Here is a 243,793-nt window from a genome sequence, read left to right on the forward strand (position 1 = left end):
GTTATTCCATTTAATAACGCAATGCGCAATCAGATCTGTACAAGTATTCTGTTTTTTCTTTTAATAACAGAGTAAAGACAATGTAATTTTTAGATCCAGGATAACAACTGCCTTGTTGTCTCCCTTTGAAATTACAGCATAGAAGCTAGGCTTACATACTATGCATTGAGTCTGTAAGGTATTAAATGTTCTTTAATATGACATAATACACTCTAGTTTTTACACTTCACATGGTAAAGTAGAATTCCATGGTTCATTTATTTTAAATAGTTTCTTTGGGCCAAATTGGTTATTTTCATTTCTAAGTCTTACCCTGATTCTCATTGATAAAAAATACAAGGCTTCTTCTGAATGACGGAGAAGCAGTCAGCCTGACTCTCCTTTAATTCCGCAGCATGGAAATTGGGCCAGCTTGCCCCAAACAAACTATTTAAAGTAAAAATAAACCTGGATTTCTACTTTAATTCCACTGCAAATCCTGTCTGTTCTCTCCCTGTTATATTGCTGACTACACAGGCTGCTTGCGTAGTGTGCATCAAACTTTCTGTTTTTTATCTCAGAAAACACATACTCTAATTTTTATTTCTTTTTAACACCTGCCTGGCATCTCTTCTGAAATAGTCAACTATACTCTTCTTTTTTTTTGGCTTTTGTCTTAAGAAAATATACATTCTATTTATTTTTAAGACGAAATCTGCATGGTCTTTTCCTATAAAATTGCAGCCTTTTAAAAAGCCTTACATACTATGCATCAAATCTGTATTTCTTTTCTGGCTATAATTCTATTTTATGATAAAACATGCATAGACTTTCCTTTTTAGATTTTTGCCTTCTGGTTCTTGTGTCTCAAATAATACACTAAGTTTTATTTCATAATAATATCTGCCTCGTCTTTCCATTTTTCTTAGCAACATATTAAAAATGCTTACATGATCTGTAGTGTGTCAGTGCAAGAGTTCTGGCTATGTAAATTTTTTTTCTCCAAAAAAACTTAATCTCTCCTTTCAACATAGTGGGAAAATAAAACTGCTTACATAGTGTGCAGCATTTCTGTACTATATTTCTCTCTGCTGTCTTTGAAACAGGACACTATAGTGGTTATTTCTCATCTCACCTTATTACATTGCTGCCCAATCAAGCTTCACACATGCTCTCCAGTCACTGTGATATGTATGTGTGGTTATTTTTTCTGAATATGGCACTCTGGTAAAGTTTAGTACAGAGCACTACAGTGTGGTACTGAATAGAAGATCACAGGCTATACAACCAAACATGGTTTGCCATGGTTTATCGCTTTTTATGAAGTTGATGGCTCTGACTTTTTAATATCTTTTGTGTCTCTTAGATACTTCCATCGCTCAATTGTGTCCTATTGTTGCTACATATTACTGATACATACATACTGATGCATGTCCCCAGTGGCAGTGACCAGCTTCCCATGCCCTTTGTTTGCCAATCCCATAAATTTTAGCCTTGAAAATTGGCAAAATTTCAGTATTTGTACACTATAGACTTCAATGGGGTTCTGATTAACATGCACAATTTTTAAAACCTTATGTTCAGTTTAGCTAATGTACTTTGAACCAAATCCATCCCTTTGGCCCTTCACTACTCTCTAAGAACACGCTTCATTTGGCCCTTTACTACCTTCTAAGAACACCCCCTTATGTGCTAAAGGTGACCTCAGACAACACCCTAGCCACAGGGCAAGCCATAATTGCAAGCATGTATTGCACACGCTTTGGCCAGTGGTGCAACCTGGGCATCCAATAGTCCATTGGGCCCTCACTTGCAGAATTTTGCTTAGGAAATGGCATAGGTTCTGGGCCATTTGGGGAACTAAAGGTTCTGAGGAGTTGGTGTGGGGAATGGAAAATAGGAATTAAGAAGAGTGTGGGCTTTTCACTGCTGAACAGTATCATTAAGGTGCTGCTCCCATTGAGTATTGTGGTGCAGATTTATGTGTCTCTTCATGCATCCGGTACCCAAATGGCTGCCCAGATTGCTGAGCTACAGTATGTGGAGCAGCCATGGGGAAATAGGTGACCTTTACCGCATGACAATGCCATCTAGTAAAAAAACAGCTGCTCCCTCCAGTCCTCTGCAACTGCCCCTGCCCTGGGATGAAAGCTTCCATCATTGCTTTTCTGCCTCTCCATCACTTTTTTTGCATCTATGTACTGTCTGCCATCTCATCATCCCCACCTTACTTACTGCTTGAACTCACTTGAGAGTAAGCTGCAGCAGTATCACTGCCAGTTGCTGATCCCTGCCTTATATACACTCCCTCCTGTGCTCCTGGCACTCTGTTCCTCAACATAGAACAGCATGAATTCCTGTGAATCCTCTCGCAGCAAGTTACTTAATTATCAGCTACGATTTGGGTAATTTGTCGCACAAAACTGAACCACACAAGTCGGTGGTGATGTGCTGCAAACAAAAGGTAGCTTTTCCTGTTTTAGTAACAAGTTCATGCTGCTGATCCATGGGGCAGCAGCTAAAGAGCCACTTAGATTGTTGCTTACATGTCAGCGAGTCTGTGGTAGTGAGCCCTTATAGATCCCCAGCTCAGGATTCCCCAGGGCGCGGAGTCTAAGCCCCAGCCTGCTTCTTCACCAGGGCCCCTGATGGTGGGGATGGACTTGCAGCAGACTGGAACCAGGTCGCGGCCCCCAGGTAGGCCCAGCTGAGGATGTGGAGACCGCTGGCGTGTGCAGAGTAAACAGGAGACTATAAGGATATCCAAGAGACAAGCCGAGGTCAGGACAGGCAGCAGACGAACATAGACTGAGAAACGAAGCCGGGTCGGTACACAGGAAATCAGATACAATAGCCAAGGGATACACGGATGGGAGCTCAGAGAACAGTGATGTTACTCAAGCAAGGAGCAGTGCACTGAGCATGTGTATATATAGGGAAGCACACAGGGAGGTGACCCAGGAAGTAATAGACAGGAAAAGGATATAACCCCCAGTGGAGCAGGCGATGCCCATAGGAGAACAGAGAAGCCAAACACCACATGTGAGGATAGCAGCAAGGAGGTAAGAGATACAAACTAACTACAGGCTAACTTGTGACATTACACTTACAAAAAGGTAGTTCTAGGAAGGAAAATTGGGTGTATACACTGCAAACACAGGGGTTACACATTGACATGTAGCCCACTACACTGCAATTCACAGCAATATAGCACAATACAGCAGTCTGTAATGCACTGTAAAGCACTGCATAGAGTACTGCATATCACATCTGTTTCTCCCTGCAACTCACACTATCTACTCTAAAACACACTGCCAAGAAGCTGCTGAGAGACTTTTTTTAGTGTGGGTACTGGTACATTACTTGTCCTTCTAAGCCACCTGGCCACAATTCAAAGACAAGTAAGTGCATTGTGGACAATTGGTTGCTATAGCAGGGAACAACACAATTATTTTCCTGGGTATGTAAACTCAGAATAAGCTGGGTTTGCCTCAACCCTATTTGCATATGTAGAACAAATGCATTCTTTGTCATATCATTATATTGTTTTTTTGCTACATTTCCCTGCATTTTCTGCATTTTATTATAGAAGCTGTAGGTGAATTGTTCATATTACAAAAAAATATTTTAAAAAAAGCAAATATATATAATCTTCAGCACCACACGATTCAAGGCACAGCACAAGCTTCATGTAATGTTTTACAATCCAAAATACAAATTCTAAAATGAGCAGTTGTGTTACCTATTCCCCTCGCTGTGTATCTAATCCTGTTTTAATGAGACTTGATCAGATATCTCTGGAGGTGGCTATGTAAGTTAAAGTAATTATAACCTAGTCTGATAGCAGCCAAAAGTCCATACTGTATTTTGTGTTCTAAGAACAAAATGTGATTAGAAAAAAAAAGAGTGTATAGTAATAATCATCACCAGTACCTTAACAATCAGTGTTTAAAGAGTTAGCTCACCAACCCATACCCTCCTGCTATTGTATTCTGACAATGGGGGATTTCCCGGACATCAGTATATGATTACTGCTGCCAGCTATACCAGCGGCATTGATCGTACAAAAAAACCCTGACAGGCTGGTTGCACTGAACCAGTTGAATTCCGAACTGTCTATGGCTGGCACAAAATTGAATAATGCCCTTGCTATAGGTGTAGGCCATTTACACAGCACCTGAAGCCTGAGTGGAATACCCCCAGGATGTTGATAGGATGTTGTCATGTAAGTGTGGCCTAGTCATTACAGCTCACCTTCCCCATCACAGGAGTTGGTCCCACTCATTTGCATCAGTCATCATTCCCCATTAGATTCAGTCACTTAGGAGTCTATGTATAAGATGTATAAAAAAATGTCTTTGTGAATGCCTTATCATTTATGCAAAAGTAACAAATAAAACCCTTAATGTTTATAATGTGTGAGTAACGTGAGTAATTTCAGTTTCTAATTGTTGCCTTTCACTGGGGAAATGTAACATTCTCTCATCATTAAATCCTAAGAGAACATAACTAAAAGAACATTTCGACCATTCAAGGGTAGAAAGGGGAAATTATATGAGGGAGAATTCTGCACTGTGTGCACTCTATGGACATTTAGTAGCAGTTTTATTACCACTGTTAAATATGATAGCTTCCTGTTCAGGGCTCCTGGTTGTTAAAGACCACCCTTCGGCATCCTAACAACTAGTGACTTGTCCCTGTCTGCACAATTCGCTGACAGCAGGGATTCTAGACTAGTATGGATAATGGAGTCCCAATAAATAAAAAAGCTGTTTAGTACCTCCAAATCAGATTGGGTGCAAGGCATTATGCTTCATTGTGAATCTACACTGCTGGAGAACATGATTGATAATTAATTTAAATAATGGGACTTTTCTTTTTTTTTTTTATTAAAGCACTTGACAAAAATTGTGTTTGATTTATCTTTTAGTTGTTTGTTAGTTTTTTTTGTGAATGAGTAGGTGTACTATGCATACACTGCCTCATTCACATGCGGGGGGGTGGGGGGTGGAGGGTTGTATCTAGAAGCTCCCTTATATTATTATATTTCTTATATATTATATTCCAGATTCCAGATTTTCCACCATGTTGAGGGCATGTGGCATTGTATGGTTCAGAGGGACACATGCTCAGCTTCCCTTTTCCTGGCCAGCCAGGCTGCATGCTTGAATAATGTTCTGGTATTGATTTTTTTTTGTCGGGTTCCCCTTTAACCACTTCAGTACCAGACACTTTCACCCTCTTCCTGCTCAGGCCAATTTTCAGCTTTCAGCACTGTCATTCTTTGAATGACAATTCTATTTTTTCACACAAATAGAGCTTTCTTTTGATGGTATTTATTCAAATAAACTAAAAAAGACAGAAGACATTCTTTATACATTTAGAAATGTATTCTGCTACATTTCCTTGGTAAAAATAACCCTAATCAGTGTATATTATTTATTATGTAGGAAAGTTATAGAGTCCACAAACTATGGTGTATATATATTTGAAAATCGATCAATCCTGATGTACTAACAGCCTCATTTCTCATTTCTTGAGACCCGAAAATGCCTGGACAATACAAATACCCCCAAAATGACCCCCTTTTGAAAGGTAAACAGCCCACAGTATTTAGCAAGATGCATTGTGAGTTTTTTGAGGTTGTATTTTTGTGTAACCATTTTTTGGAGAATGAAAAAAAAAAAAATGTCACAATGTTTTTTTAAAATTGGTACTGTATTGAAGCTGCGCTTATCCGTAATGCATAAATAAATAGATATCAATAATATAGTAAACTACAGTCCATAGGTAGATAAACCTCTATGCTGTAGGCACTAGGCAGGGTGACAATGGAAAGTGCTAAGTGCAACAAAGGTGCAGTGATAAGGCTGCACATACAACGATAATGTAGAAAAACCCGTAAGTAGTTGTGACTCCTGTGTTGTGAACGGAGTATCAATATAAGGTGCTATACGTGCAATAAAGGTGCAAGAAAAATTAAGTAAATATAACCGGGAATACAGTCCCAGTCCCAGGACTAGCAGTGACATCAAAATACAAATTATAGATGAATGGATGGCATACAATAATCACACTGAATGTGTGAATGGTGACTCAGTGTAAAGTGGCTCTGTGGCAGTAAAATCAAATCAAAATGCTTCATTAAACAATAGTAAAATACATCAGGAAGAGCTTGGCCATAAAAAAGTTCATTCAGCTAATATGTAACAGCATCAAACTTCATAAGGTGACGGTGGCGTGACATCGGGTGATGGGATCAAGTGGGTGATTACAACACCAGGTAGTGAAGGTTGAAATAGCCAATATGTAAAACTTCTTGGTGTGCTACACCCTTACCCTACTGCTGTAAGGTTACAGCATTGAGAAATAGATTTTCCAATAATCCTGTAATCATCCCGAGGGGGAAGGGGGAAGCTGACATGCAGGAGGGCTCAATAGGTGTCCTTACAGCCACAGGAATGCAGCTGATAGCCGGGGTCCCTTGCACTCGTTGTGCCTTCCGAGGGGGGTCACAGTTTCCTATACACTCCCAGGTGAGGGTGAACAAACAGCCTCTTCTGGTGTAGTATTTTAGTATGATTTTTATTAAAAATAAAGTAGCAACTTACAATTGATGTTTCCAATAGCAGGTAATAGGGGATGTGGGTGCCGAGCAGTCTGTGATGCTGCACTTCCACATTCAGCCTGTTCGTCCCTACGCGTATCGTCACGGTCAAGTGACTTCTTAAATGTTTTTTTTACATACTGTCACCAATGCAGTAGTGTCCTCAAATAGCTGTTGTGATGCTGATCAAGGACACTGACTGGTGACAGTATGTAAAAAAAAAAAATAATTATATATATATATATATATATTTATAATTTTTTTAACTTCTATTTCTTTTATATTACAATTTTTTTGTTTGTTTATATTTCTGTTTTTTTTTTTTACATATTGAGACCATGGCAAAACAGTGTAACCATAGTGGCTGGGGGATTGTCTTTGGTTTTGTTTGACATGCATTGCCCTTCCATCTGCTCCTTCCTGCGAAGGCCAGTTGTAGGTGGGGGCAGTGTCCATTTGTTTGTAGTGTTAGAATACTTGTGAGGTGATGCACTGGACACCTTTGCTGCCATTATGCTATGTGCTAGGTGTCCCTGTTCCTTTAAGGAGGGTTGGCCATAAGAGGGATTACTTTGACACAGTTGGTCAGCTTAAGTATGTATTGCAACATGTGTGAACTAAAAATCCCTGTTTTTCATTGCATATTTTGCTGGAAAGGGTGTATAGCAGTGTGCAGAGAGTCCATCCAGAATTTGTAGTGTTATTATGTGGTCACACCCCTTTAGAACCCGATAGTTTAGAAATTTTTGAAGAATTAGCGAAATTACAGAATTACTATTGTCAGGCTATTATCTGGCTGTATACTAGAAATATACTGGAATCACTAGCAATTATGAGCAGATGTCACCTACCGGTTGAAGGCTGAGGTGCTGAGAGGGCTCCCCTTGCGGCTAAGTGCAGATCACTCCTGGAGATGGTACAGGGAGTGCAGTGCCCAAAGAAGTATGGTTTGCCAGATGCTGTAGTCTGAAGAGCTGTAACAGGCAGGTTGCGCTTTAGGGCAGGTGTGCTGATGTACTTGGTAGAAGGGTAAACCAAGAGTGGAACCAGAAGCCAGGCCAAAGGTCATACACGGTGGATCAGTCAGGCAGCAGAACTGGAACAAGTCGGGTCATTCACAGTAAGCAGGAAGAAGCAGAGTTTGTAAGCCAAGCCGAGGTCACAGTGGAGCAAGCAGGAGCAGAGTGAGAAGTACAAGCCAGAGATCAACCTGGAGATCAGAAAGCAGGGCAAGGCAAGCCGGGTACCTAACAGGAGGTCCAAGGATCAGGAAACACTGAAGCACAGGGAACACAGGGAAGCTGACAATAATCCAGCAGTTTAGAGGTCCCAGCAGCAGGTTTATATAGGCCAGAGGGCGCCAGCATCTATCATGCCATGCGCGCAACTGGTAAGTGCAGTCATGCATCAGCGTTTGCTGGTTCACGCCGTCGCGCATCTGTGTGCGCTGGTTAGCTCTGCAGGCACCATTGCGCATGTAAGTCCGCCAGATGCAGCCATGATGAGTGCTGGTAACATTGCCAGTTCTTTGGCCATTTCTCTGACAAGAAGCCAAATTAGAGAACAAAATACCGCTCAGGTGTGGTATATAATGGATCACTTACAGGTGCTGACCCCAGCTCGCTACCGCAGTGACATGAAAAGGAGAAGCAAACTGGTTGCATACCACAGTTGTAATCCTATATAAAGTCCTTAAATCTTCAAACATGGGACAATAGCCCAGGATAGGTTACTGCTAACATGTTTCACATGTAGGGGTGCTTAATCATAACCACGAAGAAGTCAAGAGCAGTTTCAATTACAGCTGTTGCCAAAAGTTTTGAGAATGATACAAATATTCATTTTCACAAAGTCTGCTGCCTTAGTTTTTATGATGGCAGATGGCATATACTGCAGAATGTTATGAAGACGAGTGATCAGATAATTTTCAATTAATTGCAAAGTCCCTCTTTGCCATGAAAATGAACTTAATCCCATTAAAAAACATTCCCACTGCATTTGTGAAGGCTTTATGGCGCCCAAGTTTATTCAGCTGTCAGATCGGGGCACCACCACTTTCCAAAGCTTGCTCAGGAATGGCGGCAAGAAGGTGTGAGTGCATCTGCACGCACAGTGAGGCATAGACTTTCGAGGATGGTCTGGTGTCCAGAAGGGCAGCAAAGAAGCCACTTCTTTTCAGGAAAAACATCGAGGACAGATTGATATTCTGCACATATTCCAAAGTCCATATATATATATATATATATATATACATAAAGCATATACAGTATTAAAGCACAATAGCCTGTAGTTAGAAAAAGAGCGAAAAATAACAAACAGAAAAAAAAGAGACATAAGGCATGTACTGTATATGAAGAGAATGACTGCCAAAAAAAAAATTATGCCAATGAACAACACTGTTAGGCTAAGTTCACACTGCTATTAAAAGCAGGCATTTGAGAGGCGTAAAAAACACCCCTAAAATGCCTATTCCCCAGATACAATAGACAGAACACAGTGCTGTTCACACTATCAAAACATGAAGCGTTAGCGTGGCATTGCTTCACAATTAAAGACTCGTGTTGAGTCAGGAGGCCTTTGAAGGCTTTCAACGCCTCCCATTCAAGTCTGTAGTAACATTTTGCAAATGTTTTGCAGGCAGTTGCAATGGGGTTTCGGGGCATTTAGTTTAGTTAATTTACTGTAATGGAATAGGCATTTGTGGAGGGATTTTAATTTGCATTAACGCTTATCAAATGCTTCAAAACTGCCTGTGGGGCAATTGGGGAGCATTTTTAACTTGTCATTAACACTTGTAAAATGCCAGTCTAATGCCCATACTAAAGCTCATTAACGCAAGTCGAACACCTATACGAATGCTATCGGAGCGTTTTTTAAGCGTTAGAAATTTAGTCAAGTTTGAACAAGCCCTTATTCGGGAAATAGCAATAATTTTATTAGTATCTCCTATTACAACCCATATTCCTTTAGGGAACCAAGACAGAAGGGCCAATGGTATATGTATAAACCTAATAGCTGTCAAATAGAGTAATGTAATACCATAATTACTCATAAAATGGGAAATGTCCCATTCATGGTTCAGCCCTTGTGAAATACGGGGTTTTTGGTGAAATATTCAAAACGTCTCTCTTTTACAGAGAAGTTGGAATACATCACCACCCCTTTTGGGAGTTTTAACTTTTTCAATGACCTTAACCTGCACTACTGAGAGATTCCCGACATGCTAATCTCTAAATTGACGGGCTACATTGGTTGAAAGGTTCTTCTCTATGCTGTCGAAATGTTCATAAAAGCGATCACTATGAGCAGAAGCACATGATTATTAAACAGATAGAACAAATGAATTTGCATGGAGTAAACTACACAGGTAGAATGTAGTAGCAATTTGCCTGTGACCAATATGCTCCAATCATGTGCAACTGATTGCTACTGCATGCTACCTCTGTAGCTTATTCTTTGAGATAATTATTTGTTATATTTGTTTAATCTGTAAAGTAAGATTTTGCTACTCAAAGCTACTGAGATACTAAAAATCTCCTGTGCAGCTCTAGCATAAGGCCTCGTGCATATTGAAGGTTTGAGAAAATTTAAAATATGATCTAGTTTAAAATCCCAGCGTGTCCCCCCCTGACCAGGGAGCCACAGGTGGCATGTACAGCCATGTACTCCAGTATATGCCAATGCTTTTATGGAATGTGCATAACCCCTAACATGCCCATGTTGTATATTTCCAGCCATAAAAAATACATTAATTTCTTTGCCAGTTGAATGCACCACCTGTGGCTCCCCAGGTGCGAAAAAAAACTCTGGAATTGTAGTCCAGAGCATATTTTAAGCCTCAAACCATCTGTGGGCAGGAGGCCTAATGAGGAGATAGTAAGCAAATGGTTTACATTTCCAAATATCAAGAGATTCATATCACCCATCTAGCTCTAGCCATAAAGTATAAATCCCCCACCCATCCATTGCAGCACCTCTGCAGCTTTACACATAAAAAATCAGCATACATACATCTGGTCATTTTGTTTGGTGACATCACAATTCCTTTTCACCATTTTCTTCCTCTTGTGGTGAACAAATCTTAAATGCTGCAGAGATTATATATATATATACACATATATATATATATATATATATATATATATATATATATATATATATATATATATATATATATATATATATATATATATATATATATATATAATATCATAATGACATGATGCCACTCTACACTGGGCTGATAGGAAGTGGGTCAAATAATGCTGGGCATCATTCAACTTGTAAGAAAATGGGTTCTTGATTGGTAGACAGGTGAGTCAGTACAAGAGACCATTTTATGGAGTTAGCTAGAACTAGTTGCTGTGGAGGTCTGTTTTTGCACAACTAGCCATCAAGCCAGTATCTGTAAAAGTTAACGTATTCCAAAATAACTGTGTCTTCACATAAATTCAGTCTGAATATACTGATCACATTGATTCTATAAAGAACAGAGGATCATTTGTATATTATTGTATCTTACCCTGGGTAGATTACATTTTTAGTATATTAAATTTGTGAAACATATCTGGTAAAAATGCCCCATGAAAATAATCTGAAGTTCAATGATTTTATAAGGCAATAAATCCCAACAACAGAAGCAAAAGTTACATTCTAAAACAAAATATTTGAAATAATTCTAAAGCTAATGGTGCCAATTATGTAAAGTGCAGTTAAGGTTGCTTTTTAATAGAGGTACGGGTGTGTGCATTGCATGTTGATTTTTGTTTATAGCTGCACAAATGAGCACAGCCCTAGAATAAATACTTGATGAAGGATTAGTATATGAATGTGTCCTTTAGTTATGCTGGAGGATTAGTTAATAATTTAAAAGTCTGTGGAAGATTGAGCAGGTTATTGGTTGGAGCATTGTAGCAGTTAAAGCAATTAAGGTGCAAAATAATCAAGTCTTGCCCAGCAATTAGTTTAGTGCCTCCCTATAAACTCACAAGACAGAATACATTTCTTTGCTCCTCGTTGGCAGTATTCCCAAAAACAACAGTGTTCATGTGACACAGGATTACAGAAAGATGCTAAAAGCAATAATAATTCTTTTGTCATGTTTTCATGTATTATTTAAAGAGATTTTTTTAACAGTACATAGGCTACATAAGTCTTATTTTTAATCTTTGTATAAGCATCTTAAAGTAGATATATGGACATAGGACAAAAGATAGATTTTGTTTCTTCCCTAAATTTCAATTTCCTCATGAAGTTGCATTACTTGTGTCTAATCACGCACTAAAGCATTCAGAATAATTGATGTACTTATTAATATATAATGTATTCCTAAGATAATACATTGAATGCTAAAAATAACATCTGAGGTTCATTGTTATATATTGCAAGTTTCTCACTGAAACATCATTTCTTTTTTCCTTAAAGAGTAGACTTTATTCAGATGAATGATAAGCCCTGGGCCATGGTCTACTGTTCTTGTTGCCCTGAATATAATTTTGCAATGTCTGTAATATTAGGAAATAATATTCCACTATTGTGAAACTATTTCTGCATCACACAACAGATTAGAAAAAGAAAAAGAAATGGACCAAATGTTAAACCTGTTCTTACACATATACAGTTGGTAAAGTCCCAGTACGATACATAGTAGCTCACTTTTTAGTGGCTGAGGAGATGAGATACAGGCATACCCCACTTTTAAGTACACAATGGGACCAGAGCATGTACGTAAAACGAAAATGTAGTTAAAGTGAAGCAATAACTTTTTTCATTTCTCATTGCACGTAAATACACTAGCTCCATAGGAAATCTTGGTCAGCTTGACATGGCGCTGCTTTCAAACCATAAGTGACAAGGACACCAAGCTTGGGGAGCATGTTAAGGGGATCCAGGACTATGACATGGTAGATTGCCTAGGCAAGCTGGCTGGCCACAAATAGGATATGTTGTAGTCCTGGGTCCCCTCTTGATGCTCCCTAAGTTTGGTATCCCTGTCACTTATGGTTTGGAAGCAGTGCCATGTCAAGCTGACCAAGATTTCCCATAGATGCCAATGTTAAAAACTGGGAGTAGTGCCATGGCAAGCTGACCAGGCTGTGTCCGTACTCGTGAGTGTACTTAAAACGGGGTATGCCTGTATATGTGGAAACCACAAATTACTTCTAATCTGGCTCCTTCTGGGAGTCTGAGCAATGGAACAAATGTAAGAATGTTTTCTCTTTGTGGTTCACAATTTAGGACATTATCAAATGGTATTTATCTCTTAATAAACTTTTATTGATGTTATTTCAGATACAGAGAACAGAGACATGTGTCAAAACAGTGCAGTTTCACAGTGGAAAATATAGGAGTGATAGCATATTATATTTTTTCATATCAAAATCAATATAGCTGAACAGGTGAAACACACATAAACACAAAATGAAAGGATAATTCCACTTTAGTGGGGGAAAAACAAAGCAAATAAAGAAAAAATAATATACAATACATAGTATACAATTTAGACACAAGTCATATTGTAATTGGATGTTATTAAAAATTACCTTTCCTTTTCAATCTGCAGCTCTGTTATTTTCTGAAAATGCAATGCAATATGGCTACCTGGAGTTGTTCTGTACACCGAATGTGTACTGACCACACCCCAGAAACATCAATTCCTGCATACTAAGATACAAGTCAGATTTCAGGCATCCCCTGCAACACAATTGTAATTTTTAGTGAGAAACTCCCATTAGGAACATGTCTAAAGGGATGCAGGTCCACCAGATTTCCTCATTAGTGCTCTGCAGGTGCACAACTGATTGATAATTATGAAACCACTCCCATTAGACTCATTCAGCACAGAGGAACAAACAGTGATTTCTTCAGAATAACAAAAGGTAGGAATCTGCAGCAAAGTTTGTTATAATCCTTGCAATGTACATAGATTTCCCAAATGGGAATGCTTTTTTCTCAACAAAAGTGGAGTTACGCTTCAAGATTACATGTGGAGGGTAAGTGCTGATCTCTGTTTAACAACCTGAGTCATCTGTCATGTGCTGGCCCTTGTGGAGCAGGTACTTGTTTCAGAAGACATATTTTACTGTAGAAGAAGATCTGAGAGTATTTCCAGGAATGATCTACAGGCATTAAAATAAGTATTCTGGCAATCTAAATGATAATATCATTGCATACACAGCTTTTGCTTGATTTATTAATGTACTATGTAAATGTATTTTATATACTGTATTTTATTAGGGGTGATTTCTATCTGATCAAATGTTCCTTATTTGATAGTTATGATTTGAATTAGGTAAAATATGACTTATTTTACTGAAAGTTTGATGGGAGTGGTTAGATGGGAATGGTTTACTTTGACATGAATCAGCAAAGGACTATTTAATGACAATTTTATTGCTATTCAAGTGGAGTAAGCCATTATGCATTTTGGAGGCAGCGTTCACATTTTTTTTTATAGTGGTTTGACAGTTGAACATCTGTGCCTATTGGTTTGAGAGTGTTTCTCTTATTTTGTAGTATTTATCTACAGGAATCTCCATTTTTAAGATGTAATCAGCAATCCCAGGTTTTGTGATAAGTTTCATATCACGGATTTCTAGATAGTAAATTCTTCAATCAGGTGTATTTTGTTTAATTGCAATATCCATTCTGCCACAGGTGGTGATTTAGAAATATCCCAATATTTTGGGTAAAGATTCTTAGCTGCATTTATGAGGTGATTTATAATTGCTTTCTTGTATTTGGAGACGGAAATGGGTATATTGATGAATAGTAAAATCCATAGGTTCTGTGGCATATTCATAGTAATAATCAAAATATTAGTCTGTACCCATTAGGGAATTTTATTAGGGACTATTTCCACCAGACATGGGAAAGGGTGCCCATGTCCACAAAGTCCACACCTGGGCCACTGTGCTATCAGACAAGGAGCTTAAAATTACTTTCTGAGATACTAGTAAGCATTGAAGAGTGGTAGGTCAAGAGGATTTGTGAGCTTAGTAATGCAGAGAGTTTATGGGGTAATTCTTGTTCCCAGTGCACCAAGTTTTCTGGGAGTGGAAATGTATCAACGGGAGTAGTAACTTTTATAGTAGTGAAATACCACTGAAGGAGCCAGAGGATAGTAAAAAACGTTTTCCATAGGGTTTAGAGAAGGCTTTTTGCAAAATAAGGAAGTTGGAGCCATCTTTAAAAACCTAGAGTTGTAAGTCATATACTTACAGCTTTTGCACTGGTAGATGTCTGTAGATATACACTATATTGTCAAAAGTATTGTGGCACCTGCCCTTACACTCACATGAACTTTAATGGCATCCCACTCTTAGTCCATAGGGTTAAAATTTGAGTCGGCCCACCATTCGCAGCTATAACAGCTTCAACTCTTCTGGGAAGGATCTCCACAAGGTTTAGGAGTGTGTCTATGGGAATGTTTGACTATTCTACCAGAAGCACATTTGTGAGGTCTGGCACTGATGTTGGAGAATAGGACTGACTCACAGTCTGCACTTTAAATCATCCCAAAGGTGTTTTATCTGGTTTAGTTAAGGACTCTGTGCAGGCCAATTATGTTTCCATAAAGACATAGATGAGCGAGTTTGGGGTGAAGGAACTTGACTGGCTTGCACAGAGTCCTGACCTCAACCCGATAAAACACATTTGGGATGAATTAGAGCACAGACTGCGAGCCAGGCCTTCTCTGTAACACCAGTGCCTGATCTCACAAATGCGTTTCTGGAAGAATGGTTAATTATTCCCATAGATACACTCCTAAACCTTGTGGACAGCCTTCCCAGAAGAGTTGAAGCTGTTATAGCTTCAAAGGATGTGCCAACTCATTATTGAACCCTACAGACTAAGACTTGGATGCCATTAAACTACATTTGCGTGTAAAAGCAAGCGTCCCAATACTTTTGACAATATAGTGTATGTCTCCAGACATCTACCAAAACCTGTAAGTATATGACTAAATCTACTATTATGGTTAAAATGTTACTAATCCCATAACAGAAAAATCAGTCTGTATATGCAGTAAAGCATGCTTGTTATACTCACCGTAGAACCTAAGGGGTCAATCCTGTGCATTGTGTAAGGCTGTTTGATCCTGTGTTATCTGATCCTCCTTCACCCACTGTCCCATATCCATCTCCTGATAAGGCAGAGCCTTTGGAGTCATTCTGCACATGCTCAGTTTGGTGTGTTTTGATAGAGAGTCCTTTTTTTCTTGGGAGGGTGCATGTGATCGGCACAGGGCCAATCAGCACTGTCCAGACAGAGGGTCAGGGGTCCTGCAACCTCACAGAACAATCAGAGTAGAATGAAAACTCTTCCTACAAGCTTTGACCAATGCTCGGCTGGACACTGATAGAATTCACAAAACTGCTATATACTGCTGATAAGAAAAGGTATTTAGCAGTTAAATTTACTAAAACAGTTGCATTTCCCATGTTCTGTATATACTAAGCAATACTTTAAGGGCAGGTGAGATAGTTGCAGGGCCTCCCCAAACCAACCTGGGGTTAAATACCAATTGAAATATCCAAGCCATATAGCAGGTGTCATGGGATTCTAAGCCAAGTAGGAGAACTCTTTACTAAACATTTGAGAATTATACAACTGGGGAATGTAGCAGGCCAAAATAGGAGTTGGTAGACCAAAGATAGAGGTGTTTAAAAATACACATTTTCTCTTAGGATACTGCCAGCAGTTCAAAATGTATCGATTTTGCTATCAGAATTAAAACCCAATGAGAGCTGGTCATGTAAGAGGCATGGTAGGCCCAGCCAATCCAGGGCCATTTGAACACTAGCTGTAGCTAACTAGTCACATGGGTTTCCACCAGCATCATGATATGGACACATTAAGACGTAGGTTAAGCTAGGACTGCAGAATGTTTTACTTTGTTGAGGAGACTGCAAACATTCCACGTAAGTAGCTGCGAGGGAGCCATAGTTAGAGGATAATATTACAAAGCCAGCTGGCAATAAAGGTTTATACATTCCCATGCATTTCAAATTAAGCATCATATAAAACACATATTTGGGATAAATACTGATGGTTAAGTACAAGTAAATAGAAAACAAGTAGGTCACATCCATTTGAACTTAGTGATCCCACCCCGCTTTACACCAAACCCAACTCAGTGTGAGCATCCATCACAAAATCTAAACCTTATATTAAACTATAAAAAACATTAGAGAAACACTAGCTCAGCAAAAGTGTTGGTTGCATTCAGGGTAAAGCTAGCCAGAGATATAGTTTGTAATAAGACATCATAAGCATAGATGCTGGGGGAGCGAACACTCGCTGTGATATTAAACTTGTAGAAAGGTACCTTTGATGCTATAGAAGTAGGCTGGGTCAGGAGAATTGTAGATATAGTCGTAGAGTACACTCACAAGTTGAGTGTGATGCTTGTCAATAGGAAAAGCATTGGCTCCAATAAAAGGGCTAGAAAAAGTAAAACATTTTTGGAGTAGTCTATATGGTGGAAGTTCTTCCTGGAATAGATGTGTGAGGTAAATTATTTCCAAAGGGCAGAGGAGATATAAACTTATAAGTTCAAAGGTGTGTGTTGAGTCATAAAAAGGGGATATTTTGGAATAAACAAATAAGGAGGGAGGGGGAAAATCCCCAAACCCTGAGGCTGTAGTAAAAAAGGAGTACTGTGAAAGCATCATGTAGTGGGCTGTGTGAAACAAGGTGGAACTTGGTAATGGAACAGTGGACTGTAATATGATAGGGGACCTGGTCCCAGGTCGAGGACAGTAGGCCTTAAAGAGAATAAATAATGTAAGTTCAAGCAGAATCCACTCTAGCTAAGGCCTCATGGTCCAGCTAGGTACAGTAAACGCTGTCTCAGTATCTTCAAATAAATGGACCTTGTGGTCCCCCACCACATGTAGGTGAGCTAGATATAACATGTCATACTTGAGATGCTGAACATGGAGACAGCATTTACCTTCCAAAGAAAAGGAGTGCTGGCTTTGAACCTCGGCTAAAAAAATCCAGGACATAGTCACTTGCACATTCTGGGGATATTGCTTTTTTCTCTGGTGAGGTGGAGAACCATGTCTCGATCCCTGTAGTTGGGCCGCTTTACAATGAATGTGCGAGGAGGCGCTCTCAGTGGGGGTTGTCAGGCCGCAATGTGGTGGGCACGTTTGGCCACAAAAGTGTTTCAATAGGCAGCTCTGCCAAGAGTGGTGAGAAGTAGATTCTCCAAAAAAGAGGCCAGGTTGGAGCCCTCCACACCCTGAGAGAGGCCGCTAAAGCGCAGGTTACACCGGTGTAGCTGGTTTTCAAAGTCCTGAAGCTTATGTAAGGAGATTATTAAGGGGATGTCAATCTTCACTTCCTCAATTTTAGAAGTAAAGGTCATCTGGCAGGTGGAGATTGCTTCCAGAACCTTTGATGTATGCAAGGTCGACAGCTCAGGGTTGGGGGAGGAAGATCTGCTATTTTCTCCCTGCGAGTCCTTCACCTCCAGCTGAAATGTATCAAGTTTAGAGGTGGCATTAGGAGCCTTTCAGGGGGGAGACATGGTAGGCTGGAAGGAGAGACCCCTGGGCGGTGATAGGATATTCTCAGATGAAGGATGTACTCACAGGATAATACAGAGAATGGTTTGTGAGTGGAGCTCTGCTCACACATGCCTTACTCCATGCCACTCCAGGCCATGCCACCTCAGGCAACAATTTTTTTAACGCTCTAGTGTTCCAGAGTTCAGTATGAATAGCAGAATGTAGCTAAAATATGACAGCAAAGGAGAAATTGCAGATTGAAGTTTATGGAGATAAATGGGAACAACAAAAAGGACGAAAGGGTAAAAATCACCACAGCTGCAGGTGTGGCAGTCCAATTGGAGATATGCCAAGGGTTCTGAGAGAGCTCTGTCTCGAGTTGCTGTTCTCAGATCTGGGTTGCTTGTGAAGCACTTCTTGCCATGTTGATTGGATGGAGAGGCCCAGCGAGTTCAGTCAGTTGCAGAAATCTGAGAGAGAAGGTATTTGGCTATCCAATGCCAAGCAGAAATCTTTCAATTTATTCAAAAAGCATAGAACCACAAATCTGTCTTCCTTGCATGCACAGAGCAAGAAGGATTATTCCCATTGGTATACGTAAAGCTCCCTTGTTAAGGAGTAGGTCTTGGAAGGATATTAATGTATATATTAGCCCAAAATTTCATATTCCTGATATGTGTTTGTTGTATCATGTACTTGTATTAAAAAGTATCCTTGTTTTTGTCATAATAATGAAGGTGGCAAATGCCATCTTTTCACAGTTTAAGCATTCTGTGCACTCTGTCAAGACAGAGTTCAGCTGTAGCTGGCTTTACCCAATTTCAAACAATGGCAGCTAAATAATGGTCTCTTGTAACTTAGGTAGACCTCTGCAGCACAAGTTCTAGTGAGATTATTTGTCCTTTCCTCTAGATTGTACATAATTAACTGAGGGAGGGTGCTGTATTGGATTGTTGCTGAAACTAGTGAATTGCCTGTATATGCATAGTAGGTTTGCTCAACACCCTCAATTCTAGAGATACGTTGTTTTAAATCACTGTGGAGTGAGAATGCCATGGGTCTCTGGGTCTGCAGCATCTTTCTGCTGCCATTGAGGTCCAACCACACCTACCTTATCAAATATTATAATGCAAAATCAGACCCACGTTAATTTCAGAACAATTGATGAGGCTGACTCTGCATCAATGTCCTCCAAGTACAAATAAATCCTGATGGTGAAGCCTAATTTTTGTATATATTATCTTCAGCATGAGTGTTTACAATCAGACTACATGATTTCAGGAACTTTGCCTTTATTGTCAGTATCAGTGTTATATTTGTCATAAACAGCTTAATTCCCCCCCTGATCCAATTTCCCAAACCAATGCTCAGACAAAGTTCAGTCACCCCTAATGGGTGATAATAAAACACACTGTGGTGTGGAATTTTTTGCTACAGATGTGACAGGCGGCTGTCTCTCTGTTTGATATTCTCCATTTCTCCTTGGGACATTAGTCCAGCTTTGGCTAATATTATCATTTACAACATTTTTTAAAGTATGAGAATGTGCAGTGTCAGAATAACATATTGTAACATAGTGCCCTAAGTTCATCACTGCTGGATCCGCTCAAGGAAGAAAATCAGGTCGATTTTATCCACTCTGGAAGATTGATGTTGTTTCTCTGAAAAAAGTAAAGCACAGCAAGGTTCCATAAACTCTTTTTATTGCATCAACATGCACACAAAGAAGTTAAAGTGCAGCTGTACTTCTATATATATTAAATTCACTCTATGTGTTCCCAACCACTTTCCTATATAGTAAACAAAACTTCAGACTTCAGCCTCATCAGAGGCTGTATGTTCCCTCTATATACTGCTTTGCTTTTGGCTATTCCAGGCAGTGATTACTTTCAGTTTTTTCTAGCTGCTTTGCTCTAGCACACAGGGGCATATACACACTTCATGGAGATGAATGGAAGAACCCAACATGACTCTTATTTCATTCTGTGGAGCCTGTAGACATTTTTAGTTTTTAAGAGGTGGTGGTCGTCAAAGAAGTACTAGGAAAGGAGAAAGCCATGCTACAAAGGGTACACCAACAAAATAAAGGAAAAGCAGGAGAGCCCTTATAGTTTACTTTGTGGATGTTATTAGCAGGGAATGTACTGTATATAGATGAAAGTAGGTAAGTATACTAACTTACATTTGGGAAAGTTACAAAAGACCAAGTGATATGGTAGACACAACCTTCAGAATACACCTGTGGGGAATACCTGTCTCCACACAGGGCAAGAGGTAGGTCATTTTTCATGTCTCTGGAACCTGGTCCTAGGTCGTCCTCCTCATGGGAAACATCAGGAGGATGATCAGCTGGTTTATAAAAGAGAAAAAGTTCAGTCGACTGTACAAATTGCAGAAATACCTAGGGTGACATGTGTTGACGTTAAAGGGATAGGTTGAAGTCCTCATTTTTAATCTGGACTGAAAATGCATTAACCACTTAACATCAAAGACATGTTTCATAGCTAAAATATGCCACATTATCACCAGTTTAGCTGTACTCAAAAGAGTTCTGTATTTTCTGGTTTTTGTATGTTCAGCAATGAGAGATGCATGGTAAATATAACTTACACCCATTCAAACATTAATACACATCATCACGGGCACCTTTGGCATTCAAACAGTTGACAGGACATCTGAATATGCCTTACCTCCAAGTACAAAATCAAAACCAATAATTGCTATACATTCTATAAAAAAAGTTGAATATTTTAGGACTTCCTTGGCCAGTATATTGTGTTTACACTGTATTATTATTTATACCTTCAATGGTTGATTTTGCTTTAATTTTGTATCTTAAATACTCAAGGATTTGTGTCTGGAACTTTGATCACAGTTACATATTTTTTCAATTGCATACCCCCCCCCCCCTTTTCTTTTGGAGTATACTGTAATCACACACTATATTTTTCTGCTTACATACTCTACATATTCCTTAAGGATGATTTTGCCTTTGAATGCCCAACAACCAATGATTTATAATATTTATAATCACACTATTTATGGTTTTCTATGCTTGTTCCATAGGAGTTGCTTTGTTTTGTGAATCTTTTGAATTGTTTGTTAAGCAGTGACAGTCTCCTTCACTACTACCAGTTCATAATTTTTTCCTGCTGAGTCAAGCCACCCCATATTTTCTGACTGATATGGACATATATTTCATAGGTATGTTCCAGTGTGCTCATTGCTAGATATGGCAGTGAGTGTGGTCTTCCCAAGACCAGTATATCTGTTGTTTTTTTGGCTTGTCAGCCAAATAAAGTTTTTTATTCTTGACTATGTTGTTTTGATTCTTTTGAATATCTGTATTATGTATGGTTATCTTTTCAATATTTCTGATGAGACACCTGACGCTTGTATAAGATTACTGTGAACATATTAGGTCATCAATGGCTAGACTAAATTAATTGTAAGGCTTAATTCATTCTGGCAGCCACATTCTCCCTTAAGTACCTAACTCCAATATGCATGTTGTATGACAGTCTTTTTGAGAGATAACAATGCATGACTAAAATCAGTACCCTCAGGCACTTTTTCATTTTGCAAGAACCATCTACAGTATAACTAGACAGGCTACTGGATTCACATGAACACATTTTGAAAAGTTTGCTTTTTTTGGCAATTGGCAATATTGTACTCCATGATAATATGGCTATGCAGCACACTGTTTAATTACATATTTAACAAATGTAAATGCAATTCTCTATATATTAAACTGTGTCCCAATTTACACTGTTGGATGTTTATGAAGAACTGTTTTAGTGACATGTGGCTTGAAAAATATTTGCAGGGATGTCAGTTTGGAGTGCTAAGTGCAAAATGCTGGGAAAAGAGGGTATGAATAAATATAGGGGTGTGGCTTAAGCTTTATGTTAATGTTAAATTAGAGACAGAATTAAAACATTCATAAAAAGCAGATTAGCCAACTATAGTTTAATGCATAAAGGGCTACAGTGCATATGGTTTATGATGAGTGCATATGGTTTATGCATATGGTTTTTAGGAGGGTTGTCATTTCTCATTATGGTTGCAGGTGCTGTGCAAACACCTGTCAGCTAAATAAGATAAAGGGTTTCAGGCACAGTAAAATCATCCATCTGTCAATAAGCATTGCCATTTTGTGAACTAGGTAGTTGGAATCCTATTTTCACAGCATTCAGTAGAAAAAATCATGATGTTAACTCTGAACATAACAGGTTAAAGACCTCTGTGATTCTGGATGATTTGTTTAAAGTGATAAAACAGAACCTGTGCTCCCTTATATCAGGCATCAAATGCCCATATCATAGTCCTTCTTTACATCAGGAGATGTTATCACAGCTCCTCTTTACATCATGAGTATATATCAAACTCCCCCTTTACATCAGGATCCCATTACAGTATCCCTTTACTGTACATCAGGGCCCCTATTGGAGTTCCCCCTTGCATTGGGGTCCCCATTAGAGTGCCCCCCTACATCAGAATTCCCCTTACATCAATTGTCCCCATCAGAGCGGCCCCTTATGATCAATTTATCCTGTCCGAATCCAACCTTACATCAGGCATCAGGTTTCTGAATCAGAGTTCCCCCTTACATCTGGTATCCCCATCGTTGTGCCTCCTTAGATGGATTGTACCCATCAATGTGCCTCCTTTCATCAAATATCTGCATCAGACTGGCTCATGGATCAGTGGATGCACTCTCAGACAGAGACCTGGGTGGTACAACTAAAATCTGGTGTGGTATAAGACAACCTTGCCATGTACCATTTGAAAAAGGAAAACAATTAGAACTTGTACCATGAACTTTAAGTTGTGCTCCTTGTACACAATATTGCACTAATTTGTATGCCATATGGGGACCAAATCTCAAGTATATCCAATTGATGTGCCTGTCCACTCTGTTGATAGCCACATCAAGAGTCAGGAAAAGTAACCATTCCTTAACTAATCATTAATAATGACACAGTGGAACATATGCAAAGCATTTAAAGAGTTATCTTTAACCTCAGAGTAAACCACACATACAGGTAGAAGGTTGGACTGTGAAAAACAATAACTATTCAGTCTTGCCCATAAAACCCTTAGTAAAAAAAAATTAAATTAATACTGAAGGTAAACTCTAGGCAGATATAAAAGCACACATTATTGCAGCTGAACAATGAATCCTTTAAAGTGGTTTTAAAACTCAGACATGAAATATGAACAAAGCATATCCCTATATAGTGTTTACTTGGCTCAATTAAGAGCACTTAGTGTCATTTATGTCTGCTGCTTCATTCCTCTGCTATCAGCATGAATCACTTCTGACAAGTTTTCCTGACACCAAGAGAAAAAAGGTGACAGGGGAGGAAGCTCCAACTGATTGATAGCCTCAGCTCTATTCCTGTGTGCTATGTGAAGGGAGTGTGTCCCTTCCCTCCAATCAGCTCTCAGAGCTCCTCCCACTGAGCTCTGCAGAGTATAACTTCTGCTCTATGTCCCCTTTTTTCTGACAACTCAGGCAAGCTTTTTAAAGTCTAGACTTTGAAGAGCTGTAGCGACGTTAAGACTACAGATAAACAGGTACAACTTATGTATGAGGATTTGTTTCATCTCTGTTTATCACCTGAGACTAGTCACTTTAATGGGCATATGTAAGGATTTACAACCACTTGTAATTAGGGTTGCACTAATACCTGTATCGGTATCGGTGCTGGTACTAAGCATTTGCATGAGTATCAGTACTCGTGCAAATGCTCCGATACCTGAATCCAACACTTTCAGGCTCAGTTCTTTCAGCTGACAGTGGGATTCCCCCACTAAAAGCTGAAATGTAAAAAAATAAAAAAGCTGGCAATTATCAGGAGCGGGCCCCCACATCCTTAACAATGTTGACATTTGAAGTGTAAACTGAAAGTGGTTGTTAAGACAGAAGGTTTTATTTATCCTAATGCATTCTATGCATTACAATTAAAAGCCTTCTGTGGGCAGCAGTCCCCCCTCAGCCCCCCAAATATTTACATGGATGAGGTCCATTCAGATCCAGCAATGTTGCAGGAGTTTTTAGGCTGCCCGGGACTCCCCTCCTCATTGGCTCCCACTGCTGTCAATCAAAGTTAGTCAGCCAAGGAGGAGAGAAAAGGGGCAGGGCCGGGCCATGGCTCCGTGTCTCAATAGACACAGGGAGCTGCAGCCCAGCTCAGGTGCCACATAGTAAGCTGCTTGCTGTGTGGGCATTCAACAGGAGGAAGGGGCCAGAAGCACCAAAGAGGGACCCGAGAAGAGGAGGGTTTAGGCTGCTCTGTGCAAAACCACTACACAGAACAGGTAAGTATAACATGTTTGTTATTTTTAGTTTAAAAAAATGAGCCTGTAGTATCACTTGAAGTCCCAGGAATTGGAGCTGTCAAAAAAAAATGCTGCTGGGCAGCTTGTTTTTTAACAACATTGCTCAGCAGAAAGATAAAAAGAAACATTGTTTCTTTTTGTATCTTGTTGTTTTTCCTTCATGTACAAATCAAAGGGATGAACTTAATTTATTTTATAATAAGAAACTGCAATAAACTGTTGTAGTATTTCATAGGTTATCGATACGGAACGTATTGGGTCTGTGAGGGACAGAATCGCATCATCCGCAAATAATGTTATCTTGTGTTGCTCTCCTTGAGATGCAATCCCTTGTATTTCTGCGTGTGATCTGATCTTTTCTGCTAGTGGTTCCATAAAAAGGTCAAATATTCGTGGAGACAGGTGACATCCCTGTCTGGTTCCATTGGTTATTTTAAATGGAGAGGAGAAAAGGCCATCAGAAAGCACATGGGCAGAGGGATGAGAATATAGAGCTGATATAGCTGAGTGAATAGGGCCTTTAATTCCCCAATGTATCCTATCAAAAGCCTTCTCTGCATCTAAGGCAAGAAGCAGAGAAGGCCTTTTTGTTTTTTCTGACATGTGGATAAGACTGATAATTCTTCTGGTTGCATCAGGGGCTTGACGCCCTGCCCCAAAGCCCACCTGGTCTTGTTTCACCAGAAGAGGTAAGAGTTTAGACACTCTGTTCGCTTTTAGTTTGGCGTATACCTTGACATCTACATTCAGTAAGGAAATCGGTCTAAAATTCTGTGGCACATAAGGAGTTTTGCTAGGCTTTGGTAGTATGATAATAGTGGCAGATAGCATTTATGGAGGGAATGAGGCATTTCTAATAGCTGCATTGCGGACTGGAATCAAGTGTGGGATTCGTTTTGGGTGAAACAATTTATAGTACTCAGACAAGTAACCACCTGGGCCAGGTGCTTTTTTGTAAAGCAATGATTTAATGAGAACTTCTACTTCCCGTGGTGAAAATCCAGATTCTTTGAGGATAGGGATGGTAGCGAAATTGATTTGAGAAAATCGTTTTTGATCTCTGCAGAAAGTTAGTCTGTGTTAGGGTCTGATTGTAGATATGCAATCTTTTGTTTTGCTATTTTCTCTTTCAGTTGGTTAGCTAGTAGTTTGCCCGCTTTACTCCCCCAGCTATAAGACTGGGCTTTGAGGGATCTGAGGCAGAGGCCATGTTTGCATAACAGTAATGATCGCAGCTCTTGTCTTGCCAAAAAAAGCCGCTCTCTGGTCAATGGGGAGGAGGTGTCATGGCTCTCGCCATGCCATACTGATGGCCAGGTGTGGCTGCTATTAAGTACCTAACAGGGGATTTGAACCTGGGTACTTTGATGTTCTGTCCTGTTATCCCACCTCTGAGCCACACTTCAGCTCATATGGATCCAGTCTTGTTTATCTGGCATTGCCTGCAGCAATGGGGGGCTGGACTTTACCTGAGTATGCTCCTGTCCCTCAATGTCCAACTGAAGCTAATTGCTCATTTAAGCAAGGTATAAAACACTGCCTCTCCCTGAGAGCAGCGTCAGTTCATTGTTCGTGTTTGACAGATTTTGTTCCTGCGTTCTTGTCTCCTGAGCTTGTTTTCCAGACTGACTCCGGCTTCTGACCTTACCTCCGCTCCGTGTTTATCCAGACTCGTGGCATCCATTGTCTACAGTTATTTCTGGACTATCCTTTAGTTTGTATTCCTGTCAGTCCTGCTAATTGGAGCACCTTTCCTGCCAAGCCCCCGTGCACAGATTCACAGCCCAAGTGGCTTCCTTACCTGGTCACCTTGGATTGTGGATATCTGCAAAGGTGAGACTACATCTCTGCGCTACAGACTCCAACCAAGGTAAGCCCTGACAGGAGGAAGATTTTTTATCTGCTTCCAAGGTCTGGATTTCCTTAAGAAGGTGGTTAAGGTGACATGACTTTTGTTTACGTAATTTACTACCAATCTGAGTTAAGATGCCCCTAATTACAGCTTAATGGAAGTTCCATAAAGTGAAGGGATCCAACACCAAAGGGGCATTAAGTTTAAAGAACTCAATAAAAGCTTTGGTTGTCTCTTGTTTGTATAGTGGGTGAGATAAAATATAAATTTCATTGCGCCACTTGTTAGCCCCTGTTTCGGTGCGGATCTCCCCCACTGTTGGATTTCAGATCTGCTAACCTTTTGGAGTAAAAATTTGACCACTAGCAATAGATCAATTCTTGAGCATGTGTGGTGAACAAGTGAGAAATATGTAAAATCTTTTTCAGTGGGATGCTTGCATCTCCACTCGTCAAACAAGCTTGAGCAGGGAAGAAAATTTGTGAACGTAGCTCTAGATCTACTGGTCTTAGTTAGAGTGGTGCTACCTAGTGCGTTACCTAGAATTGCGTTAAAAATTACGTGACCTTGGGGTATGCAGGTAACCTTTTTCCACATTTTGTTAGGAGATCTAGGTTGCTGAACATTAGGAAGGTATACATTAACCATGGTATAGATGCTGTTATTGATCTCACAAACAAGAGCAGCATATCTACCCATATCGTCATTGTCACATCAAGTTGCTTAATAGAGACAGAGTCCCTCACCGCAATGGACAACCCCCCCCCCCCTTTTTTTTAGGGGAGTTGGAAATTTTTGGTTTGTAAAAGAGTGGGTTACGGGATAAAAAATGTGTCTCCTGTAAGCATAGAATATCACAATACAGTCGTTTAGCTTCAGACCATGTCATATTTTGTTTCACAGGGCTGTTTAGACCCTTCACATTAAGAGACAAGATTTTGAAGGCCGTATTGAATGATGCCCCTAGGCAAAAAAATATTAGTAGTAAAGAGCACACAAATGAAGCAGTAGATATCTTGTGTACGTACGATGGAGAGTACTACTCAAAGTTCGTGGATGGTTTAATACAGAGAGTCTAGAAGTTGGGTAATTCCTGTGTCGGCCACAGGATTTGTGCAGGACTAGCAAAGATAAAAATTGGTAATTTACAATGTAATCCAAGCGGAGTATTTTCCGCTATATAGCAGGGGTCAACAAGAAATGTAGAAACATTATTTCAGAGGCTCACCAGACCTATATGTAACATGTGTAGTGATACTGGCACAGGGTCAACCTGAATCCACAACAGAATCTGCATGAGTGGCTCAGGATGAACTGGAGGATGCTTTTTGGATATGAGGCTGTGGATCCAATATTTACCATTCCCTCAAAAAGCGCAGGCTCCCTTTGTGACTAGCAATGTTGCTGGTTAGATCCATCTATACGGTATTCAGTGATTGTAAAGCGGCTTGGTAATGGATGCCAGTTGCCTTCTCTGCTGCATGGTAAAAGCTTAGGGGTCAGTGAAGAAGGAAAAATCCATTATACTTTGAGGAAGAATTTCTTTGTTTCTGGCCACTGCCAACAACATCTCTTTGGTGTGGAAGAAGTGGATTCTGACTATAGTATCACGTGGAACATTATCAGGGATGTGCTTGGGTTGGGCAATCTGTGAATGTGATCAATTAGAAAATCTTCCAAAGGAGCGTCAGGGATAGCGTACTTTAGTATGTTGGTGAATAGGATTTTAGATCTGGCTGCTTTACTGATTCGGGGATCCCCCTTATTTTCACATTTTTGCGCCTAGATCTGTCCTCCAAATCAGCCAGTTTGGACTTAATCCAGTGCATTTCCTCATCTCTATCATTATAGGAGTCTACCATCTCATTAAAGGTGGACACAAATTCCATCATCTTGTTTTCTATGTGGGTGACTCTCTGTGACACCTCTGCCACTTCAGACACTCACCTCGTGCGACCTGTCATCTCTCTGGAGCTTGAGATTTGTCTTGGGTGGGCTAGAAGATAAGGAAGAGGACCCTGATCTGATCCCTTTTCTGGCACTTAGTGGGAGTAATCCCTGAAATGGATGGCTGTGTGCAGAGCCCTGGGATTGCGTGAGACCATGTGCGTGGCTTGGGGAGCCGCTGGCGCCATATTGGAAACTGAAGTGCCGCAAATTGTGGAAGAAATCTGTCATCTTCCCCGGTCTTTGGGAGCCTTTCCTCTTCTTGGAAGCCATGCCTGCAAGGGTCGGAAGCTAGAGGCTGATTTTGTAGGGCTGTACGGGTCCCTGTGAGGCTTGAGATCTGTCTGGTGAGCCAGTCTTTGCAGGAGCCATCTTACATTGCAGCCATCTTTAGAGGCAGTCAGCCACCCCCCGAAAGGGATGAACTTCGAGTCAGTTTAAAAGAACCTGTCAAGTAAAATTTTTTTTTATGAAATGTTTTTCTGTTTAATCCCTTATTGACCCTAATCATGCCTAATTAACTCCCTATTCTCCTCCATTTAATTATTTTCCTGCTGATTTTACATATTTTTTTGTTCACTTCTATTTTATAAACTATTAATAAATACATCTTTTTTTTTTTTGTTTACTTTGTTCATTGATATTTTTTACAATTTTAACATTTATTTACATGTTTCACATTGAAAAAAGTGCAAATTAAAAAAAAATATATATATATATATGTATATATTATATATATATATATATATATATATATATATATATATATATATATATATATATATATATATATTTGTAAATAACTTTATACTTTAGATGTCAGCAATGGTACAAAGAATTAAAAACAAAACAGTCGTGGTATGTATCAGTAATTGGTATCGGCAATTATTAAAAAAAAAAGTATTGGTACTCGTAAAAAAAAAAATGGTATCAGTGCATATATACTTCTAATATGTAATACATTGAAATAGTTTCATGTAATTGAATCAGACAAATCATTTCATTATTTTAATGTATTTTATTAAATGCAACTGGTGTTATAAATGTAGTGAACTATAGTGCTGCTCTTTCACTGTCCAGTGAAGTAGGTTGGGGGTTAAGATGACACCACTGTATTTCTAAATAGAAATAAAAAAAAAAGAGAAAATTATATCTTCCACCTGGCTGTGCTGTCTGGCAGAGTTATGTAAACCTTAAGACGTGATGGACAAAAATACAGATTCTTTAGCAGGTAAAAAAAGTGTCCCTGTGTGTTTCATTTATGCATTTAGTTGTCAGTGTGGAGTTCAGCTTTAGGCAAGGAAAAGGGCATGTAATTATGGCATGGGGCAGGGTCTAAAATACAGGTTAGTAGATATATTAGGGTGGAAGATATATTAGGATGGAAGGAGTTCCTTCAAAATAAATGTGTGAATTTAGTGTATTATCTTTTATGTAGTCAAGTTGATTCTGGAATTCTATTACGTTTCATTGGTTATAATGCAAAAGTTCCTATTCAGAAAATGTCACTTCTAAGTATTCTACCACTTTTTTAGGCTTTACAAGTGGCATTCTGGAGGTAAAGAAAAATATATTTTTGAAATGATCTGTCTGATAAACCTCAAAAAAATAAATAATATCCCTTGACAACTGCATTGGCTTATATTGATTGTAGATTGTTGTCTTAAACAACACCACACCGAAGCTTATAAATTATATACAGTATTTTCCATGAATGCCTTGACCACTTGCTTACTGGGCACTTACAGTACACCCCCTTCCTGCCCTGGCCAATTTGCAGCTTTCAGCGCTGTCACACTTTGAATGACAAATGTGTGGTCATGCACCATTGTACCCAAACAAAATTGTTATCATTTTTTTTTTTTCACACAAATAGAGATTTGTTTGGTGGTATTTAAAAAGCACTGGGTTTTTTTCATTTTTTGCTAAAGAAACAAACAAAAAAACAAACATTTAGAAAAAAAAAACACAACTTTTTTCATAGTTTGTTATGAAATGTTGCAAACTTTTTTTTCTTCACTGATGTGCACTGATGAGGCTGTACTGATGGGCACTGATAGGCTGCACTGATGAGGCAGCACTGATGGGCTCTGATAGATGGCACTAATAGGCACTGGTAAGTGGCTCTTGATAGGCAGCATTAATATGTGACACTGATGATGGGCACTGATTGGCAGCACTGATGAGCACTGATAGGTAGTACTGCTTGGCAGCACTGGTGGGCACTGATTAGGAGCACTGGTTGGCATTGATAAGTGGCACTGGTGGGCACAGATTAGCAGCACTGGTGGGCACAGATTGGGACCAATGACATGGTTTGCCCCACCTACCGGGGCTTAATAATAGAGGTAAATTGCAATAGCTAGAATGAAAGAACTTTTGCAGCACTGGCCGTGAAGATGAGGAGATAAACATGTGCAAGTGATTATGGTGATAAAGTGAATGGATAAGATACGGGGAAAAAGAGTATGAAACTGAAAGAGAAGCTGGTAGTGTATAGGAGAAACATAAAAAAAATTAATAATAGGAAATCTAGATGAGAATTTAAAAAAATGGAGAAAAATGAAAAAATAAATAAGAATGAATGTTAAATAATGAAATAAAAATGAGAGCAAAATAAAAATTACAATTGTATTTTTTTTTTATAAAAGTTGATATAGAAAAAAAAATAATAATGTACCAAGTAAAAAATAATAAATGGTGGTGAATTAAGAAATGTGATGTGGTGATAACAATAAAAAAGGACAATAAATTAGTGAAGTAATGAAGAACACTATGTAGAAAAAAATGAGAAGAGAAAAATGTAATGTGTGTGTTTGGTATTAAAAAATATGTGAAAAAATATGAAAAAAGTGTGTGAAGAAGAAAACAAAACAAAAAAAAATGGAATAAAAATGAAATAAACAGGAAAAAAATATTATTTATTTGATGTAAAATCAAACAAATGTATTTGTAAACTAGTAATAAAGTAGTTGCAGTCTCCAAATAAGAACATTGACAGCTCTATCATCCTGTTCAAGCAATATCATGAAGGATGGCAGAAAAAATGTCCTAAAAATTAAGAATCATTGATTCTTTAGATTGTATCCGCGATGGACAAACTTTACTGAAACCCAGGGGCTGAATAAAAAATAGATCAGTACTTAACATATACAAAAAGATATAAGAAAATAGCCCCACAGAACCTGTAAACATTCAAAATGAGAATCAAGCATGAACATCAAAAATCAAACAGTAGATCTGGCAATACACAGTGCAATTATCAAGGTGAAGCAGACATTTTTTACAATATCAAACTAAGTGATTAGTCGGGTAACCTGTTCCATGTACAGGGGTCCATAAACTCCACTGACGTTCAAATGACAATACAGCACCATATTTATTAGCCAAAAATCATTTATACATATGGTGAGTTTTACCAACCTTATGCCCCCGTTCACACTGGGGCGACCTGTCAGACGACCTGGTCACCTGACAGGTCGCCGTAGGTCGCCTTCCATAGAGAAGCTGCGGACCCGTTCTAATAGGAGCGACACAAGTCGCTCCGACTTAGAAAAAGGGTCCGGAGCTTCTTTGGGGCGACCCGGAGCGACCTGCATAGACTTCAATGTTATGAAGTCCGTGCCAGCCGCTCCGAGTTCGCTATGAGGTCGCCCCGGCAAGTAGCGTCGCCCCAGTGTGAACGGGGCCTAAGAGTTTCTAAGAAATTGGGTACTAGATTTCGTTTTCCAACATCTCGTTATGAGCAGTTGAGCCGCTATCAAAATATGTGTCACTGTATTATTGTGGCATGGTAATTGAAAAAAAATCAATCCCTAGACCACTAGACTTGGAGTTGGGGGGTAAGGATTTCCATGATATCTGAAATGCTTTGAAAATTTTTTTCCAGAAGATTGTGAGAATGTAAACAGATCTTCAGGCTATTAGAGACACCTGCATAGTGGGAGGAAGTTTTTTCATGGAAAACAGTTGTCAAATATCTACCAAAGAGATTGTAGAGTTTTAGTTGGACATAAGGCTTGTTCAGTATCATGCCACAGGATCTCAGAAGTGGGTGTGAACCAGTATTTTATCTTGTCTAAGAGCGTAGGTAGGTAGTAGTCTTTAGCTGCCTCCTGCCTGCCGTATAAACAAATGATGGTGGGTGGGATCCCCTCTTGTCCTGGGCCGACATCATATCACATTGCCCAGTCTCATCGCAACGAGTATTATCTGTCAGTAATAGGCCCAAATAAGGAACACTAAAACTATTCCCGGTATAGGGATACGATTTCTGGAGGTCCTTTTTAATCAAGGAATCTATTCTCAGGTCCAGAATTAAAGACTTTGTAAAACTGACTTTGTAGTAAGTAATGTGGTTAGAATCGGTAAGTATTTTATGCGCGGTGGCTAGTGAGGTAGTTGGGTTGGTCATAAAAAATGTATTACATCATTCACAAACAGGTTGATGATGTGGGGTCTGTCATTAAATGCGAAACCCAAAATATCTGAATGTGACCTTAAGGCTTCTACTAGAGGTTCTATTAAAAGGTTAAAGATGGATGGGGATAAGGGACAACCTTGACATGTGCCATTTGAAATGGGGAAGGAGTAAGACAGCATATTAGAAGTGTACACCTGTGTGGATGGAGAGAAATATAATGCAAAAAATGGCTGTAAGTATTGGACCTGAAAAACAAAACTTTTTAAGTGTTTGGGTCATATATTCCCAGTGGATTCTATTGAACTCCTTCTCTGCATTCAGTGATGGGAACACAAGAGGCATCCGGCGTAGTTGATTTCCCTATGCGTAGCATGAAGCTTGTCTGCTGAAGGTGAATCCCATCTGGTCTAGTTTTAACATCGGTGTTAAGTAAAGCTATAGGTCTAAAATTTCCTGGAGAAGTAGGCTTCTTACCAGGTTTTGGTATGGTAACGATATAAGCCTTGAGCATTTCAGAGGGAAATGAGACAGAGGAAATTGTTGTAAAAAAACTGGAAGAGAGGGTAGGACATAGAATGTCCTGAAATTGATTGACTATTTCAGGGGTAGTAAATGGTGCATTTTTTGACTCCAATTGATTTGTCATGAGAAGGTAGGTTAAGTGAGGCCAAGAAAGCATCTATGTTCTCGCTAGTAGGTTGTTGGGTATTAGAGTAAATTGTTAGGTTATGTAAGGAAGAGTAATAATTAGCAAAGGAATCTGGTATATCTTTTGGATTGATCATTTAATGTTTATCCCGTGGGTGCAGCAATAAGGTGGTTCTACCTTTTGTGTCCATTGCTTTTTAAACTATGAGCATAATTGCAAAATAATGCATCTAACATAGGCCTTATGAGCATTCCATAGAGTTAATGTATCTAAAACATAGTGAGTATTAAGAAGTAAGTATTCATTTGAATGTTTAACAATAACAGAAGCATGTTGAGGAGAGTGTAGCTCCTGTGACATTGAATTGAATGTCTATAAAGCGCTGGGTCCCATCTGAGGTTTTTCTGGCAGGTATAAAACCGACTTGTCTATATGTTTGAGTTGAGACATAACCAAGGAAAGATAGAGGGCTAGGAGTTTTGCGTAGAGTTTAGTGTCTGTATTTAATAAGGATATTGGTCTGTAATTCGTTGGGTAGTCTGTTGATTTACCTGGTTTTGAGAGGGTCACTATTAAGGTTACCAGAGATTCTTTGGGAATTTTCCCAGTTGATGCATATTGGGTATATGTGGTACATAGTTGGGGTGAAAGAATGTCACTAAAGTGCCTATAATATTCATTAGAAAACCGGTCTGGTCCCGGGGCTTTGTGCAATGGAAGGGATTTGATAGCCCTGTAGATTTCATCTTAAATGAAGGGGGTAGATAAAGATGCTAATTGTGCGGGGATAGTGAGAAATTATTTTTTTAGGAAGTAGAGTTGGCAAGAATCTTTTTGCTTGGTAGCAGCAGAGGCCAGAAAAAAGAAAGTTCTTATGTGGGCAGATAGGGGTGGCAGATGCTTGAAAAAGGGTTTCTTGAATGCAGAGTAGTTCACATCCTAACTTAAGTGTCTCTACACAGCAAAGCTCTTTTGGCAGGATGGTTAAGGCTGTATACATTAAAGGAAACTATTTTGATCATCATAATGGGTTAATAGAATATACGCATAGTATCTCGGGACTACTTGAGAGTAGTGAGAAGTCATGTAGACCTTCCCATTTGGCCCAGGTTGTAGCAATCAAAGGGCAGCTTGGAAGTGAGTGACAAAAGTCCTTATTCAAGGAGCGTATTGGCATCACACATGTCAGACCTGGAACATACATAAGAAAATAGACTATAACAAAAAAATTGAAAACCAAAAAACAATAGTTCAGCAAAAAAAAGAAGATTCTAAAAGGAATCTGAATGCAGATATACTGCACATTGCGTCAGGATGGTATTTTGTGGCAAAAGTCTCCATATTGCCTGAGGGAATCAAAGTAGCATGTTGCATTTTAAAAGAAGTGATTATCCAGTAGGCTTTTTCTGCTTACATTTATGTTTGACACTTTCCAGTAATTTTTTTTCAAGGTAAGACATTTTCAGCAAATAAAAAAAATACCTAGTGGTAAAATTATATACACTGAATAGCGTATATCCCTTGCGCCTCTGGATGGCCTATTTGTAAAATGGAGGAATTAATAATTAAATAAATAATTAAATATGTTATGTTAGCAGCTGCTATAAGATAAAACTGTGTATAAAAAAGAAATTCCGGAGTAGCTAGAATTTTATATAGCGCTTGCTGATATTACCCAGGAAAGAGCAATTGCTTGCCTATAACCTAGATACTAATAATGAGTGGATCAAAGTGGCCAGTAGGTGAAATAATATACTCAAAAAAAGTGTAACTTAAACCAGGATAATAAGTGTAACACAATAAATATCACAGTGTATAAACCATAAAGCTACTATCACAATAAAATCACAATAAAATCACATTTGTGCCATAATGTGCAAATAGTGCAAAATAAGTCCAAAAAAATGTTCATAAGTGACTTTTGTGCATTGATAAAGTTTCAGTGCCAAGTTTTAAGGAAAGTGCAGGTGCTATTGCTGGATCCTCCAGTAGTCCAACTGCTGGTACTTGTAATGTGGGCTTTAAGGAATAAAGGGGGTGCACACTCACCAGAGATAGTGAGTCTTCATTACCATATGGTAGGAAGACCTAATGAGCCTTGTGGCCTCCTGGACCAGAAAGATGTCTGCTGGGCTTTGTAGTCCCCTGCGGTCCGGGGTCCCTCTCCTGGATAATCTAGATCCTCAGGGTCCGGTTGGGGTAAAAAATAAATGCTCCAGATAGTGTAGTACCATCAAATGTATCCTTTAATAAGTATAATGCAGTACAGGGAGTTTAAAAGTTTAATTCCATTTGTTAAAAAGCAATGCCTTGAGTGGAGAGGGGGGGGCTCTGGGATCTGGGGGCTGCCTTGTTTAAGGGGGCTTCCAGATTACGATAAGCCTCCTACCCCACAGACCCCGACAACCACAGCCCAGGGTTGTTGGGAAGAGGCCCTTATCCCCATCAACATGGTGACAAGGTGCTTTGGGGTGGGGAGCACAGAGCCCCCCTGCCCCAAAGCACCCACCCCCTCATGTTGAGGGCATGTGACCTGGTGTGGTTCAGGAGGGGGGAGGGCACTCTCTCATCCCCCCCCTTTCCTGACCTGCTAGGCTGCAAGTTCGGATAAGAGTCTGGCATTGATTTTGGGGGGACCCCTACAGCATTTTTTTTAACATTTTTCTATTGCCGGCCAATTGACGGAATCCTTTATTTTTTTATTTTTTTAACAGCATTCTTTATCTCTACATTCATCTGTCAGTGGGGAAGCCCTCTGACAGATGATGACTCATGGTTGTTAAGGACCTGGGCGGCTGGCTTCCCTGTCCACTGCTTAACAACCAGCTTTTTCTTCACACAGAATTGGGATCGATCAATCGTTTTTTGACGATTTTATTTTTATTTTATTTTGATTTTGATTTTGATTTTATTTATTTTTTTATCATTATTTACAAATTGACTTTGTTTCAGGCAAACATGGACAGGGACTGCAATGCTGTAACTACAGTATAACACCTATAAACAATTATGTCCATGGATTAATGGGTGTCAAGGCTGCAGGTAGCCAAATATGTACTTGAGGCACTAGCCTGCCTTTCTGCATGTGTCATTTCAGCACAATGGGAATGAGGGATGCAGCAATTGAATGGACTGTCCGCAGCAACTGCCTGATGCACTTTACTCACTCAAAATTGCTGGCAGCAGTACATTTTTATTGGGGAAGAATTATCTGTAGCTTCAATCCATTGCACGGAGTGTGATTTCTGTCTCCTCTTTCTTCCCTTTGCTATTTACATTGGTCACTTCTGGCAAGTTATCCTGACACCACAGAACCTTAGGAGAAGGTCCTGCCCCCCCTCCAGCACACAGAAGGTGATTGACAGCCTCAGCTGTGTATGTTTTCCATTAAGACTGTCTAGAGGGGGGTGAGTCTTTTTCCTCTGCTCAGGTCTCAAATTACACTCAACTCTACTCTTGATGCTGCACAGTGTGCGACATTAGAACCCCTGCTTGCCGGAACAAAGAAATAGCCTTTGATCTGTGTTTTAGAGACTGTAGAAAAAAAAAAAGAGTCTGTAGATAAACAGGTACAACTTACTATATGTAGGAGTATTTGCTTAATTTCTATGTATCGCCTGAGACATGTCACTTCAGTAAGTACTGTATATGTAAGGGTTTACAACTATTTTAACTGCTTTCCGCAGCCCTTATAGTAAAATGATGGGCGGGCGGGCGGAAGCACTCTCGTTCTGGGAGGACATCGTATGACATCCTCCCATTCTTGCCACGCATGCATGGCCAGGGGGCTCTTTACTATGTGTCCAATCGCAGCTGATCACAATATAAACTGGAAATGCCGGTTATCAGCATTCTCCTCACGCTGACAGCACGTAAAGGAGAGGAGAGCCAGTAAGCAGTATTCCTCAGCGGGGACATCTGCACTGACAATCAGGGCACCAATCATCAGTGCCCTGATGATCAGTGCAGCCCCATCAGTGCCCACCAGTGCTGCCCTTCAGTCTGCATCAGTGCTGCCAATCAGTTCCCATCAGTGATGCCTGTCAGTTCCCATCAGTGATGCTTGTCAGTTCCCATCAGTGATGCCTGTCAGTGCCAATCAGTGCTGTCTATCGGTGTCCATCAGTGCTGCCCATTAGTGCCCATCAGTGTCACCTATCAGAGCCTATCATTGCTGCCCATAAAGTGCTGCCTATCAGTGTCTATCATTGCCACCTATCAGTGTCTATCATTGCCACCTATCTGTGCTGCCTATCAGTGCCCATCAGTGCAGCCTATCAGTGCCTGTCAGTGCAGCCTCATCATCGCACATCAGTGAAGGAGAAAAATTGCTTATTTACAACATTTTGAAACAGAAACTAAGAAAAATGTTTTTTTCAAAAATGTGTGGGGGGGGGGGGGAGGGGTGTATAGAACCCCAAACTCCGAGGCCCTGTCAAGTTTCTAGTGTTCTCTGTGTCCCCATTAAGGAGATTTAGGATCTAGTATACACGATCAGTTTTTTTTTTTTTCATTCAACTTACTGGTTGACAGCTAAGGTTGGAGCCGCTGTTCTAACAGTCTGATGTTAGTACAGTTATCTCCCCCACTGAGCTATTGTGTTCTGACAGGTGGACCTCACCCCCCCCCCCGTCAAAACACTCTGGTAAGCTCTCTCAGTGCTAATCGGCAGTTGGTTGGCTGCTGGTTTTCCAGCATGGTCATCTGTCAGAAGCTGGCTGGCTGCCATACACACAGGCCGAATGTCTGCCGATTTTGCCCATCATTCGACCCGTGTGTACTTAATCTTAATCTCTCTAACTGACCTGATCAAACAGTCAGTCTAAGAGGGGATTTCCATCGTGTGGAAATAAATGTTTTTACAACCTGGTTAGTCAACAGGACAGGAAGTGAAGGGAAGTCTTTCAAATGAGATACCAATCACATAGAGAAATAAAAAAAATAGAATGGTTTAATATTACATTGTAGGGGTGATGGGTTGTTGGTAAATGGTGCTACCACTTCATAAAGCAGCACACCACTGCATAGAAATCATAAAATCATAAAACGTCTTCTATGTGTGGGATCTCAGTGGAGGAAGCACTTTGTTTGGCCTAACAGTATACGGTGCCCACGAAGAACCTGGACAGGGGGTCCCTGGTGGGAAACCAGCTATGGAAAAGCAGGGGGAGACCCCTCAGTTGGGACAACACCAGCCGTGTAACTCCGTCCAAAAGCAAGCCGTGCGGTAAGTGCTTTACCTAGTGGGGGGCCACGGGTATTAGCACTTGCACTTTGAGCACAGACACCGTTTTGTGGGACTATCATGTGCATACACCACCCACCTTGTGCTATGTATTTCACACCGGACTCATAACTACACCCAACCCTCGGGTTTGTGAGCACAATAAAATAAAATTTACTCATCACAATTTAAAAGGTAGCTTCAGCACTTTTTAATTTAAATTTTGTTTATTTAAGCACTGTTTACAAGGCAGTTATCACTTTAGGAGTGTATTGAATAGCCACTAAGAGCCTGTGTGGCCCACTGAAAGGTACAATATTATATATTATATATACCTCTGGAATCTATCCAGCATACTGGCACTTTATTATTTCAGCACTGAGTCTTTTATTTGTATTTCAACCACGGCATTGGTTGAACACTGGTTCAGAAGGATCTGCATTTAGCACTTTGATACTTTATTTTCATAGCACTGTGCACTTTTTATGGTTCAACACGACTTAGTTGTTCTTAATATTTTATACTACACATCATCTATGTGATTTTATGCTCATCATATGAGGTAGGACCCAATATTTTAGCATATTGCACAGTTTTTGCTCTATCCCACAGATAGAAGACGGTTTATGATTTTATGACATCTATGCAGTGGTGTGCTGCTTTATGAAGTGGTAGCGCCATTTACCAACAACCTATCACCCCTATTTTTCATTCTACCTCAGTGGTAGGTTGGTGGCAGCTTAAACCATAAACTTATTAAACTCCATAGCGCGAGTACACCATAAACCCCTTTTAATATTACATTGTATACAGTAAATATTCTACAATTTCCACAAATAGCAAATGAGATCTCCAAATGCCTCTCAGTGCCACTAACTAATGAGTGTGAAAAGGAGACTTCAGTTTTTGCACACAATGTAGTTAAATCCAATAATGCACCCATATGCTGATAACTACAAATTGCATGTGCATAATAACAAATTATATAGCGTATATTTTATATCATTTTTAACTTGAAAATGAGACTCTCTATTTTTATGCAAAGCAAAATAAATGATTTCAGTCCCTTTGATAAGCAATGCAAAGATGTCATTTCATGTGAGTAATACATTTATTTGAATAATTACTGCATAACAGGTGGTAATCAAGTAAGCATAATCTAATTGCATACATTTGCATAAACAAGTTCATTTGGAAGTACATGTAGTCATTCATTATATATACAAATGACACTCCTTATTATTTTTATTTTTTCTCAATTTTTTTCTGTTGGAAAATAACCAATATACTTTATTTTAAGTGCACTCTTCCTTATGTGCACCTCTCCCCCACCCCAGCACTTTCAGTAGCTACCAAACTTGCCTACAACTCCACTCCTCAAACAGCTTCAGCCTACTTGAGGATCTATAGTCTGGTTTGCACATACAGTAAAAATGTCAAAGGTATAGAGTTGTACAATGTGTGCTGTATGATTTAAATTTATATACAGTATATGATTTATAGTCAAAGGGTCGGGTGGTGTTTGTGTGTGTGTGCGCAAGAGGGCATGCAGATTATTGGAAAACTTTAAAAAAAGTTTGTTCTAATGCCTGGGTCACATCTATGCAGTTTCCAGCAGCTGATTTTGCACAGGTAGAGCAGCTCTTTTATTTGAATGGACCGCTGTACTTCCAGAAAACTCAGGAAATCACAAATGTGATGGAATCACAAAGAATCAGGTAGAAAAAGCAGGAAACTGTGCTTTGGTTCCCAGTGCGTGAGGTTGCAATGAGGCTGCTCCTAAGCAGGATGGTGTGAGATTTAACGCCTTCCCACAACCGCTCAGATGTGAACCTAGCCTAAAATTCCAAAATATGAGGTGTTAGGGGGATGTGACATCTTACATACATCCAGCAAAACTTGCAAGGTAAAAGGGTTCTTGCCTCACATATGTACATGTTCAGGCTGGCAAGCTACATTAAAGTAATATTCTTCTTAAATGGACATTTAGGCCCCTTTCATGCATGCCGTCCATTTGTCCGTTTTTCATCCATCCGTTGACGGATGAAAAATGAACATCAATGCATCTCTATGGAAAAATGGATGTAAATGGATGAACATCCATTTTCATCCGCATCTGTCATCATCAGTTTTTTTTAAACTGATCAAAGCTCTATTTTTCTTCCATTAAAAAAAACGGATCGGATGAAAAACGGATGTAAACTGACAAACAGTCAGTTTTTCATCCGTTTTTGCATTGGTAGTTGATGTAAAAAAACTGATGAAAAACTGATGACCACTGATGAAAAACTGATGAAAAACTGATGAAAAACTGATGACCACTGATTAAAAAAACTGATGTAAAACCGATGACCACTGATGAATATGCTGATGAATTGACGTAACTGAACTGATGAAATGAACAGTCAGCATGTGTGAAAGGGGCCTAAAGCCCCGTACACACAATCAGATTATCGAAAGATCTGTCATCCGTTTTTTGTGATATGCTAGTCTGATGTGGAAAGTGAAGAGGTTATTTTCATACGAACTTTCCCGTACGACAGAATTCTACTTCAGAAGTGATGTCATGTGTGATTGATTTGTATGTGTTCTTTCGTCTCTGAGCATGCCTAGTCTTGCTCATAAGATTTTTCTCTGTCGAAATCTGTACTAATGAGACGAAAATCGGACGTGTGTTGACGGAGGACAAAAATTTTAATGCCTGCACATCAGGATTTTGTCAGCCGAAAATTCGGAGTCGGCTGTCGAAAGCACCATACTAACAATCTGAAAATGGGCAAATCAGTCGTCGGACGAAATTTCCTTTCCGAATTTCTTATCGTGTGTACGGGCCTTAAGGGTCCTTTCATACGGGCGGTCCTTTTTTCATCCCATTTTTTTGCGGATGAAAAACGGACATAATGCATGTCAATGGGATTGCGGATGTCAGCGGATGACCATCCGCTGACATCCGATTTGCGTCCTTTCCGATCAGTTCCGTTTTTTGGAACTGAAGAGAACCCTATTTTTCTTCCGTTTAAAAAAACGGAACGGACGCAAAAACGAATGTCAGCGGTGTCATCCGCTGACATCCGCAATCCCATTGACATACGTATCTCCCTTTATCATCTGCAAACGGATGGGATGATAAACCGACATACGGACCGGATGACACAAGTGTCATCCGTGTCCGTAAAAAAAAAAAAAAGTGCCGGAGGGGATCAAAAAACAGTCCGCTAGGTGTGAAAGGACCATTAGGATCCTTTTACACGGGCTTTCCGCCCGGCAGACTCCGTTTTGCTTAGCGGGGATGGGTCTGCCGATTTCCTCCAGATGACAGCTCCATCTCAGCTTATTTTGCAGAGGCAGAGCTGTCAGATCCCCACTCTCCTCTATGGCAGCTCGGATGAAAATGGATCGCCTGATTCAATCCTCCAGACGGATGGAAAATAGGGTTTCCATCTGTCTGGATTTCACAAACCACATCCGATCGGAGAGCAGACATCCACTGCTCCATAGAAGTACATGGAGCATCCGATCGGGTCCGCCTAAAAAACTGACAGGTGGACTTGGTCGGAAAGCCTGTGTGAAAGGGGCCTTAGGGGTTGCTTTACTAAAACTGGAGAGTGCAAAACTGGTGCAGCTGTGTATGGTAGCCAATCAGCTTCTAACTTTAGCTTGTTCAATTAAGCTTTGACAAAAAAAAAATGGAAGCTGGTTGATTTCTGTGTAGAGCTGCACCAGATTTTGCACTCTTCAGTTTTTGTAAATCAACCCCATTGTGCCAATATGGGTAAATACTGACACAGTTAAAGGAGAGCTTTACAATAAAATGCTTTTGTTAGATTCAACCTAATGTGCATTTTGCCAAATTTTAGGAGGATATGTGTAGGCTGGCAACAAGGAATTATAATATATTTGGACCTATGCCCTTTATCAATGGCCAAGTGCTTGAAGAAGTAGGTGAAAAAAATTGAGCTCTCTTAATAAAACTGGCCGCAACAAATCAAAGTGGATCCCAGGGCATGAGGGAAAAAAACAGATATCATGTTTACTGAACCTGATTATAACGTAGTATTTATCTTTTTCAGTGTTTCATTTCACAGCAAGGTGCAAGACCTGGATGCATTTACCGGAATTGTGGCTACGATGTGAAAAAAAAACAAAACAGATATTTCCAGGACCAAAATTCCATGGACGAATTCTAAAATGTGACTTGAAAGCAAGCAACCCTGTATAGTCTATAATACAGAAAAAAACTCTTAATCTTTGCTTCTTTCAAGTTCATATTTTATTCATCATTTTTGCTTATATTGTTTAGCATTTTTCAATATAAGGCACATAAATGAGATGTGTTCTTACTGTTTAAAATGTAAAATACTAAACTACTCTTCACTTTATAATACATGGCTGACAGGAGCTTAGCTTTGAAAATTGCTTAGTGTGACAGAAATTACAGTGCTACTCCTGTCACATGTTTGACATATCACACAAACAACTTTTTCAAGCTTCATCTTGTATTTACAATTTCTTGGTTAGTCATGTGAAAACCATGCACATTTCCAGGTTTCTTATGTTGCATCACTTTAACGTCCAGTTACATCCAAACCCTTGGAACGGAAAAGTGTTAGAACTTCTGTCAGTCTGTAGAATGTGCTTTAGTGTGCCTTGACTGTAATGAAGGCCAACTAGATCTTAAAACAAGGGTTTGGTTTATTTATGAACAGAGATATACAAAAATTCTAATTACAAGGTAAAACAAGAAGGTTGAGTGGATGATTGCCATGGAGAGGGAAAAATAGTCTAGGCTTTCACACTAGTTTTACCATAACTTTTAGACACAAATACTTCTGTCTAGTCTTGGAACACTCTTTCCCAATGGGTCCCAGCAAATGACATCCATGCTTATGGAATTACTGAGGACTTCTCCAACAGGTCGTGTATCATTGTCCTTTGTCCCAAGTTCTAAATTTCATGCAGATGATTACACAGGATGGAAGTATGATTATAATGTTTTTGCCCCCAGCAAGAGTGCAGCAATACTGAAAAAGCGTGATCAGTAAATAATACCAGTGTGGCTATGCTATGCAATGTGCTAAAGACGCCCAAACATTCTTCCCTTAATTAGTATATCTGCTTAGCTGTTGGATGTTTTATGATTTTCATCCACCTCAACACATACTGTAGCCCCTTCTAGTCTGTTTTCTTGGAGAGGCATATGTGAAATGTATAATAAAGTTGAATGAATATCTATTTTTTTCAGTCAAAACAGTCATTTTTTAAATGCTCATTCAAGAAATGGCCAGCAACTTGGTATATTTCAGTATATTTTTGTAATCAGGAAAGATAAACTAATACAATTATGATCAAAAATCTAAATTTCTATATTCCTATAGAAACAGTGTATTCATTGCTGTTTGTGTCCCCGTGTCAGGTACCTTGTGGCAAAGACTGACATGCACAGGGAAACTTCTCGTACAGCCCAGGATCAGGAACCACTGGAGTTGAAAAAGTGGATGTGAGAGAGCGCAGTGGGGTAAGAGTGCCTGCGAGGACTTCCGTTGGCAGCAGAGATGTGCGGCTGATGAGTAACCAAGACTGGACTGGATCGCTGAGCAGCAGGTAGCAGCAGGTACTGCGGTGCGGACACTGGACAGAGCAGGATAGGCAAAGGACTGGAGCAGGGTCAGTCAATGTGCGTGCATGCACATAGGCGTTCACATTTGGCAAATATTCATGCGTATGCACGGATTAATTCGCCTGTGCCGGGTACCCGCAGGCCCACGCCTGCAAATCTGCCTACTACTGGAATGTCCCTGACACCCCGTTTAGGGATTTCTTCTTATTTTCTGTTTACTATGACATTTTTCTTCACTGTCAAATAAGAAGTCGGGAGAAGGGCTTGTGTGAGTAGCCCTGTCTGCAGTGTGGAATAATCCATTTAGATTTCCTAAAAGAAAGTGCCCACCAGAGTTAGGTATGTACTGAATACGACTGAAATATAGGCCACCCACCTTTGAACTCCACTACTTTATTAGGTCTCCAAACCCTGACTAAATATGAAAGAGGTGTAAATACTGGGGTATTATAGGCAACTTACCTCTGTCCTCCACATAACTCCCAACTGTCCCTCATTTGAAAGGACTGTTCTTTGGAACCAATTCCCTCTGTCCCCTTTTCCTCTTCAGTTGTCCCATTTTTTGGTACAAAAATGTATGTTCTATATCACTACAAAAAAATGTTATTCTACATGAAACTTTTTATCCATCCTATACAATATTTCATTTGTTATTTTGAAAAGTCAGTAGAAATGAAAAGTAGTGGAAAAAAGTAATTGTTGGTTGAGCCAATAGTTGAACTAATAATTGTTACTTTTAACTTGTAAAATGTAACTTGAGGTGTGACAGGGGTGTGTAATTTTGTGCATACCTTTTTCATCTCTTAAAATTGAGAAGCATGCCACCTGTAAAAAACGGAAGTTAAAAAAGTCCTTTGACTAAATGTGAAAGAGGTAAAAATAAGGGTATGTTATCCACCACCCACCTCTCACTGCCAACATAATGAGAAAAGGATGTACTTAGGGGTGCATTTTAGAACACCTGTAACCATTATAATTGTGCCTTGCTCTTTATATCAGTAGTTAATTCCTATTGCTTTATAGTACAGCTGCTACAAGAAAAATGCCCTTCTGAAAACATCACAAATCACATTGGAATCCTTTTTTTTTTTCTCCTTAAAAACTGAATGCCTACTAACTTTTGAATGCATGCATTTTGAATGTACAAGGTGTAACAATAAGTTATTTGCTACACTAAGATTTTCTCAGAAAGCATTATAAGTCATTCTGTTAAAGATAATTAAAGTAAACCTTGCCGTAAAGAGTAACTACTGCCTATATGCTAGCTGAGGGGTGACCCAATCTTACGTTGGGCTTTTAAAGAAAACAACACACACATCCCTCTGTTTAACAGTTATGTTATAATAACATTTATATGCTACCAGTCAAAAGTCTTAGAACACCACCATTTTAAGATTTTTTTAAAATGTAGGCAGTTCAAGTCTAGTGAATAATCTTTGTGTAGATAGCAAGGACCTGACCTTTGGTGCTAAATGTCAAACTTTGGTCCAGATGTGGGCTTTTTTTGTACCCTCCACCACTTTTTTTGTTTTAATGTTCTTACGTGATTTTCAGATTAGCATTTTTTTTAATTTTTCATGTATCACTTTTATTTTTTTTAATTTTTATTATTCCTTGTAAGGCCATATCCCAGTCAAAAAAAACAAAACAAAGCGGACAGAGATGGAAAGGCTGTAACTAAAATGCTTACAGGTGATCATATCTTCTGAATTTAAGGCAGGATAGACTGTTTCTGCTGCCACAGATGTGCATATCTGTTGAATGATCTTGCCATGGTTCTGCATTGGTAACAAAGATATTCCTCTCAAACCAAATGACACTCTTGATCTAAAGGGGATTGATATAGATGCCAAATCAAGAGGTCTTACTTTGTTGTGGCAATTGCATTGATGTCATGAAGATCAAAGCTTATAAATATTCTCTGATCGGCCAAAGCAGACATTAATCCTTTTCTTGACAAAGATCAAGCATTTGATGAGAATGCGCTAGCCGACTTTGCTTGCACAACCCAATTCTTGTAACAGAATCACTTTTTCTTTTTTTTTTTTTAAAGGAAAGAAACATATTTTCTGCAATATGCAGCTCACTGTGTAAGGGATAAGTTTGTTTAGGCAGCTCCTGAACAACTTACTGTTTTTGTGAATGGTGTATTAATAACAAAATTTTCCATCTTGTTCTGCTAAGTCATACCGATTGTTTAAGTTTTAACTATAAGTAATGGAAGATTTAAAATAAAATGAAGATACAATGCTGAAGAAGATACAGCAGTGTAAAACTGGCCAAAGGCAGGACGGTTTAACTCATGCCTAACTCTTTATTTATTTATGGGATGGGGGTGGGGTGCTGTGAATGTGAATGATGTTATGTGTACTTTTTTGTTCTTTCAAACAATGCAAAAAATAGTAAGCTCTGGAACAGCCTGCAAGCAAGTTTTAATCACCCTAACCTAAAAAAACAAATATGTGAAACGACTTAATGAAAGTGAAAATGGGCAGAAAATGCAGCTAAGGAGCTGGCAGTTGTTGTGGACAGATATTGGTCCTTAAAAGGATTTTGGGTGTACAAATCTGTGAACATAGTTAGCCCATAATAAGCAAATGTACCCAAGCACCTGAGATTCAAAGAACTGAAACATTGTTTTTTTATGTAAACCCAACCACTAAACTGTCATATAAGCTTTAACAGCTGGTGATACTGATAGTTCCTTGTTTGGGTTCCATTTTGTTATAGAATTACAACCTATTGCCAAAGACTTCAACAATATCCTGCCTCTAAATCACTGTGTCGCTCACCTTCCCAAAGGTAAAAGCAAAGCTTTTGTGCTGAAAAATGCCTTTAAAAAAATTGCAGCCCTGGAAAGCAACCTGAACTCTTGCCTGCAGAATCTGACAGACCCCCCCCCCCCATTGAGGGACAGGGATCACCAACATGGTGACACTGCACTCATGTCATGTGCTCTCCACCACACCCCTTCCAGAGGATGCTCATTTTACCTCCTCTCGTTACACAACCATCAGACTTGGCATGCAGCAAACAGCCAGTGAGTCTTCTGCCTCTGGCAGCCCAATGTCACACATTTCAGCTAAAAACAAATAGCTTAAGAAGGGGGAGGAACACAGAGCCATTGATAAACCCCTTGATCCACTTGTTCGCCGTACCAAACCATACATATTCTTCAAATGTATTAGTAAAAAGGTCAGGTCTGAGCATGTAGACCCTTTACAAATTAATCTGGAGTGGGTGACTGGGCACAAAGAGAAGGCACATTTATTAAATAATTTCTTCAGCTCTGTGTACACAAAGGAGCATGGGGGAAGCTCATAACCATAATGGGGATGGTATTGACACAGCCCCAAATGATCCACAATGGCTCAAAAGTGATATGGTCCAGATATTTTTAGACAGAATAAAGGTAGATAAAGCACCTGGACCACATGACATCCACCCACAGATCCTAAAAGAATTTACCTCTTTCATTTTAAAGCCTTTGTTTCCAATTATTACGGACTCGTTAAAGACTGGAATAGTACCACTGGATTGGCATAGGGCCAAGGTGGTGCCTATATTTAACCACTTAAGGACCTGAAGGTTTTACGCCCTTAATGACTAGGCCATTTTTTGCAATTTGGCACTGCATGACTTTAACTGGTAATTGCACAGTTAAACAATGATGTACCCGAACTACATTTATGTCCTTTTTCCCACAAATAGAGCTTTGTTTTGGTGGTATTTGATCACCACTGGGATTTTTATTTTTTGCACTATAAATGAAAAAAGACCGAAAATTTTGAGGAAAAAAAATTAGACTTTCTACTTTTCCTCATAAAAAATCCTTAATTTTTGTCATACATTTAGGCTAAAATGTATTTAGCTACATGTCTTTGATAAAAAAAATTCTCAATAAGCGTATATTTATTGGTTTGCACAAATGTTATAGCGTCTACAAACTATGGTTGAGGTGCTAAAACGGCAGGGCAGTACACCCCCCCCCCCCAAATTACCCCTTTTTTGGAAAGTAAGCACTCCAAGGATTTTGCTGAGAGGCATGTTGAGCCCATTGGATATTTCTTTTTTTTATTATAGGTGTTTGATTTTTTTTGGCATCCTAGCTGTATACAAGACCCCAAAAAAAAAGAATCACTGTCTTCAGGCTTTCTAAAGGTGTTAATTGTTGATTTCACTCCTCACTACCTATCACAGTTTCGGAGGCCATGAAATGCCAAGATAGCACAAAACCCCCACAAATGACCCCCTTTCAGGAAGTAGACACCCTATGCTATTTGCTGAGAGGCATGTTGAGTGTTGAGTTTACACTATAATAGCGACACTGTGACAGGGCAGTGAAGGGGTTAACTGGGGTGATCGGGAGGTTAACTCTTTATTAGGGAATATATGGCGGGTACATTAAATCTATCTGGGAACGATGCTAATTATCACTAACTGCTGTTCACACTAACTGGAGTCACCAGTGACACTAATACAGTGATCAATATATTATCTGTACACTGGTATATAGTGACACTGTGACAGAGAGTGAAAGGGTTAACAGGGGGTGATCAGGGGGTGAAAAATATGCCTATGTGTACTGGTGTCAGTGTAGTGCTTGTGTAATCACCGTTGATGCTCTCACTCCGGAACCAAAAAGGGCTCCAGGAGGGGAGAATGCATAATTTCCTGTGCCTGTGTTTACATTACACAGGCACAGGATGTTCTGTGATTCACAAGAACAGATCAGCAGGTCCAAGCCATAAATCATTGGCCTGGACCTGATGAGTAATCGGTTCTGGAGCGAATCAGATCACCGACAGGTTGGCGGGTGCACACCCTTTACCTGCAGTGTGAGCAATGTTCAGGTACGTTTATTCACACAGCCGAGCCACCTTGCTGCAGTAAATCTGCGGTGGGTGGTCAGTAACAGGTTAAAAAGGGAGCAAAGTCTTTACCAAGTAACTATAGACCTGTTAGTTTAACTTCTATAGTTGGGAAGATACTGGAGAGTTTAATAAAAGACCACATAGATAACTTGGAATTTTGCAAAAACGCTTGACACAGTTCTCCACACACAGCTAATGTGTAAGGTAAAGTCTACAGGCTTGTAAAGATCAGTTTGTAAATGGATAGAAAACTGGCTAAAAGACAGAATTCAGATAGTAGTGGGTAATGTTTGCTCTGAATGGTCTAAGGTTATCAATGGTGTACCCCAAGGTTCAATGTTGGGACCCTTACTTTTTAATATCTTTATAAATGATATAGGGTCTTGGATTCAAAGTACCATTTCAGTCTTTGCAGATGACACCAAGCTATGCAGTGGAATAAATTCCTTACAGGATGTCTCCAACTTACAAGTCGACCTCAATGCACTGTTTCATTGGGCAAGTATGTGTCAAATAAGGTTTAATGTTGATAAATATAAAGTTATGCACTCGGGGGCTAAGAATATGCATGCATTATACATACTAGGGGGAGTACACCTGGGGGAAACCATAGTGGCGAAGAATCTGGGTGTTCTGGTAAATCATAAACGTAATAATAGTATGCAATGCCAAGCTGTGGTTTTCAAAGCAAGCAAAGTCCTTTCTTGTATTAAGAGAGGCATGGACTCCAGTAAGAGAGAGAGAGAGAGAAATATCATTTTGACCCTGTAAAAATCATTAGTAAGACCTCATATGGAATATGCAGTTCAGTTTTAGGCACCAGTTCTCAAAAAGGATATCTAGGAACTGGAGAAAGTGCAGTGAAGGGCAACCAAACTGATAAGAGGCATGGAGGAGCTCAGCTATGAGGAAAGATTAGAGGAACTGAATTTATTCTCTCTTGAGAAGAGGAGATTAGGGGGCATATGATCAACATGTATAAATATATAAGGGTTCAATATAGTGAACTTGGTGTTGAGTTATTCACTTTAAGGTCATCACAGATGACAAGGGGGCACTCTACATCTAGAGGAAACAAGATTTTGTCTCTAAATATGGAAAGGTTTCTTCATAGTAAGAGCTGTGGAAATGAGGAATAGACTCCCTCCAGAGGTGGTTATGGCCAGCTCAGTAGATTGCTTTAAAAAAAGGCCTGGATTCTTTCCTAGGTGTATATAATATAACTGGGTACTAATATTTATAGGTAAAGTTGATCCAGGGAATATCCGATTGCCTCTCGGGGGATCAGGAAGGATTTTTTTCCCCTGCTGTAGCAAATTGGATCATGCTTTGGTGGGGTTTATTGCTATCCTCTGGATCAACTGTGGGTATAGGATTGTGTATATGGGATTGTATGGTTGTGTTTTCTTTTTTGTTGGTTGGGCTAGATGGACTTGTGTCTTTTTTCAATCTGACTAACTATGTAACTATCTAATTGTAGGCAGCAGACTCAGTTACAGAATTATCCAGCTTCCTCACAACTTGTTTCAGTATCTGATATAGAATATATGCTAAACTAAAACTGCCCATACAAGTCTCCCCCGCTGTCAGAATACAATAGCTTAGTGGAAAGGATTTCCCATCAACATTTAGTGTATGGATGGGGGTAATAAAGTCAGTTTTTTTGTTTAATCTGCTGATTGACTTAAAAAAACTGACGTATCTTTGGGCTGCTTTAGAGAATCTCTCCACCTAGATATGGCAAATATGATTGCAAAAATCAACTCTGCTGTGAAAAAGACAAGAGTGCACACTATGAACAACACAATGACAATTAATCATACATGCATACGTTTCTGCAACAGCAGCTGGCTGAGCTAGCACCAGATGCTGTAGAACATGAGCTCATAATTGATAGAGCAAATAACCTGAAACCAAATTTCTTTCCACAGAGTTCCACCATTGTCATACAATCACTTTAAGCAGGCCTTAACTACTGTAGCTGATGCCCTCTTTCATGACAAAGGAAGCTCAGCAAACTCCAACCAGAATGAAATTGACAAGTCTTTTACAATTTTACCAAACTAGGAAAATCTGACTAGCATTATTGAAACAGGCAAACTTAAAGGAGCCCATGCTGCACTACTAATCTAAGTATACATGGCTCAAGTTTTTACGCAATTCTCCACTCTGATTTCTCTATAGCCTAAGCTGCCTGATTTTTTCTGGGATTTTCTCTAGATTGTTTTTATGTTTTAGAATTTGCTTATTTTCTTCTCTTATTGAATTACATTTCAGTCAGTCTCCACTTCCACCTCCCCTGAAACCTAATTACTTCAGGCTCTGTCAGGAAAGGCAAAATATACCCAGGCACATAGCTAGGTGCAGATGGAAAATTCCTATTAGTAAAACCTATTGTAAGCAAAGAGCACATGAATATGCGCAAATGGCGAATTCCCGTTAGCCAAAACTGCACTCGTTCAACTGCTTGAATGCGTGTGCATGCTGGTGTGCACACCCACCATTAGATTGACGCCAAGTTGACTGTTTAAACACCTCTGCTGCATTAGGAACTTGTCTTATGGTCTACAATGGTCTGCTACCTGTTACCTGTTCCTATGCTTGATCTCCTGTTGCTGTTTTGCTATTTTTCTGACCACACTTGAACTCTGCCTGAACAGACCCCTGGCTTGCCCTTTGACCATGTCCCTGCCTGATCCATCTGCCTATCGGCTTATTGTTGCCAACTCCAGCCTGAACCTGATTATTTTTCTGCCTGTTACTATGTACCTGACATGCTTTCTAGTTCTTGACCCGGCTTGCCTGGCTCTGCTCTGTGTCCAACCTGTGGAGGCCATCCCTGCAGCCTGCCAAGTAATTGCTGTCTGCCTCCTGCTTGCCTGCCGATTGCTTGGTGCCTGTGCCCTGCCAGCTGCCAAGTGCCTGCTGACTGTCTTCCAGCCTACTGCACCTGCTGTGCTGCATCACATCCCAGCCTGCTTCCAAGTGCAAACAGGCCTCCCATCTGCAACCGCCTTCACCAGAACTGCCAAGCACTTGTGCCACCCAAGGCCCTTGTACCTCCTGTTACCTTACTAGTGGTACCGAGCCGAAGGTGTAATAGAGCGCCTTTCTCTCCATGTCAGACTCCATCACTAGGTACCCGACAGGCTCCTTCTTAGTACAACACTTGATGCCATGATGAGGTAGTTTTATTGAATCATACTCTTCTCACCTAGGCTACCCCAAACAATCTTGTTAAATGTCATGACTTTTGAACTGGTCTCACTTAACACTAGAGTGCTCATTAGTAGGGTTGAGCGAACACGGACTGTATTATTCGGGTCCGTACCGGATAATTGGATTTTTGTTACCCGGACACGGCCCCTGAAAACTTTACTGTATATTCAGGTTTAAAATCCGTGTTTGGTAATTTTATTTCCTGTTTTGTATGAAATGGCGCGGTTTTAATGGCGCGGTTTCAACAGCCAATCAACAAGCGTTTAACTGGTGTGCCATAGAAGTCATCACAGCCATGCCTACTAATGGCATGGCTGTGATTGGCCAGCTGAAGCATGTGACCCAGGTCTTTATAAGCTAGAGACACAGTGCGGTGTGCGTCAGTCTGTTCTAGTGTAGGGAGAGAGAGCACAAACAACGGTGCTGGCTGCTGCTGATTAGGGACAGAGACAGGAAAAAAAACATTGTGGCTGAAAAGAATGTAGGGATAGGTCGGAGTGTAGGCAGGGAAAGATAGAAAAGCATTTTAGGGACAGGCTGGAGAGAGTAGGCAAGGAGAGATTAGGAGACACAGGACAGAACAATCGTCCGTTAGCGATCTACATCGATTTTGCTGTGTGGGGGGTGGTGCAGTGAACAATCTTTTTGACCTCACTTGAGCCCACTGAGGAGGAGGAGGAGGAATGAGAAAAAAAAAATATTTTTATCAGTCTGTTGTGTGCAGCGTTCAGCTATATTTTACTACACAGTGCTGTTCTAATCTGCAATTTAAAAATTACAAATTTAAAGGGGAATTTTTTTTTCCTTCATAGCCTGCTGCTGACCGTGACATAAAACATAAGACACTGCTGTGTTCACATCTGCTATTGAAAAATCACCAATTTTATAAACTTTTTTCTATTCCGCTATTCAATATACACACCTTTGGGGTGAAAAAAATTTAATTGCGGCATAGTCTGTATCGGTACGAGTGAGATACACCTTTTAAATTTGTTTGGCGCATCTCCTTCCACCGCCGAGGATTGCAGGGCGCTTCAGTTTGCCTCTTGTTCTGAACTCCTCCTACTTTTACTCCTCTTCCTCATCCTCATCCTCCCTTTAGGGTACAAAAAATTGTAATCGGGGCCTAGTCTGTGTTTGTACGTGTGAGATACAGCGTTTTATATAATTTTTTCTATTCCGCTATTCAATATACACCCTTTTGGGGTGAAAAAAATTAAATTGCGGCATAGTCTGTATCGGTACGTGTGAGATACACCTTTTAAATTTGTTTGGCGCATCTCTTTCCACCGCCGAGGATTGCAGGGCGCTTCAGTTTGCCTCCTGTTCCGAAGTCCTCCTACTCCTCTTCCTCATCCTCCCTTTAGGGTACAAAAAATTGTAATCGGGGCCTAGTCTTTGTCTGTACATGTGAGATACACCGTTTTATATTTTTTTTTTCTATTCCGCTATTCAATATACACCCTTTTGGGGTGAAAAAAATAACATTGTGGCATAGTCTGTATCGGTACGTGTGAGATACACCTTTTAAATTTGTTTAGCGCATCTCCTTCCACCGCCGAGGATTGCAGGGCGCTTCAGTTTGCCTCCTGTTCCGAACTCCTCCTACTTTTACTCTTCTTCCTCATCCTCCCTTTAGGGTACAAAAAATTGTAATCGGGGCCTAGTCTGTGTTTGTACGTGTGAGATACACCGTTTTATATACTTTTTTCTTTTCCGCTATTCAATATACACCCTTTTGGGGTGAAAAAAATTAAATTGCGGCATAGTCTGTATCGGTACGTGTGAGATACACCTTTTAAATTTGTTTGGCGCATCTCCTTCCACCACCGAGGATTTCAGGGCACTTCAGTTTGCCTCCTGTTCCGAACTCCTCCTACTTTTACTCTTCTTCCTCATCCTCATCCTCCCTTTAGGGTACAAAAAATTGTAATCGGGGCCTAGTCTGTGTTTGTACGTTTTATAAACTTTTTTCTATTCCGCTATTCAATATACACCCTTTTGGGGTGAAAAAAATGTAATTGCGGCATAGTCTGTATCGGTACGTGTGAGATACACCCGAAGAGAGACCCCCCCCAGGAGGAAGGAACCTGAGGGCCACACATCAAACCTTCCAAGCCCCCATCACTCCAGCAGGTTTCCATAGCCGCCACCCAATCTTGGTCAGGCAGAATGACATCACAGCGCCCCCCCTGTATAACATATAACAACTGATACTACACTTGATCTTAGCCAAAAGGTCGAGAAGCGATGCTGGTGGCATTCCCACATGACAGCAGGGGCACATTGAAAGCACAAGGCAAAGGCAGAGGAGGAGGAGGAGTAGGTCGCCAACACACCCAGGGCACCGCCGGCACCTCAGAGAGCAGGGTTAGCATGTATGAAATGTGGAAAAGGTTTGTCGCCACGCCACAAAAACCAGGACCACCAGCCGGTTTTTTTTTATAAGCCCATGGTGTGTGAACACACTCAGACTATCACCCGGCGGGTGCATAAAAAAGTAGACAGGGTGTACACATGGTCCTCCTCCTGAAAGAGGAAGGACCCTGACCCTGATCCCCCGGGGCACAAGGCTGCTGACAGGGACTGGTGTACTTACAGTGGCAAAGTACCAGGTGGGTGAACCAAGCCAAAAGGCCATATCCATACCCCCCCCCCCCAAGACGTTCAGGGACAGTCCCAAGGACCTACACCCTACTAATCAGATTATGTGTGCAAATAAAGTGTACCGCCACATTACAAAAAGACAAACGTGAAACACACAAACAATAAAAAGTGGGGGAAAGGGAGGTGGAGAAGTGCAAGCCCAAAGCTTTATTGAAAGGACAAAAACACACAAGGGAGAGTTGGGGAAGGGGAAATCGCTAGACCTCCTCTTCCTCCATGAGATCCATTAGGGTATAGTCTCTGAGCAGACTATGGACCAGTCTGCGACAGTCTTCAATGGACATCCTCTCTCACTGGTAGATAAGGCACTTTTTGGCGCACCATAAAGCGTCCTTAAATGAACACAGAACCTGCCAGGCATTGTCAATGTCCTCTTGGGAAAAAGTTCCACCAAATAATCCATTTAGCACACCAAAGTGTGTGATGGCAGTCTGTGGTACAAAGGCCTTAAGTTCAGGTTCCAAGGCCCTAAACAGGCTCTGTGCAAAAGGGCACTAACAAGAAAACCTGCAAAGCAGTTTCCTCCTGGATGAACTATTCCTCTATTCAATATGCACCCATGCGGGTGAAAATAATTCAATTGCGGCCTAGTCTGAACGTGTGAGATACACCCTTTTATATACTTTTGTTCTATTCCACTATTCAATATACACCCATGAAGGTGACAAAAATTAAATTGCGGCATAGACTATACGTGTGAGATGCACCCTTTTGGATACTATTTTTCTATTCCGCTATTCAATATACACCCATGCGGGTGACAAAAATTAAATTGCGGCATAGTCTGTACGTGTGAGATGCACCCTTTTGGATACTAATTTTCTATTACGCTATTCAATATACACCCATGCGGGTGAAAATAATTTAATTGCGACCTAGTCTGTACGTGTGAGATACACCCTTTTATATACTTTTGTTCTATTCTGCTATTCAATATACACCCATGCAGGTGAAAAAAATTAAATTGCGGCATAGTCTGTATGTGTACGTGTGAGATACACCCTTTCAATTTGTTTGGCGCATCTCCTTCCACCACCGAGGATTGCAGGGCGCTTCAGTTTGCCTCCTGTTCCTAACTCCTCCTACTCCGCTTCCTTATCCTCTACCGCCTCCTCGTCCGGTCAGCGTAACACCTTCACCACCAAATTCAGCAAAGCCAGGGGTAATCGACAGCAGGCAGTTTTAAAACTTGCATGTTTGGGGGAAAAACCCCACACCGCGCATGAGTTGTGGAGGAGCATGGAACAGCAGTCCGATGAGTTGTTGGTGACAGCGAGCCTCAAGCCCGGCATGGTGGTGTGCGATAACGGGCGAAATCTCATAGCAGCTCTGGGCCTAGCCGATTTGAAGCACATCCCTTGCCTGGCGCATGTGCTGAATTTGGTGGTGCAGAGGTTCCTTCAAAATTACCCCGATATGTCAGAGCTGCTGCAGAAAGTGCAGGCCGTCTGTGCGCACTTTCTCACAGGCGTTCTCACCCTGCTCCTGCTCGCCTGTCAGCGCTGCAGCGTAACTTCGGCCTTCCCGCTCACCGCCTCATATGTGATGTGCCCACAAGGTTGAACTCCACTTTGCACATGCTGGAAAGACTGTGCGAGCAGCAGCAGGCCATAGTAGAGTTTCAGCTGCAGCACACACTCGTGAGTCGCTCTGCGGAACAGCACCACTTCACCACAAATAACTGGGCCTCCATGCGAGACCTGTGTGCTTTGTTGCGCTGTTTTGAGTACTCCACCAACATGGCCAATGCCGATGACGCCGTTGTCAGCTTAACTATCCCACTTCTATGACTCCTTGAAAAAACGCATTGGGCGATGATGGAAGAGGATGTGGCACAGGAGGAGGAGGAGGAGGAAGAGGGATCATTTCCATGGCTTTTAGGGCAGTCATTCACAAGTGGCTCCGAGGGTGGGTTCCTGCACCCACAAACGCCAGGTACACAATTGTCCAGCAGGGGCACAGTTCTGGAGGATGAGGATGAGGATGAGGAGGAGATGGAGGAGGAGATGGAACCATGTTTACAGCAGTGTGGCACCCAGGCCAGCTCATGGCCATCACTGGCGCGTGGCTGGGGGGGATACAGAAGACACAGACGATACACCTCCCACAGAGGGCAGCCTTTCGTTGCCTCTGGGCAGCCTGGCACACATGAGTGATTACATGCTGCAGTGTCTCCACAACAACCACCGAGTTGCCCACATTCTAACTTGTGCTGATTACTGGGTGGCCACGCTGCTGGATCCCCGTTACCAGGATAACGTACCGTCCTTAATTCACTCACTGGAGCGTGATCGCAAGATGCATGAGTACAAGCGCACGCTGGTAGACGCAATGCTGCTGGCATTCCCACCTGACAGCGGGGCCACAGTGGAAGCACAAGGCCAAGGCAGAGGAGGAGGAGGAAGAGGTCACCAACGCAACCAGGGCCCCGCCAGCACCTTAGAAGGCAGGGTTAGCATGGCCGAAATGTGGAAAAGCTTTGTCAGCACGCCACAACAAACAGCAGCACCAGCAGCTCATATGGAACGTCTTAGCAGGAGGCAGCATTTCACCAACATGGTGGAGCAGTATGTGTGCCCACGCCTACATGTAGTGAATGACGGGTCTGCCCCCTTCAACTTCTGGGTCCCCAAATTGGGCACATGGCCTCAGCTTGCCCTTTACGCCTTGGAGGTGCTGGCGTGCCCTACAGCCAGTGTATTATCTGAACGTGTATTTAGCACGGCTGGGGGCGTTATCACAGACAAGCGCAGCCGCCTGTCCAGAGACAATGTGGACAAGCTCACATTCATTAAAATGAACCAGGCATGGATCCCACAGGACTTTTTCGTACCTTGTGCAGAATAGAGATGGATACCGACCTTACCCAGCCATTGTTATATTTTTGATCTTTCTCACTCTTTTGGGGTGTACCCTAATTTAAAATGACTAAAAAAAAGCAGTGTTGGCTACCTCGTCCCCTTCCACCGCCGCTTCCACCTACACCGCCACATCCACCGCCACCTCAACCTCCCTCCTACTCCATATGGGCCTCGTCCTTCACAGATGAAGAAAATTGTTTTATTTTTCTGTTTTTTTTTTTGTTGTTTTAAGTTATTTCCCTATCTTAACTACATTTTGCTGCCATTTGCAGCACTCTAGCCCTTTCCATTGTTTTTTTACAGCCATTTTAGTGCCTGAAAGTTTGGGTCCCCATTGACTTCAATGGGGTTCGGTGTCCAGGTCAAGTTAGGAAAAAGTCCGGGTCACGGACCCGGACTTTTTTTTCAAGTTCGGCCGGACCCACCGAACACGGACATCCAGGTGTCCGCTCAACTCTACTCATTAGCCCCAGCAATTGCACAGCTTTACTAGAGAAATCCAACTCTCTGAAAGAGGAACATTTTTTCATACAGGAGACCTATTTTGTCCAAAGCAAGTCTCCAAAACTGCATTTTAAGAAATGTTCCCATATCTTTACAGATCTTTACAGTGAACTTTGATAGGCATAAAATCTACCCTTGCTTTGCAATGATTTTACTACTGTGGATGATGCCTATGGCTGATATTTGATTTTGATTCGTAGATTGAATAATATGTTGTGTACCTTGGCAAACATATACATTCCAAATGTCAAACATCAGCTTCCCTAAAATAAACCCTTAAAAAGAACAAATCCCATTGTCAAAGCTTGTTATTTCTAGACTTCAATGTGGTTGGGGACCCACTCTTAAATATCATAGCAGTTGTTAGAGAAAAATTTAATTCACTACATACATTTTTTTCATACCTATGATCTGTTTGACATCTAGTGAGGCCAGCAAAGCATGGAATGGGACTATACCCATTTTTGGCTTCCCCACTCTATTCTAGAATATACTATTCTAGAATCAACATGATTCTAGCTGATAAATGGTCTCTCCTCTACTGTCACACTAAACTCCTGGTCAGACCATGTATCTGTAACAATTAGTGTTAAAGAACTCAATAATACTGCCCTAACTCCTTTATGGAAGCTTAATACACAAGCCATTGAAAATCTATTATTGTTTTTTTTTTTACATTTAATTTTTATTGAAATTTTACAAGAACAGCGTTATACAGATAACAATACAGAGTAAGTAACACTCTTGCATATATGAGATATCCATATGGAAGGTAAACCGTGTGGTATCAATATTCACACAATAGCTATCACAGCTAGCGTGTAGTAGGAGAAGAAGGGAGGAAGAAGACAGGGAGGGAGGGAGGAGGAGGAGGAGGAGGGGGGGGGGAAGGAAGAAGAAGGAGGAAGAGGAAGAGGAGGAGGGAGACAAAGAGGGAAGAAGAGGGAAAGAGGAAGAGGGAGGGAGGGAGGGAAGGTAAGGGATGGGAGAGGAAGATGACAGGAGAAAGGGGGGGGAGATTGAAGAAGAGGAAGAGGATGAAGGGGGAGGGAAGGGGGGAGGAGGGGGATAGAGTATGAGACAGAAAAAGGGGGGGGGGGGAGGGGAGAGGGAAGAAGAGAGGGGGAGAGGGAGGGGGGAAGAGGGGAAGAGGGAAGCGGGAAGGAAGTAGGGCAGAAAACGGAACAGGACGGGCTAGAGAAGGGGGGGGGGGAGAGGAAGCAGGGGAGAGGAGGGACTGGCAAGTAATGCTAGCTAATATGTCGTTACCAATCCATAGCTCTATACACCACTTAATTGTAGAACTGCAACTGTATAACAAACTAAATGTAGCAGGGGGTATTCAATGAGCAGAAACTAGGAGGGGGGGGGGGGAAGGGGGGGCGGAGGGGGGTGGTCAGCTCAAATGGTACCTTTGATGCACATTTCAGTTCTCAGAAATCCATGAATGCCACAACCTCCATTTTCCATCAAATTATTTTACCCTGCCCGCCTTATGTGCCAGGATACTTTCGTATACCTGGTTAGTCCTGACCAAGTCTAAAACTGCAGATACGCTAGGTGTCTCAACCTCTTTCCATTTTCGGGTTATCAAATTTCTAGCGGCTAGGAGGATGTGTGAGACCACACACCAACAATCCTTAGGGAAACGATCAATACCCACAAATTTTTTGAGAGAGTTCCCAATGATTCACACAAGAGGAGGCGGATCTGATGGAGCGAAAAGCACTACACCATTGATCATCTGTGTAAGTCTCCGCCAGATCAGCCTCCCATTTAACCAACGGGGTTGATTTACGGAACACCATTTTCTGCTGTAGGCAATTGTAGAATAGAGAGGTACCTTTAGCCGCACGGGAAGTACCCAATAAAAACAGCCAACCCGGGGACGGGAGGTAGACGTGTGGGGAAGGCAGTGAGTGAAGCATATGGGATACTCTCATGTATAGCAAGAAGTCGTGGGGGGGGGGAGGAGATCATATGCGACCTGTAGTTGGGAGAAAGGTTTCAGAACATCTCCGTTTAGTATATCATCAATTGTGGATGTGCCTTTCGCAATCCAACTTCGAAGAGATATATGGGGCATAGCTATTTCTAAGACGTGGATAGGCACAGGCACTTTTACCAGCATAGAGGGATCTGATGTGGACGAGGCAAACTCTCTCCAAGCTTGGAAAGAGGCTTGGACCGATAACGGTAGGTCTTTCAAAGATAAGGGGTGCCACCTATCAGCCAGGAGCACGGATCGTAGGGGGCGCAGAACTCTGCTTCCATAGCACTCCAAGTGGTCCCGTGCGCAGGCGAAAACCCACGCACGCAAGTGGGCCAAGTGTGATGCAAGTAGATAGTCCTTGACGTCTACCATGCCCATTCCCCCCACGGACCAATGTCTGACCAGAAGAGCGTGCCTGCTCCTCGGACGTTTGCCCCTCCACACCAGTCCCTTGAGGGCAGCCTGGAGCTGCACAATAAATCTACGGGGAATAGGAACTACCAGAGTTCTAAATATGTAAAGAATTTGGGGCAAGAGAATCATCTTAAATGAGGCAAGACGGCCCGACCATGTAAGTTCTGTTTTAGTGATACGGAGGCATTCAGTAGCTATTTTAGTGATTAGAGGGGGCAAGTTGGCCTCCACCAGTTGAGAGGATTTGGGAGTTAGGTGGATTCCTAAGTAAGGGATACTATGCGATTTCCATGTGTAGGGATTGGAGCATTGAGAGCTTGGAGCTGGTCAGGGGTAAGGCGAGGCAAGTTAATGGAAGACAGGAAATCAGAAATGGATTTAGCTGTAGGTTGGGGAGTAAAGGGATCGTCTCGTAAGTTGTACAGGGAGCTGTAATAGCTCGCAAAAGAATCAGCGATTGCCTGTGGATTCATAAGTTTCGCATTTGTGACAGGGTCTATCAAATAGGCAATTCTATTTTTAACCCGCCTCGCCTTCAACCGATTGGCTAACATTTTGCCTGCCTTATTGCCTTGCGAATAGTGGGAGAGTCTCCTGAGGTCCGACCGAAGCCGGGAGAGCTGTTGAGCCAGAGCATGTGACGGGGAAGCTTTATTCAGTGGCTCCACTCTCTTGATCTCGTTCAGAATGCGGTCGAGCTGCTGACTCCTCTGCCTCTTAAGTCTAGCACACAGTTGTATCAAGATACCTCGTATGTAGGCTTTATGTGCGCACCACACCACTGTGGGGTCTGCCACAGAGCCAGCATTTTCATTAAAATAATCTTTTATACATTGTGCAATATACTGAGCATGTTGAGGAGAGTCCAGGACCTGGCTGTTTGCTCTCCACAGGTATGCAGGACCAACCACCCCACTCTCTCGTAAGACTACGGAGACCGGAACGTGGTCCGACCAGTTAATGGTGTGTATCTCCGCAGATATTGCCGACTGGAGCAAATGTTTATCAACTAGGATCATGTCTATTCGTGAATAGGAGTTATGGCGTTGGGAATGATAGGAGTAGTCTCTTTCGCCCGGGTGTAGACACCTCCAGGAATCGTACATATCCATAGAATGTAGTAAAGGTTGCAAGGCGGGAGGGGTATGACGGGGCACTGATGTGGTATCCAGCTGTGGGTCAGAAGTGATGTTAGAGTCCCCACATATCACAATGGAACCCCGTTTAAGTTTGGTAGCTAAGCGGAATATTTTACTTCAAAAATGGAGCTGATGCGTGTTGGGGGAATATGCGTTTATCAACGTGAGTGGCATGTTATTTACTTCGCAAAGAGCTATGACGTAGCGTCCATTGGGGTCCACAATGAGGTCTACTAAGGAAAACGCCACAGAGTCTCTGATCGCAATCAATACTCCCTTCCTTTTTTGAGATGCTGACGCCTGAAATACATGTGGGACATGTGGCGGGAGCAGAGGTCTGCTGCAGGTGGGTCTCCTGAACACAAAGCACATCGCACTGAAGCTTCAGTGCCTCAGTCCACATAGATGGCCGGATGATTTAGGCCCCGGACATTAAAAGATGTTATCTTAATAGTCATGGAATAATAGTAAGAAGATGGCGAAAGTACCTGTAGCAAGTTGCATCAGAGGATCATCCGAATGGAGGGCAGCCGTACCTTTAGGAAACACGTAGGGATCAAGGCTTACATCTGTCCGATGGAACATCAGCGATCCAGGCAACCATGAAGTGAGCTGACCAGGGGTTTGCAAGGGAGAAGGAATCTCATAGGGAGAGGAAACATAGGGGAAAAACACAAAAACAGTCAATAAAAAGGTGAGAGTACACTCGAAAGCAGTCTTGCTGCACATCGTAGTGGAGGGGTAGAAGTAACAGTGGTCTGAGTAGCCGTATACCCAGAGACAATTAGGTGTGGTTGCTTTGAGGCGGCGAACCCTTGGAGGATTTCTTGGCCTTTTTCCCATATGAAACCATCTGCCAGTCTTCCGGGAGTGGGGAGACCCGATCGTGGGGTGCAGGAGGAGCCGTACCTTGCATTGGGAGAATGCCCCATTCCTGTAGTAGATCTAAACCTTCCTGAAAGGACGTAACAGTGTGAGCTTTGTTGTTATATGTCACAGTCAGTTTAACAGGGAACCCCCATTTGTAGATGATAGCATGATTCCTAAGAGCTTTGGTAACCGGTTGGAGGTTCCTCCTTTTCTGTGGGGTATGCTGGGATAGATCAGCAAAAAGCTGGATCCTGGCATATTTATCCGGGATGGGAGTCATCTTACGTAATTCTGACATCAGGTGGTCTTTCACATGGAAAAAATGAACCCTCATGATGACGTCCCTAGGTATGTCCTCAGAAAGGTGAGAGGGTTTATGGAGACGGTGTATACAGTCAATCACCAATTCAGAGGAGGGTGTGGATGGAAGTACTGCCTGGATAAGATCCCGGGTGTAACGCTCTAGGTCACTGGGCTGTACCCATTCGGGGATACCCCGAATCTTGACGTTATTACGCCGTGATCTATCCTCCATATCCGCTATTTTATTTTTCAGTTTATCAATTTCCTCCTCGTGGCTGTATTGGGAGTCTATCAGTTCGTTGTGGGATGCTGAAAATTCCCCCATCTTAGTCTCCACCTTGTCCATGCGTCCCCCCAAGGCCTTGACCTCCCCCTTGAATGATTTGACACAGTCCATCAGGTCTGCATGCATAGAAGCCCTGAGAGACATCATGTCCTTCAGCTTCAGTTCTGAGACCGGCCGGTCACTAGCTGGGAAGGAGTCTATGTTGGCAGGCAGCTCCCTCATGGAGTTTAGTGAGGAGGTGTCCCCCTGGCTTACCTCCTCAGTTGGCGAGTCCTCTGACAGTCTAGGTCTGTTCTTCGCCGGGCTCCTGGAGAGCGGAGTCGAAGCCGATAGAGACCGGGGCTGTCCTGCCTTCTGACAGGGTGGAGGTGAGGGGCTGTGTTGCGATTGAGATGTCCCGCCAGAGGAGGCCGGGGAGCTGTTGCCGGCGCCATTTTGGCTCCGCTGCTGGCTCTGCGCCATGAAGAAGTGTTGCAATTGGCGAGGTTGGCCGCTGTCCTTCTTCTTTCTGGCCATGGCCACTGAAGCAGGGAGCTTGAGGGATGCCGGTGAGGGTTACGATAAGGTGGAAAACGATGTCTGGGCGCCGATGATGGTGGATATTGTCTCCGTGCCGGCGGAGCTGAGAGCTCACACGTCCATACAGCTATGCGGCGACCATGCCCCCCAAAAATCTATTATTGTATAAAACACCCTAAACTCTTTAATGCAGATTCATGCGCCCTCAGAAATAAAGCAGGTAGCTACTTTGCAAGCCAACTTAAAACCTGCTACAACAATAAAATACCTTATTTGCCTAACACCTACAAAAACCTACTACTCTTTGCTATATGAACTGAGATCTGACACATACCACATAACCAGACCCTGAAAGCTTTAATCTATTTCCCTACCCTCTCATACTTTCAAAACGTACCCAACCCCAACTCAAATCTTTAGCTTGTCCAATTACCGTACAAGAAACATGCACGTTTATTAACAAAATCACCCGGTCTGGATGACTTCTCTAATTAGTACTATCAGCAATATAAAGAAACCCTTAACCGCTATCTCACAGATGTTTGCAACTTAGCTATATCTACTGGCTCTATTCATAAGATGATGCTTCAAGTGGTAATTATCACTATACCCAACAAATTACCCAAGTAATCCATGCAATTATAGGCCAATCTCCCTTCTAAATTCAGACATTAGGATGACTTCTGCACATACTCTCCTCCTTGGTTGACCCTGACAAGAGCAGCTTTGTAAAATTTCACCAAGTTCCCGACATTATTAGACATTTAATTAACAGAATTAGATTAACTAAATTCCATAAAACTGCTTTTTTTTTTCTAGCCCTGGAAGCAATGCTTTTGATCATGTGCACTTAGGATCCTTTAGAGCTGTCTTGGTGAAGTTCAGCTTTACAGGACCGATCCATACAGCCATTATGTCACGATACATTATCTCCAGAATAGTTACATTGGGAGTGTTCGTTACAGAATTCCTATTAAATAGTGGAACTAACCTAGAGTGCTCCTTGTCTCCAATTTGTTTTGCTTTATTGTTGGAACCTTTAGCTCAACTGATAAGAACCTCTCTTGGGGGGGGCGTGTCCAAGATGGCCACTGGAGCAGTAGCACTGTAAGGGAGCTCCGTCCAACCGCTTGGACTTTCCACCTGTTTCCCTGCAGAACCTATCCTGCCTTGTCCCGATACCGGTTCTCACACTACCTGAGATCCGAATGACCAGAAGCCGGCATTTCTCCGTCACCTGTAAGCCCGCCAATTCTTCCTCCGCTTATCAGGGGGCTGGGCCTTCTTCCTCTGCGGCCTCCAATATGGCGACCCAGACTGAGGACACGGAGCAGGCGAACTTTGCAGCCACCATGCAAGCTATCACCACTTGCCAAGCCACCTTTATGGGTAAAATAGACACCCTCCAGCTCAATGTCGGCCTCATCAGAAAGGATATGGATCGCTTCCGTACTCGCCTCTCTGAAGCTGAACACCGCGTGGGGGAATCGGAGGATGTCCTGCGGGATCATACCGCCTTGCTTCATACCCTAAAGGTAAAGGTGAAAGCTCTGAAGTCACGGACGGAGGACGCCAAAAATAGAAACAGGAGAAACAATCTCTTTGTTGTCGGTCTGCTGGAGGGAGCGGAAGGTAGTGACCCGATGAACCTTCACGGAACACCTGCTGTGCTCCTTTCTACCGCAAGCTTCATTCTTGCCCTTCTTTGTGGTTGAGAGGGCGCATAGGTTGCCAGCTGCCTGCCGCCCCCCTGGGAGCCCGCCACGCACCTTCATCTTCCGCCTGCTTAACTTCCCCGACCGGGACCTAGTGTTGAGGGAGGCACGCAAGCTAGACGCCCTGCACTTTGAAGCTGCCAAATTGATGATCTTCCCTGATTACTCGGTGGACCATCAAAGGCTCCGGTGCTCTTTTGACTACGTCAAGTTCAACCTTCGCAACCGGAAAATTAAGTACAGTATGCTCTTTCCAGCCCACCTGAGAGTGCAGGATGGAGAGTCTGTCCGGTTTCTCACCTCCCCTGATGATGCCTCTCAGTGGCTGGACTCCCTCCCTAGACCCTAAAGGCTTAATTTGCTGACCTGCTGTTGTTGTTTCTCTCTGTGTCGCCGGGAGCCTGCACCTGTGATGGGGGGCTCTTTTCCTTTGCACTTGATGAACACCGCAGCGCTGCGCCGTTTGGCTCTACTGCTGACCCCCTGTCATGACTGCATTCCACATTTCTCTCACGTACTGTTCTTTCCCCCGGTTGGGTGACACCTGTTTGCAAAGACTGTTAAGAACTGTACCCCCGGTCGGAACCGGCTGCTGTCTATTTCTGCAGGGACCATGAATCCTGTTTCCTATTCCAGATGACTGCTTCTAACTACTTTTTCTATTTTTCTTTTTGTTTTCTATTTTTTTGGGAACAGACTGCATTCCTATCCAGTGGTTGGACTCTTTGGTGGCACACTGTTCACGCTTCCGCATGGCTGTTGCCATCTCTGTTTTTGGTATTGAGGCGCACCTGAGTTCGGAGGGTGGTGCGGGGTGGGGGGTGCGGGGAGGTGTTATTTGTTCTCTTCCTTTTTGTACATTTTTTTTGTTCCTTTTTTCTTTTTTTGTCTCAAGGCATTGGTATATCTTTTCTTCTCAGAAAGGGGTGAGAGGTATTGTTTTACAGGCACTGTGACTGCACTTATTAAGCTGTTCTTAATGCTATGTTTGACTTGTCCCACTCTGTTGGGCCGGTTGGAGATCCGGAGATTTTTAATATTTCTTGATTGGCGATTATGTCCCCACTAACTATTATCTTGTGGAATGTGAGAGGCCTTAACTCCAAACTCAAGCGCGCTCTCGTGTTTACCTATCTGAAAAAGTGTGGGTGGTAGGATACTGGCACTTAAAAAACCCTGAGTAGGCTCCCACTACCATTCTACCTATTCCTCCTACTCCAGGGGTGTCAGTGTCCTTGTCCACAAATCCCTCCAGTTTACTCTCCTTGATCTCCACTTGGACCCGGAGGGACGATATGTCCTCCTTCATGCCCTGTGTAATGGTCTTGAACTGGCGCTTGCTGATGTCTTTAACCCTCCCCCTGCTACTATGCATCTGTTTTTTAAGCTTGCTCCCCTGCTGGCCCATTATCCTACTGTGCATGTCCTCCTGGCTGGTGACATTAATATGCCCCCAGACCCAAGTTTGGATAGACTCCGTCCTGACCCAGCTTTAGATTCCCCCTGTCCCACTGGACTGACATGCTGGCTCTGACTGATGTATGGCGCTGGAAACACCCTCTGGAGCACCAGTTCACCTGTCACTCCGCCACGCATGCCACATACTCCCACATAGACCTGCTCTACGTGAGCGGTCCCCTGCTCTCGCACACTCAGAAAGTTTCTATCCTACCGCGTGGCATTTCTGATCATGCCCCGATGCTCCTCATGCTCAGGACCGACTCGGTCTCAGGCCCCTGCCTTTGGCGGCTGTCTCAGTTCTGGGTTGCAGACGAGCGAGTGACCCGGGAGGTGGGGATGGAGATCGCTGATTTTTGGACACACAATAGAGATACTGCTGCCCACTTTGTGACTTGGGACACTTTCAAGGCCTGTATTAGGGGACATTATCAGAGGATCATAGGTAGGGTTAGGAGGAACTCTTCTCTTGAGTTAGAAGAGGCTAGGGCTCAGGCCTTGGAATCTGAGTATGTGACATCGGGAGACCGAGAGGTGTATGATGCCCTCCAGATTCTGTATAGAGGGATAGGCCTACTTCGCGCAGCTACCTGTAGGAATCTCCTTCTGTCCCAGTCCTACAGGATATTCAAACAGGGAGAGAGATTCGGAAGGCTCATGGCTTGGCTGGCCAGGGGGGGCACTGCCACTTCCCATATGGCTAACATTAGAGACGAGGGGGGCACTCTGTGTTTGGACCCTCTCCAGATTAATTCCCAATTTGCCTGGTTCTATGAGAAACTTTAATCCTCTAGGGTAGACTATGACCCTGACAGCCTAGCGTCATTTTTAGATGAGGTGGACTGCGGTCTTGAATGCCTCTGGCCATGGGAGTCTGGATACCCCCTTCACACTCAAGGAGGTGTTGCGAGCATTGACGTCGCTTCAGACGGGAAAGACACCTAGCCCTGATGGCTTTTTAAAACCTACGCTGCTGACCTGGCCCCTCACTTGTTGGAGCTATTCCTGGCTATGTCCAATTCTGATCCCCTTCCAGTCTCCATGTCAGAAGCAATTATTGTGGTTGTGCCCAAACCTGGGAAAGATCTGGAAATCTGTGGCTCCTATAGACCTATCTCCCTGCTGGACATCAAGATTTTCGCTAAAATCCTCGCCAACCGTCTTAACTCAGTCATTTTGTCCCTGGTCCATGGTGATCAGATGAGCTTCATGCTGGGCAAGGGCACTGATATCAACCTTCGCTGGCTTTACACTAACTTGGCCTGGGCCCAGAGCAGTGACTCCCCTGGAGTGGTGGCCTCATTAGATGCAGAGAAGGCCTTCGACTCTGTGGAGTGGGACTACTTATGGTTGGTGCTCAGGCGCTTCGACTTTGGCCCTAAATTTATCTCCTGTGTTCAGCTACTCTACCTGTCTCCCACTGCCAGAGTTTGAACAAATGGCCTTCTGTCCTCTTCCTTTAGACTCATGCGAGGCGAGAGCTGTCTTCTACTACAAGGTGCATGAAACAAAGCCACAGATTCTTGGCCTAAATATTTCTGCAGTCCATAAGGCATCTAACCTATCGAAATTCAAATGTGTTCGGGCATCCCCTTTTTAATAAATATTGAGCACACAAATACCACACACAACTCATAAGCAATTTTACCTGAGCTACAAAAATGTTAGATGCCCTCCCACAGGAACTAAGCAACCTCTCTAAATTCAAATGATCAGTCATTGCCAGAATGGCTTCCTTTTAAATAATGGGGCTCCCCAAAATACCAAAAAAAGGTGGAATATGTAACAAGTTCCCAAAGCTGAACTTATCCTTTAAATAAAAACTGTGCCTGAAGGATAAGTTCATGTTTGGGACACGTTACACCAAAATTTAGGGTGTAACATCTAACATGCACCAGGAACCCCCCTCACCCCTCGATCTTCTCCCGGGAGGGAGGCTTGGGGATCCTCTTCCTCCTTCCTTTTGTCACAACAGCGAACATCAAAATATTTAATTAATAATTCTAGTGCCAGACCTTCTGTGCAACTGTAAACTGGTAACCTGGTACCATAGTTTGTCACCATTTAATGGGCATTCCCCATTTTAAAGCATGACAGGTATCTATTTTTTTTGTGTAACTTCATATTTTATGTTACCAAAAAATGGGAATTATATTTTTTTTGTGTGCACTAAAATTCATTAAAGTGTATTTTTTCCTTAAAACTTGTGTTTGATAAACAGCTGTGCAAATATCGTGCTACATAAAAAATTTGCACCAACAACCATTTTATTCTTCAGGGTCTCTGCTTAAGAAATATATAATGCTTGTGGGTTCTAAATAATTTTCTAGGAGGAGAAATGCCAGAATTGGCCTAAACTGGACGTGGTTAAAGGAATTTAGCATTTTTAATGATTCACGTTAAGCATTATGAAAATTGCTGCTTTCCACCAAACAAATTTTTTAAAACCTTGTTTTTGCTTCAATACTGGTCCCCCAGGGCACTACCGAGCTCATCGTGCCCTTTGTATTGCAATCCCTCCCTAGTATTCTAAAAAACTGCCAATTCTGTTTTAAACATTGAGCTACCATTGACTTCAATGGGGTTTGGCACCCAAATTTTAGTCATGTTCTGCAAACCCACCTTGAACCAAACCTAGACTCATCACTACTTGATGAATGTCTACTCGTAAAAAGAAAATAGTAGTTTAACTGAACACAAGAAGTTTATTTCTGCCATATACAGTATGTCCCAATTGGATGTTGAGGGTACAGAGGTAGCCATAATAGGAAAGGAATAATGGAAACCATAGGTTTATGATTATTGGTTCCTACATAGGTCTATTATATTTCACAGAAAATGCTGAAAAAGATTGTGGCAATGTACTGTATGTGTACGAAATATTGGCTTTTCATTGTATGCTGTATATGTTGTAATGGTGGTTTGTAACAATTCGCTTGAAAGAAAGACATTCTAGAGAGGCAACTATGATACATTTCTCTAATGTGCAAAATTTGTAAAAAAAAAAAAAAAAAAAAGCAAATATTATAGTTTCAGAGTAACAGTTAAACCCAAGTTATATATTTTCTTTTTATAGTTTGGGCTGTATTCAAAGTAAAATATGTATATATCATATTTTCTTTAATGGTGCTCCAGACCCATGCCCATGTTTCAGTTTATGTTCTATCTCTAGCTATACTTTACACTCTTTGCACAGTCAGACTCACAACAAATGTCCTCCAATCATCAATTCTCAAGTTCCCTGAACAGTTATTAATTAGAGAATTGTATGTCTATTCCCTTTTTACTACAGAGATATGTCCGTGTTTGTGAATTTTTCTATATTTCAATAAAAACATATTAAACAAAAAAAATAAAAAATTAGAGGGGAACATGGGCCACTAGAGTATTCATCTTTTCAAACTAGTAGGAGATGGTGGAGTCAGATAATCATACTCTGCTCGGAAGGGCACATTGTTTATTCGGGGGAAACTTGCTGATTTATAGTGACCATGTCAAGTGAAATGAAACTACAAAGTAACCTGAGTGAGATTTTTTTAAGTGTATATATGTCAATTGATCAATTTATTGTTTACAATAGAAACATTTTTAGAAAAGACTCTTATATCTTTATTTTTATAGGTAAAAAAAATAAAGCTAGAAAACACAGCGCATGTATTTCAAATTTCCACTGGACTTTTCTTATCACATTTTCGCATAAGCCTATGCCTTATACCAATGCCATAGAGTTTTTTTTTTTTTTGTTTTTTTTTTTTTGTTTTTTTTTTATACATTTACATATTATCTCAATAAGAAAATCACATATCTTACATTAGCCCAACATTACAATTAGACATAGGGTGACTGCCAGCTGTACTAATTGTCACAGATGATTTTTGCTTCTTTATACAGCTGGAAATAATAGTAACATTTCACAATAAATGTCTATATAGCCATAGTTCCCCCAGGGACTGCAGGGGGAAAAGAACAGAGGGAGCACATCCAGGGAGGGGAATCTATTAAAAAAATGTTGTTATATCATGCAAGATCAGTGGGGCTATTGACAGATGTTATATCTCTTTTTTATATCTAGATATGGAAATTTTAATGAATCACAGTATGGAATACTTAAATAGGTAAGTCCCTCCACTACAGGTCACTCTGCTGTTGATACTTTCAGAACCCCATAATGAAGGCTCAAAAAGGAACTGAGAAATCAGTCTTGCCTCACATGAACTTTAAGGGATATGCAAACTTTATTAACAAGTATGTAATCCAGATTCTCTGCTATATTCCCATATGGCTGTCTTGATGTACCAAACAATCAGAAACGTTCAGTAACAACTTTTTTAGGCACTTTTTTTTTTATAGCTACCTTTTATCAGGCAATCCCTCAACATACACTAAATTGTCAAAAGTATTGGGACACCTGCCTTTAGACGCACATTAACTTTAATAGTATCCCAGTCTTAGTTCGTAGGTTTCAATAATAAGTTGGCCCTTCCTTTGCAGCTATAACAGCTTTAACACTTCTGGGAAGGCTGTCCACTTCCTTTTCCAACATGACTTTGTACCAGTGCACAAGGCAAGGTCCAAGGTCCATATTGGAAAAGCATGTTTTCTGGGGTGGAGGAACTTGACTGGTCCTGACCTCTACCGGGTAGAGCACCTTTGGGATGAACTAGAGTGGAGACTTTTCACAAAAACTATCAGTAGATCACTGTCTCTTCTGATGCACACAAAAGCACAGGGCTAGCCTGATCTCTGCTAGCACTAGCAGATACATTTTTTTGTAGCGGTTCAAGCAGTCCCTGACAGCCAGGATGGAGAAGAGGTCCCTGCTAAGGTCAGGTGTACCCAACCCCGTGCCCAGTTTGTTGAGATGGTACAATCACATGTTGATTCTCGTAGGCAGCAGAGTGGCAGAACTAGTGCCACTCTACCTTTTGGTGAACAAGCGAGCACCTGTGGCCTGGTACATTCTGGTCTTAGACACACCAGCACTGCGGTAACACTTGGTGACAAGGCGAGTCACATAAATGCAGTCCAAGCTTGCGTGGCAGCTAGCACAATTAGCCACCATGAATTAGAAAACAGACCTATAAAGCCTATAGTGTCCTTCCTGGTGTGCTTGCAAATCCTGATTGGCAGCCCACAGATTCTGCAGCACTCCTTCTTCCCCCATTCACTGATGGTGTCACCCTTGTACAGTAAAGGGTACCACTTGTACGTGGACAACTTTTACACAAGTGGGCCACTTTGTAGACCCTTTTTTAAATTTTGAATTGGTTCATGTGGCACTTTGCAACCTATTTGCCGGGACTACCCCAAACAGCTTGAATATACTCGACTTAGACGGGCAGATAAAGCCTGCTTGAGAAATGATGAATTGCTTGCAGTCAAGTGGAAGGACAAACAGAATGTTTTCCTCCTACCTTCAATTCACACAGACATGACAATCCAAATCACAACAGCGACTGGTGTTGTTGAGAAGCCCCTCTGTGTCCACCACTACAACCTTAACATGGGAGTGGTGGACTTCAACGACCAGATGATGAAGCCGTACTTAGTTTCCCATAAAGCCAGATGCTGGTAGAATAAAGTGTCTGTATATTTATTTCAATTGGCTGTGTTCATTGGAGGCATTTTCCAGATGCCATTCCTGGTACCCTGACCCAAAATTCACCCCAAAAAAAGATGTTGCGTCTGTAGCAGACATGGAATAAGAAGAGGCACTAGCTTTTATGTTCCTTCAGTCCTGCCCAACCTGGTCTCTGCCTCAAGGACTGCTTCCGTCGCTACCACACACTAGGGAAGTATTAGTATAGGGCACCGCAAGGTGCAGTCTAGGGCACGCATTCACACAGGGTCTCGAAAGATGTTAGTCAGGAAATTAGCTATCACATTATGAGAGACCCTAGCCTGGAAAGTTACAGTTTATAAGTTACAAAAAAGGGGAAGAAAAAACATTAAAAAAATAAAAATGGAAAAAATAAAAAAATGTAAAAATGTAAAAATTACAAAAATAGTTGTCGTTTTATTGAGTTAATGTTCTGTACTTATTCTGTTGTATTGTTAACCATTGTTTGCTTTGCAGGAACACCATTCAGCTGCAGAGTGTTGACCTCAGAATATATATATCAGCCTTTGTTGCACTGCTGGATGGGATTTCTTATCCACAGTTAAAAAAAAAAGAACGTATATGCCTAAGCATGAGGGGCTTGGGGTGGTCAGTGGGCAGATCGCCCCTTATGCTTCGCAATATATTTTTCACTTTTTTGGCAGAGCTTTCAGTAAAAAAAACAAGTTAATGCTTGGTTCTTACTGTGTTTTATTGTTAACTGTTGTTTGCTTTGCAGGAATGCCATTCAGCTGCAGCACTCATCTTTTTATTCTGACAGCAACAGGGTGTGCTTTCAGAATACATACATCAGTGATTGCAGTTCTGTAGGAGGAGATTTATCTTCTGAAGTTAAAAAAGAACATATATGCCAAAGCATGAGGGACCTGGGGTGGTCAGTGGGTGGATTCCCCCTATGCTTAGTCATATATTTTTTCACTTTTTTTTTGCAGAAATCTTTTCATCCACATCGATCAATGTGAATGGAGGAATCTGTTAGGTTCTTTTTTCCATTCAGGACAGTCCAAACACCTCCCAAATGACCCCTTTTTGGAAAGTAGATACCCTAAGGTATTTGCTGAGAGGCATGTTGAGCCCATGGAATATTTTTTTTTTTTTTGCCACAAGTTTCTGGAAAATTACAATTTTTTTTTTTTTTTTTTACACAAATTTATACATTTTGGAAAATGAAGAAAGAAAAATAAAATGTATTTTTTATTATCTTTTTTCAACTTTCAAAACCTTGTGACAAAAAATCAGATCTGCAAAATACTCTCCATGCCTCTTAAAACATTCCTTGTGGTGTCTACTTTCCAAAAAGGGGCCATTGGGGGTGGGGAGGAGGGGTTTGTGCTATCTTGGCATTCCAGGGCCTCCAAAACTGTCATAGGTAATGAGGAAGTGAAATGAGCTGTTTACGCCCTTTGAAAGCCTTAAGGCAGTGATTGGTTTTTGGTACCCGTACATGGCTAGGCTCCTAAAATGTCTCACGCATGTGGTATCGCCACACTTAAGAGAAACAGCAGAATGTATTTTAGGATGTAGTTCCACATATACCCATGCAATGTTTGAGCAATATATAATTTAAGTGACAACTTTGTGTAAAAAAAAAATAATTTTTTTTGTAATTTTCCAGAAATTTGGGGCAAAAAATAAATATTCCATGGGCTCAATATGCCTCTCTATAAATAGCTTGGGATGCCTACTTTCCTAAAAGAGGTAATTTGGGGGGGGGGGGGGGTCGCTATCTTGGTATTTCATGGTCTCCGAAACTGTGACAGGTAGTGAGGAAGTGAAATGAGCAATTACGCTTTCAGAAACTCTGAAGGCATTGGTTGGTTTTTAGCACCCATACCTGGCTAGGCTCCCAAAAAGTAACACACAGGGGGTACCCTCATACTCAAAAGAAGCAGAAGAATGTATTTTGGGGTGTAATTCCATGGAATTAATATGGCATGTGTGAGCAATATATCATGTAAGTGACAACTTTGGGTAAAACAAATATATATATTTTTTTGTCGTTTTACAGAAGCTTGTGGCAAAAAATAAAATATATCTATGGGCTTAACATGCCTCTCGGCAAATAGCTTGGGTGTCTAATTTCCAATAAGGGGTCCTTTAGGGGGGGTTTCTGCTATATTGGCATTTCAGGGCCTTCAATAATGTGATAGGTAGTGAGGAAGTGAAATGAGCAATTAAGCCCTAATCTGAAGGCGGTAATTGGTTTTAAGCACACGTAGGCGGCTAGGCTTCCAAAAAATATCACACACAAGTGGTATTCTCATACTCAAGAGAAGCAGAAGAATGCATTTCGGGGTGTAATTCCACATATACCCATCGCATGTGTGAGCAAGATAGAATTTAAGTGACAACTTTGAGTAAAAAAAAAATTAAAATTTTCAGAAACGTGGAAAAAAAAATATTCCATGGGCTCAACATGCTTCTCCGCAAATATATTTGGGTGTCTACTTTCTGAAAAGGGGTAATTTGGGGGGGGGGGGGGTTGTGCTATCTTGGAATTTCAGGATCTCTGAAACTGTAATAGGTGGTGAGGAAGTGAAATAGGCAATTTATGCCCTTTGAAATCCTGAGGGCAGTCATTGATTACGTACGTGGCTAGGCTCCCAAAAAGTCTCACACAGGGTATCTCTATTCAAGAGAAGCAGCAGAATGTGTTTTGGGGTGAAATTTCACATATAGCAATGGCATGTGTAAGCAATATGTAATTTAAGTGACACTGTTGTGTGCTTATTGTGTAAAAAAAAAATGTTATTTTCAAAAATTTGTGACAAAAAAAACTTTCAGGGGTTCATAATGCCTCTCAGCAAATTCCTTGTCGTGTCTACTTTCCAAAATGGGGTCATTTGGGCCAGGGCGGGGGGGAGTTGTCCCTGACATTTTAGCACCTCAAGAAATGTGTATATATATATATACACACACACCATAGTTTCTAGACGCTATAACTTTTTTGCAAACCAATCAATATATGCTTTTTGGGATTTTTTTTATACCATAGACATGCAGTAGAATATATTTTGGCCTAGATTTATGACAAAATGTAAGTTTATTGGATACTTTTATAACAAAAAGTAGAAAATAGTTTTATTAGTGTAAAAAAAAACAACATTTGTTTGAGTAGAGCGTTGTATGACCGTGCAATTACCAGTTAAATTAGTGCAGTGCTGAATAGTAAAAAAGGCCAAGTCAGGAAGGGGGTAAAAGCTTCTAGTGGTTAGGTGGTTGAAGGGGGCTTTCAGATCTTGATAAGCCCTCCATCTGCAGAACCTCACAACCACCAGGCAAGGTTTGTAGCGAAGAGGTCCTTGTCCCTATCAAAATGGGAACAAAGTGCTTTGTCAGGGCATCTTTCCTGGTTGAGGGCATGTAGACTGGTATGTTTGGATTTAATTTCTAATATGTATTTTTAGGGGATCTCATTTTTTTTTGTTTATGGAGTCCTCCTTAAAATCCATACTGGAACCTAAGGATCAGGTATGGGTTTCCTGGGAGACCTCACACCATTTTTATTTTTTTAAGGTACCCCATTAAAATCGATTGGATCTGGTATGCATTTTTTTTCATTATTGCTAGAGGATGGACTACAGCAAAAATGACATCTACAAAAAAAAAAAAAAAAGCACATAGTTGCCACCAAATGTCCCCCAAAATGCATAGCAAACCCTTGTGGGAGTCTGTGTGCCATTTTTAAAATCATTTGCCAGCAATTTTAAAACATTTTTGGCTTTGGAAATGTTAATGCTAGATAATCACTGCTCCCTCCTGCATGTTTTTTTTTTTTTTTTTTGTAAGCAAAATGTTTGCATTAGTACATCCCCCCTCCTCCTCCCCATGCTGTTTTTTTTACACCCCCTGCTTGTTAACCTAGAAAGTAAGCAGATTATCATGCTCTGCTCACCAGGGCATGTTTTTTTATTATGGAGGAAATTTGCTTATTTTTGGTAACCACGCCAAGTGAAAAATGTCTTGCCTGGATTGTAATATGTAACACATTTTCCACATACTGTATGTCCATCTGGTTCTTTTGAGGACATGATCTACCATGAAAGAAGACGTTTACATGTTCTTGCTATAACATATTGGGCAGCCACACAAATTTGTGACTGAGTTTCTAATGGTATGCTGTTTGGATCAATTACTATAAGCTACTGATAAACTTGTTTAACTTTTCAGTACAGAGATAAATGATCATACATTATAAAGATTAGCTGTTTGCCTAATGCCTCATACACACAATCAGATAATCGTACGAAAAAAATTGCTTTCAAATTGATCTCACAATAATCTGATCGTTAGTACACAGCTTTCAACAGTCGAATATGACATTCTGTCCAACAAAATCAGAAGGGACAAACACAAAAAATGTTTGTTGTACAATAGCCTAGCAAACAACAATCGTTTAATCAGTACAGTATGCGTTCGCTAAAAATCGATAGTAAAGATCACGCATAATCGGAAACAGGAAAATAACCTGGAAAAAGCCTGGCTGCCATTGTTTTTGTTTTGCACTATCCGATATGTAGCTATGCAACCAGGAAGCTTTTCCAGAATCGTATGAAAAAAATCATATGTTTAGTACGCATTGTTGAATTCGATATTAGTATCATGCAACAAAATGCGAATGATAAGTCGTCCGATTATCTGATCGTGTGTATGAGGCATAAATCAGGCACCCAGATAAATTTTTTGTCTGCTGCTCTCTTGCTTATAAGATAGTTGGAAATTCATGGAAGCCATAATATACTTCAGTCAGGCCCAACCATTGCATCAATAAATAAAGCACCTCTAAAGCACAGGATAAAGGTCTCATAATAGTTCTTTTGTTCTTTATGATTCAGATCTGCTGAACTCTGACAAGCAAAGGAGAAGTATTGACCGCAATTCATGACTTTTTTTTCTACAAATTGATTACTACTGAGGTAAGAACCATTTTATACAGCAAGTATTGTTAAAAAGGTTTTCTGAAATCTAAATGGGATTATGTTATTTATTGGTGGAATTGTTTTAACATCTTTTTAGCCTTTCAAAATAAATTGTAATAATTATTTTACAGTTATGGTTCATTAATTACAGTTACAGTTTACAGTTAATTACAGTTACAATTAAATAAGGATTTTTTTTGGCATGTAGTACCCAGAGACAGCAGGTTAGTGTCCCTAGCAAATATGTGAAAATGTATTTTTTATTTTTCGAAAAAAAAAAATAATTTGACTCATTTTGTGTTTGAAGAATTGTCAAAGTTTGAGATAATATGGTTGGTTGGATATCGCACTCATGACATGTATAGAATTAAGGGATGGAAATAACAGAAGCATACAAAAAAGACCTATTCAGCAAAGAATACTGCACCAAAAATTTAATGAAACCCTTTAAAAAATAACTTTGCTTTAAGAGTATCGTCTCACCCTTCAAGATCAAACTGTGAATTTCACAAGTTTTAAAAATAATCCGGATGGTGTTTTAAAGTGAATAAAATGTTTCTCAATATGTGCCTTGAGGTTGTTGCTTAGCAACCAAGACATTTGGTTATTGTTGTTTTTTTACAATCAGAATTTTCTAGGTCTGATTTAAATAAGTTCATCTCAAAAAAAGACATACATATATGCATGCAATATTTGCATATGGTCTTTCACTGGATAAAATCCTGTCTCGTATTAAACCATCTATCTGAATAAACTCTTAGCTCTTATTGCATGGTAAAGCTTTGTTCCAATCTCATAATGACCTTCCGCTTATCTCCTGCCACTCTGCTGCATACTGTATATTTCATCAACAGGTTTAGAAATCATATGTGATTTTTATTTAGTTTTAAAAATATGAATTGTTAAGTATGGTGATATTTTAGAAGGACTACTGAACTAAGGATGTTTAATATATTAACAGTATATTATTAGAACAAAATATTTTCCTATGCATTGCTTATGTACTGTTAGTTGTCACATTTGCAAATACTTCTGATTTTTAATACTTAGCCTGTTTTAGCCTAAAATTGGTAACAATGAGCAGTTAAGTGCTAGTTTAGATATTTCATACATTGTGCAGATATGAGAAAATTTACATACATACTACAGAAAGTTATTAGCAATTTTAGTTTAATGGGTCCTTGAAATCACTTATTACATACATAATAAAACAAAGAGAGGTGGAGCGCTAGGGTCCATCTCTGCTGTAACAAGCCCAGTTATTTAAAGCAAAGCTCCACCGAAAAGGGGAAGCTCTACTTGTTTGTTTCCTCCCACCCCTCTAATGCCACATTCGGCACCTTTTGGGGGAGGGGGTAGCTGTTTTTACATGGTACCCATCCCCACTTCTAGGTCCCCCCAGAAGTTCAGCCCCCCTCCTCCTTCCCCCACCGCCGGGCTATTCACAAAGCGCAGCGCACTTTGCACATGCACAGTAAGGTACTGGCTGTGGAGCCACAAGGCTACACTGCCGGTTTCCCTTACAAGGAATGGCAGCTGCAGCACCTGAGAGCCTATTGAAAACTTGGCTGGGGTGCGGGATCCCTGGACAGGCAAGTGTCCTAATATTAAAAGACTTTTCGTTTTTAGGTGGGGGGCTGGAGGCAAAAAAAAGATATGGAATATATATGTCAGTGACTCATCCATAATCAGAGGGCTCAGTAGGCAATATTAATCAGGAAAAGGGATCTGCAAAGCCAGGTATGTGTCCTATGTTGCTCCAAGAAAGATGTAGCCGGCAACTCTAGAATCCCATGAAAATCTTTATTAGCTACATAAAGGTCAAGGTTAAAAACAGCTGATGCGATTTGACATACAGCCTTGTTCACAGCAGTATTGTTTCCTATGTTGTCTTTATATCTAGCCTATAGTGCTTTGGGAAATCTTTTGTCGTGATTGAAATAAAATAATAATACAAACATGGATTTAAAACAACATTTTTAAACTAAACTATAAATCTGGAAATCTAAAATTGACCCAAACCCTTAACCCAAAGTGATAATAAACCTCAACATAAGTACACTGAAGTGACTAGCCTCAGGTGATATACACTGTGAGCAAGCAAATCCTCCCACATAACCTGTACCTTTTTATATCTGCATCCCTCTCTTCTGCACAGCCATGCAAAGCATAGATCAGATGGTTTTTCTCAGCTTCCAGTAGACAGGGGATAGGAATCTGACTTTACACACTGCACAGTAGGGATGATCGAACGGTTCGGGTCGACCATCAGTTTGACCCAAACATTGACTGTTCGAAATTCGGCCGAATTCCAAACTTTTTACGGAAAAAGTTCGGAATTCGGCAACCAGAACCGACCAAAATGCAATGGGACAGGAACTGGGCTTTAAAAGCCCGTGATTCGACCAGAAACACTAGTAAAAGCCAATTGAGGAGGCAGGAGGATGCTAGGAATGTGATTGGAGTGACTAGGGGGTCCAGAGGCCAATCAATAGTGAATACGCCCCCAGTATATAACATAGCCCCGCCAAATCATTAGCAGTGTAATACAGGGGCTGTGGAAGAGAGTGGAAGCAGTTCTGTTACTCCTGCTGCAAAAGTGTCATTTAGCAATTATTAGTGTGAGGAACGGGATATCTAGTGTAGTTAGGGTACTATATACCACTATAGTTAGATTCGATAATCTAGTTTCTGTAGGGAAAGTGTTAAGTGTCAGGTTGACCATAGTGTAGGGTGAACTGACTCTGACTGCTATGGCAGGGTGACCAAACTCTTCCATGTCAGGGTGACCGCCATAGAAAAAAAGATTGTTTGTCTTAGAATTGCAGTAGAGCAGGGATAGGGCTCCCCTACTTTCACACCTGGCCGTTTTTGTTGCAGGCGTTTATTGGGCTTTTATGTGGATGTCTTTGGAGGCAGGCTGTAACGCTCCTGCGTTTTATGTATAATGTGGATTTACAGCTGCAGAAATATTCCACTTCAGTAGTCATGTAGAGAAACGCTGAGACACCAATCCCAACTCCCAAGACTCATCATGTGTGGATAGTCTCAATTCAGCAAGTAGATACACACACTCAATAAGATGTTCATAGAGTGACTTATATGTATAGTAATATAGTGATGATAGGCTGAAGAGACAGGTTGGGTAGAGATGGTAGATGACAGACACTTGAAAGGAATGTTCTTGAAAGTAAGATAGTAGCAGATGGGATGCAGATAGGTTTAGCAATCATGTATGGTAACAGATGATAGAGTAGCAGGTGAACATACAGGATAGACCAACCCAGTGCAAGAGCAGATGGTATTAGGCTCAAGAGCTAGCAATCTTAGTTAATGCAGATATAGTAATAGTCCTTAGAATGCAGAGCTAGATAGTGTAAGCTTTAGTATGAAGGTTATAGAGGTTTCCCATGTGGGGTACTTATCACTAGTAGCAATGTAGTAGAGGAGAGGAGAGGCAAGAGCGGATGATCCGGTAGCGGGATACAGGGATCAGCAGCGTGGTTCCGATAGCGAGGTATGCTTGCAAGCATGAGAGCTTCAAGGCAGATTATGCGGCGTTGAACGAACATGTGAGTGAGACCGCCGGAGGTTGAAATAGCCGCTCCAGCGGCGCTCAGTGATGACAGCATCGGTCTTAAAGGTGTATGCGCACCTTACCAAAAGAGAATGGTGGGGCGCATACACTTAGGAAAAGTGGAATTAGGGTACCAAAGGTACCAGAACATTACAGTACCCCCCCCCCCTTAAGGCCGGCTCCTGAAGGCCTCTGGAGCTGGTTTGTCTGGGTACTTCGCATGAAAGTTGCGGATTAATCTAGGGGCATGTATGTCAGAGGTGTTTAGCCAGGTGTCGTCTTGGGGCCCATAGTTCTTCCATCGAACTAAGTATTGAAGTTCTCTTCTGTGGATACGAGAATCCAGAATCTCTTTTATCTCATATTCTTCTCCACCTTCAACTTGTACAGGAGGAGGAAGTGGGATAGTAGGCCTTATTCCTTGGTCAGGAACATGGGGCTTCAGTAGCGACACATGGAAAATGGGATGTATTTTGAGGTCTATTGGCAATGTAAGCTGTACTGCAGCTTTTCCAATAAGTTTCTTGATTGGGAAAGGTCCCAAGAAGAGAGGTCGAAGCTTTTTGCTAGGGATTTTCAGTCTTAAATTTTTTGTTGAGAGCCAAACGAGGTCCCCAATAGCATACTGAGGAGAAGGTCTTCTGCGAAGATCATAGTACTTCTTTTGTTGACTATGAGCATGTGCAATGGTAGTATTAAGCAAACCCAGAGAGTCCTTTATTTGGGTAAGATAGTCTGAGGCTACTGGGTTATTTGAAGGATGCGTGGTGGAAGAATAGAGGGATGAAACCCATAGTTCAAGTAGAACGGACTCTGCTTGGTCGTACTGTGGGTTGCGTTGTTGTAGGCAAATTCTGCCAGAGGGAGAAGATCCACCCAATCATCCTGTTGGTAAGAAGTGTAACAACGTAAATATTGCTCGATGCATTGGTTGACTCTTTCAGTCTGTCCGTTGGTCTGCGGATGGTAAGGAGAAGTGAGCTTCCGCTCAATTCGTAGTATGTGACATAGTTCTTGCCAGAACTTGGAAATAAATTGTGATCCACGGTCAGACAGAAGAGTTTTTGGGATACCATGTAACTTAAAGACATGTTTCATCAGGAGTTCTGCCGTTTGTTTGGACGAAGGTAGTCTGCGAATAGCAATGAAATGTGCCATCTTTGTCAGATGGTCCACTGACACCAAGATGGTATTAAATCCTTTGGAAGGAGGTAGTTCTACTATAAAGTCCAAGGACACAACTTCCCATGGAGTTTGGGGTATTGGTAGACTGCATAGTAGACCGGATGGTCTCGTAGTGTCAATTTTGGACCTGGCACAGACATTGCATGAAGAGACGAATTTTTGTATAGATGTTTTCATGTCAGGCCACCAGAATTGTCTGGTAATCAGATTAAGAGTCTTTGTCATACCCATATGTCCTGCCATAGGCACATCATGCGATAATTCCAAGATCTTGGTGCGCATGGTAGGTGGTATGTAAAGTTTGTCGTTGTAGTAGAGGAAGCCTTCTGCATCGGTATTTAGTTGTGGTGGGGGTGAATCCAAACTTATACCATGCAAAACCTCTTCCTTCAAGGAACGGACAACTCCAATAATACGCTTGTGAGGTATTATAGGAACGGAAGGGATTTCGAAGTAGTTTTCTTCAGTTAGTCGTGATAGTGCGTCCGCCTTTTTGTTCTTATCTGCAGGTGTGTAGGTCACTAGGAAGTTAAACCTTAGAAAGAATAGTGACCATCGTACCTGTCGGTGAGAGAGAGTTTTGTTAGTCTGAAGATATTGAAGATTTTTATGGTCCGTGTATATAAGTATTGGTAATCGGGTGCCTTCGAGTAGATGTCGCCAATTCTCCAGAGCCAATTTTATAGCAAGCAGTTCCTTTTCACCCACGGGGTAATTTACCTCTGGACTGCTTAAGGATTTAGAAAAGAAGGCGACTGGATGGAGTGGTGAAGTGTTAGTTGGTCGTTGGGAGAGTGTTGCTCCTACTGCCATGTTTGACGCATCTACTTCCAGAATGTATTGGAGGGATGGGTCTGGATGGCGTAGTATGGGAGCAGAAGTAAACCTTGTCTTTAACAGGTGAAAAGCTTTATTTGCTTCATCTGACCATTTGAATGGTCTCTTAATGCTAGTGAGCTGTGTGAGGGGTCTCACAATGGCAGAGAAGTTCCTGATGAATTTCCTGTAGAAATTAGAAAATCCAAGGAATCGCTGTAGCGCCTTGCGGGTGGTTGGTGTAGGCCAATCCTGAATGCAGGATATCTTACTCATGTCCATCTTGATTCCTGTTTTGGATATGATGTAGCCTAGAAACAGTACCTCTTCTTTATGAAACAAGCATTTTTTCAGTTTCACGTATAGGTTGTGTGCAAGCAATCTCGATAATACTAGTCTTACATGTCTTATGTGTTCAGACAAGGATCGTGAATATATAAGTATATCGTCCAGATATACCACAACACAGACATCTAGTAAGTCTCTGAAAATATCGTTTATAAATCGTTGAAAGGCTGCAGGGGCGTTGCATAGCCCGAATGGCATTACAAGATATTCGAACAATCCGTATCTGGTTCTGAATGCAGTCTTCCACTCGTGTCCATCACGGATTCGAATGAGATTGTATGCCCCTTTCAGGTCCAATTTTGAAAAATAGGTAGCTCCAGGCACCTGCTCAATGAGTTCAGGGATAAGCGGTAGAGGATAGCGATCTTTTATTGTAATAGCATTCAATTGCCTATAGTCGATGATAGGCCTGAGACTTGAGTCCTTATTGCGGACAAAAAAGAGTCCTGCTGCTGTGGAAGAAGTGGAAGGTCTAATAAAACTTTTTTTCAAATTCTCATCCAAATATTCTTTGAGATGGGAAAGTTCATCCTGTGAAAGAGGATAAACATGACCGAACGGCAATTTGCTATTTGGGAGTAGATCAATACTACAATCATAGTCTCGATGGGGAGGTAGTGCTTGAGCATTTTTCTCAAGAAAAACCTCAGAGAGATCCTGATAACATAGTGGTGCAATCTCATCTGTCACCACAGACAGAATCTTCCCGGAAGACGGGAGGTTACACGTACCCTCGTAATAGCAAGAGAGGAAGGCCAGGGTCCGTTCCTTCCAATCTATGGTTGGTTGATGTGTGTGTAACCATGGAAGTCCCAAAACAATGGGAAAGTGGGGTGAAGGTATTAGATCGAAGGTAGTGGTCTCCATATGAGACCCGTTAGTAGTGACTAGGAGTGCCTGTGTCTGATCAGTGATCGGACCAGAGGATAAAGGAACACCGTTAATAAGACTCACTGAGACAGGTTTAGGTTTAGAAGTAATAGGGACTTTATTTAAAGCAGCAAAACGTATGTCAATATAATTTCCACAAGATCCTGTGTCAATCATGGCCTTAGTAGTAATCCTGTTCTGGTCCCACTGTAATGTTAAGCAAACAAAAAGGTAAGGGTTAGTAATTGAAGTTGTCAATCCCCCTAGGAGGACATGTGAACACTCACCCTTCTTTTTGTAAACTAGGGGACAGACGTTTATCTTGTGATCCGGGGATGCACAGTACAAGCAGAGATTACCAGATTGTCTTCTGGCTCTTTCCATAGTTGATAGAGGTGGGCGTATGGTTCCTACCTCCATAGGAGTGGGGTCATCGGCCGAAATCCGAGAAGAACTGGAAGATGGCATTCCCATTTTTTCAGCCTTTCTTTCTCGTAGTCTTCTATCTATGGTGATACTGAGTTGTATCAATGCATCCAGGGTTTTTGGCAGATCCGCTCGGGCGAGCTCGTCTTTAACGGCCTCTGATAGGCCAAGCCTAAATTGAGTTTTCAGAGATGCATCATTCCATTCTGAATCAAGGGTCCATCTCTTGAATTCTGCGACAAAGTCTTCCACAGGTCTCCTACCTTGTTTCAAGGACCTTAATTGAAGATCGGCAGTACTCTGCCAATTGGGATCATCATATAGGCTAGTAAGTTCTGCTAGAAATAAGGTATAGGATTTGAGAAGCTGATCGTTTTTCTCAAAAAGAGAGTCTGCCCAGGCCTGAGGATCGCCTGTTAGGTAAGAAATAATAGTACAAACCTTAATGTGATCAGTAAGGTAGGTACGGGGTTTTAGCAAGAAAAATAACTCACATGCGTTTTTAAATTCGCGAAATTTTTTGCGATCGCCTGTAAATACCAAAGGAGGATTTATTTTGGGTTCAGGGGACTGAGCAGTGGTAAGTTGTGTCAGTCTGGTTACCTGCTGCATCAGAGCCTGATTTTCTTCTCTTAATTCAGCAAGTGCGTGTATTAACGCAGTTACTTGCTGTTTTAATTGTGTCACCTGAGTGGTTATTTCTGCTGAATCCATTTGAGGTTCGTTCAATCTGTAACGCTCCTGCGTTTTATGTATAATGTGGATTTACAGCTGCAGAAATATTCCACTTCAGTAGTCATGTAGAGAAACGCTGAGACACCAATCCCAACTCCCAAGACTCATCATGTGTGGATAGTCTCAATTCAGCAAGTAGATACACACAGTCAATAAGATGTTCCTAGAGTGACTTATATGTATAGTAATATAGTGATGATAGGCTGAAGAGACAGGTTGGGTAGAGATGGTAGATGACAGACACTTGAAAGGAATGTTCTTGAAAGTAAGATAGTAGCAGATGGGATGCAGATAGGTTTAGCAATCATGTATGGTAGCAGATGATAGAGTAGCAGGTGAACATACAGGATAGACCAACCCAGTGCAAGAGCAGATGGTATTAGGCTCAAGAGCTAGCAATCTTAGTTAATGCAGATATAGTAATAGTCCTTAGAATGCAGAGCTAGATAGTGTAAGCTTTAGTATGAAGGTTATAGAGGTTTCCCCTGTGGGGTACTTATCACTAGTAGCAATGTAGTAGAGGAGAGGAGAGGCAAGAGCGGATGATCCGGTAGCGGGATACAGGGATCAGCAGCGTGGTTCCGATAGCGAGGTATGCTTGCAAGCATGAGAGCTTCAAGGCAGATTATGCGGCGTTGAACGAACTTGTGAGTGAGACCGCCGGAGGTTGAAATAGCCGCTCCAGCGGCGCTCAGTGATGACAGCATCGGTCTTAAAGGTGTATGCGCACCTTACCAAAAGAGAATGGTGGGGCGCATACACTTAGGAAAAGTGGAATTAGGGTACCAAAGGTACCAGAACATTACACAGGCATGACATCTGAACTTCTGTGTAGGGGTATATATACACACACATATATGTATATATACACATACACACATATAGGTGTGAAAGTAGCGGAACCCTATGCCTGCGCTAATGAAATTATTTGCAGGGATAGGGTCCGATCCTATCACACCTATATGTGTGTATGTGTATATATATATATACATATATGTGTGTGTGTATATATATACCCCTATACAGAAGTTCAGATGTTATGCCTTCCTCCAAAGACGCCCAAAAAATGCCCAAAAAAACGCCTGCAACAACACACCTGGGCTTTTTGTTGCAGGCGTTTTTTTGGGCATTTTTGGGCGTCTTTGGAGGCAGGCATAACATCTGAACTTCTGTATAGGGGTATATATACACACACACACACATATATGTATATATACACATACACACATATAGGTGTGAAAGTAGCGGAACCCTATGCCTGCGCTAATGAAATTATTTGCAGGGATAGGGTTCCACTCCTATCACACCTGTATGTGTGTATGTGTATATATACATATATGTGTGTATGTGTATATATACCCCTATACAGAAGTTCAGATGTCATGCCTGCCTCCAAAGACGCCCAAAAAATGCACAATAAACGCCTGCAACAAAAACGCCCAGGTGTGTTGTTGCAGGCATTTTTTGGGGCATTTTTTGGGCGTCTTTGGAGGCAGGCATAACATCTGAACTTCTGTATAGGGGTATATATACACACACACATATATGTATATATACACATACACACATATAGGTGTGATAGGAGCGGAGCCACATCCCTGCAAATAATTTCATTAGTGCAGGCATAGGGTTCCGCTACTTTCACACCTATATGTGTGTATGTGTATATATACATATATGTGTGTGTGTGTATATGTGTGTGTATATATACCCCTATACAGAAGTTTGAATGTTATGCCTGCCTCCAAAGACGCCCAAAAAAACGCCTGTAACAAAAACGCCCAGGTGTGTGGTTGCAGGCGTTTCTTTGGGCATTTTTTGGGTGTCTTTGGAGGCAGGCATAACATCTGAACTTCTGTATAGGGGTATATATACACACACACATATATGTATATACACACATACACACATATAGGTGTGATAGGATCGGAGCCACATCCCTGCAAATAATTTCATTAGCGCAGGCATAGGGTTCTGCTACTTTCACACCTATATGTGTGTATGTGTATATATACATATATGTGTGTGTGTATATATACCCCTACACAGAAGTTCAGATGTCATGCCTGCCTCCAAAGACGTCCACAAAAAAGCCCAATAAACGCCTGCAACAAAAACGTCCAGGTGTGAAAATAGCGGAGCCCTATCCCTGCTCTACTGCAATTCTAAGACAAACAATCTTTTTTTTTCTGGTTCTGGACATGCTACAGAGCTGAAACTTCACAGGTACACTTTTAGACCCCCCCCCCCCCCCGACACTAAATCCAAAGAAATCTCATTTTTTTTCAATAATTTTTTCAATAATTGGCTCTCTATAAAAAAACGACAATTTTTAAGAACTTTTTTTGTGTGATTAATAGTCCCTGGGGCATGACCCAGAACCCTAGGCACTTTTTAGGGGCATTTATTGGGTTTTAGGGCTTCAAAATGGTGTTTTTTGATTACCGAAGTTCGGGTCCCATTGATTTCAATGGGGTTCTGGAATCCGGACCTGAACTTTCGGGAAGTTCGGGTGTTCTGGTCAAACCAAAGTTTTCAAAAGTTCGATCATCCCTACTGCACAGCACAGATCAGAGAGCTGAGTGTAATCTCACACCTGATTAGAGAGAATAGACATGTCCCCTCTCTATACAGTCTCATAGGGATACATACAAATCTTAGGCTGTCAATCACTTGGTGTTCAAGGAGGGCGTGGGTCGTCACAAAGGATTGTCAGAAAAACTGTTAGAACTGACTGATGCTGCCTGATAGTAGAGGAAGGAGAAAGAACCTAGGATCCATTGCTAGGTGCTATGGATTGAGGCAAGTATACTTTATATGCTTTGGTCATTTTTCCTTTCAGGCATTTACAACCACTTTTAAGTGATATTCTAGGGGTACCTACCATCTCTTATGTCTCAGATATCGCATAGGTGAGATATCTCTACTATTGATTACTGACTCTCTTCTTGCTCACCTTGCTCACCAATAAAAACCTTTGTGGGTGCAAGTGGTATGCTTACTGTAGCAAATACTTAATATCTTACTACCATTAGACCCCTTACACTGTCTCCTTGGCTTACCATTTCCAGGTATTTTAAAACATTAAAAAACATCCCCCTGGGTGTTTGAGGTTTTCTGGTACATCTAGTTAGCAACAGCACCCAAACAAAGTGTTCAGGTTAAAGATTAAATTCACTTTTAGTAACACATATTCAGGGTGTAACATTACTAACCACTACTCCCCCACACACCCACTGTTACAATTTAAAAAACAGCATGGCTGTGTGGGGCTTCACGCACACAGCCATGCCATTCATTCACAGGAATCTGTGAGTGAATGACCTACAAGTCCCATATGCCACTGTGGCAGACAGCTTGTAGTTCTCAATGAACTGAAAGGGCGCTGGTGAGAACTCCAATAGTTCATTGACACTTCCTATAGCTTTCAAACAGAAAGCCCATAAAGAGGTACAAGCAGATAGCTATAGGCAGGGCCTGCAGGAGCCTGACATTGCACCTAATAAGAAAAAAATCATAAATGCACATTTTTTTTATCTGGTATTATTTCTTTAAAAAGTTATCCCTTTAACTGAAAGAAATTATCTTGATGCAACCATAACTACTAGTGAGACAATTTGAATATTTGAATTTAAAAGACAAAATTGATACCCAAAGAGAGTATGTAATCATTTGGCAACAAATTAGCATGTACATTTTTGTTGGAAACCTGAAGATGTAATTGTCCTTTATTACCAAAGCAGGTTTTACAAGAGAACTCCATCAGAGAATATTGGATTATGAGGGTAAAGATGGATCCACACTATACAACTTTTGTTGGTAGATTTCCTTTAGATTTACCTTTAACTACATAGTGCAAGGGCCTGCTTAATTGCATACAATTTGAAAGTGTTTAGATTTGACCTCATATTATATGGTTTTGGTAAATCTAAAGGAAAAAATCTTAAAAAAGTTGTATAGTGTGTATCCAGCTTAAGGGCTCTTTCACACAGTATGTCCGTCGGACGGACTCCGTTTATCTCAGCTAGGAATTGATCCGCCGATTCCCCGCTGAGCAGGAGGAGGACAGCTGTTCTCTGCGCTGTGTGCGGAGACACAGCTGTCAGTTCCCCATACATCTCCATGGGGAAATCGGATGGGAACGGACTGTCGGTCCGTTCTCATCCAATCCCATCCAATCCGCTGGACGGATGGAAAATAGGGTTTCCATGCGTCCAGATTTGACGGATCAGATCGGATGTCAGCGGACATGTCTCCGCTGACATCCGATGCCCCATAGGGATGCATGGGGGGACCGTTCAGATCCGCCAAAAAAACTGACAGGCAGATCTGAACGGTCCACCTGTGTGAAAGGGGCCTTAGTGAGCATACATTTCGAACAACACCCATTTGCATGCACCTGGCTTTTGCCCTTACATTGATTTACTTTATTATAGGGAATATCCAATAATGGTAATTGTGTGTTATCAGTGCCCTGAAAGTTTACTTTTTGCCTGTAATTCCTTTGAGAAAATAGAAGTGTACTTCTTGGTATGTTAGTGTGCATAGACACTCCTGTGTATACAGTCTCATAGCTGTGTATCTATTTATCTGCAGTGTGATTTCAGCATTTCAGTAGCTCCCTGTGTGGACCTATTCTGCATCAGTGTCAATGTGCATTAGCCTCTGCACTCGTGAATAGGGTGAGATAGGGTTGCCACTTCATCTCTTCTAAACCAGACACATATAAATTACACAAGCTCTGTTGCTAATTAAGTGCAGGTAAAGTACTGAGTGAATCTAATTACCACTTTAATCAGCCAGAGAACTTTGTAATTTATATGCGATTGGTTTTACAGGAATTAGGTGTTCTACCACTAACAATTAGTGGACTTTATCTTAAAAATCTGCGTTTTTTTCCAGGAATACAACTTTTACCAGGAAAATTATTATCCTACAACTAACCTTCCACTAATAATTATCTCTGAATATCTATCAAACAAAATTGCAGTGTTAACAAGCAGTGAATTTCCATACATCACGTCATATTAAGGTGGCTAATATATTTCAATTTATTTACCAGGAGTGTAGAGATAAATGTGTATATTTTTTTTGTTTTACAAATAACCAAGCAAACATACATTTCAAATAGTTATGTACATGAAAACTTTCTATTTATATAATATTTCATGTGGTTCAGGTTATATTATATTTCAATATTTCAGCAACCATATTTAATCTTATTGCCCTGTAATAAACAGCTTGTTTTTCAAAGCCATACAATGCAATGTTACAATTATCAGAACATGATAAAAAGCTATGAAAAGCATGAAAAATAGTGCATGATCAAAAATACAAATGCGTTCTTGTCCAATATTTACACACATAACATAACATTTCCAGAATTGTAATACAAACACATTACCGTATTTTCACATTATTTACAGCAGCACAAAAGCATAGACGTGTATGCTACATGATGAAAGGTATACAGAAATCATATATCAAACAATTGTCTTTTTTCGGTGTACAGTTTGGCTAACCTGTGGCTATATGTCCTCTCATTTTATCAACACATTAGTAACATGCAACACTTTTGTTTTTCATTGCTCAAAATGATACATTCTTGGCATCTCTTTCTACATTGACTTGTTTCCGTCATATTGATGACATCAAATAAAGGAATACTGTGTTATTCTGAGTGGTGATTTAATGTAGCATTTAGTGAAAGCTACTTTTTTCTATGGTTCCCATACAAGGACCTTCTTTTCTGTCATGTTGTTGGAGGCATACCTTTTCTTGACACATCAAATTTGGCACAAACAATATCCCTTCACGGTGCATCCAAATGTTTTTTGTGACCTTTTTTTAACAAGAGGCCCTCTCTCCACTGCTGTAAAGGCATGCTAATCACTATCAACCTAGTAGAGAATGCAGTAGACTTGATGTAATACAAGTAAGGCCCCTTTCACACTTATGCGACCTAAAAGTCGTGTGATTTTGCTGCAATTTTTTTGCCATGATTTTGACTGAACTTGAATCAATGCTTATGTCTATGAACCTCAAAATGCAATAAAATCGTCCCAAAGTAGTGCAGGGACTACTTTGAAGTCACTGCGACATGATGTCGTATAGATAGGAACAGTACTCATTGTAAATCATGGAGTACGACATGTCATGCGACTTTACAGTCCCAAATTGCAGGACAAGCTGCACGAGTGTGAAAGGGGCCTAACAGTGACAACCAGAACAAATTATTTAAATGGTGAGCTATATGCTGATCCAATATATCTGGCCAAACTCCCAATTTAACTTGCCAGGAATGGCCAAAATATAAAAGCTTTTTCTTGTAAATTAAGGAAATATTTAAAGACTTGTATTTTAATGTATTTTATTGTATTTTAAGACCTAGGTTTTTATTTACTAAAGGCAAATCCACTGTGCACTTGGAAGTGCAGTCGCTGTAGATCTGAGGAGGACATGCAATGAAAATAAAAAACAGATTTTTGCTTTCACATGATTGGATTATAGAAATCATCAAGGCTTCCCCTCATTTCAGATCTTCCCCTCAGATCTACAGCGACTGCACTTCTAAGTGCACTTGTAGTGCACAGTGATTTGCCTTTAGTAAATAAACCCCATACTGTGTACATGAAAATGTGTTTTCCAAATCTATTGTCTCATCCAGTACACCACTCTGTACTTAAGATTTAATCCAATGCAAAAACTGAAGCAAACTAGTCAAGTGAAAAGTTTGCTTCCTAGTCTCCATGTGTGTCAAAAAGAAAAATCACAGGTTTTGGTGATGTATCTCTCTGTGAAATAAAAATCCTAAAGCAAAAAATCTCTTGGTGATTAAAGTCAGATGTGCTGGTGTCCTAAGAAACTCAGCTTAGGGTCCTTTCACAGGAATGATCTGATCAGATCCGCATGTCAGTTTTTCAGGCGGACCTGATCGGATGCTCCATGCATCCCTATGGGGCAGCGGATGTCTCCGCTGCTATCCGCTCCCATTTCTATCTGTAAAATCCGGACGGATGGAAACCCTATTTTCCATCCGTCCAGTGGATGGTATCGGGTGGGATCGGATGAGAACGAACAGGCTGTCCGTTCTCATCCAATTCCCCCATAGAGGACAGCAGGGATTTGACAGCTCCATCTCCGCACACAGATCGGAGACTGAGCTGTCATCCGCCTGCTCAGCAGGGATCGGCGGATCGATCCCCCGCTGAGCAGAGCGGCTCCATCAGCGGATGCGGGCCGTGTGAAAGGACCCTAAGAGTGCATTATCGCTACAAGCACCCACCAAGGATGGGATTTTCTGGTAATGCAGTGTAGTAATACTATGAATTAAACACCCTTACAGTAGGTTTTTGTTGCAAATAAACAAAGCCAGAGAGAACAGGTCCTTTGGACCTTCATGAAAAATCAGGGACAAATGGTATCTCTAATTTATTAACACCATATACACACAAAAATACTCATATTTGTAGGAATAACAGATAAATCTAGCTAAAAATAATCTACCATAGTCCAAGCATCTTTGATTTATAGCCAGAAATGTGGACCTAGAGCAGGGGTCTTCAAACTATGGCCCTCCAGTTGTTCAGAAACTACAATTCCCATCATGCCTAGTCATGTCTGTGAATGTCAGAGTTTTACAATGCCTCATGGGATGTGTAGTTCCGCAACAGCTGAAGGGCCGTAGTTGGAGGATCCCTGACCTAGAAGATATGAGTCCAGTTGCTTTAGCGCACTATGCTACCTCTCTGTTGCTAAGCAATTGAAACTTCAAAAAAATCACTGTATCTTATCATCTCATCAAAGAAAATCCTACTGCTATGATGTAACCTTGAAGATTTACCTTTATCAACAATACACATTACAAATTAACAGTACACAGTGCATAGGTATCATACCCTGTCTCTCTCCCCCACTGCTGTTTTTCCCTGTTTTTTTTTTTTTTTTCTGAACACTGTTCAGGAGCCCAAAAAGGAAACACAAGTAACATCGGTGCAAATCAAAGGTGTGACCCTTTTTTTCATTTTCTGTTTTTTTTTTTGTTTAATATATTTGTTTAATATAGTGTTATTTTATTTGTAAATAATTTTGCAATGCTTTGTTTCAATAATCGTTACTATGGTGCTGTTATTAACAGGACAAGTGATACACAAGTGATATACTTTTTATCTACAGCAATATAAATTTTTAGAAAAAAAATCTAACACTGATAGTACACAAATGTGCATGTTTAGTTGTTTTTATGTATTTTACTGGATAAATTGCAAATACAATGAAATCATTTTTGTAAGACAATTTTACAAAAATGCCCATATATATACTGTATATATATATATATACACACACACACATACTACCCGTCAAAAGTTTTAACACCCCAATTTTTCCAGTTTTTATTGAAATCTCAAAAGTTCAGGTCCAGGGAAAAACCTGAAATGGAATAAAGATGAGCAGTAAGCTGTTGAAGAGGTGAAAAAAAAAGTTTAGGTTAAGAAAAACTGATAATGTACATGATAATGGTAATGCACATTCTACTGTTGTAACTGTAGAAGTATTTTTACCTTAAAGCATTCTATTCATTAAGGTAAAAAACCTTCTGTGTGCAGTTCCTACCCAGCCCCCCATTATACAAGACTGAGCCAAATCTCGATGCAGCACTGTGCTCAAAAGCACCGGCTTTTTGAACTCTGTCTCCTCACAGGGCAGATTGATAGCAGTGGGAGCCATTGACCCCTGCTGCTGTCAGTCAAATCCTATAACGAAGGGTGCAGGGGGGCGAGTCCAAGCTGCACTGTCTGTGTCAATGAATGCAGACAGCACATCAATCAAGCCTGCAGTAGGAAACTGCTTCTTTTGATGGCACACTGAGAAGAGGAGGATCCAGAATCACTGACAGGGGACCCAAGAAGAAGTTTGCAGCTGCTTTGTGCAAAACCCTATTGCCAGGGAAGTATATCATGTTTGTTTTTTTTTTTAAAAATAGGTTTACGATCACTTTAAGCCATGAAAGTTTATGCTAAAAGTTCCCACGGTTGTCCCAACTTTTGTTGATTACCTACAAGCTCTATGTCTACATAAAAACAGTGTTGAAGTAGACTGTGTTACCACACCCTCTTAAGCAATATTTGGACAGTATCTTATTGTAGTAAGTAATATATTGTTCTCAAAATGTCGAGAAAAGGCAATTAAAAAAGGAAGACAGACAAACCATTATAACTATAAGTCTTACCTTTAGAGAAATTGCAGAGAAAGCTAAGGTGTCAGTGAGTACATTTTCCTACACCATCAAAAGGCATTTGGAAACTGGAGGAAGCTCTGACAGGAGGAGGTCTGGCAGACTCAAAGCCACAACAGAATCAGAAGACAAGTTTCCGAGAGTCAAAAACTTGCATACCAGGTTGCTCACAGTACAACAGCTTCAAGCATAGCTTAACACTGATCAAAGTAAGCAAGTCTCAGTTTCAACTGGGAAATTAAGACTTCGAGCTGCAGTTTTGACAGGTTGCGTGGCTGTAAGAAAGCCATTGCTAAGATGCCAAAATAAGAAAAAGAGGCTTCCCTGGGCCATGAAGCACCACCAGTGGACTTGACGATGGACAGATGAATCAAAAATAGAGATTATTAGAAATCAGTTCATCACACAGGTTTTTTTGTACACCGCCAAGTAGGTGAAAGGATGGTTCCTTGGTGTGTGACACCAACTGTCAAACATGGAGGAGGAAGCGTGATGGTCTGGGGCTCTTTTGCTGGATCCAGAGTCGGCAACTTGCACAGAGAGAGTGGCACTTTGAAGCAAAATAAGTATCACAATGATTTGATGCACCATGCAGTACCCTCTGCAGTACGCCTAGATGGTTAGGGCTTCATCCTACAAGATAATAACCGAAAACATACCTCCAGGCTGTCTCAGAGCTACCTTAGAAGAAAAGAACAAGGTAGGCTTCAAATTATAGAATGGCCAGCACAGTCTCCAGACTTAAACCACATTGAGTTGGTTTGGGATCAAAGCAAAGCAACCAACGAGTGCTACACATTTTGGGAAATTCTGCAACAGTGTTGAGACAAACTTTCTAAACAATATTTGATTTTCATTATAGAAAGAATTTCATGAGTGTGTTCAGCTGTTATATCACAAAAAGTGACCACTTTTATGATTCAAAAATTTTGATTTTATTTTTTTTAAAGAAAGTGATTCCATGATTTCTTTTTATCCAAATGTTTTATTTGTTCTATGCTTTATTTTCAGGGTAAAGGCAGACATTAAACTGCGTAAAGTTCAACAAAAACTGGAAAAATGGGGATGTTTATAAATGATCGATAGTGTGTGTGTGTGTATATATATATATATATATATATATATATATATATATATATATATATATATATATTACAGTATCTCACAAAAGTGAGTACACCCCTCACATTTTTGTAAATATTTTATTATATCTCTTCATGTGACAACACTGAAGAAATGACACTTTGCTACAATGTAAAGTAGTTTGTGTGCAGCTTGTATAACAGTGTAAATTTGCTGTCCCCTCAAAATAACTCAAGACACCGCCATTCATGTCTAAACCGCTGGCAATAATAGTGACTACACCCCTAAGTGGAAATGTCCAAATTGGGGCCAAAGTGTCAATATTTTGTGTGGCCACTATTTTTTTCCAGCACTGACTTAACCCTCTTGGGTATGGAGTTCACCAGAGCTTCACAGATTGCCACTGGAGTCCTCTTCCACTCCTTCATGAAGACATCACAGAGTTGGTGTATGTTAGAGACCTTGCGCTCCTCCACCTTCCGTTTGAGGACGCCCCACAGAAGCTTAATAGGGTTTAAGTCTGGAGACATGCTTGGCCAGTCCATCACCTTTACCCTCGGCTTCTTTAGCAAGGCAGTGATCATCTTGGAGGTGTTTTTGAGGTCATTATCATGTTGGAATACTGCCCTGCGGCCCAGTCTCCAGAGGGAGGGGATCATGCTCTGCTTCAGTATGTCACAGTAGATGCTGGCATTCATTGTTATCTCAATGAACTGTAGCTCCCCAAAGCCGGCAGCACTCATGCAGCCCCAGACCATGACCCTCTCTCCACCATGCTTGACTGTAGGCAAGACACACTTGTCTTTGTACTCCTCACCTGATTGCTGCCACACATGCTTAAAACCATCTGAGCCAAATACGTTTATCTTGGTCTTATTAGACCACAGGACATGGTTCTAGTAATCCATGTTCTTAGTCTGCTTGTCTTCAGCAAACTGTTTGTGAGCTTTCTTGTGCATCATCTTTAGAAGAGGCTTCCTTCTGGGATGACAGCCATGCAAACCAATTTGATGCAGTGTGCGGCATATGGTCTGAGCACTGACAGGCTGACCTCCCACCCCTTCAACCTCTGCAGCAATGCTGGCAGCACTCATACGTCTATTTCCCAAAGACAACTCTGGATATGACGCTGAGCACCTTCTCTCAACTTCTTTAGTCAACCACGGTGAGGCCTGTTCTGATTGGAACCTGTTCTGTTCTTGGCCACCATGCTGCAGCTCAGTTTCAGGGTCTTGGCAATCTTCTTATAGCCTAGGCCATCTATATGTAGAGCAACAATTCTTTTTTTTAGATCCTCAGAGAGTTCTTTGCCACGAGGTGCCATGTTGAACTTCCAGTGACCAGTATGAGAGACTGATAGCTATAACACCAAATTTAACACACCTGCTCCCCATTTACACCTGAGACTTTGTAACACTAATGAGTCGGATGACACAGGTGTTATGGAAATTATTAGAATTTGGAGCACAGAAATTCGCTCGGTGAACTGAAAACGTAAACGTGGGCTTGTGGATATTAATACATGCCAAGCGCCATTAATCCCTTGTACTGAAAATTACAATGTACAGCTCTTTTGTATAAAGTTATCCAAGCGCTCGGTGACAAACAGAGAGACAGACACATGCTTTTTCACGGTATAAAACAAAAAGATGATACTAAAAACAGGAAAAACAGGATTTACGATCAACCGTATTCAAAATATAATGTAGACAATAACTATCCTCACGAAATTCTGATTTTCAACTGCGCAACACAATCTGCCACTTAAAACAGAAACTCAGTACTAAACCAGGATGTCTATGCTTCAACTTAAACTTCAGCGTCTAAAACAACCACCAGTTTCACTAATAAATGAGTTGCCTCCAAAAACCAAATCCAGCACATACACAAACCAATTGTTATACTAAAACGTGATATCAGCTGCCTAAACCAACACCGACTGTTAATCTATTGCTATCCTATCAAACTAAACTGATATTACAACAGAGATGCTAAAAAGAAATATTTAACACATATATCACAACGCATATTAGGTTGTATTAATGTCAGAGAAACCTTCAGCTGCAGACTGGTAGTCACATGACATGCACCACATGACTTACACATGACTTCCTGGCTGCCTATAAAAGCTGAGCAAGTGCTCAGAGGATTTGCTGGTTTGTCTTTCAGCTTCCTGTACCTGAGTTCCTGTTTCCTGTGTGATCATTTACCTGCTGTGACCTGGATTGACCCTGACCTACTCTGCTCTTCTCCTGGACCTGACCTTGGCTTGTTTTACGGACTTTGCTCTTGCTTACCTGTGTTTGACCCTCTGCCTGCGACCCGGATTCACCTTTAGTCTCCTGTGCATTGACCTTCTGCTTGTGACCCAGTCTTGCCTCCTGTCTCCAGTGCCTTGACCCTCAGCCTGTGACCTGGATTGTCTGCTTACCTGTGTTTGACCCTCAGCCTGCTCCGGACTTTCTACCTACTTCTTCTGCTGGATCCTGATCAGTCTCTGCTCCAGTTCTACAGGACCTCCACGCAAGCTCTACCCTGCCTGCTGGTAGCTTGTGCCTCTTTGTGCCATCCACCCTCTGTATCAACTGCGCTTAGTGGCAACAGCGAACCGCTCTCGGCATCTCGGCCTCGGTGAGTACCTCTATTCTGATAATTAACTGGGAACTTTGTAGAGGACTGATATACAGGTTTCTTCCCCAATTATTAGACCTATCCCCAGCCACAAATAATAATACAAAATACCCCATCGTTATACAAAAGTGCGAAAGCTGCAAATGAAAAGGTCCTTTGCTAAGCTGTGTTTCTAACTTCCACAGCGGACAAGAAAATAAGCTTTGGTCTAAAGCAACACATTTTCAAAAACTGAAATGAAGTGTCTTACCACACACGGCCGGCCTTTGTTGCACTAGAACTGACTCACTCCCCTCTGTTTTTCTGCTGTGAAGTTAGAAACCTTTGGTTAGAACTTTATGCCTCGCCATTACTGTTATGGAAATAATGGAGTTTGGTTATCTCATCAGGCCAAGTGTACATAATGCAGTTCTTCCGTACTGAAACTGCCTCATGCACATTTGGCCTGATGAGATATCCGACTTCAGCGATCCGGTGAGGGAAATGGAGAAAGCTCGTCCTGGGCTGACTTTACTGAGATGAGCCAGATCCACTGACCCTGAACCTGTCACTGTCTCTCCTGATTTACACCCTGTTATTGACTCTAACTCTACTGTCTCTGCACTTTAATCTCCATTTTCTTCAGCTCACAGTGCAGACCTCGATACTGTTAACACTCTCCCACCTCACACTGTCTCTATCTCTCAACAGCCTGTCAAAACACTTGAGCCCTCTCCTTCTAACTCTGTGGCAAACTATAAATTCTTTTAACAGGACTGCTACTATGGACATCCACAGTGATACAGCGTGTGTCTGTCTCTCTGTTTGTCACCGAACGCTTGGATAACTCAGATATACAAAAGAGCTGTACATTGAACTTTTCAGTACAAGGGGTTAATGGCACTTGGCACATATTAAGATCCATAAGTGTGTTTTTTAGCGCACCAAGCAAATTTCTGTGCTCCAAACTCCATTCATTTTTAAAACACCACAGAGGGAAAATGGCTAATTTGGACAAATTTGGACATTTTAATTTAGGGGTGTACTCGCTTTTATTGCCAGCAGTTTAGACATTATTGGCTGTGTGTTGAGTTATTTTGAGGGGACAACAAATTTACACTGTTTATATAAGCTGTACACTCACTACTTTACATTGTAGCAAAGTGTAATTTCTTCAGTGTTGTCACATGAAAAGATGTAATAAAATATTTACAAAAATGCAAGGGGTGTACTCACTATTGTGAGATACTGTGTGTGTGTGTGTATATATATATATATATATATATATATATATATACAGTATATATACATAAAATTGTACAGCAGCCTACCTTTTCAAATGTGCAGCAATAATATACAAAGCACAGTAAGCCAAAGCTTAAACATTAAGATGTATTCGAACTCTAGCTTTTTTGTTTTGTTTTGGATAGATTGGGGAACAGTTAATATTTCCATCCCTTTTTTTAAAGTTTCTTACACCATTGGAGAGATATGTAATTCCTCCCTGCTCTGATACCCCAATACAGACACAATCAGCAGAAAAAAATCCAAGAGTTTCTAACCCTTTCCAGCTCTAGTTCTATACAAAGGAAAATACAAATAAAAGTGGATGGAGTGGGGCTCCAAAGGATTATTTCAGACTGTGCATTCTATGGGTACAGTATTTTATATACTATGGCTCAATTTTTTGGATAACCAAGTAAATACACATTAAAAACATAATGTGAACAAATGCATGAGTACATATAAACAATACAAAAAACATCTTTTGTCAGTTGAAAATGAGCTGTGCAAAATAATATACCTGAACCATAAATATTTATTGTGGCAACTCTGGTATTTGTTTCTTCTTAATCAAAATTCTCCCATGTCTTTCAAATACTACAAATTATTTCAATTATTCAGCTGCTGTGGAACTTTGATATTTTAATTTGCATATAATGTGACATGTGATACTCTAGAAAGATTCTTCAGCAGATATAAAATTCAGAAGTGATTTTAGGCATTCTGAATATTATAGATCGTGTATGCAGCATTCTCCTTAAACAGAACAAAATGGTATCTAATGAATATTTCAGTATAGGCATTACCCTGATGCTCATAATTTATTTTTTACATACTATTAAAAATCAAGGATTAATCTAGATATGATCTATATTAACACCGACTTAGATACAAAGAAAATTTCAAATACATACAGTAAGCAAAATGACCACGTAAGTCTTAATTACCTCGCTAAATGCTGTTTATACTGTATACTATATAACAGTATCTGACATTTTTTCTAGAGTTAAGTGACATGAGCAGCATATTTTCAGATTTCATTGATTAGAATTTATCCTGACTTGAGAGTTAAGTGCCTTACATAAAAACAACAGTTTAAAAAATGTAACGTACAATTTTTGTTCTCTTTTCCTTTACTTCCATGGTAACCTGTAACCATGGAGTCAGTGGCCATACAAGTGTACTGTAGAGGAATAAGACATATAGGATGATATTTTCTCTATGTGGAGCTTTTTGAATTCACATGCAACAGTTATTTTTATGCATTGTGTCAAAATGATTCATGAAGGTCAAGGCAAACTTTAATTGGAGGTTTGGTATTGTGTTTTTCTAAAAGATGTGATAGATAGATAGATAGATAGATAGATAGATAGATAGATAGATAGATAGATAGATAGATAGATAGATAGATAGATAGATAGATAGATAGATAGATAGATAGATAGATAGATAGATAGACAGACAGACAGACATGTCTTAAGGTGCAGGACTTTATGCATATTATTACAATATTCATAATTAATTATGATATGTTAAATGTTTAAAGCAGAAATATTAGTAATGGTGGCTTCACACTGCTGTACTGCGCTTAGGGCAAAGTGCAACTAACCCACGGATTTTGTGCACGTTAGCTGTGTTTTCCCATAGCCTTCTATTATGTCCCACGTCTTTGGTGCACTTTCAAAAAGCACACCAAAACATCTGCATGCAGTCTATGGGAAAGCACAACTAATTCGTATGAAAACCATGGGTTACCTACACTTTGCCCAAAGCACAGTGGGGCAGTGTGCATATGCCAACTACTAATATGTCTGCTTCAAAATTCTAACACATCATTACCTGCATGAAAACCAGGGGTTAACTGCACTTTCCCAAGGCTAAGCAGGTCAGTGTGAAGCTGCCCTTAGTCCTAGAAAGAACGGGTATCTGCCCTTAAAGCTGCAGTTCCTGAAAATATTGTCCAATACTTGCCTTTCTTTATATATATGATCTATTAGCACCCACACTGTAGGTGTCTCTATTCTCTAACAGCTGACGTGAAGGAGAAAAAACCTGAAGTGCTGAAGTGATACCAGCTAGTGCAAATTAGTCAGGGGAAACTTAAATTGAGTTTGACCTGGGTAGCAACTACAGCTGCAGCCTACAGGACTACTAGCTGCTGCTGATTTGGGAATTTGGATTGGTAATAAATTGACTGTGAAGATCAAAATCATGAGTTGAGTTCTTTAAAATAATCCAGCCTTTTCTTATTGGTAGGGGTCACTAATTTATTTGAAATATTTAATTCACTGTTGTGCTGTGACCACATATCTAGGTTCTAAAAGAGGAAGTAAACTTCCATCTTTAAGTTTTACCTATAGATAAGCCTATAGTAAGGCTTACCTATTAGTAGTGTTAATGTCTTCTAAACATGCACCATTTAGGACATATTTACTGAAGTAGCAGCCAGTTAGGTCACTAGTGCATGCGCTCTGAAGGAACGGCCGCCCATGGCGTATGCGTGGAAATTACATCATCACGGCTCCAGCCAGTCACAAAACAATGTTTCACATGGAGAGATCCCTGTTTAAACACTGTTTTTGTGCACGCGAGTATCTGTCACTCTTTTTTTTTTTATTCAACCTATTGGTTGGATGGTTGGACCAAAGACACTGTGTGTATGCACCCAACTTAAGCTTAGTCTGCTAGCTGAATGGTGGAGAAAATGTTTTGTCTTTTTTATTTTTAATTCCAGCATGTTGTACGTGAGCTCTAGCCTGTATTATGTTTGTGTAGCATGTTTATTTGTAAATTTGAATTAAAAAAAAAAAAAAAAACATCTTGCTATAAAATATTAGTCTATAAACATGAACCAAAAATATTTGGGAAAAACACTATAATCTCCCTTAAGAGCGCTTTCAGGTGCAGCGATGTGCACCCATGGGCTTCATATGGGTTACCTGCACTTTTCCATAGACTTCTTTTGCATCGGGCAGCTTTGGTGTGTTTTCTGAAAGTGCACCAAAAGCCCTGCAAGAACTGCACTACACCAAAGCGCCCTTAAAGGGGGGGGGGGGGGTTTACAGTTCATGCGAAGTTAAGTTGAACCAATCAGGCTCTATTATGCAGCACAATTTAATATGATTGAAGAGGGAGTTAATAAAACAGTTTAAAGGTGGAGAGGAACACAGCATAAACTCATGGGTGTGATGCTGCTCCTTCCTCATGGGTGTGATACTGTTCTTTCTCAAGGTTGTGTTGCTGTTACTTCCACATGGATGTTATGCTGATCATCCCAATGTGTGTGATGCTTTTCCTTTCCACTACTGTGGTGCTTCTCCTTCATAGTTCAGTAAGCAGTCACGATAGATAGGAAACAGTGAATAGTGAATAGTATTGCCGCATTCTGGCTATGCAATAAAGCAGAAGGGTGTCTGAATGACTGTCTGAACAGAAATACAAATATGTTTGGCAGATAAATGGTTAGTGTATTTTTAATTATCATTAATTTTAACAACAATAATTTATAAGTATATTTTATAAGTATATTTTAATTATATAAGAATAAAAATAAATTTCTTACAAACAATAATAATATCATACGTATTTATCAGATATATAAATATCAATATTTAATAATATAATGATCCATTAAAGGATTTCGGATTTAAATTGAATAGCTCTATGTGCATATGTCAATTTTTCAATATTTACATTTGTTGTGTCAGTGTGAAGAAGGATAAAACAGGTTTCTATATTGTTTTCCTTTCATGTTTAGCTGTCAGACTAGATCCTGTAAGCCAGTGCAAAGCATGGCTGGATGGTTGGTATATCAGAGATTTCTGGGGTTTATTCATCAGTGCCTTGCACACAGTATTTTGTCGTGGCTAAACAAATGTATAATGTTATGAACAGAATTGCAAAGGCATAAAGACATTTTGATATTATAATATGTTCATAAAAGGATAGCTTTATACTTTGGTTAAAGTAATACTAAAGTCTCATTTTTTTTAAGTTAAAAATAACGAACCTGGTATACTTACCTGCTCTGTTCAGTGGTTTTGCACAGAGCAGCCCAGATCCTCCTCTTCTCGGGTCCCTCTTCGGTGCTCCTGGCCCCTCCCTCCTGGCCCCTCTCTCCTGTTGAGTGCCCTACAGAAAGCAGCTTGCTAAGGGGGCACTTGAGCCAAGCCACAGCTCCCTGTGTCTATTTAGACACAGAGTCATGGCCCTGCCCTCTTTCTCTCCTCATTGGCTGACTAACTTTGATTGACAGCAGCAGGGGCCAATGGTGCCACACTGCTGTCCCAGCCAATTAGGAGGGGAGTGACGGGCAGTCGAGACACTCCTGGTCACGGGCAGCCGAGACACTCCTGCAACATTGCTTGATCTAGATGGGGGCTGCTGCACACAGAAGGCTTTTTATCTTAATGCATAGAATGCATTAAGATGAAAAACCTTTTGCCTTTACAATCACTTTAAGGTTAGCATGGCAAAGACAATAAGCAATGGTAACTTTAGTTTTGTTTCCCCTCCAGCCCCTTTGCAATATGCCGTTTCCTTTCTCTTGATGTGTTAAAAAACAAAGAGCTTAGCAAAGCATAACAGTAAAATCTCAGGTGTACATAGTTTCATATACTGTTGCATCAAGTCTGTAGCAAGTGTTTCTATGCTGTGTAACATAAATGCTATTTGTACAATATTTTGAATAAACTGAAATCTGTCAGGAATACTTAGCTTAAGAGTATGAATGGAAACATCTAATACTAAAGGTTGGACTGCCTTGCATGACATTGCAGTATAATAACAGCTGGATCCTGCCACAACTTTTCCTGCCAGCTCAGGCAACATTAACTATTACAATAAAATCTTTTTTTTTTCTATATTTCTTGGAAAGAAAAGTAATTGAATTATTGGCCAAAGAAATGTTCCATCATGCTGTGTTTATAGCTCTGTGTTTCTTTACTTTCTTTATATGAATCCAATTATCTTTAACAATCTTTGAAAACATACCTAGTCTGTGCCAGAATATGGCCTTACAAAATCAATTATATCAGGTTTAGAAGAAACAAAATATAGTACAACAGTTCAAGCCAGAAGATATTGGGTATTCTATAAACAGGGTATTCCTTTGCATGAGAGCAGAAGAGTGTGTATAGCTATGGAAAGACCCTTTTGATAATAGATACATAATGTGTGCTATAACCAGAATTCGCAATTGGCAAACATGGGAGAAAAATTCCTACCGACTGGAATTCCCTCTCTATGCTATGCAATCTGATTAAAAGAAGCTGCACTGACAAATGTCTGGGCCACGTATCCATTTCTGTGATATCAATTTTTCAAAACAGAATATAAATATAATTACTAGATACAGTATATAATATTAAGTGTTTGCAAAACAACACATTGACATGTACATAGAGAAGATATTAGCAGTGTTTTTGCTTGAGAGTCTCTGCTCCAAAAGCCCTATGCTTACCCTATTTTAGCTGAACACATCACAAGACAGCATGTGTTATACAGTTATTTAACAGAATGATGTTAAGTGTTAAAAAGTCATCAGAACTTAGACTTTTATAAAACAAGTATATGAGTTTATAACATTCACATTCAGAGAAAAAAAATAGCTTCTTGAATTAATATTACCAGCCATGGGATATTATAATAGTTTTAACCACTTGCTTGTAAATCTTTATTTTGTCATATATTAAACTCATAATGTCACATATAAAACTCATAATGTCCAGTAATACATTTGCTGATCTTATTTTATTACTTTATTTACCATTAATTTTTCATGTGCGCATTATACAGTGCAATGCATTAACAGTCAGTGCAAAGCCACCAATGAGATAGATAGTATGAGCTACTTTCAAGCTTTAACAAAAATATACAGTAGGATACAACTACCAGAAAGAAATGGTATTTTTAGTGTACATAGTCATCAGATTCACCAGGAAGTCTAACACAAGTTTAATGGCTTGTGTCTGATATGCATTTCTATGTTCTAATTGCATTACCATTGACTTACTGTAAATAAAAGAAATAAAAATGATGCATAGCAAAAGCAACAATAAACACAAGTGAAAACCTCTCCACGTGATACAATTCAAAATGTAAGTAATGCATGACAAATTATTTCAAAATGCTTCACAAACACACATTAGTAGTAAAACACAAACCTCTATGTATGAGTTAGACATTCTGGGTAGACCTGTCCCTTCCTTGTTTTGGTGGTCATAGTCAGATATCTCATTAAAATAAAGAAAATTGGTAGTAAGTGAAGTGTCCGTCTGTCCATGCTTGTCTGGATCACTGCATCTCCAAGAACCACCATGATTTTTTCCCTATGTTGAGCCAACCCATAGACATCAGAGGAACCCTTATGATTCCTATAGAGTAAGCTGAAAAGACTAAACAATCAAGGAGATTTTCCATGTTGGATATGATAACAAGCACTTCCATTACTCAATATTACTTCAGAGTTAACCCTAACATGACACTGTTTCTGCAAGAATTGCTAAACGTGGGCATATAACTCACACATTTAAGGACATACATGACTGAACCTAATCTAGGCAAATATGATCATAAAAGTAAAGCTCTGATGAATGTGTACATCAAATTAAATAGATTTAAGCCATTTAGAATACTTTTTGTTTTCTTAAATTTTCACAAATATAGTTTAAGGTTTTAACAAATATGCTTGAATAATCTTCATATCAGCAATGGAATTATTACATCTTTGTCTTGTACTATTAGTAAGAAGAACAACAAAAAAAATAGAATACACAGTGTTCATATACTGTATATATATATATATATATATATATATATATATATATATATTCGAAAACAAATACCCTGTAAAAGAAGAGTGTAAACACTTACATCTCCTCATAACTTTGCTGCTAAATACTGCTCCTGGGAAAAAACACTTTTTGTCAATGTTGATCTCCTGCATCCCAAGCAGCACTCCCTGGCTAACCTTCATGTTACTACTGTACCCTGTAAAGACATAGTGGTCACTAGGAGGAACCAATGAGAGCTGCAGGGAACCCAGGTGATCAACACCCCCAGAAGTGTTGGTTTCTCTGGGGATTTTAGGAGACCTCTTCTACTGATTGGTAGGGATGACCCAAACAACCATGGGTCGAGTTTGAGCAGGGTTCAATGAACTTCATAGAAGTCCAGATGCCAAACATAAACACCACTGAAATGAATGAGAGGTAAATCTGTCAAAATAAAAATGGCAATTTTCTGCACTAATGGACAAGGGGTGTCAACAATAGCTGGCGGAGGGTACTTTTCCTGGAGATCATGTACCAATGAAATAAAATTTCAGCCAAGAGCAGTGATTTTTGTAAATTCTTTCAATAAAACATTAAAAATGCCCAATTCCTTTAAAGTGGCTTTAACCCTAAGATATGAAATATGAACAAAGCACATCCCTCTATAGTGTGTATATGTCTTAATTAAGAGCACTAGATATCATTTCTGTCTGCTACTTTGTTCCACTGCTATCAGCATGAATCACTTCTGACAAGTTTTCCTAAAACCTAGAGAAAAAAGATGACAGGGGAGGGACATTCAGCACACATCTTGTGATTAACAGTCTTAGCTTTGTTACTGTGTGCTGTGTGCGTGTGTGTGTGTGGGGGGGGGGGTGACTTTGACAGAGTGTGACTTCAGCTCTATGCCCTCTGAGGCCAGTCACTTCATTGGGTATATGAAAGGGCTTACAACCACTTTAAATAACATTCCTGGAGGGCATGTTTTCAATTGCCAGCAAATGCCATTTCATTGCCAACTTCTGGCACATAGATCTCTACAAGGGTCTGCTATGTATTTTGGGGGACCTTTATCACTTTCAAGCAATTTCAACTGTATAATTATTCTATGTAATGTCACTTTTGCTGTAGCACACAGCCCTACAGCAAGATTAAAAAAAATAAAAAATAAAAAATAAATAAACAAGTGTACGTACTAGAAAGCATCATTTTTTTTCCATTCAATGGGTTGGTGGGCACCAGGTATCATGACTGATGTGGATTCACATCACTGGATGACATGATTGACAGTGGATGTAAATTGTGGGACCTTTTTTTTCTTTATTAAATGAATAGTGTTTAATTATTTACTGTTTACATTTTTTGTGAATGAGTACTGTTACTATGTATACCAATCCAGGCCAAAAGGATCTGGTATAAAATTTCACACAATTTTTTGGGTTTTTTTTGTGCGGGATACCCCTTAAATTTTATACCAGACCTAAAAGGCCTGCTATGAATTGAGAGGGAACCCCGTGACTTTTTTGTATAAACAATCCTTCCCTTGCTTACATAGCTGGGGATTCCTGGCCATGTAAGAAAATAGGGTCAGTGACAACAGTGGTTATTAAGTGCTTTCAAGCGTAATTGCGGAGGTAATACCACTATTGTGCATGACGTTTGGCTCCCTCCAAACAGGTAAATGTTCATGATCGATCCAAACTTCTGTTCAGACTAAACCTTGAGCTCATCTGTACTGATTGGTATTTAGCAGCATTTATGCAGGAAAGGTAAGCTGTTACACTCTACTTTTGCATTGGCGCTTTAAAGGAAACCTGTACTGAGGAAGTATGGTGGCTTCCATTCTTGATCTCTTCTACTGAAAATGGTAATATTTGACCTATCATGCTGATTTAGTGAATTCTGTATGATTAGCCACTCACCTAGAACCTGTATGGATATCAGGGGTTCTAACTTCAGTTTGACTTTCTTGCATTGCATTTTTGTCAATTTCTCAGTGTCAGAATCTTAGAAATGAATGAAGTTATTGGATCAACATGTCAGCCTAATTACTACAACAGAATGGGGTCCACATTTGATGCCTTCTAATTTCCCTCAGTACAGATTTTCTTTAAATGCAGGTGGTGGTTTTTCTTTTGTGCTACAGTTGTTAAATAAGCCTTTAAATTCAATAATTTAAAAACGAATAACTTTTTTCTTATTTCTTGTGAGTCAAACCTATAAAGAAAAGTACAAATAAAGACAATTTAAAAAGGAATTCATATAATGAACATTGGGATTTCATATATTCGTTTGCAGAGTTCAGTATTTTTATAATTATATAATGGCCTTTAATGACGAAGGTTGTATTAGAGAATAAAACACAAAGGACATTAAGTTCTTTTCTGAAAAAAATAATGTTATCCACAAACACTAAATCATTAAGAATAGTTAGATACTAATTGAATCTGTCTTTGAAACTAATATGTGGGCAAAACTGTTTTCATTTAAGATACATTAAGGAAATGGACCTGTATTATTAACCACACATCTAAATTTCAAATAAGAGGTTGCTTTATTCAGAAAGGTTTAAGGGAATCAAAGGCCACATAAACCTATCTGCAAAAGATATGTCCTGCATTCATCTTGACTGAAGACTTCAACAACGTTGGCATCCCAGCATGCTGCTAAGGCAAGCTGATGTTACATGACCGGGTCCTAGAGCTGTGAATGACCTGATCTTTATAGCTTAAGATAGATACATTTTGCCTGACTTTCATAACCTTGTCCTCCCTCCCTAAGGCCTGCCAGTTTCAGTGTTGAATTATTTCAAAGTGTGGTGTGCAGCATGCAAAGTCCTAGTCCATGGATCTTCAAACTATGGCCCTCCAGTTGTTCAAGAACTACAATTCCCATCATGCCTAGTCATGTCTGTGAATGTCAGCGTTTTACAATGCCTCATGGGATGTGTAGTTCTGCAACAGCTGTAGTTTGAGGATCCCTGATCTAGACAAATCAAATGAGGTAGAGGTGATTTTCCAACAAAAAATGTAATAAATACATAATTAATTTTTTTTTTTTAAATACACCTGTTTTAATGATAGCAGGCAAGTATACCATATTACACAGCTAGTTTTTGCATTAGTCTGTATATGTACATAAGAACAAAGTTCTTCCCATTACTTCCTAAATGTCGCTGCTTGTGGCTGGCAAGTTGATAGCAAGAGACACACATGGCTTGCTGAGCAATGTATACCCTCTTCCAGAAAGGTTCAGCCAATCAGATTGTGCATTTGGGTGAATTTAGATTAAACTGTGGTGAATATATAACATATTTCTAATATAGAGATGTGAAAAGAGTGAAATTGGTCTTATATGACATCCTTAACTATGCTTTATTGCTATAGGAAAGGTAATATAATCTAAAACATGACAATTGATTGTTTTATTTATTGGTTTATAGAACACTAGCTGTGGTTTGTAGGAAGAAATTAGGTGGAATGGAGAATTCCACATCCTCCTGTTAGCATCTAAGTTAATAAAGAAAACCAGCACTGATGCCAATGCTTCTTAATTTCTTGCAATACAGCACAAAAATCCCCTGCAAATCTGTTTAACTGCAACAGAACAAATGGCAGAATCATGGAGAATAGTGTAAGGTTTATCTGTTGGTTCATTTCTCCCAATGAATCACTGAAGTTGGCAATAACCTGGTATAAGCTTGTAACCCACCAAATCTCACAAAAACACCAAATCATTCTTTAAGATGATTGGAATTTTTAACAGACTTTATACAATAGCTAGCATTCTGTGTTAGGATATTTGTTAACATGTCATTGAATTTTCATTTCATTGCATTTACATACTGGCAAGAAAGAGGTATTATATTTGCCATTATACATACAACAAAATAACACAAACGCATTGTATAATGTCTCTGTAACTTTTAAGGCACACTTCCCTAAAATGTTTTCCACCAAGATTAATATACATATGCAGCTATAGTGTTTGTACATTGATAGCAAACAACTGGAATCATGCAATGTCTCCATAATACAATGCAAAATACTCTCGTGTAGTTTACTGTACATATACTATATAGATACAATTTATATGAAAATCTAATAAAATAGGTATAAAAGTAACATTTATAATAAATATCACATCTAATATACCATAGCTATTTTCAGGTGGACAGACCAAGTGTTAGAGTATAAAAGAGTGTAACATTCACAGTTTTGGGTGAGAAATGTATTTGTTGTTCTCTGTGTCAAAAAAACACAATTATCCATATGAATGAATCACGGTACAATGGAAATGCAAAACAATATGGCAATAAATGCCATCGTACAAAAGCATAACCTCCAAAATGTAAAGAATTCATTGACTGGTTCTGAACTAGGAAAGTCCCTATACAATAATGCTGATCACAGTTGTGAAAACATAGATGCTGAAGTGCTGAGTGATGAAGTCTTATGCAATGGATTTGTGCTTGTTTTGGACATAGACTTCAAACACACTAACTGCCATTTGATCAGGCAATCGGTTCTCCATTTTATGCAATTGGGCTTGCTTGCTTCAAAGATGTTTTAGAAACATCAGTGTGCATGGTAGACATCGCTATAGTTTCATAGTCATCTTCTCTAGATCTAAAATCACAAAAATTAAAGAAGAACTGTAGGTCCCTCTGAAAGTTTTTGTTAAGAAAACCATAAAAAATTGGATTAACACATGTCGATATCATTGCTGTTAGATGGCAGATCAAAAACAACAAGTTATGGTGGCATGTAGCAACAGCCTCATGGTTCCAGTCAAACACCAAGTTAAAGATGAAGAATGGCAGCCAGCACAGAGCAAATCCAACTACAATGGACAAAAGCATGATATTGATTCTCTTTGTTTCACTCGATCTGTACTTATTGTCTCTCATCTTGTCCATCATGCTGTTCCTTCGTTTTAATCTGAGGAATATCTGAAATATTAACAAATGATTAGTACATTTTACTCTTGTATATACAATATACTGTATATATGATATAATGAAAATTATATTCCCTGTCTCACTATTATACACTCCCTAACAATACAATAACAAACGACAGAGAATTTAGTACTTCATAATGGCATTGATAAACCAGTTTTAATCATAATCCTCTTGAAAGTCAATGTTTTTATGACCCCATTTGACTGATTTGGTATCAATTGTGCTCATTATACCAAATATGTTTTGCAATGGAAGTGTTGGAGACAGGGGATATGATACTTGAGATTGTTGGAGATCACTTATTATACAACCTTTACAGATTAGTTCTCCCATATACTGTATGCACTCCCTACAGCCTCCAAAAAAATAAAGTTTGCCCCACTGTTTTCCTGGTAGCAAGATCCATTAAAAAGGAAGGAAAAAAAAAGAAGGAAAAAAAAAACATACACCTGGGGGGATCATAAACTACTTGCTGAAGTGGATTTCTGGAGGTAGTTTGGATGAAAGGAATTTTCTTGCTAGGGAGTGTTTCAGAGAAGATGGTAGAAGCTACTTCTGGTAATTGCAAGAAATATTCCTAACTCATCAATCAAGGTATCACTAGAGCTGGGTATAACAACAGGCACAACACAGGATTAACACTAGGAATGCTGAGAAAATCAGGGTTAGGGGAAGCTGGTCTAAATTCCTGTTGCTTATTGACACAGGCCTCTAAAAATGTAGATATTTAGCTAGAGCTAGATATAAGCTAGAGGCAAGTAGGTAAGTAATTAAAGAAAGATGGAGTGCCCTAAAAACAATCTCAGGATGTAAAAAATTAAAGAAAAGGACCTCCAGGATGGTATTTTTTTAAAATGTTTCCCTTGCCACGAGCCCCGCTAGAAAGGCATCAGGAGCTCAGGGAGTTAAACAAGTGGCTGAGAAACTAGTATAAAAAGGAGGGATTTAGATGGTCTGCTCCAGTACTGTAGTTATGGACTTTACCTAAATGGGAGAAAATAGAACTAAAAAACTAGATTCAGGGAAGGAGGTATCTTAAAATAATTTGTGAGCAATCGCCAATGCAGATACAGGATATATACATGGTATGGGAAAGAGAAGAGGTCAGGACACAGACTAGATAGCAAGGAAATTATATTACCTAAATCCAAACCTGGAAGTCTGTAAAATCAATTGTAGTACAAGAGAGAGCAATGAAATAAACGTAGATGCTAGGACAAAATTGAAAGGCATGTACACAAATGCAAGACGTTTGGCAAAAAAATTGTATGAGCAAGACCATTTGTTATTCAAAGACAATTTTGACTTTGTGAGAGTATCGGAAATGAGCATGGACTACTCACAGAACTGGCCCATGAATATCAGATGGTTCACTCAGTTCTGGGGGGGGCAGGGTTGGAAGAAAAGTTAGAGGGGTATGCCTGTATATCAAATTGAAAGCGATTAAGAGAGAGGATATCTTCAACTAGTATTGTGATGGAGCAAAGCCTTAATAATTGCAGCTTCACAAAAAATCAATATTAATTAAAAAAAATTATGGAAGTTTGTTATAGGCTACCCAACATTAAAGAGGAGGAAGATCTCCTTAATCTCTTTTCCATAGAATTATCCATATATTGAATGGACAAATAGTATTACACGCTCAACCAAGTCTAACTGACTTTAAGGTATTGCTGGACAATTTCATGGGTAATTTTTAGGAGTTCCAACTGTAAAAAATGCTCCATTGTATCTATTAGGAACAATACTACAATTGTGAGTGGTGTGCCCCAGGGTTCTGTTTTGGGGCCAATGCTCTTAACCTGTTTAAAAATGACATTAAGGTTAGAATTTGGGATTTGCAGATGATATCAAGTTATTAAGGGAAAGAAGTTTGGCACAGGATATAGCCATGTTATAGGAAGGTTTGAGGCGCTGTATATTAAAGTGCTAAAAGTATGATCGTGAATAAACATATAATAAGTTTCAATTAATAAACTGTCATGTATTAATATAATCAATATTCAGAAAATAAAAGTCCAAAAGATGTCCGGATCAACAGTGTCTTCACCAAAAGTGTAGAGTGCCCAGATACCTTCTTTTAAAAGGTGCATGTGCTTATTTGTCCTCCAATCATTGAATAAAAGGGGCAACTCACCAAAAGACTACGGGCTTCTAGGACCCAACTTGCTTTCCTGTTATTCCAATAAAGATACCTCCTTTAAGGTGCTGTAAATCACTGAAATGCCTCCTGGGCTAGTAATGGAAAGTAATGATGCTCATTCCACAGTGATGAGTAAAGATGACAATATCATCCCCCATCGAAAGATAAAATATATGAATGTGCCATATCGTTTTATTAATCCATAAAAATTGTAAAATCTAGTACATTGTACTCACATAGGAAATGCCATAACCGGCACCCACTGTATACAGCAGTTACATTTACCATTCAACAAGAAAAATGTCCTTGAATTGGAAAGAGTTCAGAGATGGGCAATAAAGTTAATAAGGGGGCTGGAGAACCTCAGCTACAAATAACAATTAAGTAAATTACACACTTCTATGACTAAACCAGGTGAGACTGAGATAAACATAGTGACTACTTGCTATAGGTGGTTTATGAAAGGGAGCAGATTGATCTCAGTTTCTCTGTCTCACCTCTTGTTTACTGCACAGTGTTTCCCCTTGTCCATGCGACCTGTATTGTTGGGAATTCTGCCCATATTTTTCCTTATTGTAGAGGTTTAAACAGACAGAGCATGCTTGATGAACTCGTGTTGAAGTCCTATCCCCAGTGGTGAGGATATATACCTGACATGAGCTGGGACTACCGGGGGGTGATTTTCCTCTTCCTCCTTAGTGTTGAGGGCCCTCTCCCTCATGCATACCATGGATATGGATATATCCCCATAAGGAACCACAATTTATTGACATCTACTCTACTTAAATTAAGGTAAGTCATAGGTTATGGCTGCTCTCATACAGTATATATAGGGACCATCAGTGGGATTCAATCTTGACTCAAACACAATGACATCTTTATATTCTAGGTATTCAGTTTTATATCTCTCCTGTGGTCACAATATGCCTAATAGTTCTGGTTTTTCTTTGGAAAATTTGGTGTCCAATTGATTCAGCACACCTAACTTCTTGAGCTCTATGGTAGGCCTATCTCCTTAATATGATCTTTATGTGTAGAAAATACAGACTGATCTAATGAATTATGTATCAGTAATATTTGCATGATATTTTGATGAACTATGTATTTCACTATCATCCATTCATGGAATGTTTGTCGTCTTTATTTTTAGTACCAGCAATTTGAAGCACTCATAAGACTCATGAGGAAGCCTCTAGGGTGAAACATGTAGAGCGGAAGCTGCTGCTCTGCTTTTCTAAAAGCATTGTTTGTGATGGTTTTTATAACTACTATTTTTTAATATGTTAAAAAAAAAAATGATGTTTTATTGAATCCTACCAATGGTCTAAAATAGTTGTTTCTAGCACCTTAAAAGTCCCATTCTGTTTCAACATTTGTTTCTTACATATTTGGGATGTGGTGCATTTTGGTACTTCACTGCCTGACCCATTGAATAAATGACACCCTTATTTACCTAACGCTATCTGAATGAAAATAAACAAGTGGATCAAGGTGAATAGAGGAATCCTTCCCACTGAGACATTTTATTCTGACAGTGGAACTCTCTGCTGTCAAAATACACTTATCAGCAGTTGCAGCTTATTTTTTTGCTTGAGAAAAATGTTCCAAACGCAGAGCTGGCACAGACACAGTTGCAAGTCAAAGTTTGACATGTTGGCAGGAACGGGTGCACAAATTGGAATACAGAGCCTCTGCATTTAGATTCATGCACATTCTCCACATGTCAAACATAGATATGTGATTCTGACCATGCTGACGCTGCATGTGCGTCCACTTATATGGGCTTCCTGTATGCAGCTCTGAAGTGGACGTACACACATCTGCCGGAAGCTCCGCATGGAGGACAGCAGGCTTAGCCCTAAATAAACTACTACTTTTAGAATACCTATTCTATTTTGTACTGTTTTATGGGTATCCATTACCCTTAAAGTCTCTCTCCCAGATTGAGTTCAGCAACAAAAGGTAAAAAAACTGAAGTGACTTACACCCAACTTATTTTTCTACCCCCATACACTAAGGACCAAACCTTGAGATAGACATGTTAGTCTGCTAACCCAAGAGGAAGAGTGGTACATAAGGAAATATTGAAATCTCATAGTCAGATATGTTTTTATATGTTGTCTGTGAAAGTGTGCATTTAACCAGATCATGGTTTAGCTAATAGTGGTTTGTCACACTCATTTGGACTTATTTTGTAAAAGTAAATATATTTCACGATTCCTCCAAGTGGCTTTCTCAGTTTAAATGAATGTCACAAACATACTGATACCCAACATTTTTATCCATACTGGCAACTTAGTCAACGTAATTCAATACCCTTGATGAAATGACAACAAGCACCATGAAATATACCAAGGAAAAGGTTGTTTGCCCAAGAACATGACTGGAGGTATGAAAAAATTTGAAACTTCCTTGTTGTAATTAACATAGTCCAATTACCATACTGTCATTTATTCATGTTAGTAGTTTAGGAAATCAATAGCAGTTTGCTAGTAGAATAAAAACAAAAAACTAATAATTTCAAGTTAAACATCTTTAGCTGAGCTGCAATCAGCTTCATCTTGAGCTGATTCATAAAAGATGCTTTCCGATGCGTTTTTAAATTGCATCAAAAACAAATGCAAAGTACATTTTCCATGTATTCCAATGGCCCTAGTTCACAACTTTTCAATAAAAGTAGAACATACTGCATTTTTTTAAATCTGTAATGTGGCAAAATGCATGTAAACGCACAAGAATGCATGCCCTGTGGCTCCAGCCTCTTAGGGCTGGTTTACACAGGAACGCGGCGTGGAAAAACCGTGTTCCATGTGTATTTCCGTTTCGATGTTCAAAATGAACTAGATGTGCAATCTGCTTTGAGTGTCAATCCTAACTACATCCCAAACACAGATCGCAAGTGCAGTGTGTTCGCCTGAACCAGATTGCATGATATCGAAGTACCATGCAATCCAGTGCAGTGTGTTATTGAAAAGTAGTGCATGGACTACTTTTGGTGTGATCCAATGTTATTTTAGTCCAGGAATGTGGAAGGTGTTCCTTTGCAAATCAGGTGTGAACTGGCTTCTGGAGGATATAATACAGAGACTAAAAAAAAATAGCATTATGAGTTGTAGCTTCTATAATATCCAAATATCTATAATAATATGAAATAGAAAAGTTAAAATTTTACCTTAGTATAGCATACGAAAATAAAGCATAGCGGTGCAAGGTATTGTACAACAAACAACAATGTTGTGTATGTAAGTCTAAATTTTTCATCTGGAAATTCTTGAAGGCACACGTATTTACCAATATATAGATCAATGCTTATATTCTTGAATGGTTCATCTGTTAAGGAACTGTACATCATGAATGGCAAAGAGGCAGTCATGGCTACCATCCATATTGCTGTGATTCCAACACAAGCGTGTCTGTTGTTAGGTCTCCAACCACGAGGATTTATAATCAGCTGATGACGCTCAACGGCAATGAGAACCAGTGAGAAAATAGAGACTGTCACTGAAACACACTGTATATATTCATTTAGTTTACACATACCAACTCCAAAAATCCAATGATCCATCAGGGTGTAAACTAAAGTAAACGGGAGACACATAATTGTTGCCAGTAGGTCAGAAAATGACAAATTTACAATGAGGATATTAGTGACATTGCGCATTTCCTTTTGCCTTAGAATAATGATGATGAGAGCCAAATTTCCAGAGAGTCCAAGTATCATTACAATTCCATAGGCCAGAGATAAAGTAAACACAATTGCTAGAGGCAAAGCACATTCTTCATCTAAAGGTAGCATTCTAGACATGTTGTCATTAATAGACAGATTACTTAAATCGGTTGAAAAATTCATCTTGTCAGGCTTGTCCATGAATCAACCCTCAAAGTAAGAAAATGAGAACACTTCAATGAAGCAAATCAATTGCATTTTCAGCTTCCATTCTGTAAGGGATAACCAAGAGCTCTTCTAAACTTCATCACTGACTGAAAAATCTGTAAAAGTCAAAAGCAAAAATAAATTGTCACTTAGATTTTTACATCAATTAGCCCTTTTAAAAAGCAAGTCAAAAACCCCAAATTTTAAGAATAATTTAGGACAGTGTTTCTTAACTCCAGTCCTCAAGGCACACTAACAGTCCAGGTTTGCAAGAAAGCTGAACTACATCACAGGTGACATAATTTGCTGCTCAGTGATTGCAGTATTCTAGTCTGTATCTCCCCAAAGTAATACTTAAAATCTGACCTGTTAGTGTGCCCCGATGACCAAGGTTGAGAAACGCTGATTTAAGCTGTCATAAACTTGAACTCAAGTTTTCCTGGTGTCAATAAAGTAGGGAAGGTTAAAACCTCATCTGGTTCTTATAGTTGTGTTGGTGAGACAACAACAGGAAAAACATGAATATCTCTTTAAACTTAGGGGAAATGCCACCTCTAACAACTTATACAAGTACAGGTGACCTTATTTCCCTTTACCTCCTGTTCTGGTGACAACAGTCACATTTTTACTTTTTAGCTTTTTCTGTCTTGGTGATAAAGGAAACCAGGAAAAATAGTGAAGAAGAAGCTGCTACAGAGAGATAGACAGCAGAGGTCCTAACCTTTCTCCATTGTGCTCAAAAGTGGAAAAAAACTACAGCTGGAGTTTAAGTATGGCTACTGATACTGCTAACATCTCTGCATGGTTTCCTGCTCTATTCATACGAAAATGGCGCTATGCCTTTTTTTTTTTAACCTGGTTACACAACACTGCTGAATCACATATCACAGCTCAGATGTGTATTATTAAACAAAGATTGAGACAATAATAGTACCTACAAATATTATCACAATCACCCCGCGCTTCAGGAAAAAACAAAATGAATATGCCAGATATACGCTAACTTGACATATAGCTGCTGCCTTAAAATACAAACATAATCAAAAAACATGTGTTAATTCTCTCAGAAGACAGTGAATAAGAAAGGTTCAACACATAAGCAGCGCTAAAAGACCCTGTTTAAAGAGTCCACATATGTGACCCACATATTGCCCGTTGTGAGCTGACGTCTGTGACTGATCCAGCATAACAGAGGAGCGGGAGCGGAGCGGTGAGGTCTCGATCAGCATATGGTTCTAGCATATTGAGAGCTTTTTATCAATTTGTTTGCTGTGAGTGCATTGATTGAGGGATGGGGCGGGTGTTTTAATAATAAAACAGTGTTGATATACTGCCCTATGAGCCTCTTTCTTGCTTACATTTACTGCCGGTGTACTGGAGTATGTGGATCTCTTGGTATAAGGTATTCAGATTGGGGAGATTCTGTGCCTAAACGATCGTGAAGCGGTCTACATCTGGTGTGATCGGTGGATATTTAAAGGCTCTATTACAAAGATTTCTGGTGAGTGAGCAACACCTAGGGGGGTCACGTGGTGTGGTGGAAGTTATCCTTTTATCTTCATCCGTGGATTCACTCTCCTGAGGACTTTTTGACTCATTCACAAATGTGGACTCTTTAAACAGGGTCTTTTAGCACTGCTTATGTGTTGAACCTTTCTTATTCACTGTCTTCTGAGAGAATTAACACATGTTTTTTGATTTTGTTCAGATATGTATTAGTTCTTAAAGAAACTATCTTCAAAGGTAGTATTTCTATAGCCAAATATAGATCATTAAGCGATTTCATATTTCTGGAAATAGCTAACTGGACCACAATGTAAACACTATATAATATAATGTAAATTCATAAATAAAACATCAATGAGGCATTAACAGGTCACAACTAATTCACTTGATTATATAAAATATTCTTTAGTTATAATATCCAGTGCTTAGTTTAATGTGGTGAACATGCGGGATAGAAAAAATGATTATAACATTGAAACCTTGCTTGCAAATAAATATGGAAAAGTTAGTAAGACAAACTTTTCAAATTATTGCAGCTTAAATAGCAACACAATTACCCTACAAGAAAGCTTGATCAGAACAACAAATTGATAAGCTAAATGAAATAGTATGAGTGTAATCATCTTTCTGTAAAGAGATAAATAAGGTTTGAAAATAACACAATTGAACAATTTCTAGTTGTGGCTGAATAGGAAAGTAGCTTTCTGGAATAAAATTTCTATTTCTATTCGATTCATAAATGCCCATGTTCAAAATGACCACAGTAAATGAAGAACATTTCTTTGTGGGGGGTTTGGTTTTTGGATTAAAATGATTTAATACAGAGACAAACAATTTTGACAGAAAAAGGCAACATTATTCACTTTAAAAAATTATTCATAGATCCAGGTTGTATGCAGTCTTGACCAACACCATCAAATAAATTCATAAACACAAAAGAAGCTGATTATGTATTTAGTGGATTTCCAGCTCGAGAAATTCAAGAGAGAAACTACAGATAAGTAATGCACTAATGCTAGTTGCCTGGCTGTGTCCAATTTAGAGTAAATATAAATTGCTTTACAAAAATCCCATACACATTTTAATATTTTAAATATAATTTCACAAGTAATTTCCAATATTTTTAAATCTGCTAATTATTAAAGTAATACCTAGTGATCCTACTATGAAGGCCCTTGTGCAGGTTCGTTCTGTTAGAGGATGACAACTCTATCTCTCTGTTTTCCAGTTGTTCTCATGTGTTGTCACCCTGGCACACTGATATCTTAAGGATAAGTGGCTGTTTCAATACACGTTCTACAGAAATGGCCTACTGTTGTCACCATAAGGAAAACTGCGCTGAGACATGCTATGCAGCCATCACTGTACAGCATCATCAGCAAAGAATGGAAAAAACTTGACCGCAAATATTTTATTGGAAAAAAAAAACTTGATGATTACTTATCAGAAACAATGCTTTAGTATGCTTAATGTCATTCAATTAGGGATTGCTTTAGGTTCAATTTTAAATTTTACATCTACTTTAAATGAGTTTCAGAAAAGTGTCAGGTCTCCTTATGTCTTTACAGTATGTGTTCCACTGAAGACCATTGAAGTCAAAAGCATCAGTGTGATAGCCATTGTCAAAAGGAATAGTTAGCAGCATCCATAATGACAGAGTCAATTTAAATATTTATTATTCCCATAAGAGGGATTTTTGCATTTTGCTTTTGATTTCTACGGACTGTTTATCCAGTTTCTCTTTACATCAACCCTGAGTATTTTACTTTTGTGTTGTACTGTATATGGCTATTGGCTATTATGTAGAATATAGATTATTCGTCAATATTGTATCTGACCTGGGTTACTCCTTGTGGATGCTGTAGAGCATATGGAGTTAATGGAGGGATGAGACTTATACATACTGTATATTCATTTGTATGGATACAGTATGTGGACTACATCTTTCCCACCATATTTACAGTATTGTTCTATCTACATACTTATGGGGTATTTTCTATGTTTTGTTGTTATTTTCTTGTTGGGATTTTTTAAGCCCCATGCATCTTTCTGGTGATCCCACATCTTCTATTGACACTTTTCTTTGAACCCTTTGATCCTAAAACTCAGGTGATTATGTATATCTATGGCAGCAACTTTAAACATTCCTCTTATTATAGTGATAAATATTGATGTATTGTGGGGCCCGTTTGTATTTATAGGAGCCCATAGTTGAGATGCCATGGAGAACTCTTGTGTAAGTTTCTTCTTCCACTGATGGTTTGGCACATGTTCATCATCGACTGAGACCTTGAAGATTTAGCTGTTTAGAAACTCTGTGTCTATAGAAAACTTGTTCCAGGCAAGCCTTGTGGAGTCTGTATAATAATATTATATATAAGAAAATATGTGTTCATCTCCTTAAGATATTATTCTAGTGCTCTTTTTAAACATTATATTATGGATTATGTTTTACCCCTGAAGAAGAAAATGATTGAAACAAGTTGGGTTGTTCAGTGCTCTCATTGGAATTGGGTATTTTGGAAATGATTAACCACTTCAATACAGGGCACTTTCACCCCCTTCCTTCCCAGGCCAATTTTCAGCTTTTAGTGCTGTTGCATTTTGAATGACAATTGCGCGGTCATGCAACACTGTACCTAAACCAAATTTATGTAATTTTTTCCCCACAAATAGAGCTTTCTTTTGGTGGTATTTGATCACTGCAAGGTTTTTACTTTTTTGCTAAACAAATAAAAAAAAGACCGAAAAGTTTGAAAAAAAAAAAAGTTTTTTGTTTATGTTATACAATTTTGTAAATAGATACGTTTTTTTCCTGCACCGATGAGCACTGATGAGCCTACACTGACAGGCACTGATGAGGAGGCACTGATGGGGTGGCACTAATATGCGGCACTGATAGGCAGAACTGATAGGCAGCACTGATGGGCACTGATATATTGCACTGATAGGTAGCACTGATATGCAGCATTGGTGGGTACTGATAGGCGGCACTGCTGGGCACTGATAGGTGGCATTTATGGGCACTGATAGGTGGCACTGATGGGCACTGATAGGCGGCACTGATAGGTGGCACTGGTGGGCAGCACTGATGTGGAGGGCACCGGTGGGCTCCCTGAGCCCTGATTGCCATCCCTGGTGGCCATAGTGGCATTACTGCGGTCATGGGTGGGCATCCCTGGTGGTTCTAGTGGCACCCCCCCCCGAGGTTCTGCACTGGTAATCAATGATCTGATTACCAGTGCAGACCCCCACCCTGTCAGGAGAGCCGCAGATCGGCTCTCCTCCTGACAGGCACAAACTAAGGAAAGCCGATAAACGGCTCTTCCTGTGTACTATGATTGGACACAGCTGGTCACATGGTAAAGAGCCTACATCAGTAGGATCTTTACCGAGATTGGAGATGTGGTGTGTCATATGACGTCCGGTCAGGATAATGCAACCACTTTCCCGCCGTCAATCACCCATAGGGCGGGCGGGAAGTGGTTAAAAGAGATGTATGGGGTTTTATTTATTTTTTATTCATACTTATCTACGTGGATGCAGCATCGGTCAGCATTGGTCAGCGATCGATCACCGCTGATCGCTCGGTTCTCACTGCTCCCCGAGAAGAAACTGTCAGTCATCAGCTCTCTGCTCTGCCCCTTCCTTGCTCACTGGAGTGCTGGGCTGCAGAGGGGATGGGAGCGGCAAGCTCAGGCATCCAACGGCTCGCTGAGCCGGATGTTGGTCCAGGCATGGGGGTGAATCCCATCTCCGAGCTTTGACTGTACTTCTCCTTTAAGAAGTTTATATGAGAGACAGCTCACTTTTTTCTAGATAGTTACTATTGTGTTCATAAGGGTCACTGCTTAAATGTTTTCATGAAGATTGTTTAAGTATTTATTTTTTTTTTAATAAAAATGATGGATTTTATTATCTGTGTTTTTGTATGACGTATAGAGCCTTAGGAATTCGAATTACTTGATCACTAGTCTTTGCGTGGATGGAGGAATCTGTTTTTCACTCCACTGGCTAAATGAGAGAAAATAATAAAAAGAATACAATGCTTTAGCCACTAGTCCAGTGTATAGACCAAATGATTCTAAGACCATCTGTGATATTTTTAGGAAGTATGGAGCGAATTGTGATCCCCCCCTTTCCATCTACATTGGTAACGCCTCTCCAGAGTACACAAAGTGAAGTCAGATAGGGTTAGGATAGAGGTTGGGTTGTAAGATGCAACTTAATTTTACAAACAAAAGAAGTGACACTTTTTACAGAGTAGTTGAAAATTGGATCATACCAGTATAGACCATTATGTCAGAACCCAAAGGCAAAATATGGCTAAGCTGTCTTTCCAAGGCCATATACAGTATATTTCCTAAAATTTGTGACAACACACCCCTTTTATTAAAGTTAAGCGACATTCTTCTGCAAAACATTACGAAATGATGCCAGTATTTTGCTCCTGATTTTGATAACAAGTACATTAAACCTAATATGTACATAAATGTCAAGAAATATAAAAATCTGTTGTTTCCCTATATGAGAATGTATTCTATGAAAAGTACATTCTGTGTACAGTCAAATCCTACTGCAGTAGCAAGGAAATTAATTATGGCAAAAATTACATCTATTAATACTGAGTAATGTATCATGTTATTCATCAATTAATGTGGAGATTGAAATTTATATTTTATAATTTATTTGCTAATTTATATTTCTCTTACGTCCTCTGACAGTCGCCGCCACCTCTAAGTCATCACTGTTGGGGTATTGACTTCCGCTCCGCAGGAGTAGCTAGGCATAAAGACTTAGTCAAAAGAACAAAGGCGTTTGCATATACACACCCATGGGGGCTGTCCCATGTGGTCAATACCCCCCTGCAGTGACCACTCCCAACTCAGTTTGGTAGCATAGCAGTAGGTAATAAGAACACAACCCCAAAAGAGGGGCAGGGGCGGCGACTGTCAGAGGACTCAGAGAAAGGAATTTTACAGGTAAGATTTTACAAAAATTCAGTTTTTTCAAAGATGAAAGTGTTTGAAGTTCATATTTTTTCAGTAGGTATTACTTTATACCTACTTTACCATATAACACCTGATGAATAAATCAAACCTGTTTGAAAATGTGAGTAATACCTTTACCCAAGAAATAAATGAATTTACAGGAATGAGAAATTTATCAGTGACAGTGCGCTTACTTCTCTTACTGATGAAGATTTTAGTATATCTTTGTGTTATTTGCTGTAACGGTCATTTGTTTTAGCTTTCATTGCTAAAAATAACTGTTAATGCCAGGACCTCATTTAGTCATTGTGCTGAAGGTGATTCCTTTTGTACAAGCACTGCCCCTTGTGTTATGTTATTAGTTTAAAACTACTGCTAGATTGTGAACAAATAAATGCTCCACACTCTGATAGAATCAAATAGATCCCAGTTTATTAAAGCAAACAATCACCATGAAGTCCCCATCTTTTGGGACCTACCCATTTCCATAAATAAGCCCTTTAAAGTTAGGGGAAAGTCCCAAAGTCCCCAATTTCGTAGTGATTGTTTGCTTAAATGAATAGGGATCCATGTGATGTTATCGGAGTGCAGAGAGTATCTTTCTGTTCCTGCTGTTTCTTTCTTGTTCATGTGTTGGAACACAGACACCTCCCTGATTCACCGGCATCCAGTGGAGAGACCAGAGCAGGTGTAACTAGGCTTGGAGAAGAGGGGATTGTTTCTATCTATCTATATACTGCTATAATGGGACATGGCAGACAGCAAATTAGCTAGTTACTGTATGCATGACAGTTTTTTAGTTATGAAGACAAATGATCAAAGGGAATCCCCCCTAGTCAGCAAAAAATAAATAAAAATTGGACTTTACTGGCACAACAAGAGACATTCTATACAATAATAAAATGTATATTTTTTATTACAGACAAATAGTTTAAAAATACATACAAAAAATCTAAGATAAAACGAGAAAGTTATCCCTCCACAAGAGTGAGCTAAGTATACACTGCCCCATTTGAAATTAGAAACAAAGCACCTAATATCAAATGATAATAATCAAACAGGGGTATAATGTACATGTGCTTGTCCAAATCCAAAGGTCAACACATTTCACACAAAGCGTAGCTTCCTCAGGACTGTGGGATGTCAAGAGTATTCCTTTAAACATGATACAAATAAAGAGTAAAATACATTAGCAAAAATACATTATACAGTATATTGCAGTGTCACACATTAATTTACAACATACAGTATACTGTAGATTGTATTCTCACATTAGTATGACATGTGCTCTGCAGACTTGTTTTGCAGAGCAAAACTCTTTATTTGGATAATGTTTATAGGAATACTCTTGACACCCCACAGTCCAGAGGAAGCTACGATTTGTGCGAAATTTGGTGTCACATCTGTGTTATACTACTGTTTGATTATTATCATTTGATATTAGGTGATTTGTTTCCAATTCCATATGGGGTAGAGTATACTTAGTGGGGAATGACCTTCTCTTTTTATCTTCTATTTTTTGTATATGTGTTTTTAAACCATTTGTCTGTAATAAAAATACTACATTTTATTAATGTATGGTATGTCTCATGTTGTGTAAAGTTCAATTATTTTTGACTAGGGGGATTCCTGTCATCATTTGTCACTTTAAAGATTTGTGGATGTGACATAGTGGAAGCCTTGGGCTTTATTTTTCATTTATACAGACCATCACCCAAGAGAAAAAAAAGATTGTTTCCCATTCTCTGACTCCAAAGCACAAGTGCATTTAACATAAATGAAGCCCTGATTTTGACATCTAAATATTGTTTTAGCTCAGCGATTTAGGCATTTATTCTATTTTTCTGGGCTTCAATATTGGTTTCCAGTTACCAAGTAGCAAGGTTGTGAAATGGAAAGATTAGGGGTAGCAGGTTCAAATGTTATTCTGCATTTCAGAACATCACTGGGGTACCACAAAGTTCCACATTTTATCTCTTAACACCAGGCATAGGTAAAAGGGGTAGTCCTAGTAGAATAAGGCATACACATGTTATGTGGCTTAATAACACAAAAATACCCTAAATCTGTTGATATTGAAAAAAAAAAAAAAAGGGACAGTGCCTACATTTTATGTCTGTCGCTTATAGTATATTGGTTTGAAGGTGCACTTTAAATAAGAGAAGATCAGATTTGTAACAGTTTTCTCTAAAAATTCATGCTAAAAGAGATGCATAGGGTGAGCCCACAAAGTTCAGCACTTTTATAAATTTATTAAACTAATTTTGCAAGGAGAAAAACTGTATTTAAAATGCATTTAGATTTTTTTTGTTTTATTACTTTTCAAATTGTGTGCAAATAAAAGTGTAGAACATGTGATTTCATAGCTACCTTTTATTAAGACACCTAGAATAAATCACTAAAGATGTTTATAAATTACACATTTATATTGAGACTCACAAAAAAAATCAATGAAAGTATTCATTGATGTGGAAAAAGTTCTGCATTATCACAGCAACCAAAGATTCTGCTATTTATAAAATTATTAGATTATTTACAGGTAAACGTAATGACATCCTTAAATATTCAACTGCATTTTATAAAACTTGTCTGATACAACAAAATTACAGAGTTTAATTAAAAGGTAAATACAATTACTATCCAGGTGGTGCTGAATTCTGTCTTCAAATACACCTATAAAGGCCTTATCATCAAAATGAGGTGCCTTATCAGCAGTGCTACTTTGGGTCATGAGCTAGTATCTTGTGGTACAGGGCTGTAAAGATTGGGTGTCCCATCACAGAATAAGCTGACTATACAGAATAAGCCATTATTTTAGTAACAGGGTTTAGTTAGGTTATATTTTAGGGTCAGGGATTGGTGGTTTCATTTAAGTTTTAGGACTAGGGTTAGATTTTGGAGGGGGAACCGGGTGGGGGGGGGTTTAGATGGTCATGTTGCAAGTTAGGAGTTAAAAGAGGTTGTAAACCCTCTCATATACCCAGTGAAGTGAATTGCCTTAGGTGATAAACATAGATTTAACAAATCCTCCTATATAGGTTTTACTTGTTTATCTTCTCTTTCCTACTGTACACCCCTTCAAAAGCGCAGAATTGTGTTACATTCCTTCGTTATCTGTTAGTACCACAGAGGAGGGGGCAGAGAGCTGCAGTTACAGTGTGTGGGAGCTGTTTGGAGGAAAGGCACCCCCCCCCCTCCACACAGCAAACAGGAGCGAAGGAAGGATACAGAGCTGTGTTATAAACAGACAAGCTGTGTGCTGAGCTCCCTCCCCCATCACAATTTTATCTCATGTGTTGGGAAAACTTCTCAGAAGTGAGACATGCTGATAACAGAGGAACAAAGCACCAGAGTGAAACAACAATTAGAGCTTTGGATAGAGATAAGTAAACACTACAGATATATGTGCTTTGTTCAGATTTTATGTCAGGGGAGGTTTTTTACTGGTTTTGCGTTAGAGTAATCCTGCAACAAAGAAACAGTTAGGGGAGATACATGATTGTATAAATCATGCACCTTTTGTCCCTTTAGTCTTTTATTTTCAGCCTCTAGATGAGAAGGCATATCCAGTACCCACTTTAGTCATAGTTGGACAACATTCTTTTTTGCTTTCATGAGATGGTGGAGCATCTAAGGAAACAACGCAATTGAAAGGTGTGCAGCAAAAAGCAGGCAGCTACATTTTATTCTCTTTTTCAGTTTATATTCTATATTGCTCAGAGAAAAAAAAACTTCTCTTTTGATTGGTGCAAGAAAGAGGCAGCTTTGAGTATTAGTTTCCATGTTCCTCAAGCTGCCTTTCTAGAATGTTGAACAGAAAAATGAGGCAGCTCGAAAATTTAAAAATTTTCCCTGATTTATAGATATTATTTTTTTGTATATCAACAGTGCTGAATCATGCGTTAATTCATAGCCAACAAGTAGACAAAACACTTTAAACTCAAGTTGAAAAAATAGATTTTTATTTTCCTGTAAATAATCAGTGTCTTGGAGTAAAGTACAGGACACATGCTGGATATTCATAGACTCAAAGTTATAAGCTGCAACCTTTAGGTGATTTGATACAGGGAAAGCTTTTGTACACACCCCACAGGTGTACCTCTATAACCCTACTCTACATAAAATCACAGTTTTGAAGCAAGCAATGCAGAGTAACTCAGTAACAGAAGGGAGGGTGGCCTAGTTAATGTGCTCCAAGATATGGTATATAAAGGTAAACCAAAATTTCTTTCATCGTAATCTTACAGTACAGGAGACAGGCTGGACATTCAAAGACCCTGGGATGTCCCCAAGCAAAGAAGGGGGGTGGGAATCAACAAGGTAAACAGAAATATTCCAACAGGCCAAAAAAAAACAGATAAGGGTGAAGGACCCAACTCAAGAGTGTGGGTGAAAGAACCTTATGGCCAAATACTGCGCCCGCAGAGGCCTGGACATCCTGGTAGAACTTGCAGAATATGTAACTTGAAGTCCAGACAGCAGTCTTAAAAATCTGAGCCCCCGGATGCTTCATGTCTAAATGCCCAGAAAACCCTGGAGGTACTGGAGTGTAAGCTCTTACAATGAGTTGTCTTATCCATCTAGCAATAGTGGACTTGGTATCAGGGTGATCTTTTTGAGACCCTAATAGCAAGGCATAGATAGACTCAGATTTTACTGAGCTCAAAGGTTGGTATCTGCAAGGCAGAGAGAACCATATTGAGATCCCAAGAAAGTTTTCTGTAATGAGGTTCTGATCTGTGAGACACAAAGGTTTTTGTTAGGAAAGCACCAATCCCATTTTTTTATCGGCGAGTATGAGTTACTGATACTTTTGGTCAAGAATTCACTGATACTGAGTACCGATACCTTTGTAGTGCGATTTGAGCCCATATAAAATGAATTGAGTGAAATCTCACTGCAAAGAATACATGTTATTTGAACATGAATACAGTGCAATTCCAGTCTGAATTACATGTGATTTCCCCCCGCCGCACCTGTGTGAACCTGTGTAAACCCAGTATAGAAAGAGAAGCACCATCTAGTGCAGTTTATTAAAAAATGTTATAACAAAAAAACACATTAAAGTATATATCTCTCCAAATCTGCATAATGTCCCAGTCCCGCTGATGATAGAAAATCACAGAGACGTTCCGGGGCCCCTGTGGGTATAGGGCAGAAAAAAACAAAAAGAAAAAAAATTGATGATGCCTAAGTACAGGCAAAAGGACGGCTGGAGGGCAGATTTTCGGAAGTTGATTACCCAACAGAAAATCTGAGGAATCTGAATAGTCCTTTGAATTTTTGTCAATAGTGCAGAGGGAGCTGAATCCTTCACGAGAAGGTTGCCTAGATACTCTGTAACCTGAATGCCCTGACTTCTTAAGGGGAAAAAGGGGTGCAAGCACCTTTGTGAGGACTCTTGAAGCAGACCAAATGGCAGTGCAACAAATGTGTTTTTCTCTTACTGCAAAAGGCAGAAAGCTCTGATGACATGGGTTAATAGGAATATGGAGACAGGCAACTTGAATGTCTACTGATGACAAGTATTCCCCTAGTCTTAGATAGGCAATAACTGACATGGTGATTCTATGTACAACTTGAAAAGATAAATACATGTATTTAGACATATGGGACAGGGATATGATCGCGTTGGTTTGTAAACATATTTGTCAACAACCACAATTTCAAAAGTGATCTGTAAACAGACATGCTGTATCTGTATTTCATGTTTGCACTGTTCTCCAGCAAAGAACCTCCCTTATCAATTTAATCAACTCTAAGAACTAACATAAAAAAAAGATATAATTTGACAAAAGTAAGGAAAGAAAAAAAAGGGAATCTGGAGAGATATGAGAGGTAGGATATGGGGGGCATCAGTGGGGGGAAACAGTCAGGTGGGCTTAAGTCTTTATCTGGCTGAACAGGATAGATGGAGTAGTTTGATGTGTCAGTTAGATGGTCAAGAGAGATTGATCAAAGTCACTCGGTAGGTAATGTTTCATCCAGGGTTTTAAAATCCCTTTCAAATTTTTCTGTTAAGGGGTTGCGCGCATCGTTTCAGATGGGGGAGGTAAAGACCATGCTTCGGTAAGTCTCGCTTGGAAAGTAGTGGGGGGGAGGGCGGGGGGAGTGTTGGGTGAAAATCTGTAGCTGTTCACTGTTTAGGCTTTAATTTTAGGAGAGAAATGTAGACTATCTGATACACCCCACTTCAAAATCTCCTAATGCAGGGACAAGCCCACCATATATGAAAAAGTATACCTGGGGTTTGGCATAATCCCGAAAACCAAAGGGATGAATTTAGCCAGTCTTCCTAGAATCATGTACTAGCGCGTGAGGAGCTTAAAGCACTTATGAAGCTGTAAGAATTTAAAGGGATGCCTCATGCAAAACAAAAGGTGTGAGGTCCTTTAGGTTCCTTACTCATTCAAACAAGTTACCTAGAAACATAAGATACCCAAACATTTGATAACAAAAATAAAACCCCCCAAAATGTTACTCTTTGTAAATCTATCATCAATCATGATGCCCACTGCCCACCAACTACCTGAAACAAAAACCAGACAGACCAAGTGACTGCACACAACTGAACCCGATGGTACTGTTCTCCAAATGACAGTTCCCTGAGCAAAATATAATATTCTTGGAACACCAACATTTTAGATCATAGAACCTGCCTGATAAAGGGTCCCAGACACCTTAAACGTTTCTGATCCAGTGCAATCTCCCTGGAAATTTTAAGCTTTAAGATTTAGAGCTCAATTACAGCCCCCATCCTCAGTACTCCTCCCTAACCCCGAAATACCCCCCAGCAAGTCATTTATACCTTTTTATGTTTACCTTTTTTAGGTACAGCTAGACCCAGCAAGATGTTCTTATGTGTGCTGAACCGTTCTGAATATTATTTAACTCCTTCCCTTTTTTCCCCACGCTTCAATACCCTATAAAACACATGAAAGACAAGACATATCGAAACGTTTCTATTAAACTTTTTTTTTCTAACAGGAAAGAGACCACTCCATTACTTGTCTTAGCATTGGTATGGCCAAGCGGTATAAACTATAATTTTTCCTAGATGTTCTATTTGTGCAACATAGCTTTTCCCTTTAGGTTATTTAATCATATGCAAGAATTGTTTACAATCATGCAAATGTAATGCAATTTTATAGCATATCTCAAACAAAGACCAATCAGTAGGGCTTACTGCTATCTGAAATATTAAAGAACTCTGCCCAAACTTTATCTGTTTGGGCATGATGGAAGTAGCAGAGTATTTTGATGCATATACATGGGTATTATACAACTTTCTTTCTTACTTTGCATGTTCTGTAAACAGGTTCAAAGCAACATTTTTTGGAGGAGTTAGTTAAAAACATTATTTGGACAAATGTTGGAGTATTGAGGCACTTACTCAAAGCAGGATTAAGATTGCTTGGTCCCATTTATTAGTAATATGACTACCCTAAGGCTGTAAAAAAGATCAGTTATAGACGTTCCATCTGCTTCAGGTAAGTCTATATACTACAGCACTTCTAGAACAGGTCAGTTCATGTATCCATTTCCTTATTTACTTGAGATTTATTTGTCCATGGTCCTCTATAGGATCAGAGCCTAGTAGAAAGACAGGGACATAGAACCTATGAACCCTTGTAGTACTCCATTTCCTAAAGAACGAGAGGTTGGCGGCACTTCCAGGAATAAAAACACTTTTTAATTTTAACTTCATAAAAGCAGTAACATGACACACACAATGTACACTGGTCAGCAAACACCTTTCACACTCCTGTGCTTAATCATTTCTGATTGTGCCCAGTATGCTTGTTCCCTATAAGCACAGGCTGACAGGTGTGATAAATCAATGAGTTGGGATCCCCACCCTGATAGCCCAAGTCCATTTTGAATAGCAACATTTGTTTAACATAAATCAAAAAATATTTATAAAGTGTACAAACATTTAAACCTTGGGAAAGAAGAATAAATGGTAAAGAAAATAAACAAAAAATAAAAAAGGGGAAAAGGAGACACACCAGAAGAAATACACATGAATGACCTATAAATAAACTCCATAAATAAACCCTGCAAGTTTCCTTTCCAACCAAAAAACATTTTAAATGGAGGAAAAAATAAAAATGAAAAATAAAAAATGAGGAGTTTTTAATAAAGTAAAATAAGTATGCATAAGAAAAAAAAATAAAAAATATATATATATATATATATATATATATATATATACACAGTATATATAAATCCATCAATATAATAGTAATAATAGTGTAATATTGATTGCTAGTCACTCAAAATCACAACGCTAAAGTTAAACCTCTGTATAGAGAACCAAAATTAGAAAAAAAGGAAAACCAAATCCAATCAGAATAGCGCAGTGGATCAAAAATACAATAATACAATATCCTTACCTGAATTGCATATACATATTTATACCAACCTCTCCACAAATATCCTAGTCCTTTTCCTAACTTGAACCACTGTTTTACTGAAGTCAGTCAGGTTCTACAGTTATAGCTGACTAAAATGCTTTGCTAAAAAAAAAAACATTTAAAACATGTAACAGATTTACTCTGCTTTGCACTCTTATTAACCACTTAAGCCCCGGAGGATTTTCCTGCTAAAAGACCAGGGGGTATTTTGCGATTCGGCACTGCGTGACTTTAACGGAAAATTGCGCGGTCGTGCGGCGCTGTACCTAAACGAATTTGACGTCCTTTTTTTCCCACAAACAGAGCTTTCTTTTGGTGGTATTTGATCACCTGTGCGATTTTTTGATCACGCGCTATAAACAAAAAAATAGCGACAATTTTGCAAAAATAGCAATATTTTTCACATTTTTTTATATGAAATTCCCCAAAAAAAATGTAAAAATCAAAATTTTTTAACATTTTTGGCCAATTTGTTTTATTCTACCTATGTTTGGTAAAAAAAATCGCAAAAAGCGTATTTTGATTGGTTTGCGCAAAAGTTATCGCGTTTACTAACAAAGGGAAAGATTTTTGTCATTTTTGTTGTTTTTTTTTTAACGCGTAATGGCGGCGATCTGCGATTTTTTTTTGCGGTACTGCGACATTGCGGCGGACAGATCGGACCCTTGACTGACATTTTTGACACTTTTGGGGTTACCAGTGACATTTCTACAGTAATCAGTGCTATACATATGCACTGTTACTGTAAAAATACACTGGCAGTGAAGGGGTTAACTTTATTTGGGAGGGAGGGGCTGTGTGTGTCCCTAGGGGCGTGATTCTTACTGTGATTGGCTGTGGCTCTAGCTGTAAGGACACTGATCAACGGATCTACATACTAGATCCGTGTAATCAGTGTCTTTACAGCGAGGAGAATGACAGGCAGCTTGTTTACACAAGCTGCCTGACATTCTCCCTCTTCCCCCGACGATCGCCGAGTGGCCGGCGGACATCGGGTCCGCTGGTCACACGCGCGGGGGGGTGCGTGACCGCGCGGGAGCGGGAGCGCGCCTCCGCGGGCGCGCGCTCGCTCCCCAGACCCTCCCAGGCTAGTGACGTTAATTAACGTCACTCTGCCTGGCAGGGGCTGACCGCCGCAGTAAATCTACTTGCGGCGGTCGGCAAGCAGTTAAAATACATTTTTACCCAAACATATTCAAGCTTTCTGATTAATTCAGAGCCCTTAATATTCCTCACTGACTGCACTGCAGTCACTAAATTAAACAACTGTAACTCTACCATCAAACTAAAGAATAGATGAGCCCAAGCAGTCATGAGGAAAAATTACTGCACATATTTAATTTATATCACAGAAACTAGGTTGAAAAATTGACTGTTCTTTCAACATTCCTATCTAACTGTTATTTTTGAGCTTGATTGAACAAGGGTAGAATAATATATTTCTATATAGATTTTCCTTAAATATTCAGTAAAAAAAGATAATAATTCCCACTAAAAAAAATCACTAAAGTCTATTAAACATCCTTCTTGAATATTATTACAGAACCAGTCCTGATTTCCAAGAGATTTGTTAGATCTTTGGTAATACATCCAAAGTTTGACATATAAGGATTTTAGAGTTTGTCCGGTATGTGTCCGGTGTCAATATTTAAACAAAATATGAAAGAAAGCATTATTAGTAATTAGTCTATTAGCAGAAGGCCCGTGCAAGCTTCATAATTCTATTGTAGTACATTTGCTAAGTAAGTAGAGAGTGTTATATTATCTAAAGTGGAAAAGGTGAAGACATTTTTAATTTGCAGACCCAAGGGAAATTGAGAATATATTTTGCTTGTATATGACTGGATGATTGCCGTAAACACAGTTTCTCCTTTTTTACAGAAAGACCTGAACAAAATAATGGAGTGGGCAACTACATGGCAAGTGAGGTTTATTGTGAAGAAATTTAAGGTAATGCACTTGTGGGCTACAAACATAAACACAAACTTTTCACTAGGGGGGGGGGGGCCTCTGAGGGAATCAAGCATGGAGAAAGATCTGGGAGTTCTTGTAGAAGACAGACTGAGCAATAGCATGCAATGTCAAACTGCAGCTACCAAAGGCGGCAGAATTTTAGCATGCATAAAAAAGGGAATATACTCCAGAGTTAAAACTATAATCCTGCCAATTAAATAAAACTCTGGTTAGGCTACATCTGGAATATTCACCAGTCCTCAGAAGGTATGTGCTGGAGCTGGAGAGAGTCCAAAGAAGGGCAACTAAATTAATAAGGGGATTGGAGGACCTCAATTACAAGGAGCAAATACAAGCACTACATTTATCGTGGCTAGAGAAGAGACGCTCAAGAGGGGACATGATAGCGATTTACAATTACCTCAATTGTGATCCCAGCATAGGAAAAAAAACATTCAGTCTCAGGGAGTGTAAGAGGACATGGGGCCACACAATGAGATTGGAGGAGAAGCGATTTAACCTTAAGCTGCATAGGGGGGTTTTCACTGTCAGGGCAATAAGGATGTGGAACTCTCTTCCACAATTGGTGGTGTCAGCGGGGAGTATTTTTTTTTTTTTTAAAGACTCTTGGACATGAACACAACATACAGGGATGTGGGAAATGATTATCAACACTGACACACGTACACCTACACAGGTCGAACTGGATGGACTATTGTCTTTATTCAGCCTTACCTGCTATGTAACTATGTAAATAAAGAATCATCTCCAGATAGAAAATAGCTTGCTAAATCCCCAAGGTTCTCTGTGCACCTAGTACTTGTCCCCATTAAAATATGAGCAGTTAATGTTAACTAAAATATTATTTTATCATGTCTAGCTGTAACTCCAACCTCCCTGAAGCCTAAAAATAAGAGCATTAACCATTTAAGGACCAGGCCTATTTCTGAAACTTGTTATTTACAAGTTAAAATCAAGCAGAGACCCTAGACAATAAAATGGAGATCATTATGTCACACCATATTTGCGCAGCGGTCTTACAAACACAATTTATTTGGAAAAAATACACTTTTTTGAATTAAAAAATAATAAAACAGTAAAGTTAGCCCAATTTTTTCTATAATGTGAAAGATAATAGATACCCAACATGTCATGCTTTAAAATTGTGCATGCATGAGGAATGGCGACATACATTGATACTTAAAAATCTCCATAGGCAAAGCTTTAGAAAATTCTACAGGTTACCAGTTGAGAGTTACAGAGGGAGTCTAGGGCTAGAATTATTGCTCATGGTCTAATGATTTAGGTGATACCTCACATGTGTGGTTTGAACACTGGTTACATATGTGGGTACGTATGTGGTTACATATGTGCGTTTGCTTCTGCATGCAAACTCGGATGGACGGAGCGCTCTAAATTTTTTTTCTTCGTTATTTTACCTTTTGTTTTTTATTTTTACACTGTCCCTTTAAAAAAAAGGTTGTGATCACTTTTATTCCTATTACAAGGAATGTAAACATGTAATAGAAATAAGCAGGACAGGTCCTCTTTAATGTGAGATTTGGGAGTCAAAAAGACATCACATCTCACATCTACACTTAAAAGCAAAAAAAGAAAAATGTCATTATTTTTAGCATGAAAAAAAAATGGGCCCTTTAACAACTTACCAACCAAGGACATGCCCGTACTTCCTTGGGTTTGAGTGGTTATACCGGGGTGGTGGGTGCACCTACAGGCATCATCCTGGTACTGTTGATTTCATCCAGCGATTCCCTACAAAGCAGAAGTGATCTGAGTGGCTAATTAGTCACTCAATCCCTTTTGCGGGTAGCTGAAGGGGGTCACTACCCCCCTCCCACTGCCGCCACAGCCTCCCCCAGGCTCTCTGGTCCCATCACGGAGGCTGGGAGAGATGCCGTTGGCAGCGATGGACAGAGAGAGAGGAACTGAGGTCATTCCCCTCTCTCTGTAATCCTGGAAACCGGGAGCGACGAGTATTCGTCACTTCTAGTTCCGCCCCTTTGTTTACCTGGCCACCATTTCATGGCCCCTGTTCACATATGAGCCTTTTGTCAACTGAAGCAAAATGCCTGAAGCTCAAAAAAGTACATGAGCTTCTTTTTTGGCAGATTACAACCGTTTTTTAGTTAAATGTCAATGCCTGCCTCCAAACACCTGCAAAAAATGCTGGAAAAACTCCTGAAAAATGCCCAAAAAAACGCCTGAAAACAATACACTCAGGCCTAAAGCCCTGTTCACAACTGAGTGTTTTTCAGCTTGTAAAACGCTCATCTCTGGAATTCCTAAACACCCAACAAGCAAAATCTGATTCATTTCAATGGCCCCTGTTCACATCTGAGTGTTTTGTCACCTGAAGCAAAATGCCTGAAGCTCATAAAAGTACACAAGCTTCTTTTTTGGCAGATTACAAGCGTTTTTAGTTAGATGTCAATGCCTGCCTCCAAAAACCTGCAAAAAACGCTCAAAACGCTCCTGAAAAAATGCCTAAAAAACGCTCCAAAAAATGTAAAAAAAAAAATGCCTGAAAACGATACGCTCAGGCCTAAGGCCCTGTTCACAACTGAGTGTTTTTCAGCTCGTAAAACGCTCATCTCTGGAATTCCAAAACACCCAACAAGCAAAATCCCATTCATTTCAATGGCCCCTGTTCATGAGCGTTTTGTTGCCTGAAGCAAAACGCAGCTCAGAAAAGTACACAAGCTTAGTTTTTTTTTGGCAGATTACAAGTGTTTTTGGTTAGATGTCAATGCCTGCCTCAAAACACCTCCAAAAACACCCAAAAAATGACTGAAAAAAAATGCCTGAAAAACACCCCAAAAAACACCTGAAAAACGCCCCAAAAAACACCTGAAAAACGCCCCAAAAAAACGCCTGAAAACAATATGCTCAGGTGTGAATGGAGCCTAATGGGCCATACACACTATAAGATTTTTTGAAGACTTTTTCCTTTAGACTTACCAAAACCATTTTCCTGACAGACTCCATGGCAGCTTACGTGTGGGTTAGTCCCGCCTCCTCCTACCTCATAGGACCCTACTCCCATAAATTTTTACTCCGTGCCAGAAGCCGTGTTCCTTTTTTGTCCTCCTCCTGAAAGGATTATGGTCAAATCTTACCTCATGAAGATTCCCGATTCAGGCCTGGCGGTCTGCACGTTGGATTGAGTGGTGTCCCCTTCATGTCCAGCACGCCCTAGCTATTAGCAGGGTAGGACACGGGCGTGGAGTCAGTTGTCAGAAGAGCTTACAAACCTGGCCAATGGCAGGCAAAGCAACATTTGGCCAATCGTCCCAGCTATTAGTGGGAGGCCCATTAATACGCCCCATCGTGTGTGCAGCCGCGGTGTCCATATGGTCCAAGGTCTGGTCGTGGAAGTGGTGATGTACCCTGCTTTACATTCTATGGCAGCAGTTTGTTTGTGTATATTCTCCTGTTGTTTGTTACTTATCTCTCCCTGGAGTCTAGTTTGGCTGTGGGATGCACGGCGTTCCATTCCACGTCCTTCCCCTCCGCTCCACTGCTTCCTGGTGCCTTCCAGACTCGATCTGAATCGAGGCTTGGTTCACACAGGTGGGGGGGGGGGCGGTGCCTTCCAGGCTCGATCTGAATTGAGGCTTGGTTTGCACAGGTGGGTAGAGGGGCGCGGTGACATCATTCAAGCAGCAAATTCAAATAGCTGTCAGTTTCAGCTGTTTGTGGGTTTGTTCAGCAGTGTTTCCAGCGGCTTCCCCGTGCTCTGCAGGAATCTTTTAAAGGTGAGAGATGGCTGTGATTATGCTGAATAGGCTTCCTGCCTGCTTTTTGCATGTCACTCATTCATGATCTCTTGCAGTTTCCTAAAGTGATATGGATGTCTCACCGCCCCCTGGTGGCCAGCCCTTACATTACAGGTAAGATTGGTTTTATTCCTCTACCTGTAATGTTTGGGGGTTTTTCTGCTGTTCTGTCGAGTCTTTATTTTATTTCCTAAAGCCCTTCTAGGTCTGAAAGATGTCACTCAACCCGTGAAGATAAAGATCCTCCCAGGTCGCAAACGCGGCATTCATCATCAAGTTCCAGGCGCCATCGGTCGTCCTCTAGGCGACATGGTGAAGAGTCTGGAGCTACTTCAGGACACCACCACTCTGACAAAAGATCCTGCTGGGGATGTGGGGCACAGGTGCCTGATGGAAAGTCACTCTGTGAGCCCGGTTTTGCACATGCTGCAAACGAAAGGGAAGACAGCAACCAGCAGATGGAGTCGCTGGTCAGGCAAGTAGTTAAGGAGTCCTTAAAAACCTTGAATCCTGCTCGTGCTGGAACTTCTTCCCCCAGGATGGCGAGTACTCCGGCTGGTGAAAATATTCATATCCCTGGGCCTTCCCAGCACAGTCACTCCTCATCTGACTACTCTGAGGGTGAGCTTGAAGCAGACGACCCTGGTGCGGGTTTTGACTTTGCCATAGTTCCCTCCTTGGTCAAAGCTGTGAAGGAAGCCCTGAAGTGGGATGAGCCGGTAGAGTCACCCTCTAAACAGAAGAGGTATTTTAAGCACCTCAAGAAGGAACGCCCTTTCTTTCCCCTGTTAGGGGAGGTCGGCGAAATCATTACAGACGAATGGGGCTGCACAGAGAGAAAAAACTCTCTACTGTCCAAAGTGAACAAAATGTACCTGTTTAAAACGGAAGAGGTTAAACACCTGGAATCTGCACCTCTGGTGGATGCAGCACTGATGCGTCTGGTGCGTCATGTCACCCTTCCGCTTGAAGATACAGTCACCTTTAAGGATGGCCTTGAGAGATGCATTGATTCAGACCTCAAGTGCATCTAGGTGTCAGCAGGAATGGCATGCAAGCCAGCATTGGCTCTTGCAGCCCTGTCTAAAGCAATGGAGGTGTGGACAGACAGTGTGGACACAACACTCAGAAGCGTGTCGGAAGAAGTCGCAAGAAATTCGCCAGTACATGAGCTGAGGCTGTCAGCGGCTTTTTTGGGGGAGGCCTCCCTAGACATGGTCCGCCTTGCGGCACGGGTAATGCTTTCATCGGTTACTGCAAAACGGGCTCTTTGGTTACGTCCTTGGTTGGCCGATCCTGCGTCAAAACAGGCCTGGTGCCGAATTCCATTTGAGGGGTCTTCCCTATTCGGCAACAAGTTAGAAAGCGCCATTTGCCGTGCCACAGGTGGTAAGTCGGGGTTCCTTCCCCAGGATAGGCGCTTGCTAAACCAGAAGAGGTCTCAGCCCAGGCAAGGGGCTGATCGATCAAGGGATGCTCGCCTATATAAGCCTGGCCGTCAATTCTGAAAGAACTGGAGAAGACCGCAGTCTTCAGGACAGAAAGCACCCAGAGGAGGGTCTTCTGGTGGTCGGGAGGCCACAAAGTCTTTTTGACGTTGTGCCTGCCGAGGCGGAGCAAGTCGGGGCTCAGCTACTACACTTCCAACACGTCTGGGCAGCCTCAATAAACGACTTCTGGGTCGTCAAGACAGTATCAACAGGTCATTTCTGGAAATTCTGCAGTCCGCCCAGACTGAGGTTCATTCCAACCTCATTGCCACAGTCAGAAGAGAAAAGACAAGGCCTTCTGTCTTACCTAGATCTGTTGGTGGCTCAAGGCACAGTGGTTCCAGTTCCAACCAACGAGAAGTTCCAGGGTCTATATTCCCCTCTCTTCTTGGTTCAGAAAAAGAGCGGTGCTTGGAGACCAGTCATAGACCTCACGCACCTGAACTCTTTTATCAAGAAGGAGAAATTCAAGATGGAGACGCTATTCACCATCCGTCAAGCAATACAACCGGCAGACTGGCTTGTGTCAATCGAACTCAAGGACGCCTATTTCCATGTGCCAGTGGCAGCAGATTACCAGAAGTTCCTACGATTCGCAGTAGATCAGAATCATCTACAGTTTGTCTGTCTCCCGTTTGGGCTTACTACATCGCCGCGGGTATTCTCAAAGGTCTTACTAGCAGTGGTGGCTTTGATCAGGACCAAAGGCGTCCGTCTACACCATTATCTGGATGACCTGCTCCTGCTGTCACAAGACCGAGAACAACTTCTGGTACACAGGTCTCAGGTAATAGCCACTCTTCGCGAGTTCGGCTGGTTACTGAACATGGAGAAGAGCCACCTGGAGCCTACCCAGTCGTTAATATTTCTCGGAGCTCAGTTCGACACAAGTCGAGGCACAATTTCTTTGCCCCTCGAGAAGATCCCAGTAGTCAGGGACAGGGTACGCATAGCTATGACGGCCACTCACCTTCGAGCATCTCAGTGTCTAAGAGTGGTTGGGACCATGGTAGCCACGACTCCAATGGTGAAGTGGGCACAGTGGAAAATGTGGCCTTTCCAAGTGGGGTTTCTCCATCAGTGGCATCCAGGAGATCAAAATCACCTCATTCGCATATCATCAATGCGGGAGAGCCTTTTATGGTGGCTGCAGAGCAAAAATCTCCTCAATTGCCATTCCATCATGCCCATCTCTTGGATCACAGTTACCATGGATGCCAGCAACACCGGATGGGGTGCCCTCTGTCAGACGGAGATAGCCCAGGGCAGCTGGGATTTCCAAGCTCACAGGGTAGTGTCAAGTACTCTAGAATTGCGAGCCACGTTCTGCGCTCTGAAAACATTCTGTCACCTAATAGAAGGGACTTCTGTAATCCTGAGGATGGACAATACGACCGCGGTCTCCTATGTGAAGCGACAAGGAAGCACTCGCAGTCGCTCCCTGTTGAAGGAGGTAGATCCAATCTTATATTGGGCCCAGAAACACCTGGTCAACCTCACTGCAGTGTTTCTTCCGGGGGTACAGAATGGATCTATTTGCATCTCCATGCAATCACAAGCTTCCAAAGTATTATGTGAGGTTCCGTTGTCCCCAAGCCTTTGGGACGGATGCTCTGACAGACCATTGGAGATTCCACAGGGCATATGCCTTTCCCCCAGTTCCTGTCATTCTCCGGTTCCTGGCGAGACTCAGGATGGAAGATGTGGAAGAGTTAACAATAGCCCCATACTGGCCGAACAGGCCATGGTTTCCACTGCTGATGCTCCTCAGTTTTCGGGATCCAGTTCCTCTACCCATCAGACCGGACCTTCTGTCCCAGGGAGCAACTCTACACCCATGCCCTGCTCATCTGCACCTGAAGGCATGGTTTTTGAGAGGGAAAGGCTGGAGGCGTTTTGCCCGAGTGGGGCAATGTCTACTCTCTTAAGTGCCAGAAGAGCGGGCACTAACAAGGTCTACGGAAGGATCTGGTCCAAGTTCATGTATTTTGTTACCAAGAAAGGGGGGTCATGCAATGACCTGAATATCCAGCATATTCTTGGTCTTCTGCAGTCGGGACTGGACCTACCATTATCCGTTAGCTCACTACGTGTGCAAGTTTCTGCTATTTTGGCCTTCACAGGAACTTCTTGGGCATCTCATCCCCTTGTTCGTCCATTCTTTGGGGGAGCTTCCAGACTCAGGCCACAGAGGAAGCCAAGGTTCCCTAAATGGGATCTTCCACTCGTCTTGAACTTCCTTTCTAACGTCAGAAGAAGTCACATGGAGCAACTCTCCATTAAAGATCTGTCTCTGATATCGGCCTTCTTGATTGCCGTCACCTCGGCTAAAAGAGTCTCCGAGATTAGTTCTCTGGGTTGCAAAGAACCATTCCTGACCTTCTTCCCAGATCGTGTGGTTCTTATGCCCATGTTGGGATCACACCCCAAGGTGGTCTCTGCTTTCCACGAGAACCAGGAGATTGTCCTTCCAACATTCAAATCGTCAGATGATCCGTATACACATCCATTAGATGTGGGTGCAATTCTGAGGCTGTACCTGGATGCAACAGCTTCCTTCAGGCGTTCAGATTATCTATTTGTTCTCCTCCACGGAAAGAACAAGGGCTTGCGGGCCTCTTCAAGATCCATAGCGGCATGGATTGTTCAGACCATCCAATGGGCATATAAGGCTAAGGGCTTGGCTCCTCCAGAAGCGGTGACTGCGCATTCGACAAGAGGGGTGTCCACGTCCTGGGCGGCCTCTTGTCATGTGGCCCCTGAAGTAATATGCAAGGCGGCATCATGGTCTTCCATTAACACTTTCATGACTCATTATTGTATTGAGCCAGCTTCATTGTCTTCTGTTAACTTTGGTTTGCAAGTACTGTCTGTTGATGGTGCAAATTAAATTTCTTTTGGCCAGCAGTTTCCCACCCTTGTGTGTTTGGCTAGTTATTTCCCCACACGTAAGCTGCCATGGAGTCTGTCAGGAAAACGGAAAATTGTTATCAAATACTTACCGTAATTTTCCTTTCCTGATGGACTCCATGGCAGCTGGAGTCCCCTCCCATCTGCTGGAGTAGGCTATTTATGGAACACGGCCTCTGGCACGGAGTAAAAATTTATGGGAGTAGGGTCCTATGAGGTAGGAGGAGGCGGGACTAACCCACACGTAAGCTGCCATGGAGTCCATCAGGAAAGGAAAATTACGGTAAGTATTTGATAACAATTTTCCGTTTAATATGAGGTCAAACCTAAACACTTTCAATTTGTATGCAATCTGGCAGACCCTTGCACTACATAGAGAAGGAAATCTAACCACAAGAATTGGATAGTGTGTATCCAGTGTTTTTCAGCTTGTAAAATGCTCATCTCTGAAATTCCAAAATGCCCAACAAGCAAAATCCCATTCATTTCAATGGCCCCTGTTCACATATGAGCGTTTTGTCGCCTGAAACAAAATTCCTGAAGCTCAAAAATGTACATGAGCTTCTTTTTTGGCAGAACAAGCGTTTTTAGTCAGATGTCAATGCCTGCCTCCAAACACCTGCAAAAAATGCCCAAAAAATGTCTGAAAACGCCTGAAAATCACCAAAAAAAATGCCTGAAAACGATATGCTCAGGTGTGAATGGAGCCTCAAGCAATCCCTGACATCTCAACTCTTTAAAGGCCCGTACACACGATAAGAAAATTTGTAGGGAAAATTCATCCGACGACCGATCTGCCGATTTTCGGATTGTTAGTATGGTGCTTTCGACAGCCAACTCCAACTTTTTGGCTGACAAAATCCTGATGTGCAGGCTATAAAACTTTTGTCGTCCGTAATACAACGTCCAATTTTTATCTCATTAGTACAGATTTCGACAGAAAAAAATCTTAAGAGCAAGACTAGGCATGCTCAGAGACGAAAGAACACATACAAATCAATTGAACACATGACATCACTTCTAAAGTAGAATTCTGTCGTATGGGAAAATTCGTATGAAAATAACCTCTTCACTTTCCACATCAGACTAGCATGCCACAAAAAAACGGACGACAGATCGTTCGATAATCTGATCGTGTGTACGGGGCTTAAGGAAGCCTTAACATTGACTTACCTTTTTTACCCTTTGACCCTTTCATTTGGAATGTAAGCTCTCATGCTCTCATGTCTAGGGTTGAGCGGACACCTAGATGTCCGTGTTCGACGGGTTCGGCCGAACTTTAAAAAAAAGTCCGGGTCCGTGTCCCGGACTTTTACCGAACTTTTCCCGGACACCGAACCCCATTGAAGTCAATGGGGACCCGAACTTTAAGGCACTAAAATGGCTCTAAAACACCAAAGGAAAGGGCTAGAGTGCTGCAAATGGCAGCAAAACGTAATTAAGAGTAGGGATGATCGAACGGTTCGGGTCCACCATCGGTTCGGCCCGAACATTGGGTGTTCGAGGTTCGGCCGAATTTAGAACTTTTTGCCCAAAAAGTTCGGAATTCGGCAACCAGAACCGCCCAAAATGCAATGCTTCAGGAAATGGGCTTTAAAAGCCCGTGATTGGACCAGAACCATTAGCAAAAGCCAATTGAGGGGGCAGAAGAATGCTAGGAATGTGATTGGAGTGACTAGGGGGTCCCTAGACCAATCATTAGTGAATACGCCCCCCAGTATATAAGATCGCCCCCGCCATATTCCCAGCATTGTTATACTGGACATGGAAGAGAGTGGAAGCAGTTCTGTTAATTTTACTTTAAAAGTGTCATTTAGCTATTTTTAGTGTGAGGAAAGGGATATCTAGTGTAGTTAGAGTGCTCCTTTACACTTAAGTTAGCTTCAAAAATTTAGTTTCTGTAGGGAAAGTGTTAAGTGTAAGGGGACCGTAGTGTAGTGTAGGGTTAACTGACAGTGACTGCTATGGCAGGGTGACAAAACCCTTCCATAGCAGGGTGACCGCTATAGAGAAATGATCATTTCTCTGCTTCGGGACAGGAATGTGGCTTCTCACCAGCAAGCATTTTTTAATGCTGCAGGGGCTGCCACTGCCAGTGCTTTTTTGAGGACATGTTTGATGTCAGACATGACATCTGAATATGTGTATAGGGGGTATATATAGACATATATGTCTGAATATATACCCCTAGACATATATAGGTGTGATAGTAGCAGAAATAAATGCTTGCGCTAATGAAATCATTTACAGTAATATATTTCTGCTACTATCACACCTATATATGTCTAGGGGTATATATTCAGACATATATGCCTATATATACCCCCTATACACATGTTCAGATGTTTTGCCTGCCTCAAAAGAACCCCAAAAAATGCCAAAAAAACGCTAGTGTCAAAAAAAAAAATGCCCAGGTGTGTTTTTGCTGGCATTTTTTGGGGGGTTTTGGAGGCAGGCAAAACATCAGAACTTGTGCACAGTACCACTATACACAAGTTCAGATGTTTTGCCTGCCTCAAAAGAACCCCAAAAAATGCCAAAAAAAACGCTAGCGTCAAAAAAAAAAATGCCCAGGTGTGTTTTTGCTGGCATTTTTTGGGGGGTTTTGGAGGCAGGCAAAACATCAGAACTTGTGCACAGTACCACTATACACAAGTTCAGATGTTTTTCCTGACTGCAAAGAACCCAAAAAAATGCCTGCTATTAAACCGGCAAGGTGTTACAGCAGAGAAGCCATATTCCTGTGCTTAAAGTTTTCTAATACAAACGATCTTTTTTTTTATGGTTCTGGACATGCTACAGAGCTGAAACTTCACAGGTACACCTTTTAGACCCCCCAGACACAAAATCACACAAAAAAAAGTTCTTAAAAATTGTAATTTTTGATAAAAAAGCCAATTATTGAAAAATTTAAAAAAAAAAAAAAAAAAAGAGATTTTTTGATTTTTACTTTGGATTTAGTATCTGGGGGGTCTAAAAATTGTACATGTGAAGTTTCAGCTCTGTAGCATGTCCAGAACCCCCCAAAAATTAGCATTTTCTTATAATTTTTATTAGAACAGGAATACGGCTTCTCTACGGCGCTTTTTCTTGCATTTATCGGGCATTTTTGGAGGCAGGCATGACTTTTTTTGGATTTAGTGTCTGGGGGGTCTAAAAAGTGTACCTGTGAAGTTTCAGCTCTGTAGCATGTCCAGAACCAGAAAAAAAGATAATTTAACAGTAGAGCAGGGATGGTGGGACCCCTCTTTTACACTTATATGATCTTTTTTTGGGGTTCTGGACATGCTACAGAGCTGAAACTTCACAGGTACACCTTTTAGACCCCCCAGACACAAAATCACACAAAAAAAGTTCTTAAAAATTGTCATTTTTGATAAAAAAGCCAATTATTGAAAAATTAAAAAAAAAAAAAAAAAAAAAAAAAAAAGAGATTTATTGATTTTTACTTTGGATTTAGTATCTGGTGGGTCTAAAAGGTGTGCATGTGAAGTTTCAGGTCTGTAGCATGTCCAGAACCAGAAAAAAAAAGATCGTTTGTATTAGAAAACTTTAAGCACAGGAATATGGCTTCTCTGCTGTAACACCTTGCCGGTTTAATAGCAGGCATTTTTTTGGGTTCTTTGCAGTCAGGAAAAACATCTGAACTTGTGTATAGTGGTACTGTGCACAAGTTCTGATGTTTTGCCTGCCTCCAAAATCCCCAAAAAATGCCAGCAAAAACACACCTGGGCATTTTTTTTTGACGCTAGCGTTTTTTTTGGCATTTTTTGGGGTTCTTTTGAGGCAGGCAAAACATCTGAACATGTGTATAGGGTGTATATATAGGCATATATGTCTGAATATATACCCCTAGACATATATAGGTGTGATAGTAGCAGAAATATATTACTGTAAATGATTTCATTAGCGCAAGCATTTATTTCTGCTACTATCACACCTATATATGTCTAGGGGTATATATTCAGACATATATGTCTATATATCCCCCCTATACACATGTTCAGATGTTTTGCCTGCCTCAAAAGAACCCCAAAAAATGCCAAAAAAAAACGCTAGCGTCAAAAAAAAAAATGCCCAGGTGTGTTTTTGCTGGCATTTTTTGGGGAATTTTGGAGGCAGGCAAAACATCAGAACTTGTGCACAGTACTACTATACACAAGTTCAGATGTTTTTCCTGACTGCAAAGAACCCAAAAAAATGCCTGCTATTAAACCGGCAAGGTGTTACAGCAGAGAAGCCATATTCCTGTGCTTAAAGTTTTCTAATACAAACGATCTTTTTTTTTCTGGTTCTGGACATGCTACAGACCTGAAACTTCACATGCACACCTTTTAGACCCCCCAGATACTAAATCCAAAGTAAAAATCAAAAAATCTCTTTTTTTTTTTTTTTTTTTTTTTTTTTTTTAATTTTTCAATAATTGGCTTTTTTATCAAAAATGACAATTTTTAAGAACTTTTTTTGTGTGATTTTGTGTCTGGGGGGTCTAAAAGGTGTACCTGTGAAGTTTCAGCTCTGTAGCATGTCCAGAACCAGAAAAAAAGATCATATAGGTGTTAAAGTTAAAGGAGGCTCCCGAACCACATCCCTGTTCTACTGAAAAATTATCTTTTTTTTTTTTCATGGTTCTGGACATGCTACAGAGCTGAAACTTCACATGCACACCTTTTAGACCCCCCAGATACTAAATCCAAAGTAAAAATCAAAAAAATCTCTTTTTTTTTTTTTTTTAATTTTTCAATAATTGGCTTTTTTATCAAAAATGACAATTTTTAAGAACTTTTTTTTGTGTGATTAATAGTCCCTGGGGCATGACCCAGAACCCTAGGCACTTTTTAGGGGCATTTATTGGGTTTTAGGGCTTAAAAATGGTGTTTTTTGATTACAGAAGTTCGGGTCCCATTGATTTCAATGGGGTTCTGAAATCCGAACCGAACTTTCGTGAAGTTCGGGTGTTCTGGTCGAACCGAACTTTTCAAAAGTTCGATCATCCCTAATTAAGAGCATGGCAAGTGCTCTGCAAACAAATGTGGATAGGGAAATAACTTAAAACAACAAAAAAAAACAGAAAAATAAAACAATGTTCTTCTTCATCTCTGAAGGACGAGGCCCATATGGAGTAGGAGGGAGGTTGAGGTGGTGGTGGATGTGGCGGTGACATAGGCGTGCGCACAGGGTGTGCTGGGTGTGCCTGGGCACACCCTAATCACCTAGGGCACATAGCATTGCCAGTGAGGAGATGGGAAAGATCTCCCTGGGACCTGCTCTGCTCTATTTCTCCTTGCCTACAGGTACATGGCCCCGATACATTACTCTCCCTGCTGGCAAACACATGCATGTGTATTTCAACTTTGGGGTGCACACCTTAATGCAATAGGCTGCGCACACCTATGGGCGGTGTAGGTGGAAGCGGCGGTGGAGGAGGACCAGGGCCGGATTAACAGCATCATGGGCTTGGTGCTGAGGATTTTGAAGGGCCTTAAGGGCCGTGCCTTGCCATGCACCCAGAGGAGGAAGGGTGCAGCCATGCATGCCTAATTCAACATGGGATGCTGTCTCTGAAGCCCATAAACACATCCATGCATCGCCAACTGTCCCTCCTTGTCCGGCCTTCACGCTGTGTGGGGAGGTTCTGAGGGTGCTGCCTGGGGAAGCGAGCATAGAAGCCAGACTTCTGTGTTTACAAGTGACAGAAGAGCGGTAACAGTGAATATGGCCAACCCGGGGCCTATATAAAAGGTAGGGGCCTGGAGCTGCAGCTCCAATAGCCCCTACATTAATCTGGCCCTGAGGAGGAGGACGAGGTAGCCAACACTGCTTCTTTTCAAAAATTTTAAATGAGGGTACACCCCAAAAGAGTGAGAAAGAGCAAAAATGGAACAATGGGTGGGTAAGGTCGGTATCCATTGCTATTCTGCATAAGGTACGGAAAAGTCCCGTGGGATCCATGCCTGGTTCATTTTAATGAACGTGAGCTTGTCCACATTGTCTCTGGACAGGCGGCTGCGCTTGTCTGTTATAACGCCCCCAGCCGTGCTAAATACCCGTTCAGATAATACACTGGCTGCAGGGCACGCCAGCACCTCCAAGGCGTAAAGGGCAAGCTCAGGCCATGTGCCCAATTTGGAGACCCAGAAGTTGAAGGGGGCAGACCCGTCATTCACTACATGTAGGCGTGTGCACACATACTGCTCCACCATGTTGGTAAAATGCTGCCTCCTGCTAAGACGTTCCATCTGAGCTGCTGGTGCTGCTGTTTGTTGTGGCGTGCTGACAAAGCTTTTCCACATTTCGGCCATGCTAACCCTGCCTTCTGAGGTGCTGGCGGTGCCCTGGTTGCGTTGGCGACCTCCTCCTCCTCCTCCTCTGCCTTGTGCTTCCACTGTGGCCCCGCTGTCAGATGGGAATGCCAGCAGCATGGCGTCTACCAGCGTGCGCTTGTACTCGCGCATCTTGCGATCGCGCTCCAGTGAGTGAATTAAGGACGGTACGTTGTCCTTGTAACGGGGATCCAGCAGCGTGGCCACCCAGTAATCAGCACAAGTTAGAATGTGGGCAACTCGGCGGTCGTTGTGGAGACACTGCAGCATGTAATCGCTCATGTGTGCCAGGCTGCCCAGAGGCGACGAAAGGCTGTCCTCTGTGGGAGGTGTATCGTCCGTGTCCTCTGTATCCCCCCAGCCACGCACCAGTGATGGCCATGAGCTGGCCTGGGTGCCACCCTGCTGTGAACATGGTTCCATCTCCTCCTCCAGCTCCTCCTCCTCCTCATCCTCCTCATCCTCCAGAACTGTGCCCCTGCTGGACAATTGCGTCCCTGGCGTTTGCGTGTGCAGGAACCCACCCTCGGAGCCCCTTGCGAATGACTGCCCTGAAAGCCTTGGAAATGTTACCTCTTCATCCTCCTCCTCCTCCTCATCCTGTGCCACATCCTCTTCCATCATCGCCCGAATTGTTTTTTCAAGGAGGCATAGAAGTGGGATAGTTAAGCTGAGAACGGCGTCATTGCCACTGGCCATGTTGGTGGAGTACTCAAAACAGCGCAACAAGGCACACAGGTCTCGCATGGAGGCCCAGTTATTGGTGGTGAAGTGGTGCTGTTCCGCAGAGCGACTCACGCGTGCGTGCTGCAGCTGAAACTCCACTATGGCCTGCTGCTGCTCGCACAGTCTTTCCAGCATGTGCAAGGTGGAGTTCCACCTTGTGGGCACGTCACATATGAGGCGGTGAGCGGGAAGGCCGAAGTTACGCTGCAGCGCTGCCAGGCGAGCAGCAGCAGGGTGAGAACGCCGAAAGTGCGCACAAACGGCCCGCACTTTCTGCAGCAGCTCTGACATATCGGGGTAGTTTTTAAGGAACCTCTGCACCACCAAATTCAGCACATGCGCCAGGCAAGGGATGTGCGTCAAACCGGCTAGGCCCAGAGCTGCTATGAGATTTCGCCCGTTATCGCACACCACCAGGCCGGGCTTGAGGCTCGCTGGCAGCAACCACTCATTTGTCTGCTGTTCCATGCTCCTCCACAACTCCTGCGCGGTGTGTGGTTTGTCCCCCAAACAGGCAAGTTGTAAAACTGCCTGCTGTCGTTTACCCCTGGCCGTGCTGAAGTTGGTGGTGAAGGTGTTACGCTGTCCGGATGAGGAGGCGGTAGAGGATGAGGAAGCGGAGTAGGAGGAGTTAGGAACAGGAGGCAAACTGAAGCGCCCTGCAATCCTCGGTGGTGGAAGGACATGCGCCAAATTGCTATCCGCCTCAGGCCCATCCGCCACTGCATTTACCCAGTGTGCCGTTAGGGAGATATAACGCCCCTGACCGTGCTTACTGGTCCACGTATCCGTAGTTAGGTGGACCTTGGCACAGATGGCGTTGCGCAGTGCACACCTGATATTTTTCCCCACTTGGTTGTGCAGGGAAGGGATGGCTTGCCTGGAAAAGTAGTGGCGGCTGGGCACGACGTACTGTGGGACAGCCACCGACATAAGGTTTTTAAAACTGTGCGTCTCCACCAGACGGAATGACAGCATTTCAAAGGCCAATAATTTTGAAATGCTGGCATTCAGGGCCAGGGATCGCGGGTGGGTAGGGGGGTACTTCCTCTTCCTCTCAAGTGTTTGGGAGATGGAAAGCTGAACGCTTCCACGGGACATTGTGGAGATGGTTGTTGGTGACCCAGGTGGTGGTGTTGCTGACAGATCGTCTGTTTGCGGGGTGGCAGGTGCCGGTATCACTACAGATGTGGCTGGAGCGGCCGAGACTGCAGCAGAAGAGGAAGCAGGATGAGCCAGAGACGTTTCTTGGTTTTGAAGGTGTGTACTCCACTGCAGCTCGTGCTTTGCACTTAGATGCCTGATCATGCAGGTTGTGCTCAGGTTGAGAAGGTTTATGCCTCGCTTCAAGCTCTGATTGCACAGGGTGCAAACCACTCGTGTCCTGTCATCAGCACATTTTCTAAAGAACTTCCACGCTAGAGAACTCCTTTGAGCTGACTTTGGTGCGCTCGTTCCCTTGCTGCATTGGGCAGTAGCGGGCGTAGTGTCTAGGGCACGGCCGCTCCGCTTCTGCACCCTGCTCCCTCTTCTGCTGTGCTGGTGGCTCTGTGCGACCACCGCCTCTTCCTCCAAACTACTCAGGTCACCTGCATGACGTTCATTCCATGTGGGGTCGAGGACCTCATCGTCCTCCACATCATCTTCCACCCAGTCTTCACCCCTGCCCTCCTTGTCGGTCTCCACAATGCTGAACGCCGCAGCAGTTGGCACCTGCGTTTCGTCATCATCGGAGACGTGCTGCGATGATCCTTGCATGTACTCATCTTGAGAAATAAGTGGTTGGGCATCGCTGCACTCAATCTCTTCCACTTCTGGGGCAGGGCTAGGTGGATGGCCCTGGGAAACCCTGCTGACAGAGTCCTCAAAAAGAATAAGAGACTGCTGTATGGCTTGGGGCTCAGACTGCTGGCCTGATTTGCAAGGGGGTGAGGTGAAAGACGGTTGGACATTGGCTGCAGGTGCCAACTCTGACCTTTCTGCAGTAGACTGGGTGGGAGACAATGTGAAGGAACTGGAGGCACTGTCAGCAGCAAACCAATCTACTATCGCCTCAACTTGTTCTGGCCTCATCACTTCTAGGGGCGTTTGATGCCCTACCAAATACTGATGCAGGTTCTGTCGCCTACTCACACTTGAGGAAGGTGTTTCACTTGTGCGTGTAGCTGGCACAGATCGACCACGTCCTCTCCTTGCAACAGGAGCTCTACCAGCAGCACCACGACCCAGGCCACGGCCCTTATTTGACGGTCTCCTCATATTTCTGTAATTTAAGATCTTGCCCTAGAAAGGTTTTTATTGAATAGCGGAATAGGAAATATGATCCAAAAAAGTGTATGTATCTCGCACGTACAAAACCACACTAGGCCCCAATTACTATTGTTTCTACCCCTAAAAGGATGGATGAGGAGTAGGAGGAGTATGGAACAGACAGCACCCTCTAATCTTCAGAAGTATGAGATGAACCCCAAAAACTTGGAAAGGTGGATCTCACACGTACCGACACAGACTATCCCGCAATTCAATTGATCCTCAAAGGTTTTTATTGAATAGCGGAATAGGAAATATGATCAAAAAAAGTGTATGTATCTCGCACGTACACAACCACACTAGGCCCCAATTACTATTGTTTGTACCCCTAAAAGGATGGATGAGGAGTAGGAGGAGGAGTATGGAACAGGCAGCACCCTCAAATCTTCAGAAGTATGAGATGAACCCCAAAAACTTGGAAAGGTGGATCTCACACGTACCGACACAGACTATCCCGCAATTCAATTGATCCTCAAAGGTTTTTATTGAATAGCGGAATAGGAAATATGATCAAAAAAAGTGTATGTATCTCGCACGTACACAACCACACTAGGCCCCAATTACTATTGTTTGTACCCCTAAAAGGATGGATGAGGAGTAGGAGGAGGAGTATGGAACAGGCAGCACCCTCAAATCTTCAGAAGTATGAGATGAACCCCAAAAACTTGGAAAGGTGGATCTCACACGTACCGACACAGACTATCCCGCAATTCAATTGATCCTCAAAGGTTTTTATTGAATAGCGGAATAGGAAATATGATCAAAAAAAGTGTATGTATCTCGCACGTACACAACCACACTAGGCCCCAATTACTATTGTTTGTACCCCTAAAAGGATGGTTGAGCAGTAGGAGCAGGAGTATGGAACAGGCAGCACCCTCAAATCTTCAGAAGTATGAGATGAACCCCAACAACTTGGAAAGGTGGATCTCACACGTACCGACACAGACTATCTCGCAATTGAATTGATCCCCAAAGGTTTTAATTGAATAGCGGAATAGAAAATATGATCAAAAAGAAAGTGTATGTATCTCGCACGTACACCACCACACTAGGCCCCAACTACTATTGTTTGTACCCCTAAAAGGATGGTTGAGCAGTAGGAGGAGGAGTATGGAACAGGCAGCACCCTCAAACCTTCAGAAGTATGAGATGAACCCCAACAACTTGGAAAGGTGGATCTCTCTCACACGTACCAACACAGACTATCCCCCAATTTAACTGATCCCCAAAGGTTTTTGATTAAATAGCGGAATAGAAAATATGATCCAAAAAAAGTGTATGTATATCACACGTACACAACCACACTAGGCCCCAATTACTATTGTTTGTACCCCTAAAAGGCTAGATGAGGAGTAGGGGGGGTATGGAACAGGCAGCACCCTCAAATCTTCAGAAGTATGAGATGAACCCCAAAAACTTGGAAAGGTGGATCTCTCTCACACGTACCAACACAGACTATCCCCCAATTTAACTGATTCCCAAAGGTTTTTGATTAAATAGCGGAATAGAAAATATGATCCAAAAAAAGTGTATGTATATCACACGTACACAACCACACTAGGCCCCAATTACTATTGTTTGTACCCCTAAAAGGCTAGATGAGGAGTAGGGGGGGGTAACGAACAGGCAGCACCCTCAAACCTTCAGAAGTATGAGATGAACCCCAACAACTTGGAAAGGTGGATCTCTCTCACACGTACCAACACAGACTATCCCCCAATTTAACTGATCCCCAAAGGTTTTTGATTAAATAGCGGAATAGAAAATATGATCCAAAAAAAGTGTATGTATATCACACGTACACAACCACACTGGGCCCCAATTACTATTGTTTGTACCCCTAAAAGGCTAGATGAGGAGTAGGGGGAGTATGGAACAGGCAGCACCCTCAAACCTTCAGAAGTATGAGATGAACCCCAACAACTTGGAAAGGTGGATCTCTCTCACACGTACCAACACAGACTATCCCCCAATTTAACTGATCCCCAAAGGTTTTTGATTAAATAGCGGAATAGAAAATATGATCCAAAAAAAGTGTATGTATATCACACGTACACAACCACACTAGGCCCCAATTACTATTGTTTGTACCCCTAAAAGGCTAGGAGTAGGGGGGGTATGGAACAGGCAGCACCCTCAAACCTTCAGAAGTATGAGATGAACCCCAACAACTTGGAAAGGTGGATCTCTCTCACACGTACCAACACAGACTATCCCCCAATTTAACTGATCCCCAAAGGTTTTTGATTAAATAGCGGAATAGAAAATATGATCCAAAAAAAGTGTATGTATATCACACGTACACAACCACACTAGGCCCCAATTACTATTGTTTGTACCCCTAAAAGGCTAGGAGTAGGGGGAGTATGGAACAGGCAGCACCCTCAAACCTTCAGAAGTATGAGATGAACCCCAACAACTTGGAAAGGTGGATCTCTCTCACACGTACCAACACAGACTATCCCCCAATTTAACTGATCCCCAAAGGTTTTTGATTAAATAGCGGAATAGAAAATATGATCCAAAAAAAGTGTATGTATATCACACGTACACAACCACACTGGGCCCCAATTACTATTGTTTGTACCCCTAAAAGGCTAGATGAGGAGTAGGGGGAGTATGGAACAGGCAGCACCCTCAAACCTTCAGAAGTATGAGATGAACCCCAACAACTTGGAAAGGTGGATCTCTCTCACACGTACCAACACAGACTATCCCCCAATTTAACTGATCCCCAAAGGTTTTTGATTAAATAGCGGAATAGAAAATATGATCCAAAAAAAGTGTATGTATATCACACGTACACAACCACACTAGGCCCCAATTACTATTGTTTGTACCCCTAAAAGGCTAGGAGTAGGGGGGGTATGGAACAGGCAGCACCCTCAAACCTTCAGAAGTATGAGATGAACCCCAACAACTTGGAAAGGTGGATCTCTCTCACACGTACCAACACAGACTATCCCCCAATTTAACTGATCCCCAAAGGTTTTTGATTAAATAGCGGAATAGAAAATATGATCCAAAAAAAGTGTATGTATATCACACGTACACAACCACACTAGGCCCCAATTACTATTGTTTGTACCCCTAAAAGGCTAGATGAGGAGTAGGGGGGGTATGGAACAGGCAGCACCCTCAAATCTTCAGAAGTATGAGATGAACCCCAAAAACTTGGAAAGGTGGATCTCTCTCACACGTACCAACACAGACTATCCCCCAATTTAACTGATCCCCAAAGGTTTTTGATTAAATAGCGGAATAGAAAATATGATCCAAAAAAAGTGTATGTATATCACACGTACACAACCACACTAGGCCCCAATTACTATTGTTTGTACCCCTAAAAGGCTAGATGAGGAGTAGGGGGGGTATGGAACAGGCAGCACCCTCAAACCTTCAGAAGTATGAGATGAACCCCAACAACTTGGAAAGGTGGATCTCTCTCACACGTACCAACACAGACTATCCCCCAATTTAACTGATCCCCAAAGGTTTTTGATTAAATAGCGGAATAGAAAATATGATCCAAAAAAAGTGTATGTATATCACACGTACACAACCACACTGGGCCCCAATTACTATTGTTTGTACCCCTAAAAGGCTAGATGAGGAGTAGGGGGAGTATGGAACAGGCAGCACCCTCAAACCTTCAGAAGTATGAGATGAACCCCAACAACTTGGAAAGGTGGATCTCTCTCACACGTACCAACACAGACTATCCCCCAATTTAACTGATCCCCAAAGGTTTTTGATTAAATAGCGGAATAGAAAATATGATCCAAAAAAAGTGTATGTATATCACACGTACACAACCACACTAGGCCCCAATTACTATTGTTTGTACCCCTAAAAGGCTAGGAGTAGGGGGGGTATGGAACAGGCAGCACCCTCAAACCTTCAGAAGTATGAGATGAACCCCAACAACTTGGAAAGGTGGATCTCTCTCACACGTACCAACACAGACTATCCCCCAATTTAACTGATCCCCAAAGGTTTTTGATTAAATAGCGGAATAGAAAATATGATCCAAAAAAAGTGTATGTATATCACACGTACACAACCACACTAGGCCCCAATTACTATTGTTTGTACCCCTAAAAGGCTAGGAGTAGGGGGAGTATGGAACAGGCAGCACCCTCAAACCTTCAGAAGTATGAGATGAACCCCAACAACTTGGAAAGGTGGATCTCTCTCACACGTACCAACACAGACTATCCCCCAATTTAACTGATCCCCAAAGGTTTTTGATTAAATAGCGGAATAGAAAATATGATCCAAAAAAAGTGTATGTATATCACACGTACACAACCACACTAGGCCCCAATTACTATTGTTTGTACCCCTAAAAGGCTAGATGAGGAGTAGGGGGGGTATGGAACAGGCAGCACCCTCAAATCTTCAGAAGTATGAGATGAACCCCAAAAACTTGGAAAGGTGGATCTCTCTCACACGTACCAACACAGACTATCCCCCAATTTAACTGATCCCCAAAGGTTTTTGATTAAATAGCGGAATAGAAAATATGATCCAAAAAAAGTGTATGTATATCACACGTACACAACCACACTAGGCCCCAATTACTATTGTTTGTACCCCTAAAAGGCTAGGAGTAGGGGGAGTATGGAACAGGCAGCACCCTCAAACCTTCAGAAGTATGAGATGAACCCCAACAACTTGGAAAGGTGGATCTCTCTCACACGTACCAACACAGACTATCCCCCAATTTAACTGATCCCCAAAGGTTTTTGATTAAATAGCGGAATAGAAAATATGATCCAAAAAAAGTGTATGTATATCACACGTACACAACCACACTAGGCCCCAATTACTATTGTTTGTACCCCTAAAAGGCTAGGAGTAGGGGGAGTATGGAACAGGCAGCACCCTCAAACCTTCAGAAGTATGAGATGAACCCCAACAACTTGGAAAGGTGGATCTCTCTCACACGTACCAACACAGACTATCCCCCAATTTAACTGATCCCCAAAGGTTTTTGATTAAATAGCGGAATAGAAAATATGATCCAAAAAAAGTGTATGTATATCACACGTACACAACCACACTAGGCCCCAATTACTATTGTTTGTACCCCTAAAAGGCTAGATGAGGAGTAGGGGGGGTATGGAACAGGCAGCACCCTCAAATCTTCAGAAGTATGAGATGAACCCCAAAAACTTGGAAAGGTGGATCTCTCTCACACGTACCAACACAGACTATCCCCCAATTTAACTGATCCCCAAAGGTTTTTGATTAAATAGCGGAATAGAAAATATGATCCAAAAAAAGTGTATGTATATCACACGTACACAACCACACTAGGCCCCAATTACTATTGTTTGTACCCCTAAAAGGCTAGATGAGGAGTAGGGGGGGTATGGAACAGGCAGCACCCTCAAATCTTCAGAAGTATGAGATGAACCCCAAAAACTTGGAAAGGTGGATCTCTCTCACACGTACCAACACAGACTATCCCCCAATTTAACTGATCCCCAAAGGTTTTTGATTAAATAGCGGAATAGAAAATATGATCCAAAAAAAGTGTATGTATATCACACGTACACAACCACACTAGGCCCCAATTACTATTGTTTGTACCCCTAAAAGGCTAGGAGTAGGGGGAGTATGGAACAGGCAGCACCCTCAAACCTTCAGAAGTATGAGATGAACCCCAACAACTTGGAAAGGTGGATCTCTCTCACACGTACCAACACAGACTATCCCCCAATTTAACTGATCCCCAAAGGTTTTTGATTAAATAGCGGAATAGAAAATATGATCCAAAAAAAGTGTATGTATATCACACGTACACAACCACACTAGGCCCCAATTACTATTGTTTGTACCCCTAAAAGGCTAGATGAGGAGTAGGGGGAGTATGGAACAGGCAGCACCCTCAAACCTTCAGAAGTATGAGATGAACCCCAACAACTTGGAAAGGTGGATCTCTCTCACACGTACCAACACAGACTATCCCCCAATTTAACTGATCCCCAAAGGTTTTTGATTAAATAGCGGAATAGAAAATATGATCCAAAAAAAGTGTATGTATATCACACGTACACAACCACACTAGGCCCCAATTACTATTGTTTGTACCCCTAAAAGGCTAGGAGTAGGGGGAGTATGGAACAGGCAGCACCCTCAAACCTTCAGAAGTATGAGATGAACCCCAACAACTTGGAAAGGTGGATCTCTCTCACACGTACCAACACAGACTATCCCCCAATTTAACTGATCCCCAAAGGTTTTTGATTAAATAGCGGAATAGAAAATATGATCCAAAAAAAGTGTATGTATATCACACGTACACAACCACACTAGGCCCCAATTACTATTGTTTGTACCCCTAAAAGGCTAGATGAGGAGTAGGGGGGGTATGGAACAGGCAGCACCCTCAAATCTTCAGAAGTATGAGATGAACCCCAAAAACTTGGAAAGGTGGATCTCTCTCACACGTACCAACACAGACTATCCCCCAATTTAACTGATCCCCAAAGGTTTTTGATTAAATAGCGGAATAGAAAATATGATCCAAAAAAAGTGTATGTATATCACACGTACACAACCACACTAGGCCCCAATTACTATTGTTTGTACCCCTAAAAGGCTAGGAGTAGGGGGAGTATGGAACAGGCAGCACCCTCAAACCTTCAGAAGTATGAGATGAACCCCAACAACTTGGAAAGGTGGATCTCTCTCACACGTACCAACACAGACTATCCCCCAATTTAACTGATCCCCAAAGGTTTTTGATTAAATAGCGGAATAGAAAATATGATCCAAAAAAAGTGTATGTATATCACACGTACACAACCACACTAGGCCCCAATTACTATTGTTTGTACCCCTAAAAGGCTAGGAGTAGGGGGAGTATGGAACAGGCAGCACCCTCAAACCTTCAGAAGTATGAGATGAACCCCAACAACTTGGAAAGGTGGATCTCTCTCACACGTACCAACACAGACTATCCCCCAATTTAACTGATCCCCAAAGGTTTTTGATTAAATAGCGGAATAGAAAATATGATCCAAAAAAAGTGTATGTATATCACACGTACACAACCACACTAGGCCCCAATTACTATTGTTTGTACCCCTAAAAGGCTAGATGAGGAGTAGGGGGGGTATGGAACAGGCAGCACCCTCAAATCTTCAGAAGTATGAGATGAACCCCAAAAACTTGGAAAGGTGGATCTCTCTCACACGTACCAACACAGACTATCCCCCAATTTAACTGATCCCCAAAGGTTTTTGATTAAATAGCGGAATAGAAAATATGATCCAAAAAAAGTGTATGTATATCACACGTACACAACCACACTAGGCCCCAATTACTATTGTTTGTACCCCTAAAAGGCTAGATGAGGAGTAGGGGGGGTATGGAACAGGCAGCACCCTCAAATCTTCAGAAGTATGAGATGAACCCCAAAAACTTGGAAAGGTGGATCTCTCTCACACGTACCAACACAGACTATCCCCCAATTTAACTGATCCCCAAAGGTTTTTGATTAAATAGCGGAATAGAAAATATGATCCAAAAAAAGTGTATGTATATCACACGTACACAACCACACTAGGCCCCAATTACTATTGTTTGTACCCCTAAAAGGCTAGATGAGGAGTAGGGGGGGTATGGAACAGGCAGCACCCTCAAACCTTCAGAAGTATGAGATGAACCCCAACAACTTGGAAAGGTGGATCTCTCTCACACGTACCAACACAGACTATCCCCCAATTTAACTGATCCCCAAAGGTTTTTGATTAAATAGCGGAATAGAAAATATGATCCAAAAAAAGTGTATGTATATCACACGTACACAACCACACTAGGCCCCAATTACTATTGTTTGTACCCCTAAAAGGCTAGATGAGGAGTAGGGGGGGTATGGAACAGGCAGCACCCTCAAACCTTCAGAAGTATGAGATGAACCCCAACAACTTGGAAAGGTGGATCTCTCTCACACGTACCAACACAGACTATCCCCCAATTTAACTGATCCCCAAAGGTTTTTGATTAAATAGCGGAATAGAAAATATGATCCAAAAAAAGTGTATGTATATCACACGTACACAACCACACTAGGCCCCAATTACTATTGTTTGTACCCCTAAAAGGCTAGATGAGGAGTAGGGGGGGTATGGAACAGGCAGCACCCTCAAACCTTCAGAAGTATGAGATGAACCCCAACAACTTGGAAAGGTGGATCTCTCTCACACGTACCAACACAGACTATCCCCCAATTTAACTGATCCCCAAAGGTTTTTGATTAAATAGCGGAATAGAAAATATGATCCAAAAAAAGTGTATGTATATCACACGTACACAACCACACTAGGCCCCAATTACTATTGTTTGTACCCCTAAAAGGCTAGGAGTAGGGGGAGTATGGAACAGGCAGCACCCTCAAACCTTCAGAAGTATGAGATGAACCCCAACAACTTGGAAAGGTGGATCTCTCTCACACGTACCAACACAGACTATCCCCCAATTTAACTGATCCCCAAAGGTTTTTGATTAAATAGCGGAATAGAAAATATGATCCAAAAAAAGTGTATGTATATCACACGTACACAACCACACTAGGCCCCAATTACTATTGTTTGTACCCCTAAAAGGCTAGATGAGGAGTAGGGGGAGTATGGAACAGGCAGCACCCTCAAATCTTCAGAAGTATGAGATTGTGTTCACTGTACCCCACAAAGATTGAGTTCACTGCACCCCACAATGATTGTGTTCACTGCACCCCACAAAGATTGTGTTCACTGCACCTCACAAAGATTGTGTTCACTGTACCCCCCAAAGATTGTGTTCACTGCACCCCACAAAGATTCTGTTCACTGTACCCCACAAAGATTGTGTTCACTGCACCCTAAAAGGATGTTGTTCACTGCACCCCACAAAGATTGTGTTCACTGCACCCTAAAAGGATGTTGTTCACTGCACCCCAAAAAGATTGTGTTCACTGTACCCCCCCAAAGATTGTGTTCACTGCACCCCACAAAGATTGTGTTCACTGCACCCCAAAAAGATTGTGTTCACTGTACCCCCCAAAGATTGTGTTCACTGCACCCCAAAAAGATTGTGTTCACTGTACCCCCCAAAGATTGTGTTCACTGCACCCCACAAAGATTCTGTTCACTGTACCCCACAAAGATTGTGTTCACTGCACCCCAAAAAGATTGTGTTCACTGTACCCCCCCAAAGATTGTGTTCACTGCACCCCACAAAGATTCTGTTCACTGCACCCCACAAAGGATTTTGTTCACTGCACCCCAAAAAGATTGTGTTCACTGCACCCCAAAAAGGATTTTGATCACTGCACCCCAAAAAGGATGTTGTTCACTGCACCCCAAAAATGATTTTGTTCACTCCACCCCAAAAAGATTGTGTTCACTGCACCCCACAAAGATTGTGTTCACTGCACCCCAAAAAGATTGTGTTCACTGTACCCCCCAAAGATTGTGTTCACTGCACCCCACAAAGATTCTGTTCACTGTACCCCACAAAGATTGTGTTCACTGCACCCCAAAAAGATTGTGTTCACTGCACCCCAAAAAGGATGTTGTTCACTGCACCCCAAAAAGGATGTTGTTCACTCCACCCCAAAAAGATTGTGTTCACTGCACCCCACAAAGATTGTGTTCACTGCACCCCAAAAAGATTGTGTTCACTGCACCCCAAAAATGATTTTGTTCACTGCACCCCAAAAAGGATTTTGTTCACTGCACCCCAAAAAGGATGTTGTTCACTCCACCCCAAAAAGATTGTGTTCACTGCACCCCAAAAAGATTGTGTTCACTGCACCCCACAAAGGATTTTGTTCACTGCACCCCAAAAAGATTGTGTTCACTGCACCCCAAAAAGGATGTTGTTCACTGCACCCCAAAAAGGATTTTGTTCACTGCACCCCAAAAAGATTGTGTTCACTGCACCCCACAAAGGATTTTGTTCACTGCACCCCACAAAGATTGTGTTCACTGCACACCAAAAAGGATTGTGTTCACTGCACCCCAAAAAGATTTTGTTCACTGCACCCCAAAAAGATTGTGTTCACTGCAGCCCAAAAAGATTGTGTTCACTGCAGCCCAAAAAGATTGTGTTCACTGCAGCCCAAAAAGATTGTGTTCACTGCAGCCCAAAAAGATTGTGTTCACTGCAGCTCACACACAGAAAAATGGATGTGGATCACTGACACCTGCCTATCTCCAATCCCACACCACACAGCAATATCGATTGTAGTTTGTAGAACACAGTTTCCCTAAAATTCAGCAGACTCTGTCCCTAACAAGATTGAGAAGAGATCGTAGATCAGGATTGAGTGCAGATTCACCCCACCCCCCACACAGCAATATCGATTGTAGTTTGTAGAAGACACTGACCCTATAATTCAGCAGACTCTATCCCTAAAATGCCTACAACTCGCCCTGCCTAAACACTCCGACCTGTCCCTCAATTCTATCCGGACACAAATGGTTTTTTCCTGCCTATCTTTCCCTAATCAGCAGCCAGCACGTTGATGTGTGCTCTGTCCCTGATATAAGCAGCATAATGACGCCGCTGCGGCTGCCTCGAACTTATAAAGACTTGGTCACATGCTTCAGACGGCCAATCACAGCTACTAAGACATTTGCAGGCATGGCTGGGATGGCTTAAGGCACACCAGTTAAACGATTGTTGATTGGCTGTTGAAAGCCCGCCATGAAAAGAGCGCCAAAGCATGCAAAACCCGGAAATAAAACGACCGAACACGGATTTTTACCCGAACATACAGTAAAGTGTCCGTGTCCGTGTTCGGGTACAAAAAATCCAATTATTCGGTACGAACACGAATAATACAGTCCGTGTTCGCTCAACACTACTCATGTCTTAAACAGTATTGTAACTGTACTGTCTTGCTTTTTATAGTAAAGTTTTTGTGTAAACTGTTGCAACTTCATAAATCCTGAATGGTAATAATAATAATCAGAAACTAAAATCACTGTCATTTGCATACAATATGTAACATTTCTATCCAGCGTATTGCTGGTTAGTAGTAACTCTGTGGGATTACTGGACCACAAAAGAAATGTGTATTGTAAGCTATTAACTAATATTCATTATAATTTTTGCTAATAATTTCATATGCATTAAAAAATAAATAAAAAACTATGTATTGAATCCTTTAAAAAAAAAAAGACTGGAAGGAAAAGTCTGTTAGAGCTGTGGTGTGAAGGGTTTGTGCTTTCAGCATGTCACACAGTTTGTTGTGTTGTCAGGTGTAGCGTTAATCATTAGGCTGCATTAGTCAAGCCCACACTTGGGTATTGTGTAGGCAGGGAAATCACATTTTGCAGTCACTAAGATAGGCTGGTGAGAAATGAAGCAGAGAAGCTGCAGGAATTATTGAAAAACAACAAGGCTTGTTTACTAACCGAAGAGTACATTTAGTTTAGTGAAAGTTCAGTGCCTTCAATCTAGTGCATTGATTTCTTTTTTCCAACATGGAATAACCATTTTCCCTATCACTTATATCATGGGCAAACTGCAGAGACCACCATGCAGATAAATCAATGATTTTACCACACTCCTGCTGGATTGCCTCTGTCCAATAAGGGTCAGTTACAGGAGATGGCTTTTTCCTGTTATTTTGTTTATATTGCCTACCTCCCTGTGTTATCACCTGGGGTCAATAGGCCTGGGAAATTGGAATTTGAGTTTCTTTACCTAATCCCTATATCAACAAGGAACTCTGTCTGTTTTTCCATTTTACTCATTTTAAGGGCTCTTTGTAATGACACAAACTACGTTGATGGTAAGGTTTCATGCGCACAGGGCATTTTTACAGCTGCTTTTAGGAGTGTCAGTCGTTTTTTTTTTTTGCAGCTTAAAAACGCCCCTCGATGTTATTCTATGGCCTCATGCACTCACAGGCTTTTAGAAGCTGTAAGTGGCATAGGCGTTTTTAAGCTGTAAAAAAAACCCCAGGGCCAGTGCCTTCTGGAGCAGCAGCGTTAGGGCTCTTTCACACGGTCGCTCCGATTTCTTCTTCCGCTGTGGCACTTTTTTTTTTTTTCACGGACACGTGACGCGTATGTCCGCATATCATCCCATCCGTTTGCGGATGATATACGGACATAATGTATGTCTATGGGGATTGCGGATGTCAGCGGATGACACCGCTGACATCCGATTTTGCTTCCTTTCCGTTCTTTAAACGGAAGAAAAATAGGGTTCTGTTCCATTCCAAAAAACGGAACAGAACTGAAAGGACACAAATCGGATGTCAGCGGATGGTCATCCGCTGACATCCGCAATCCCATTGACATGCATTATGTCCGTATATTACCCGCAAACGGATGGGGTGATAAACGGACATACGGAATGCCCGTGTGAAAGAGCCCAAAAGCTGTAAAAATGCCTGATGCTGCTAAAGGCTGCATACAGCGTTAGGCCACGTCAGTCGTTTTTAAGCTGTAGTAGTTGGATTTAGGCCCCTTTCACACATGTCCGTTCCGCCGACTGGGGCCGTGGCTGGCCATATATTGTTAATTTCAGTTAGTCAGTTGGCAGTTATTATTGATTTATTATGATTGGTTTAAATAAAACTAGCAACAGCAGGTTCATAAACAAAGAAATATATATATATATATATATGTATATATATATATATATATATATATATATATATATATATATATATATATATACAGTTGGTCAACACAAGTGGTTTTAATTTAAATATCAATAAAAGGGCCGAGGCCGTTTCAAATCCAAAATTTGTGTAGTGTCTATTCTATTAATATTAGAGTTTTATGAATAAGACTATCCTGCCTATGGTCCCACGGGCCGCCTGTCCGTTCTCATCCAATCCGCCAGATGGATGGAAAATAGGGTTTCCATCCGTCCGGATTTGACGGCTAGGATCGGATCAAATGTCAGCGGACATGTCTCCACTGACATCCGCTGCCCCATAGAGATGCATGGGGCATCCGTTCAGATCCCTCTAAAAAACTGACAAGTGGATCTGAACGGACCGTATGTATGAAAGGGGCCTAAAGGTTGGAAAATAGAAGAGGGCAGAGAAAGGCTGCTAAACACTAACGCTGCTAAAGTGGCTAAAACATGCATTAACACCAATTTAAAACACTTCTAAAAGCAAGTTTTTACAACGGCTTTTTCCTGGCGTCAGGACTGGCTTTGCAGCTCATTATTTCAAATGTCTTGTGTGCATAAGGCCTAAGAGTGTACTGATTTGCAGTAAAACTAGATTCTAAAACTATTTTTTCTTAGTTGTGGTTTATTTTTTGCTGTCTGTGTCCTGTTGGGGACCTTTCCCTTCACTTCTTGCCCCAGGAACACCCACAGAAGTTGAGAATAATTTTGTAAAGTAAGTAGAACTCATTTCTTATGCCCCGTACACACGTGCAGATTATCTGCAGACTTTTGTCTGCAGACTTACCTTTTCTATGTAGTGCAAGGGCCTGCCGGATTGCATACAAATTGAAAGTGTTTAGGTTTGACCTCATATTATATGGTTTTGGTAAGTCTGCAGACAAAAGTCTGCAGATAATCTGCACGTGTGTATGGGGCATTAGACAGTTAATGTTTCAGCATGGGGGATTCCTCCATCTACCTAGTTCATGTGGATAGAAGAATCTATCTGTTTTATGTGTCCAGCCTGCTAGTTGAATGAAAAAGATAAACTGTCTATTTGCCAGCTTTTGTAACAGCAGCATAATTGGGCAGAAGAATAATGACATCCAAACCATTGCCTAATGGGCCTAGTGATAAATCCAGTCCTGCTCTCACCTAAGGTTCTCTGCGCAATGCTAATAAATAGACATTTAACCAAATGCAGGAGCAATATGAGAAATTGCATAATAAAGTGAGAGAAGATTTAGACATGCTTATCTACATAATAAATATTCCAGGTCTTTCAGTTAAAGTAAGCAAGCAGATCAGCATGAGAGCAAGCAGATAGCTTTTCTTCAGATGGAGAGCTCAGCATTGCTGTTATGCATGTTGTAAAAATGTATATAGTTCATTTTCCTAAGCTAATGCTTAGGCCTCATGTACACTGCTGCTGATGAACAGACATTTAGGAGCAGTTGGGCTTTTTTTCAGCACTCCTCTGTTATCTTATCTGTCCATGTACACTGATACGTTTATAGTCATTTAGAGGCAGTTGAGTTTAGTGGCATTTGAAACACCAAATGCTTGTAACAGCATGCAAGCACGTCGAAACATGGTAATTTACTTTTTTAAGCATTTTGTTTTTAGGTGTTTTCAATTGGGATAGATTTCTGACCATTTAACAATGTAAAAATGCTTTTAAACGCAAACGCCGCTAAACGCGGCATGTAAACACAGCAAAACAAACGTTTTCAACTGTCGGCTACTAGCTGTCAAGTTCCAGCTTTCAGGAGAGGTTTTCAAATGCCCCGTGTACATAAAGCCTTATTTGGCCACTGTATATTTGGGTATTATACTACCATCTTGTGGTTTTCTTGGTTATTGCACTATCCTTTCTGTCTTATTATCTGTGTCACCTCCCATTTTATGATGTATTTTCCTGTTCCTGCTTCACTGTCTTGATAGGATAAGAGATGGCCACTTCTGTATAGGCTTCATGCAATCTGCTTGCATCCGGGTACACATTTCCATGTTTTGACCTTCAAATACCATCTTTTAATCATCTATAGCAGGAATATGCAAACTGTGGCCCTCCAGCTAATACAAAACTACAAGTCCCATCATGCTTCTGATTGTAATGCTTGTGGGTGTCAGAGTCTTGCTATTCTTCATGGGACTTGTAGTTCTGCAACAGCTGGAGGGCCACAGTTTACATATCCCTGATCTATAGCATCATGTTGTCTGCTGTAGTCAATAAAGATATTATTTATTATTATTTCAGATACTTATATAGCTCTGTCAATTTACGCAGCGCTTTACATATACATTGTACATTCACATCAGTCCCTGCCCTCAAGGAGCTTACAATCTAAGGTCCCTAACTCACATACATACACAGTAGGGCCAATTTTATACAGGATCCAATTAACCTACCAGCATGTCTTTGGAGTGTGGGAGGAAACCGGAGTACCCGGAGGAAACCCACACAGGCACAGGAATAACATGCAAACTCCAGGCAGGTAGTGTCATGGTTGGGATTAGAACCAGCGACCCTCTTGCTGTTAGGTGAAAGTGCTAACCACTACACCACTGTGCCACCATTGGGGCACCATTGTGGAAGGAAAAACATTTGGTGAGTTCAGCTATCTGATAACGGCTGTCCACGGTGATTATATCTACTTATACAGACCAGGCATAGAGGTCTCAGCAAAGGATAAGTCACTAGTACAAGAGTTGGAGTCAGAATACCACAGTCCTGCTCTCACCTAAGGTTCTCTGCTCAATGCTAATAAATAGAAACTTAATCAAATGCCGGAGCAATATGAGAAATTGCATAATAAAGTGAGAGAAGATTTATACATGCTTATCTACATAAATATTCTAGGTCTTTCAGTCAAAGTAAGCAAGCAGATCAGCATGAGAGCAAGCAGATAGCATTTCTTCAGATGGAGAGCTCAGCATTGCTGTTATACTTGTTGTAAGAATGTATGTAGTTATTTTTCCTAAGCTAATGTTTAGGACTGCTGATAAAGGGACGTTTAGGGGCAGGTGGACATTTTTTCAGCAGCCCCTGAACTCTCCTCTGTTATCTTATCTGTTCATGTACACTGAGATGTTTATAGTCGTTTAGAGGCAGTTGAGTTTAGCAGCTTTTTTACTCCAATCCCAGTTGACGCCTTCTGAGGGAAAACACACTGGGTGGAGCGAGCCGAGTGATCACCATGCATAGACTGCACTGCAGGCGGCTGTGCTTCAGATGTTTGATTTTTCAAGAGCTTGATGTAAGTGCAATCTTTTAATAAATTGTTTTCTTATGTGGAAGATAATGCAGTCCTTTTCTTTCTAACCCTGAGCCAGGATCTCCTGAATGTCAAAGCAAATGATATCCACCTAGCCCTCCCTGTGGAGCATTTCTAAAGGTTGGTTGATTACTGGAGTACATCGGGACCCCTTGCTTGTTTGGTCAGGCGACCCTTGCCGAGTCCTTTCTGTGGAGATCTTTAAAGGATGTGTGATTGCCTGTTTTTGGTAAGCGGCCATCCTTTTCCTTTTTTGAGCACCTTGGGATGCATGCAGGACTCGGAGAAGATCACTACTGGCATCTAGCACAATTTATTCTCATTCAGAGACTGTTTGACTTGCCATCTTTGCTTCTATGGGACTTTTTTTATGCAGTTTAAGTGTTTTGGTTCTTTGTCACGGTGATTCACAGTATTATTTTTGTATGTGTCACAAACTTCTTCACAACAGTATTTTTGTATGTGTCACAACCATTATGTGTATTTACACAAGTGTTATGAGAAGTGATAAGGGTTCTTTTTTTTACCTCATTACAGTTCACTGATAATCACAAGGTGTGTTATGTTACATATATGTCACATTTTATTGTGTTTTAGATAGCGCTCAATTTTTTTCTTTTTTCATTATATGTTTCTCCTAGTGTTCAGGGAGTCCTAAGTGTGGCAATCTAACTTGTTAAGCCAGCACCTCCTTTCACTTATATTATATATATTACAATATTGAGATCAGCATGAGGGCAGGCATGTAGAGAGCTCAGCATTGACAGCCTGTATGTTTTTTAGGTCATGTTATCTGAGACCAATAAAGTTTTCTTTTGTTATCAATAACTTATCAAATTTACTTCCAATAAAAACCAATTCACACTATACTATGCTGCACCATCTATGCTTCACCGTTATTGTGTTTTGCAATGTGCTGTGTGACCACTGCCCAGTTTAGCTGGGTCCCAACACAAGAGAACTCCTGCTCTATATTTTGTTCGCATGGAGAGCTCATCGATTCACAATGAGCAACATTTATCAAGAAAATTAATGACAAAATTAGATGGAAATCAGGCTGCCAGTCAGTTAACAAAGTCTATGTAACGGCTTATATACTGTATATATTTGCGACTTGTGCCTGTAATCCATAGCAGAAAGCTTAGACAGATTTGCACAGGTCTGCAATACAAATAACAATGCAGATGAGAAAAATGTTCACTCAAAATAGAAGTAACTTCAAGTCACAGTTTTTGATCCCTCCCTCCATCAGCCCAACACATCTATTCATTCACCTGGCCTGTTTCTCTTCTCTGCTCTCCGTTTGCTGGTCTCTCTTCCCTCTGCATTGCTATAGGTCACCCCACATATCTATATGGTGAAGAGAAACCAACAGAAATGCAGTAGGGGAAAATCAGGCAATAGACAGAGGCATAGGGTTTTTTTTTAGTAAGCTGCCCCAACTAGTCCTTTACAGCCCCCCCCCCCCCCCCTGACACACACACACACACACTTTTTCTGCCAAAAATAGAGGGTGAATTAAGTATTTATTGTTCAAGGTTAATTCCACTTTTGTGGGGAAAAAAATAGCAAATAAAGAAAAAATAATATAGCGTATACAATTGCGACACAAGTCATATTATAATTGAATGTTATTAAAAATTACCTTTCCTTTTCAATCTGTAGCTGTTGCAATTTTCTGAAAATGCAATGCAATATGGCTACCTGGAGCTGTTCTGTACACAGAATGTGTACTGACCACACCCCAAAAACATCATTTCCTGCTTGTGTGATTGGCTCACCAATTTTCCCAGAAGTCTGCCTAAGATACAAGTCAGATTTCTGGCATCTCCTGCAACAGAAATGTCATTTTTGGTGAGATACTCCCAATAGGAATACGTCTAAAGGGATGCAGGCCCAGAAGATTTCCTCGTTAGTGCTCTGCAGGTGCATAGCTGATAGATAATTATGAAACCACTCCCATTAGACCCACTCTGCACAGAGGGCACAGAGGAACAAACAGGGACTTCTTCAGAGTAACAAAAGGTAGGAATCTGCAACAAAGTTTGTTAAAATCCTTGTAATGTACATCGATCACCCAGAGGGGAATGTTTTTTTTTTCTCAACAAAAGTGGAGTTATGCTATAACTTATGGTGACTCTGAGCAGCAATAGATACTGTATTGCTGTTCAAAGTTACTGTTTACCACCAGTAAATAATTCATGGAGCATCTCTGTAATGTTTCAGCCAATATTAGAGATCAGATTTTTGAGTTTTCCTTTCTGTCTTTAGAGGCTAGTTGATCTTCAAAGTGGAACTCTGGGCAAAAAGGTATCATTAAGGCCCCTTTCGCACTTGTCAAACCAGTAAGTTGCGCGTCTTTACCAAGATTTTGCAGCGACTTGAAGCAAGGCCTGTGTAATCTTGAAATCTATGGACCTCAAGTCACATCAAAGTCAGACCAAAGTAGTGCAGGGAAAACTTTGAAGTCGCACAGCTATGAACAGTACTCATTGGAAATCATGGGCTAAAACTCTTAATGCATCAAGTCGCACAAGTGTGAAAGGGGCCTCAAATATTTTCCTCAGTAGCCACAAAGTATTCAAATCCTCGTTTTATGCAACAAATACCTTTGAAAATCCAGATACTCCTTTGTCAAAGCAGCAGTGAAATCATCACTGTGCTTTACATAGTCTGTGCAGAGGGCAGGACTTTAGGAGAGTCCCAACAGGCCCCACTCATTGCAGGCTGCCTGCAAGAAGACTACAGAAGGGGGCATAGACAGAACTAGTCATCCTGCACAAGGAGAGAGAGCAGCAGTGACTGGTCTTTATTACAGGATACTTCTGCACAGAGGAAATTTTTAAACTGGATTACTGCACACATCTGGAAGGAATGCACAAAGCAGGCCAAGATTCAAAGAAGAATACAGATGACTATTGAATTTTAACAATATTTGCTACAATATATAACTGTTCTATTTATCAAAGACCTTGATTGAGGTTCTCCCTGGACTACAAGTAAAAACAAGTTTCTGAAGCTTCTAGTTAACATTAGCAGCATTTTAAGATTTACATAGTGGTCAACCCTACTACCAGGGGTAGAGGAGGGCAGTTCAGTGAAACAAAGAAAGCGGCTCCAGGTGAGTGAGTCTCAAGTTAATCCCCACACAGACTAGTCGGGTGCCAGCCCAGCTCACATGCTGTGTGTCATAAAGCAAATGATTCTGGGTGGCTGCACTTCCAAAAATCCTCCTTATTGAAGCTCATGCCTCAAGTGGTTAACAGATGGAGCAGGGGACAAGGAGGTAGACGTGTTTTGCGCAAATATTAGCGCTTAGGCAGATCAGTGTCTTGGCATGACTTCTTCTGCTGAGGGGATTGTTCACTTGTTTCCCCAGTGTATATGCTAATTTGTCCTTGCAGTTATTATGGGGAATTGGCTAGGAAAAGTTCCCTGTGCAGTTTTGCACTGGGGGAGTATGCTGTTGTTCTTGTATATAGTATTATCTTAGAATTATTACACAGTTATTTTCCAGTATTAATTCTGGATGTATTGGTGCCGCACAATAACTTGTAAAATATACTGTTGTAATTGTGCCTTTAAAGTGTATTTCCACATTTGCATTATATTGAATTAGAGAAAACCCCAATATCCGCTTATGTGTTCACATTCACACGGCATACCTAAAAATAAAAATGAACCACTTGAGGACCAGACCTTTTTCTGACACTTCTCACATACTGTACTTGTAAAAATCTGTATTTTTTGCTAGAAAATTACAAAGAACCACCAAACATTATAAATATATTTTTTAAAGCAAAAAACCTAGAGAATAAAATGGTGGGTATTGCATTGTTTTATGTATTTGCACTGTGGTTTTTCAAAAGCATGTTTTTGGAAAAAAATACACTTTAATGAAATGTAATGCACAAAAAAACACAATATAATACCCACTTGTTTGTCATGCTTTAAAATTGTTCACACACAAAGCGACAAACGACATAAATGATATTATCCATAGACAATGCTTTAAAAAACGTAAACAGGGGGTCTTGCGCTAGAAAATTGCTCGATCTGATGTGAAGTGATATCTCATATATGTTTACTTACAACTTGGGACCAACGCGTGAGCAAGCACGGGTGAACAGGGGCAATTTAAAGTACAATTTTTCTTTTATTTTTTACATGGTACACATCCCTTGTGATAGCAATAGGCAGTGATAGGTCCTCTTTACTGAGACATCTTGGGTCTATTAGGCCCCAGATGTCTCCTCTGCTCTTAAATGCTTTGGATCATACCAAGATCAGTTTGTTTGTAATGGTTTGTTTACAAACAGCAAAAATGGGAGTGAATAAATACTCAATGCTTCCAGCTTAGACCATAGAGAAGATTGGGGCCATTACAGTCCCCAATCAGCTCTATGGTCAGCTAGTGCAACCACTGGTTGCAATCCTGGATTACCCAGTGGGACAGGAGGTGCAGAAGGTAATGGGAGGGAGGGAACCCTTCCCGCCTCTTGTAAAAGCAATCCAGCAGTTATTTAGCTGCTAGGATTGGTTTTACAAGAAAGAGCTACACCTATTCTAAAAAAGATACCAGGATTCAGGCATCATCCCGGTATAAGCACTCAAAGTCCATTTCTTAAGGGGCGGAACCTGGACGTGAGATAGTGTGGCTGCTTAGCAAGGGAACTGCGATGGGGATCAGCAACAATCAGCGGTTCCTGTCAGCATAGTCTCAAGCTCAGCTTGAACAGTGAGGCCAAACAGCGTTATGTCCGGGGGCACCTCCACCCGTCGATCGGTGGGTTACACCCAGCCAAAACGGCTCACAGACTTCTTCCTGGAGTCAGCAGCGTGGCAGCTATGGGAGGGCGGGGGGCGAGAATCACATGGATCATGCTTTTTCCTCTCAGCAGTCTCCGCAGAGCCACTCAAGTGATCAGCAAGCAGATTCCCTTTCAGAACGACAAGGGTTCTCAGAAATGCCCTGCCATCTCTCCTGCAGCTTCCCCACTCTCCAAAGGGCCGGTGAGTAAAAGAAACTGTCTGACAATGGGGACACAGATGCAGAGTTTTCCCTGGGGCCACAGCAATCATTAGCTGGGTTCCCTGCCACTGACCACCCGACCCCTGAAAACAAAATCAAACAAATTTTGCTCTCTTTAAAATGTAAGCTGCAAACTGACTTATGCAGAAACCTTTCTGCGTAGAGCAAGCATAGAGCAAGTTGCGGAAAGAGTTGATAATGTGGAGAGGAAAATGGGAGATTTTGCAGAGGCCCATAATAGCCTAGCAGACGAGTTCCAAGAGCACAGCGCAGACATACAGTGGTTAAAATCCAAGGCCACAGATCTCGAGGACAGATCAAGGCGAAATAATTTAAAATCCTGTGGATTTCCGGAATCCGTCACCACCACCCCTGAGCTAATACCATACTTGCAACAATTACTGAGAGCCTCACTCCCTAATCCCAAAGATTTTATCATCGACAGAATCCACAGGCTGCTTAAACCAGCCTCACTGCAAAATTCTGTGCCCAAAGATGTAATTGCAAGGATCCATTACTTTCACATTAAAGATCAGGCCTTCCTAGCTGCCAGAAAAATGAGTAAACTCCCAGACCCCTTCTCCAAGTTTCAAATTTTCGCTGATTTTTCCACCGCAACAATGAAGGCAGTTTTCCTCCATAGCTGCTCAGCTTCAGAAGCACAACATTACGTACCAATAGAGCTACCTTGTCAAACTAACAATAACACATCAAGGCCACATGTACACCTTAAAATCTCCAGATGAAGCTTCAAAACTCTTTACCCAATGGGGTGTGGCAGCTGACCACAACCCCAACCCCCCCCCCCCCCCGCACCAAGCCACTTCCTCTTGTCTACAACGGTTGGTCTAAAGCTGGTCCTACATGAAGAAGTTCCACCAATGTTTTTTTTTTTTTTTCTTCTTCCTAAGTGCCTTTAGGAGCCTTCATTGTGGCACACCTCAAATCTATGTCTACACCGTTCTCCTTATGCTCACCCATTCCCCTGATTGTATGAGTCACATACTCTATGTAGAGTATCTCACAAAAGTGAGTACACCCCTCACATTTTTGTAAATATTTTATTATATCTTTTCATGTGACAACACTGAAGAAATGACACTTTGCTACAATGTAAAGCAGTGAGTGTACAGCTTGTACAACAGTGTAAATTTGCTGTCCCCTCAAAATAACTCAACAAACAGCCATTTATTTCTAAACCGCTGGCAACAAAAGTGAGTACACCCCTAAGTGAAAATGTTGAAATTGGGTCCAAATTTCACATTTTTGTGTGGCCACCATTATTTTCCAGCACTGCCTTAACCCTCTTGGGCATGGAATTCACAGGTTTCCACTGGAGTCCTCTTCCACTCCTCCATGACGACATCACAGAGCTGATGGATGTTAGAGACCTTGTGCTCCTCCACCTTCCATTTGAGGATGCCCCATAGATTCTCAATAGGGTTTAGGTCTGGAGACATGGTTTGTCAATCCATCACCTTTAGCCTCAGTTTCTTTAGCAAGGCAGTGGTCGTCTTGGAGATGTATTTGGGGTTGTTATCATGTTGGAATACTGCCCTGCAGCCCAGTCACTGAAGGGAGGGAATCATGCTCTGCTTCAGTATGTCACAGTACATGTTTTCATTCATGGTTCCCTCAATGAACTGTAGCTCCCCAGTGCTGGCAGCACTCATGCAGCCCCAGACCATGACACTCTCATCACCATGCTTGACTGTAGGCAAGACACACTTGTCTTTGTACTCCTCACCTAGCTGCTGCCAAACATGCTTGACACCATCTGAACCAAATAAGTTTATCTTGGTCCCATCAGACCACAGGACATGGTTCCAGTAATCCATATCCTTAGTCTTCTTGTCTTCAGCAAACTGCGGGCTTTCTTGTGCAACATTTTTAGAAGAGGCTTCCTTCTGGGATGACAGCCATGCAGACCAATTTGATGCAGTATGCAGAATATGGTCTGAGCACTGACAGGCTGACTCACCACCCCTTCAACCTCTGCAGAAATGCTGGCAGCACTTATACGTCTTGATAGCACGTGCTCTCAACTTCTTTGGTCGACCATGGCGAGGCCTGTTCTGAGTGGAACCTGTCCTGTTAAACTGCTGTATGGTCTTGGCCACTGTTCTGAAGCTCAGTTTCAGGGTATTGGCAATCTTCTTACAGCCTAGAACATCTTTATGTAGAGCAATAATTCCTTTTTTTAGATCCTCAGGGAGTTCTTTGCCATGAGGTGCCATGTTGACCTCCCAGTAACCAGTATAAGAGAGTGATAACACCAAATTTAGCACACCTGCTCCCCATTCACACCTGAGACTTTGTAACACTAATGATTCACATGACACCGGTGAGGGAAAATGGCTAATTGGTCCCAATTTTCATTTAGGGGTGTACTCACTTTTGTTGCCAGTGGTTTAGACATTAATGGATGTGTGTTGAGTTATTTTGAGGGAACAGCAAATTTACACTGTTATACAAGCTGTACACTCACTACTTTACATTGTAGCAATGTGTCATTTCTTCAGTGTTGTCACATAAAAAGATATAATAAAATATTTACAAAAATGTGAGGAGCGTACTCACTTTTGATAGATACTGTAAGCGTTTGTTATCTGCAATGTGTTTGCTTTTTTTGTTCCTTTACACGGGACATTCACCTTGGTTTATTGTTTATTTGTTGTCTATTTTTATGCTGTACCGCGCTCATATTCCCCAGGTACTATATGTACTAGTGCTAATTTTCGAAGCTTCTTTATTGACACTATAGCTACCTCTGAAACCATGCCATCAATGTCTTGGGTACCTCAATTGATATACGCTGGCAATATATGTAATCTTTGTGTAGCACTACTCAAAGCTTTCCCCCAGCTTTTGCTATGTCCCTGGAAACAACCTTCCTCAACAGTCCCTTTAAGAGGCCCATGATGTGGAAGGAAACACTATCTCAAAAATTTGACATATTTTGCATGCAAGAGACACATTTGTGTTCTCCTTCGACCCCTAAAATTTCCCATCCCAAATTCCCCTTCTGCTTCTTTGTGAATGCAGAATGGAAGAAAAGAAGAGTCTTGATTGCGATAAGGGACACAGTGGACTTTTCTCAACAATTTGTTGAATCTGATAAAAATGGTAGTATATATATCTTCTTAGGGGCCCTGATAAATCACCAGCCCTACACGACTGTTTTGCTATATGCCCCTAATACCAAACAAAAACCCTTCTTTCACAAATTGATGAAAAAAGATACACAGGGTCCGTGTAGGTCACCTTATCATATGTGGAGATTTTAATGAAGTACCGGACACAGTCCTAGACTCCACCTACCACTCCAGGTGTAACTCTCATACATTGTCTAACCTGATGCATTCTGAACATTTATACAATGCTTGGAGAAGTGCTTATTGTTCAGAGTTGGATTACACATTCTATTCAGCTGCCTTATGGGTCTTTTCCCGTATTGACTTGTTCATGGTGGACAGAGATACATTACTCCCTGCAGAATCCTCACAAATTAGTTTAATCACGTGGTCAGACCATGCCCCGATTTCCTAGCCACTACGAGTAACCAATGTCCTTCTGACCAAAGGAGTTTGGAGATGAAATACGTACATCCTGCACAACCCTCAATACCAAGAACAGATTAAAAAATAACTATCTGACTTCTTTGCATTTAATGAATTGTGGTCTGCCCATAAGGCCTACATGAGAGGGGATAGAAATGTAGGAGGACACAACTGGTCACAGATCTTACAGACTTTATAAGAACTTTAGATGCCCAAAACAAATCCCTCTTTTCCCTAGAAAGAGCCAAACAAATAAGAGAATTATGCCACAAATTATCACAATGCTTCATCTCCCAATATGACTTCCTCCTTAAACATCTTAAACTAAATCATTACGCAGCAGGCAACAAAGTAGGTTCATTTCTAGCAAACCAAGTGAAAAAGAAGGCAGCAAAAAGTCGTATCACTTACCATCTAGATCCCTCAAATATTTGCATCAACCAACCCAGCCCACATAGCTGGTCAATTTGTTCAATACTATTCAAACTTTTACAATTTATACCCAAACGACTCCCCTGAGTCTCCTAGAGAAGCAGGGACAAGCTTCTTTTCGGGCACTTATGTTCCCCCACTTTTCCATCTGGGTGGCGGTGGCACTGTGCGGTGGGTATTATGATTCCAGACTGTTCTTATTACATATAAACTGGTTACCTTGCAATGCACTTGTTGATGTACATTATGTTTTTCACCAAATTACTTACTTTAATTATAATAATTGTCTGTTTATTCCAGTTTTATTGCCAAAGCTCCTAAAGAAGCGGCAATTTTCAGTGAAACATGTAGAGCGTGGATGGGCTTGCGCTCGGCAGATACAGATATATCTACTGTTGTTGGAAAGTATAGGTACACTGCCTAGGAAGCCTTAAATCCATTTGTATGCTTAAACCATCACACTGTGAACAGCAAATTGTATGCTCTGTAGTTATTTCAGCGATGTGTGTTGTATTGATATGTATCACAAATATATTTTAATCTGTCTTTTTACTTATGATTGTAGCAGGTTTTACAGGCATTGGGCCTGATGTGGGTCTGCCATTGTTACCGGTTACCTCCCCAGCCCATGTGAGCTGCGACCCTGGGTGTGAGAACTGAGACATTGACAACTTTGGCATCTTTGTTTTGTGGTTTTATTGTAGATAAAGGGGATGAGAGAAGGTAATGAGTAGGATACTCCTTTAGGCTCAACTAGATACAATTTGTGACTTTATCCGGAAAATGTCTGTTAACGCTGCCTTGACGCCAGCCGACACTAGCCAGCACTCACTGACACTTAGAACACACTGTAACTTGACAGAAGTGCTGAATCCTCAACTCTAGGTCCAGAAGACTCAGGACTGTGGAGCATAGAACTACTAACACTGCTGCAATGCAAAGTCTCTGACCACTCTCTCCAGCCTGGCACTGGCTGGAGGTGGCGTGCTGTGAATTACTGTATAGCTGCAGCTCTCAACTGGTACTCTGTACAATTCAGGGTCCAAACCGCTGGCGCCCCCTTTACACTTTTTGATGTTCAGGGTCCACTGACTATGTACCCCATCTGCTACTTCAGGGTCCTCAACCTAGGTACCCCCTTTACAGCTAGCTAACACTGGATCCCAGAACCTCCTCCAGAGTGGTCTCCTCTAACTCTTCAGGCAGACCCCCAGGGGCATTCCTCAGTACTCACAACCTGTGCAGGCTTTCCTGGGACTGGACCCCTCTCACTCTCCACTGGTTCTCGGCACACCGGATCCCCTCAGCTCAACTCAGCACTCTCTGGATTCTCAGGCGACACCCGAGACATCCACTTCCTTAGACAGGAGGAGAGATAGCCGTTCTCTCCCTCCTGGGACTCTGCTCCCGCCAGACACCGTGTCACGCGCTTCCCCCAAACTTATACCCACTCCCAGAATCCCTTGCAGCATATTCTGCCTTCTGGGGTAGTTACAGGCTTGGATTTGTCCTCTGATTGGGTTTCCACCACTGCCCTATCAGAAGCCTCTAATAGAGCCAGTGGGAAGACTCCCCTCTCAGGAGACACACTTGGAAACCATGACAACCTACCTAGCAAAAGAAACATGGCCCTGCTGTTAGGCAGACAAGGCCCACTATGCATTTACCTAGCACCTACCTGTAGGGTGCTATATGTTTTCCCAATATTATGTGATATGGTACCATTAAAGTCCCAAATAGTCCCGCTGTGGTTTACTATGGCTACTTACCTCACTCTACACCTCTGTTTTCAGGTGTGGGAGGGGTTGAGGTAGCTTATGGACCACACACCAATATCTCTTTACAGCAAGCAGATAATGGTATCCACTCTCTGCTATAAATAGGCTCCTTAGTCATAATTTAATTTTAGCACCACATGTTTTTCCATTTTAAGTTAAAAAAAACAACTATTGAATCTAGCTATGACAATATCTGTACTATTTTTTCTTCACTAATATTAGTTCCAGGATTATCTGGCTGGCACCCAACGGTGCAACCACAAATTAATTTAGAAATATGCCAATACAATATATCACTGGAACACAAGTTAGTTGTGTGCTTCCTTGGTGCTTTTGAATGTCCAGTATTGCACAGCTTTATCTGTCAACAGTACCGAACAGTAAATTGTGTTTGCTATAAATATAATAAGTAAAGCATATTTAAACTTGTTCTATATTAAGACTAATTGCACTTGTATTGTTTATAGGCTAGAATCAATAACAAGCTTCTGGCTATCTTTATTTTCCGTATCAACTAATATTGATTTGCAAGAGTGAGTGGAAACCTAAACACACAATGTCATGAAGGGGAGAAATGATTTAATTTTGTATACAAAATAATAGGTTTGTTACTACACTTTTCATGAGATGAATCATGCAATCTAAAGCAGCGTTCTTTTTATTGTACAATAACAAAATGTATGTTTGCTGTGCCCTATCACCTACATGTCATGTTTAATTTTCACTAATGTTTATACTACATTTGCTGAGCATTTTTCATTTACAATATGTAACTTCCATTAGGAAATGTGAACTTCTTTTCAGCTGTGAGCAACTTGTGACCTTTCTTTTATTCAAAGGCTTCCATATCTGTCTTCGGCTTTAAATATGTTTGATTAAATGACAGTTGAAAAGCAAGGTTTGGCATGCAGTTTTAATGTTTTCTTTAAATATACCTTTGTTTACCTGTCAGATAAATGTACACATCTCACAGTATGCTGAAAAGAAGAATAAAGATTAATATGATAATTAATAACAGCTGTAAGCTAAAGCTGGTTATTGCATAGAATCATTGACTTCCTCCACCGCAGTGCAATCTGAATTTCCAGATCAATAACAATGGGGAGATGATAAATGCTTACAAATTAGGTATGGTTAGAGGGTGTTGTTAGTTAGGAGTGGACATTAATTTCCCACCCCACTGCCACAACACATCGCTGTATACTGTATGTAGCTAAAGCTACATACAGGTAATACAGCGCACCCAGCAAACGCTCCTGTTAGCACAGCAACTATCTTGTTTGGGCCAGCTACATTAAATATGGAATAAGGCTTAAACAGAAACCATGCGATTCATGTACAAATCACAACTATTTTGCAAAATATGCCCTACTAGTTGTAGGTCTACATTATGTTTGTACACTCAACAGGCCTAGGCCGTTGACCACACCATGAACTAATCACAGTAAAATGCACAGATTTGCCAGGTGCAGTTACTTACTTTAAAGGGATTGTAAAGGCAGAAGTTTTATTTTATTTTTTTATCCTAATGCAGTCTATGCATTAAGATAAAAAAAAAAAACCTTCTGTGTACAGCAGCGCCCCTCAGCCCCTCCCCCCAATACTTACCTGAGCATGCCTTTATACAGCCATGTTGCTGGAGTGTATAAGCTGCCTGGGACTCCCCTCCTCATTGGCTGAGACAGCAGTGTGGCGCGACTGGCTCCTGCTGCTGTCAATCAAAAATCATTCAGCCTATTAGGAGAGAGAGGGGGCAGGGTCAGGTCACAGCTCTGTGTCTGAACGGACACAGGGAGCTCTAACTCGGCACAGGTGCCCTCATAGCAAGCTTCTTGCTGTGGGGGCACCCAACAGGAGGGAGGCGCCAAGAGCAAAGAAGAGGGACCCAAGAAGAGGAGGATCCAGGCTGGTCTGTGCAAAACCAACTACATAGAGCAGGTAAGTGTAACAAGACTTTGCAATCATTTTAGTTAAATAAATAGCTACTTTTCTTTAGGAAAATGTGTATTAGTCATGAACACTACATGTTTTATGGTCAGGATATAAAAATAAAATTATTATTATTTTTTTTTTTTTATGACCTTTTTTATAACCTTGTTAATATTTTGTATGCTTAATTTAAGCCAGTAGATTGAACTTCTTTTAATATTTTCCTTTATTTCTTTGCCTCCTGCTGAAACTTGCCAGTTGTTTTCAGGGGTTGATTTACTAAAGGCAAATTAACTGTACACTTTTCAAGGGAATTTTCCCTGGAGCTTAGTGGATTAGGTGAAGCTCTATTGATTTGATCATGAAATCATGGGAAAGAAAAATGCTGTTTTTCTATTGCATGTGATTGGGTATTCTTTGCAAAGTGAAATTGCACATTCATTAACCTCTGAGGAACATTTCCTTTCAAAGTGTAACTTTCTTTGCAATATAGCCTATTTGCCTATAGCAAATAAACCCCATATCTCAAGCTACCATTACACACAGCATAAGTCATAACATAAACTAAGTCCCATTTCTCCCCCTCCCTCTGAATGCCTCTGTCTGAGGTTTCACTGAAAAACAATTTGCCGGAAAGGTATAATTACTACTGTGCTCTCATTTAGAAAACTCACAGTGCTCTGGGAATCGTTTGTGATCTATTTTTTTAAATATTTCTCTTTAGAAAAATTGACCACTAGGAAGTTTTCTCCATACACGGTGGCTGTGTCCTGTATCTAGAAAAGTTTGGCTACAATTGTTTCAACTGATCTATGATCTTTTGGACTCCTTGATTCCCTTCTTGACCCAACACATTCTGCTAAATCTTACACATCTGAATTTAAACTTCTCCACCACTTTCTGACATTATCTAAGCAAACAATTGCAAAAGCCTGGAAATCACCCACTCTCTCCCTAATCAAAACGAGAAATGAAATAAACTCAGTCATGCTCCATGAGAAAGTTGAAGCCAAATTGACAGACAGCATTAATAAATCCCTGGCCATCTGGCAACCCTGGAACTCTAAATTTCCCCCTATTTGTATAAACCAGATCCTTCTAGGACTCTAATTGGGGAGCTCAGGGGGGGGGGGGGCGGGGGGTGTTACCTTCTTCTTCCCTCATTCCCCCTCTTTTTTATTTCTCTCCCTTCCTCTTCCCCCTTATCCATTCCATGGAAGTTGCCCCTGTGTCCCTGACACCATAAGTTGTAATTGGCGATTTCACCAAAATATTTTTACTAACCCTAGTTTCACTTCTCTACCCAAATGACAGTCTGATCAATGCTCATTGTTGATCTTCAAAATATGTATATTATGTTTAACCTCTGATTCATTTTCACTTACTAATATTACTTTGTAAAATTCAATAAACATTTTAAATAAGAAAAAAAATAGAAAATTAAATATTGGGGGGTGTGAGATTACCAGCGCTATGGAGTGTGTAATGTTAATGTGAAAGAATGTGGTTTAAGCTGCCGCCAACCTACCTCTGAGGTAGTATGTGAATATAAAGTTCAGGTGATGTTGGTATGTCGGCGCTACCACAATGTGCAAAAAAATGCCTGTGCCATGCAAACAGTGACAAGTGAATAACAAAAATCTCATAAAACCTTAAAAGATCATAAAAGTGCACTGTGCATTTATGTCATACTCATGTGGACCTGCAGGGGGCCAAGGTGCCACAACATAAAGTGCTGAGAAACAAACAAATTTGTTGTAGGTTCTACTAATTGAAATTTGTGCCAGTGAATTTGTGGGAAAAGAGTGCTCACAGGATATATCGTGCTAGTATATACGGTGCCGTTACCCCTGGCCCTACAAGGTTAAAACACTTACCGCACAGACAGTGTAGGGGTAAGAGCTGCATGTAAATCCTGAGTCCCACTCAAAGTCACCATAGGCACTGCAAATATAAAGTAGCTTCCATTGCGTAGCATAGGTAGGGATAAAAGATGAAAGCCATATCCACTCACAGTTGAGGAAGTTCACCGTCAGCATGTATGCGTTCCGCGGAAGCGCTTAGGCTTGTCGGACCATGCATGCTGACGGTGAACTTCCTCAACTGTGAGTGGATATGGCTTTCATCTTTTATCCCTAACTATACTATGCAATGGAAGCTACTTTATATTTGCAGTGCCTATGGTGACTTTGAGTGGGACTCAGGATTTACATGCAGCTCTTACCCCTACACTGTCTGTGCGGTAAGTGCTTTAACCTTGTAGGGCCACGGGTAACGGCACCGTATATACTAGCACGATATATCCTGTGAGCACTCTTTTCCCACAAATTCACTGGCACAAATTTCAATTAGTAGAACCTACAACAAATTTGTTTGTTTCTCAGCACTTTATGTTGTGGCACCTTGGCCCCCTGCAGGTCCACATGAGTATGACATAAATGCACAGTGCACTTTTATGATCTTTTAAGGTTTTATGAGATTTTTGTTATTCACTTGTCACTGTTTGCATAGCACAGGCATTTTTTTGCACATTGTGGTAGCGCCGACATACCAACATCACCTGCACTTTATACAAAAAAAATATATGTTTTGTATAATTAACCACTTTAAGATCGGAAGGATTTGCCCCCTTTATTACCAGGCCCTATTTTGCGATTCGGCACTGCGTTACTTTAACAACTGCGCGGTCGTGCGATGCTGTACCCAAATAAAATTGACGTCCTTTTTTTCCCACAAACAGAGCTTTCTTTTGGTGGTATTTGATCACCTGTGCGATTTTTTTTTTCTTTTGCACTATAAACAAAAAAAGAGCGACAATTTTGAAAAAAAAAAAACAATATTTTTAATTTTCTGCTATATGACATTCTCAAAAAAAATTTCAAAATCAAAATGTTTTAACATTTTAGGCCAATTTGTTTTCTGCTACATATTTTTGGTAAAAAAAATCACAATAAGCTTATTTTGATTGGTTTGCGCAAAAGTTATTGCGTCTACTAACTACGGGAAAGATTTATGTCATTTTTATTGTTTGTTTTTTTTTTTTACTAGTAATGGTGGCGAGCTGCAATTTTTTGCGCAAATTTGACATTGCGGCGGACAGATCGGTCCCCTAAATTACATTTTTTACACTTTTGGGGGTACCAGTGACATTACTACAGTAATCAGTGCTAAAAATATGCACTGTTACTGTATTAATGACACTGGGAGGGAAAGGGTTAACAGTATAGGTGATCAAGGGGTTAAATGTGACCCTAGGGGAGTGATTCTAACTGTGGGGGTTGGTTGTGGCTTCTGAGATGACCATAGAGACATGTGATCCTATATAGCAGGATCATATGGGCTCTATGATCATCCCAGGGAGAAGAACAGTCAGCTGTGTATCCCCCTTTGCCTTTTTCTCTGATGACAACTGTAAAATGCTTGATTTTCCATCACTTTCTGTCTTTGTGTCATCTGCCCCCAGGCCAGGACAAGTATAATACAATAAATCTAGCTAACAGGGAAGCAGATAACAATAAAAACATAAAATTATTTAACCCTTCCCGCACCATATTCAAAACAAACAAAAATGTTTTGCCTATACATTCACTTTAACTACTGTATTAACACATGTGGGTTGAATGTATCCAAAAAGTCCATGAAAAAAAAAATAAAGTGTTTAAAATCTGGCTTCAGATGCTGTCCAAGAAAAGGTTTCATTTAAGCTGTCGGGCTTAGGGATGGGGGGAGGGGTGCAGTACAACCGGGCAACTTCATAGAATATATATGGACAACAATGGCAACTCCATAGACTATATATAGTATCTTGTTCTGGATGAGAGATGGGAGGGCACGTCAATGGCTGCTTTATTCTAACGAACAAGAGCTTCTGCATACTGGTACACAGACATCCCTCTTTTGATCTGCATAGACTATCAATTGGGCAAACTGCAACTGATGTCAAAACACAGCCCTGAAGTTGTCCCAACAAAACCAGGCATCAGAAGCCAGCATCATTAATTTAGCGACAGCGAATATTTTTTTAGCACTGATCACTCTATTAGTGCCACTGGTCCCCAAAAAGTGTCAAAACTGTCCGTTAGTGTCAGAATGTCCACCACAATAATACAGTCTCGCTATAAGTCACTGATCACTGCCATTACTAGTAAAAGAAACAAAATAAAAATAAATAAAAATCTCTTATAGTTTGAAGATGCTTTAGCTTTTGCGCAAACCAATTAATATATGCCTATTGGGATTTTTTTTCAAAAATATATGGCAGAATACATATAAGCCTAAATTTATGAAGACATTCAATTTTTTTTTTTAATTGGATAGGTCTATAGCAGACAGTAAAAAATGTTATTTTTTTCAAAAATTGTCGGCTTTTATGTTTTTAGCACAAAAAATAAAAAGCTCAGAGGTAATTAAATACCACCAAAAGAAAGCTCTATTTGGGGGGGGGGGGGGGGGGGGAGACATACATGTTATTTGGGTACAGCATCAACTGACTGCGAAATTGTTAGTTAAAGAAACACAGTGTCGTATGGCAAAAAATGGCCTGGTGGTGAAGGGAGGTATATCTTCCGGTATATCTTCTGGGGGTCAAGTGGTTAAGACTTCTTTTGTGTGGGTACAGATCAGTTTTAAGTATTTTACAATCATATGGCTATTTGTTATATTTGATTTATTTATTATTAAATATTTATTAATTTGGTTTGATTTGATTTATTTGATATATATTATATGGTAAAGGGTTAGTGGAAAGATTTGTGAGGTAATACAACAACCTCCAATGTCTGGGAACTAGGTAGTGGCCATAAACAACACAGAATGTACATACTAATATCAGAAGTACTTCAACACACATAATACAGGCTTCACACTAGCATACAGGCTTCACAGACCATCCATACTGACCTCACTAGCAGTAAAGGCCGGGCAATATTACTTATAGGGTTAGTACACACAGCTTACTCAATCCCTTACTGCCAGCCACCACTAGAGGGACTCACCCAAATCTAGCTGGCTTGACACACATAGGAAGATATAAATCTCACAGACATTCTGGTGCACTCCAATGGGTATGTGGCAGGTAAAAACTCACAAACGTCTGCGATTACTCAAGCTATTCTGTGAGCCAGAACCCCATGTATGAAGTCACCTTTCCCTTTACACACACACACATCAGACAGAAAGATCCACAGATCCCTGGCTAGAAATGTGATTTGTCTGTATGCAATCAGACTGACCATCTAATTCTCTTCCAGCCATATGCTGCAACTACAGGGAACACATAAGAGCAGCCATGTGTTTGCAATCTCAAATACAGTGGATTAACAATGACTTAAAGCCTCGCTTATGGGTACCGATGATGTGTGCATTCTTTAGTGCAGTCAAAAAACAGCTTATTAATTTATAATTATTATTCCTAGGCAGGCAATGCATAGCAGAGGTTACAAAAAGTTGCTAATTAAGAATTACAAATGCTGTTTCCAGGGTAGATGGAAAGCTTGGACACACCCCCATAAAACGATGGGACCCCTCAGGCAGTGCCGGGACAAGATCATCCAGCGCCCAGGGCAAAGATGCCAAATGGCGCCCCCTTCCCCCATTCATTATATGCAATTTTAGAGGGTGCTACACTCAGTAAACCATTGGGCCCAGGGCAACCGCCCCCTCCCACCAACCCCTTGTCCCGGGCCTTTTCTCAGGTATAACCAAGATTTGATTTAATTTTGCTTTTTTTGTTTAAGGTAAGATTTTTGTAATTGCAATCTTCAAAACCCCATAAATTTTTCAGTTATGAGTGAATGATCTGGAAATAAGGGTAATGGGCTCAAGCTGTTGTTCTTCTATGTATAGATTCCAACTTCTGATTCTCTATGCTTATCAGAACCAGTAGCACCATAAAACGACCCAAATATCAATAACTTCCCTATATCCTACTATAAAAACAACACTCTTGGCGTAAAGCAGCTCATCCTCACAGATGATTGTATGGTAGTGCACTGCATGGGAAGGGAATTTTGATTTATCATTCTATTTAAAAAATTTTAAATGTTGAAATACAAACATCTTGTCTAGAATGACTACACATCTGTGATAACTTGGATGTGGACACATTTCCCAGTGTTTAGTGAAGGCTCTAATTGCACCAATTAAACATTGGGCCTTCCTTAACACTATATTGCTAAGGTCCTTTGCACATTCTGAATTGACTTATAGGCACTAAATTGTTGACAGCTATGCATTTTATCCACTTTACACCGACAGTGCACAAATATGTGGCCCCACTGGACTGGGCTTTTTTCCGTGGGGCCACATATTTGCGTACCTCCCTTTGTGCTGGAAGTGTGCCACATGCCCCACTCCCAGCACAGAGACTGGGGTCTCACCTAGAGCCCCTGGCCCCGTTCTAACGATCGGGACTAGAACTGGCCACTGATCGCTGTGATAGCCTTTGATCAGTAACTGTGAAGGCCGCCCCTGTGTTTTCTGCTTCTGTGAATGGAAGAGATAGATAGATACATTGTTTCACTCTCTGTCCTTGCAGAGATAGATAAAAAAGAGTGTGTGAAGAAAACAAGAAATAAATAAATAATTAAACAATAAAAAATAAAATAAAAGAAAATACCTAGATTAGGTTTAATCTAGGTCAATGCCAGTGTTAGCATTTGGGTCAAGGTCAGGGTCAAAGATCAGGGCCAAAGGTCAGGGTCAGTTTTTTTGGAAAGGATTTTTTGTTATAAATTAGTATCAGCGTCAGTTATTGTCAGTGTCAGTGTGTTTTAGGTAGGATTTAAAAAAAAAATGTGCACCATCGATTCTGGGCTGTACTATGGGTACAAAGAACAACAAACATACACACACATATGTGGTATCGCTGCAATCTTCAGGAGCAGGAGAATATATTTTGGGTTGTTCTTTGGTGGTGGATTATGGTAGTAGCAAGAAATATACAGTTCAATAAAAAAAAAAAAAAAAAATATTTTATTTTACTATTTTGGGCCATTATTGATAATAAAAACAAAAAAAAAAAAAAACTGGAGATATCCCTTACCATTTACCACCAAATGAAACCCTAATTTGTCCTGAAAAAATAAGGTATAATTCACCTGGATGCACAAAGCAGTTGTGAATATATGTACGGTTTTAGTAACACATGTCAAAATGACAAAATTGGGCTTAGATATTCAGATTTGTTTTACCCTTAGGCGTGAATGGAGTTAAAATAACTGTTTATGATAATAAGCAAAAGAAAAAAATATTCTCTACAAACCTACGCACTCTTTTGGCTGTGTCATGATATATACGTATATACAGTGTATATATACATATACTGTATACCTGGATGTTGTGCAGCACTCTACTGTGTGATACTAACCTGCCCAACATTCGACTCCATCACAAAAAAATGAGTAGGTGTTAATATATAACAGAGTTATTAAAATGTTGCTACTATTACAACATTGTTACAAATTGGATAAATATAAAATATAAAATCATTATATATCAGGTAACACAGTAGAATCAATTCTATTTTCATTAAAAATGAATTGCATATCTACATAATGAATGACAAGGTTTTTTTTTTTTTTTTTAATTCTTAGAATCTAGTTAGCTTTGCAGAAAGGAAATCACAAAGCAGTTTCCTTGGAGAGCTTACAATTTATTAATTTGATAAGATAAAGCACAGGGAAGTAGTAGCTTGACAAAGGTCAAATCCATTCCCTTTCCACTGTGCTAGCACAGCTGAATCCTTTCATCTTCTCTGTTATATTTTATTTACAGCACTTTGACCTAAAGTGTCTATGTGCTGAGCAGGGGATATGCTTTAAAGTTTTTTGGGTCACATCTGATAAAGTAATGTGCTTTGCAAAAACATGGAGTAAATGTTACTAAAAAAATAAAATAGTTATATAAATGTGTTCAATTATTTTGAAATAATTTAGAGTTTTAGGATAACTGTGTAAACATTAGAACAGTTGTAAAGGTGGTTAAATGTCAGCTATACTGCACAACTTTCCAATCTCAAAGCTTTATTTCTTCCCCAGAAAAGCTGTGCTGCCCACTTGTTCCTTTCTGCTGTCACCGCCATTAAAGAACTATTATTGTCCCACAATGCATCACATTCTGTGAATGAAGGAGAAGTAGTTGAATGACAGAATCTCTGATCATTCAAAGAATGTGATGCATTGTGGGCCCTTATTGTATGAGTTCTGTGATTGGTGAAGAGGGCAGAAGGGGGAGCAACTGTTCTCCATAGCAAAGGTTGCTGTTAGCTTTCACAGCACTGGAAGACAGCTTCTCAGAACAGTATCCAGTGGCTCTGAAGGAGCAGGGAGGATTTTTACCAGAAGCAGCCACTTACAGGTAATGAGATACACACCATATATAACTAATATGCTTGGTGTTGTATCCCAAAAAAAATGGTAAACTTTTTTAAAGTTTTAAAATGCCTGCCTTCCCAGGGTAGAAAAAGTAGTTTGCCATGGGTTGTATGGGCACAGGTCGACAGTTGACTTTTGTGGTTATTACAAACAGAGGTGTATGCAGCAGTACTGTGTATATTAGGATGCAGAATATCAGATAGCTTCTTTCCATTTATTTGGTGTTGATATTTTTCAGTTGGGATTTCGATTTTTTTTTTTGGGGCAGGCAGCTCCAGTGCTGAGTAAGGTATGTAACACCCTCTTAGGTAGGTGCTAGGAAAACACATTTAGTGGCTCTTTTCTGCTTATCAGGGGAGCCTGATCTGTTAGTTTAGCCTGTCACCTGTTTCCAGGTGTGATTTATTGGGTCTAAGGGAGTCTCCCAACTGTATCCAATAGAAGAGCTTGGTGGACAGTGGAGGAAACCAAGCCAGTAGCACACCAGGGTTTTTTGGCTGTCTCAGTGGATGGGCATTGTTGCAATGCATCCTGGGATTGGCTATAAATCCAGGGGGAGCATGTGACAGGTTGTCTTGTGGCAGGAGCAAAGTCCCAGGAGGAGGTTGACGGCTGTCTCTCCTCCTGCAGGTGTGAGGAAGGTGGTTCAGGTGGTCGGCCTAGTGAACCAGGTTCACTGACAAGTACCAGTACCAGTACTGACAAGTGGAGCTGCTGGCAGAATCATCTTGGGAAAAACAGTATCACGAGTACCAGGAGATCTGCCTAAGGGTCTGCCTAGAAGAGGGGACCACTCCAGAGAAGTCAGGGGATCAAGGAGTTAGCTCACACAAGAAGTGTATCAGTAAAGGGGGTGCCATGTAGTTGACCCTGAAGATTAGGAACAAAAGAGGGTGCCAGGAAGGGCCCTGAAGTTGTTCTGCAATACATTACAGTTTACCTCAGGATAAAGTTTATCTCAGAAAGCTCATTCAGTCCTGCGTCACAACTTGTGACAAACTGAAGCAGCGGCCTAGCCATGACTAGCGTTACTCAGTGTTACTCAGCATTATAAAATATATCAGCTGCATATTACCAATGTAATCATAGTGATACATAATAATGGCAAATAGTGTCATTAGCACCCAGGCAATCCTGGCTTGGTAGGCTAGGTGGGATTACTCTTTCAGGTGCACTACCCAGGAAATGGTAAAGATACAGTTCTCACCTTACCTACCAGCTATGTCCTCCTAGTATAGACACTGAAGAAACAGCTCAAAGACATAGAATTTACACATTTGTGATATTTCTCCAGTAGTAGCAAAAATTGGCTTAATCTTATTGCACACATCAAGGAGTGTCTGTTCTGCCATCAGTGGCAGGGAAGACAGAAATATTCTCGCTAGTATCTACAGTGCTGAGGTGACAAGATAAATAGGCTTCATATGGGAAGGTTGTATGGTAAATACCATATCAGGTTCTCTTTATCCCAAGTTCTATATATGCTTTGCAGGTCTAGGTCTTGGTCTTAAATTAGCTTTAAGGCCTAATTTGCAGGAGCAAGTCTGTGCAAGAAAAACCCAATGAGTCAAAAATAGTCATGAGAAGTGCCTAGTCCAACCTTGAGCCCATGGTGCCCTTGCATTTTATGCAGTCCCTGTAGTTCTATCTCTAAACAGTCATTTGTGGAGTCAAGACAAATGCACGTAGAGCTGTTGAAAGTTGTGTAGTTGCGTGTTCTCATTGTGGTAATAGTAGACTGAGCTGAAAAAGCCTATTTGTATTTTTATTATCTTTCATCAATCAGACTACAGTAAACTGAAATATGATTGTTTGCTGTAGGTAACTTCACTTCACATATCACCCTTGTTATTTTCTTGTTCAACGTTTTTCATTTGCAAAGCAATAACACATATATAGCAACAATAATGTCAAGTGTACGTGAAAGAATGGGTTGTCCATTCACTACAAGTACAATAAACATTAAGCTATATCATTTATCATAAAAGGTACAGGAACATGAGGTCTATCTATTATCTATCATGAAATCAAATTACAGGAACTATAAGCCCTGGGAAACGCACGTGGTATGTTTACATAGATAAAAAAGTGTGATGTAAACAGTAAATCCAAAGGCATTGATGTGCAAAATATACATTAGAAACCCAAGTTTCTTTCTATGAAGAAGGTAAAGAAAAAGAAGGAAAATGATAACAAAGAGGGACAAAAAGAGGAGGAAGGGAGAAGGTCAGAGACTCACACTAAGCCAGAGTCACATCCATCTCACCAAAACTGAGTGGATCATGGCTCGAGGAGAGAAGGATCAAAGCCAGGTGGGAGGAAGTGATCCATTTAAGGTTGCCAAACTTTGAGGTGGTTAGGGATCATATCCATTAAAGTGGCCTTGATTTAAGTAGGTATCAAAGCTTGCATAATTCTGTTTTTGGTCTCCAGGGTACAAAGTGTGGGGTTCTTCAAAGACTTTGCTATCGTTTGTTTGGAAGCTGTATTAAGTTGCTAAGAAAGTTTCACTTGAGCCCTCGTTAGATCAAGAGCACAATGGTTCAGTCAAGCAAATGCAGGATCGGATGGCAGGGATATAATAACTAGGGTTGATACTATTAAAAAAAATTGGCTAAAAATTGCTGCACAATCAGACATGTCCACCAAATATGTCCACCCTCTCTCAGTAACCCTGAAAACACACAGAGAGGTAGCTAGGTATGAATTTGGAGATTCTTGCCAGGACCACCAAGTTTCTTTTCATTGCCTTGCTAAATACCTTATATGCAGACTATTTTATGTGCATGTTTACTCTTTGCAGACTTTCAAAGTGTTATGAGTTGCCACTTTAAATCAATTATCCAGTTGATAAATTATTAAATGCTGTAAAATGTATGCTTACAAGTGAGGTGTTTTTATGCGACATGTTAACAAGTCAATAAGTAGCTTTCTCTCTATTCTCTCCTTCAAGATTTACTCCCACAAGAAATACTTGAACCAAATGTATCAAGAAAGGCCTTGAGCCTTATGACTGTACTGTGAATGAAGTAACTGTAAATAATATTCAGCCCAAAGAGCCAGCCTTAGAAGTACATTATTCCTTCTGTACAAATCCTTCCATCAATATTCAAAATCTGCAGCAAAGTGCTTAGCATTCCATTGGAAGCGAAGGTGATTTTACATTGTGCTTTATTCTTTTTTCACTTGTGATAGGCAGCATGGGGTTTATAAAACTATAGATATTTAATAATTATTAAATAGTGAAAGTACAATCACACAGGAATTACCAATATGAATTATTTTCTCTTCATTCATTAAATAATTTGTTGTCATTAAAGAGGAGCTCCAGTCTGTAAAAAAAAAAAAAAATTAAAAGTCAGCAGCCACAAATACTGTAAGCTGCTGACTTTTAATATAAGGACACATACCTATCCAGGGATCCCACAATGTCAGAACCCCGAGCTGATTCATCAATCGTCTTTGGGTGCAGGCACCAGCATTGTAAGGGAAACGTTCAGTGAAGCCTTCAGGCTTCACAGCCAGTTTCCTACTGCGCATGCGTGAGTCACACTGCACTTTCTGAATAGTCCCATTATCTTTTATCACCTGTGTGTCCCAGAAGGCAACGGGGGAAGGAGGAGGGGCCAGAAATATTGTAGCTCGTTGACCAGAGTTCTTAACCGGATGTGGGAATGGGTATCTGTCAAAACCAGGTACTCAGTAGGGTGCGAACAAGCTGAGCTTGAACAAGTCAGAACGGAAATTTTATTAGTGAAAGTTTTATAAATCTGGATTAATTATAATTGTAAACTTGTACTTTATATACAATAAAGAGAACTTTACTGTAAAAAGTGTGTCCTGAAAAAAAACAAGTAAAGAGTTAGTTATATTGCCTGTGGTCTCCCTGAATCGTATATTTTCCTCATTACTGACTTACCATATCTTGTTGTGCATAGTGTCCCTGTTTTGGGGTGGCCATTTTACCAAATGGTAGATCCTAATGTCAATACTGCCCTCTAAAAACTGGTGATCTAATGGCTGGTGGGGTATTGATCAAGAAGCAGCAAGAGAAAAGTAGAAAACATATATCCACAGAATCAATGAAGAAGCAGAGAGATACTTGCACTGCAGCTTTCTCTCCAGAAAGAAAAAAAGAAGCACAATGGCAACATCAAATACTGTATCACTTCAGATCTTGCAGAACTAACAGTTATATGAACTTACACTGCAGATACACAACTATGAGGTTCAAGGCACATAATTGCATTAGTAGAGGAAGTGCTCTGCTATTCCTTAAGAGAACTTTAAGCAAAGGATACATTTTTTCAGGGAACTGTTTAGGCACAATTAACATTACTAAACATTCCCAATAATCTTTTTTAGTTCAAGTCCATTTTAGGCTAAAATAAATCATCCTTAAAATCAATACAAGTTAAATATGTTAATTGAGAACTTCAATTAGAAAAAAAACCACTTACAGTGAACATCTCTAATGTAAAGATTATATGGTTAAATATTAACTTAAGAATGCATTGCTCTAAAAAATATTTAATACACTCCCATAAACTGTGCACATTTTTTATGGTACAGTACGCAACAGGATCCAAGATAGGGTTATCAAATTTACATTTAGTTCACAAGGATTTTTTTTATATATATTTTATATGTTAACCACTTAAGCCCCGGAAGATTTTACCCCCTTCCTGACCACGGCCTATTTTGTGATTCGGCACTGCGTGATTTTAATGGACAATTGCGCAGTCGTGCGATGCTGTACCCAAATGAAATTGACGTCCTTTTTTTCCCACAAACAGAGCTTTCTTTTGGTGCTATTTGATCACCTGTGCGATTTTTACTTTTTGCGCTATAAACAAAAAAAGAGCGTAAATTTTGAAAAAATAGCAATATTTTTCATATTTTTTTATATGAAATTCCCCAAAAAATGTAAAAATCTAAATTTTTTAACATTTTAGGCCAATTTGTTTTCTTATACATATGTTTGGTAAAAAAATCGCAATAAGCGTATTTTGATTGGTTTGCGCAAAAGTTATTGCGTTTACTAAGGGAAAGGTTTTTGTCATTTTTATTGTTTTTTTTTTAACGAGTAATGGCGGCGATCTGCGTTTTTTTTTTGCGGGACTGCGACATTGCGGCAGACAGATCGGACCCTTGACTGACATTTTTGACCCTTTTGGGGGTACCAGTGACATTACTACAGTAATCAGTGCTATACATATGCACTGTTACTGTAAAAATGACACTGGCAGGGAAGGGGTTAACTTTATTGGAGATGCAGGGGTTAAGTGTGCCCCTAGGGGCATGATTCTTACTGTAAAGGGGTGTTGCTTTTCATGTAACCACAGAGATATACGATCCTACATAGCAGGATCGTATGATCTCTGCAGTTACACAGGGGAGAATGACAGGCGGCTTTGTTACATCAGCCGCCTGCCTTTCTCCCTCTGCAGCGAACGATCGCGAGTGACCGGCGGACATCGGGTCCGCCGGTCACACGCGCGGACGTGTCCAGGAACGAGCGGGGGCGGGAGCGCGCCTCTGGCGGTGCGCGTTTGCCCCCTATTGGCTCGCGGGCGAGTGACGTATTATACGTCACTTTGCCGAGGAGGGGCTGACCGCCGCAGTAAATGTACTTACGGCGGTCGGCAAGTGGTTAAAATTATATTTTCAAAGCTGTCTTTTAACCTTAAAAACACTTGGTCTAACTCACGATGGAGAGTTACACTGGCCACTGATGGATTAAAATTCAGCCAGTTCAGCAGGGAAATTATGAATTTTGATCCATGTGTGGCTATGCTTATTCAACAGAAGTCAATCATTAGATTGGCTTCTGTCGAATAGGCTTGTTGGAAAATTATTCTCCATCAGCCACTGATCAGTGTACTCTGACAGCAGAGATTCCCTGTGTCAGAGTCAAATGCCCCAGGGGGAGGCCTCCTTGATTGTTATTTTTATCAAGCCCACTGGCTAATTGGAAAAAAAAGTAATCACTTGTCATTATTCTCTCTATCAAGTTGTAAATCTAAACCTTAAGGACCCCATGAAAGTTGGCCTGCCTCCTCCATGAGCCTTTAGTTTCTTTTCATGTCTTCTTGAAACAAAATGATACAGTGTTCAGCATAAATGAGTAAACCACAACAGATTTGTCATAAAACATTTACTTTCCTATCGGAATCAACATTTTCTATCTGAATCTATACTACAAAATACTCCTACAAATGCAGGCCATTAATTGCAACCAAGATTTGTTAATTTGCACACACAAAAAAATATTTTTCCTAACAAAATAATTCAAAACTATGTTGCAAAAATGAATACACCCCAATGAATGTCTTATGAGCAAAGCTAAATTTTACAAAACAAAATCCTAATTGACAAGAACTCAACTACAGGTGAGTCTAATTATTCATTAAACAGGTGTCTAGCAAACAGCTGATTATAAAAGGGCGTTACTTAACAAAGAAAATCCCTTCCCCTTTCATGCTGTCAGCAATGGCACCACGTGGAAGAGAAATGTCACAAGGCCTAAAAAAGAAAATAATTTCTTTACACAAGAAAGTTGAAGGCTACAAGAAGATCAGCAAAGCTTTACTTAGCAGTCAGAATACTGTAGCATAAGTAATACAAACATTTAACAAAGATGGAACTGCAACCATCCCACAGAGATGTCCAGGGCGTCCACGGAAATTAACACCTCGACAGGAGCATCATCAGATGAGAAGAGTTGAAGAAAATCTCCATGCAAGGTCACTGCAGTTAGTTAAAGAAGTAGAAAGCCAAACTGGGGTGATTGTTTCCGTTACACAATACGGCATACACTGCAGAGGAATGGCATGCTTGGGTGTCCTCCACAAAGGAAGCCTCTCCTGCTGCTGGTGTCAGGGAGCTGCATTTCATTGATGGTATCATGAATTCACAGATGTACTACTCTATATTGAAAGAGATGATGCTACCATCACTCCGCGCCCTTGGTCATCATGCCCTTTTCTAACATAACGATGATCCAAAACACACATCTAAGGCCACTGTTGTATTGCTGAAGAAGAACAATGTGAAAGTGATGCAGTGGCCAAGTACTATATGCCTCCTGATCTGATTCTAATGGAACACCTATGGAGAATTCTGAAGAGACAAGTTGAGCATAACTCTCCTTCCAGCATGCAGGCTCTAAAAGAGGTCATTCTTGAAGAATGGAAAAAGAGAGATGTTGCAGCATGTCACCAACTTGTTTATTCCATGCCTAGAAGACTTGGTGCTGTCTGTACAAATCATGGATATCATATAAAATACTAGATGTAGTAGCTTTTGTTGTGGGGTGTATTTATTTTTGCATCAACTAATTTGAGGAAAACTGAAGATTTTGTAATCCAAGTTATCTTATTAACCTTACTTTCATGTGATGAGATAAACATATGTTCTATAAAACCCAGTTTTGTCAAAATTTTGGAAATTGTTCTTGTGTTCATTGAGATATTGATTAACCACTTGCCGACCGCCGCAAGTACATATACTGCGGCGTTCAGCCCCGGCCAGGCAAAGTGACGTATATATACGTCACTAGCCTGTCACTGGCTTGTGAGCCAATAGCAGGCGAGGGCGCGCCCGCTGAGGCGAGCACCCGCCCCGGATCGTTCCCTAAGAAGTCAGTGCGTGTGACTGGCGGACCCGATGTCCGCGGTCACTCGCGATCGTTCGCCGGGAAGGGAGAAAGGCAGGCGGCTAATGTAAACAAGCCGCCTGTCATTCTCCCCTGTGTAAAAATGGAGATCAGACGGTTCTACTATGTAGGACCGTTGATCTCTGTTTTTACACTAGTAGCCATGTCCCATCACAGTTAGAAACACACCCCTAGGACACACTTAACCCCTCCCTCTCCAATACAGTTAACCCCTTCCCTGCCAGTGTCATTTTTACAGTAGCAGTGCATATGTATAGCACTGATTACTGCAGTAATGTCACTGGTAACACCAAAAGTGTCAAAAATGTCAGTCAAGGGTCCGATCTGTCCACCGCAATGTCGCAGTCCCGCAAAAAAAATCGCAGATGGCCGCCATTACTCGTTAAAAAAAAAACACCAAAAATTACAAAAATCTTTCCCTTTGTTAGTAAACGCGATAACTTTTGCGCAAACCAATCAAAATACCCTTTTTGCGATTTTTTTTACCAAACATATGTAGCATAAAACAAATTGGCCGAAAATGATAAAAAATTTAGATTTTTACATTTTTTTGGGGGGAATTTCATATAAAAAAATGTGAAAAATATTGTTATTTTTGCTAAATTGACGCTATTTTTTTGCTTATAGTGCATGATCAAAAAATCGCACAGGTGATCAAATAGCACCAAAAGAAAGCTCTGTTTGTGGGAAAAAAAGGTCAAATTCATTTAGGTACAGCGTCGCACAACCACGCAATTGTCCATTAAAGTCACGCAGTAAAAAATCGCAAAAAAACCCCGGTCAGGAAGGGGGTAAAATCTTCCGGGGCTTAAGTGGTTAAAATCTTACTTTTCAAAAGGGGTGTACTCATTTATGATAAGCACTGTACATGCAGATTTTTTTAGTGTCTGTTATTAACACCGAGCTTAGGCAGGAAGGAAAGTGGTCTTGCAACCAGAAACTTCTGTTTCAATAAAGTATAAAATAACAAACAAAAAAATCAGGTAAACTCAGAGATAAGGCATCACCAATGACAGTGAAAATACTTTTTTTTTTTTTTTTTTTACAAATACCCTTTGATTACTACTATATTTTAGGAAATTACTTGTCAGCAGGGGGTGGAACTACCACCAAGAGCATGTGTGGTATGCTTTAAGGGCCTAATGCATAAAGGACCTAATCTCCTCACCTCTTCCAAACAAATCGGCTTTAATACCTTACTGTCTGCATTTCCTGTCTTCATAACTTGTTCAAGGTCTCTACAGTATATCAGATAAATGCAGCACCACTAGTGTGCATAGTGCTACTAGGGCTGCTTGTCTAAGCACATTGCATCCACAATGCTAAGAGTGAAGGGAAGAGAAATTTTCTATGAAGTGAATTTTGCTATGTCCTTACATGGTTGGCATTTTTCAGCTTACATATTTTATCTAACAAAAAAGCTAAGAGACATGGTTATAACAAGAGTCACACAACACATCTATAACTTACATTGCTTTTTTATTCCTAGCTCATTTAAATAACATCCAGAAAATATGGGATATTTAAAATGACTACATACTGTATATAAAGCATAGTACATGATGTCAATTTAATGAAGGTGTAATTCTAAAATAGGATAAAAAAAGCTTAGCCTAATTTTCTGCACTTATGGGATACACCAGTCTTTTCACATCTGGCAAGGTATTTAATCTGGGCAGTACTGGGAACTGTTTCTGCTAGTGAATTGCACATGCATTCTTCAATCTTCTGCTGTTTGACATGCTGTGCTGGAATTGTTGAATGGCCACTGTTCAGTGCTTTACACACATGTGCCATGCTATCTTGAGGTGTGGTTAAAAAAAAAAAAGAAAGCAGTTTGCACCCAGACGTCATTGCAGCAGACAAGTACCTTCTAGTATGTCTATTGAACTGCTCCTATAATGACAAGAGTTGATAAACCATTATTCAGGTGTCTGGGGAAGAGGAAATTGAGGTTTGTAAATGCCTAAAAGCACTGCTAAATCATGAAGGGAGAGAACAGAACAGCTCCAAATGCAACTTTCTGTTTGCATACCACTATTTTTTGCAGCCAGAGAAAACCTACCATTGAAATGTAACTCCTGGCGCCTAGCAATTGAAGACACTCTTCATTGCTCTTCAGTAATACTCAGAGATTTGCTTGTGCCTTAAAATATATTTCCACTTGCAGTCAAATTTGAGAAACCCTTACTATATGTTTGTTGTGTTCCCATTCACACAACATTCCTAAAAATGTTAACCACTTAGCGCCAGGTGATACGCTACTTGACTTTGAGTGGTTCTACCGGGATCATGCCTGCAACTGGCGGCATCATCCTGGTATATTCTTTTAAGAACCGGTGGAGCTCCTTAAAAATTGTGGGAGGGACCCCCCACCACCTTCCACCACTTTCATGGGCTCGCCCATGCCATCGGGGGAGCCGCTGGCTGACCATATAGCTGATCAGGGATTAGAACAGCCTTGATAATCTCTATGGTCTAAGAAACCGGACGTGGGGCATATTTAAACACTTAAGGTTTCGCTGGATGTAAAGAAACCATTAGTGGTTTGTAAAAAGCATTGGATCATACCGATCTTGGTATGGTCCGAAGCTTTATAGGGAGAGTCTAAAAAAACCCCAGATGTTCAGTGAAGAGTAACTGTCACTGCCTATTGCTATCATAAGGAATTTTTACTCTCCAGATTATAACAATAAAAGTGATCAAAAAAAAAATGAGGGGGACAGTGTAAAAATGTGATTTTACCACATATGTGAAGTATCACCACGAACGTCGGATTCAGAGGAATATTTCTAGCACCTGACCTCCTGTGTAAATCTGAAATGGTAACCTTTGAAGTCTTTGAATGCGTCACCTATGGATAACATAATTTCGTAGTTTGTTGCTGTTCCATGGGTGTGAACAATTTTAAAGTGTGACTTATTTGGTATCTATTCACTTGGTGTAACATCATCTTTAATATTTTATCAAACAAGTGGGTATTATATTTTGTTTTTGTGCATTTAAATTCATTAAAGTGTATTTTTTCCAAAAAAATTGCATTTGAAAAACCACTTCACAAATACAGTGTAACATAAAAATATTGCAACACCCCCTATTTTATTCTCTAGGACCTCTGCTTTTAAAAATATGTAATGTTTTGAGGGTTCCTACTAATTTTCTAGCAAAAACAATACTGATGTTTATATGTAGGAGAGAAGTGTCATAATAGGCCTGGTCTTCAAGTAGATAAAAAATATTTCTTACCTTTTTTATCTGTTTCTTTGACACAGGGTAATATACAGCATTCTATAGGCAGCTTCTATTACTTTGATTGGATGGCAATGTAGAGATAAATGAAAAGGGACAGTCAGCACTGGAATGACATCTAAAAAATAGTATTCCTTTTTTAAAAGACATGCACAATGCTGTAAAAACATTGTATGCAATTCAGACATTATTCCTTAATCATGGCTGCGCAATGACTGGCAATAAAGGATTAGTATTTTTGATGTCATCTTGAGTGCCGACCATCCCTTTCCTTATTCTGGTATGTTGGCAGCCTCAAGATCTGAGCACTGGGAGGAGCTGTTATGTAGGAAGGTTGTAGCGCCTACCATCCTATTTATCCGCAGTGTACAGATGTGAGGAACAGTTTTTTTTTTAAGTTATTAAAATAGTTCATTTTCATGAGAAAAAAAGAAAGCAAATTGAAAAAAAAATAATATAATTGTGATATGAACTATATTGCAATTTATTGGTATTAAAAAATACCTTTTTCAATCTGCAGTGCTGCAAATTGGAATGCAATACGGCAATCTGGAGGTATTACATAGTTATTGTATGGAACACCTCTAGAAATGTAATTTCCTGCATTTCGACAGCCCCTGCAACAGAACTTTCATTTTCGTGAGATTCTCCTAAAGGGATAATCACTTCTAAAGGGGTGTGGACCTTGCAGCTTTTCTAATTAGATAACTGCAAGTGCACCAGCATATAAATAATGAAAAAGCCACTCTTGTTTAAAATCAGTATCCAAAATAAATAAAATAACAAACAGCTATGCCCTCAGAGCAGAAACAGGTAACAATCTGAAACAAAGTTTGTTAACATTTTTGCAATGTAAATTATTCACCCAAAGGGGAATGTTTTTTTTGTTTTTTTTTTATCTTAATAAAAGTGAAGACTCTTCAACATGCAATTAACCAATACAGTTAGGGCTGGAAAACGTTATCCTTTTCTTAACCACTTTACCACCGGAGGATTTTCCTGCTAAAAGACCAGGGGTTATTTTGCGATTTTTTACTGCGTGACTTTAACGGACAATCGCGCGGTCGTGCGACGCTGTACCTAAACGAATTTCACGTCCTTTTTTTCCCACAAACAGAGCTTTCTTTTGGTGGTATTTGATCACCTGTGCGATTTTTTGATCACGCGCTATAAACAAAAAAAGAGCGTAATTTTTGCAAAAACAACAATATTTTTCACTTTTTTTTATATGAAATTCCCCCAAAAAAAAATGTAAAAATCAAAATTTTTTAAAATTTTCGGCCAATTTGTTTTACGCTACCTATGTTTGGTAAAAAAAATCGCAAAAAGCGTATTTTGATTGGTTTGCGCAAAAGTTATCGCGTTTACTAACAAAGGGAAAGATTTTTGTCATTTTTGGTGTTTTTTTTTTTAACGAATAATGGCGGCGATCTGCGATTTTTTTTGCGGTACTGCGACATTGCGGTGGACAGATCGGACCCTTGACTGACATTTTTGACACTTTTGGGGGTACCAGTGACATTACTGCAGTAATCAGTGCTATATATATGCACTGTTACTGCAAAAATGACACTGGCAGGGAAGGGGTTAACAGTATTGGACAGGGAGGGGTTAAGTGTGTCCTAGGGGCGTGATTCTAACTGTGCAGGGACAGGTCTACTAGTGTAAAAACAAAGATCAACAGTTCTACATAGTAGAACTGTTTGATCTTCACTTTTACACAGGGAGAACTGACAGGTGGCTTGTTTACACAAGCCGCTCTGTCTTTCTCCCGCTGTAGCGGCGATCGTAGTGTGACCGGCGGACATCGGGTCCACCAGTCACACTCCCGCACTCCTCCGTGAACGAGCCGAGGCGGGCGCGCACCTCAGCGGGCGCGCGCCCGCCCGCTATTGGCTCTGGAAGGAGTGACAGGCGAGCGACGTAGACCTACGTCACTCTGCCTGGCCGGGGCCGACTGCCGCAGTAAATATACTGTGCGCAGTCGGCAAGCGGTTAAGACAGACAGTCCTGCCAATCTAGTTTTAGTGATAGTGATATATTTTGTCCTGTGGTTTACAGAAAATAGCATCTAAAATAGGTAAGCTGCATTTTTTGTAGGTTATGCTTTATAAATGAGAACATGTAACAAATAAAAAGGGTCCTGTAGATGTTATTTCAGTTTGGCTACAAAAGTGGACATACACTTTAAACTATTATAAGTTTCATTGTCACTTCTCTTACTACCAGCACTGTTGGAGGTGAATGAGGCAATTATGATGCTGTCTTTTGACATCTAGTAAATTATTTTCCTTATAGTGGAATCTTTGCAATAACATTTCCTATAGCGTTCCACAGCTGCCATGAGGGTCATCTGCTGTTTGTATTATGAAACAACTATGTCTACTGTGACTAAATAACACAATATATGGTAACAATCTATAACAATTCTTCTAGAAGGCCTGGCCTATGCCTATGTTTTGGCATGGCAAGCTGTAGCCTTGCACCAGTGTTTTCCTGGTACAGCTACCATATCAGTTTAAATAATCCTACCTTTTTCCATACCATCCATGCACTTTGACTCCAACTGTTGCACTATATATGCTCATTCTGCGATAGGTTAGTCCTGAAAAGATTAGTAGATGTTGGAAAAGTCTACACTACATTTTTTCCTTACTGTGGATTGATTTAAAATAATTTGGCAATATTTTAAACTCCTTGCCTACACAACACACATCAATAACACAGACAATGGGGTTGAATTACTAAAACTGGAGAGTGAAAAATCTGGTGCAGCTGTACATGGTAGCCAATCAACTTCTAACTTCAGCTTGTTTAATTAGGCTTTGACATTATTCTCTGAAGATGTTTTTTTTATGACAAAACACATAAGATTGGAATGCACGCAGTGACGTCAGTTGCCGTGGTTGGAATGAACGTCGTAAGCGGTTGTGGTTTCGTTTCCAATCTTCGGTCCCAACACTCTAGCGGGGAAGCTGCTCCTGAATATTTATGCTGCAGATTGTTTATAAAAAGTTTAAATCATTTTAGCCCACGCTTGGGCAACAAATGTTTCAACGGAGTTCACTATGAAGAGACCGGTCTCCTTCTTTATCATTGCACAAGGTATTCATTCATGAATTAAGGAAGCAGCAGGAGCGCCTTTGGGGGGGACGTTTTGTATCTGGTCACAATGACCACACAAGCTCTATGTGATCTTGTTGCTATAAGGCAAGCATGATCAACTACATCTGGTGAGTAGGCATTTTACCTATCTTACTGACACTCTGGGGTAATCTTCCATCTATTATGCAGTTACCCACTAGGAGGAATATCGGTGGATGGCCTATTTGTATATTACCTTTGACGACACAGAGTACTTTATATATTCAAGCACTCTATCTTATTAGGCACTTTATATTTATATTTATACATTTATTTATTTATAGTATATATAATTTATTTATATTTATTTATAAATATGTGCAAGCATTTTACACTATTTATAAATATTGTTGAATTCACTTAGAGAATATGTATTGGTCACAGTTATCTATGAATCTTTTGAACTTTCACTTTGATTAAGTACAGGTATTTAATATAGCAAGTGCGGAAGTGAGTTTTAGTCACTTATTTTTTACATACATAGCTTCTGTCCATAGCAGCTGCTCTTCATCACCTTTCACAAATAATAATTAATTGTAATTAACACATCCGTTGGCGCAAGTGAAATATATCAACTTATACTCTTTGACAATAAAACCTAGAAGCTGATTGGTTTCTATGCAGAGATGCACTAGATTTTGCACTCTCCAGTATTAATAAATCAACCCCATTGTCAGACCATAGCAAATTTTAGGCATCTGGTTACAGAGTCCAGCACACAGTCTCAGGAATCAGCTTAAAGTGGGAGAAAATCCCATGAATTACTTTTACCTACTGTATAGGTAAGCCTATAGTAAGGCTTACCTATAGGTACAGTGCAAAGTTTAGGAGATATCAACTCTTAATTTAGCCGGTGACATCACCGGTGAATGCACTCTGAAGAAACAACATGCCATGCCATTCCTTCAGAGTCCTGTGCTGTGAACAGAGGCTTCTGCACCACTTGCAAGGGAGTGACATCATCGCAGCTCCAGCCATTTACACAGCCGGACTCCGGGAACTTGGAAAGAAGACCTAGTGAAGATTGAAGCACCTTCAGCGGTGACAACGCATCGCTGGAGGGCTTTGTTTTAAGGTAAGTTTCACATAATGCGCTAGTATGCAATGCATACTAGCACAATATGGCATTGCTTTGCAGGATTAAAAAAAAAACCCAAAACAATAGTTTACTACTGCTCTAAAGTTACTATTCACAACTCTCCTTGACAGCTGCATCCTTCCATCTTCCTCTGGATACAACCCAGTGAGTGAGATGGTGCCTCTCAGAACTGATCCCTGGTGGTGTGGTTCTGTATTCTGTTCCGAGAAAAAGTCAAATTTAGCCTTAGATCCTTGCACTTCTATAGCCTCCTCAAGCATTTATTTGACAGCAGCCTCTGCACCACTGGAACCCTTCTGGGGAAAGGGAATCCTGCTTTCAACTGTCTCAGTCTAATTATCCACACTCCAGCCCCCTTCTTGAAACTTCCCTTTCAGGGATTGGCCAGAACCCAATAAATATTCAAGCACTTTGAATATCTCCCCCCTAAGCTCTTTAAGAGTCTTCTAGAGGTAGGTGAAAGCAATCAAACTCCCATGTGTACTCAACAAAATCATGAGCCCAAGTCAAATGATAATTATATATCTTCTTTCTCAAATCCAGTCCTCTTTTGAGAAATTGCCTCATTACAGATATAGAGAGGGCAAATGTCTCATCAACCACTATCACACAAAGAAATAGGCTCACCATTGTCAGTTAATGCCCTAGCATTTGGAATGTTAAACCATTATTCATTATCCTTCTTCCAATTTGAGAAGTTTGGAATGCCTTTGAACCAAGTTTAGGGGTATTTGCATGTAGATGTGTTTGCCATCAAGGGTTTTAATGTATCGGGGAAAAGTGTCTGCTCTCAAATTGCCAGCCACATTTTTCAGTTGGCATTGCCATCACCATATATTTTAGCGGGCTCCCCATTGCATCACATCTATCATGTAAAACATTGTACATAGTGCTTTTGTGCAATAAGAAACAAAAGTGAAGAAGGGATAAGGATTCCACTGTTGCCAAAAACCTGCAAAAAAAACATAAATTTGATTTTTTTTTTTGGGGGGAAAGGCTGGAGAGCGGTACCATATTGAGTGTCTTACTTTTACATCATGCTATACTATTAGGAAGGCATGTGATTGGCCCCAAATTTATTCTGCAGCAGGAACGACTCCAAACATACATCCTATGTCATTAATAACTATCTTCAGTGTAAAGAACAACAAGGAGTTCTGGAAATTTTATTTTTGCCTCCTCAAAACCCTGATCTCAACATCATCGAGTCTGTCTGGGATTACATGAAGAAACAGAAGGCAGCTTCGACTGTTAGTTGTGGTCAGTTCCCCAAGATGTTTGGAACATCCTTCCTGCCAAGTTCCTTCAAAATCTGTTTGCAAGTGTACCTAGGAGAATTTATGCTGTTTTGAAGGCAAAGGGTAGTCACACCAAATATTGATTTGATTTGGATTTCTCTTCTGTTCATTTACTTTCCATTTTGTTAATTGATAAAAAATAAACTATTAACCCTTCTATTGCTGAAAGCACTCTTAAGTTACAGCATTTTTTTGCACATTAGTGTATATACAGTAGTATATAAAATTTCCCAATGCCATTTGTACTTTAGTGTTATTAACAATGACCTATCCATTTCAATCCGCATTGGATGCAAGTAAAATTTTAGAAATCCTTTAAAACAGAAATTACATTTTTGGTGAAATACTTCACAAAGGGGTAACTATTTCTAAAGTGTTGAAGATACTGCAATGTTCTTTATTCAAACACTGAAAGTGCACCAGGTGGTTATAATGATGGCAAACTCTCCAATTCAAGAATCAGTTCTGCAAGGACATAATAAAACAAGCAGGTTTTCTTCAGAAAAGAAAAAGGTAGGGTTACTATTAGTTCATTAATATCCTTTTCATATACAGTACATTAAACAACCCTAGGGGATTATTTCTTTCTCAACAAAGTTGTAGTTAAGCTAGCCATAGATGGATCAAAATGTGGCTGGTTCAGACCATCTGAACTTCGATCCATACTAAACATATATGGTGGACCTTCACTAATAAAAATGCTAGGCTGTAACAGTCATTTACTTTATATCTAAGTGTAACAGATACACCAAAAAATATAAATCAATGTATTTCAACAATGTTTTACAAACTACCTCTAAAAGCATTAAAACAACAATGATCCATCTCTTCACCAACAATCTGGGGATTCAAAAAGGCCCCAATGACAGTTTTCTGGTGTTAGTTCCCTTATGAACCACTTTGAACCTAATTTAGGCAAGCATTTGTCCCAGTATAACATTACTGGAACATGCGGCAAATTAACCACTTAACGACTGCCTACCGCAGATTTACTGCTGCAGGCAGCCGCTCCTTGGCAAAGCGATGTAGGTCTATGTTGCTCGCTCTCAAGAGGCTAGGGGTGCTCGTCAGCGAGGAAGCTGATGCGTGTGTCAAGTGGCTCCGATTGCCACCTGACACCCATGATCGTTCACCACTGAGAGAGAAGGGCGGTCGGCTGTTGTAAACACAGCTGACCGTCCTTCTCCCTGAAATGATCATAGAGATCATGTGATCCTTCTATATAGGATCACATGTCTATATGGTCATTTCAGAAGCCACGCCCCCCCACAGTTAGAATCACTCCTGTAGGCTCACATTTAACCCTTTGATCACCCATAGGGTTAACCCCCTCCCTGCCAGTGTCATTATTACAGTAACAGTGCATATTTTTAGCAATGATTACTGTAGTAATGTCACTGGTCCCCCTAAAAGTGTCAGAAATGTCAGTCAGGGGTCCGATCTGTCCACTGCAATGTCGCAGTGCTGCAAAAAATTGCAGATTGCCACCATTACTATTAAAAAAAAAAACAATAAAAATTACATAAATCTTTCCCGTAGTTAGTAGACGCGATAACTGTTGTGCAAACCAATTCAAAATATGCTTATTGTGATTTTTTTTAGCAAAAGTATGTAGCAGAAAAAAAAGTTGGCCTAAAATGTTAAAAAATTTAGCTTTTTACATTTTTTTTTTGGAGAATGTCATATAGCAGAATGTGAAAAATATTGTTTTTTTTTCAAAATTGTCGCCCTTTTTTTGTTTATAAAAAATAAAAATTGCACAGGTGATCAAATACCACCAAAAGAAAGCTCTATTTGTGGGAATTTAAATTTTGTTTGGGTACAGCGTCGCACAACCGTGCAATTGTCCGTTAAAGTAACGCAGTGGCAAATCGCAAAATAGGGCCTGGTCATTAAGGGGGCAAATCCTTCCGGTCTTAAAGTGGCTAAGGTCAACTCTTATCTTGCATACAGATGTATGCCAGTACTCAGAGTGGACCATGCCTGTGCTGGGAAGCTTTCCTATATGTGACAGCTTCCCACACAGTGCTGTATCCTTTGCCCCATTTAGCTGCTGGTCAGAAGATTCCCCAGCCAAAAGCTATTTATAAGGAAAAGGGCTGGGGATTCAGCTTAAGTAATTTCCTAAATATGAGAAATTAGTTTCCCATCAGGTCTGCTTCAGATTCAAAAGCCAATTTTGGACTGACTAGTCTACTATTGAACTGAATAGAACCACTAGGTAGGTGTTTTCTAGTCTACAGACGTAAACTGGTGAGGGCTGAAAAGACTGCCAGTTCACAGAGGAGTTTTTTATTAGAGTTTACATACTGTATACTTTAAATATTATTAAAAAAAGGGCATTATTATAAAAACACAAAACAGCAACAGGTAGATATTTAATAATCAAATCTAATTGAATCAATTTAATGTTAATGTCAGATGTATCTAATAAAATCTTAAATCTAATATCTCATTTTTTTTACTGTTATAGATGCATAAAGAGAATAACCTCCCCCAACAAATGTTGAATTTTAGCAGAAATGTGAAAAAAAATGTGAAACAAAAATAAATGGAGGATGGAAGAGTGAAGAAAAGGTCCACTCCATTCAGTTAGAGATCATGTTATAGTACAGCTTTTGTGAATAGAGGATGTAGAAGGAAAGGAAGGGCTATAATAGGCACTCTTGATATAGGCACTCTTGATAAGTGCACAAAAAGACAATGGTCCACTGGACTTTAACAAAGCACAGCCAGAATTATAAAATGTACAATTTTTTTTACAAAACTCAAAAATAACAAACATTTAAAACCATATTATCATACATAGTTATCAAATGTAAGTGTACATGCATAATTAACATTGAATAAATCACATGTTGAATTAAACCTCCACTGGAGTAAGTAATCGGTACTGATTCTCTCAAGAGTTTCTCAAAATATGGACTCATTTCCTCAGGAGAGGTACAGATGGATACCTAAAGATAAAAACAATGCCCTCAATAACATTGTCTTTATCTTTTGCTATCCATTTCATTGGCTCCCGAGGCTGTCATTCAAAGTCAGTTAGCCAATCAGGAGAGAGAGGAGGTTGGGCCGAATTGCAGCTCCATGTCTGAATAAACACGGAACTGCAGCTTGGCTTAGGTGTCCCTATAGCAAGCTGCTTGCTGTGGGGGCACCTGTCAGAAGGGAGGGGCTAAGAGCAGTGAAGAGGGGCCCGAGAAGTGGAGGATCCAGGCTGCCCTGTGCAAATCAACTGCACAGAGGAGGTAAGTATAAGATGTTTGTTTTTTTTAAAAAAAGAACAAGACATTCCAGTCATTTTACAGACAGCCTTGAACTTAACTGATTTTACCATTAGATCCTTTGTGTTTTTTTACTATGTAACAATAACCAGCAATACATTTTAAATGTTAAATTAGCCTTTCCAGCAATTAGTGAATTATGCAACACTCAAAACAGTAGAATGAGCTATTTAGATGTTACAGTAATGCAAGAATTTTAGATTGATGTTACTTCCAGCATAATGCATAAATTGCTTGTCTTCCCTAATGTCCTAAATGAAAATCGGTAATGGTCTAGCCTTGCGTGACATAGTTAGCTGTACAACTTTCACCTCACCTCACCCCGCACACAAGTGTATGCCTTCTAGCGTCACAAAAGAGAACATACAGTAAAATAGATTAAGACATACTATAGATATAAGCACACAAATACACACTAAAGGTCTGTATTTTCAATAGTGCAAAAACCTGTTTCAAATATTAACCACTTTGCTGCCAAGGATGTAAGGCTTACTCTGTAACAGGGCCCCATTCAGTAGGCCAGCTCAATAAGCCTCACATTCTCTACATTTCCTTTTGCTATAAGTTAATGGCCACTTTAGCAACCCTGAAGTTATGGCAGAAGGGTCCCCTAAACTCTGAAAAGCCATGATATGTGGCTGACAATCCTAAATGACTATAATCTAAGGATAGCCTCTCACCTATACCTGAAACTACCTTCAATTACATCTTGGACGCTTGATGTTCCCCAACACAGGAAGGGAAAGATGGTACCATCTGCCTTCACTAACATCTGATAGCCTTAAATAAATAAATAAAAATAAACTGATAAATGTAGACCCCAAGAATTTAATTAAACTCATTGCTAATATACCAGCCTTATTTTACCTCCTTGAGCCACAGAGGGCAAGTGGGCTTTGTCCCCTTTCAATAGGCTTGTGATAACGCTCTATACTTATATATCTCTACTTGGGATTTGGGAATGCGTTTTTAACCTCCATTTTACCAAAAACAATCTTCATAAAACTTTCAGCTTGACACATAGGGGTCTATTTAAAAAAAAAAAAAATGTTGTTACCATTGCTAAATGTTTTGCTCCACACTGAAGCTGTATGTTCATTTAGCAAAATCCCCATTTATTCATCCATCCTTTCACACATGAATCTCTGTGAAGAATCAGACCACTACCCCTTTTTAAAACTTGTGACCACTGGCTGGTCAACCTCACTGTGCTGTCACTTATTCACAACAATGACACTCTCAGACTCATCTTGCACATACATTTTCCAGGTTGTGGGACCCAAATCTAAGTGCCAACAGGCTTAAAAATGATTGTCACTGGGTTTAGTTAACTAAACAAGTAACCCTTTAAACTGCCACTAACTACTTTTTTACCGAGAAGTAGGAAACATTCCCAATGTTAGCAATAGCAACTATGATTTTAGAATAGATGTCTGGAATACACACTGTCACCACAGACAGGTATATTCAGGGATCTACTCTAAAGTAGCGCTCTTCAAGAGGCAGGGATTCTTTAAGTTTGCATTAGTACATTAGAAAAAGTTTTAACACTTTTCAAAATATGGTTTATTAATGAAAAGGTCAAAATGGTGCAAATAAAATATTTCCAAAAAAAGGGTATAACAAAGAGACAAGGCAAAAGAGAAATGAAAAGGAATTGAGGGTGAGAATACATTGTACGGCACATTGTGTATTTCTAATTAGTTGGATTGCCTTACAAACCATGGGTGACAGAACTGAAGTGTTTTGTGACTGTTTTATGATGGGTAATCCCCATTCCCCCAGAGAGAAATGATATTCTGTAGATTATCAGAAATTACCTGGCCTCCTGCCAGAACCCCAATTGAATATTTACATCTCTGGTAAGTGCCTGGGTACTGGTGTCTGCTGTCCCTAAGTTGAGATAACGGTCTCAACTTAGGGACAGCAGACACCAGAAAGTCAACAGGCTATTAGGGTGCACTCCTAGGAATTCGCTGCTGCAATGCATACAAAACCGTCATGGCCGACCTATGATTCCTGAACAACATGGCCGTCAGACACAGCTTTCGTGTGCCCAGTATGTGATATCATTGCAATCTTCACAGACTGTACACAGTGTGGAAGTCACCCTCAATATTTTCCCTGCTGGCGGAATGATCTTAGAAAACAGTGTTAGGCTAGTATTCCATATTGGTGAATGTTCTTTCATGGTCCAATGTTTTTATAGCTTTTTTTCTTTTAGGAACGCATGTTAGGGAATGTTACATTTACACGGTGAAAGGTAAAAAGGAAACTATTAAACACTGATTATAACCATTACAGCCATTATTTGTAATGCTTGCACACATATTGAGACATTCGGAAAGAAAGCTTTTTATAAATAGACCCCATAAACTCGATGTACTTGTGACGAGGGCTCAGGAAAAATCTTTAAGCTCCTGACAGGTTGGGATAAATAAACAAGCAAATGTACTGTCGATGCAGCACCTATTCCCTGCGCTCTGAGTGGTGCAATCCTCTTGTCCAACCTGACTGTAGGCTTGTAGATGAGAACAGATGACACGGCAACTTGATAATACTTCAGCCTTGCAGCCCCTCGCTGGACCAGGGTGGTCCGGAAAACACTATAAACGACAACAAAACAAGGGCGCACCGGCCTAGTGCATTATCTCTTAGACAGGTTTATTAAAATAATAGATTAAAAATACTCACAAACGAGCCTGGCTCTGAGGAAGAGGCGCTGCCTCAAAACGCGTAAGCCTGCACAGCTTCAGGGGACGATTCAATCCCGATCTTGTTGCTGAGGATTTTATTCTATTTGATGTGCCTTTTATCAAGAAACTCGATTGTGAGTATTTTTAATCTATTATTTTAATAAACCTGTCTAAGAGATAATGCACTAGGTTGGGATAAATGCCCTAAGCCCTCAGTCACACCAGTATGACTTTAGGCATGACATACGATTTACAAATCGTAACTGAAGTAGCATCTAATGGGTTTCTATGGCAGTGTCTTAATAAATACGATTTCTAGTAGTACAATTTGAAAAGTAGTTCATGCATTGCTTTTTCAGGACTTCAGCACGATTTCCCTGCCATAGACTATATTGTAATCTGTGCTGCAAATTGTGCCTATGTCCTGATAAGCACTACTTAAGCCTGAAAGAAGGGAAAAACTAACCCTTTGCAAGTTAAACTTTTGTATATAACATCACTGTTTCTCCATGTGACATGGACAGCCCCTCTCATGAAGTAGCACTGAAGTCGTATCAAATCATTAAAAATCTCACAGAAGTAGTGCTGAATTAGTAGTTGAAGTCGGGCTTTAAATCACACTACTTTAAATCTTACCTGATGTGACCAAAGGCTAACTAATACAAAAATAGTCTATTCTGCTTCAGACCACTTCTGGTGTTGTATAAAGAAAGGGACCATGTTGCACATTTGGTGGTTCTGCCCTCGGATCTTGCCCTTTTGGATGCAAATCTTTACTTTACAATATATAGATAGGTGAGGAGCCTTTGCATCTCAGTGACACCATAAATTGCCCTCCTCTCCTTATTCAGTCTCTAGCGTCAAAAAAGGCCTTCCCTCTTTTTTTTTTTTTTTATTTTGCTGCCAGAATCTGAGAACTGAGAGCTCAATTACAATATATCTCTACTTGGCGTATCTGAATTGATTACATGAGCCCTGACCACTTCAGAAGTCTTATGTAATACCACTGGTCATTCGTCCATGGACTGAGCTTGGAGGCTACACCTCCCAGTAGCTATTCTGCCTTCTTTTACCCTTCCTTACCACTCTCTTTACCCTTTTTATGAATACCATCTTCTTTATCTGCTTTATTCTTCTTTATTATATTTCTTGCTATAACCCTTCACCTGGAACACAGAATAGTCTGAATATCCAACCTTGCTCACCCATTTTCAGGTCAACCCCATGTCCCGCTTATAGATCACCTTGCAATACTTTGCTTGCCCTAACTTACATGGTTGATGATCTTTCCTTTTAGTGACTGTGCTTTCTTTTTTTCATGTCCTGTAAAAAACTCCAATTGGTATATCTTGTGTATTTTGTACTTAAAGCAGAGTTCCACCCAAACGTGGAGCTTCCTCTTTAAGTACTCCTGACTACACAATCAGCCGCTGATTTTGGTGCTCCACTATTCATCACCTCTTCTGAGAATATTTCTTTTCATTTACCCCAGTGGTAGCGCATTGGTCTTCCCTCTTTTTTCTGTGTTGTTGGGATTTCCTCTCACTTTCTGTTTGGGACAGGAAGTGAAGGTCAATCTTCACAATGGGGCAAAGATGGAAAAATAAACCTCACAGGTGTAATATTCACCTTCCCTTACAAACATCACAGTGAACCTGGAACACAGTGTTGCTGAACTTCCAGGTTCACTGTGATTGTTTGCCTCTGCCACTGCTAGTCAACTCAAATGAGTTGATGCTAGAATGGCTTTATAAGCTCTCATTACTTAGTCACTTTACAGAAAACGTTACCTGCACTTTACCACAATTACACCTATAACTGAAGCCAAGCCAAGCCACCATTAGAGGAAAGAAAATCCTTGACAGAGTACATCCTCAACTGAAGCTTAAACCTTGAGTAAATCTTTATGGGATCACAAACATACACAAACACCATACCAAAAAAAAAACAAAAAAAACACACACACACGTCAGTGATTTAGAATCATGAGAAAGGTTGGCACTGGTACAGCTCAAGGCACATGAGGCTAGGTCAGGTCTGTGTGTATTGTTTTTGTTTTTAGTGTGTGTATTAGTGATTCAATAAAGATTTACTCAGGGTTTTAATTTTCCATTTATGATTTATTCTTTCCAGAATGTTCCTTCCTCTACTGTGGCTTGCCTTCAGTTGTCTAGATACACTTTTAGTATTTATTTGGTTGAGGGTTAACCCCTGTACACTTTAGTGTGAAAATTCAAAATGGACAATCTTCGAAAACAAGCTAGAAAAGTTATAAAAAAAATATAAAATGTTCCAGATTCACTGTAATGATTGTTTGCACCTGCCACTATCTGTCAATTAAACACAGTGTGTTTAGTTGGTGCTAGAGCAGCATTATAAGCTCTCGTCACTTTACAGAAATGTTACCTGCACTTTACCACAATTACACTTGTAACTGAAGCCAAGCCAAGCCATCATTGGAGGAAAGAAAATCCTTGACAAAATAAATCATCAACTGAAGCTTAAAACCTTGAGTAAATCCTTATGGGATCACAAATATAGTAATATTACACAAGTAACATACAATACCAAAAAAATTGTGTATTTGTGATCCAATAATAAAGATAAGATTTACTCAAGGTTGTAAGCTCCAATTTATGATTGATTCTGTCAATGATTTTCCTTTCTCTAATGGTGGCTTTGTTTCAGTTGTCTGGAATGAAATACAGTTTTAATACTTATTTGGTTGAGGATTAAATGAACCCCTAGACACTTTTTAGTGTGAAACAACTGAATACGGATAATCTTCAAAAATAAACCATCTCCAGAGCTATGAAGCTATATAAAACAACAACACTGGTGTGGTGTGGTTAGCAGACTGACAATGAGCAGACAGCACTTCCTGGATGTGCCAAAAATCAGAAAAAAAAAAAAAAGAAATCACGAGTTACTGAAGTGCTCAGCATTTGGAAATATGTATGTTTTTCTGTAGGAATACTAGTTGATCCACACAGTCTGGTTTGAGGGTGCTTCTTTTTGCAGTTACCACATCTCCTGCAGTAGAGAAAACATACTTGTGCCTGGGATACACAATTATTGCTTTGACATTTGAGAGAGGAGCAGAGATATGACCTCATGCTCATGCCACTAGTTCAAAGGCTCCTCAGTGAGGTGGGGCTTTACAATATTTTTTATTTCCTCTTCAATTTTGGCATTGTGGGTCTTGGGTTCTATTGTACCTTCAGTGTCAGTGAAAGACTGTCCCAGCAAAGTCATGAGCAGCCATGTCGCCTTTTTTTGGGAGCAGAATGGCTGTCCTCGATGGTTGTTATTACTTCTTCCAGAGTTACTTTTCCCCTAGGCACTTCATACACATTTGTACTCCTAATAGATGTAATCTGTGTTTGAGCAAAAGAAAGAATAAAAAAATAGTATAAGAGCACACACTGAACTACCTGCGATTCTGATAGGGTGTGGAAACTGCACAGTAATCGGTGCAGTTCGCACACCGCATTAGTGTGAAGCGGGGTTTACACAACAATGTAGCTGAGCCACTAGCTGTCAGGTAACATGATGAAATTCAAATTACCTCCAAAGATACAGCTTTCTCAGTCACTCCTCTGTATATCTGTATATCTCCAATCTTGCCTCCTCTGTGAGAATAAAAGGCAGTCCCTTAAAGCGAGAATCCAGTGCAGAAGCTGTATGAAGGAACTTCTTCTCTGCCTCACTGCTATACCTCTTCAGGAGATCTGTTTTGATGGCATTCTTGATCTCATGGATCATGGGTGTGTCTCCCATGATGTATGTCATGCTCTGGAGCAGTTGTGCATTTAGAGGGGCAATGAGAGACAATGTTGGATTGGGCTATTCTGAAATCAGCATGGTTGCATCCTTCATTGGCTTTAATGCACTCACAGCATCCTCTGCATTTGACACATCTGTTTCGTTGAGAGTGTAGAGATCAGACTCTCCTTTTCTGACTTTTGGAGACAGCAAGGTGGCACAGACTGCAGGTTGTTGATCTAAGAACCTCTCGACCATGTCATATGCGCTGTTCCATCTTGTTGTCACATCAGTTATTAGCTTATGATTCTTCAGGCCAAGACATTTCTATTTCTCTTTTAGAGAGTGGCTTGCTCTAGTGCCCACTGAGAGGCAAGATTGAGTGTATAGGTGAAACATTTTATATGAGGGAATTTCCCAACTTGAGCTGCAACTATTATGTTTGCTGTATTGTGGGTCACAAGCACTTCCGATTTATCGAACAGCTGTTATTTTTCCACGACATGAGACAGTAGCTCTGCCAGATGAGCACCCGTGTGAGATTTATAAATGGATCTCATTTGCAGCACATGCGACAAGATCTGCAGGTCCTTACTAATGTAATGGGCTGTTTCTTTAACATAGGACTCCGTTGTGACTGAAGTCCATGAATCACACGTTATTGCGACTTGACTGGCTTGGTTCATTGACGCAGTTACCTAAGTTTTGGTTTCGTGGTAGAGTGCAGGTATAACGTTTTCTTTCTAAAGTGACTGTGTGACGGGATCTTATAATGTGGCTCTAGCATCTTCAACAGGTAGCGAAACCCGGTGTTGTCCACAACAGAGTAAGGCCGTAGGTCCTTGGGAATGAAAACTGCCACAGCTTTGGTTAGTTTCTTCCCTTTTTCAGAGTTTCAATTCTTGGCTGACCTGGGTCTATTTCCTTGGCACTGACAGTGCACTGTACTGGTAGTGGCAGATGATAGTATCTCAGAGTGAAAACGACTAACATGGTTTGTCAAGTTAGTAGTATTCCCTAGGTATTTAATTTTTGTGTGACAGGCTTTACACAAAGCGTGTATCTTGTCCAATTTGTGATTCCCTGTTTGTTCGTAAAATCTGAAATGTGCCCAGATGTTTGCTTTTTAAAAGCTAGGTGCATTTTTTTATCTCTCGCTCTTTTTAATCTCCTTTTGCCATTTTAGTATACCACGTATGTGACGAATGACGTAAAGTCATCAAACTCTGTCAGTGTTAAAATAAATAAAAAAGCACTTGTCAACTAAGCCACAACCGGAAAAATAAACAAGCAACAAGTTTCCTATAAAGTTAAAAAATATTACTGCCAGCCGTGCCAGCCCCTTTTATGAATCCATTCTGCGCTGTGTATTACTGTAAGTGTTCGTGTAAAATTTTACCTTATCTGCCATCTGCTCAGTAATTTATTATTTTTTTTTTTAAAAAGACATGAAATGCATTCCTTAATGCACAAAATATAACAAAAAAACATCACAGCCAGTCAGCCACCCTTCCCTTCCCACCCAGAGATACAGAGATCCCTAACTGTCACTCCCTTCACCAGAACCTCATCACAGCAATCTAACCGACCTGCAAAAACACAGAGAAAAACACAGAGAGTCGGAGACCTATATCACAGCCATGCCCTTGAGATACACAAAGACCCCCTTTACAAAATGCCCTGCCCCCCGGAAAAAAAAAAACAGACTTATCATTACAGTCATGATCCTCCCCAGAAATACAAAGACTCCCCCATCATCATAGAATCAGGGATACTGAGACCCTCATCACAACCATACCCCTTTCCACCACAGAGACAGAGGCCCCCCTTCCACTGCAGACTGAGACAGAGGCCCCCTCCTTCCACCCAGACTGAGATAGAGACCCCCCTTTCCACCCCAGGCTGAGAAATGGACTCCTGTTCCACCGCAGACTGAGACAGAGACAGAGACCCCCTTTTCCACCGTAGACTGAGACAGAGACCCCCCTTTCCACCGTAGACTGGGATAGAGACCCCCTTTCCACTGCAGATTGGGACAGAGACCCCCTCATAGCTACATCCCAAGAGAGATAGAGTACCCCATCACAGACATACCCCCAAGAGAGACCCCCACCAGAGACAGAGCCCCCATTACAGACATATAATACCCACAGAGATACAGAGACCCCCATAACTGCCCCATCCCACCGGAGAGTCCCCCATCAGACATATATTCCCCTAAATCAGAAACTTCCCCCCCAAATTAGAGACATCCCCCCCAATCAGATACATCACCAACCCAATCAGATACATCACCCTGCCCATTGAGAGACCACTACATGTGCTCAACTCATTTATTTTTTAGTTAGTTGGTGGTAGTATCTGCCCTGCTGCTGTGTGCTGTGAAGTGCACATACCACACGCAGGAGGAGGACAGTCAGGATGCTCGGGGCTCTAGTGGCTGGCTGGCTGTGGGGAGGGCTGTTCAGGGCTCCAGGTCCTGGCTGGCTGGCTGTGGGGGGGATGCTCGGGGCTCCAGGTCCTGGCTGGCTGGCTGGCTGCAAGATAGTGGGGACACTCAGGGCTCCAGTGGCTTGCTTGCTGCCTGCAAGGTGCCTGCAAAGTGGGGATGATATCACTGCTGCGCCTCGGGTCAAAAGAGAGAAGAGGAAGGGGCGGAGGCTTTTTATTCAGCTCCTGCACTAACCCACCAATCAGCTCCCGTACCCATCCACCACCGCTGTGTTTTTCTCCCAGGAGAGGGAGGGCGCGACTAGGTGACGTCATTCGCATTGATGCAGAATCGGGAACGGTCGCATCGCGATGCATCCATTCCCTGAATAAACTCAGCAGCCCTACTGGATGGTAACCTCACTGTTCGTGTTTTGGACATTTACATTCTCTTTTGTTAACAATAGTAAACAGGACAAATAGAGAGGGTGAATCTCCATAGCAGGGACACAGACAGACATATAAACCTGACAGGTGTTCTAATCCCTCTCCAATCTATCCAATAATAGTAATAAATAAAAAATATATCCTTTAGTTAGGCTGGGTTCACAGTTATGCAAATTGGATCCGGGTTTCCCTGCATCCAATTCGCATGAAACGAGAGTGTGACTGGCTCTTAACCTCCTTGGCGGTAATCCCAAGCTTGACTCGGGGTTGATTTTTCATATCAGGAACGGTAACCCCGAGTCACGCTCCGGGTGGATTGCAGAGAGCGCAGCGGTGTTCTCTTACCTTATCCTGGCGATCCAGCGATGATCTCTCATTGCTGAGATCGCCAGCCGAGAGTCCCGCCACTCCTCCGTCCCTCCGTCGGTGTGATCACTTCCTAGTTCCGTTCCCTGCAGCAGCAATGCTGCATGGGAGCGGAACTAGGGAGGGAAATTCAAAAAAAAAAAAAAAAAAAACGTTACACAAAACACATTTTATATTTTATATATATATATATATGCATATATATATATATATATATATATATATGCATATATGCATATATATATATGCATATATATATATATATATATATATATATATATATATATATATATATATTATTGATTCAATTATAATTCATGCGTTATATATTATATATATATATATATATATATATATATATATATATATATATATATATATATATATATATATATACACACATATATCTATATATAATATATAATGCATGAATTATAATCTAATCAATAATATAATTTTATTATATATATTATATATTAAATAATAAAATAATATTATTGATTCGATTATAATTCACGTGTTTGTGTTTCAAATTTATCACATCTGGGATGTCTACTAGAGTCTTGTTTTGGTCAGCTTTAAGTCAGTAATTACTAAGAATTGTAGGCCTATAATACATAACGCCAAATTTCCATGAAAAGAATTGTACCGCTTTTGGTATGTAATTCCTGACATACTCATACCGCCAGGGAGGTTAATGGAGCCAGTTCACACAGCTCCAGGGCGGCTGTGGAGAGCATTGCAGAAGGGTCCTGTGTGCCTTTTGGCTCAATTTCAGGTCCAAATTCAGGCATAAAATTGGACCTGATTCGCACCAGAAAAGGTGAGCAAGGATGCACCAGACCCCTGCTGTGACCCCCGCCGCAGCTAGTGTGAATCCAGTCTTATACTTTAATGGGATATAAATAGATTTAATGATAAAGGCAGACAACTAGGGTTCAGTTCATATCCCAGATTTGTCTTGTAAAGCAGCACATTCAACAGAATGAAATAAAAAGTAAAGGATCATTTTCTTTTGTTGGCCCAGTGCAGACAAAGCAACATTCAGTCAATCAGTAATTTTTTTTTCCTAGACCCAATTTAATATCTGGCTGTATTGTGAATATTTGTGATGTTCTCAGAACTAAACGCTCAGATTTCAAGGAGCTAATTTCTCCAGTGCAGGCAATGTGAGAAGAGAAGGGTGAAAATTCAATTATAGTATAAAGAAAATGAAAAACTAGGACATTACAAAAAAAAGGCACGGCAGTTAACTGACAATGTCTCAATCTTACATCTTTTCCTAAATTGTTTTTCTTTTTTTAACTCAGTATAAAAATTGGAAAATTTTAACAGTGTTTATTATTTTAGCTGGATAAACTTTGTACATTTTTTGAATGAAGAAAAGAAAAGCTGTGTAATGTAATAGTTAACTCTCAATATTCATATTTTTTCATTATGCAAGCACATTTTTCAGGATTTTGAACTTACAATATGACCCGGCGTCTTTATCAGGTCAGGCAGTGCTCTAAAATCTTTTTTTTCCTCCACAAATTCACTGTTAAAACAAGGGACACATTTTTTTTTTTTTCAGTGGCGCCAACTATGGCTTTATTTTCTCTGCTACAGTTCAATACATTTAAAATAATAATGCAGTAGCATAAATTCTTTTTTAATCCCATTAAGAGTTTTATAATAAAACATGAAGTGGAACAGTTATCCATGTGCAGCTGGCTCTGCAGTATGTGCCTGTGCACTCAAACAAGCTGACACATGCACGCTTCATCACCAAACACACCACAAAGCCTGACCGAGAAAAATTCCACAGGAGGAAGCCCGTCTGTTACTCCTCAGGGATGAATAATGCCTGCCTTTGCCTGCTGATAGCCCACTCCAGCACAGACAGAGAGTATATTAGGCATAGAAACTTTAAAATACCATAACTGATTCGATCCGCTCCAAGCCTGCAGTATTAGTCTCCCAGGTACTCTGTATTCAGGTGCTGGCATAAATAGAGCACATCTCGCTCCAAACTTTAATATGCCATGCAGGTACCACTGCACGCTGTATTTAAAGCGTTTGTTACCCCAACAGTTCATATTCCTGACATGTGCCTGCTGTACCATGTACTTGTATGTGAAAGTATCCTGTTCTCTTTGTATTGTTTCCTTTCTGTAAAATCCCTGGTGTTCCTGCCAGTCCCTCTGCTTTCCTACTAAAAACTGACCATACTAAGCAGGAGAACACACGGTGGTCAGTTCTCTAGCTGTGCTGGGAACTCAGCCTGCTCTCCTCCAATGATCACACTTGTCCTGACACCCCCCCCCCCACGCTGCACAGCTATTCACTGGCAAGCTCAGTGTGCTGCTGTTTCTCCTCCCCCCAGCTCTAGGGCCCTGTTCACACTGGAGCATATTTCAGCTCGTAAAACGCTCATCTCTTAAGTCTCAAAAGCCCAACAAGCAAAATCCTGTTCATTTCAATGGCCCCTGTTTACATCTGAGCATTTTGTCACCTGAAGCAAAACGCCTAAAGCTCAAAAAAGTACATGAGCTTCCTTTTTGGCAGATTAGAATCATTTTTGTTAGATGTTAATGCCTGCCTCCAAACACCTGCAAATAACACCTAAAAAAAGGCCTAACCCCCCCCCCCCCCAAAAAAAAAAAAGACGCCTGAAAAAAGCCCAGAAAAAGCCTGGAAACGATACACTCAGGTAAAAATGGAGCCTTGTGTAGCTGAAAACAGAGGGAACACAGGGAATTTAATCACTTTTTTTTAAAAAAAGGGAAAAAGGGTATTTATAATGTTTTTTTTTATCTTTACAAAAATATTTTGCCTTTCATTTCTATTTGAAACTGAAGTGGTTGTTTTTTAAGGTGATCATTTACAATCACTTTAACTTCGATGTAAGGTAAATGACAGACAGATTTCAGCCCAGATCCCGGCCCATCAGTTTCACCCCTTTGACATGTTTCACCCACATTGGGCTTAATCATGCAGCGTTTACTGCATGCCATACTATAGAACAGTGATGGCGAACCCATGGCACGCGTGCCACAGCTGGCACTCCGAGCCATCACTGAGGGCACGCGAGCAGGGCCACCATCTTTTCTCTTGTCCATAACAGAACAAAATAGAAACAGAACAGAAATAAAAAGGAGAAGCTGTTGCCAGGCACACTGGACACCGAAGCCGGTGAGTGCTAAACTGACTGCAGTCCCTCTTGAGGTAGGTGATCATCCCCAGAGTTGGCACTTTGAAATAAATAAGTTGGTTTTGTGTCGCAGTTTGGGCACTCAGGCTCAAAAAGGTTCGCCATCACTGCTATAGAAGTACTAGCCTTGTGTGAATCTGTCCAGCAAACATTTTTTGATGTTTATTACTATACCTGATATTTTAGTGGTTTTCAAGTAAATGTTTGGAGTATTTTAACTAGGAAGAAAAACGTGGAGGCTGCTGTTTCTGAGCTCTGAAAGTTCAAATGCAAGTTGCTTGGCTGCCATATTTGGTTCTTGTTTCAATAGCCTGAACCATTGACCCAGAACATGAAGGTAGACAAGAGCCTCATTTGAACAAGGAACATTTACAATAATGATCGACAGATATCATTTTTTTATTTATTTCAGATTCCTGAAATAAATCATTGTTGTTCCTCTGTTCTCCTGTGCTGAGTGGGTCAAATGGGAGTGGTTTCATAATGAGGAAAGCTGCTGGGCCTGCATCCCTTTAGACGTGTTCCTATTGGGAGTATCTCACTAAAAATTACATTTTTGTTGCAGGGGATGCCAGAAATCTGACTTGTATCTTAGGCAGACTTCTGGGAAAATTGGTGAGCCAATCACACAAACAGAAAATGATGTTTCTGGGGTGTGGCCAGTACACATTCTGTGTACAGAACAGCTCCAGGTAGCCATATTGCATTGCATTTTCAGAACATTACAACAGCTGCAGATTGAAAAGGAAAGTATATTTTTTTAATAACATTCAATTACAATATGATTTACATATGTCGCAATTGTATACGCTATATTGTTTTTTCTTTATTTGCTGATTTTTTTTTCCCCAACGAAAGTGGAGTTACTCTTCAAAGCTAGTGGATCAAAATAGCCAGGCTTCTAACATTTTAATAAGGAGTAGTAGCCCCCATTTATTCAAACGACAGGCTTATATAGATTATGATGATGTGAAAATTGCAGTGATACATTGTTGTGCTGTAAGCTTGTTCATGTCATGCAGTGTCCTCCAATATTTTTTCAAATACATCTGGTTATTGTAAGTACGCATTTTTGAAGCTGCACATGTTCTTAGTAAGAAAACCCAATCATCTATTTTTTTTAATAAAACGTAGTAGTAAGTTGTCAATATTATATTTAGTAATAAAAATGATTTTTTAGAAAGGTGTATGATTTATCAATCATCTTTGTATCAGTGTCACTCTCAGGAATAATGATGAGAGAAAAATGCAATGGGGTTGGAGAAAGCAAGACAGGGGAGCCTAATACAGTATAGTTTATTTTGTTTTTTCATAGCTACGAATATGGAAAATAGTGGAAAAATATTACTTACATCTGAATAGATTGTAGTAAACCATCAAAATGGTACACAACACAATTTATCATGTTCATGGGTGACCAGCTTAGAAAATGCAGAATTCAGTTTGGGAAGAGTTTCGTTTTCCAGATGGCAAAGTAATAATGCCTGATATGGGCTTATATAATTATGTATACAATGAAAAACACAAATATGTGGTGTGTAAATAATTTAATATACATCATCCGCACACACAGCATAACTGTGCAATGCTATGGAAAGCCAACTATTTACATATCCCTAACAAGCAGTAACATGCTTTAAAGCAAGCCTTCACTGACCTCTGCATGTGCAGTAATCATGGGGTAATTCATCCTAAAAGTTCAAAGAAAAAATGTTTTTCTCTTTTTCTTTCTTTACTAGATTATTGTATTTCTTGCCAGCAGTGAGCTGGCTCCTAAACAGGTTTATTATCTGTAATATACACGCAGGGAAGAAAAACAGGAAGAGGAAAGAGAGCAAAAAGTCCCAACTTGAATAACTACATTGACTCTCTTGTGAACTTTGAGGATAAATGTCTCCACAGTGTCTGCCGGTACAGAGATCAGTAATGGCTTTTTTTTTTTTAAAGCTTAATTACTGCTTGTTGGTAATATGTATATAGTTGAATATCCATAACCATTTATTTTATAAAGTAAGAATATTGGGGTTTGGAAACTTTTTTTCCTTCTTAAAGTTTATATTGCATGTTTTAAAAATGAAGTTTCACATGTTTCCACTATATTTATACAATGTATTTAACATAAACACAATTCATGACAAAGATTTCTAAGAACAGTATGGATTATGTAAATAGACCACACAGAAGAAGCTGCCTACCTTGAAGCTTGAATTGTCTAACTGAAACCTCAAACTGGACATCAAATAAGACACAATTTTTGCACTTTTGAGTGCTGTAAACAGCTTTTATTTATTTATTTATTTTTTTAAGGGCAGAGTAAATTAAAAAAATGTAGCATAAATCTCCACCTGCTGGCTAGATAGCAAATTACATGATGATGATTTTTAATATTTGTTATTTAGTACTGTGCAACTTTAACTGGTAATCGAACGGTCATGCAACACTATACCCAAACAAAATTTATATAATTTTTTTCCCACAAATAGAGATTTCTTTTGGTGATATTTGATTACCACTTTTTTTTTCATCTTTTATTATATAAATGAAAGATGAACTAATGGCAGTGATCAGCAGTTTATATTGGGACTGCAATAGTGTGAAGGACAATCTGACACTAACTTATATTAAGTGGGAGCTTACTAACTGCCACTGACATCACCAGTGACACTAATACAGCGATCAGTGCTAATACTATACACTGTGACTGTACTAATGACACTGGCTGGTAAGGAGGTAACATCTAGGGTAATTAACCTCTTGCAGACCGCCTACCACACTTTTGCACTTTTACTGTGGCAAGTCGGCTCTATCGTGCAAAACAACGTACCCGTACATCAGTTCATGCAATAGACACTGGGGGGCGTGCGCGCACTTACGGAGGCGGGATCGCGTGCTGATTGGACACGGGGATGACAGTCAGCAAGTCCAGTGGACACGATGTCCGCTGGCCACCCACGATCATTCCCCAGAGAGGCAGAGCGGCGATCTGCCTATGTAAACAAGGCAGATAGCTGTTCTGACAGGGGGGAAAATAGAGATCTTGTGTTCCTGCTAAGCAGGAACACTGATCTCTGTCTTCCCCTAGTCAAAGCAACCCCCACACAGTTAGCAAGCACCAGCTAAGCAAATAGTTAACCCTTTGATCACTCCTGATGTTAACCCCTTCCCTGCCAGTGTCATTAGTACAGTTATAGTGCATATTTTTAGCACTGATCACAGTAATAATGTCACTGGTTCCCAAAAAACTGTCAGTTAGCTGTCTGATTTGTCTGCCGAAATGTCACAGTCCGGCAAAAAATTGCTGATATCTGCCATTACTAGTTTAAAAAAAAAAAAAAAGAAAAATGCCATAAAAGATAACCTATAGTTTGAAGACGCAATAACTTTTGCGCAAACCAATCGAAATACGCTTGTTGGGATTTTTTTTAACCAAATATATGTAGCAGAATACACATTGGCCTAAATTGATGAAGAAATTTGATTTTCACATTTTTTTTATTGGATGTGTTTTATAGCCATTGCCGGTAAGGGAACCCGGCAGTGAAGCCTTGCGCATGCATGCCTTTGGTTATTGGCCAGAAAACAGAGGAAGGAGGAGCAAGGAGGAGGGAGGCCGGACTGCTGACGTACCTCACCGCGGTGAGCTCCGATAGAAGTGGGGACAGGGTGCCTGTCCAAAACAGGTACCCGCTCCCCGCACTCCCCTGAAAGGTGCCAAATGTGGCACCAGAGTGGGGGGAGAAGACCGATAAGCGGAAGTTCCACTTTTGAGTGAAACGCCGCTTTAGGATTACCAAGCCTATACATTTCATACCTCAATAATTGGTAATCCATAAACGATGCTAATCATTAATGTTTATGATTACAGATTAAAAGCAAACACCTTAGTTTGTAGAGTATTACTACAAGATTTAACATTAACTAACAAAATAGGAAAAAAGAGAGTTTCTAAAAAGAACAATATTCATAATTCATAAACCCATTAAACTTGGCAATAGGAAGAGCATGTTAGATACTGCAATTATCTTGGAGTGATTATTCCCAGGCAAGCAAATTTGGACTGCTCTCTCTGCCACATAGTTAACAGACAGTTTTATTTAAAAATGATTTTGTTTTTTTGCTGTATTTTTTCATTTAAATGCATGTAATAAAATTATTTTTTAACACAGAGCCTCACAATTCAAATACATCAGCTCACTGCAGTATCTTTCACTCCCCTCCAATACCATAATAAAAACTGCTTATCAATTATGAGGATTGTGCTCTTTATTTGGGCTTTTTGTCTCTCTTTTCTGTTTGGATGTTACTGGCTACTGGAGATGGGCTCAGGCGTGTTCAGGATCCCAGTCCCAACCCACCTGTCCCATCCCGCCAGGAAGCCAACACTGTACACCCCTAATCACTGGCTATGAGACACTTCCCCGTCTACAGCGGCACAGCGGTTTGCAGTGCCGACTTCCTGGCGGAATCAGGCAAGGTGGGTTGGGATTGGGATCTCGAATATGCCTGAGCCCCAATCTTTACTGGCTACAATTCAGATATGAACAGTGTCATGTCCCAGAGAGCTTTGCCTAGATTAAAAGTGAAGTGTTTGGCAGATAGGCTACATCCCCCGTATAGACTGCAAGGCATAATGATTTTTAGTTTTGCTTAGAAATATTGTGATCTGGTACTTATGGTGCCGTGCCTCAATACTGATATATGTCAAAACAGAGAATATTTGCCCATGGGACTTTGTATGAAGCATGATACATGGATGGTAATTTTATTTTTTATTATTTATTTGTTATTTTACTATCCATGTATCATGCCTCATACAAAGTCTCATGGGCAAATATTCTCTGTAATAATTTTTTTAATTTTTTAGGTAAAAATAAAATCTCAGCATTTGTCCCACTGCTGCTGATCAGCAATGAGTTGCTATGAAACCTCCTCTTAGTAGTTGTTGTAGACAGGAGACAGGTTTACTAAGGGCTCATGCACACTGCAGCTCAAAAAAAGCTGCTTTTACAGGCATTTGAGCTTTTGTTTCTCTTCCTAAAAGCTTGAAGAAGCTTGTGCTTTTTTGTGCTCTTTTTCACATTTTTATTACGCTTCTTTGAGCTTTTTTGAGCATATGCATTTTTTTCCACAAACCCTTACCTCAGCTATTTTTTTTCCTATTTTTTGTGCATTTTCAAGCTTTTTTGCACGTTTTCATGCTTGTTTGTGCTGTTTGGGCACTTAAGTGTCTTTTCTGTTCAAAATCTCCTCTCCAAAACATAAGTTTGGTAATTTTTTTTTTTCTGCCTGTAAACCCCTGAAAAAGTCATAGTGTGTATGGACACATTGGCTAACATGGAGTTTCCAGGCAGAAAAAATGAGAGCTCAAAAAAGCTCAAAAGCCTGTAGGAGCCGCTTCTTTGAGCTGCAGTGTGCATGAGCCCATACGCCCCTTTCACACTAGTTTGCTTCAAAACTGCTTTTGCAGTACTTTTATGGCGCTTTGAGGCTTTTAAATGGGAATAAAATAAGCGCACTCTTCAGAAATGTGTGCAATTGACAAATAAGAAAATGCTATATAAGAAATAGTGCAGTGCAAATACAGCGCAAAGATCAGTGAAAAAGCTATTTGTCAATATTAAATTTCTAGAATGCAGCTGTTCATAAATTGTGGTACCCAAAATTCACAAATGCAAAAGAAATAAATCACAGCGCAAACAATAGTGAATCATATACAAAATAAATAAGGTTCTACTCAAAATAAAAACTCATAAAGTGCACCGTGCAAATATGTGCAAAAAAGGCTGGAGTGTAGAAACCATGTAAACATATGCAATAGTAAATAAAGTGCCAGTCCAGATAAAATAGTTCTTTAAGATCTCAGTAGATGGTAAGATATATACAGTCCCAAAAATGTATCCCACGAAAGTGCTGGAGTGCCAGGATGAAAGTGCACAAACATGCAATATTTTGCGGTGCTGTGAGCAAGTGCCGGTCCTCCCCCTTTGGGTGTTCACTTACCGGACAATGATGACCCCTATGCTGTATAGCTATAGAGATCGACAGGGCTTATGTCCTAGTAAGGAACCGACTGTGAAAAACTCCTCCAAGCCAGATGTATCTCCACAGATGTAAATACCCCGATACATGTATTGGAGAAAAGGATGCTCACATAGTGTAAATCCGATAAAAGAATGTTTATTTGTGCAGATAATAAAAACAAACTCACATTTCGTGGCTGTATTTAAGGCGTATATGGTAAAAAATCTCGTCCTTCCTGGTAGCTGGTGCCGCTAGAACGCACCGTGGTTTCGGCGTGCGTTCCACCGCACCGGAAGTGACGTATCCCCAAGACGTAGACCGGAATTGCGTCGACGCGTTTCGCCCTCCTCTTCCGGGCGTTTTCACAGACGAAAATACGTCTGTATTTTTTCCTGAGAGCGGTACACACCTACCTTTATATAATAAATAGCAAGGTGTAAATAACTTAAATCCACCAAAGAAAAAACTACTATCACAAAAGCTGTGTTTGGTGACAATTAGTGCAACAACACCCCATAAAGTGTAGATATCCCACACTGAGAAGAAACAAATGGCATAAACTTTCCACAAAGTTTGCACAAATAGGGAAAGAAAGTCCTTTCGGACACAAGTCCATTGGTTTCTTCAAATTAAATTTCCTGTGAAGAATGAATGTGTCCAAAACACTTGTATCTTCACCCAAGGGCAGGGTAGGGCATGCGCTGTGGATGGCTCCTTACCAAAAAGATACCAATAATTGGCAGTCAAGATGAATCGACGGCCTGTATCCTCACAGTATATCGTCCCCTCCTTTCCATATACACCTTGTGCTTGTGAAGAAAATATAGTGAATGGCTCCTTACCAGAAATGACATATATATTAGACTTGAAACGTGTGTATATATGTTGCCTGCAATGTAGTTCCCATAGTAATCCAGAAGGGCAGTATGGAAGGTCAGTCCTCTCCTTTGCTCCACCACTGACACCAATCAAATGAAAATGGGTCCTCATGGCTCATGGGGGGGGGGGTCAAACAGTGAGGAAGCAGACTAATAGTGCATTATCTTTAAAACAACATGGATTTATTGAAAATTGCCCTTACATATAACGAAGAATAAACAAACACGTTTTCAAGCCGGCATGGCCGCCTGCAGAAATAGAGACGGCGCGGCTCTCTTATGTCCTACGCATTTCCCCCGAATAGGCTTCAGCTGGAAATGATAAGGAGCCATCCACAGTGCATGCCCTACCCTGTCCTAGGGTGAAGATACGAGTGTTTTGGACACATTCACTCTTCATGGGAAATTTAATTTGAAGAAACCAATGGACTTGTGTCCGAAAGGACTTTCTTTCCCTATTTGTGCAAACTTTGTGGAAAGTTTTTGCCATTTGTTTCTTCTTAGTGTGGGATATCTACACTTTATGGGGTGTTGTTACACTAATTGTCACCAAACACAGCTTTCGTGATAGTATTTTTTTCTTTGGTGGATTTAAGTTATTTACACCTTGCTATTTCTTATATAGCATTTTCTTATTTGTCACTTGCACAAATTTCTGGAGAGCGCGCTTATTTTTTTCCCATTTATTGCATTCTCTAGTTCCTAGAGTTTAAGTGCTGCCTCCCCAACACACAGGTTAGCACTCATAATATACACTATTTGCTTTGAGGCATTTGTGGTACGATTTTTAAAGGGCACGTGACTCAAAAACTGCTCCAAATACGCTGTGGGGCGCTTTTGAGGTGTTTTAGAGGAGCTTTTGAAGAGCTTCTTAATCATTTCAATGGAAAGGGGTGTTTTTGGGGCACTTCTTTTAGCTCTCCAAAGATGCTGCATGCAGGATTTTTTTCGCCGCACTGCCAGCACACTGCCCCATTGTGAAAGCATTTATTGATTTTAATGGGAAGCATTTTTTTCTTGAGCTTTTCGGGTGCTTTTTTTAACGCAAGCCTGAGCTACTGGTAAAGCAGCTGACTGATGGTAATTCCAACCCTACCAATCAAGCGTAGAAGTTTTACCTTTTATTTTTTATAGTCATGCGTATGTCCAGAGCAAGATATAATAGCACAGGTAATAGGTTTATAGCTGCATAACTAAAACCTGGAAATGTTATATTACACCAACAGATTGCCACCAAGATTACAAACCAGTCTACAGTATTTCATGACTATCAAGCAGATCCAAACATTTTTTTCTAGCAAAATATTATTTTTCTTTGTATGAAAACAAGCAGTATAGAAGCAGAATTGGTACATTTAATAAGTGTTTTTCTAGAAGCCTCTGGAAATTTTATTTTATGTGTTATCCTAACAGAAGTCATTATTCACCTCTTATGTGTCCCTAATGTCTCCATTAAGTAGTAGTAGATGTAGGCATTAACATAGATATACATGCCTGGTATATATTACAGATACAACTTTATTTTATATAAATCTCAGCAAGCTGCTATGGGAACATCGGTATTCTATAATGACTCTTTTGAGCAACAGCAAGTACTTCAGGATGATATCCAGACTCCATAATGAATCGCTAAATGTAGAATACAAATGATCCACTGCAGATGGTGGAGGAGGAAAAATGACCCTGACAATAACCAGGATAATGTTCCTAGTGAAAATAGTTTTTTTTTTTTTTTAAGAATAAGTATTATGTTTTAAACTGGATGTTCTTAACACTCAGATTAACACTTTTGACTCAAAAATAATATTTTGATTGAAGTAGCGTTTTTAAACTAACCAACAAATCCTATCAGTTTAACCTGTTTTGTCTGGCACCCCTCTCCTCAAAAAGCATTTTTTTTTTTAATAAATTCCATTAAATTAGTTGAAACCAGGTAGATTTATACTACCTTTATTATATTAACTCACAATCCATCCACTATATTAGCAGTTAGCATTGTTAACATGTTCTTATGGCCTGCCTCATGCACATTAGACTTTATAAAAACTTCTAGATTGTAAGCTCTATCGAGCAGGGCCCGGCCTCTAAATCCTCCTGTATTGAATTGTATTGTAACTGTATCGTCTACCCTCATATTGTAAAGCGCTGCGCAAACTGTTGGCACTATATACCGTATTTATCGGCGTATAACACGCACTTTTTCCTCCTAAAAATGGAGGGCAAAACACCAGTGCGTGTTATACGCCGATCTATTAAAAAAAAAACAGTCCAGGCAGTGCTGAGAGGCAGTGAAGGGGGGCGGGCCGGGCCGAGTAGAAGGAAGGAAGAGCGGTTGCTGTCATAGGAAGTGCCGCCTCCTATGATAGACAGCCCAGTGATCCAATGCCGGGACGCAGGACGTGTGACGTCTATCATAGGCGCCGGGACTACTGATGACAGCGGCCGCTCCTCCTCGCTTCTCCTCGGTCCGGCCCGCCCCCCTCTGCCTCTCAGCTGCCTTTTTAAAATACCGGTATGTCACCGCACTCTGCAATGGCGCTGGCGAGGCTGCTGTTACTTTGCCCTGCATTGATGGACACTGCGCTGGCGAGGCTGCACTGGGGGACACTGCGCTGGCGAGGCTGCACTGGGGGACACTGCACTGGCGAGGCTGCACTGGGGGACACTGCGCTGGTGAGGCTGCACTGGGGGACACTGCGCTGGCGAGGCTGCACTGGTGGACACTGCGCTGGCGAGGCTGCACTGGGGGACACTGCGCTGGCGAGGCTGCACTGGGGGACACTGCACTGGCGAGGCTGCACTGATGGACACTGCGCTGGCTAGGCTGCATTGATGAACACTGCGCTGGCGAGGCTGCATTGATGAACACTGCGCTGATGAGGCTGAATGAACCCTGCGCTGATGAGGCTGCATTCACGGGCACTGGTAAGACTGCATTTGATTAAAAAAAATAAGTTCTGAGTTCAAATTTCAAATTTAAGCTTTTTTCCTAAAATTTACCTCCTAAATTTGGGGTGCGTGTTATACGCCGGTGCGTGTTATACGCCGATAAATACGGTAAATCCTGTATAATAATAATAAAAATAAAAACACCAGTAGCTTTGGAATATGTTTTGCAGTAGCATTTTTTAAGCAAACCTATAATTCCCACAAAAGCTGATGCCTCAAACACATTCATAATAGCCACATTTTTTCAGCATTTTTCAGAGTTAGAGCATTTTTACAGCTGAAAAACCTCTCTTCAAACCCACTAGTTCTGGTGTTTTTTTCCAGCAAAAAAATGACCTGGCCAAAAAACACTGATATAAGCCTATGTGTGCATGGACACATAGCATAACATGCTGGGGGGGGGGGGGGTATTGGCTGCAGAATAAAAAAGGCCTGAAGCCAAAAATAGCAACTGTAAAAATGTCCAGTGTGCAGGAGGCCTAAAACCTACACCTAAGAATTAAAAAACTAAATGCAGCCAAAGTAATAACTGAAACATTGGCACATGGGATTTAACTTACAGTCAGTAAGATGTGTCCCTTGTGCTGATCCCTCTTCTTTCAGTTAAAATTCCCCTATGCCCCCCCCCCCCCCAGCCTCAATGCAGTAATCTTTTGGTTAATACAGCTACGGGGCTGTCACAGGCTGTCATCAAGAAATGTCTATGCCTACCCTTTCCACCCAGCTGCTTGATTCAAAGAAGCTACAGTTTCAGAGAGTCAGGGGTTGCAACAGAAATTGCAACAAAAAAATCTAAACTGCTAAGACATCTACTGAGAAATCTGTGACTAGCAATGATTCTGAAGAATTCTCCTGTGCACCACATATTAGCTCTTCTAGACTGGAAATTTCACAGCAATCAGTGGCAACATCAACAGCAGCTTCTTCAACCCTTAATGAGATGGAACTGGATCTGTTTAAATTTGAAATGGAGACAAATTTTCCATGTTTAACAAAAACCTGTTATATGGGGCCCCCATCTAACCCCCAGGGCCTATAGCAGCTACGTGGGCTGCTATGGGTATAGTTGTGCCAATGACCAATAAATGCATCAATTCTACCCATATTTTTTTATAAATGGTTTTACCTGTTGCACCTGTTTTGTACACTCCTCATTCTGTGCATTAAGGGCAATCTATTACGTTAAAAAAGATCAGCAGTAAAAAAGTGGCTTATTTTTGCTCAATAAGGAGAGAAAAACAGCTGACAACATTTTCAAAGCTCCTCCGATCCCCAATGACTTCCATGCCAAAATCCAAGTAACAATACAAGCCATTTGTAAACTGCCAAAGTTCCAAAATCGTTAATTTCATTTATCAGTTTCCAGCCACACTTAGGAAAGATTTGTATGTTTAATTTAATTTTCCAATTATAGATCAAAATTATTGAAGTATATTTGCTAGGCATTTGATTTGCTCTGCCATGCAAGGCAAGTGTGTATAGTACTACAATGCAAATAATTAATTTATGTAACACTGCAAATTAATTTTTCTAGGAGACTGGGAGATTGGAAATGATTATTCCAAGAATGCCTATGCAGAGTGATCAAAGCAAGTAAAATGTAATTGGACTTTCCCTTTCAAGTACAAGTGCTGTCAGTTACTTGCAGCAGGGAACAAATTTTACATGCACTCGCTCAGAAAAGTAAGTGATATAATATAGGCTATGATAATACATGAGCTTTTTGTCCTTTATTGTACTTCTATCTCAGTGTCAGCTGAACAAACGTTAGCAATCTAAATTGGCAAGTTTGTGTGTGTGTGTGTGTGTGTGTGTGTGTGTGTGTGTGTGTGTGTGTGTGTCCGTCCACTGTGACTATCATTTCCATCTGACTCTTCCGCTGGAAGCCTTTATAATCTCTTTACTGGTTAATCCAAAACATCTATACAAACCAGCCTCCTGCTGCTTTGGAGAAATAAAATGTCTGTACAGTACAAACCATCGGGATGTGAAGAAGCCTGACTTTTTAATGAATGATTCATTTTGTTGTAATGGGAGAGACAAACGGGATGCAAACAACACCACCATTTAATTGTTCATTGGCCTACAATGTGTTGGAAATGTTGGGGAAATAAGAATTGAGTCAAAGTTATAGCTTTTTTTTTTTTTATAGCTTTATATTTAGCTATATGATCAGTACAGAATGTTAACAGGTTTCTTCCTAGAAGGTATTCTTAAAGGGTAACTCCACTTTCATGGGGAAAAACAAATAGCAAATATAGAAGAAACAATATAGCGTATACAATTGCGACACAAGTCATATTGTAATTGAATGTTATTAAAAATGACCTTTCCTTTTCAATCTGCAGCTTTTGTCATTTTCTGAAAATGCAATGCAATATGGCTACCTTGAGCTGTTCTGTACACAGAATGTGTACTGACCACACCCCAGAAACATTATTTCCTGCTTGTGTGATTGGCTCACCAATTTTCCTGGAAGTCTACTTAAGATACAAGTCAGATTTCTGGTTCACCTGCAATAAAAATGTCATTTTGGTGAGATTCTCCCAAGAGGAACACGTCTAATGGGATGCAGGCCCAGCAGCTTCCCTCATTAGAGCCCTGCAGCTGCCACAGCTGATAGATAATTATAAAACCACTCCCATTTGACCCACTCAGCACAGAGGTACAGAGGAACAAACAATGTTTTTTTTCAGAATAACAAAAGGTGGGAATCTGCAACAAAGTTTTTTAAAATCCTTGTAATGTACAGAAATCACCCAGAGGGGAAAGTTTTTTTCTTGACAAAAGTGGAGTTACACTTTAAGCTCACCTCCATATGTACTACAAGTATAGGAAATTATTTATACTATTTGCACGTATATACTTTATATATATATTTTTTTTTTATAATAGAAAGGAAGATAAAAAAACACACCTGGATAAATAAAAACAGGCAACAGTCCAACAATACCACAATCCATATACTACAAGTATAGGAAATTATTTATACTATTTGCACATATATACTTTTTATATATATATATTTTTTTTAGAATAGAAAGGAAGATAAAAAAACACACCTGGATAAATAAAAACAGGCAACAGTCCAACAGACCAATCCATATAGGCAAAATGAAGACAGGTTGCAGCACAAACTTCTTCTTTAATGAGAAAAACAAATTTGTCACATTAATATATCAAATGTGCCAGGTATTTTTAAGCTGAACTCCATTTGTAGTACAAATATAAGGAATAATTGATGCTGATTTTTTATATATACTATATCAACTATATCATATATCACCAAAAGTATTGGGACACCTGCCTTTACACGCAATAATAAGTTGGCTATAACAACTTCAACTCTTCTGGGAAGACTGTCCACTAGGTCTAGGAGTGTGTCTATGGGAATGTTTGACCATTCTTCCAGAATCACATTAATGAGGTCAGGCACTGATGTTGGAGAGAAGGCCTGGCTCACAGTTTGTGCTCTAATTCATCCCAAAAGTGTTCTATTGGGTTGAAGTCAGCACTCTTTGCAGGTCAGTCAAGTTCCTCCACCCCAAACTCACTCATTCATGTCTTGACTTTGCTTTGTACACTGGTCCCACTGATCTAAATCATTTGGTGGAGGAGGGATTATGGTGTGCGGTTGTTTTTCAGGGGTTGAACTTGGCTCTTAGTTCCAGTGAAGGGAATTCTTAAGGTGTCAGCATACCAAGATTTTGTGGATAATTTCATGCTCCCAAATTTGTGGGAACAGTCTGGGGATGGCCCCTTCCTGTTCCAACATGACGGTGCACCAGTGCACAAGCTCAGTATGAGTGAGTATGCAGGGGAGGAACTTAACTGGCCTGCAAAGAGTGCTGACCTCAACTCAATAGAACACCTATGGGATGAATTAGAGCAAGCCAGTGTTGTCACATGAAAAGATATAATAAAATATTTACAAAACTGTGAGGGGTGTATTCACTTTTGTGAGATACTGTATATATATATATATATATATATATATATATATATATATATATATATATATATATATTACTGTGTTTTAGGCAGGTGTGAAGAAATGCTGTAAATTAGGAATGATTTTAGAAATAGAAGTGTCAATAGTTTTTATTTTTTTAAATAGAATGGAAGATAAATGAACAGAATAGAAATCCAAATTAAATCAATACTTGGTAATTTGGTGTGACCACAATCTGCCCTCAAAACAGCATAATTTCTTCTAGGTACACTGGCATATAATTTTTTTTAGGAATATGCAGGTAGGTTGTTCCAAACATTTTGGAGAATTAATCACAGATCCTCTGTGGATGTAGGCTGCCTTAAATCCTTCTGCCTCTTCATGTAATCCCAGACAAACTCGATGATGTTGAGATTAGGGCTCTGTGGTTGCCAAACCATCATTTCCAGCACTCCTTCTTCTTCCTCACGCTGGACATGACTCTTAATGACATTGGCTCTATGTTTGGGCTCACTGTCATGCTGTAGAATAAATTTGGGGGTCAATCACATGTCTCTGTGATGGTATGGCATGATGGATAAGTATCTGTCTGTATTTCTCAGCATTGAGGACACCAAATTGCCAACTCCATTTGCAGAAATTGTAGCCCCAAACTTGCAGGTAGTCTCCTCTATGCTTCACTGTTGCCTGCAGGCATTCGTTATTGCACCACTTTTCAGCCCTTCAGTGAACAAATTGCCTCTTACTACAGCCACATTTTTTAAATTTTGACTGAGCAATCCAGATCACCTGATCCCCCTTTTCTGCACCCTAGTTTCTGTGTTTACATGCATAGTTGGGTCAGAGTTTGGCCACAATTCTTTCATGAAGACCACTTCTGGCAAGGTACCTGGGTTCCACTGGTTTCATCAGTTCTGTGCTGATGGCACTGCTGGACTTCTTCTGATGTCAAAAGGAAGTAAGCATGATGTGTTTTTCATTTGCTGCATTAATTTTGGTGCCATGGTGTGACATGAATCTGTCTTCTACTACAACATAACCTATGTAGCAGAGTTTGACCACTCCTCATCCAGTTTTGAACCTCCTACACAGCTGTTTCGGTTTCAGGTAATGACTGTGTTTAAACCTACATATGTTTGGGATGGAGGAACTTGACCGGCCTGCATAGAGTCCTAACCTTAACCCGATAAAACATCTTTGGGATGAATTAGAGTGGAGACTGCGAGTTCGTCCACATCAGTAGTTTTGGCTCTGAGGAAGCGCCCTTCTCTTCTTGTTGTTGTTTTTCAGTGTATTTGGATACTCTTGGTCCCGAGGGGGCGGCAAGACCTTAGGTGGTGTCAATAAAGACCACACAAGACCACACACCTTCTTGCATACCACTCGAGCACAGGAGAAATATTGCTTTTCGTCCACATCAGTGCCTAACCTCATAAATGCGTTTCTGGAAGAATGGTCAAACATTCCCGTAGACACACTCCTAATCCTTGTGGACAGCCTTCCCAGAAGAGTTAAAGCTGTTATAGCTGCAAAGGGTGGGCCAACTCATTATTGAACCCTAAAAACTAAGACTAGGATGCCATTAAAGTACATGTGCGTGTAAATGGGCAGGTGTCCTGATACTTTTGGTAATATAGTGTGTATATATATATATATATATATATATATATACTGTATATATATATATATATATATATATATATATATATATATATATATATAGATATATATATATATATATATATATATATATATATAGATATATATATAGATATTCACACACACAGGGCTTTTTCCAGACAGAACATGCTGGCTCCACTGAACCCTCCATGCACACAGTTGCAGCAGCCCCAGAATCCTGTACCCACCCTGCAGCCTGCACTCTTGTACTGTCATGAGGGAGATTTGGGGGTTGGAGTAGAGCACCATACTGGGAGAGAAGGGTGATTTGAGTGTAAGAGGGAGTCATTTTGGTTGTAAAGTGGCCAGTGAGATATGCACTCTTAATCCTGCACTCTGTACACAGGGCACTCATGAACCCTGCACTATGTACATAGTGCACTCCTGAACTCTACTCTGTATGTAGTGCCCTTCTGAACTCTGCATTCTGCACTCTGTATGTAGTGCATCCCTGAACTCTGTATGTAGTGCACTTCTGAATCCTGTTCTCTGTAAGCAGCGTACTCCTGAACCCTGCATTCAGTAAGCAGCCCACTCCTGTACGTAGTGCACTCATGAACCCTGCACTTTGTAGGTAGTGTACTCCGGAACCCTGTACTCTGCAGGTAGTGCACTCTTGAACCCTGCACTCTGTATGTAGTGCACTCCTGAACCCTGCACTCTCTGTATAGTGCACTTCCAAACCCTGTGCTTTGTAAGCAGAACACTTCTGAACCCTGCATTCTGTAAGCAGCCCACTCCTGTATCCTGCACTCTGTATGTAGTGAAATATTGAATACTGCAGTAGGTATGTGGTGCACTTCTGAACCCTGCACTCCTTACATAGCACACTCCTGAACTCTGCATTGTCTACATAGTGCACTCCTAAACACTGCACTCTGTATGTAGTGCACTACTGAACTCTGCTGTCTGTATATAACTCACTCTTGAACTCTGCACTCTGCACATATTACACTCCTCGTATTTAATGTCCCTTTAAGAACCCCCCACTGTGAAATCTGGCCACACCCACCATTTTATGTGGCATGCTCTTCCTGGGATGAGGGGGTGTTTAGCAGGGGGGGCATAGGAGGGGTGTGATTGAGTTCCTTTACCTATTCTCTGAGGAGAAAAAAGCCCTGTAGATATATAGAAATATAGAGTATTATTTTCTTGGGACAAAGGCAAAGATTCAGTTATACAGACAATTCAATTTTTAATCTTGTTTTTAACACAATGCGGGGCTTCTTTACAATAGTTAGCTGTTATTTCTGTCATTTCAAACGTTCTCATCTCTGCAAAGAAATTTAAGGTTTTCATTTTCTGAATTGTATGCCATTTTAATCCTTTGCTATATGCACTCAGTGGAAGTGGAATAGTGTACACACATATATTTAAACTTTAGGTTTTCTATCTAGAATAAAATACATATACTGTATGTTAGCCACCGTCATCATATCATTATGCAAACATCTCCTGGTTTAAAGCTGATCTCTGAACAGTAATAAAAGAAAAATGAATGTAGCTCTGTAACCATTTATGCATATTTACATTCATTTTTCTTGAAGCAAGTAGTGTAAATATCTGCACTTGACCTGGTATACGCTTTTTGCAGTCCTTATATAGAAGACCTGAAGTGTAAGAGGAAGAAGCAGTACAAAGAACCAGTAGGTTCATCTGCTGACAGGGAGCAAGCTACTAGGAAGAGTAAGCAAAGTGATAGAGAGATTAACTCATCACTGCTGCTGTTTCTTCTGTCACTGTCCAATCACAGGCTGAGGTGGGTGCAGAATGACCTAGGCTCTGAAGAAATTAATTCAATAATATTGGTGATCAAACTGAGGACTCCTAATGGAAGAAAAAGGTGCTACAGAGGAATTATCTGGATTGAAGAAAATATTGCAGCAAAAGCTGTTTTTATTTTAAATCTTTTCATTGGCTATTCATTTTTATTCTAATTTTGAGTGCTGTTTTAAATTTACCCTATTTTCGAATAGCTAGTATTACTCTGGGAATATTGGTCTGATAATGTCATGTTTCTGATGTGGTAGTCAAATAATGCCATGGTTGATGTTTGCTGGGCAGATGATATTATGGCTGATATATGGCACATAATGCCATGACTGTGTTTTAATGGTCAGATTATGTTGTGATTGAAGTCTGATGTACAGATTATGTTGTGATTGAAGTCTGATGTACAGATTATGTTGTGATTGAAGTCTGATGTACAGATTATGTTGTGATTGAAGTCTGATGTACAGATTATGTTGTGGCTGATTCATGATGGCCATATGATGCTGCAGTTCAAGTATGCTGAACAGAGTATGCCATGGACGATGTATACTGGTCAGATTATGCTGTGGTTGATTTGTGTTGAGCAGATACTGTGGTTGAGGTATATTGGAAAGATTATGTTGTGTTAGAGGTATGATGGACAGATTATACTGTGGTCAAACTATAACGGGCAGGTTATGCTGTAGTTGAGGTATACTGTGCAAATCTGCTTGTTGTTCAGGTATTCTGGGCATTTAGGTATGATGGTGTGATTTTATAATGTTTGAGGTATGCTAGGCAGATTATGCCATGATTGAAGTATGCTGGGTGTACTTTGCCTTGCTTGAGGTACAGTGGGCATATTATGCCATACCTATGGTATATTGGGCAGACTATACTGTGACTGGGTTTGAGCAAAGAGGATTTCATACATTTAGTCTAGAATATCTTGACAGAGGGCAAAATTCATATATACATTCTGTACTCCCATATAGTGCACAGTTACAAAACAGGCTGTATCTATAATGTATCAGTAAGTGTTGAGTAGGTATAGTGATAGGTACTTCAATGTCAAAGCCTTCAAGCCCATAGTGACTAAGAGGTGATTCCCAATGGAAGTAGAAATTCCCAACCACAACATTGTTACTACAAAGTAACGAGAATAATCTGGGCTTTAAATCACTTACTTTTGGGAAATGGGTCAGAGGAAACAACAGGCTACCTTTTACAAACATGTGGGTTTGCCTAATCCATTTTTACACTAAAATAAACTAAAAATAAGTATAAAATGCATGACTGATATTTGGATAATATGGTAAAAAAATTATAAATACCTTGCAAATCAACCTAGGAATTTAGGGCATTCACATTAAACTAAGCAAGACCAATGAAACGTTTGAAAGTTTGGCTGTTGCACTTATGTTAACAGCACATTTTCCACCAGGGGCGCTATTTCATTAATGCCTTGTTTCATTGCAGCTCCCTTTAACAATATAAACATGCGAGTTTTTAAGCTACATAACCTGCTGTAAGTAAAACTACACAGAGTTTAAACCAATAACAAATGATATCCTATCTATAACCGAATACTAATGCATTTCCCTCTGTGGCATACATAAAGCAAGACAATGTGCACATTTAATTTACAATATATATATATATATATATATATATATATATATATATATATATATATATATATATATATATATATAATTTTTTTTAATGGAGTAGGAGATAGCCAGTCTGCATAAACATTTGGTAATGGTAATATACAAAGCATCACTTAACATTCCAAGATTTTATCTAGGCTACATCTTCCCAATTACATTTTTTTGAGTAAGTGATATCTTTCCTTTACAAAGTGGGACATTGGGAGCATATCCACATGTTAAAGCCAACATAATGTATAAGGTGACTGCAAACAACTGGAAGCTTTAAGTAAATTTCCTACTAAAACAGATATAGATAGCAAATTAAATGGAGGCAATGTAAGTTAATTATGCTTGATTCTACTGAGCAGACAATGTTTAATTCTATTAGAACCCATTTCACCCAGTGCTAGCTTCTCCCTATCATTTATCCATAATGAACTAATAAACTATGGATGGATTATTAAAACAGCCTTGTCCTCAATTACAGCGTTGATGATAAGAGCAAAAGAACAAATGCTTTAAGTGGGTAGCTTGTAAATTGAGAAGTTTGAACTGGAAGGGAATGATCAAGTTGAAGGTAATGAAAAGAAACAATAAAACATTCATATAAACTATCTCTGCATTGCTAAAAAGTGGATTTGCATGTTAGCTTATATAAACATGTATAAAACTGGCTGAGCCATAAATATCAATAGCTAATAAAAAGCTACCTGGGTAATGTCAACTTAATAGCATTATCATGTCTGGAGCTACACTGTCATTATGTTGAAATGAATGTATAATAATAATCACATACATGGACCCTTTTGTCAAATTAACTTCTGTCTTTGATCCTAAACAGCCACCTGCCAAGGCGGTTCATCATGAGTAGCAATGCAGTGAGATTCAGTATAAAGTATGTTACTACCTTATGTTTATAAAAAAAAAAAATGCCATACCCCTTTTTGGTTGTCACCACAATCTTATCTTATATAGCCCACCAAGCTGAAGCATTCGGCTCCCCATTCCAAATATGCAATCCGATGGTACAATCTTCTTTAGATCTACCAACAAATATGTAGTGCAAAGGTCTCCTTGGTTGGATACAAATTGACTGGATAGGTCAGGTAGGTCCTCAGATTACCTAGTTTTTTTTTTCATAGTCTAAATTTGATTATATGAAACTGTATGGGTGGTGTTTAATGTTTAATCTGAGGTAGGTCCTCAGATTACCTTTTTTTTTTTTTTTTTCATAGTCTAAATTTGATTATATGAAACTGTATGGGTGGTGTTTAATGTTTAATCTGAGGTAGGTCCTCAGATTACCTAGTTTTTTTTTTCTTAATCTAAATTTGATTATATGAAACTGTATGGGTGGTGTTTAATGTTTAATCTGAGGTAGGTCCTCGGATTACCTAGTTTTTTTTTCTTAATCTAAATTTGATTATATGAAACTGTATGGGTGGTGTTTAAAGTTTAATCTGAGGTAGGTCCTCAGATTACCTAGTTTTTTTTTTTTCTTAATCTAAATTTGATTATATGAAACTGGTGGTGTTTAATGTGTATAGTGAGCCTGATGAGAAGTACAAAGCCACTATTCTATCTGAACTTAGTTCAACAACTTAACCTGTAAAGAGCAAGGATGTGTTAGGCAGGCCATCTTGATTCTTGAAAATGAATGGCAATGCACATGGTGTACAAGAATGCTCACCTAAGAGTCCTTAAGAGTGAACAGGTGAGAAGGTTTCAGTAAGTCATTATATAAGAGATAGTAAGCAGTTTGGAGCTCACAGCTTATATGGAAACCAAGAAGCACAATGTATTTATTAAATACTATACATACATACATACATATATAGATATATATATATATATATATATATATATATATATATATATATATATATATATATATATATATATATATATATATCTTCATATATATATATATATATATATATATCTTTTTATATATATATATATATATATATATATATATATATATATATATATATATATATATATATATATATATATATATATATATTAACAATTGCTAGGAATAGGATAACAAGCAAAGTCTGGCTGTCATATGAAGGCTAGAGCAAATCACCAAGACACCTAGAAATATGCTTACATCTGCAGATATTAGGATTCAGCAGCAGAACACATCGCTGGCTGTATTATAGATTTCCCTGCTGTGGTGTGTATGCTCAGCAAGACAAACAGCTAACTGACACACATCTACTATCTTTTAGATTTAACCTGATGCTTTTACCTACTACATGCCAGAGTTGCAAGTCCACAAATGCAAGATCACAATAAAAAAAAAAAAAAACTGTACTGTACCTTCCTATGAATTCTGCATCTTCTTCCTGCACATGGAAATGGATAAAGAATGTAGAGACAGAAAATGGGAATGGGGCATAGCTCCAGGTTTTTTTTTTTTCTTTGCTTGAGACTGTAAAGATTGTAGAAGATTCAGCGACGCCCCCTTAGCTGTCAGCTCCACCTAACTCTCACATCACATGCTAATCTGCAAAGCTTCACATCTTGCAATGCTGGCTACAAAAAAACCCCATCACCTTCACATTACCCATCTGGGGGTGTGTTGCTTAGTAATCCGGAGAGAAATGCAATTAGATAGAAAACCACAGAAAAAAAAAAGCTGCTTGAGCTGACAACAGCTTTGAAGTGTGTGGAAGTTTGGATTGCCAAGCTGGATATAGGTCCCTGTAATATGTTTGCAGGTCACTGCCACCTGGTGGATACATGCAATTATTGTTTTCACATCAGATGACAGCGATTTAAAAAGTCAGGAGCTGCTCTGATCAGCGATCTTGTAACGAACGATGTTGTAAAGCTTCATTCTGTGCTGGGCTCTATGTGCATGCATATAACCTGGGGCTACAGCATTAGCTATGCAATGAGGTGACTTGTAAATCCATAGTGATCTGAGTTCACATGTAAAAAGCAAAATGTTATGGACAGGATGCTGTCCATAGATCTGACAACACATTCATACTGGAATAGGTGAGGAGCAGTGATAACGATCTCAGCCCAGCCGGGTTATCTACCTTCAGCACCTTGGACAGCGCTGTCCATTGCAGTGTATAGATATCACCATGAGCTGATAACAAGCCTCTCCTGTCATTGCCGGACCATCATCTGTCAGATAATCATCTACTTCACATCTCCCAGTGCCTAGTCTACTACATAATTACCGCTCAATCACCCATTTCCATGAAAGCAACAATTAAACCACAGATGTCTGTAGCAGTGGAAAAACAATCGTATTCCACCCTTAAATCTCAGCGAACTATTCTTCAGGATATAATGAAAGTATTGATCTTCATGATAATCGATCTCTTATACTTACTTATT

General features: G+C 40.4%; 1 protein-coding gene across 1 annotated transcript; it reads right to left on the reverse strand.

The window, feature by feature from the left end:
- Positions 1-109,542: 109,542 nt before the first annotated feature.
- On the reverse strand, positions 109,543-243,183 carry NPY1R (neuropeptide Y receptor Y1). The gene is made up of 3 exons (XM_082243202.1): positions 242,759-243,183; positions 116,747-117,564; positions 109,543-111,419 (listed from the first exon to the last, which is right to left on the reverse strand). The coding sequence occupies exons 2-3, from the start codon at positions 117,440-117,442 to the stop codon at positions 111,003-111,005; spliced, it is 1,113 nt and encodes a 370-aa protein (XP_082099328.1). The 5' UTR covers positions 117,443-117,564; positions 242,759-243,183; the 3' UTR covers positions 109,543-111,002.
- Positions 243,184-243,793: the final 610 nt, after the last annotated feature.

The sequence above is a fragment of the Pelophylax lessonae genome (genome assembly GCF_965119305.1).
Source record: "Pelophylax lessonae genome assembly, chromosome: 1".
NCBI lineage: Eukaryota > Metazoa > Chordata > Amphibia > Anura > Ranidae > Pelophylax > Pelophylax lessonae.

Bases quoted from the DNA above. Each gene is read 5' to 3' on its own strand.
- NPY1R (XM_082243202.1), bottom strand. From the start codon at position 117,442: ATGGACAAGCCTGACAAGATGAATTTTTCAACCGATTTAAGTAATCTG. The intron at 111,420-116,746 runs GTAAAATTTTAA...TTAATATTTCAG, and splicing joins TTTTCGTATGCTATACTAAG to ATATTCCTCAGATTAAAACG.